Genomic DNA, 288358 nt, shown 5'->3' with positions numbered 1-288358 from the left:
ATGGACCGTAATGTAGCATGCTCTACCCTATTTCATACATTAAGAATTTTTACTATCTAAACCTATTTTTAACATGCTTATGGTTTGAACATGGTGTGTCTTTTTTTGCAGTTATATAAAAATATAGTGTACCTACTATTTACTTTTTAATGAGACTGTTTATTAGAAAACAAACATGTGCCCTAAGCAGGAACTGAACCCAGATCTCCCAGAGAGGAACCCACCCCCCAAACACACTACACCAACAGAGCACTTGCAACCATTGCTGAAACAGACAGGTCAAAATGTACCGAAAGGAATCAAGAGTGAACGAGTCAGAAAAAAAAATTTACAAAGAAAGTGGACTGCGGTTATACCATCAGTTATATAAATATATCATATTTTGATCTATTAATATCATTACTAATTTTTTTTCTACATGATTCCATATTATATTCCCTACTAAGCAGATTCTAAAAAGTACACTTTTTTACTGGCATAAAAAGGATTCATAGAAAATATATATAATTATATATTAAAATAGTATTTTAAACTACAAATATAGTCAGAAAGAGCACATCACAACTTTTCCAAAATAACTACAGTAAGTGACATAGTTAAAGACTGATGCATAAAATGTTTGTAAAGTGGAAAATTGTTGTGTACTGTTTATATAAGCTACCACTATCAGCCATGGAAATTAAATATAATGTTTATATTCCTATATTAATATCTTTTATGATAATATGATCTTGAAGGACATTATGCTCCTGTTATTTTTATGCTCAGCTACCAAAATTTCCCTTTAGCTGTAAAATTCCATATTAATATTTAAACATGCACTTTGAATGCTTATTTCTGTATAAATCTCTTGATCACCAAACACAGAGAAGCTCAAAAGCGAAAACAGGAAGAATCAACGAATAGCATCCCACTCATAAGATTCAATCAGTTCCACTTTATTTAACCCAAAAAATTATAAATTTAGAATCCATCTTCAAATGAATAGACCTATTATATTGAATTTGAATATCTTTTGATTTATAATAATAATTGCTTACACTTATATAGCACTTTTCTGGACACTCCACTCAAAGCACTTTACAGGTAATGGGGATCCCCTCCACCACCACCAATGTGCAGCACCCACCTGGATGATGCACCAGCCCACTCCCCACACACCAGTTCTCAGTGGAGAGGAGAGCAGAGTGATGGAGCCAGTTCATAGATGGGGATTATTAGGAGGCCATGATTGGTAAGGACCAATGGGAAATGTGGCTAGACACTGGGGTTACACCTCTACTCTTTACAAGAAACACCATGGGATTTTTAATGACCACAGAGAGTCAGGACCTTGGTTTTACATCTCATCTGAAGAACAGCACCTGTTTACAGTATAGTGTCCCCATCACTATACTGGGGCATTAGGACCCACATGGACCACAGGGTGAGCACCCCCTGCTGGCCCCACTAACACCTCTTTCAGCAGCAACCTTAGTTTTTCCCAGGAGGTCTCCCATCCAGGTACTGACCATGCTCACACCTGCTTAGCTTCAGTGGGTTCCCAGTTGCAAGTTGCAGGGTGATATGGCTGCTAGCTCTACTCTTGTTAATTTAATCTTGTTTTCAGCTATTCGCTTTAGCTGTCAGCTATGAAGGTTTTACCCCTCACTGGACTTGGTATATTCTGAGGGGGAGGAGCCAGCCCAGCTCAGAGGATAAAAGAGCAGACTCCCTGTGCCTCTGTTTTCATTCAAGAGTCCAGGAGCTGAGGAAAGTGGTGAGTACTGTTTCTTTACTGGTTTTGGGACAAATCTTTCATTTGCTGGTTAGTCCCATGTTTTTTCTTACAAACTTTATTTTAGAGAAGGAGTGCTTAGATTAAATTCACTTTGCTGCTCCTACAAAACTTTTGTTGAGAAAAGTACTTTTACTTTTAGCTTGATATTTAAGAACCCAATCTACTACCTTTTTTGTTATAGCCTACTCATACTTGTTAAAGTTTCTACTGACTTTATAATTTGTGGAAACTTCCAAACAGCTCCATATTAATTAAGAGGACCTATTTCATTATCTTGCCAGCAGCCATATCACCCTGCAGCTCCCAGATGGTAGCCCACTAAAGCTAAGCAGACGTGAGCCTGGTCAATACCTGAATTGGAGACCTCCTGGGAAAAACTAAGGTTGCTGCTGGAAGAGCTGTTATTTGGGCTTGCAGGGGGCACTCACCTTTCAGTCTAGGTGGGTCCTAATGCCCCAGTATAGTGAAGGGACACTACACTGTAAAAAGGCACTTTTCAGATGAAAAGTAAAACTGAGATCCTGAGATCTTACTGATCATGTACTCCTAATAACCCCATCTCTGAGCTGGCTTCATCACTCTGTTCTCTTCCACAGTGAGAGCTGGTGTGTGGTGAGAGTTCTGACACACTATGGCTGCGTTTGCATCATGCAGGTAAGGCTGCACATTGGTGGTGATGGAGGGTACTCCCCATTGCCTGTAAAGCACTTTGAGTGGAGTGTCCAGGAAATCACTATATAAGTGTAAGCAATTATTATTATAATGTAATTAACTTTAAAAGGTTATAAGAAAAACAAGATAAGATACTTGAAAAACTTGAATTTAACTAATGAAATGGACTACATTATAATTTTAAAGGTCCTTAAATTCTGTGCTGGACTGAACCAATACACACTTTAACCTCTGGGATTGGAGAAAAAGACCCTAAGCCCTAATAGTTTGAATAAACTGAGCACTTTAGCTACCGTACCAAAAACAGAAGCGTAATAAATCAACAAAACCTTGATAAGTACAATAACTACTAATCTCCTATGGCTCATATGAGTATGGCACAACTAGAGTGACATTTAAAATCTTTCAGAACATAGCATGTCACAGTTTCCTTCAATTTAATTACATCTAAAAGCAGTTGAACTTAAAGCTGGATCTGGATCTGACCTTTTCATATAATTTCCTCTCACCCCCTTCAAAATAAGATTCACGTACCTATTGTTTGTTAATCTGGAGGATTTTGGAGGCAAGAATGGGAAACATGTCACAACTGCCGTGATGGTCTGGAAAACACTACATGGCAAATCCTTGAGCTGAACACCCTGGATTCTTTTAAAAATGACGAATAAAAGGCTGCTGTGAATCAACTAGCAACCCAACAGTTTGACATGATAATTACTCATGTTAAACCAGACTATTTTTATGTACCCTATGAATGATACATACCATTGCTAAAGTCAATGTGCACATTCTTGCTCCTCTCCAGGACATCATTGTGGTTGTCAATGACTCGTATACCCTGTGTTCATAAAAATAAACACTCCTTACACATGGTCCTTGTGTCACCAGTTTATTTTTCTACACATTACATTTTATTTATGAAAACTAGTTCAGAAGCAGTCCAGGAGTATGGAGGTGGGTTAATTGCATTTTGGCATGATGAGACCTGAGGAATGGACTGGCATCCCACCCATCTTCATCAGTGCAGTGAGCTGTATGGTTAAACCATTGTAAATGGATTTATACCTCCTAGTTGGCAGTTATCAGTTATTTAAACCAGACCTCACTAACCAAACAATCTAATTAGTTTAAAACTGTATAACACATTTTCTAGACCATTAACCTCTTTTGAATTTAACCCTTTGTACTGCCAGCATGGCTAGCAGTTGTCTCTACCCCAAACTGCAACCTCTACACAACTCCATACAATTCTGACAACTCCTTTTTTCATAAATAAACTATTATATTCCTGCTGTTGGTCTACTCTGTAATCTTAAACTGCTGCAGCTATAACAATTTCACACTAACTAATTACATAAATATTTCACAAACAAGGTGTTACAAAAATAGCACTTTCCTTTGCAATGCAGTCTCAATCTATCCAGTATGAAATGGCTTGATCTGTAGCAGTACTTGTACTATCTCAGTCCCACACTTTTGTACCCCTTTAAAAGACATCAACTGTTACATTAAGAGAGATTTAGTAATGCCACCAGCCCAATTCACCGCAAATACAATAAACCTGATATACTACACAACATACTTAAGTAAACTGCTTTTCAGACATTTTCACTTGAAATGGAATGGAAAACTGAAATTATACAGCAATTTCTCTTAAATGAAAGTGTATTGTGGGAGGCACCACAGACCGCACCAGTAAAAAGTCAACACCCCAGCTGAGGAGACAGAAGCACCAGTGTGAGGTTAGCTGGGAACGAAAACAATAAAAAAAGTGAGAAAATAAAGTAAGCGACTGCCATGTTACCTACAAGCTGGGCTTAACCTATCTAATGGGGTCCAGCTTGGGGAAAAAACTGCTAGCACAGCAGTCACCAGACTGAACATTTGCTATTCAGTGGGGTCCAGTCTGTGCATAACAAGTTAGTGCATAAAAAGGTGCATGCGTTTGCCTGCCCCTATGAAAGGGCATAAAGGGACAGGCAAAACAGAAGATGAAAACCTAAGACAGGTACAATCCTCAGCAGGACTGATGGTGCAAAAACACCATCATCCAGGGGTGGCTCTGCTCCTCTCAGAGGTTGTCCAGTGTGCCTTTATAGGACCTGCCCAGCTGGGGCTCATGAGCTGGAAGCCAGGACAGCTGGGAGTACAAAGACAAGGGGTTACCCTTCTACCAGGGCTCCAGCTCCACACTGGGCCCACCCCTGCATAATGCCGCCCCAGCATATAAACAAATGGGAATAAATGTGCATATTAATTTCTACACTATTTCACTATGCACAAGTCACCCAGTGGCAAATTTAAAAACATTTAAAAACCACAAACTGCATTTCAATTCTGTGTTTTACACCGTCAATGTCTAAAATATATACCTTAAAGCTCACCTATTTTCTCCACAAATACCACAGGTTTTCATAATACAGGAATGTATACAAATGCTTAGATCACTAAAAATAAAATTAAAACTGCTTATAAACATCCTCTATGCTGAGGAATGTACCCAAAGAGTACCGAAATAAATGTTAAATAAATGTACCCAAAGATTGTGACCTAAATAAAACAAGGTAGGGAAAAGCAGGTCCAGTGCCAGTATAGCAATATAGCACCTTGTACAACCACAACCACAATCAGCATACAAGAAACAAAAGAAAACCGACTCGGTACATTTAGCCATTTTTAATCATCCCACACCAACAAAAATAGATTTTCAATACATGACATTTTCTGGCAAAGAATTTACAAAGCCACATAACTACATATCTCTTCTCACAAAACAGAACAAACAACCCCCATCTTTCTCCTACCTCATTCTGTAGGAAATCCCCTCCCATGACAAAGGGCTTTCTGTGCAGGTACCAAAAAAGAGCGGCACACAGCTAAACCAATCCCTCTTTTCCAAGAGATGGCATTACTTTTCCTTTTATTCATTTCTACCTTACATGCTCAATTCAGCTTTACTCTACAGCCAATGCAAGATTTATATACATGTGTGCACCCATGCAAATAAATCATTGCATGACCTTTGAGTCTCTCAAACTCTGCTTTTCAAATGGCCTAGAATGTGTAAAACAGCTACAAAGTTACCAACTGCCAACTCTTTCTCCAATCCAGCACTAGAAGTCACTTTGTCTCCTCCCTGCCAGGTGGCTCAGGTGCTGAAGTAACAAGCCATGGTCCTAACAGCCATTACAAGGCTGGTGTGCAGAGATTCACTTAGCGCTTCATGCAACTCTGGTTGTACCATGAATAGCACCTGAACCTCTTTCCTGCCCACAATTAACCCACCAAAGACCTCCCTCCCTTTCTCTGCCTTTGTTGTTAGGAACTTCTAAAGCAGCTTTGATGCTCCTCTGGTGAGTCCATTGGCTTCTGGAATTGGAACAGGCACATGATTCCCCAAGCAGATCTTGGCAGACAGAACCCACTACCCAGTCTGCTGCATCTGGGCTCCGGTCCTGGTGAATGTACTCCCTTGGCAGCAAAGGCCTGATCATCCCCCAGACAGCAGAGAACCTCAAGAAAAAATAAGAAACTGGACTGAGTCCTCTGCACTAGTCAGAAGTGGTCCAGCCAACATTCCCACTCCCAACACCAGTTTTGACCTAAACCACCATAATGTTCAGTGCTACACCTTTTCAGGACAAACTAACAGAAACCCACCCTGAAGAGTGCAAAAGCAAAACCCCACGGTGCAGGACTCCTACCACAAGGGAGAACTTCAGTTATATTATCTTGTTTAAAACATTATTTCAACATAAGTACACAAGTTACAAATTACAGGTTCATCCTTCTCTAAACAGCCAGCTAACCAACTTATCCCTTCCCTCAACCCCAACAAACCCAAACAAAATAACCCAGAATGTTCTTGCCTGCTTACCCAGGACATAGATCCACTTGCTTCTCTTCCAATGCCTTATAAAGAGTGGACACTGAGAGAAGAAATAGAACTGTTAAAATTACAAAATCAAAGATTCTCAAATATTCAATTCTCCGTGAAATGAACTAAAGATAATGCACGGCTTTCAGATTGTCCTACATTCCTCTGACAACAGGGTCTTTCAAGTCCATTTTAAGTGTAAAAAACGATAAAAGTCAAGAGTAATATATGGAGTTTTTAGGATGTACTGCACTGTATGCTGCAACTCCCGTGCACACGCCAAAAGCTGCCTGCCCAATATACTCAACGTACCCCATTTAACATGATATGCAGTCTACACTAATGTACCTGAATGTACCCAAGTAAACCAATATATACCCGTAGTACCCAAATGTACCCGATTAAAACCCCATGTACTCAGTGTGCTCATTATGCTCAAAATGCCCCATCTCTCTTCCTGGATGGAAAGGGACTCACCTGACCCACTCACCTGACTAAATCCTTTGATGTTACTGTTGACTTTGTCTTGGAACAAGCACCCCACTCCTCCAACAGATCTTCATGGAAAGGTCCCGGAGACCAGCACCATCTGTTCTCCACTCCTGGTGATAAAAGATCCTCCCTCTGAAGCAAAGGCCTGGTCAACCCTTCTGGCAGCAGAGAGCCTGAAAAGGAGAGAAATTTAGACCAAGTCCTCTGCACTTGTTCGAAACGGACAAGCCAGCATTTCTACTTCCATCATGGACACAGTGCAGCATCTGTCCAACACAGACCAACTGTAAAACACCCTGCAGAGAGCAAAAGAGAAAATCCCCAGTCCAGAGCTTGTGCCACAGGGGATGGGATCCATTTAAGTTCCTCCCCTGAGAGGAAATCAGTTCCTGTGCCAACACCAATCAAGAGAACCTGGCTGACATGCTGTCTCCTCAAAGACATAACCAGCAAGGAGTCTGCAGTGGAAGAGGCTGCTGGTGCGCCAAGTTACTGTTGTACTGCAGTGTATCCAAAGTGATTTATTTACATGTGTGCACCCATGAAATAAATCAGATACAAAACTAATTCAGTCTTTGAGCCAGAATGACAGCCAGTCAAGTGCACGTCAGTGTGGGAGTGCTTCACCCAAGCAGGGAACAAAACCCAGAAGATAGCCAAAATAAAAAAAACATTTAGCACATTAAAGCATGACTTTATCCATCTGAAGATGTCCAAGAGCTTAACACAGCCTTCTCCAAAAGCACCTTTTCATGATGGGAAAACAGTGAAACCCACCTCTGGTCCAGGGACCATGTCAAAAGACATTACCTTTGTACCTGCTCCAAGGCCCATGGGCATCCAGGAATTTCAAGAAGGACAGCTTGCAGCATCTCTTCACTTTCCACTCTTCAAAGTGGAAGACTTCAATTCTCACAAATGAACATCAACAGGTCACACAGCTGGTATCCTTTTGGCCAGCCAGTGAGCTTCCTCTGAACAGGATTCTCCACGCCTGTCACTCCACACTGTGCTTTCAGATGGCCAGGGACTGGGAAGCACCGATCATTGCACTAGTCTCATTTACAAACACAATCAACACCACTACTGACCAGCCTCATAAAAAGAGTTTGAGTTGTACCTCCCCTCTACTAACCTTCAAACTCACCTTTACCTTGGCCAAAAAGTTGCACTGATTGGGTTAAGAGCAATAAGCAGATCAGCATTAAAGATGCAGGCTATGGTCCAAGAACTTCAGGCAGTGAGATGATTGGATTATCGACCACCAGTATTCCCACCTCACGCAGAGGTTTGCCAGTTGTGGCTGATGAGAACTTTGAGCAGGTGGATCACCTCGCCTTTCTCAGGACAGAACTAGCCTCCTTTACTCAGAGCTGGGCCACTGGCAGAATGGCATCATGGGCTCCTGCAGTGGATAGACACTCCTCCAAACTGTACATCACAGAGCAGCCAAGGTCAGTGATTCAGGCAATAGCTGAAAAATAGGCACAGCCTTCCGCTTCCTTATAGTTCCATTGACACAGCAGATTTCCAGGGAACCTCCAGATCCTGTTGCAATATTCCATGATGACAGTTGTCACCAGCTTGCTGGAATTCACATGCAGTGCAAAACAAAAAGGATTAAAGTTCAGATTCAAATTCAGTGAATCCATCTCAAAACGTACAGATGGACTCAACTCCACCCCCAATCCTGACTGATCACTGATCCTAACCTTAAACACTGGCCTCTTACTGGCCCAAACAGACAAACAATAACCCAAGTCCTTGCCCTGCTCACCCAGGACATAGATGCTCTTGCTTCTCTTCTTGACAGCAGCTTCCTAAGGCAAGACATTAGAATTCTTCAACTTTGCTTCCCCCTCCCCACAAATACTCAGATCTTGAGGTCAATTTACAGAATTTAACTTTCTCCACATTCCTAAATCCAAGGAAATATGTTTCTTAATTCCATTTACAGTATTCCATGTGGACCTAGGGTACATACAAGCTCAATTAATGTACACCTAAAAACTACCAGTACTTCTACAAAAAAAAGTAGTAACAAGTTTACAGTACAGCAAATTGACCTTAGAATTTTGTAAAGTTGTATATCCCATCAAAAAGTGGTGGACATTCACTTTTTTTAAAAAAAAAGTCAACACACCTAAGGCTGCAGTAGGTTTACAGTTGGTTTTACATAAAGAACATTTCAAGTCCCCCCCCCCCCCCCCAAATTTGGGTTCCATAGCAGTACAAGACCAAAAACACCAACCATCTTTATTACTTAACAGCTGCAGCCTTGACTGGAACGCCATGAGGGGAAAGGTTTTAGAGCTTCAACATTTTAAACAATTGAAATACAAAAGCACAAATAGCACTAAAACCCTATTGCTGGCCACTGTATATAGATTTAAGCCTTCCAGCCACATCATGTTTTCTACCATCAGAGAGATTACAGCTTGTACATATACAAACGTTTGGTAAAACTAAGCTTCACATTCACTACTCCGCTCCTTCAAATGGGTTCTAAAAATTGAACCAAATAGAAATGGTTTACTACCATAGTATCCTATACGTCACAAGTCAATACACAGGAGCCAAGGGCAAACTATGCAGTACTAAACAAAGCACAATTAAACATCCAGAACAAGGGAGTCCTCCAGAAAAAGCACATTTTCATACTGCTCTCTCCCTTCTCACAAAGCACAGTACACAGCCAATTCCAGTCAGCATTGCTTTTAGTGCAGGAAATTAGAAAAATACTGTCTCACTGGGTTAAATCAGGAAGTCTGCCTTACACTAGACAGGAGCATAGTTTCCCCCGTTTTACAATTTACTTAATTCACTTCTGAATTTCAGTCAATGTAAGATTTAGTTACATGTGTGCACCCATGAAATAAATCTTACAACCTGCTGATTCTTTTCCAGTGGTACCATAATACAATTTAGCCAATTTTTTCCCAGTGCTTGCACAACACTTCCAATATTTGGCACTCATTTCCTGATTAACCTGTGCTTCTGCTAGGGGAATACTGCCATTAAGGCTAGAAAACCTACAAAGAACTCCAGCAGCTGCAGGCTAAACAAAGGCTTTAAAATCAGGGTCCCCTCCTACCTAACAGTCAGCTTTGGCTCAACCAGCCAGGTGGCTCAGGTGCTCCTGGAAACAGTCATCACAAAGCTGCTGTAAAGACCATCAGTCAGAACAGGAAGCTGTTCCTACCTTTAAAATATGCTTAAGTGATGTCAAGCCCAAAGCTGCCCCACACATGATCTCCCGTGGTCCCTTTTCCTGGTTGGTAGAGAACTCACTCAGCAACTGACTGGGTGCCCTGGCTGTTGTATTGGTTTAGAAACACTTAACTCCTCAAGCAGATCTTCACAGAAGAGAAAGCACCCAGTCTACAGTGTGCCACATCTGCATGTTATTCCTGGCAAATAAAGGTCATCCCTCTGGGAGCAAAGGCCTGGTCAACCCTTCCAACAGCAGAGAACCTGAAGTGGAGAAAGATTTAGATTTGAGCCTCTGCACTTAGAAACAGTAAAAAATTATTTACTTCCAGCTCCAGTTTTGTACTAAACTGCACAAATGTTCACAGTGCAGCACCTATCCAGGACAAACCAACGGGAAAAAATCCTGCAGAGAGCAAAGAGAAAACCCCCCACTCCATGCTTGTTGCCACAGGGGAGGAATCCAGTGCAGTTCCTCCTGTGAGAAGCAGTTTCTGTGCCAACACCCATCAAGAGAACCTGGCTGTCATGCTGTCTCCACAGAGCCTTAACCAGCAAGGAGTCTGCAGTGTGCCAGTTCACTGTTGTACTGCAGTGTATCCAAAGTGATTTACTTACATGTGTGCACCCATGAAATAAATCAGATACAAAGCAGTAATTCACTTTTTGAGAGCCAGAATGACAGCCAGTCAAGTGCATGTCAGTGTAGAAGTGTAGCACCCAGAAGAAAGTCAGGAGAAAAAAAAAACACAAAAAGGCCTACACCTCATATTTAACACTCAAACATGATAGAAAATCACCAAAAGCTTCCAAAATCTAACACTGGGCCTATTATAATGGGTACAAAAGCACTCAATACTCATGAACTGGTTATTAAAAGCCACGTATATGGAAAATTAACCTACTCCAAGTGAAAAACATGATACAGGAGTGAAATTCACCTCTTCTCCAGGTACAGTGTCCTTCTAGACACTACCTTTGCAACTGTTCCAAGAACCATGGGCATCCAGAAAATTCAAGGACTGCTTGCAGCACCTCTTCACTTTCAGCTGTTGAAACCACAAGACTTCAATACTTACAGGTGGGCATCAACAGGTCACACAGTGAGTATCCTTTTAGCCACCCAGTGAGCTTCCTCTGAACAATTCTCCAAGCCTGTCACTCCACACTGTGCTTTCAGATGGCCAGGGACTGGGAGCTCTGATCATTGCACTGTAGTTAACCTCACAACAATCAACACCACTGCTGACCAGCCTTATAAAAAGAAGCAGCTCTGTGCACAGAAGCCCAAGGTTTCCACAAACTGTTCTGACAAGATCTCAACTGGCAACTCCACCAGCATCCTCTCTCCAGTGACTGTGCTCATTGTCACGATCTTCTTCTCAGAACAGCACCTGAAGGAGACAAGGGAAGCAAAACAGTGATGACCACCCCACTCCCACCGAGAGGGGACCAGCACAAGTGATGTACAGACTGATCCCAGCCTTCAAAGCCTCACACTAACCCTGACCTGTATCTCCCCTCTACTTACCTTCAGCTCACCTTGTTCACTGAGGGAAGCCCAAGAACACAAACAGCAGCACAGCTTTCTACAGTCCAGCAGGGACAGAAGCACCAGCATGTTGGACAGAGTAGGAGAGGGAGTAGGTTCTTCCTTGTTATCCTAATGAAACTGCTAAGTCAGGATATAAATCCTCTTTCTTGTTGCTGGTTTGAGACCTAGAGAAAAAAAAATCAGTATTTAGTAACAAGAGTTTCATACACTAAAATCAGAACCCAGCTGTCACAGCTGTGATCATCTGTTTCACAACTCTTCAGAATCCTACAAGTAGAGGAAGACTCATTTCTATAGATGTTAGAAAATTTAAAATTGTCTCAACCAAAAGCAAATAGGAATTTCACAATAACCTTAACTTCACCCTATGCTTTCACAAACTTAAATTTCTTAAAGTTATTTAAAAAAGAACTATGAAAACCCTTCCAAACGTCTCTTGATTAAAAAAAATACATAGCAAAACCACTCACCTTGCACAGTAACACCAAAAACTAACAACCACCAGCCCAACACCACAAAGCCTCAAGAGATCTTTCTCTTGCTATAGACAGAAACAAACAGAGCCCAGCTTCCCAGGCTGCCTTGATATAAGCCTCACGATGACCTCAGGGGAATAGCTAATTCACCAAGAGCCAATCCTAACATCTCCTCAAAGTGCAAACACCAAATCCCCACCACTTCTAATACAACACACACCTGCTTCCTGTGACCAAACAAGTATTAGCAAGCTAACCTATTGATCTCTCCATCCCAAAGCCAAATTAATTTCCAAATTACTTACAAGAACACTCATTAAATAGCAATATGCTCCAATTATTCAATTAGTTGCAGTTTCTTAGTGATTTATCACTTCAAAGTAACCCATAAATGGTGAAAAGTGACTTTGGAGTCAAACTTCAAATTATTCAAGATCTTTAAAGTGTCCTTTACATAACTCCAAATGTTCAAAGTGTATGTATCCATACTGTATATCACATATACAGATGCAGCCATTCAAAACGAGCGAGGTACGCTGTGGTAAAACGCGGTGGGCGTGTTGCATCACAACACGTCATAACGTGTCATATAACATCATACCACAGCTATGATAATAGTATCCAGAATCACTGCCAGGTGGAGCTAATAAAGCTTAACCTCTCATGTACAGCGTTTGAGCTGTCACCAGAAAATACCTGGTTTCGAATCCCGATCACTGCTGAGGGACAATCTTTATCTAATTAAGAATTTAAGTTGTATACTCTTTAGAATTTTAATTTTAAACTGTGTATTACAGCATGTTAATCATTAAACATTAAAAAGTTGGTATATTTTATAAAAGCAAGATTGCTGTTGGACAAAAGTACACAACCTTCCACCTTCGTCATAAAGATTTTAATTATGCATAAATATTTTATGTATCAAAGTCTTTAACTTCTTAATTTACATGGGTTCTGGCTTTAATGTACTTGTTGTAACATTATTAATGAGCACTCTCAGGTTCACATGGGTATGCACCCTCACCACTTGGAACTCAAACCCAGGCCTCTAGCATCACTCCACAGGGAACCACCCAGCTGAGCTAATGGGAGATCTTCTCTCAACCCAGTGGCTGTGGACTCTACTATCCACAGGGAAGGGCGGTGACGTCACCGTGCTGGTAAGCCAGCTCGCACAACCTGTAATGTCAGCCGTATGCAGTACATTAAGCTTATATTCTGTACTTCATAAAAAAGTTATAACATTGGATCATTTTCCAAGAATACGTACAGTACAGCAGTAAGAACACCATTTGCTGTTAATGTAAAAAGATAAATGTTGTAGTGAGTTAAATTCACTTGATAGCTATATTAATATGGATTCGTGTAACTAAGCAGCTAAAGTACCACAAGTGAATGTTTTGGAAACATTTTGACGTGTTTCTTTAAAAAAAAAATCTTCTATTGTTCTTGTGTACGCATTACTGAAGCTAAAAGTTTAGCCTTTGTCACTAATTTAACCACTAAATAAAGACATAAATAAAGAAATCCCTATATTACAAACTGTATATGGCTAGTATTGGTATTTTAAAGAAAAAATACACAACAGTATTTCACTTTCTCCCTAAACATTTTAAGCATCAAAGTCTTACATGTGGTTATTTTAGAAACCTTTTTATGTGATCCTTCTGACCATATTAAGTTTATATACTTTGTGAAAAGTGATAATGTTTTAACCTTTTCTGTGAATTTGCTCGTTATCAGCATAAAATAAAGCATACTTTTAGAATTTGATTAACAAGGAATATAATATGGAATCGTGTACCTAAAGAAAAGTATCTAAAGAGCATGCTTGCCAGCGTGGTGACATCACCGCCTTTCCCTCTGAATAGCTAGCAGGGACCTCAGCCTCTAATAATAGGCAGTGAAAACATTTGTCTACCTGTCCATGGGGGTAAGGGGGATTGCCTTTCATTCGAAGGTTCGCCTATTGTACTCTGAGAATGTAGGAGGGAGGAAAAGTGCCCTCGGTCATTTCACTGACAAAGTTGTGTTAACAAAAAGTACAGTATGCTTAAGAGCTGTTAAACCGGTTCTATTTAATGTTCTATTTATTTTTTTGGCACAGCCACCCGGCCCGAACTACACAGACACCAGCTAGCCTTACAATCTAATCTTTCCACCTTTGATCCCATGAGGAAGTACAATACACTCCTGCTTTGTTTAACAATGGTATGAAAAATAAATCTAAATGGTGAGAAAGCTATGCTTAAAGTTAATTAAGGGACTTAGAAGACAAAGATAACGATTTACATTACATTGTCAGATTGTGAATCAATAAAGGCATTTAATTAAACACGTTTGCAATTTTAATCAAAATGGGTGTAGTGGGGTCAGACCATTAGATATGCAATACACTTTCTCGTGATCATCTAAGAATCTTTGTGTAAGCTGTAAGTTTTTTTTTAACTTTTATACATTTAAAACACTTTAATTTTGTAAACACAACACACATTCTGTACAGCTACAGAACAATCACACTATCCTGCCTTCCCGTGGTGTTAAACGAATTAGCAGGTGATTGAGATAATGCATCGCCCACTGAGGGGAATGTTCTTTTTTACAAGTGTAAATAGAGGTGATACGTGTCTCATCTATAACTCTTCAGTTCACAGAGAAATTCCGCCAGACCCTCAAAACATTGTCCAATAAAACTCTTCTTGTGCCTAATTTTTAGTTTAGCAGTTTAGTTTTTAGTTTTGCACGATAAGCACATTGTTTAATAGGGATGACATTATCCACTTCTATTATCACTGTAGCCATTACTTCATGGTGGGTGGCTGCGTCAGCCTGCGTAGTCTGTAAAGGAACAAGTAATAGGTTTATTCCATGCTGAAAAGAGAAGAGAGAAAATGCAACGTTTCGGTTTTGAAGCCTTCTTCAGGTGTGAGGGTCTTCAGTTCAAAATGAAATGCTTGGAGTTTGTCGGGCGCTCTGAACGAGTTAAACTTTGATGCTGGAAAAATGTATTTCCCAGAAGCTATACTGACTCTCTCTGATGCAGTGCATTCACTGGTCAGGTGACTGAGGGCTTGCCAGCGCAGTGGCATCACTGCCTTTCATATGGATAGGTGGGACCTGGTCTGTTAGCATTGAGGGCAGGTCTCACTGTAGCTCAACTGGCTGCTTCCCTATTAAGTGATGCCGGGGGCCTGAGTTCAATTCCTCAGTTGGTAGGGCATGAGCCCAAAAACACTACATTATTAATACTATCTTCTGTGTTGCATTAACTAACTCTTCAGTTTATTCTGCCAGACAGTATATGAATATAATTATATCGTTATTTATTTCTTTAGACAGTCCTTATATTATAAACACCTTTAGGTTCGGCAAATTATTTTTTTAGTTTTAAAAAAAGAAATAAAAAATTAGATATAATGCTATGTTCCTGCTTAACTTAGACATTATATGATTTTAAAAGCTATAAAAACAGGTTTCGATAGTTAATAACCACTTTTAATGTGTGAAAAATGGGTGATCTTTCTTCCTCGTGATCAGCTTAGAATCTTTGTGTACGCTTTAAGTTTTTTTCTTCTTAATTAAACGTTAAAAATGCATGTAGAACAGATCAGCAGCTCTTTTTATCTCAATTGATTTTTTTCCCTGTGTTTATCATATTGGCTATCATATTGTCCTCTTTGCTAGCTAATGGTACTTGTGACTGTGTTTCTGCATTGTGTAGCAACGGGGGACTATATTCTCAGGTGAAGGAACTTAAACATCTTAATTTTCGTGTTTAATAATTTTTTTTAATTAAACTTCATTCTATACAGCACTCGCATATTTGGGGACCGTTTTATAAAAGCAATAAGACACTCAAGGCCTGTGCTATATCGTGGATATAGTCACAGTAAAAGGTTGCCAGCCCTCCGCATTACATCAGGCCTGACAACACCTTTTAACTGTGACTATATCCACGATATAGCACGGCCACTAGTGCCTTATTGCTTAAAAAATTAAATTCTGAAAAGTATGATTTTCTGTTACTGTGATAACGAGCGCAAGTATTCATGGAAAATGGTAATCACTTAACTTTGAATGTTTTGTGATATTTAGAAAGACCAACAAATTCAATATAGTGTCGATAATATTTATTATCAGTAATAACGACAGTAGTAGCAGCTTCAAATTATTCGTTATTAATAAATGACTTAGCTTCGAACAGTGGTGATATTTAACAGTATAAAAAATGTCAATATACAGTAGTGTCCATAACATTTGCTATTTTAGTTTTTCAAAGAAATGTTTATTTAAGTGAAAGCTCATGACAATAGCTGGGTTAGAACACTGGACCTGAGGCTTATAAATCAGTCACTTAAGCCATCATGCCACAGACACAGTCACACAGAAAACACTGAAACTGAAGTACACATATCCATAGAAAGTCTTATACTACTGTTTGAGATACAGTATATGAATCTAATTATATCATTATTAATTTCTTTAGATACGCGATTCCATATTATATTCCCTATTAATCAAATTCTAAAAGTATGCTTTTGTTTACTCCGATAACGAGCGTATTAACAGTAAAGGTTAAAACATTATCACTTTTCACAAAGTATATAAACTTAATATGGTCAGAAGGAGCAGGTAAAAATGTTTCCAAAATAACCACATGTAAGACTTTGATGCTTAAAATGTTTAGGAAGAAAGTGGAATACTGGTGTGTATTTTTTCTTTAAACGACCAATACCAGCCATATACAGATTACATAATATGTTTATGTTCCTAAATTAATATTATTTATGATGATCAGACACGTTATGCTCCTCTTCTGTTTATGCTCAGCTACTAAAATTTCCCTTTAGTTGTAAAATTCTATATAAACATTCAATACTTGCACAGTAAAGAGATTAAATTATTAAATCTTTTCACTAATGACCAATGCACCACGAGTGCCCCTGTCAGTCATTTTGGCCAGCCAATCGTGCACCTCGGTACACCGCAGTGGCTTGTGGGTAGTTGCATGAGGTACGGGTTTGTACCGCGCATTTTAAATGGCTGCATCTGTATAAAGTCAACACCATAAAAAACACTTCACTGATTACATGTTGTACAACCAAACATAACAGCAACCTTGACAGTAGCTCTGTTTTATTTGGTCAAAATAATCACAGATCACAAGAAAAAAATAAAAGTTAATGTTATGTACTCCGAGGGGAAAAGGTAGGGAAAAGACTCTATGAGGAGTGTGAGAGAGAACACTGAATTCCTAGGTGAACGTAATCCAAGTCGTGATGCTAGAGCGAGGTCGGAGATAAGAAGCGGTAGGTCAGAAATCCAGGGGGTCACAAGAACAAACAATGTCAGATAAATTGCTAACTAGATACGTAGCTCAGGCCGAGGAAACCTTAGTAGTGGTAGAGTAAAACCTAGAGCGGATAATACTTCCATGGGATCTAGACTGATACAGTAAAACCTGGAGCGGATCAGACTTCCACTGACTCCGGACTAGTAGAGTAAATCCTGGAATGGATCAGACTTCCATGGGATCCGAACTTGTAGCTAGATTAAACCTGGAGCAGATCTGACCCGCATGGGATCTGGAATGGTAGAGTAAATCCCGGGCCAGATCAGACTTCCATGGGATCCGGACTGGAAGAATAAAACCCGGAGCGGATCAGACTTCTAAGGGATCCAGACTGCTAGGTTAAAACTTAAAGCAAAACCCGAGCGGATCCAACTCCAATGGGATTGGGAATTGTAAAGTTAATCCCAGGACAGACCAGACTTCGATGTGATCCAGACTGCTAGAGTAAAACCAGGAGCGGATCAGACTTCCATGCGTCCGGATTGGTAGAGTAAAACCAGGAGCGGACGAGACTTCTAAGGGATCCGGACTGCTACAGTAAAACTCAAAGCGGATCAGATTTCCATGGGATCTGGACTGGAGGAGTAAAACCTGTATTGAATCATACTTCCATGGGATCCGGAATGTAAGAGTAAAACCCAGTGTGGATCAGACTTCCAAGCAATCAGGTCTGGAAGAGTAAATCCTGGAACGGATCACACTTCAAAGGTATCTGAACTCGCAGCTACAGTAAAACCCAGAGCAGGTCAGATCCCCATCGGATCCGAAATGCAGGGGTGGATCAGACATCCATGGGATCCAGACTACTAGATTAAAACCCGGAGAAGATCAGTCTTCCATGGGATCTGGACTGCTAGTTTAAAACCCGGAGTGGATCAGACTTCCATGGGATCTGGAATGGTAGCGTAAAACCCAGAGCGGATCAGATTTCCAAGGAATCAGGACTGGTAGAGTAAAACACAGAGCAGATCAGACTTCCATGGGACCCAAACTGGAAGTGTAAAACTCGGAGCGGATCAGACTTCCAAATAATCCGGATTTGTCGAGTTAAACCTGGAGCGGCTCAGATTTCCATGGGATCCGGACTGGAAGAGTAAAACCTGGTATGGCTCAGACTTCCATGGGATCCAAACTTGTAACTAGAATAAACCTGGAACAGATCCGACTACCATGGGATCCAAACTGGAAAAGTAAAAACCGACATGGATCAGACTTCCATGGGATCCAAACTACTAGAGTAAAACCCAGAGCAGATCAGACTTCATTGGGGTCCAGACTGGTATATAAAACCTGGAGAGGATCAGACTTATCAGACCAGATCTGGATTACTGGAGTGAAACCTGGACCGGATCTGACATCCATGGGATCCAGACTGGAAGAGTGAAACCAGGAGCGGATCAGACTTCCATGGGATCCGGACTGGAAGTGTAAAACCTGGACCGGATCAGATCCATGGGATGCGGATTGGAAGAGTAAAACTCTGAGTGGATCAGACTTCCATAGGAACTGGACTAGTAGATTAAATCCTAGAGCGGATCAGACTTCCATGGGATGTGGACTGGCAGAATAAAAGCTGGAGAGGATCAGACTTCAAAGGAATTCGAACCAGTAGATTAAAACTCAGAGTGGATCAGACTTCCATAGTATCCGGACTAGTAGAGTAAATCCTAGAGCGGATCAGACTTCCATGGGATGTGGACTGGCAGAATAAAAGCTGGAGAGGATCAGACTTCAAAAGGAATTCGGACCAGTAGATTAAAACTGTGGAGCAGATCAGACTTCCACTGGATCCGGACTGGCAGAATAAAATCCGAAGTGGATCAGACTTCCATGGGATCCGGACTGCTAAAGCAAAACCCAGAGCGGATCAGAATTCCAAAAGATCTGGACTTGTAGAGTAAAATGTGGACTGGACCATATTCCCATGGGATCCAGACTGGTAGAGTAAAACTCGGCTCAGATCAGTCTTCCATGGGATCCGGTCTGCAAGAGTAAAACCCAAAGCAGATAAGACTTCCATTGGATCCAGACTGCTAGAGTAAAACCAGGAGTGGATCAGACTTCCATGGGTCCGGATTGGTAGAGAAAAACCCAGAGTGGATCAAACTTCCATGGGATCCAAGCTGGAAGAGTAAAACCTGGAGCAGATCCAACTTCCATGGGTTCAGGTCTGGTAGAGTAAAACCTGGAGAGGATCCGACTCCCATGGGATCCCGAAGGGTAGAGTAAATATCGGAGTGGTTCAATCTTCCATGGGATCTAGACTGATAGAATAAAACCCAGAGGGAATCAGACTTCCACTTACTTGGGACTAGTAGAGTAAATCCTGGAACGGATCAGACTTCCATGGGATCCGAACTCCTAGCTAGATTAAATCCGGAGCAGATCCAACCCGCATGGAATCTGGAATGGTAGAGTAAATCCCGGGCCAGATCAGTCTTCCATGGGATCCAAACTGGTAGAGTACAGCCCAGAAGGGAACCAACTTCCATGGGATCCTGACTGGAAGAGTAAAACCCTGACGGGATCAGACTTCCCTGGGATCCGGACTGGAAGAATAAAACCCGTAGCGAAACAGACTTCTAAGGGATCCACACTGCTAGGTTAAAACTTAAAGCAAAACCCGAGAAGATCCGACTCCCATGGAATCAAGAATTGCAAAGTAAATCCCAAGACAGACCAGACTTCCATGTGATCCAGACTGCTAGAGTAAAACAAGAAGCAGATCAGACTTCCATAGGTCCGGATTGGAAGAGTAAAACCCAGAGCAGACCAGCCTTCTAACAGATCTGGCATTTACACACTACTTAGAACATTTATATTTTCAGGGATGGATTTTTGGCCCAAGTCAAGTTGAAGAAAAGTGGTTTCGTGAACATAGCTGAACATTTTTTTTCAGAAACTCCGGGGTGCCTGGTTGTCGCGATACGCCGCGTGACAGTTGTATTCCAAAACTGAGACAGTCGGATCATACAAGTACCCAGCATGATTGAAACTCATTCAAATGCAAGTGCTTCTATCCGTGGTCTTGATTGTTTCCCACTCATTCCTTTTGGTTTGGGGAACATGTCAAAATCCTGTGCCCAGAAAACTTCAGATAGAATTCAGGGAAATGCTCAGTGGACCCCCCCAGGTACAGATGCAGCCATTCAAAGTGCGCGGTACAGACACCGCGGTACAGATACCGCAGGTATGATGACACGGGATACCGCGGTGTGTGATTGGTTGACCGACAGGGGCACTCGTGGTCCGTTGGTCTGTCGTAGAAAGACTTACTGTAAACGTCTTTACTGTGCCCGTTGTAGATATTGAATTTTACCACTGAAGGGAAATCTTAGTAGCTGAGCATAAAAAGAATAGGAGCATACTGTAGCGCGTGTGAACAAAATATTCCTGTTAGACAAGAGGAATTGAAAAAAAAACAATGTTGTCAATGAAAACCGGTGTGTGTGTCTCTCCCTGCTGGATGTCCCTCTCACAAACTGCTGAATGAATAAAATAATTTTATTGAAAACGAGTTTGCGATTGTCTGGTCTTTAAATTCTGGAGATACGCGATTCCATATTATATTCCCTTTTAATCAAATTCTAAAAGTATGCTTTTTGACTCCGGTATCGCGTTAGTTAAAGACTTCGATGCTTAAAATGTTTAGGGAGAAATAATTTAATTTTGAAAGCCACTGAGACATCAGGTACTACTGTTGTATTTATGAAAAAGAAACAAAACAAAAAACATACTAACAACTGTGCCATCCTACTCCTTAGTTAATACATTTTATTATTCATAAACAGTTAACATTGTTAGCAAAATATTTTGAATTATATTTAACCCTATTTTTTCTTTAGTTTTGTATTTAACTTATTATATGATAGTCAGACTTAATGTATATTTGAACAATGAAAATATATTTTTTAGAAGATTTTACATTAAGCACTTAAAATTAATATGGTTAATAATAGTAAACTGTAACATGCTGTAACAAGATCGGTTAAACTGCGAAGAAAATGCTTTCAGAGAAAATGTTTCAGGTGTGAAGAACATAGATCTCCAATGCAATTTCAACCAAACCTGTTCCCACACACCCTGCCCCCACTACCATTAGAATATACACAAACATTTTAGCGTTTCATTCTGAGCAGAAGACCCTCACACCTGAAGAGTGCTGGCTGTGACGAATTAAACCGTTTTTTCCGGTTTCAATCACAGACCATGTGACATGGGACTCAGTAAACTAACAGCGCCACTGGATTTGATAATACCTAACCAAAATCCGCAATATGGAAACAGAACCTGTGTGATTGTTGATAGATGATGTACTCGTAACATTTTTTCAAGACGAACTACAACATTTAAAAAATGACTTGTATGTACTTGATATCTCTAATCAATCCATGGCTCCCAGCACAAAACGAAAGTAAAACGCATACCGTTTCGCGCTTCTTATTAGTTGCTCAAAAGTAATTTGACCGTATGAAATGCATAATATAAACCTAGAAACATATACGTGAGCAGTACTTAAGCACTGTAGTATCGGTGTTAAGACATACCTCTCAAATACTGTAAATCAAGTTAAAAATATCTCAAGACCGATTCTGGTCGTAATGAAACCATGTTTCGTGTATGTTTTCTTTTTCATCTTGAAATAACTCATTTCTAAATACCTTTTTCACTGTTAACATCTTGCAGCAACTTTGCGACAAAATATACACTCTGACAGTTCATCCTGCTACCAACATTAAATAAAACAAATCTTAAGATTTCTATATTTATGTCTTTATTTAGTGGTTTCATTAGTGACAAAGGCTAAACTTTCTTGGAAAAATGTATTTTATGTGTTGCAGAAAAAACTGACTTGCTTTAACAAAATATGTTTACAAATCCTTTCACCTGGCATTTTCGTAGTTAGAAATTATGGAACGCTCTGTTAAAAGCAAGGCAGTTTTTATGTCCGTTGCAGTTCTTTTGCAACATGAATATAATTATATCGTTATTAATTTCTTGAGATACGCGATTCCATATTATATTCCCTTTTAATCAAATTCTAAAAGTATGCTTGTTGACTCCGGTATCACGTTAGTTAAAGACTTCGAAGCTTACAATGTTTAGGGAGAAATGGAATACTGGTGTGTATTTTTTTCTTTAAAGTACCGAGACCAGCCATATACTGTATGTTTATGTTAAGATTTCCCTTCAGTGGTAAAATTAGATATGAATATTCAATACTTAAACGGGCACAGTTAAGACATTAAATATACATATACATATTGTATACAGTACAGTTTGCATACGGTAATATGTTTATGTTACGTGATTAAAAAATAAATAAATAAAACTGGAAGGTCCAGCACCAGCTGGATTTGAACACACAACCTGTCAGTTGGTAGTCACGCACCTAGACCAGTAGGCTACAAGACAGCTCACATGAACAAGCAGGCGAAACAGCCCTACACAGCCCTGCCGCAGTACACGGATATAATCATACCGTTATTAATTTCTTGAGATACGCGATTCCATATTATATTCCCTTTTAATCAAATTCTAAAAGTATGCTTGTTGACTCCGGTATCACGTTAGTTAAAGACTTCGAAGCTTACAATGTTTAGGGAGAAATGGAATACCGGTGTGTATTTTTCCTTGTGATATTTTAAGCTCTAGTTGAATGATAGGTGTCGCATTTTAAATCATTTTCGTAGTTAGAAATTATGAAACGCCCTGTTAAAAGCAAGTAAGTTTTTATGCCCGTTGAAGTAAAACAAAATGCCTGACAAAGTATGGCTTGGACAGATTCCAAGTGCTTGTACAAATGTGCTAAAGAAATTATACTTTGAGTATACAGCTTGTCCAAAGTCATCCATTATTAATACTATTAGTAATATCTTCAGTAAAGGCTTTGATATTTCTGATAAAGGTAGGTTGTGTACTTTTGTCCAACTGAGCAATCTTGCTTTCATAAAATATACCAACATTTTAATGACTGATGATTAACATGCTGTAATACACAGTTCAAAATTAAAGGCTCAAATGCTGTACATGAGAGGTTAAGCTCCCCCTGGCGGTTTTACAAGGCGACGCCGGATAGTTAACCACGTGACACCACGTTAACTGCGTCATACCGCGTGATACTGTGACACGCCCACCGGGGTATGCCGCAAAATACCTCACGCATTTTGAATGGCTGCATCTGTAGGTAGGATCAGCATTTACGCACTACTTAGAGAATTTTTCTTTTCAGAGATGGATTTTTAGCCAAGTCAAGTTGAAGAAAAGCGGTTTTGTGATCCTAGCTGAACATTTCTTTTCAGAAACTCCGGGGTGCCTGGTTGTCGCGAAGTGCCGCGCGGCATTTGTATTCCAAAACTGAGTCAGTCGTATCACATGAGCACCCAAGCATGATTGAAACTCATTCAAATACAAGTGCTTCTATGCGTGGTCTTGATTGTTTCCCACTCATTCCTTTTGGTTTGGGGAACATGTCAAAATCCTATGCCCATAGACCTTCAGATAGAGTTCGCGGAAATACTCAGTGGACACCAACGGTAGGGTAAGGATCAGCATTTACACACTACTTAGAGAATTTTTATTTTCAGGGATGGATTTGTAGCCCAAGTCAAGGTGAAGAAAAGTGGTTTCGTGAACATAGCTGAAAATTTTTGTTCAAAAACTCTGGGGTGCCTGGTTGTCGCGATACGCTGCGCGGCAGTTGTATTCCAAAACTGAGTCACTCAGATCACACGAGTACCCAAGCATGCTTGAAACTCATTCAAATGCAAGTGCTTCTATCCGTGGTCTTGATTGTTTCTACTCATTCCTTTTGGTTTGGGGAACATGTCAAAATCCTATGCCCATAGAACTTCAGATAGAGTTCGCGGAAATACTCAGTGGACACCCCAGGTAGGGTAAGGATCAGCATTTACACACTACTCAGAGAATTTTTATTTTCAGGGATGGATTTTTAGCCAAGTCAAGTTGAAGAAAAGCGGTTTTGTGATCCTAGCTGAACATTTCTTTTCAGAAACTCTGGGGTGCCTGGTTGTCGCAAACTGCTGCGCGGCATTTGTATTCCAAAACTGAGACAGTCGTATCACATGAGCACCCAAGCATGATTGAAACTCATTCAAATGCAAGTACTTCTATCCATGGTCTTGATTGTTTCCCACTCATTCCTTTTGGTTTAGGGAACATATCAAAATCCTATGCCCATAGAACTTCAGATAGTTTTCGCGGAAATACTCAGTGGACACCCCAGTTGGGGTAAGGATCAGCATTTACACACTACTTAGAGAATTTTTATTTTCAGGGATGGATTTGTAGCCCAATTCAAGGTGAAGAAAAGTGGTTTCATGAACATAGCTGAAAATTTTTTTGCAGAATCTCCGGGGTGCCTGGTTGTAGCGATACGCCGTAAGGCAGTTGTATTCCAAAACTGAGTCAGTCCGATCACACGAGTACCCAGCATGATTGAAACTCATTCAAATGCAAGTGCTGCTATCTGTTGTCTTGAATGTTTCCCACTCATTCCTTTTGGTTTGGGTGACATGTCAAAATCCCATGCCCATAGAACATCAACTAGAGTTCGCAGAAATGCTCAGTGGACACCCCAGGTAGGGTAAAGATCAGCATTTCCACACTACTCAGAGAATTTTTATTTTCAGGGATGGATTTTTAGCCCAATTCAAGTTGAAGAAAAGTGGTTTCGTGAAAATCGCAGAAAATTTTTTTTCAGAAACTCCGGGGTGCCTGGATGTCGCGGTGCACCACGCGACAGTTGTGTTCCAAAACTGAGTCACTCAGATCACACGAGTACCCAAGCATGCTTGAAACTCATTCAAATGCAAGTGCTGCTATCTGTTGTCTTGAATGTTTCCCAATCATTCCTTTTGGTTTGGGTGACATGTCAAAATCCCATTCCCATAGAACTTCAACTAAAATTCGCGGAAATGCTCAGTGGACACCCCAGGTAGGGTAAGGATCAGCATTTCCACATTACTCAGAGAATTTTTATTTTCAGGGATGGATTTTTAGCCGAATTCAAGTTGAAGAAAAGTGGTTTCGTGAAAATCGCAGAAAATTTTTTTTCAGAAACTCCGGGGTGCCTGGATGTCGCGGTGCAAACACACCACAGTTGTATTCCAAAACTGAGTCACTCAGATCACGCGAGTACCCAAGCATGCTTGAAACTCATTGAAATGCAAGTGCTTCTATCTGTTGTCTTGATTGTTTCCCACTCATTCCTTTTGGTTTGGGGAACATGTCAAAATCCCATGCCCAGAGAACTTCAGGTAGAGTTCGCGGAAATGCTCAGTGGACAACCCAGGCAGGGTTAGAATCAGCATTTACACACTACTCAGAGAATTTTTCTTATCAGGGATGGAATTTTAGCCCAATTCAAGTTGAAGAAAACTAGTTTCTTGAAAATCGCAGAAAATTTTTTTCAGAAACTACGGGGTGCCTGGAGGTCGCGGTGCACCACGCGACAGATGTATTCCAAAACTGAGTCACTCAGATCACACTAGTACCCAAGCATGCTTGAAACTCATTCAAATGCAAGTGCTTCTATCTGTTGTCTTGATTGTTTCCCACTCATTCCTTTTGGTTTGGGGAACATGTCAAAATCCCATGCCCAGAGAACATCAGGTAGAGATCGCGGAAATGCTCAGTGGACACCCCAGATAGGGTAAGGATCAGCATTTCCACACTACTCAGAGAATTTTTATTTTCAGGGATGGATTTTTAGCCCAATTCAAGTTGAAGAAAAGTGGTTTCGTGAAAATCACAGAAAATTTTTTTTCAGAAACTCCGGGGTGCCTGGATGTCACGGTGCACCACGCAACAGTTGTACTCCAAAACTGAGTCACTCAGATCACACGAGTACCCAAGCATGCTTGAAACTCATTCAAATGCAAGTGCTTCTTTCTGTTGTCTTGATTGTTTCCCACTCATTCCTTTTCGTTTGGGTAACATGTCAAAATCCCTTGCCCACAGAACTTCAAGTAGAGCTCGCGGAAATGCTCAGTGGACAACCCAAGCAGGGTAAGGATCAGTATTTCCACATTACTCAGAGAATTTTTTTTTTCAGTGATGTATTTTTAGCCCAATTCAAGTTGAAGAAAAGTGGTTTCGTGAAAATCGCAGAAAATTTTTTTTCAGAAACTCCGGGGTGCCTGGAGGTCGCGGTGCACCACGCGACAGTTATATTCCAGAACTGAGTCACTCAGATCACACGAGTACCCAAGCATGCTTGAAACTCATTCAAATGCAAGTGCTTCTATCTGTTGTCTTGATTGTTTCCCACTCATTCCTTTTGGTTTGGGGAACATGTCAAAATCAAATGCCCAGAGAACTTCAGGTAGAGCTCGCGGAAATGCTCAGTGGACAACCCAGGCAGGGTAAGGATCAGTATTTCCACACTACTCAGAGAATTTTTATTTTCAGTGATGGATATTTAGCCCAATTCAAGTTGAAGAAAAGTGGTTTCGTGAAAATCGCAGAAAATTTTTTTTCAGAAACTCCGGGGTGCCTGGAGGTCGCGGTGCACCTCGCGACACTTGCATTCCAAAACTGAGTCACTCAGATCACACGAGTACCCAAGCATGCTTGAAACTCATTCAAATGCAAGTGCTTCTATCTGTTGTCTTGATTGTTTCCCACTCATTTCTTTTGGTTTGAGGAACATGTCAAAATCCCATGCCCAGAGAACTTCAGGTAGAGCTCGCGGAAATGCTCAGTGGACAACCCAGGCAGGGTAAGGATCAGTATTTCCACACTACTCAGAGAATTTTTATTTTCAGTGATGGATATTTAGCCCAATTCAAGTTGAAGAAAAGTGGTTTCGTGAAAATCGCAGAAAATTTTTTTTCAGATACTCCGGGGTGCCTGGAGGTCGCGGTGCACCTCGCGACACTTGCATTCCAAACCTGAGTCACTCAGATCACACGAGTACCCAAGCATGCTTGAAACTCATTCAAATGCAAGTGCTTCTATCTGTTGTCATGATTGTTTCCCACTCATTCCTTTTGGTTTGGGTAACATGTCAAAATCCCATGCCCAGAGAACTTCAAGTAGAGTTCGCGGAAATGCTCAGTGGACACCCCAGGTAGGGTAAGGATGAGCATTTCCACACTACTCAGAGAATATTTATTTTCAGGGATGGATTTTTAGCCCAATTCAAGTTGATGAAAAGTGGTTTCGTGAAAATTGCAGAAAATTTTTTTTCAGAAACTCCTGGGTGCCTTGAGGTCGCGATGCACCACGCGACAGTTGTATTCCAAAACTGAGTCACTCAGATCAAACGTGTACCCAAGCATGCTTGAAACTCATTCAAATTCAAGTGCCTCTATCTCTTTTCTTGATTGTTTCCCACTCATTCCTTTTGGTTTGGGGAAGATGTCAAAATCCCATGCCCAGAGAACTTCAGGTAGAGCTCGCGGAAATGCTCAGTGGACAACCCAGGCAGGGTAAGGATCAGTATTTCCACACAACTCAGAGAATTTTTATTTTCAGTGATGGATTTTTAGACCAATTCAAGTTGAAGAAAAGTGGTTTCGTGAAAATCGCAGAAAATTTTTTTTCAGAAACTCCGGGGTGCCTGGAGGTCGCTGTGCACCACGCGACAGTTGTATTCCAAAACTGAGTCACTCAGATCACACGAGTACCCAAGCATGCTTGAAACTCATTCAAATGCAAGTGCCTCTATCTCTTTTCTTGATTGTTTCCCACTCATTCCTTTTGGTTTAGGGAATATGTCAAAATCCCATGCCCAGAGAACTTCAGGTAGAGCTCGCGGAAATGCTCAGTGGACAACCCAGGCAGGGTAAGGATCAGTATTTCCACACTACTCAGAGAATTTTTATTTTCAGTGATGGATTTTTAGCCCAATTCAAGTTGAAGAAAAGTGGTTTCGTGAAAATCGCAGAAAATTTTTTTCAGAAACTCCGGGGTGCCTGGAGGTCGCGGTGCACCACGCGACAGTTGTATTCGAAAACTGAGTCACTCAGATCACACGAGTACCCAAGCATGCTTGAAACTCATTCAAATGCAAGTGCTTCTATCTGTTGTCTTGAATGTTTCCCACTCATTCCTTTTGGTTTGGGTAACTTGTCAAAATCCCATGCCCAGAGAACTTCAGGTAGAGTTCGGGGAAATGCTCAGTGGAGAACCCAGGCAGGGTAAGGATCAGTATTTCCACACTACTCAGAGAATATTTATTTTCAGGGATGGAATTTTAGCCCAATTCAAGTTGAAGAAAAGTGGTTTCGTGAAAAAAGCAGAAAATTTTTTTTCAGAAACTCCGGGGTGCCTGGAGGTTGCGGTGCACCACGCGACAGTTGTATTCGAAAACTGAGTCACTCAGATCACACGAGTACCCAAGCATGCTTGAAACTCATTCAAATGCAACTGCTTCTATCTGTTGTCTTGATTGTTTCCCACTCATTCCTTTTGGTTTGGGGAACATGTCAAAATCCCATGCCCAGAGAACTTCAAGTAGAGCTCGCGGAAATGCTCAGTGGACAACCCAGGTAGGGTAAGGATCAGCATTTCCACACTACTCAGAGAATATTTATTTTCAGGGATGGATTTTTAGCCCAATTCAAGTTGATGAAAAGTGGTTTCGTGAAAATTGCAGAAAATGTTTTTTCAGAAACTCAAGGGGTGCCTTGAGGTCGCGATGCACCACGCGACAGTTGTATTCCACAACTGAGTCACTCAGATCACACGAGTACCCAAGCATGCTTGAAACTCATTCAAATGCAAGTGCTTCTATCTGTTGTCTTGATTGTTTCCCACTCATTCCTTTTGGTTTGGGGAACATGTCAAAACCCCATGCCCAGAGAACTTTAGGTAGAGCTCGCGGAAATGCTCAGTGGACAACCCAGGCAGGGTAAGGATCAGTATTTCCACACTACTCAGAGAATTTTTATTTTCAGTGATGGATTTTTAGCCCAATTCAAGTTGAAGAAAAGTGGTTTCGTGAAAATCGCAGAAAATTTTTTTTCTGAAACTCCGGGGTGCCTGGAGATCGCGGTGCACCACGCGACAGTTGTATTCGATAACTGAGTCACTCAGATCACACGAGTACCCAAGCATGCTTGAAACTCATTCAAATGCAAGTGCTTCTATCTGTTGTCTTGATTGTTTCCCACTCATTCCTTTTGGTTTGGGTAACATGTCAAAATCCAATGCCCAGAGAACTTCAGGTAGAGCTCGCGGAAATGCTCAGTGGACACCCCAGGTAGGGTAAGGATCAGTATTTCCACACTACTCAGAGAATTTTTATTTTCAGTGATGGATTTTTAGCCCAATTCAAGTTGAAGAAAAGTGGTTTCGTGAAAATCGCAGAAAATTTTTTTTCAGAAACTCCGGGGTGCCTGGAGGTCGCGGTGCACCACGCCACAGTTGTATTCCAAAACTGAGTCACTCAGATCACACGAGTACCCAAGCATGCTTGAAACTCATTCAAATGCAAGTGCTTCTATCTGTTGTCTTGATTGTTTCCCACTCATTCCTTTTGGTTTAGGGAATATGTCAAAATCCAATGCCCAGAGAATTTCAGGTAGAGCTCGCGGAAATGCTCAGTGGACAACCCAGGCAGGGTAAGGATCAGTATTTCCACACTACTCTGAGAATCGTTATTTTCAGTGATGGATTTTTAGACCAATTCAAGTTGAAGAAAAGTGGTTTCGTGAAAATCGCAGAAAATTTTTTTTCAGAAACTCCGGGGTGCCTGGATGTCGTGGTGCACCACGCGACAGTTGTATTCCAAAACTGAGTCACTCAGATCACACGAGTACCCAAGCATGCTTGAAACTCATTCAAATGCAAGTGCTTCTATATGTTTTCTTGATTGTTTCCCACTCATTCCTTTTGGTTTAGGGAACATGTCAAAATCCAATAACCAGAGAACTTCAGGTAGAGCTCGCGGAAATGCTCAGTGGACATCCCAGGCAGGGTAAGGATCAGTATTTCCACACTACTCAGAGAATTTTTATTTTCAGTGATGGATTTTTAGCCCAATTCAAGTTGAAGAAAAGTGGTTTCGTGAAAATTGCAGAAAATTTTTTTTCAGAAACTCCAGGGTGCCTGGAGTTCGCGGTGCACCACGCGACAGTTGTATTCCAAAACTGAGTCACTCAGATCACACGAGTACCCAAGCATGCTTGAAACTCATTCAAATGCAAGTGCTTCTATCTGTTGTCTTGATTGTTTCACTCTCATTCCTTTTGGTTTGGGTAACATGTCAAAATCCCATGCCCAGAGAACTTCAAGGAGAGTTCGCGGAAATGCTCAGAGGACACCCCAGGTAGGGTAAGGATCAGCATTTCCACACTACTCAGAGAATATTTATTTTCAGGGATGGATTTTAAGCCCAATTCAAGTTGTTGAAAAGTGGTTTCGTGAAAATTGCAGAAAATTTTTTTTCAGAAACTCCGGGGTGCCTTGAGGTCGCGATGCACCACGCGACAGTTGTATTCCACAACTGAGTCACTCAGATCACACGAGTACCCAAGCATGCTTGAAACTCATTCAAATGCAAGTGCTTCTATCTGTTGTCTTGATTGTTTCCCACTCATTCCTTTTGGTTTGGGGAACATGTCAAAACCCCATGCCCAGAGAACTTCAAGTAGAGTTCGCGGAAATGCTCAGTGGACACCCCAGGTAGGGTAAGGATCAGCATTTCCACACTACTCAGAGAATATTTATTTTCAGGGATGGATTTTTAGCCCAATTCAAGTTGATGAAAAGTGGTTTCGTGAAAATTGCAGAAAATTTTTTTTCAGAAACTCAAGGGGTGCCTTGAGGTCGCGATGCACCACGCGACAGTTGTATTCCACAACTGAGTCACTCAGATCACACGAGTACCCAAGCATGCTTGAAACTCATTCAAATGCAAGTGCTTCTATCTGTTGTCTTGATTGTTTCCCACTCATTCCTTTTGGTTTGGGGAACATGTCAAAACCCCATGCCCAGAGAACTTTAGGTAGAGCTCGCGGAAATGCTCAGTGGACAACCCAGGCAGGGTAAGGATCAGTATTTCCACACTACTCAGAGAATTTTTATTTTCAGTGATGGATTTTTAGCCCAATTCAAGATGAAGAAAAGTGGTTTCGTGAAAATCGCAGAAATTTTTTTTTCAGACACTCCGGGGTGCCTGGAGGTCGCGGTGCACCACGCGACAGTTGTATTCCAAAACTGAGTCACTCAGATCACACGAGTACCCAAGCATGCTTGAAACTCATTCAAATGCAAGTGCTTCTATCTGTTGTCTTGATTGTTTCCCACTCATTCCTTTTGGTTTAGGGAATATGTTAAAATCCAATGCCCAGAGAACTTCAGGTAGAGCTCGCGGAAATGCTCAGTGGACAACCCAGGCAGGGTAAGGATCAGTATTTCCACACTACTCAGAGAATTTTTATTTTCAGTGATGGATTTTTAGCCCAATTCAAGTTGAAGAAAAGTGGTTTCGTGAAAATTGCAGAAAATTTTTTTTCAGAAACTCCGGGGTGCCTGGAGGTCGCGGTGCACCACGCGACAGTTGTATTCCAAAACTGAGTCACTCAGATCACACGAGTAAACAAGCATGCTTGAAACTCATTCAAATGCAAGTGCTTCTATCTGTTGTCTTGATTGTTTCCCACTCATTCCTTTTGGTTTGGGTAACATGTCAAAATCCCATGCCCAGAGAACTTCAAGTAGAGTTCGCGGAAATGCTCAGTGGACACCCCAGGTAGGGTAAGGATCAGCATTTCCACACTACTCAGAGAATATTTATTTTCAGGTATGGATTTTTAGCCCAATTCAAGTTGATGAAAAGTGGTTTCGTGAAAATTGCAGAAATTTTTTTTTCAGAAACTCAAGGGATGCCTTGAGGTCGCGATGCACCACGCGACAGTTGTATTCGAAAACTGAGTCACTCAGATCACACGAGTACCCAAGCATGCTTGAAACTCATTCAAATGCAAGTGCTTCTATCTGTTGTCTTGATTGTTTCCCACTCATTCCTTTTGGTTTGGGGAACATGTCAAAATCCCATGCCCAGAGAACTTCAGGTAGAGCTCGCGGAAATGCTCAGTGGACAACCCAGGCAGGGTAAGGATCAGTATTTCCACACTACTCAGAGAATTTTTATTTTCAGTGATGGATTTTTAGACCAATTCAAGTTGAAGAAAAGTGGTTTCGTGAAAATCGCAGAAAATTTTTTTTCAGAAACTCCGGAGTGCCTGGATGTCGTGGTGCACCACGCGACAGTTGTATTCCAAAACTGAGTCATTCAGATCACACGAGTACCCAAGCATGCTTGAAAATCATTCAAATGCAAGTGCTTCTATCTGTTTTCTTGATTGTTTCCCACTCATTCCTTTTGGTTTAGGGAACATGTCAAAATCCAATAACCAGAGAACTTCAGGTAGAGCTCGCGGAAATGCTCAGTGGACATCCCAGGCAGGGTAAGGATCAGTATTTCCACACTACTCAGAGAATTTTTATTTTCAGTGATGGATTTTTAGCCCAATTCAAGTTGAAGAAAAGTGGTTTCGTGAAAATTGCAGAAAATTTTTTTTCAGAAACTCCAGGGTGCCTGGAGTTCGCGGTGCACCACGCGACAGTTGTATTCCAAAACTGAGTCACTCAGATCACACGAGTACCCAAGCATGCTTGAAACTCATTCAAATGCAAGTGCTTCTATCTGTTGTCTTGATTGTTTCACTCTCATTCCTTTTGGTTTGGGTAACATGTCAAAATCCCATGCCCAGAGAACTTCAAGGAGAGTTCGCGGAAATGCTCAGAGGACACCCCAGGTAGGGTAAGGATCAGCATTTCCACACTACTCAGAGAATATTTATTTTCAGGGATGGATTTTTAGCCCAATTCAAGTTGTTGAAAAGTGGTTTCGTGAAAATTGCAGAAAATTTTTTTTCAGAAACTCCGGGGTGCCTTGAGGTCGCGATGCACCACGCAACAGTTGTATTCCACAACTGAGTCACTCAGATCACACGAGTACCCAAGCATGCTTGAAACTCATTCAAATGCAAGTGCTTCTATCTGTTGTCTTGATTGTTTCCCACTCATTCCTTTTGGTTTGGGGAACATGTCAAAACCCCATGCCCAGAGAACTTTAGGTAGAGCCCGCGGAAATGCTCAGTGGACAACCCAGGCAGGGTAAGGATCAGTATTTCCACACTACTCAGAGAATTTTTATTTTCAGTGATGGATTTTTAGCCCAATTCAAGTTGAAGAAAAGTGGTTTCGTGAAAATCGCAGAAATTTTTTTTTCAGAAACTCCGGGGTGCCTAGAGGTCGCGGTGCACCACGCGACAGTTGCATTCCAAAACTGAGTCACTCATATCACACGAGTACCCAAGCATGCTTGAAACTCATTCAAATGCAAGTGCTTCTATCTGTTTTCTTGATTGTTTCCCACTCATTCCTTTTGGTTTGGGTAACATGTCCAAATCCCATGCCCAGAGAACTTCAGGTAGAGCTCGCGGAAATGCTCAGTGGACACCCAGGCAGGGTAAGGATCAGTATTTCCACACTTCTCAGAGAATTTTTATTTTCAGTGATGGATTTTTTGCCCAATTCAAGTTGAAGAATAGTGGTTTCGTGAAAATCGCAGAAAATTTTTTTTCAGAAACTCCGGGGTGCCTGGAGTTCGCGGTGCACCATGCGACAGTTGTATTCCAAAACTGAGTCACTCAGATCACACGAGTACCCAAGCATGCTTGAAACTCATTCAAATGCAAGTGCTTCTATCTGTTGTCTTGATTGTTTCCCACTCATTCCTTTTGGTTTGGGGAACATTTCAAAATCCCATGCCCAGAGAACTTCAGGTAGAGTTCGGGGAAATGCTCAGTGGACAACCCAGGCAGGGTAAGGATCAGCATTTACACACTACTCAGAGAATATTTATTTTCAGGGATGGATTTTTAGCCCAATTCAAGTTGTTGAAAAGTGGTTTCGTGAAAATTGCAGAAAATTTTTTTTCAGAAACTCCGGGGTGCCTTGAGGTCGCGATGCACCACGCAACAGTTGTATTCCACAACTGAGTCACTCAGATCACACGAGTACCCAAGCATGCTTGAAACTCATTCAAATGCAAGTGCTTCTATCTGTTGTCTTGATTGTTTCCCACTCATTCCTTTTGGTTTGGGGAACATGTCAAAACCCCATGCCCAGAGAACTTTAGGTAGAGCCCGCGGAAATGCTCAGTGGACAACCCAGGCAGGGTAAGGATCAGTATTTCCACACTACTCAGAGAATTTTTATTTTCAGTGATGGATTTTTAGCCCAATTCAAGTTGAAGAAAAGTGGTTTCGTGAAAATCGCAGAAATTTTTTTTTCAGAAACTCCGGGGTGCCTAGAGGTCGCGGTGCACCACGCGACAGTTGCATTCCAAAACTGAGTCACTCATATCACACGAGTACCCAAGCATGCTTGAAACTCATTCAAATGCAAGTGCTTCTATCTGTTTTCTTGATTGTTTCCCACTCATTCCTTTTGGTTTGGGTAACATGTCCAAATCCCATGCCCAGAGAACTTCAGGTAGAGCTCGCGGAAATGCTCAGTGGACACCCAGGCAGGGTAAGGATCAGTATTTCCACACTTCTCAGAGAATTTTTATTTTCAGTGATGGATTTTTTGCCCAATTCAAGTTGAAGAATAGTGGTTTCGTGAAAATCGCAGAAAATTTTTTTTCAGAAACTCCGGGGTGCCTGGAGTTCGCGGTGCACCATGCGACAGTTGTATTCCAAAACTGAGTCACTCAGATCACACGAGTACCCAAGCATGCTTGAAACTCATTCAAATGCAAGTGCTTCTATCTGTTGTCTTGATTGTTTCCCACTCATTCCTTTTGGTTTGGGGAACATGTCAATATCCCATGCACAGAGAACTTCAGGTAGAGCTCACGGAAATGCTCAGTGGAAACCTAGGCAGGGTAAGGATCAGTATTTCCACACTACTCAGAGAATTTTTATTTTCAGGGATGGATTTTTAGCCCAATTCAAGTTGAAGAAAAGTGGTTTCGTGAAAATCGCAGAAAATTTTTTTTCAGAAACTCCGGGGTGCCTGGAGGTCGCGGTGCACCACGCGACAGTTGTATTCCAAAACTGAGTCACTCAGATCACACGAGTACCCAAGCATGCTTGAAACTCATTCAAATGCAAGTGCTTCTATCTGTTGTCTTGATTGTTTCCCACTCATTCCTTTTGGTTTGGGGAACATTTCAAAATCCCATGCCCAGAGAACTTCAGGTAGAGTTCGGGGAAATGCTCAGTGGACAACCCAGGCAGGGTAAGGATCAGCATTTACACACTACTCAGAGAATTTTTATTTTCAGGGATGGATTTTTAGCCCAATTCAAGTTGAAGAAAAGTGGTTTCGTGAAAATCGCAGAAAATTTTTTTTCAGAAACTCCGGGGTGCCTGGAGGTCGCCATGCACCACGCGACACTTGTATTCGAAAACTGAGTCACTCAGATCACACGAGTACCCAAGCATGCTTGAAACTCATTCAAATGCAAGTGCTTCTATCTGTTGTCTTGATTGTTTCCCACTCATTCCTTTTGGTTTGGGTAACATGTCAAAATCCCATGCCCAGAGAACTTCAAGTAGAGTTCGCGGAAATGCTCAGTGGACACCCCAGGTAGGGTAAGGATCAGCATTTCCACACTACTCAGAGAATATTTATTTTCAGGGATGGATTTTAAGCCCAATTCAAGTTGTTGAAAAGTGGTTTCGTGAAAATTGCAGAAAATTTTTTTTCAGAAACTCCGGGGTGCCTTGAGGTCGCTATGCACCACGCGACAGTTGTATTCCACAACTGAGTCACTCAGATCACACGAGTACCCAAGCATGCTTGAAACTCATTCAAATGCAAGTGCTTCTATCTGTTGTCTTGATTGTTTCCCACTCATTCCTTTTGGTTTAGGGAACATGTCAAAATCCAATAACCAGAGAACTTCAGGTAGAGCTCGCGGAAATGCTCAGTGGACAACCCAGGCAGGGTAAGGATCAGTATTTCCACACTACTCTGAGAATTGTTATTTTCAGTGATGGATTTTTAGACCAATTCAAGTTGAAGAAAAGTGGTTTCGTGAAAATCGCAGAAAATTTTTTTTCAGAAACTCCGGAGTGCCTGGATGTCGTGGTGCACCACGCGACAGTTGTATTCCAAAACTGAGTCATTCAGATCACACGAGTACCCAAGCATGCTTGAAAATCATTCAAATGCAAGTGCTTCTATCTGTTTTCTTGATTGTTTCCCACTCATTCCTTTTGGTTTAGGGAACATGTCAAAATCCAATAACCAGAGAACTTCAGGTAGAGCTCGCGGAAATGCTCAGTGGACATCCCAGGCAGGGTAAGGATCAGTATTTCCACACTACTCAGAGAATTTTTATTTTCAGTGATGGATTTTTAGCCCAATTCAAGTTGAAGAAAAGTGGTTTCGTGAAAATTGCAGAAAATTTTTTTTCAGAAACTCCAGGGTGCCTGGAGTTCGCGGTGCACCACGCGACAGTTGTATTCCAAAACTGAGTCACTCAGATCACACGAGTACCCAAGCATGCTTGAAACTCATTCAAATGCAAGTGCTTCTATCTGTTGTCTTGATTGTTTCACTCTCATTCCTTTTGGTTTGGGTAACATGTCAAAATCCCATGCCCAGAGAACTTCAAGGAGAGTTCGCGGAAATGCTCAGAGGACACCCCAGGTAAGGTAAGGATCAGTATTTCCACACTACTCAGAGAATATTTATTTTCAGGGATGGATTTTTAGCCCAATTCAAGTTGTTGAAAAGTGGTTTCGTGAAAATTGCAGAAAATTTTTTTTCAGAAACTCCGGGGTGCCTTGAGGTCGCGATGCACCACGCAACAGTTGTATTCCACAACTCAGTCACTCAGATCACACGAGTACCCAAGCATGCTTGAAACTCATTCAAATGCAAGTGCTTCTATCTGTTTTCTTGATTGTTTCCCACTCATTCCTTTTGGTTTGGGTAACATGTCCAAATCCCATGCCCAGAGAACTTCAGGTAGAGCTCGCGGAAATGCTCAGTGGACACCCAGGCAGGGTAAGGATCAGTATTTCCACACTTCTCAGAGAATTTTTATTTTCAGTGATGGATTTTTTGCCCAATTCAAGTTGAAGAATAGTGGTTTCGTGAAAATCGCAGAAAATTTTTTTTCAGAAACTCCGGGGTGCCTGGAGGTCGCGGTGCACCACGCGACAGTTGTATTCCAAAACTGAGTCACTCAGATCACACGAGTACCCAAGCCTGCTTGAAACTCATTCAAATGCAAGTGCTTCTATCTGTTGTCTTGATTGTTTCCCACTCATTCCTTTTGGTTTGGGGAACATGTCAATATCCCATGCACAGAGAACTTCAGGTAGAGCTCACGGAAATGCTCAGTGGAAACCTAGGCAGGGTAAGGATCAGTATTTCCACACTACTCAGAGAATTTTTATTTTCAGGGATGGATTTTTAGCCCAATTCAAGTTGAAGAAAAGTGGTTTCGTGAAAATCGCAGAAAATTTTTTTTCAGAAACTCCGGGGTGCCTGGAGGTCGCGGTGCACCACGCGACAGTTGTATTCCAAAACTGAGTCACTCAGATCACACGAGTACCCAAGCATGCTTGAAACTCATTCAAATGCAAGTGCTTCTATCTGTTGTCTTGATTGTTTCCCACTCATTCCTTTTGGTTTGGGGAACATTTCAAAATCCCATGCCCAGAGAACTTCAGGTAGAGTTCGGGGAAATGCTCAGTGGACAACCCAGGCAGGGTAAGGATCAGCATTTACACACTACTCAGAGAATTTTTATTTTCAGGGATGGATTTTTAGCCCAATTCAAGTTGAAGAAAAGTGGTTTCGTGAAAATTGCAGAAAATTTTTTTTCAGAAACTCCGGGGTGCCTTGAGGTCGCGGTGCACCACGCGACAGTTGTATTCCAAAACTTAGTCACTCAGATCACACGAGTACCCAAGCATGCTTGAAACTCATTCAAATGCAAGTGCTTCTATCTGTTGTCTTGATTGTTTCCCACTCATTCCTTTTGGTTTGGGTAACATGTCAAAATCCCATGCCCAGAGAACTTCAAGTAGAGTTCGCGGAAATGCTCAGTGGACACCCCAGGTAGGGTAAGGATCAGCATTTCCACACTATTCAGAGAATATTTATTTTCAGGGATGGATTTTTAGCCCAATTCAAGTTGATGAAAAGTGGTTTCGTGAAAATTGCAGAAAATTTTTTTTCAGAAACTCCGGGGTGCCTTGATGTCGCGATGCACCACGCGACAGTTGTATTCCACAACTGAGTCACTCAGATCACACGAGTACCCAAGCATGCTTGAAACTCATTCAAATGCAAGTGCTTCTATCTGTTGTCTTGATTGTTTCCCACTCATTCCTTTTGGTTTGGGGAACATGTCAAAACCCCATGCCCAGAGAACTTTAGGTAGAGCTCGCGGAAATGCTCAGTGGACAACCCAGGCAGGGTAAGGATCAGTATTTCCACACTACTCAGAGAATTTTTATTTTCAGTGATGGATTTTTAGCCCAATTCAAGTTGAAGAAAAGTGGTTTCGTGAAAATCGCAGAAATTTTTTTTTCAGAAACTCCGGGGTGCCTGGAGGTCGCGGTGCACCACGCGACAGTTGCATTCCAAAACTGAGTCACTCATATCACACGAGTACCCAAGCATGCTTGAAACTCATTCAAATGCAAGTGCTTCTATCTGTTGTCTTGATTGTTTCCCACTCATTCCTTTTGGTTTAGGGAATATGTCAAAATCCAATGCCCAGAGAACTTCAGGTAGAGCTCGCGGAAATGCTCAGTGGACAACCCAGGCAGGGTAAGGATCAGTATTTCCACACTACTCAGAGAATTTTTATTTTCAGTGGTGGATTTTTAGCCCAATTCAAGTTGAAGAAAAGTGGTTTCGTGAAAATCGCAGAAAATTTTTTTTCAGAAACTCCGGGGTGCCTGGAGGTCGCCATGCACCACGCGACACTTGTATTCGAAAACTGAGTCACTCAGATCACACGAGTACCCAAGCATGCTTGAAACTCATTCAAATGCAAGTGCTTCTATCTGTTGTCTTGATTGTTTCCCACTCATTCCTTTTGGTTTGGGTAACATGTCAAAATCCCATGCCCAGAGAACTTCAAGTAGAGTTCGCGGAAATGCTCAGTGGACACCCCAGGTAGGGTAAGGATCAGCATTTCCACACTACTCAGAGAATATTTATTTTCAGTGATGGATTTTAAGCCCAATTCAAGTTGATGAAAAGTGGTTTCGTGAAAATTGCAGAAAATTTTTTTTCAGAAACTCCGGGGTGCCTTGATGTCGCGATGCACCACGCGACAGTTGTATTCCACAACTGAGTCACTCAGATCACACGAGTACCCAAGCATGCTTGAAACTCATTCAAATGCAAGTGCTTCTATCTGTTGTCTTGATTGTTTCCCACTCATTCCTTTTGGTTTGGGGAACATGTCAAAACCCCATGCCCAGAGAACTTTAGGTAGAGCTCGAGGAAATGCTCAGTGGACAACCCAGGCAGGGTAAGGATCAGTATTTCCACACTACTCAGAGAATTTTTATTTTCAGTGATGGATTTTTAGCCCAATTCAAGTTGAAGAAAAGTGGTTTCGTGAAAATCGCAGAAATTTTTTTTTCAGAAACTCCGGGGTGCCTGGAGGTCGCGGTGCACCACGCGACAGTTGCATTCCAAAACTGAGTCACTCATATCACACGAGTACCCAAGCATGCTTGAAACTCATTCAAATGCAAGTGCTTCTATCTGTTGTCTTGATTGTTTCCCACTCATTCCTTTTGGTTTGGGGAACATGTCAATATCCCATGCACAGAGAACTTCAGGTAGAGCTCACGGAAATGCTCAGTGGAAACCTAGGCAGGGTAAGGATCAGTATTTCCACACTACTCAGAGAATTTTTATTTTCAGGGATGGATTTTTAGCCCAATTCAAGTTGAAGAAAAGTGGTTTCGTGAAAATCGCAGAAAATTTTTTTTCAGAAACTCCGGGGTGCCTGGAGGTCGCGGTGCACCACGCGACAGTTGTATTCCAAAACTGAGTCACTCAGATCACACGAGTACCCAAGCATGCTTGAAACTCATTCAAATGCAAGTGCTTCTATCTGTTGTCTTGATTGTTTCCCACTCATTCCTTTTGGTTTGGGTAACATGTCAAAATCCCATGCCCAGAGAACTTCAAGTAGAGTTCGCGGAAATGCTCAGTGGACACCCCAGGTAGGGTAAGGATCAGTATTTCCACACTACTCAGAGAATTGTTATTTTCAGTGATGGATTTTTAGCCCAATTCAAGTTGAAGAAAAGTGGTTTCGTGTAAATCGCAGAAATTTTTTTTTCAGAAACTCCGGGGTGCTTGGAGGTCGCGGTGCACCACGCGACAGTTGCATTCCAAAACTGAGTCACTCAGATCACACGAGTACCCAAGCATGCTTGAAACTCATTCAAATGCAAGTGCTTCTCTCTGTTGTCTTGATTGTTTCCCACTCATTCCTTTTGGTTTAGGGAATATGTCAAAATCCAATGCCCAGAGAACTTCAGGTAGAGCTCGCGGAAATGCTCAGTGGACAACCCAGGCAGGGTAAGGATCAGTATTTCCACACTACTCAGAGAATTTTTATTTTCAGTGGTGGATTTTTAGCCCAATTCAAGTTGAAGAAAAGTGGTTTCGTGAAAATTGCAGAAAATTTTTTTTCAGAAACTCCGGGGTGCCTGGAGGTCGCGGTGCACCACGCGACACTTGTATTCGAAAACTGAGTCACTCAGATCACACGAGTAAACAACCATGCTTGAAACTCATTCAAATGCAAGTGCTTCTATCTGTTGTCTTGATTGTTTCTCACTCATTCCTTTTGGTTTGGGTAACATGTCAAAATCCCATGCCCAGAGAACTTCAAGTAGAGTTCGCGGAAATGCTCAGTGGACACCCCAGGTAGGGTAAGGATCAGCATTTCCACACTACTCAGAGAATATTTATTTTCAGGTATGGATTTTTAGCCCAATTCAAGTTGATGAAAAGTGGTTTCGTGAAAATTGCAGAAATTTTTTTTTCAGAAACTCAAGGGGTGCCTTGAGGTCGCGATGCACCACGCGACAGTTGTATTCGAAAACTGAGTCACTCAGATCACACGAGTACCCAAGCATGCTTGAAACTCATTCAAATGCAAGTGCTTCTCTCTGTTGTCTTGATTGTTTCCCACTCATTCCTTTTGGTTTGGGGAACATGTCAATATCCCATGCACAGAGAACTTCAGGTAGAGCTCACGGAAATGCTCAGTGGAAACCTAGGCAGGGTAAGGATCAGTATTTCCACACTACTCAGAGAATTTTTATTTTCAGGGATGGATTTTTAGCCCAATTCAAGTTGAAGAAAAGTGGTTTCGTGAAAATCGCAGAAAATTTTTTTTCAGAAACTCCGGGGTGCCTGGAGGTCGCGGTGCACCACGCGACAGTTGTATTCCAAAACTGAGTCACTCAGATCACACGAGTACCCAAGCATGCTTGAAACTCATTCAAATGCAAGTGCTTCTATCTGTTGTCTTGATTGTTTCCCACTCATTCCTTTTGGTTTGGGGAACATTTCAAAATCCCATGCCCAGAGAACTTCAGGTAGAGTTCGGGGAAATGCTCAGTGGACAACCCAGGCAGGGTAAGGATCAGTATTTCCACACTACTCAGAGAATTTTTATTTTCAGGGATGGATTTTTAGCCCAATTCAAGTTGAAGAAAAGTGGTTTCGTGAAAATCGCAGAAAATTTTTTTTCAGAAACTCCGGGGTGCCTGGAGGTCGCGGTGCACCACGCGACAGTTGTATTCCAAAACTGAGTCACTCAGATCACACGAGTACCCAAGCATGCTTGAAACTCATTCAAATGCAAGTGCTTCTATCTGTTTTCTTGATTGTTTCCCACTCATTCCTTTTGGTTTGGGTAACATGTCAAAATCCCATGCCCAGAGAACTTCAAGTAGAGTTCGCGGAAATGCTCAGTGGACACCCCAGGTAGGGTAAGGATCAGTATTTCCACACTACTCAGAGAATTGTTATTTTCAGTGATGGATTTTTAGCCCAATTCAAGTTGAAGAAAAGTGGTTTCGTGTAAATCGCAGAAATTTTTTTTTCAGAAACTCCGGGGTGCTTGGAGGTCGCGGTGCACCACGCGACAGTTGCATTCCAAAACTGAGTCACTCAGATCACACGAGTACCCAAGCATGCTTGAAACTCATTCAAATGCAAGTGCTTCTCTCTGTTGTCTTGATTGTTTCCCACTCATTCCTTTTGGTTTAGGGAATATGTCAAAATCCAATGCCCAGAGAACTTCAGGTAGAGCTCGCGGAAATGCTCAGTGGACAACCCAGGCAGGGTAAGGATCAGTATTTCCACACTACTCAGAGAATTTTTATTTTCAGTGGTGGATTTTTAGCCCAATTCAAGTTGAAGAAAAGTGGTTTCGTGAAAATTGCAGAAAATTTTTTTTCAGAAACTCCGGGGTGCCTGGAGGTCGCGGTGCACCACGCGACACTTGTATTCGAAAACTGAGTCACTCAGATCACACGAGTAAACAACCATGCTTGAAACTCATTCAAATGCAAGTGCTTCTATCTGTTGTCTTGATTGTTTCTCACTCATTCCTTTTGGTTTGGGTAACATGTCAAAATCCCATGCCCAGAGAACTTCAAGTAGAGTTCGCGGAAATGCTCAGTGGACACCCCAGGTAGGGTAAGGATCAGCATTTCCACACTACTCAGAGAATATTTATTTTCAGGTATGGATTTTTAGCGCAATTCAAGTTGATGAAAAGTGGTTTCGTGAAAATTGCAGAAATTTTTTTTTCAGAAACTCAAGGGGTGCCTTGAGGTCGCGATGCACCACGCGACAGTTGTATTCGAAAACTGAGTCACTCAGATCACACGAGTACCCAAGCATGCTTGAAACTCATTCAAATGCAAGTGCTTCTCTCTGTTGTCTTGATTGTTTCCCACTCATTCCTTTTGGTTTGGGGAACATGTCAAAATCCCATGCCCAGAGAACTTCAGGTAGAGCTCGCGGAAATGCTCAGTGGACAACCCAGGCAGGGTAAGGATCAGTATTTCCACACTACTCAGAGAATTTTTATTTTCAGTGATGGATTTTTAGCCCAATTCAAGTTGAAGAAAAGTGGTTTCGTGAAAATTGCAGAAAATTTTTTTTCAGAAACTCCGGGGTGCCTGGAGATCGCGGTGCACCACGCGACAGTTGTATTCCAAAACTGAGTCACTCAGATCACACGAGTAAACAAGCATGCTTGAAACTCATTCAAATGCAAGTGCTTCTATCTGTTGTCTTGATTGTTTCCCACTCATTCCTTTTGGTTTGGGTAACATGTCAAAATCCCATGCCCAGAGAACTTCAAGTAGAGTTCGCGGAAATGCTCAGTGGACACCCCAGGTAGGGTAAGGATCAGCATTTCCACACTACTCAGAGAATATTTATTTTCAGGTATGGATTTTTAGCCCAATTCAAGTTGATGAAAAGTGGTTTCGTGAAAATTGCAGAAATTTTTTTTTCAGAAACTCAAGGGGTGCCTTGAGGTCGCGATGCACCACGCGACAGTTGTATTCGAAAACTGAGTCACTCAGATCACACGAGTACCCAAGCATGCTTGAAACTCATTCAAATGCAAGTGCTTCTATCTGTTGTCTTGATTGTTTCCCACTCATTCCTTTTGGTTTGGGGAACATGTCAAAATCCCATGCCCAGAGAACTTCAGGTAGAGCTCGCGGAAATGCTCAGTGGACAACCCAGGCAGGGTAAGGATCAGTATTTCCACACTACTCAGAGAATTTTTATTTTTAGTGATGGATTTTTAGCCAAATTCAAGTTGAAGAAAAGTGGTTTCGTGAAAATTGCAGAAAATTTTTTTTCAGAAACTCCAGGGTGCCTGGAGGTCGCGGTGCACCACGCGACAGTTGTATTCCAAAACTGAGTCACTCAGATCACACGAGTACCCAAGCATGCTTGAAACTCATTCAAATGCAAGTGCTTCTATCTGTTGTCTTGATTTTTTCCCACTCATTCCTTTTGGTTTGAATAACATGTCAAAATCCCATTCCCAGAGAACTTCAAGGAGAGTTCGCGGAAATGCTCAGTGGACACCCCAGGTAGGGTAAGGATCAGCATTTCCACACTACTCAGAGAATATTTATTTTCAGGGATGGATTTTTAGCCCAATTCAAGTTGATGAAAAGTGGTTTCGTGAAAATTGCAGAAAATTTTTTTTCAGAAACTCCGGGGTGCCTTGATGTCGCGATGCACCACGCGACAGTTGTATTCCACAACTGAGTCACTCAGATCACACGAGTACCCAAGCATGCTTGAAACTCATTCAAATGCAAGTGCTTCTATCTGTTGTCTTGATTGTTTCCCACTCATTCCTTTTGGTTTGGGGAACATGTCAAAACCCCATGCCCAGAGAACTTTAGGTAGAGCTCGAGGAAATGCTCAGTGGACAACCCAGGCAGGGTAAGGATCAGTATTTCCACACTACTCAGAGAATTTTTATTTTCAGTGATGGATTTTTAGCCCAATTCAAGTTGAAGAAAAGTGGTTTCGTGAAAATCGCAGAAATTTTTTTTTCAGAAACTCCGGGGTGCCTGGAGGTCGCGGTGCACCACGCGACAGTTGCATTCCAAAACTGAGTCACTCATATCACACGAGTACCCAAGCATGCTTGAAACTCATTCAAATGCAAGTGCTTCTATCTGTTGTCTTGATTGTTTCCCACTCATTCCTTTTGGTTTGGGGAACATGTCAATATCCCATGCACAGAGAACTTCAGGTAGAGCTCACGGAAATGCTCAGTGGAAACAAAGGCAGGGTAAGGATCAGTATTTCCACACTACTCAGAGAATTTTTATTTTCAGGGATGGATTTTTAGCCCAATTCAAGTTGAAGAAAAGTGGTTTCGTGAAAATCGCAGAAAATTTTTTTTCAGAAACTCCGGGGTGCCTGGAGGTCGCGGTGCACCACGCGACAGTTGTATTCCAAAACTGAGTCACTCAGATCACACGAGTACCCAAGCATGCTTGAAACTCATTCAAATGCAAGTGCTTCTATCTGTTGTCTTGATTGTTTCCCACTCATTCCTTTTGGTTTGGGGAACATTTCAAAATCCCATGCCCAGAGAACTTCAGGTAGAGTTCGGGGAAATGCTCAGTGGACAACCCAGGCAGGGTACGGATCAGTATTTCCACACTACTCAGAGAATTTTTATTTTCAGGGATGGATTTTTAGCCCAATTCAAGTTGAAGAAAAGTGGTTTCGTGAAAATCGCAGAAAATTTTTTTTCAGAAACTCCGGGGTGCCTGGAGGTCGCGGTGCACCACGCGACAGTTGTATTCCAAAACTGAGTCACTCAGATCACACGAGTACCCAAGCATGCTTGAAACTCATTCAAATGCAAGTGCTTCTATCTGTTGTCTTGATTGTTTCCCACTCATTCCTTTTGGTTTGGGTAACATGTCAAAATCCCATGCCCAGAGAACTTCAAGTAGAGTTCGCGGAAATGCTCAGTGGACACCCCAGGTAGGGTAAGGATCAGTATTTCCACACTACTCAGAGAATTGTTATTTTCAGTGATGGATTTTTAGCCCAATTCAAGTTGAAGAAAAGTGGTTTCGTGTAAATCGCAGAAATTTTTTTTTCAGAAACTCCGGGGTGCTTGGAGGTCGCGGTGCACCACGCGACAGTTGCATTCCAAAACTGAGTCACTCAGATCACACGAGTACCCAAGCATGCTTGAAACTCATTCAAATGCAAGTGCTTCTCTCTGTTGTCTTGATTGTTTCCCACTCATTCCTTTTGGTTTAGGGAATATGTCAAAATCCAATGCCCAGAGAACTTCAGGTAGAGCTCGCGGAAATGCTCAGTGGACAACCCAGGCAGGGTAAGGATCAGTATTTCCACACTACTCAGAGAATTTTTATTTTCAGTGGTGGATTTTTAGCCCAATTCAAGTTGAAGAAAAGTGGTTTCGTGAAAATTGCAGAAAATTTTTTTTCAGAAACTCCGGGGTGCCTGGAGGTCGCGGTGCACCACGCGACACTTGTATTCGAAAACTGAGTCACTCAGATCACACGAGTAAACAACCATGCTTGAAACTCATTCAAATGCAAGTGCTTCTATCTGTTGTCTTGATTGTTTCTCACTCATTCCTTTTGGTTTGGGTAACATGTCAAAATCCCATGCCCAGAGAACTTCAAGTAGAGTTCGCGGAAATGCTCAGTGGACACCCCAGGTAGGGTAAGGATCAGCATTTCCACACTACTCAGAGAATATTTATTTTCAGGTATGGATTTTTAGCCCAATTCAAGTTGATGAAAAGTGGTTTCGTGAAAATTGCAGAAATTTTTTTTTCAGAAACTCAAGGGGTGCCTTGAGGTCGCGATGCACCACGCGACAGTTGTATTCGAAAACTGAGTCACTCAGATCACACGAGTACCCAAGCATGCTTGAAACTCATTCAAATGCAAGTGCTTCTCTCTGTTGTCTTGATTGTTTCCCACTCATTCCTTTTGGTTTGGGGAACATGTCAATATCCCATGCACAGAGAACTTCAGGTAGAGCTCACGGAAATGCTCAGTGGAAACCTAGGCAGGGTAAGGATCAGTATTTCCACACTACTCAGAGAATTTTTATTTTCAGGGATGGATTTTTAGCCCAATTCAAGTTGAAGAAAAGTGGTTTCGTGAAAATCGCAGAAAATTTTTTTTCAGAAACTCCGGGGTGCCTGGAGGTCGCGGTGCACCACGCGACAGTTGTATTCCAAAACTGAGTCACTCAGATCACACGAGTACCCAAGCATGCTTGAAACTCATTCAAATGCAAGTGCTTCTATCTGTTGTCTTGATTGTTTCCCACTCATTCCTTTTGGTTTGGGGAACATTTCAAAATCCCATGCCCAGAGAACTTCAGGTAGAGTTCGGGGAAATGCTCAGTGGACAACCCAGGCAGGGTAAGGATCAGTATTTCCACACTACTCAGAGAATTTTTATTTTCAGGGATGGATTTTTAGCCCAATTCAAGTTGAAGAAAAGTGGTTTCGTGAAAATCGCAGAAAATTTTTTTTCAGAAACTCCGGGGTGCCTGGAGGTCGCGGTGCACCACGCGACAGTTGTATTCCAAAACTGAGTCACTCAGATCACACGAGTACCCAAGCATGCTTGAAACTCATTCAAATGCAAGTGCTTCTATCTGTTGTCTTGATTGTTTCCCACTCATTCCTTTTGGTTTGGGTAACATGTCAAAATCCCATGCCCAGAGAACTTCAAGTAGAGTTCGCGGAAATGCTCAGTGGACACCCCAGGTAGGGTAAGGATCAGTATTTCCACACTACTCAGAGAATTGTTATTTTCAGTGATGGATTTTTAGCCCAATTCAAGTTGAAGAAAAGTGGTTTCGTGTAAATCGCAGAAATTTTTTTTTCAGAAACTCCGGGGTGCCTGGAGGTCGCGGTGCACCACGCGACACTTGTATTCGAAAACTGAGTCACTCAGATCACACGAGTAAACAACCATGCTTGAAACTCATTCAAATGCAAGTGCTTCTATCTGTTGTCTTGATTGTTTCTCACTCATTCCTTTTGGTTTGGGTAACATGTCAAAATCCCATGCCAAGAGAACTTCAAGTAGAGTTCGCGGAAATGCTCAGTGGACACCGCAGGTAGGGTAAGGATCAGCATTTCCACACTACTCAGAGAATATTTATTTTCAGGTATGGATTTTTAGCCCAATTCAAGTTGATGAAAAGTGGTTTCGTGAAAATTGCAGAAATTTTTTTTTCAGAAACTCAAGGGGTGCCTTGAGGTCGCGATGCACCACGCGACAGTTGTATTCGAAAACTGAGTCACTCAGATCACACGAGTACCCAAGCATGCTTGAAACTCATTCAAATGCAAGTGCTTCTCTCTGTTGTCTTGATTGTTTCCCACTCATTCCTTTTGGTTTGGGGAACATGTCAAAATCCCATGCCCAGAGAACTTCAGGTAGAGCTCGCGGAAATGCTCAGTGGACAACCCAGGCAGGGTAAGGATCAGTATTTCCACACTACTCAGAGAATTTTTATTTTCAGTGATGGATTTTTAGCCCAATTCAAGTTGAAGAAAAGTGGTTTCGTGAAAATTGCAGAAAATTTTTTTTCAGAAACTCCGGGGTGCCTGGAGTTCGCGGTGCACCACGCGACAGTTGTATTCCAAAACTGAGTCACTCAGATCACACGAGTAAACAAGCATGCTTGAAACTCATTCAAATGCAAGTGCTTCTATCTGTTGTCTTGATTGTTTCCCACTCATTCCTTTTGGTTTGGGTAACATGTCAAAATCCCATGCCCAGAGAACTTCAAGTAGAGTTCGCGGAAATGCTCAGTGGACACCCCAGGTAGGGTAAGGATCAGCATTTCCACACTACTCAGAGAATATTTATTTTCAGGTATGGATTTTTAGCCCAATTCAAGTTGATGAAAAGTGGTTTCGTGAAAATTGCAGAAATTTTTTTTTCAGAAACTCAAGGGGTGCCTTGAGGTCGCGATGCACCACGCGACAGTTGTATTCGAAAACTGAGTCACTCAGATCACACGAGTACCCAAGCATGCTTGAAACTCATTCAAATGCAAGTGCTTCTATCTGTTGTCTTGATTGTTTCCCACTCATTCCTTTTGGTTTGGGGAACATGTCAAAATCCCATGCCCAGAGAACTTCAGGTAGAGCTCGCGGAAATGCTCAGTGGACAACCCAGGCAGGGTAAGGATCAGTATTTCCACACTACTCAGAGAATTTTTATTTTCAGTGATGGATTTTTAGCCAAATTCAAGTTGAAGAAAAGTGGTTTCGTGAAAATTGCAGAAAATTTTTTTTCAGAAACTCCGGGGTGCCTGGAGGTCGCGGTGCACCACGCGAAAGTTGTATTCCAAAACTGAGTCACTCAGATCACACGAGTAAACAAGCATGCTTGAAACTCATTCAAATGCAAGTGCTTCTATCTGTTGTCTTGATTGTTTCCCACTCATTCCTTTTGGTTTGGGTAACATGTCAAAATCCCATGCCCAGAGAACTTCAAGTAGAGTTCGCGGAAATGCTCAGTGGACACCCCAGGTAGGGTAAGGATCAGCATTTCCACACTACTCAGAGAATATTTATTTTCAGGTATGGATTTTTAGACCAATTCAAGTTGAAGAAAAGTGGTTTCGTGAAAATCGCAGAAAATTTTTTTTCAGAAACTCCGGGGTGCCTGGAGGTCGTGGTGCACCACGCGACAGTTGTATTCCAAAACTGAGTCACTCAGATCACACGAGTACCCAAGCATGCTTGAAACTCATTCAAATGCAAGTGCTTCTATCTGTTTTCTTGATTGTTTCCCACTCATTCCTTTTGGTTTAGGGAACATGTCAAAATCCAATAACCAGAGAACTTCAGGTAGAGCTCGCGGAAATGCTCAGTGGACATCCCAGGCAGGGTAAGGATCAGTATTTCCACACTACTCAGAGAATTTTTATTTTCAGTGATGGATTTTTAGCCCAATTCAAGTTGAAGAAAAGTGGTTTCGTGAAAATTGCAGAAAATTTTTTTTCAGAAACTCCAGGGTGCCTGGAGTTCGCGGTGCACCACGCGACAGTTGTATTCCAAAACTGAGTCACTCAGATCACACGAGTACCCAAGCATGCTTGAAACTCATTCAAATGCAAGTGCTTCTATCTGTTGTCTTGATTGTTTCACTCTCATTCCTTTTGGTTTGGGAAACATGTCAAAATCCCATGCCCAGAGAACTTCAAGGAGAGTTCGCGGAAATGCTCAGTGGACACCCCAGGTAGGGTAAGGATCAGCATTTCCACACTACTCAGAGAATATTTATTTTCAGGGATGGATTTTTAGCCCAATTCAAGTTGTTGAAAAGTGGTTTCGTGAAAATTGCAGAAAATTTTTTTTCAGAAACTCCGGGGTGCCTTGAGGTCGCGATGCACCACGCGACAGTTGTATTCCACAACTGAGTCACTCAGATCACACGAGTACCCAAGCATGCTTGAAACTCATTCAAATGCAAGTGCTTCTATCTGTTGTCTTGATTGTTTCCCACTCCTTCCTTTTGGTTTGGGGAACATGTCAAAACCCCATGCCCAGAGAACTTTAGGTAGAGCTCGCGGAAATGCTCAGTGGACAACCCAGGCAGGGTAAGGATCAGTATTTCCACACTACTCAGAGAATTTTTATTTTCAGTGATGGATTTTTAGCCCAATTCAAGTTGAAGAAAAGTGGTTTCGTGAAAATCGCAGAAATTTTTTTTTCAGAAACTCCAGGGTGCCTAGAGGTCGCGGTGCACAACGCGACAGTTGCATTCCAAAACTGAGTCACTCATATCACACGAGTACCCAAGCATGCTTGAAACTCATTCAAATGCAAGTGCTTCTATCTGTTGTCTTGATTGTTTCCCATTCATTCCTTTTGGTTTGGGTAACATGTCCAAATCCCATGCCCAGAGAACTTCAGGTAGAGCTCGCGGAAATGCTCAGTGGACACCCCAGGTAGGGTAAGGATCATCATTTCCACACTACTCAGAGAATATTTATTTTCAGTGATGGATTTTTAGCCCAATTCAAGTTGATGAAAAGTGGTTTCGTGAAAATTGCAGAAAATTTTGTTTCAGAAACTCCGGGGTGCCTTGAGGTCGCTATGCACCACGCGACAGTTGTATTCCACAACTGAGTCACTCAGATCACACGAGTACCCAAGCATGCTTGAAACTCATTCAAATGCAAGTGCTTCTATCTGTTGTCTTGATTGTTTCCCACTCATTCCTTTTGGTTTGGGGAACATGTCAAAATTCCATGCACAGAGAACTTTAGGTAGAGCTCGCGGAAATGCTCAGTGGACACCCAGGCAGGGTAAGGATCAGTATTTCCACACTACTCAGAGAATTGTTATTTTCAGTGATGGATTTTTAGCCCAATTCAAGTTGAAGAAAAGTGGTTTCGTGTAAATCGCAGAAAATTTTTTTTCAGAAACTCCGTGGTGCTTGGAGGTCGCGGTGCACCACGCGACAGTTGTATTCCAAAACTGAGTCACTCAGATCACACGAGTACCCAAGCATGCTTGAAACTCATTCAAATGCAAGTGCTTCTATCTGTTGTCTTGATTGTTTCCCACTCATTCCTTTTGGTTTGGGGAACATGTCAATATCCCATGCACAGAGAACTTCAGGTAGAGCTCACGGAAATGCTCAGTGGACACCCAGGCAGGGTAAGGATCAGTATTTCCACACTACTCAGAGAATTGTTATTTTCAGTGATGGATTTTTAGCCCAATTCAAGTTGAAGAAAAGTGGTTTCGTGTAAATCGCAGAAAATTTTTTTTCAGAAACTCCGTGGTGCTTGGAGGTCGCGGTGCACCACGCGACAGTTGTATTCCAAAACTGAGTCACTCAGATCACACGAGTACCCAAGCATGCTTGAAACTCATTCAAATGCAAGTGCTTCTATCTGTTGTCTTGATTGTTTCCCACTCATTCCTTTTGGTTTGGGGAACATGTCAATATCCCATGCACAGAGAACTTCAGGTAGAGCTCACGGAAATGCTCAGTGGAAACCTAGGCAGGGTAAGGATCAGTATTTCCACACTACTCAGAGAATTTTTATTTTCAGGGATGGATTTTTAGCCCAATTCAAGTTGAAGAAAATTGGTTTCGTGAAAATCGCAGAAAATTATTTTTTCAGAAACTCCGGGGTGCCTGGAGGTCGCGGTGCACCACGCGACAGTTGTATTCCAAAACTGAGTCACTCAGATCACACGAGTACCCAAGCATGCTTGAAACTCATTCAAATGCAAGTGCTTCTATCTGTTGTCTTGATTGTTTCCCACTCATTCCTTTTGGTTTGGGGAACATGTCAAAATCCCATGCCCAGAGAACTTCAGGTAGAGCTCGCGGAAATGCTCAGTGGACAACCCAGGCAGGGTAAGGATCAGTATTTCCACACTACTCAGAGAATTTTTATTTTCAGTGATGGATTTTTAGCCCAATTCAAGTTGAAGAAAAGTGGTTTCGTGAAAATCGCAGAAAATTTTTTTTCAGAAACTCCGGAGTGCCTGGAGGTCGCGGTGCACCACGCGACAGTTCTATTCCAAAACTGAGTCACTCAGATCACACGAGTACCCAAGCATGCTTGAAACTCATTCAAATGCAAGTGCTTCTATCTGTTGTCTTGATTGTTTCCCACTCATTCCTTTAGGTTTGGGGAACATGTCAAAATCCCATGCCCAGAGAACTTCAGGTAGAGCTCGTGGAAATGCTAAGTGGACAACCCAGGCAGGGTAATTATCAGTATTTCCACACTACTCAGAGAATTTTTATTTTCAGTGATGGATTTTTAGCCCAATTCAAGTTGAAGAAAAGTGGTTTTGTGAAAATCGCAGAAAATTTTTTATCAGAAACTCCGGGGTGCCTGGAGGTCGCGGTGCACCACGCGACAGTTCTATTCCAAAACTGAATCACTCAGATCACACGAGTACCCAACCATGCTTGAAACTCATTCAAATGCAAGTGCTTCTATCTGTTGTCTTGATTGTTTCCCACTCATTCCTTTTGGTTTGGGGAACATGTCAAAATCCCATGCACAGAGAACTTCAGGTAGAGCTCGCGGAAATGCTCAGTGAACACCCAGGCAGGGTAAGGATCAGTATTTCCACACTACTCAGAGAATTTTTATTTTCAGTGATGGATTTTTAGCCCATTTCAAGTTGAAGAAAAGTGGTTTCGTGAAAATCGCAGAAAATTTTTTTTCAGAAACTCCGGGGTGCCTGGAGGTCGCGGTGCACCACGCGACAGTTGTATTCCAAAACTGAGTCACTCAGATCACACGAGTACCCAAGCATGCTTGAAACTCATTCAAATGCAAGTGCTTCTATCTGTTGTCTTGATTGTTTCCCACTCATTCCTTTTGGTTTGGGGAACATGTCAAAATCCCATGCCCAGAGAACTTCAGGTAGAGCTCGTGGAAATGCTCAGTGGACAACCCAGGCAGGGTAAGGATCAGTATTTACACACTACTCAGAGAATTTTTATTTTCAGTGATGGATTTTTAGCCCAATTCAAGTTGAAGAAAAGTGGTTTCGTGAAAATCGCAGAAAATTTTTTTTCAGAAACTCCGGAGTGCCTGGAGGTCGCGGTGCACCACGCGACAGTTCTATTCCAAAACTGAGTCACTCAGATCACACGAGTACCCAAGCATGCTTGAAACTCATTCAAATGCAAGTGCTTCTATCTGTTGTCTTGATTGTTTCCCACTCATTCCTTTAGGTTTGGGGAACATGTCAAAATCCCATGCCCAGAGAACTTCAGGTAGAGCTCGTGGAAATGCTAAGTGGACAACCCAGGCAGGGTAATTATCAGTATTTCCACACTACTCAGAGAATTTTTATTTTCAGTAATGGATTTTTAGCCCAATTCAAGTTGAAGAAAAGTGGTTTTGTGAAAATCGCAGAAAATTTTTTATCAGAAACTCCGGGGTGCCTGGAGGTCGCGGTGCACCACGCGACAGTTCTATTCCAAAACTGAATCACTCAGATCACACGAGTACCCAACCATGCTTGAAACTCATTCAAATGCAAGTGCTTCTATCTGTTGTCTTGATTGTTTCCCACTCATTCCTTTTGGTTTGGGGAACATGTCAAAATCCCATGCCCAGAGAACTTCAGGTAGAGTTCGGGGAAATGCTCAGTGGACATCCCAGGCAGGGTAAGGATCAGCATTTACACACTACTCAGAGAATTTTTATTTTCAGGGATGGATTTTTAGCCCAATTCATGTTGAAGAAAAGTGGTTTCGTGAAAATCGCAGAAAATTTTTTTTCAGAAACTCCGGGGTGCCTGGAGGTCGCGGTGCACCACGCGACAGTTGTATTCCAAAACTGAGTCACTCAGATCACACGAGTACCCAAGCATGCTTGAAACTCATTCAAATGCAAGTGCTTCTATCTGTTGTCTTGATTGTTTCCCACTCATTCCTTTTGGTTTGGGGAACATGTCAAAATCCCATGCCCAGAGAACTTCAGGTAGAGCTCGCGGAAATGCTCAGTGGACAACCCAGGCAGGGTAAGGATCAGTATTTCCACACTACTCAGAAATTTTTTATTTTCAGTGATGGATTTTTAGTCCAATCCAAGTTGAAGAAAAGTGGTTTTGTGAAAATCGCAGAAAATTTTTTTTCAGAAACTCCGGGGTGCCTTGAGGTCGCGATGCACCACGCGACAGTTGTATTCCACAACTGAGTCACTCAGATCACACGAGTACCCAAGCATGCTTGAAACTCATTCAAATGCAAGTGCTTCTATCTGTTGTCTTGATTGTTTCCCACTCATTCCTTTTGGTTTGGGAAACATGTCAAAACCCCATGCCCAGAGAACTTTAGGTAGAGCTCGCGGAAATGCTCAGTGGACAACCCAGGCAGGGTAAGGATCAGTATTTCCATACTACTCAGAGAATTTTTATTTTCAGTGATGGATTTTTAGCCCAATTCAAGTTGAAGAAAAGTGGTTTCGTGAAAATCGCAGAATTTTTTTTTTCAGAAACTCCGGGGTGCCTGGAGGTCGCGGTGCACCACGCGACAGTTGCATTCCAAAACTGAGTCACTCATATCACACGAGTACCCAAGCATGCTTGAAACTCATTCAAATGCAAGTGCTTCTATCTGTTGTCTTGATTGTTTACCACTCATTCCTTTTGGTTTAGGGAATATGTCAAAATCCAATGCCCATAGAACTTCAGGTAGAGCTCGCGGAAATGCTCAGTGGACAACCCAGGCAGGGTAAGGATCAGTATTTCCACACTACTCAGAGAATTTTTATTTTCAGTGGTGGATTTTTAGCCCAATTCAAGTTGAAGAAAAGTGGTTTCGTGAAAATCGCAGAAAATTTTTTTTCAGAAACTCCGGGGTGCCTTGAGGTCGCTATGCACCACGCGACAGTTGTATTCCACAACTGAGTCACTCAGATCACACGAGTACCCAAGCATGCTTGAAACTCATTCAAATGCAAGTGCTTCTATCTGTTGTCTTGATTGTTTCCCACTCATTCCTTTTGGTTTGGGGAACATGTCAAAATTCCATGCACAGAGAACTTCAGGTAGAGCTCGCGGAAATGCTCAGTGAACACCCAGGCAGGGTAAGGATCAGTATTTTCACACTACTCAGAGAATTTTTATTTTCAGTGATGGATTTTTAGCCCATTTCAAGTTGAAGAAAAGTGGTTTCGTGAAAATCGCAGAAATTTTTTTTTCAGAAACTCCGGGGTGCCTGGAGGTCGCGGTGCACCACGCGACAGTTGTATTCCAAAACTGAGTCACTCAGATCACACGAGTACCCAAGCATGCTTGAAACTCATTCAAATGCAAGTGCTTCTATCTGTTGTCTTGATTGTTTCCCACTCATTCCTTTTGGTTTAGGGAATATGTCAAAATCCAATGCCCAGAGAACTTCAGGTAGAGCTCGCGGAAATGCTCAGTGGACAACCCAGGCAGGGTAAGGATCAGTATTTCCACACTACTCAGAGAATTGTTATTTTCAGTGATGGATTTTTAGCCCAATTCAAGTTGAAGAAAAGTGGTTTCGTGTAAATCGCAGAAATTTTTTTTCAGAAACTCCGGGGTGCCTGGAGGTCGCGGTGCACCATGCGACAGTTGTATTCCAAAACTGAGTCACTCAGATCACACGAGTACCCAAGCATGCTTGAAACTCATTCAAATGCAAGTGCTTCTATCTGTTGTCTTGATTGTTTCCCACTCATTCCTTTTGGTTTGGGGAACATGTGAAAATCCCATGCCCAGAGAACTTCAGGTAGAGCTCGCGGAAATGCTCAGTGGACAACCCAGGCAGGGTAAGGATCAGTATTTCCACACTACTCAGAGAATTTTTATTTTCAGGGATGGATTTTTAGCCCAATTCATGTTGAAGAAAAGTGGTTTCGTGAAAATCGCAGAAATTTTTTTTTCAGAAACTCCGGGGTGCCTGGAGGTCGCCATGCACCACGCGACAGTTGTATTCGAAAACTGAGTCACTCAGATCACACGAGTACCCAAGCATGCTTGAAACTCATTCAAATGCAAGTGCTTCTATCTGTTGTCTTGATTGTTTCCCACTCATTCCTTTTGGTTTGGGGAACATGTCAAAATTCCATGCACAGAGAACTTCAGGTAGAGCTCGCGGAAATGCTCAGTGGACACCCAGGCAGGGTAAGGATCAGTATTTCCACACTACTCAGAGAATTTTTATTTCAGTGATGGATTTTTAGCCCATTTCAAGTTGAAGAAAATTGGTTTCGTGAAAATCGCAGAAAATTTTTTTTCAGAAACTCCGGGGTGCCTGGAGGTCGCGGTGCACCACGCGACAGTTGTATTCCAAAACTGAGTCACTCAGATCACACGAGTACCCAAGCATGCTTGAAACTCATTCAAATGCAAGTGCTTCTATCTGTTGTCTTGATTGTTTCCCACTCATTCCTTTTGGTTTAGGGAATATGTCAAAATCCAATGCCCAGAGAACTTCAGGTAGAGCTCGCGGAAATGCTCAGTGGACAACCCAGGCAGGGTAAGGATCAGTATTTCCACACTACTCAGAGAATTGTTATTTTCAGTGATGGATTTTTAGCCCAATTCAAGTTGAAGAAAAGTGGTTTCGTGTAAATCGCAGAAAATTTTTTTCAGAAACTCCGGGGTGCTTGGAGGTCGCGGTGCACCACGCGACAGTTGTATTCCAAAACTGAGTCACTCAGATCACACGAGTACCCAAGCATGCTTGAAACTCATTCAAATGCAAGTGCTTCTATCTGTTGTCTTGATTGTTTCCCACTCATTCCTTTTGGTTTGGGGAACATGTGAAAATCCCATGCCCAGAGAACTTCAGGTAGAGCTCGCGGAAATGCTCAGTGGACAACCCAGGCAGGGTAAGGATCAGTATTTCCACACTACTCAGAGAATTTTTATTTTCAGTGATGGATTTTTAGCCCAATTCAAGTTGAAGAAAAGTGGTTTCGTGAAAATCGCAGAAAAGTTTTTTTCAGAAACTCCGGGGTGCCTGGAGGTCGCGGTGCACCACGCGATAGTTCTATTCCAAAACTGAGTCACTCAGATCACACGAGTACCCAAGCATGCTTGAAACTCATTCAAATGCAAGTGCTTCTATCTGTTGTCTTGATTGTTTCCCACTCATTCCTTTTGGTTTGGGGAACATGTCAAAATCCCATGCCCAGAGAACTTCAGGTAGAGCTCGTGGAAATGCTAAGTGGACAACCCAGGCAGGGTAATTATCAGTATTTCCACACTACTCAGAGAATTTTTATTTTCAGTGATGGATTTTTAGCCCAATTCAAGTTGAAGAAAAGTGGTTTTGTGAAAATCGGAGAAAATTTTTTATCAGAAACTCCGGGGTGCCTGGAGGTCGCGGTGCACCACGCGACAGTTCTATTCCAAAACTGAATCACTCAGATCACACGAGTACCCAAGCATGCTTGAAACTCATTCAAATGCAAGTGCTTCTATCTGTTGTCTTGATTGTTTCCCACTCATTCCTTTTGGTTTGGGGAACATGTCAAAATCCCATGCCCAGAGAACTTCAGGTAGAGTTCGGGGAAATGCTCAGTGGACAACCTAGGCAGGGTAAGGATCAGCATTTACACACTACTCAGAGAATTTTTATTTTCAGGGATGGATTTTTAGCCCAATTCATGTTGAAGAAAAGTGGTTTCGTGAAAATCGCAGAAAATTTTTTTTCAGAAACTCCGGGGTGCCTGGAGGTCGCGGTGCACCACGCGACAGTTGTATTCCAAAACTGAGTCACTCAGCTCACACGAGTACCCAAGCATGCTTGAAACTCATTCAAATCCAGGTGCTTCTATCTGTTGTCTTGATTGTTTCCCACTCATTCCTTTTGGTTTGGGGAACATGTGAAAATCCCATGCACAGAGAACTTCAGGTAGAGTTCGGGGAAATGCTCAGTGGACAACCCAGGCAGGGTAAGGATCAGCATTTACACACTACTCAGAGAATTTTTATTTTCAGGGATGGATTTTTAGCCCAATTCATGTTGAAGAAAAGTGGTTTCGTGAAAATCGCAGAAAATTTTTTTTCAGAAACTCCGGGGTGCCTGGAGGTCGCGGTGCACCACTCGACAGTTGTATTCCAAAACTGAGTCACTCAGATCACATGAGTACCCAAGCATGCTTGAAACTCATTCAAATGCAAGTGCCTCTATCTCTTTTCTTGATTGTTTCCCACTCATTCCTTTTGGTTTGGGGAACATGTCAAAATCCCATGCCCAGAGAACTTCAGGTAGAGTTCGGGGAAATGCTCAGTGGACAACCCAGGCAGGGTAAGGATCAGCATTTACACACTACTCAGAGAATTTTTATTTTCAGTGGTGGATTTTTAGCCAAATTCAAGTTGAAGAAAAGTGGTTTCGTGAAAATCGCAGAAAATTTTTTTTCAGAAACTCCGGGGTGCCTGGAGGTCGCGGTGCACCACGCGACAGTTGTATTCCAAAACTGAGTCACTCAGATCACACGAGTACCCAAGCATGCTTGAAACTCATTCAAATGCAAGTGCTTCTATCTGTTGTCTTGATTGTTTCCCACTCATTCCTTTTGGTTTAGGGAATATGTCAAAATCCAATGCCCAGAGAACTTCAGGTAGAGCTCGCGGAAATGCTCAGTGGACAACCCAGGCAGGGTAAGGATCAGTATTTCCACACTACTCAGAGAATTGTTATTTTCAGTGATGGATTTTTAGCCCAATTCAAGTTGAAGAAAAGTGGTTTCGTGTAAATCGCAGAAAATTTTTTTTCAGAAACTCCGGGGTGCTTGGAGGTCGCGGTGCACCACGCGACAGTTGTATTCCAAAACTGAGTCACTCAGATCACACGAGTACCCAAGCATGCTTGAAACTCATTCAAATGCAAGTGCTTCTATCTGTTGTCTTGATTGTTTCCCACTCATTCCTTTTGGTTTGGGGAACATGTCAAAATCCCATGCCCAGAGAACTTCAGGTAGAGCTCGTGGAAATGCTAAGTGGACAACCCAGGCAGGGTAATTATCAGTATTTCCACACTACTCAGAGAATTTTTATTTTCAGTGATGGATTTTTAGCCCAATTCAAGTTGAAGAAAAGTGGTTTTGTGAAAATCGGAGAAAATTTTTTATCAGAAACTCCGGGGTGCCTGGAGGTCGCGGTGCACCACGCGACAGTTCTATTCCAAAACTGAATCACTCAGATCACACGAGTACCCAAGCATGCTTGAAACTCATTCAAATGCAAGTGCTTCTATCTGTTGTCTTGATTGTTTCCCACTCATTCCTTTTGGTTTGGGGAACATGTCAAAATCCCATGCCCAGAGAACTTCAGGTAGAGTTCGGGGAAATGCTCAGTGGACAACCCAGGCAGGGTAAGGATCAGCATTTACACACTACTCAGAGAATTTTTATTTTCAGGGATGGATTTTTAGCCCAATTCATGTTGAAGAAAAGTGGTTTCGTGAAAATCGCAGAAAATTTTTTTTCAGAAACTCCGGGGTGCCTGGAGGTCGCGGTGCACCACGCGACAGTTGTATTCCAAAACTGAGTCACTCAGCTCACACGAGTACCCAAGCATGCTTGAAACTCATTCAAATCCAGGTGCTTCTATCTGTTGTCTTGATTGTTTCCCACTCATTCCTTTTGGTTTGGGGAACATGTGAAAATCCCATGCCCAGAGAACTTCAGGTAGAGTTCGGGGAAATGCTCAGTGGACAACCCAGGCAGGGTAAGGATCAGCATTTACACACTACTCAGAGAATTTTTATTTTCAGGGATGGATTTTTAGCCCAATTCATGTTGAAGAAAAGTGGTTTCGTGAAAATCGCAGAAAATTTTTTTTCAGAAACTCCGGGGTGCCTGGAGGTCGCGGTGCACCACTCGACAGTTGTATTCCAAAACTGAGTCACTCAGATCACATGAGTACCCAAGCATGCTTGAAACTCATTCAAATGCAAGTGCCTCTATCTCTTTTCTTGATTGTTTCCCACTCATTCCTTTTGGTTTGGGGAACATGTCAAAATCCCATGCCCAGAGAACTTCAGGTAGAGTTCGGGGAAATGCTCAGTGGACAACCCAGGCAGGGTAAGGATCAGCATTTACACACTACTCAGAGAATTTTTATTTTCAGTGGTGGATTTTTAGCCAAATTCAAGTTGAAGAAAAGTGGTTTCGTGAAAATCGCAGAAAATTTTTTTTCAGAAACTCCGGGGTGCCTGGAGGTCGCGGTGCACCACGCGACAGTTGTATTCCAAAACTGAGTCACTCAGATCACACGAGTACCCAAGCATGCTTGAAACTCATTCAAATGCAAGTGCTTCTATCTGTTGTCTTGATTGTTTCCCACTCATTCCTTTTGGTTTAGGGAATATGTCAAAATCCAATGCCCAGAGAACTTCAGGTAGAGCTCGCGGAAATGCTCAGTGGACAACCCAGGCAGGGTAAGGATCAGTATTTCCACACTACTCAGAGAATTGTTATTTTCAGTGATGGATTTTTAGCCCAATTCAAGTTGAAGAAAAGTGGTTTCGTGTAAATCGCAGAAAATTTTTTTTCAGAAACTCCGGGGTGCTTGGAGGTCGCGGTGCACCACGCGACAGTTGTATTCCAAAACTGAGTCACTCAGATCACACGAGTACCCAAGCATGCTTGAAACTCATTCAAATGCAAGTGCTTCTATCTGTTGTCTTGATTGTTTCCCACTCATTCCTTTTGGTTTGGGGAACATGTCAAAATCCCATGCCCAGAGAACTTCAGGTAGAGCTCGCGGAAATGCTCAGTGGACAACCCAGGCAGGGTAAGGATCAGTATTTCCACACTACTCAGAGAATTGTTATTTTCAGTGATGGATTTTTAGCCCAATTCAAGTTGAAGAAAAGTGGTTTCGTGAAAATCGCAGAAAATTTTTTTTCAGAAACTCCGGGGTGCTTGGAGGTCGCGGTGCACCACGCGACAGTTGTATTCCAAAACTGAGTCACTCAGATCACACGAGTACCCAAGCATGCTTGAAACTCATTCAAATGCAAGTGCTTCTATCTGTTGTCTTGATTGTTTCCCACTCATTCCTTTTGGTTTGGGGAACATGTCAATATGCCATGCACAGAGAACTTCATGTAGAGCTCGCCGAAATGCTCAGTGGAAACCCAGGCAGGGTAAGGATCAGTATTTCCACACTACTCAGAGAATTTTTATTTTCAGGGATGGATTTTTAGCCCAATTCAAATTGAAGAAAAGTGGTTTCGTGAAAATCGCAGAAAATTTTTTTTCAGAATCTCCGGGGTGCCTGGAGGTCGCGGTGCACCACGCGACAGTTGTATTCCAAAACTGAGTCACTCAGATCACACGAGTACCCAAGCATGCTTGAAACTCATTCAAATGCAAGTGCTTCTATCTGTTGTCATGATTGTTTCCCACTCATTCCTTTTGGTTTGGGTAACATGTCAAAATCCCATGCCCAGAGAACTTCAAGTAGAGTTCGCGGAAATGCTCAGTGGACACCCCAGGTAGGGTAAGGATGAGCATTTCCACACTACTCAGAGAATATTTATTTTCAGGGATGGATTTTTAGCCCAATTCAAGTTGATGAAAAGTGGTTTCGTGAAAATTGCAGAAAATTTTTTTTCAGAAACTCCTGGGTGCCTTGAGGTCGCGATGCACCACGCGACAGTTGTATTCCAAAACTGAGTCACTCAGATCAAACGTGTACCCAAGCATGCTTGAAACTCATTCAAATTCAAGTGCCTCTATCTCTTTTCTTGATTGTTTCCCACTCATTCCTTTTGGTTTGGGGAAGATGTCAAAATCCCATGCCCAGAGAACTTCAGGTAGAGCTCGCGGAAATGCTCAGTGGACAACCCAGGCAGGGTAAGGATCAGTATTTCCACACTACTCAGAGAATTTTTATTTTCAGTGATGGATTTTTAGCCCAATTCAAGTTGAAGAAAAGTGGTTTCGTGAAAATCGCATTAAATTTTTTTCAGAAACTCCGGGGTGCCTGGAGGTCGCGGTGCACCACGCGACAGTTGTATTCGAAAACTGAGTCACTCAGATCACACGAGTACCCAAGCATGCTTGAAACTCATTCAAATGCAAGTGCTTCTATCTGTTGTCTTGAATGTTTCCCACTCATTCCTTTTGGTTTGGGTAACTTGTCAAAATCCCATGCCCAGAGAACTTCAGGTAGAGTTCGGGGAAATGCTCAGTGGAGAACCCAGGCAGGGTAAGGATCAGTATTTCCACACTACTCAGAGAATTTTTATTTTCAGGGATGGATTTTTAGCCCAATTCAAGTTGAAGAAAAGTGGTTTCGTGAAAATCGCAGAAAATTTTTTTTCAAAAACTCCGGGGTGCCTGGAGGTCGCGGTGCACCACGCGACAGTTATATTCCAGAACTGAGTCACTCAGATCACACGAGTACCCAAGCATGCTTGAAACTCATTCAAATGCAAGTGCTTCTATCTGTTGTCTTGATTGTTTCCCACTCATTCCTTTTGGTTTGGGGAACATGTCAAAATCAAATGCCCAGAGAACTTCAGGTAGAGCTCGCGGAAATGCTCAGTGGACAACCCAGGCAGGGTAAGGATCAGTATTTCCACACTACTCAGAGAATTTTTATTTTCAGTGATGGATATTTAGCCCAATTCAAGTTGAAGAAAAGTGGTTTCGTGAAAATCGCAGAAAATTTTTTTTCAGAAACTCCGGGGTGCCTGGAGGTCGCGGTGCACCTCGCGTCACTTGCATTCCAAAACTGAGTCACTCAGATCACACGAGTACCCATGCATGCTTGAAACTCATTCAAATGCAAGTGCTTCTATCTGTTGTCTTGATTGTTTCCCACTCATTTCTTTTGGTTTGGGGAACATGTCAAAATCCCATGCCCAGAGAACTTCAGGTAGAGCTCGCGGAAATGCTCAGTGGACAACCCAGGCAGGGTAAGGATCAGTATTTCCACACTACTCAGAGAATTTTTATTTTCAGTGATGGATATTTAGCCCAATTCAAGTTGAAGAAAAGTGGTTTCGTGAAAATCGCAGAAAATTTTTTTTCAGAAACTCCGGGGTGCCTGGAGGTCGCGGTGCACCTCGCGACACTTGCATTCCAAACCTGAGTCACTCAGATCACACGAGTACCCAAGCATGCTTGAAACTCATTCAAATGCAAGTGCTTCTATCTGTTGTCATGATTGTTTCCCACTCATTCCTTTTGGTTTGGGTAACATGTCAAAATCCCATGCCCAGAGAACTTCAAGTAGAGTTCGCGGAAATGCTCAGTGGACACCCCAGGTAGGGTAAGGATGAGCATTTCCACACTACTCAGAGAATATTTATTTTCAGGGATGGATTTTTAGCCCAATTCAAGTTGATGAAAAGTGGTTTCGTGAAAATTGCAGAAAATTTTTTTTCAGAAACTCCGGGGTGCCTGGAGGTCGCGGTGCACCACGCGACAGTTGTATTCCAAAACTGAATCACTCAGATCACACGAGTACCCAAGCATGCTTGAAACTCATTCAAATGCAAGTGCTTCTATCTGTTGTCTTGATTGTTTCCCACTCATTCCTTTTGGTTTGGGGAACATGTCAAAATCCCATGCCCACAGAACTTCAGGTAGAGTTCGGGGAAATGCTCAGTGGACAACCCAGGCAGGGTAAGGATCAGCATTTACACACTACTCAGAGAATTTTTATTTTCAGGGATGGATTTTTAGCCCAATTCATGTTGAAGAAAAGTAGTTTCGTGAAAATCGCAGAAAATTTTTTTTCAGAAACTCCGGGGTGCCTGGAGGTCGCGGTGCACCACGCGACAGTTGTATTCCAAAACTGAGTCACTCAGATCACACGAGTACCCAAGCATGCTTGAAACTCATTCAAATGCAAGTGCTTCTATCTGTTGTCTTGATTGTTTCCCACTCATTCCTTTTGGTTTGGGTAACATGTCAAAATCCCATGCCCAGAGAACTTCAAGTAGAGTTCGCGGAAATGCTCAGTGGACACCCCAGGTAGGGTAAGGATCAGCATTTCCACACTACTCAGAGAATATTTATTTTCAGGGATGGATTTTTAGCCCAATTCAAGTTGAAGAAAAGTGGTTTCGTGAAATTCGCAGAAAATTTTTTTTCAGAAACTCCGGGGTGCCTGGAGGTCGCAGTGCACCACGCGACAGTTGTATTCCAAAACTGAGTCACTCAGATCACACGAGTACCCAAGCATGCTTGAAACTCATTCAAATGCAAGTGCTTCTATCTGTTGTCTTGATTGTTTTCCACTCATTCCTTTTGGTTTGGGGAACATGTCAAAATCCCATGCCCAGAGAACTTCAAGTAGAGTTCGCGGAAATGCTCAGTGGACACCCCAGGTAGGGTAAGGATCAGCATTTCCACACTACTCAGAGAATTTTTATTTTCAGTGATGGATATTTAGCCCAATTCAAGTTGAAGAAAAGTGGTTTCGTGAAAATCGCAGAAAATTTTTTTTCAGAAACTCCGGGGTGCCTGGAGGTCGCGGTGCACCTCGCGACACTTGCATTCCAAACCTGAGTCACTCAGATCACACGAGTACCCAAGCATGCTTGAAACTCATTCAAATGCAAGTGCTTCTATCTGTTGTCTTGATTGTTTCCCACTCATTCCTTTTGGTTTAGGGAATATGTCAAAATCCAATGCCCAGAGAACTTCAGGTAGAGCTCGCGGAAATGCTCAGTGGACAACCCAGGCAGGGTAAGGATCAGTATTTCCTCACTACTCAGAGAATTTTGATTTTCAGTGATGGATTTTTTGCCCAATTCAAGTTGAAGAAAAGTGGTTTCGTGAAAATCGCAGAAAATTTTTTTTCAGAAACTCCGGGGTGCCTGGAGGTTGCGGTGCACCACGCGACAGTTGTATTCGAAAACTTAGTCACTCAGATCACACGTGTACCCAAGCATGCTTGAAACTCATTCAAATGCAAGTGCTTCTATCTGTTGTCTTGATTGTTTCCCACTGATTCCTTTTGGTTTGGGTAACATGTCAAAATCCCATGCCCAGAGAACTTCAAGTAGAGTTCGCGGAAATGCTCAGTGGACACCCCAGGTAGGGTAAGGATGAGCATTTCCACACTACTCAGAGAATATTTATTTTCAGGGATGGATTTTTAGCCCAATTCAAGTTGATGAAAAGTGGTTTCGTGAAAATTGCAGAAATTTTTTTTTCAGAAACTCCTGGGTGCCTTGAGGTCGCGATGCACCACGCGACAGTTGTATTCCAAAACTGAGTCACTCAGATCAAACGTGTAACCAAGCATGCTTGAAACTCATTCAAATTCAAGTGCCTCTATCTCTTTTCTTGATTGTTTCCCACTCATTCCTTTTGGTTTGGGGAAGATGTCAAAATCCCATGTCCAGAGAACTTCAGGTAGAGCTCGCGGAAATGCTCAGTGGACAACCCAGGCAGGGTAAGGATCAGTATTTCCACACTACTCAGAGAATTTTTATTTTCAGTGATGGATTTTTTGCCCAATTCAAGTTGAAGAAAAGTGGTTTCGTGAAAATCGCAGAAAATTTTTTTTCAGAAACTCCGGGGTGCCTGGAGGTTGCGGTGCACCACGCGACAGTTGTATTCGAAAACTGAGTCACTCAGATCACACGAGTACCCAAGCATGCTTGAAACTCATTCAAATGCAAGTGCTTCTATCTGTTGTCTTGATTGTTTCCCACTCATTCCTTTTGGTTTGGGGAACATGTCAAAATACCATGCCCAGAGAACTTCAGGTAGAGCTCGTGGAAATGCTCAGTGGACAACCCAGGCAGGGTAAGGATCAGTATTTCCACACTACTCAGAGAATTTTTATTTTCAGTGATGGATATTTAGCCCAATTCAAGTTGAAGAAAAGTGGTTTCGTGAAAATCGCAGAAAATTTTTTTTCAGAAACTCCGGGGTGCCTGGAGGTCGCGGTGCACCACGCGACAGTTGTATTCGAAAACTGAGTCACTCAGATCACACGAGTACCCGAGCATGCTTGAAACTCATTCAAATGCAAGTGCTTCTATCTGTTGTCTTGATTGCTTCCCACTCATTCCTTCTGGTTTAGGGAATATGTCAAAATCCAATACCCAACGAACTTCAGGTAGAGCTCGCGGAAATGCTCAGTGGACAACCCAGGCAGGGTAAGGATCAGTATTTCCACACTACTCAGGGAATTTTTATTTTCAGTGATGTATTTTTAGCCCAATTCAAGTTGAAGAAAAGTGGTTTCGTGAAAATCGCTAAAAAATTTTTTTTCAGAAACTCCGGGGTGCCTGGAGGTCGCGGTGCACCACGCGACAGTTGTATTCGAAAACTGAGTAACTCAGATCACAAGAGTACCCAAGCATGCTTGAAACTCATTCAAATGCAAGTGCTTCTATCTGTTGTCTTGATTGTTTCCCACTCATTCCTTTTGGTTTGGGGAACATGTCAAAATCCCATGCCCAGAGAACTTCAAGTAGAGTTTGCGGAAATGCTCAGTGGACACCCCAGGTAGGGTAAGGATGAGCATTTCCACACTACTCAGAGAATATTTATTTTCAGGGATGGATTTTTAGCCCAATTCAAGTTGATGAAAAGTGGTTTCGTGAAAATTGCAGAAAATTTTTTTTCAGAAACTCCTGGGTGCCTTGAGGTCGCGATGCACCACGCGACAGTTGTATTCCAAAACTGAGTCACTCAGATCAAACGTGTACCCAAGCATGCTTGAAACTCATTCAAATTCAAGTGCCTCTATCTCTTTTCTTGATTGTTTCCCACTCATTCCTTTTGGTTTGGGGAAGATGTCAAAATCCCATGCCCAGAGAACTTCAGGTAGAGCTCGCGGAAATGCTCAGTGGACAACCCAGGCAGGGTAAGGATCAGTATTTCCACACTACTCAGAGAATTTTTATTTTCAGTGATGGATTTTTAGCCCAATTCAAGTTGAAGAAAAGTGGTTTCGTGAAAATCGCAGAAAATTTTTTTTCAGAAACTTCGGGGTGCCTGGAGGTCGCGGTGCACCACGCGACAGTTGTATTCCAAAACTGAGTCACTCAGATCACACTAGTACCCAAGCATGCTTGAAACTCATTCAAATGCAAGTTCTTCTATCTGTTGTCTTGATTGTTTCCCACTCATTCCTTTTGGTTTGGGTAACATGTCAAAATCGCATGCCCAGAGAACTTCAAGTAGAGTTCGCGGAAATGCTCAGTGGACAACCCAGGCAGGGTAAGGATCAGTATTTCCACACTACTCAGAGAATTTTAATTTTCAGTGATGGATTTTTAGCCCAATTCAAGTTGAAGAAAAGTGGTTTCGTGAAAATCGCAGAAAATTTTTTTCAGAAACTCCGGGGTGCCTGGAGGTCGCGGTGCACCACGCGACAGTTGTATTCGAAAACTGAGTCATTCAGATCACACGAGTACCCAAGCATGCTTGAAACTCATTCAAATGCAAGTGCTTCTATCTGTTGTCTTGATTGTTTCCCACTCATTCCTTTTGGTTTGGTGAACATATCAAAATCCCATGCCCAGAGAACTTCAGGTAGAGCTCGCGGAAATGCTCAGTGGACAACCCAGGCAGGGTAAGTATCAGTATTTCCACACTACTCAGAGAATTTTTATTTTCAGTGATGGATATTTAGCCCAATTCAAGTTGAAGAAAAGTGGTTTCGTGAAAATCGCAGAAAATTTTTTTTCAGAAACTCCGGGGTGCCTGGAGGTCGCGGTGCACCTCGCGACACTTGCATTCCAAAACTGAGTCACTCAGATCACACGAGTACCCAAGCATGCTTGAAACTCATTCAAATGCAAGTGCTTCTATCTGTTGTCTTGATTTTTTCCCACTCATTCCTTTTGGTTTAGGGAATATGTCAAAATCCAATGCCCAGAGAACTTCAGGTAGAGCTCGCGGAAATGCTCAGTGGACAACCCAGGCAGGGTAAGGATCAGTATTTCCTCACTACTCAGAGAATTTTGATTTTCAGTGATGGATTTTTTGCCCAATTCAAGTTGAAGAAAAGTGGTTTCGTGAAAATCGCAGAAAATTTTTTTTCAGAAACTCCGGGGTGCCTGGAGGTTGCGGTGCACCACGCGACAGTTGTATTCGAAAACTGAGTCACTCAGATCACACGAGTACCCAAGCATGCTTGAAACTCATTCAAATGCAAGTGCTTCTATCTGTTGTCTTGATTGTTTCCCACTGATTCCTTTTGGTTTGGGTAACATGTCAAAATCCCATGCCCAGAGAACTTCAAGTAGAGTTCGCGGAAATGCTCAGTGGACACCCCAGGTAGGGTAAGGATCAGCATTTCCACACTACTCAGAGAATATTTATTTTCAGGGATGGATTTTTAGCCCAATTCAAGTTGAAGAAATGTGGTTTCGTGAAAATCGCAGAAAATTTTTTTTCAGAAACTCCGGGGTGCCTGGAGGTCACTGTGCACCACGCGACAGTTGTATTCCAAAACTGAGTCACTCAGATCACACGAGTACCCAAGCATGCTTGAAACTCATTCAAATGCAAGTGCTTCTATCTGCTGTCTTGATTGTTTCCCACTCATTCCTTTTGGTTTGGGTAACATGTCAAAATCGCATGCCCAGAGAACTTCAAGTAGAGTTCGCGGAAATGCTCAGTGGACACCCCAGGTAGGGTAAGGATCAGTATTTCCACACTACTCAGAGAATATTTATTTTCAGGGATGGAATTTTAGCCCAATTCAAGTTGAAGAAAAGTGGTTTCGTGAAAAAAGCAGAAAATTTTTTTTCAGAAACTCCGGGGTGCCTGGAGGTAGCGGTGCACCACGCGACAGTTGTATTCGAAAACTGAGTCACTCAGATCACACGAGTACCCAAGCATGCTTGAAACTCATTCAAATGCAAGTGCTTCTATCTGTTGTCTTGATTGTTTCCCACTCATTCCTTTTGGTTTGGGGAACATGTCAAAATCCCATGCCCAGAGAACTTCAGGTAGAGCTCGCGGAAATGCTCAGTGGACAACCCAGGCAGGGTAAGGATCAGTATTTCCACACTACTCAGAGAATTTTTATTTTCAGTGATGGATTTTTAGCCCAATTCAAGTTGAAGAAAAGTGGTTTCGTGAAAATCGCAGAAAATTTTTTTCAGAAACTCCGGGGTGCCTGGAGGTCGCGGTGCACCACGCGACAGTTGTATTCGAAAACTGAGTCATTCAGATCACACGAGTACCCAAGCATGCTTGAAACTCATTCAAATGCAAGTGCTTCTATCTGTTGTCTTGATTGTTTCCCACTCATTCCTTTTGGTTTGGGTAACTTGTCAAAATCCCATGCCCAGAGAACTTCAGGTAGAGTTCGGGGAAATGCTCAGTGGAGAACCCAGGCAGGGTAAGGATCAGTATTTCCACACTACTCAGAGTATTTTTATTTTCAGGGATGGATTTTTAGCCCAATTCAAGTTGAAGAAAAGTGGTTTCGTGAAAATCGCAGAAAATTTTTTTTCAAAAACTCCGGGGTGCCTGGAGGTCGCGGTGCACCACGCGACAGTTGTATTCCAAAACTGAGTCACTCAGATCACACGAGTACCCAAGCATACTTGAAACTTATTCAAAAGCAAGTGCTTCTATCTGTTGTCTTGATTGTTTCCCACTCATTCCTTTTGGTTTGGTGAACATGTCAAAATCCCATGCCCAGAGAACTTCTGGTAGAGCTCGCGGAAATTCTCAGTGGACAACCCAGGCAGGGTAAGGATCAGTATTTCCACACTACTCAGAGAATTTTTATTTTCAGTGATGGATTTTTAGCCCAATTCAAGTTGAAGAAAAGTGGTTTCATGAAAATCGCAGAAAATTTTTTTTCAGAAACTCCGGGGTGCCTGGAGGTCGCGGTGCACCACGCGACAGTTGTATTCCAAAACTGAGTCACTCAGATCACACGAGTACCCAAGCATGCTTGAAACTCATTCAAATGCAAGTGCCTCTATCTCTTTTCTTGATTGTTTCCCACTCATTCCTTTTGGTTTGGGGAACATGTCAAAATCCCATGCCCAGAGAACTTCAGGTAGAGCTCGCGGAAATGCTCAGTGGACAACCCAGGCAGGGTAAGGATCAGTATTTCCACACTACTCAGAGAATTTTTATTTTCAGTGATGGATTTTTAGCCCAATTCAAGTTGAAGAAAAGTGGTTTCGTGAAAATCGCAGAAAATTTTTTTCAGAAACTCCGGGGTGCCTGGAGGTTGCGGTGCACCACGCGACAGTTATATTCCAAAACTGAGTCACTCAGATCACACGAGTACCCAAGCATGCTTGAAACTCATTCAAATGCAAGTGCTTCTATCTGTTGTCTTGATTATTTCCCACTCATTCCTTTTGGTTTGGGGAACATGTCAAAATCAAATGCCCAGAGAACTTCAGGTAGAGCTCGCGGAAATGCTCAGTGGACAACCCAGGCAGGGTAAGGATCAGTATTTCCACACTACTCAGAGAATTTTTATTTTCAGTGATGGATATTTAGCCCAATTCAAGTTGAAGAAAAGTGGTTTCGTGAAAATCGCAGAAAATTTTTTTTCAGAAACTCCGGGGTGCCTGGAGGTTGCGGTGCACCACGCGACAGTTGTATTCGAAAACTGAGTCACTCAGATCACACGAGTACCCAAGCATGCTTGAAACTCATTCAAATGCAAGTGCTTCTATCTGTTGTCTTGATTGTTTCCCACTCATTCCTTTTGGTTTGGGGAACATGTCAAAATCCCATGCCCAGAGAACTTCAGTTAGAGCTCGCGGAAATGCTCAGTGGACAACCCAGGCAAGGTAAGGATCAGTATTTCCACACTACTCAGAGAATTTTTATTTTCAGTGATGGATTTTTAGCCCAATTCAAGTTGAAGAAAAGTGGTTTCGTGAAAATCGCAGAAAATTTTTTTTCAGAAACTCCGGGGTGCCTGGAGGTCGCGGTGCACCACGCGACAGTTGTATTCCACAACTGAGTCACTCAGATCACACGAGTACCCAAACATGCTTGAAACTCATTCAAATGCAAGTGCTTCTATCTGTTGTCTTGATTGTTTCCCATTCATTCCTTTTGGTTTGGGGAACATGTCAAAACCCCATGCCCAGAGAACTTTAGGTAGAGCTCGCGGAAATGCTCAGTGGACAACCCAGGCAGGGTAAGGATCAGTATTTCCACACTACGCAGAGAATTTTTATTTTCAGTGATGGATTTTTAGCCCATTTCAAGTTGAAGAAAAGTGGTTTCGTGAAAATCGCAGAAAATTTTTTTTCAGAAACTCCGGGGTGCCTGGAGGTCGCGGTACACCACGCGACAGTTGTATTCCACAACTGAGTCACTCAGATCACACGAGTACCCAAACATGCTTGAAACTCATTCAAATGCAAGTGCTTCTATCTGTTGTCTTGATTGTTTCCCATTCATTCCTTTTGGTTTGGGGAACATGTCAAAACCCCATGCCCAGAGAACTTTAGGTAGAGCTCGCGGAAATGCTCAGTGGACAACCCAGGCAGGGTAAGGATCAGTATTTCCACACTACTTAGAGAATTTTTATTTTCAGTGATGGATTTTTAGCCCATTTCAAGTTGAAGAAAAGTGGTTTCGTGAAAATCGCAGAAAATTTTTTTTCAGAAACTCCGGGGTGCCTGGAGGTCGCGGTGCACCACGCGACAGTTGCATTCCAAAACTGAGTCACTCAGATCACACGAGTACCCAAGCATGCTTGAAACTCATTCAAATGCAAGTGCTTCTATCTGTTGTCTTGATTGTTTCCCACTCATTCCTTTTGGTTTAGGGAATATGTCAATATCCAATGCCCAGAGAACTTCAGGTAGAGCTCGCGGAAATGCTGAGTGGACAACCCAGGCAGGGTGAGGATCAGTATTTCCTCACTACTCAGAGAATTTTGATTTTCAGTGTTGGATTTTTGGACCAATTCAAGTTGAAGAAAAATGGTTTCGTGAAAATCGCAGAAAATTTTTTTTTAGAAACTCCGGGGTGCCTGGAGGTCGCGGTGCACCACGCTACAGTTGTATTAGAAAACTGAGTCACTCAGATCACACGAGTACCCATGCATGCTTGATACTCATTCAAATGCAAGTGCTTCTATCTGTTGTCTTGATTGTTTCCCACTCATTCCTTCTGGTTTGGGGAACATGTCAAAATCAAATGCCCAGAGAACTTCAGGTAGAGTTCGGGGAAATGCTCAGTGGACAACCCAGGCAGGGTAAGGATCAGTATTTCCACACTACTCAGAGAATTTTTATTTTCAGTGATGGATTTTTAGCCCAATTCAAGTTGAAGAAAAGTGGTTTCGTGAAAATCGCAGAAAATTATTTTTCAGAAACTCCGGGGTGCCTGGAGGTCGCGGTGCACCACGCGACAGTTGTATTCGAAAACTGAGTCACTCAGATCACACGAGTACCCAAGCATGCTTGAAACTCATTCAAATGCAAGTGCTTCTATCTGTTGTCTTGATTGTTTCCCACTCATTCCTTTTGGTTTGGGTAACATGTCAAAATCCCATGCCCAGAGAACTTCAAGTAGAGTTCGCGGAAATGCTCAGTGGACACCCCAGGCAGGGTAAGGATCAGCATTTACACACTACTCAGAGAATATTTATTTTCAGGAATGGATTTTTAGCCCAATTCAAGTTGAAGAAAAGTGGTTTCTTGAAAATCGCAGAAAATTTTTTTTCAGAAACTCCGGGGTGCCTGGAGGTCGCGGTGCACCACGCGACAGTTGTATTCCAAAACTGAGTCACTCAGATCACACGAGTACCCAAGCATGCTTGAAACTAATTCAAATGCAAGTGCCTCTATCTCTTTTCTTGAGTGTTTCCCACTCATTCCTTTTGGTTTTGTGAACATGTCAAAATCCCATGCCCAGAGAACTTCAGGTAGAGCTCGCGGAAATGCTCAGTGGACAACCCAGGCAAGGTAAGGATCAGCATTTACACACTACTCAGAGAATTTTTATTTTCAGTGATGGATTTTTAGCCCAATTCAAGTTGAAGAAAAGTGGTTTCATGAAAATCGCAGAAAATTTTTTTTCAGAAACTCCGGGGTGCCTGGAGGTCGCGGTGCACCACGCGACAGTTGTATTCCAAAACTGAGTCACTCAGATCACACGAGTACCCAAGCATGCTTGAAACTCATTCAAATGCAAGTGCTTCTATCTGTTGTCTTGATTGTTTCCCATTCATTCCTTTTGGTTTGGGGAACATGTCAAAACCCCATGCCCAGAGAACTTTAGGTAGAGCTCGCGGAAATGCTCAGTGGACAACCCAGGCAGGGTAAGGATCAGTATTTCCACACTACTCAGAGAATTTTTATTTTCAGTGATGGATTTTTAGCCCATTTCAAGTTGAAGAAAAGTGGTTTCGTGAAAATCGCAGAAAATTTTTTTTCAGAAACTCCGGGGTGCCTGGAGGTCGCGGTACACCACGCGACAGTTGTATTCCACAACTGAGTCACTCAGATCACACGAGTACCCAAACATGCTTGAAACTCATTCAAATGCAAGTGCTTCTATCTGTTGTCTTGATTGTTTCCCATTCATTCCTTTTGGTTTGGGGAACATGTCAAAACCCCATGCCCAGAGAACTTTAGGTAGAGCTCGCGGAAATGCTCAGTGGACAACCCAGGCAGGGTAAGGATCAGTATTTCCACACTACTCAGAGAATTTTTATTTTCAGTGATGGATTTTTAGCCCATTTCAAGTTGAAGAAAAGTGGTTTCGTGAAAATCGCAGGAAATTTTTTTTCAGAAACTCCGGGGTGCCTGGAGGTCGCGGTGCACCACGCGACAGTTGCATTCCAAAACTGAGTCACTCAGATCACACGAGTACCCAAGCATGCTTGAAACTCATTCAAATGCAAGTGCTTCTATCTGTTGTCTTGATTGTTTCCCACTCATTCCTTTTGGTTTAGGGAATATGTCAATATCCAATGCCCAGAGAACTTCAGGTAGAGCTCGCGGAAATGCTGAGTGGACAACCCAGGCAGGGTGAGGATCAGTATTTCCTCACTATTCAGAGAATTTTGATTTTCAGTGTTGGATTTTTGGACCAATTCAAGTTGAAGAAAAATGGTTTCGTGAAAATCGCAGAAAATTTTTTTTTAGAAACTCCGGGGTGCCTGGAGGTCGCGGTGCACCACGCTACAGTTGTATTAGAAAACTGAGTCACTCAGATCACACGAGTACCCATGCATGCTTGAAACTCATTCAAATGCAAGTGCTTCTATCTGTTGTCTTGATTGTTTCCCACTCATTCCTTCTGGTTTGGGGAACATGTCAAAATCAAATGCCCAGAGAACTTCAGGTAGAGTTCGGGGAAATGCTCAGTGGACAACCCAGGCAGGGTAAGGATCAGTATTTCCACACTACTCAGAGAATTTTTATTTTCAGTGATGGATTTTTAGCCCAATTCAAGATGAAGAAAAGTGGTTTCGTGAAAATCGCAGAAAATTTTTTTTCAGAAACTCCGGGGTGCCTGGAGGTCGCGGTGCACCACGCGACAGTTGCATTCCAAAACTGAGTCACTCAGATCACACGAGTACCCAAGCATGCTTGAAACTCATTCAAATGCAAGTGCTTCTATCTGTTGTCTTGATTGTTTCCCACTCATTCCTTTTGGTTTAGGGAATATGTCAAAATCCAATGCCCAGAGAACTTCAGGTAGAGCTCGTGGAAATGCTGAGTGGACAACCCAGGCAGGGTGAGGATCAGTATTTCCTCACTACTCAGAGAATTTTGATTTTCAGTGTTGGATTTTTAGACCAATTCAAGTTGAAGAAAAATGGTTTCGTGAAAATCGCAGAAAATTTTTTTTTAGAAACTCCGGGGTGCCTGGAGGTCGCGGTGCACCACGCTACAGTTGTATTAGAAAACTGAGTCACTCAGATCACACGAGTACCCATGCATGCTTGAAACTCATTCAAATGCAAGTGCTTCTATCTGTTGTCTTGTTTGTTTTCCACTCATTCCTTCTGGTTTGGGGAACATGTCAAAATCAAATGCCCAGAGAACTTCAGGTAGAGTTCGGGGAAATGCTCAGTGGACAACCCAGGCAGGGTAAGGATCAGTATGTCCAAACTACTCAGAGAATTTTTAATTTCAGTGATGGATTTTTAGCCCAATTCAAGTTGAAGAAAAGTGGTTTCTTGAAAATCGCAGAAAATTTTTTTTCAGAAACTCCGGGGTGCCTGGAGGTCGCGGTGCACCACGCGACAGTTGTATTCCAAAACTGAGTCACTCAGATCACACGAGTACCCAAGCATGCTTGAAACTAATTCAAATGCAAGTGCCTCTATCTCTTTTCTTGAGTGTTTCCCACTCATTCCTTTTGGTTTTGTGAACATGTCAAAATCCCATGCCCAGAGAACTTCAGGTAGAGCTCGCGGAAATGCTCAGTGGACAACCCAGGCAGGGTAAGGATCAGCATTTACACACTACTCAGAGAATTTTTATTTTCTTTTATGGATTTTTAGCCCAATTCAAGTTGAAGAAAAGTGGTTTCATGAAAATCGCAGAAAATTTTTTTTCAGAAACTCCGGGGTGCCTGGAGGTCGCGGTGCACCACGCGACAGTTGTATTCCAAAACTGAGTCACTCAGATCACACGAGTACCCAAGCATGCTTGAAACTCATTCAAATGCAAGTGCTTCTATCTGTTGTCTTGATTGTTTCCCACTGATTCCTTTTGGTTTGGGGAACATGTCAAAATCCCATGCCCAGAGAACTTCAGGTAGAGCTCGCGGAAATGCTCAGTGGACAACCCAGGCAGGGTAAGGATCAGTATTTCCACACTACTCAGAGAATTTTTATTTTCAGTGATGGATTTTTAGCCCAATTCAAGTTGAAGAAAAGTGGTTTCGTGAAAATCGCAGAAAATTTTTTTTCAGAAACTCCGGGGTGCCTGGAGATCGCGGTGCACCACGCGACAGTTGTATTCGAAAACTGAGTCACTCAGATCACACGAGTACCCAAGCATGCTTGAAACTCATTCAAATGCAAGTGCTTCTATCTGTTGTCTTGATTGTTTCCCACTCATTCCTTTTGGTTTGGGGAACATGTCAAAATCCCATGCCCAGAGAACTTCAAGTAGAGTTTGCGGAAATGCTCAGTGGACACCCCAGGTAGGGTATGGATCAGCATTTCCACACTACTCAGAGAATATTTATTTTCAGGTATGGATTTTTAGCCCAATTCAAGTTGATGAAAAGTGGTTTCGTGAAAATTGCAGAAATTTTTTTTTCAGAAACTCAAGGGGTGCCTTGAGGTCGCGATGCACCACGCGACAGTTGTATTCCACAACTGAGTCACTCAGATCACACGAGTACCCAAGCATGCTTGAAACTCATTCAAATGCAAGTGCTTCTATCTGTTGTCTTGATTGTTTCCCACTGATTCCTTTTGGTTTGGGGAACATGTGAAAATCCCATGCCCAGAGAACTTCAGGTAGAGCTCGCGGAAATGCTCAGTGGACAACCCAGGCAGGGTAAGGATCAGTATTTCCACACTACTCAGAGAATTTTTATTTTCAGTGATGGATTTTTAGCCCAATTCAAGTTGAAGAAAAGTGGTTTCGTGAAAATCGCAGAAAATTTTTTTTCAGAAACTCCGGGGTGCCTGGAGATCGCGGTGCACCACGCGACAGTTGTATTCGAAAACTGAGTCACTCAGATCACACGAGTACCCAAGCATGCTTGAAACTCATTCAAATGCAAGTGCTTCTATCTGTTGTCTTGATTGTTTCCCACTCATTCCTTTTGGTTTGGGGAACATGTCAAAATCCCATGCCCAGAGAACTTCAAGTAGAGTTCGCGGAAATGCTCAGTGGACACCCCAGGTAGGGTAAGGATCAGCATTTCCACACTACTCAGAGAATATTTATTTTCAGGGATGGATTTTTAGCCCAATTCAAGTTGATGAAAAGTGGTTTCGTGAAAATTGCAGAAAATTTTTTTTCAGAAACTCAAGGGGTGCCTTGAGGTCGAGATGCACCACGCGACAGTTGTATTCCACAACTGAGTCACTCAGATCACACGAGTACCCAAGCATGCTTGAAACTCATTCAAATGCAAGTGCTTCTATCTGTTGTCTTGATTGTTTCCCACTCATTCCTTTTGGTTTGGGGAACATGTCAAAACCCCATGCCCAGAGAACTTTAGATAGAGCTCGCGGAAATGCTCAGTGGACAACCCAGGCAGGGTAAGGATCAGTATTTCCACACTACTCAGAGAATTTTTATTTTCAGTGATGGATTTTTAGCCCATTTCAAGTTGAAGAAAAGTGGTTTCGTGAAAATCGCAGAAAATTTTTTTTCAGAAACTCCGGGGTGCCTGGAGGTCGCGGTACACCACGCGACAGTTGTATTCCACAACTGAGTCACTCAGATCACACGAGTACCCAAACATGCTTGAAACTCATTCAAATGCAAGTGCTTCTATCTGTTGTCTTGATTGTTTCCCATTCATTCCTTTTGGTTTGGGGAACATGTCAAAACCCCATGCCCAGAGAACTTTAGGTAGAGCTCGCGGAAATGCTCAGTGGACAACCCAGGCAGGGTAAGGATCAGTATTTCCACACTACTCAGAGAATTTTTATTTTCAGTGATGGATTTTTAGCCCATTTCAAGTTGAAGAAAAGTGGTTTCGTGAAAATCGCAGAAAATTTTTTTTCAGAAACTCCGGGGTGCCTGGAGGTCGCGGTGCACCACGCGACAGTTGCATTCCAAAACTGAGTCACTCAGATCACACGAGTACCCAAGCATGCTTGAAACTCATTCAAATGCAAGTGCTTCTATCTGTTGTCTTGATTGTTTCCCACTCATTCCTTTTGGTTTAGGGAATATGTCAATATCCAATGCCCAGAGAACTTCAGGTAGAGCTCGCGGAAATGCTGAGTGGACAACCCAGGCAGGGTGAGGATCAGTATTTCCTCACTACTCAGAGAATTTTGATTTTCAGTGTTGGATTTTTGGACCAATTCAAGTTGAAGAAAAATGGTTTCGTGAAAATCGCAGAAAATTTTTTTTTAGAAACTCCGGGGTGCCTGGAGGTCGCGGTGCACCACGCTACAGTTGTATTAGAAAACTGAGTCACTCAGATCACACGAGTACCCATGCATGCTTGATACTCATTCAAATGCAAGTGCTTCTATCTGTTGTCTTGATTGTTTCCCACTCATTCCTTCTGGTTTGGGGAACATGTCAAAATCAAATGCCCAGAGAACTTCAGGTAGAGTTCGGGGAAATGCTCAGTGGACAACCCAGGCAGGGTAAGGATCAGTATTTCCACACTACTCAGAGAATTTTTATTTTCAGTGATGGATTTTTAGCCCAATTCAAGTTGAAGAAAAGTGGTTTCGTGAAAATCGCAGAAAATTATTTTTCAGAAACTCCGGGGTGCCTGGAGGTCGCGGTGCACCACGCGACAGTTGTATTCGAAAACTGAGTCACTCAGATCACACGAGTACCCAAGCATGCTTGAAACTCATTCAAATGCAAGTGCTTCTATCTGTTGTCTTGATTGTTTCCCACTCATTCCTTTTGGTTTGGGTAACATGTCAAAATCCCATGCCCAGAGAACTTCAAGTAGAGTTCGCGGAAATGCTCAGTGGACACCCCAGGCAGGGTAAGGATCAGCATTTACACACTACTCAGAGAATATTTATTTTCAGGAATGGATTTTTAGCCCAATTCAAGTTGAAGAAAAGTGGTTTCTTGAAAATCGCAGAAAATTTTTTTTCAGAAACTCCGGGGTGCCTGGAGGTCGCGGTGCACCACGCGACAGTTGTATTCCAAAACTGAGTCACTCAGATCACACGAGTACCCAAGCATGCTTGAAACTAATTCAAATGCAAGTGCCTCTATCTCTTTTCTTGAGTGTTTCCCACTCATTCCTTTTGGTTTTGTGAACATGTCAAAATCCCATGCCCAGAGAACTTCAGGTAGAGCTCGCGGAAATGCTCAGTGGACAACCCAGGCAGGGTAAGGATCAGCATTTACACACTACTCAGAGAATTTTTATTTTCTTTTATGGATTTTTAGCCCAATTCAAGTTGAAGAAAAGTGGTTTCATGAAAATCGCAGAAAATTTTTTTTCAGAAACTCCGGGGTGCCTGGAGGTCGCGGTGCACCACGCGACAGTTGTATTCCAAAACTGAGTCACTCAGATCACACGAGTACCCAAGCATGCTTGAAACTCATTCAAATGCAAGTGCTTCTATCTGTTGTCTTGATTGTTTCCCACTGATTCCTTTTGGTTTGGGGAACATGTCAAAATCCCATGCCCAGAGAACTTTAGGTAGAGCTCGCGGAAATGCTCAGTGGACAACCCAGGCAAGGTAAGGATCAGTATTTCCACACTACTCAGAGAATTTTTATTTTCAGTGATGGATTTTTAGCCCAATTCAAGTTGAAGAAAAGTGGTTTCGTGAAAATCGCAGAAAATTTTTTTTCAGAAACTCCGGGGTGCCTGGAGGTCGCGGTGCACCACGCGACAGTTGTATTCCACAACTGAGTCACTCAGATCACACGAGTACCCAAACATGCTTGAAACTCATTCAAATGCAAGTGCTTCTATCTGTTGTCTTGATTGTTTCCCATTCATTCCTTTTGGTTTGGGGAACATGTCAAAACCCCATGCCCAGAGAACTTTAGGTAGAGCTCGCGGAAATGCTCAGTGGACAACCCAGGCAGGGTAAGGATCAGTATTTCCACACTACTCAGAGAATTTTTATTTTCAGTGATGGATTTTTAGCCCATTTCAAGTTGAAGAAAAGTGGTTTCGTGAAAATCGCAGAAAATTTTTTTTCAGAAACTCCGGGGTGCCTGGAGGTCGCGGTACACCACGCGACAGTTGTATTCCACAACTGAGTCACTCAGATCACACGAGTACCCAAACATGCTTGAAACTCATTCAAATGCAAGTGCTTCTATCTGTTGTCTTGATTGTTTCCCATTCATTCCTTTTGGTTTGGGGAACATGTCAAAACCCCATGCCCAGAGAACTTTAGGTAGAGCTCGCGGAAATGCTCAGTGGACAACCCAGGCAGGGTAAGGATCAGTATTTCCACACTACTCAGAGAATTTTTATTTTCAGTGATGGATTTTTAGCCCATTTCAAGTTGAAGAAAAGTGGTTTCGTGAAAATCGCAGGAAATTTTTTTTCAGAAACTCCGGGGTGCCTGGAGGTCGCGGTGCACCACGCGACAGTTGCATTCCAAAACTGAGTCACTCAGATCACACGAGTACCCAAGCATGCTTGAAACTCATTCAAATGCAAGTGCTTCTATCTGTTGTCTTGATTGTTTCCCACTCATTCCTTTTGGTTTAGGGAATATGTCAATATCCAATGCCCAGAGAACTTCAGGTAGAGCTCGCGGAAATGCTGAGTGGACAACCCAGGCAGGGTGAGGATCAGTATTTCCTCACTACTCAGAGAATTTTGATTTTCAGTGTTGGATTTTTGGACCAATTCAAGTTGAAGAAAAATGGTTTCGTGAAAATCGCAGAAAATTTTTTTTTAGAAACTCCGGGGTGCCTGGAGGTCGCGGTGCACCACGCTACAGTTGTATTAGAAAACTGAGTCACTCAGATCACACGAGTACCCATGCATGCTTGAAACTCATTCAAATGCAAGTGCTTCTATCTGTTGTCTTGATTGTTTCCCACTCATTCCTTCTGGTTTGGGGAACATGTCAAAATCAAATGCCCAGAGAACTTCAGGTAGAGTTCGGGGAAATGCTCAGTGGACAACCCAGGCAGGGTAAGGATCAGTATTTCCACACTACTCAGAGAATTTTTATTTTCAGTGATGGATTTTTAGCCCAATTCAAGATGAAGAAAAGTGGTTTCGTGAAAATCGCAGAAAATTTTTTTTCAGAAACTCCGGGGTGCCTGGAGGTCGCGGTGCACCACGCGACAGTTGCATTCCAAAACTGAGTCACTCAGATCACACGAGTACCCAAGCATGCTTGAAACTCATTCAAATGCAAGTGCTTCTATCTGTTGTCTTGATTGTTTCCCACTCATTCCTTTTGGTTTAGGGAATATGTCAAAATCCAATGCCCAGAGAACTTCAGGTAGAGCTCGTGGAAATGCTGAGTGGACAACCCAGGCAGGGTGAGGATCAGTATTTCCTCACTACTCAGAGAATTTTGATTTTCAGTGTTGGATTTTTAGACCAATTCAAGTTGAAGAAAAATGGTTTCGTGAAAATCGCAGAAAATTTTTTTTTAGAAACTCCGGGGTGCCTGGAGGTCGCGGTGCACCACGCTACAGTTGTATTAGAAAACTGAGTCACTCAGATCACACGAGTACCCATGCATGCTTGAAACTCATTCAAATGCAAGTGCTTCTATCTGTTGTCTTGTTTGTTTTCCACTCATTCCTTCTGGTTTGGGGAACATGTCAAAATCAAATGCCCAGAGAACTTCAGGTAGAGTTCGGGGAAATGCTCAGTGGACAACCCAGGCAGGGTAAGGATCAGTATGTCCAAACTACTCAGAGAATTTTTAATTTCAGTGATGGATTTTTAGCCCAATTCAAGTTGAAGAAAAGTGGTTTCTTGAAAATCGCAGAAAATTTTTTTTCAGAAACTCCGGGGTGCCTGGAGGTCGCGGTGCACCACGCGACAGTTGTATTCCAAAACTGAGTCACTCAGATCACACGAGTACCCAAGCATGCTTGAAACTAATTCAAATGCAAGTGCCTCTATCTCTTTTCTTGAGTGTTTCCCACTCATTCCTTTTGGTTTTGTGAACATGTCAAAATCCCATGCCCAGAGAACTTCAGGTAGAGCTCGCGGAAATGCTCAGTGGACAACCCAGGCAGGGTAAGGATCAGCATTTACACACTACTCAGAGAATTTTTATTTTCTTTTATGGATTTTTAGCCCAATTCAAGTTGAAGAAAAGTGGTTTCATGAAAATCGCAGAAAATTTTTTTTCAGAAACTCCGGGGTGCCTGGAGGTCGCGGTGCACCACGCGACAGTTGTATTCCAAAACTGAGTCACTCAGATCACACGAGTACCCAAGCATGCTTGAAACTCATTCAAATGCAAGTGCTTCTATCTGTTGTCTTGATTGTTTCCCACTGATTCCTTTTGGTTTGGGGAACATGTCAAAATCCCATGCCCAGAGAACTTCAGGTAGAGCTCGCGGAAATGCTCAGTGGACAACCCAGGCAGGGTAAGGATCAGTATTTCCACACTACTCAGAGAATTTTTATTTTCAGTGATGGATTTTTAGCCCAATTCAAGTTGAAGAAAAGTGGTTTCGTGAAAATCGCAGAAAATTTTTTTTCAGAAACTCCGGGGTGCCTGGAGATCGCGGTGCACCACGCGACAGTTGTATTCGAAAACTGAGTCACTCAGATCACACGAGTACCCAAGCATGCTTGAAACTCATTCAAATGCAAGTGCTTCTATCTGTTGTCTTGATTGTTTCCCACTCATTCCTTTTGGTTTGGGGAACATGTCAAAATCCCATGCCCAGAGAACTTCAAGTAGAGTTTGCGGAAATGCTCAGTGGACACCCCAGGTAGGGTATGGATCAGCATTTCCACACTACTCAGAGAATATTTATTTTCAGGTATGGATTTTTAGCCCAATTCAAGTTGATGAAAAGTGGTTTCGTGAAAATTGCAGAAATTTTTTTTTCAGAAACTCAAGGGGTGCCTTGAGGTCGCGATGCACCACGCGACAGTTGTATTCCACAACTGAGTCACTCAGATCACACGAGTACCCAAGCATGCTTGAAACTCATTCAAATGCAAGTGCTTCTATCTGTTGTCTTGATTGTTTCCCACTGATTCCTTTTGGTTTGGGGAACATGTGAAAATCCCATGCCCAGAGAACTTCAGGTAGAGCTCGCGGAAATGCTCAGTGGACAACCCAGGCAGGGTAAGGATCAGTATTTCCACACTACTCAGAGAATTTTTATTTTCAGTGATGGATTTTTAGCCCAATTCAAGTTGAAGAAAAGTGGTTTCGTGAAAATCGCAGAAAATTTTTTTTCAGAAACTCCGGGGTGCCTGGAGATCGCGGTGCACCACGCGACAGTTGTATTCGAAAACTGAGTCACTCAGATCACACGAGTACCCAAGCATGCTTGAAACTCATTCAAATGCAAGTGCTTCTATCTGTTGTCTTGATTGTTTCCCACTCATTCCTTTTGGTTTGGGGAACATGTCAAAATCCCATGCCCAGAGAACTTCAAGTAGAGTTCGCGGAAATGCTCAGTGGACACCCCAGGTAGGGTAAGGATCAGCATTTCCACACTACTCAGAGAATATTTATTTTCAGGGATGGATTTTTAGCCCAATTCAAGTTGATGAAAAGTGGTTTCGTGAAAATTGCAGAAAATTTTTTTTCAGAAACTCAAGGGGTGCCTTGAGGTCGAGATGCACCACGCGACAGTTGTATTCCACAACTGAGTCACTCAGATCACACGAGTACCCAAGCATGCTTGAAACTCATTCAAATGCAAGTGCTTCTATCTGTTGTCTTGATTGTTTCCCACTCATTCCTTTTGGTTTGGGGAACATGTCAAAACCCCATGCCCAGAGAACTTTAGATAGAGCTCGCGGAAATGCTCAGTGGACTACCCAGGCAGGGTAAGGATCAGTATTTCCACACTACTCAGAGAATTTTTATTTTCAGTGATGGATTTTTAGCCCATTTCAAGTTGAAGAAAAGTGGTTTCGTGAAAATCGCAGAAAATTTTTTTTCAAAAACTCCGGGGTGCCTGGAGGTCGCGGTGCACCACGCGACAGTTGTATTCCAAAACTGAGTCACTCAGATCACACGAGTACCCAAGCATGCTTGAAACTCATTCAAATGCAAGTGCTTCTATCTGTTGTCTTGATTGTTTCCCACTCATTCCTTTTGGTTTGGGGAACATGTCAAAATCAAATGCCCAGAGAACTTCAGGTAGAGCTCGCGGAAATGCTCAGTGGACAACCCAGGCAGGGTAAGGATCAGTATTTCCACACTACTCAGAGAATTTTTATTTTCAGTGATGGATATTTAGCCCAATTCAAGTTGAAGAAAAGTGGTTTCGTGAAAATCGCAGAAAATTTTTTTTCAGAAACTCCGGGGTGCCTGGAGGTTGCGGTGCACCACGCGACAGTTGTATTCGAAAACTGAGTCACTCAGATCACACGAGTACCCAAGCATGCTTGAAACTCATTCAAATGCAAGTGCTTCTATCTGTTGTCTTGATTGTTTCCCACTCATTCCTTTTGGTTTGGGGAACATGTCAAAATCCCATGCCCAGAGAACTTCAGGTAGAGCTCGCGGAAATGCTCAGTGGACAACCCAGGCAAGGTAAGGATCAGTATTTCCACACTACTCAGAGAATTTTTATTTTCAGTGATGGATTTTTAGCCCAATTCAAGTTGAAGAAAAGTGGTTTCGTGAAAATCGCAGAAAATTTTTTTTCAGAAACTCCGGGGTGCCTGGAGGTCGCGGTGCACCACGCGACAGTTGTATTCCACAACTGAGTCACTCAGATCACACGAGTACCCAAACATGCTTGAAACTCATTCAAATGCAAGTGCTTCTATCTGTTGTCTTGATTGTTTCCCATTCATTCCTTTTGGTTTGGGGAACATGTCAAAACCCCATGCCCAGAGAACTTTAGGTAGAGCTCGCGGAAATGCTCAGTGGACAACCCAGGCAGGGTAAGGATCAGTATTTCCACACTACTCAGAGAATTTTTATTTTCAGTGATGGATTTTTAGCCCATTTCAAGTTGAAGAAAAGTGGTTTCGTGAAAATCGCAGAAAATTTTTTTTCAGAAACTCCGGGGTGCCTGGAGGTCGCGGTGCACCACGCGACAGTTGTATTCCACAACTGAGTCACTCAGATCACACGAGTACCCAAACATGCTTGAAACTCATTCAAATGCAAGTGCTTCTATCTGTTGTCTTGATTGTTTCCCATTCATTCCTTTTGGTTTGGGGAACATGTCAAAACCCCATGCCCAGAGAACTTTAGGTAGAGCTCGCGGAAATGCTCAGTGGACAACCCAGGCAGGGTAAGGATCAGTATTTCCACACTACTCAGAGAATTTTTATTTTCAGTGATGGATTTTTAGCCCATTTCAAGTTGAAGAAAAGTGGTTTCGTGAAAATCGCAGAAAATTTTTTTTCAGAAACTCCGGGGTGCCTGGAGGTCGCGGTGCACCACGCGACAGTTGCATTCCAAAACTGAGTCACTCAGATCACACGAGTACCCAAGCATGCTTGAAACTCATTCAAATGCAAGTGCTTCTATCTGTTGTCTTGATTGTTTCCCACTCATTCCTTTTGGTTTAGGGAATATGTCAATATCCAATGCCCAGAGAACTTCAGGTAGAGCTCGCGGAAATGCTCAGTGGACAACCCAGGCAGGGTAAGGATCAGCATTTACACACTACTCAGAGAATATTTATTTTCAGGAATGGATTTTTAGCCCAATTCAAGTTGATGAAAAGTGGTTTCGTGAAAATTGCAGAAAATTTTTTTTCAGAAACTCCGGGGTGCCTTGAGGTCGCGATGCACCATGCGACAGTTGTATTCCAAATCTGAGTCTCTCAGATCACATGAATACCCAAGCATGCTTGAAACTAATTCAAATGCAAGTGCCTCTATCTCTTTTCTTGATTGTTTCCCACTCATTCCTTTTGGTTTGGGGAACATGTCAAAATCCCATGCCCAGAGAACTTCAGGTAGAGCTCGCGGAAATGCTCAGTGGACAACCCAGGCAGGGTAAGGATCAGTATTTCCACACTACTCAGAGAATTTTTATTTTCAGTGATGGATTTTTAGCCCAATTCAAGTTGAAGAAAAGTGGTTTCGTGAAAATCGCAGAAAATTTTTTTTCAGAAACTCCGGGGTGCCTGGAGGTCGCGGTTCACCACGCGACAGTTGTATTCCACAACTGAGTCACTCAGATCACACGAGTACCCAAACATGCTTGAAACTCATTCAAATGCAAGTGCTTCTATCTGTTGTCTTGATTGTTTCCCACTCATTCCTTTTGGTTTGGGGAACATGTCAAAACCCCATGCCCAGAGAACTTTAGGTAGAGCTCGCGGAAATGCTCAGTGTACAACCCAGGCAGGGTAAGGATCAGTATTTCCACACTACTCAGAGAATTTTTATTTTCAGTGATGGATTTTTAGCCCAATTCAAGTTGAAGAAAAGTGGTTTCGTGAAAATAGCAGAAAATTTTTTTTCAGAAACTCCGGGGTGCCTGGAGGTCGCGGTGCACCACGCGACAGTTGCATTCCAAAACTGAGTCACTCAGATCACACGAGTACCCAAGCATGCTTGAAACTCATTCAAATGCAAGTGCTTCTATTTGTTGTCTTGATTGTTTCCCACTCATTCCTTTTGGTTTAGGGAATATGTCAATATCCAATGCCCAGAGAACTTCAGGTAGAGCTCGCGGAAATGCTGAGTGGACAACCCAGGCAGGGTGAGGATCAGTATTTCCTCACTACTCAGAGAATTTTGATTTTCAGTGTTGGATTTTTGGACCAATTCAAGTTGAAGAAAAATGGTTTCGTGAAAATCGCAGAAAATTTTTTTTTAGAAACTCCGGGGTGCCTGGAGGTCGCGGTGCACCACGCTACAGTTGTATTAGAAAACTGAGTCACTCAGATCACACGAGTACCCATGCATGCTTGAAACTCATTCAAATGCAAGTGCTTCTATCTGTTGTCTTGATTGTTTCCCACTCATTCCTTCTGGTTTGGGGAACATGTCAAAATCAAATGCCCAGAGAACTTCAGGTAGTTCGGGGAAATGCTCAGTGGACAACCCAGGCAGGGTAAGGATCAGTATTTCCAAACTACTCAGAGAATTTTTATTTTCAGTGATGGATTTTTAGCCCAATTCAAGTTGAAGAAAAGTGGTTTCGTGAAAATCGCAGAAAATTATTTTTCAGAAACTCCGGGGTGCCTGGAGGTCGCGGTGCACCACGCGACAGTTGTATTCGAAAACTGAGTCACTCAGATCACACGAGTACCCAAGCATGCTTGAAACTCATTCAAATGCAAGTGCTTCTATCTGTTGTCTTGATTGTTTCCCACTCATTCCTTTTGGTTTAGGGAACATGTCAAAATCCAATGCCCAGAGAACTTCAGGTAGAGCTCGCGGAAATGCTCAGTGGACAACCCAGGCAGGGTAAGGATCAGTATTTCCACACTACTCAGAGAATTTTTATTTTCAGTGATGGATTTTTAGCCCAATTCAAGTTGAAGAAAAGTGGTTTCGTGAAAATCGCAGAAAATTTTTTTTCAGAAACTCCGGGGTGCCTGGAGGTCGCGGTGCACCACGCGACAGTTGCATTCCAAAACTGAGTCACTCAGATCACACAAGTACCCAAGCATGCTTGAAACTCATTCAAATGCAAGTGCTTCTATCTGTTGTCTTGATTGTTTCCCACTCATTCCTTTTGGTTTAGGGAATATGTCAAAATCCAATGCCCAGAGAACTTCAGGTAGAGCTCGCGGAAATGCTGAGTGGACAACCCAGGCAGGGTGAGGATCAGTATTTCCTCACTACTCAGAGAATTTTGATTTTCAGTGTTGGATTTTTAGACCAATTCAAGTTGAAGAAAAATGGTTTCGTGAAAATCGCAGAAAATTTTTTTTTAGAAACTCCGGGGTGCCTGAAGGTCGCGGTGCACCACGCTACAGTTGTATTAGAAAACTGAGTCACTCAGATCACACGAGTACCCATGCATGCTTGAAACTCATTCAAATGCAAGTGCTTCTATCTGTTGTCTTGTTTGTTTCCCACTCATTCCTTCTGGTTTGGGGAACATGTCAAAATCAAATGCCCAGAGAACTTCAGGTAGAGTTCGGGGAAATGCTCAGTGGACAACCCAGGCAGGGTAAGGATCAGTATGTCCAAACTACTCAGAGAATTTTTATTTTCAGTGATGGATTTTTAGCCCAATTCAAGTTGAAGAAAAGTGGTTTCGTGAAAATCGCAGAAAATTATTTTTCAGAAACTCCGGGGTGCCTGGAGGTCGCGGTGCACCACGCGACAGTTGTATTCGAAAACTGAGTCACTCAGATCACACGAGTACCCAAGCATGCTTGAAACTCATTCAAATGCAAGTGCTTCTATCTGTTGTCTTGATTGTTTCCCACTCATTCCTTTTGGTTTGGGTAACATGTCAAAATCCCATGCCCAGAGAACTTCAAGTAGAGTTCGCGGAAATGCTCAGTGGACACCCCAGGCAGGGTAAGGATCAGCATTTACACACTACTCAGAGAATATTTATTTTCAGGAATGGATTTTTAGCCCAATTCAAGTTGAAGAAAAGTGGTTTCTTGAAAATCGCAGAAAATTTTTTTTCAGAAACTCCGGGGTGCCTGGAGGTCGCGGTGCACCACGCGACAGTTGTATTCCAAAACTGAGTCACTCAGATCACACGAGTACCCAAGCATGCTTGAAACTAATTCAAATGCAAGTGCCTCTATCTCTTTTCTTGAGTGTTTCCCACTCATTCCTTTTGGTTTTGTGAACATGTCAAAATCCCATGCCCAGAGAACTTCAGGTAGAGCTCGCGGAAATGCTCAGTGGACAACCCAGGCAGGGTAAGGATCAGCATTTACACACTACTCAGAGAATTTTTATTTTCTTTTATGGATTTTTAGCCCAATTCAAGTTGAAGAAAAGTGGTTTCATGAAAATCGCAGAAAATTTTTTTTCAGAAACTCCGGGGTGCCTGGAGGTCGCGGTGCACCACGCGACAGTTGTATTCCAAAACTGAGTCACTCAGATCACACGAGTACCCAAGCATGCTTGAAACTCATTCAAATGCAAGTGCTTCTATCTGTTGTCTTGATAGTTTCCCACTGATTCCTTTTGGTTTGGGGAACATGTCAAAATCCCATGCCCAGAGAACTTCAGGTAGAGCTCGCGGAAATGCTCAGTGGACAACCCAGGCAGGGTAAGGATCAGCATTTCCACACTACTCAGAGAATATTTATTTTCAGTGATGGATTTTTAGCCCAATTCAAGTTGATGAAAAGTGGTTTCGTGAAAATTGCAGAAATTTTTTTTTCAGAAACTCAAGGGGTGCCTTGAGGTCGCGATGCACCACGCGACAGTTGTATTCCACAACTGAGTCACTCAGATCACACGAGTACCCAAGCATGCTTGAAACTCATTCAAATGCAAGTGCTTCTATCTGTTGTCTTGATTGTTTCCCACTGATTCCTTTTGGTTTGGGGAACATGTGAAAATCCCATGCCCAGAGAACTTCAGGTAGAGCTCGCGGAAATGCTCAGTGGACAACCCAGACAGGGTAAGGATCAGTATTTCCACACTACTCAGAGAATTTTTATTTTCAGTGATGGATTTTTAGCCCAATTCAAGTTGAAGAAAAGTGGTTTCGTGAAAATCGCAGAAAATTTTTTTTCAGAAACTCCGGGGTGCCTGGAGATCGCGGTGCACCACGCGACAGTTGTATTCGAAAACTGAGTCACTGAGATCACACGAGTACCCAAGCATGCTTGAAACTCATTCAAATGCAAGTGCTTCTATCTGTTGTCTTGATTGTTTCCCACTCATTCCTTTTGGTTTGGGGAACATGTCAAAATCCCATGCCCAGAGAACTTCAAGTAGAGTTCGCGGAAATGCTCAGTGGACACCCCAGGTAGGGTAAGGATCAGCATTTCCACACTACTCAGAGAATATTTATTTTCAGGGATGGATTTTTAGCCCAATTCAAGTTGATGAAAAGTGGTTTCGTGAAAATTGCAGAAAATTTTTTTTCAGAAACTCAAGGGGTGCCTTGAGGTCGCGATGCACCACGCGACAGTTGTATTCCACAACTGAGTCACTCAGATCACACGAGTACCCAAGCATGCTTGAAACTCATTCAAATGCAAGTGCTTCTATCTGTTGTCTTGATTGTTTCCCACTCATTCCTTTTGGTTTGGGGAACATGTCAAAACCCCATGCCCAGAGAACTTTAGATAGAGCTCGCGGAAATGCTCAGTGGACAACCCAGGCAGGGTAAGGATCAGTATTTCCACACTACTCAGAGAATTTTTATTTTCAGGAATGGATTTTTAGCCCAATTCAAGTTGAAGAAAAGTGGTTTCTTGAAAATCGTAGAAAATTTTTTTTCAGAAACTCCGGGGTGCCTGGAGGTCGCGGTGCACCACGCGACAGTTGTATTCCAAAACTGAGTCACTCAGATCACACGAGTACCCAAGCATGCTTGAAACTAATTCAAATGCAAGTGCCTCTATCTCTTTTCTTGAGTGTTTCCCACTCATTCCTTTTGGTTTTGTGAACATGTCAAAATCCCATGCCCAGAGAACTTCAGGTAGAGCTCGCGGAAATGCTCAGTGGACAACCCAGGCAGGGTAAGGATCAGCATTTACACACTACTCAGAGAATTTTTATTTTCTTTTATGGATTTTTAGCCCAATTCAAGTTGAAGAAAAGTGGTTTCATGAAAATCGCAGAAAATTTTTTTTCAGAAACTCCGGGGTGCCTGGAGGTCGCGGTGCACCACGCGACAGTTGTATTCCAAAACTGAGTCACTCAGATCACACGAGTACCCAAGCATGCTTGAAACTCATTCAAATGCAAGTGCTTCTATCTGTTGTCTTGATTGTTTCCCACTCATTCCTTTTGGTTTGGGGAACATGTCAAAACCCCATGCCCAGAGAACTTTAGATAGAGTTCGCGGAAATGCTCAGTGGACACCCCAGGTAGGGTAAGGATCAGCATTTCCACACTACTCAGAGAATATTTATTTTCAGGTATGGATTTTTAGCCCAATTCAAGTTGATGAAAAGTGGTTTCGTGAAAATTGCAAAAAATTTTTTTTCAGAAACTCAAGGGGTGCCTTGAGGTCGCGATGCACCACGCGACAGTTGTATTCCACAACTGAGTCACTCAGATCACACGAGTACCCAAGCATGCTTGAAACTCATTCAAATGCAAGTGCTTCTATCTGTTGTCTTGATTGTTTCCCACTCATTCCTTTTGGTTTGGGGAACATGTCAAAATCCCATGCCCAGAGAACTTCAAGTAGAGTTCGCGGAAATGCTCAGTGGACACCCCAGGTAGGGTAAGGATCAGCATTTCCACACTACTCAGAGAATATTTATTTTCAGGGATGGATTTTTAGCCCAATTCAAGTTGATGAAAAGTGGTTTCGTGAAAATTGCAGAAAATTTTTTTTCAGAAACTCAAGGGGTGCCTTGAGGTCGAGATGCACCACGCGACAGTTGTATTCCACAACTGAGTCACTCAGATCACACGAGTACCCAAGCATGCTTGAAACTCATTCAAATGCAAGTGCTTCTATCTGTTGTCTTGATTGTTTCCCACTCATTCCTTTTGGTTTGGGGAACATGTCAAAACCCCATGCCCAGAGAACTTTAGATAGAGCTCGCGGAAATGCTCAGTGGACAACCCAGGCAGGGTAAGGATCAGTATTTCCACACTACTCAGAGAATTTTTATTTTCAGTGATGGATTTTTAGCCCAATTCAAGTTGAAGAAAAGTGGTTTCGTGAAAATCGCAGAAAATTTTTTTTCAGAAACTCCGGGGTGCCTGGAGGTCGCGGTGCACCACGCGACAGTTGTATTCGAAAACTGAGTCACTCAGATCACACGAGTACCCAAGCATGCTTGAAACTCATTCAAATGCAAGTGCTTCTATCTGTTGTCTTGATTGTTTCCCACTCATTCCTTTTGGTTTAGGGAATATGTCAAAATCCAATGCCCAGAGAACTTCAGGTAGAGCTCGCGGAAATGCTCAGTGGACAACCCAGGCAGGGTAAGGATCAGTATTTCCACACTACTCAGAGAATTTTTATTTTCAGTGATGGATTTTTAGCCCAATTCAAGTTGAAGAAAAGTGGTTTCGTGAAAATTGCAGAAATTTTTTTTTCAGAAACTCCGGGGTGCCTGGAGGTCGCGGTGCACCACGCGACAGTTGTATTCGAAAACTGAGTCACTCAGATCACACGAGTACCCAAGCATGCTTGAAACTCATTCAAATGCAAGTGCTTCTATCTGTTGTCTTGATTGTTTCCCACTCATTCCTTTTGGTTTGGGGAACATGTCAAAATCCCATGCCCAGAGAACTTCAAGTAGAGTTCGCGGAAATGCTCAGTGGACACCCCAGGTAGGGTAAGGATCAGCATTTCCACACTACTCAGAGAATATTTATTTTCAGGGATGGATTTTTAGCCCAATTCAAGTTGATGAAAAGTGGTTTCGTGAAAATTGCAGAAAATGTTTTTTCAGAAACTCAAGGGGTGCCTTGAGGTCGCGATGCACCACGCGACAGTTGTATTCCACAACTGAGTCACTCAGATCACACGAGTACCCAAGCATGCTTGAAACTCATTCAAATGCAAGTGCTTCTATCTGTTGTCTTGATTGTTTCCCACTCATTCCTTTTGGTTTGGGGAACATGTCAAAACCCCATGCCCAGAGAACTTTAGGTAGAGCTCGCGGAAATGCTCAGTGGACAACCCAGGCAGAGAATATTTATTTTCAGGGATGGATTTTTAGCCCAATTCAAGTTGTTGAAAAGTGGTTTCGTGAAAATTGCAGAAAATTTTTTTTCAGAAACTCCGGGGTGCCTTGAGGTCGCGATGCACCACGCGACAGTTGTATTCCACAACTGAGTCACTCAGATCACACGAGTACCCAAGCATGCTTGAAACTCATTCAAATGCAAGTGCTTCTATCTGTTGTCTTGATTGTTTCCCACTCATTCCTTTTGGTTTGGGGAACATGTCAAAACCCCATGCCCAGAGAACTTTAGGTAGAGCTCGCGGAAATGCTCTGTGGACAACCCAGGCAGAGAATATTTATTTTCAGGGATGGATTTTTAGCCCAATTCAAGTTGTTGAAAAGTGGTTTCGTGAAAATTGCAGAAAATTTTTTTTCAGAAACTCCGGGGTGCCTTGAGGTCGCGATGCACCACGCGACAGTTGTATTCCACAACTGAGTCACTCAGATCACACGAGTACCCAAGCATGCTTGAAACTCATTCAAATGCAAGTGCTTCTATCTGTTGTCTTGATTGTTTCCCACTCATTCCTTTTGGTTTGGGGAACATGTCAAAACCCCATGCCCAGAGAACTTTAGGTAGAGCTCGCGGAAATGCTCAGTGGACAACCCAGGCAGGGTAAGGATCATTATTTCCACACTACTCAGAGAATTTTTATTTTCAGTGATGGATTTTTAGCCAAATTCAAGTTGAAGAAAAGTGGTTTCGTGAAAATCGCAGAAAATTTTTTTTCAGAAACTCCGGGGTGCCTGGAGATCGCGGTGCACCACGCGACAGTTGTATTCGAAAACTGAGTCACTCAGATCACACGAGTACCCAAGCATGCTTGAAACTCATTCAAATGCAAGTGCTTCTATCTGTTGTCTTGATTGTTTCCCACTCATTCCTTTTGGTTTGGGTAACATGTCAAAATCCCATGCCCAGAGAACTTCAGGTAGAGCTCGCGGAAATGCTCAGTGGACACCCCAGGTAGGGTAAGGATCAGTATTTCCACACTACTCAGAGAATTTTTATTTTCAGTGATGGATTTTTAGCCCAATTCAAGTTGAAGAAAAGTGGTTTCGTGAAAATTGCAGAAAATTTTTTTCTGCAATTTTCAAGTTGATGAAAAGTGGTTTCGTGAAAATTGCAGAAAATGTTTTTTCAGAAACTCAAGGGGTGCCTTGAGGTCGCGATGCACCACGCGACAGTTGTATTCCACAACTGAGTCACTCAGATCACACGAGTACCTAAGCATGCTTGAAACTCATTCAAATGCAAGTGCTTCTATCTGTTGTCTTGATTGTTTCCCACTCATTCCTTTTGGTTTGGGGAACATGTCAAAACCCCATGCCCAGAGAACTTTAGGTAGAGCTCGCGGAAATGCTCAGTGGACAACCCAGGCAGGGTAAGGATCAGTATTTCCACACTACTCAGAGAATTTTTATTTTCAGTGATGGATTTTTAGCCCAATTCAAGATGAAGAAAAGTGGTTTCGTGAAAATCGCAGAAATTTTTTTTTCAGACACTCCGGGGTGCCTGGAGGTCGCGGTGCACCACGCGACAGTTGTATTCCAAAACTGAGTCACTCAGATCACACGAGTACCCAAGCATGCTTGAAACTCATTCAAATGCAAGTGCTTCTATCTGTTGTCTTGATTGTTTCCCACTCATTCCTTTTGGTTTAGGGAATATGTTAAAATCCAATGCCCAGAGAACTTCAGGTAGAGCTCGCGGAAATGCTCAGTGGACAACCCAGGCAGGGTAAGGATCAGTATTTCCACACTACTCAGAGAATTTTTATTTTCAGTGATGGATTTTTAGCCCAATTCAAGTTGAAGAAAAGTGGTTTCGTGAAAATTGCAGAAAATTTTTTTTCAGAAACTCCGGGGTGCCTGGAGGTCGCGGTGCACCACGCGACAGTTGTATTCCAAAACTGAGTCACTCAGATCACACGAGTAAACAAGCATGCTTGAAACTCATTCAAATGCAAGTGCTTCTATCTGTTGTCTTGATTGTTTCCCACTCATTCCTTTTGGTTTGGGTAACATGTCAAAATCCCATGCCCAGAGAACTTCAAGTAGAGTTCGCGGAAATGCTCAGTGGACACCCCAGGTAGGGTAAGGATCAGCATTTCCACACTACTCAGAGAATATTTATTTTCAGGTATGGATTTTTAGCCCAATTCAAGTTGATGAAAAGTGGTTTCGTGAAAATTGCAGAAATTTTTTTTTCAGAAACTCAAGGGGTGCCTTGAGGTCGCGATGCACCACGCGACAGTTGTATTCGAAAACTGAGTCACTCAGATCACAAGAGTACCCAAGCATGCTTGAAACTCATTCAAATGCAAGTGCTTCTATCTGTTGTCTTGATTGTTTCCCACTCATTCCTTTTGGTTTGGGGAACATGTCAAAATCCCATGCCCAGAGAACTTCAGGTAGAGCTCGCGGAAATGCTCAGTGGACAACCCAGGCAGGGTAAGGATCAGTATTTCCACACTACTCAGAGAATTTTTATTTTCAGTGATGGATTTTTAGCCCAATTCAAGTTGAAGAAAAGTGGTTTCGTGAAAATCGCAGAAAATTTTTTTTCAGAAACTCCGGGGTGCCTGGAGGTCGCGGTGCACCACGCGACAGTTGTATTCCAAAACTGAGTCACTCAGATCACACGAGTACCCAAGCATGCTTGAAACTCATTCAAATGCAAGTGCTTCTATCTGTTGTCTTGATTGTTTCCCACTCATTCCTTTTGGTTTAGGGAACATGTCAAAATCCAATAACCAGAGAACTTCAGGTAGAGCTCGCGGAAATGCTCAGTGGACAACCCAGGCAGGGTAAGGATCAGTATTTCCACACTACTCAGAGAATTTTTATTTTCAGTGATGGATTTTTAGCCCAATTCAAGTTGAAGAAAAGTGGTTTCGTGAAAATTGCAGAAAATTTTTTTTCAGAAACTCCAGGGTGCCTGGAGGTCGCGGTGCACCACGCGACAGTTGTATTCTAAAACTGAGTCACTCAGATCACACGAGTACCCAAGCATGCTTGAAACTCATTCAAATGCAAGTGCTTCTATCTGTTGTCTTGATTTTTTCCCACTCATTCCTTTTGGTTTGAATAACATGTCAAAATCCCATGCCCAGAGAACTTCAAGGAGAGTTCGCGGAAATGCTCAGTGGACACCCCAGGTAGGGTAAGGATCAGCATTTCCACACTACTCAGAGAATATTTATTTTCAGGGATGAATTTTTAGCCCAATTCAAGTTGTTGAAAAGTGGTTTCGTGAAAATTGCAGAAAATTTTTTTTCAGAAACTCCGGGGTGCCTTGAGGTCGCGATGCACCACGCGACAGTTGTATTCCACAACTGAGTCACTCAGATCACACGAGTACCCAAGCATGCTTGAAACTCATTCAAATGCAAGTGCTTCTATCTGTTGTCTTGATTGTTTCCCACTCATTCCTTTTGGTTTGGGGAACATGTCAAAACCCCATGCCCAGAGAACTTTAGGTAGAGCCCGCGGAAATGCTCAGTGGACAACCCAGGCAGGGTAAGGATCAGTATTTCCACACTACTCAGAGAATTTTTATTTTCAGTGATGGATTTTTAGCCCAATTCAAGTTGAAGAAAAGTGGTTTCGTGAAAATCGCAGAAATTTTTTTTTCAGAAACTCCGGGGTGCCTAGAGGTCGCGGTGCACCACGCGACAGTTGCATTCCAAAACTGAGTCACTCATATCACACGAGTACCCAAGCATGCTTGAAACTCATTCAAATGCAAGTGCTTCTATCTGTTGTCTTGATTGTTTCCCACTCATTCCTTTTGGTTTGGGTAACATGTCCAAATCCAATGCCCAGAGAACTTCAGGTAGAGCTCGCGGAAATGCTCAGTGGACACCCAGGCAGGGTAAGGATCAGTATTTCCACACTACTCAGAGAATTTTTATTTTCAGTGATGGATTTTTTGCCCAATTCAAGTTGAAGAATAGTGGTTTCGTGAATATCGCAGAAAATTTTTTTTCAGAAACTCCGGGGTGCCTGGAGGTCGCGGTGCACCACGCGATAGTTGTATTCCAAAACTGAGTCACTCAGATCACACGAGTACCCAAGCATGCTTGAAACTCATTCAAATGCAAGTGCTTCTATCTGTTGTCTTGATTGTTTCCCACTCATTCCTTTTGGTTTGGGGAACATTTCAAAATCCCATGCCCAGAGAACTTCAGGTAGAGCTCGTGGAAATGCTAAGTGGACAATCCAGGCAGGGTAAGGATCAGTATTTCCACACTACTCAGAGAATTTTTATTTTCAGTGATGGATTTTTAGCCCAATTCAAGTTGAAGAAAAGTGGTTTCGTGAAAATCGCAGAAAATTTTTTTTCAGAAACTCCGGGGTGCCTTGAGGTCGCGGTGCACCACGCGACAGTTGTATTCCAAAACTGAGTCACTCAGATCACATGAGTACCCAAGCATGCTTGAAACTCATTCAAATGCAAGTGCCTCTATCTCTTTTCTTGATTGTTTCCCACTCATTCCTTTTGGTTTGGGGAACATGTCAAAATCCCATGCCCAGAGAACTTCAGGTAGAGTTCGGGGAAATGCTCAGTGGACAACCCAGGCAGGTTAAGGATCAGCATTTACACACTACTCAGAGAATTTTTATTTTCAGGGATGGATTTTTAGCCCAATTCAAGTTGAAGAAAAGTGGTTTCGTGAAAATTGCAGAAAATTTTTTTTCAGAAACTCCGGGGTGCCTGGAGGTCGCGGTGCACCACGCGACAGTTGTATTCCAAAACTGAGTCACTCAGATCACACGAGTACCCAAGCATGCTTGAAACTCATTCAAATGCAAGTGCTTCTATCTGTTGTCTTGATTGTTTCCCACTCATTCCTTTTGGTTTGGGTAACATGTCAAAATCCCATGCCCAGAGAACTTCAAGTAGAGTTCGCGGAAATGCTCAGTGGACACCCCAGGTAGGGTAAGGATCAGCATTTCCACACTATTCAGAGAATATTTATTTTCAGGGATGGATTTTTAGCCCAATTCAAGTTGATGAAAAGTGGTTTCGTGAAAATTGCAGAAAATTTTTTTTCAGAAACTCCGGGGTGCCTTGAGGTCGCGATGCACCACGCGACAGTTGTATTCCACAACTGAGTCACTCAGATCACACGAGTACCCAAGCATGCTTGAAACTCATTCAAATGCAAGTGCTTCTATCTGTTGTCTTGATTGTTTCCCACTCATTCCTTTTGGTTTGGGGAACATGTCAAAACCCCATGCCCAGAGAACTTTAGGTAGAGCTCGCGGAAATGCTCAGTGGACAACCCAGGCAGGGTAAGGATCAGTATTTCCACACTATTCAGAGAATATTTATTTTCAGGGATGGATTTTTAGCCCAATTCAAGTTGATGAAAAGTGGTTTCGTGAAAATTGCAGAAAATTTTTTTTCAGAAACTCCGGGGTGCCTTGAGGTCGCGATGCACCACGCGACAGTTGTATTCCACAACTGAGTCACTCAGATCACACGAGTACCCAAGCATGCTTGAAACTCATTCAAATGCAAGTGCTTCTATCTGTTGTCTTGATTGTTTCCCACTCATTCCTTTTGGTTTGGGGAACATGTCAAAACCCCATGCCCAGAGAACTTTAGGTAGAGCTCGCGGAAATGCTCAGTGGACAACCCAGGCAGGGTAAGGATCAGTATTTCCACACTACTCAGAGAATTTTTATTTTCAGTGATGGATTTTTAGCCCAATTCAAGTTGAAGAAAAGTGGTTTCGTGAAAATCGCAGAAATTTTTTTTTCAGAAACTCCGGGGTGCCTGGAGGTCGCGGTGCACCACGCGACAGTTGCATTCCAAAACTGAGTCACTCATATCACACGAGTACCCAAGCATGCTTGAAACTCATTCAAATGCAAGTGCTTCTATCTGTTGTCTTGATTGTTTCCCACTCATTCCTTTTGGTTTAGGGAATATGTCAAAATCCAATGCCCAGAGAACTTCAGGTAGAGCTCGCGGAAATGCTCAGTGGACAACCCAGTCAGGGTAAGGATCAGTATTTCCACACTACTCAGAGAATTTTTATTTTCAGTGGTGGATTTTTAGCCCAATTCAAGTTGAAGAAAAGTGGTTTCGTGAAAATCGCAGAAAATTTTTTTTCAGAAACTCCGGGGTGCCTGGAGGTCGCCATGCACCACGCGACAGTTGTATTCCAAAACTGAGTCACTCAGATCACACGAGTACCCAAGCATGCTTGAAACTCATTCAAATGCAAGTGCTTCTATCTGTTGTCTTGATTGTTTCCCACTCATTCCTTTTGGTTTGGGTAACATGTCAAAATCCGATGCCCAGAGAACTTCAAGTAGAGTTCGCGGAAATGCTCAGTGGACACCCCAGGTAGGGTAAGGATCAGCATTTCCACACTACTCAGAGAATATTTATTTTCAGGTATGGATTTTTAGCCCAATTCAAGTTGATGAAAAGTGGTTTCGTGAAAATTGCAGAAATTTTTTTTTCAGAAACTCAAGGGGTGCCTTGAGGTCGCGATGCACCACGCGACAGTTGTATTCGAAAACTGAGTCACTCAGATCACACGAGTACCCAAGCATGCTTGAAACTCATTCAAATGCAAGTGCTTCTCTCTGTTGTCTTGATTGTTTCCCACTCATTCCTTTTGGTTTGGGGAACATGTCAAAATCCCATGCCCAGAGAACTTCAGGTAGAGCTCGCGGAAATGCTCAGTGGACAACCCAGGCAGGGTAAGGATTAGTATTTCCACACTACTCAGAGAATTTTTATTTTCAGTGATGGATTTTTAGCCCAATTCAAGTTGAAGAAAAGTGGTTTCGTGAAAATTGCAGAAAATTTTTTTTCAGAAACTCCGGGGTGCCTGGAGGTCGCGGTGCACCACGCGACAGTTGTATTCCAAAACTGAGTCACTCAGATCACACGAGTAAACAAGCATGCTTGAAACTCATTCAAATGCAAGTGCTTCTATCTGTTGTCTTGATTGTTTCCCACTCATTCCTTTTGGTTTGGGTAACATGTCAAAATCCCATGCCCAGAGAACTTCAAGTAGAGTTCGCGGAAATGCTCAGTGGACACCCCAGGTAGGGTAAGGATCAGCATTTCCACTCTACTCAGAGAATATTTATTTTCAGGTATGGATTTTTAGCCCAATTCAAGTTGATGAAAAGTGGTTTCGTGAAAATTGCAGAAATTTTTTTTTCAGAAACTCAAGGGGTGCCTTGAGGTCGCGATGCACCACGCGACAGTTGTATTCGAAAACTGAGTCACTCAGATCACACGAGTACCCAAGCATGCTTGAAACTCATTCAAATGCAAGTGCTTCTCTCTGTTGTCTTGATTGTTTCCCACTCATTCCTTTTGGTTTGGGGAACATGTCAAAATCCCATGCCCAGAGAACTTCAGGTAGAGCTCGCGGAAATGCTCAGTGGACAACCCAGGCAGGGTAAGGATCAGTATTTCCACACTACTCAGAGAATTTTTATTTTCAGTGATGGATTTTTAGCCCAATTCAAGTTGAAGAAAAGTGGTTTCGTGAAAATTGCAGAAAATTTTTTTTCAGAAACTCCGGGGTGCCTGGAGGTCGCGGTGCACCACGCGACAGTTGTATTCCAAAACTGAGTCACTCAGATCACACGAGTACCCAAGCATGCTTGAAACTCATTCAAATGCAAGTGCTTCTATCTGTTGTCTTGATTTTTTCCCACTCATTCCTTTTGGTTTGAATAACATGTCAAAATCCCATGCCCAGAGAACTTCAAGGAGAGTTCGCGGAAATGCTCAGTGGACACCCCAGGTAGGGTAAGGATCAGCATTTCCACACTACTCAGAGAATATTTATTTTCAGGGATGGATTTTTAGCCCAATTCAAGTTGTTGAAAAGTGGTTTCGTGAAAATTGCAGAAAATTTTTTTTCAGAAACTCCGGGGTGCCTTGAGGTCGCGATGCACCACGCGACAGTTGTATTCCACAACTGAGTCACTCAGATCACACGAGTACCCAAGCATGCTTGAAACTCATTCAAATGCAAGTGCTTCTATCTGTTGTCTTGATTGTTTCTCACTCATTCCTTTTGGTTTGGGGAACATGTCAAAACACCATGCCCAGAGAACTTTAGGTAGAACTCGCGGAAATGCTCAGTGGACAACCCAGGCAGGGTAAGGATCAGTATTTCCACACTACTCAGAGAATTTTTATTTTCAGTGATGGATTTTTAGCCCAATTCAAGTTGAAGAAAAGTGGTTTCGTGAAAATCGCAGAAAATTTTTTTTCAGAAACTCCGGGGTGCCTAGAGGTCGCGGTGCACCACGCGACAGTTGCATTCCAAAACTGAGTCACTCATATCACACGAGTACCCAAGCATGCTTGAAACTCATTCAAATGCAAGTGCTTCTATCTGTTGTCTTGATTGTTTCCCACTCATTCCTTTTGGTTTGGGTAACATGTCAAAATCCCATGCCCAGAGAACTTCAGGTAGCGCTCGCGGAAATGCTCAGTGGACACCCCAGGTAGGGTAAGGATCAGTATTTCCACACTACTCAGAGAATTTTTATTTTCAGTGATGGATTTTTAGCCCAATTCAAGTTGAAGAAAAGTGGTTTCGTGAAAATCGCAGAAAATTTTTTTTCAGAAACTCCGGGGTGCCTGGAGGTCGCGGTGCACCACGCCACAGTTGTATTCCAAAACTGAGTCACTCAGATCACACGAGTACTCAAGCATACTTGAAACTCATTCAAATGCAAGTGCTTCTATCTGTTGTCTTGATTGTTTCCCACTCATTCCTTTTGGTTTAGGGAATATGTCAAAATCCAATGCCCAGAGAACTTCAGGTAGAGCTCGCGGAAATGCTCAGTGGACAACCCAGGCAGGGTAAGGATCAGTATTTCCACACTACTCTGAGAATTGTTATTTTCAGTGATGGATTTTTAGACCAATTCAAGTTGAAGAAAAGTGGTTTCGTGAAAATCGCAGAAAATTTTTTTTCAGAAACTCCGGGGTGCCTGGAGGTCGTGGTGCACCACGCGACAGTTGTATTCCAAAACTGAGTCACTCAGATCACACGAGTACCCAAGCATGCTTGAAACTCATTCAAATGCAAGTGCTTCTATCTGTTTTCTTGATTGTTTCCCACTCATTCCTTTTGGTTTAGGGAACATGTCAAAATCCAATAACCAGAGAACTTCAGGTAGAGCTCGCGGAAATGCTCAGTGGACATCCCAGGCAGGGTAAGGATCAGTATTTCCACACTACTCAGAGAATTTTTATTTTCAGTGATGGATTTTTAGCCCAATTCAAGTTGAAGAATAGTGGATTCGTGAAAATCGCAGAAAATTTTTTTTCAGAAACTCCGGGGTGCCTTGAGGTCGCTATGCACCACGCGACAGTTGTATTCCACAACTGAGTCACTCAGATCACACGAGTACCCAAGCATGCTTGAAACTCATTCAAATGCAAGTGCTTCTATCTGTTGTCTTGATTGTTTCCCACTCATTCCTTTTGGTTTGGGGAACATGTCAAAATTCCATGCACAGAGAACTTCAGGTAGAGCTCGCGGAAATGCTCAGTGGACACCCAGGCAGGGTAAGGATCAGTATTTTCACACTACTCAGAGAATTTTTATTTTCAGTGATGGATTTTTTTGCCCAATTCAAGTTGAAGAATAGTGGATTCGTGAAAATCGCAGAAAATTTTTTTTCAGAAACTCCGGGGTGCCTGGAGGTCGCGGTGCACCACGCGACAGTTGTATTCCAAAACTGAGTCACTCAGATCACACGAGTACCCAAGCATGCTTGAAACTCATTCAAATGCAAGTGCTTCTATCTGTTGTCTTGATTGTTTCCCACTCATTCCTTTTGGTTTAGGGAATATGTCAAAATCCAATGCACAGAGAACTTCAGGTAGAGCTCACGGAAATGCTCAGTGGAAACCTAGGCAGGGTAAGGATCAGTATTTCCACACTACTCAGAGAATTTTTATTTTCAGGGATGGATTTTTAGCCCAATTCAAGTTGAAGAAAATTGGTTTCGTGAAAATCGCAGAAAATTTTTTTTCAGAAACTCCGGGGTGCCTGGAGGTCGCGGTGCACCACGCGACAGTTGTATTCCAAAACTGAGTCACTCAGATCACACGAGTACCCAAGCATGCTTGAAACTCATTCAAATGCAAGTGCTTCTATCTGTTGTCTTGATTGTTTCCCACTCATTCCTTTTGGTTTGGGGAACATGTCAAAACCCCATGCCCAGAGAACTTTAGGTAGAGCTCGCGGAAATGCTCAGTGGACAACCCAGGCAGGGTAAGGATCAGTATTTCCACACTACTCAGAGAATTTTTATTTTCAGTGATGGATTTTTAGCCCAATTCAAGTTGAAGAAAAGTGGTTTCGTGAAAATCGCAGAAATTTTTTTTTCAGAAACTCCGGGGTGCCTGGAGGTCGCGGTGCACCACGCGACAGTTGCATTCCAAAACTGAGTCACTCATATCACACGAGTACCCAAGCATGCTTGAAACTCATTCAAATGCAAGTGCTTCTATCTGTTGTCTTGATTGTTTCCCACTCATTCCTTTTGGTTTAGGGAATATGTCAAAATCCAATGCCCAGAGAACTTCAGGTAGAGCTCGCGGAAATGCTCAGTGGACAACCCAGGCAGGGTAAGGATCAGTATTTCCACACTACTCAGAGAATTTTTATTTTCAGTGGTGGATTTTTAGCCCAATTCAAGTTGAAGAAAAGTGGTTTCGTGAAAATCGCAGAAAATTTTTTTTCAGAAACTCCGGGGTGCCTGGAGGTCGCCATGCACCACGCGACAGTTGTATTCGAAAACTGAGTCACTCAGATCACACGAGTACCCAAGCATGCTTGAAACTCATTCAAATGCAAGTGCTTCTATCTGTTGTCTTGATTGTTTCCCACTCATTCCTTTTGGTTTGGGTAACATGTCAAAATCCCATGCCCAGAGAACTTCAAGTAGAGTTCGCGGAAATGCTCAGTGGACACCCCAGGTAGGGTAAGGATCAGCATTTCCACACTACTCAGAGAATATTTATTTTCAGTGATGGATTTTTAGCCCAATTCAAGTTGATGAAAAGTGGTTTCGTGAAATTTGCAGAAAATTTTTTTTCAGAAACTCCGGGGTGCCTTGAGGTCGCTATGCACCACGCGACAGTTGTATTCCACAACTGAGTCACTCAGATCACACGAGTACCCAAGCATGCTTGAAACTCATTCAAATGCAAGTGCTTCTATCTGTTGTCTTGATTGTTTCCCACTCATTCCTTTTGGTTTGGGGAACATGTCAAAATTCCATGCACAGAGAACTTCAGGTAGAGCTCGCGGAAATGCTCAGTGGACAACCCAGGCAGGGTAAGGATCAGTATTTCCACACTACTCAGAGAATTGTTATTTTCAGTGATGGATTTTTAGCCCAATTCAAGTTGAAGAAAAGTGGTTTCGTGTAAATCGCAGAAATTTTTTTTTCAGAAACTCCGGGGTGCTTGGAGGTCGCAGTGCTCCACGCGACAGTTGTATTCCAAAACTGAGTCACTCAGATCACACGAGTACCCAAGCATGCTTGAAACTCATTCAAATGCAAGTGCTTCTATCTGTTGTCTTGATTGTTTCCCACTCATTCATTTTGGTTTGGGGAACATGTCAAAATTCCATGCACAGAGAACTTCAGGTAGAGCTCGCGGAAATGCTCAGTGGACAACCCAGGCAGGGTAAGGATCAGTATTTCCACACTACTCAGAGAATTGTTATTTTCAGTGATGGATTTTTAGCCCAATTCAAGTTGAAGAAAAGTGGTTTCGTGTAAATCGCAGAAATTTTTTTTTCAGAAACTCCGGGGTGCTTGGAGGTCGCAGTGCTCCACGCGACAGTTGTATTCCAAAACTGAGTCACTCAGATCACACGAGTACCCAAGCATGCTTGAAACTCATTCAAATGCAAGTGCTTCTATCTGTTGTCTTGATTGTTTCCCACTCATTCCTTTTGGTTTGGGGAACATGTCAAAATCCCATGCCCAGAGAACTTCAGGTAGAGCTCGCGGAAATGCTCAGTGGACAACCCAGGCAGGGTAAGGATCAGTATTTCCACACTACTCAGAGAATTTTTATTTTCAGTGATGGATTTTTAGCCCAATTCAAGTTGAAGAAAAGTGGTTTCGTGAAAATCGCAGAAAATTTTTTTTCAGAAACTCCGGAGTGCCTGGAGGTCGCGGTGCACCACGCGACAGTTCTATTCCAAAACTGAGTCACTCAGATCACACGAGTACCCAAGCATGCTTGAAACTCATTCAAATGCAAGTGCTTCTATCTGTTGTCTTGATTGTTTCCCACTCATTCCTTTAGGTTTGGGGAACATGTCAAAATCCCATGCCCAGAGAACTTCAGGTAGAGCTCGTGGAAATGCTAAGTGGACAACCCAGCCAGGGTAATTATCAGTATTTCCACACTTCTCAGAGAATTTTTATTTTCAGTGATGGATTTTTAGCCCAATTCAAGTTGAAGAAAAGTGGTTTTGTGAAAATCGCAGAAAATTTTTTATCAGAAACTCCGGGGTGCCTGGAGGTCACGGTGCACCACGCGACAGTTCTATTCCAAAACTGAATCACTCAGATCACACGAGTACCCAAGCATGCTTGAAACTCATTCAAATGCAAGTGCTTCTATCTGTTGTCTTGATTGTTTCCCACTCATTCCTTTTGGTTTGGGGAACATGTCAAAATCCCATGCCCAGAGAACTTCAGGTAGAGTTCGGGGAAATGCTCAGTGGACAACCCAGGCAGGGTAAGGATCAGCATTTACACACTACTCAGAGAATTTTTATTTTCAGGGATGGATTTTTAGCCCAATTCATGTTGAAGAAAAGTGGTTTCGTGAAAATCGCAGAAATTTTTTTTTCAGAAACTCCGGGGTGCCTGGAGGTCGCGGTGCACCACGCGACAGTTGTATTCCAAAACTGAGTCACTCAGATCACATGAGTACCCAAGCATGCTTGAAACTCATTCAAATGCAAGTGCCTCTATCTCTTTTCTTGATTGTTTCCCACTCATTCCTTTTGGTTTGGGGAACATGTCAAAATCCCATGCCCAGAGAACTTCAGGTAGAGCTCACGGAAATGCTCAGGGGACAACCCAGGCAGGGTAAGGATCAGTATTTCCACACTACTCAGAGAATTTTTATTTTCAGTGATGGATTTTTAGCCCAATTCAAGTTGAAGAAAAGTGGTTTCGTGAAAATCGCAGAAAATTTTTTTTCAGAAACTCCGGGGTGCCTGGAGGTCGCGGTGCACCACGCGACAGTTGCATTCCAAAACTGAGTCACTCATATCACACGAGTACCCAAGCATGCTTGAAACTCATTCAAATGCAAGTGCTTCTATCTGTTGTCTTTATTGTTTACCACTCATTCCTTTTGGTTTAGGGAATATGTCAAAATCCAATGCCCAGAGAACTTCAGGTAGAGCTCGCGGAAATGCTCAGTGGACAACCCAGGCAGGGTAAGGATCAGTATTTCCACACTACTCAGAGAATTTTTATTTTCAGTGGTGGATTTTTAGCCCAATTCAAGTTGAAGAAAAGTGGTTTCGTGAAAATCGCAGAAAATTTTTTTTCAGAAACTCCGGGGTGCCTGGAGGTCGCCATGCACCACGCGACAGTTGTTTTCGAAAACTGAGTCACTCAGATCACAGGAGTACCCAAGCATGCTTGAAACTCATTCAAATGCAAGTGCTTCTATATGTTGTCTTGATTGTTTCCCACTCATTCCTTTTGGTTTGGGTAACATGTCAAAATCCCATGCCCAGAGAACTTCAAGTAGAGTTCGCGGAAATGCTCAGTGGACACCCCAGGTAGGGTAAGGATCAGCATTTCCACACTACTCAGAGAATATTTATTTTCAGTGATGGATTTTTAGCCCAATTCAAGTTGATGAAAAGTGGTTTCGTGAAAATCGCAGAAAATTTTTTTTCAGAAACTCCGGGGTGCCTGGAGGTCGCGGTGCACCACGCGACAGTTCTATTCCAAAACTGAGTCACTCAGATCACACGAATACCCAAGCATGCTTGAAACTCATTCAAATGCAAGTGCTTCTATCTGTTGTCTTGATTGTTTCCCACTCATTCCTTTTGGTTTGGGGAACATGTGAAAATCCCATGCCCAGAGAACTTCAGGTAGAGCTCGCGGAAATGCTCAGTGGACAACCCAGGCAGGGTAAGGATCAGTATTTCCACACTACTCTGAGAATTGTTATTTTCAGTTATGGATTTTTAGACCAATTCAAGTTGAAGAAAAGTGGTTTCGTGAAAATCGCAGAAAATTTTTTTTCAGAAACTCCGGGGTGCCTGGATGTCGTGGTGCACCACGCGACAGTTGTATTCCAAAACTGAGTCACTCAGATCACACGAGTACCCAAGCATGCTTGAAACTCATTCAAATGCAAGTGCTTCTATCTGTTGTCTTGATTGTTTCCCACTCATTCCTTTTGGTTTAGGGAACATGTCAAAATCCAATAACCAGAGAACTTCAGGTAGAGCTCGCGGAAATGCTCAGTGGACATCCCAGGCAGGGTAAGGATCAGTATTTCCACACTACTCAGAGAATTTTTATTTTCAGTGATGGATTTTTAGCCCAATTCAAGTTGAAGAAAAGTGGTTTCGTGAAAATCGCAGAAAATTTTTTTTCAGAAACTCCGGGGTGCCTGGAGGTCGCGGTGCACCACGCGACAATTCTATTCCAAAACTGAATCACTCAGATCACACGAGTACCCAAGCATGCTTGAAACTCATTCAAATGCAAGTGCTTCTATCTGTTGTCTTGATTGTTTCCCACTCATTCCTTTTGGTTTGGGTAACATGTCAAAATCCCATGCCCAGAGAACTTCAGGTAGCGCTCGCGGAAATGCTCAGTGGACACCCCAGGTAGGGTAAGGATCAGTATTTCCACACTACTCAGAGAATTTTTATTTTCAGTGATGGATTTTTAGCCCAATTCAAGTTGAAGAAAAGTGGTTTCGTGAAAATCGCAGAAAATTTTTTTTCAGAAACTCCGGGGTGCCTGGAGGTCGCGGTGCACCACGCCACAGTTGTATTCCAAAACTGAGTCACTCAGATCACACGAGTACCCAAGCATGCTTGAAACTCATTCAAATGCAAGTGCTTCTATCTGTTGTCTTGATTGTTTCCCACTCATTCCTTTTGGTTTGGGGAACATGTCAAAACCCCATGCCCAGAGAACTTTAGGTAGAGCTCGCGGAAATGCTCAGTGGACAACCCAGGCAGGGTAAGGATCAGTATTTCCACACTACTCAGAGAATTTTTATTTTCAGTGATGGATTTTTAGCCCAATTCAAGTTGAAGAAAAGTGGTTTCGTGAAAATCGCAGAAATTTTTTTTTCAGAAACTCCGGGGTGCCTGGAGGTCGCGGTGCACCACGCGACAGTTGCATTCCAAAACTGAGTCACTCATATCACACAAGTACCCAAGCATGCTTGAAACTCATTCAAATGCAAGTGCTTCTATCTGTTGTCTTGATTGTTTCCCACTCATTCCTTTTGGTTTAGGGAATATGTCAAAATCCAATGCCCAGAGAACTTCAGGTAGAGCTCGCGGAAATGCTCAGTGGACAACCCAGGCAGGGTAAGGATCAGTATTTCCACACTACTCAGAGAATTTTTATTTTCAGTGGTGGATTTTTAGCCCAATTCAAGTTGAAGAAAAGTGGTTTCGTGAAAATCGCAGAAAATTTTTTTTCAGAAACTCCGGGGTGCCTGGAGGTCGCCATGCACCACGCGACAGTTGTATTCGAAAACTGAGTCACTCAGATCACACGAGTACCCAAGCATGCTTGAAACTCATTCAAATGCAAGTGCTTCTATCTGTTGTCTTGATTGTTTCCCACTCATTCCTTTTGGTTTGGGTAACATGTCAAAATCCGATGCCCAGAGAACTTCAAGTAGAGTTCGCGGAAATGCTCAGTGGACACCCCAGGTAGGGTAAGGATCAGCATTTCCACACTACTCAGAGAATATTTATTTTCAGGTATGGATTTTTAGACCAATTCAAGTTGATGAAAAGTGGTTTCGTGAAAATTGCAGAAATTTTTTTTTCAGAAACTCAAGGGGTGCCTTGAGGTCGCGATGCACCACGCGACAGTTGTATTCGAAAACTGAGTCACTCAGATCACACGAGTACCCAAGCATGCTTGAAACTCATTCAAATGCAAGTGCTTCTCTCTGTTGTCTTGATTGTTTCCCACTCATTCCTTTTGGTTTGGGGAACATTTCAAAATCCCATGCCCAGAGAACTTCAGGTAGAGCTCGTGGAAATGCTAAGTGGACAATCCAGGCAGGGTAAGGATCAGTATTTCCACACTACTCAGAGAATTTTTATTTTCAGTGATGGATTTTTAGCCCAATTCAAGTTGAAGAAAAGTGGTTTCGTGAAAATCGCAGAAAATTTTTTTTCAGAAACTCCGGGGTGCCTGGAGGTCGCGGTGCACCACGCGACAGTTGTATTCCAAAACTGAGTCACTCAGATCACATGAGTACCCAAGCATGCTTGAAACTCATTCAAATGCAAGTGCCTCTATCTCTTTTCTTGATTGTTTCCCACTCATTCCTTTTGGTTTGGGGAACATGTCAAAATCCCATGCCCAGAGAACTTCAGGTAGAGTTCGGGGAAATGCTCAGTGGACAACCCAGGCAGGGTAAGGATCAGCATTTACACACTACTCAGAGAATTTTTATTTTCAGGAATGGATTTTTAGCCCAATTCAAGTTGAAGAAAAGTGGTTTCGTGAAAATTGCAGAAAATTTTTTTTCAGAAACTCCGGGGTGCCTGGAGGTCGCGGTGCACCACGCGACAGTTGTATTCCAAAACTGAGTCACTCAGATCACACGAGTACCCAAGCATGCTTGAAACTCATTCAAATGCAAGTGCCTCTATCTCTTTTCTTGATTGTTTCCCACTCATTCCTTTTGGTTTGGGTAACATGTCAAAATCCCATGCCCAGAGAACTTCAAGTAGAGTTCGCGGAAATGCTCAGTGGACACCCCAGGTAGGGTAAGGATCAGCATTTCCACACTATTCAGAGAATATTTATTTTCAGGGATGGATTTTTAGCCCAATTCAAGTTGATGAAAAGTGGTTTCGTGAAAATTGCAGAAAATTTTTTTTCAGAAACTCCGGGGTGCCTTGAGGTCGCGATGCACCACGCGACAGTTGTATTCCACAACTGAGTCACTCAGATCACACGAGTACCCAAGCATGCTTGAAACTCATTCAAATGCAAGTGCTTCTATCTGTTGTCTTGATTGTTTCCCACTCATTCCTTTTGGTTTGGGGAACATGTCAAAACCCCATGCCCAGAGAACTTTAGGTAGAGCTCGCGGAAATGCTCAGTGGACAACCCAGGCAGGGTAAGGATCAGTATTTCCACACTACTCAGAGAATTTTTATTTTCAGTGATGGATTTTTAGCCCAATTCAAGTTGAAGAAAAGTGGTTTCGTGAAAATCGCAGAAATTTTTTTTTCAGAAACTCCGGGGTGCCTGGAGGTCGCGGTGCACCACGCGACAGTTGCATTCCAAAACTGAGTCACTCATATCACACGAGTACCCAAGCATGCTTGAAACTCATTCAAATGCAAGTGCTTCTATCTGTTGTCTTGATTGTTTCCCACTCATTCCTTTTGGTTTAGGGAATATGTCAAAATCCAATGCCCAGAGAACTTCAGGTAGAGCTCGCGGAAATGCTCAGTGGACAACCCAGGCAGGGTAAGGATCAGTATTTCCACACTACTCAGAGAATTTTTATTTTCAGTGGTGGATTTTTAGCCCAATTCAAGTTGAAGAAAAGTGGTTTCGTGAAAATCGCAGAAAATTTTTTTTCAGAAACTCCGGGGTGCCTGGAGGTCGCCATGCACCACGCGACAGTTGTATTCCAAAACTGAGTCACTCAGATCACACGAGTACCCAAGCATGCTTGAAACTCATTCAAATGCAAGTGCTTCTATCTGTTGTCTTGATTGTTTCCCACTCATTCCTTTTGGTTTGGGTAACATGTCAAAATCCGATGCCCAGAGAACTTCAAGTAGAGTTCGCGGAAATGCTCAGTGGACACCCCAGGTAGGGTAAGGATCAGCATTTCCACACTACTCAGAGAATATTTATTTTCAGGTATGGATTTTTAGCCCAATTCAAGTTGATGAAAAGTGGTTTCGTGAAAATTGCAGAAATTTTTTTTTCAGAAACTCAAGGGGTGCCTTGAGGTCGCGATGCACCACGCGACAGTTGTATTCGAAAACTGAGTCACTCAGATCACACGAGTACCCAAGCATGCTTGAAACTCATTCAAATGCAAGTGCTTCTCTCTGTTGTCTTGATTGTTTCCCACTCATTCCTTTTGGTTTGGGGAACATGTCAAAATCCCATGCCCAGAGAACTTCAGGTAGAGCTCGCGGAAATGCTCAGTGGACAACCCAGGCAGGGTAAGGATTAGTATTTCCACACTACTCAGAGAATTTTTATTTTCAGTGATGGATTTTTAGCCCAATTCAAGTTGAAGAAAAGTGGTTTCGTGAAAATTGCAGAAAATTTTTTTTCAGAAACTCCGGGGTGCCTGGAGGTCGCGGTGCACCACGCGACAGTTGTATTCCAAAACTGAGTCACTCAGATCACACGAGTAAACAAGCATGCTTGAAACTCATTCAAATGCAAGTGCTTCTATCTGTTGTCTTGATTGTTTCCCACTCATTCCTTTTGGTTTGGGTAACATGTCAAAATCCCATGCCCAGAGAACTTCAAGTAGAGTTCGCGGAAATGCTCAGTGGACACCCCAGGTAGGGTAAGGATCAGCATTTCCACTCTACTCAGAGAATATTTATTTTCAGGTATGGATTTTTAGCCCAATTCAAGTTGATGAAAAGTGGTTTCGTGAAAATTGCAGAAATTTTTTTTTCAGAAACTCAAGGGGTGCCTTGAGGTCGCGATGCACCACGCGACAGTTGTATTCGAAAACTGAGTCACTCAGATCACACGAGTACCCAAGCATGCTTGAAACTCATTCAAATGCAAGTGCTTCTCTCTGTTGTCTTGATTGTTTCCCACTCATTCCTTTTGGTTTGGGGAACATGTCAAAATCCCATGCCCAGAGAACTTCAGGTAGAGCTCGCGGAAATGCTCAGTGGACAACCCAGGCAGGGTAAGGATCAGTATTTCCACACTACTCAGAGAATTTTTATTTTCAGTGATGGATTTTTAGCCCAATTCAAGTTGAAGAAAAGTGGTTTCGTGAAAATTGCAGAAAATTTTTTTTCAGAAACTCCGGGGTGCCTGGAGGTCGCGGTGCACCACGCGACAGTTGTATTCCAAAACTGAGTCACTCAGATCACACGAGTACCCAAGCATGCTTGAAACTCATTCAAATGCAAGTGCTTCTATCTGTTGTCTTGATTTTTTCCCACTCATTCCTTTTGGTTTGAATAACATGTCAAAATCCCATGCCCAGAGAACTTCAAGGAGAGTTCGCGGAAATGCTCAGTGGACACCCCAGGTAGGGTAAGGATCAGCATTTCCACACTACTCAGAGAATATTTATTTTCAGGGATGGATTTTTAGCCCAATTCAAGTTGTTGAAAAGTGGTTTCGTGAAAATTGCAGAAAATTTTTTTTCAGAAACTCCGGGGTGCCTTGAGGTCGCGATGCACCACGCGACAGTTGTATTCCACAACTGAGTCACTCAGATCACACGAGTACCCAAGCATGCTTGAAACTCATTCAAATGCAAGTGCTTCTATCTGTTGTCTTGATTGTTTCTCACTCATTCCTTTTGGTTTGGGGAACATGTCAAAACACCATGCCCAGAGAACTTTAGGTAGAACTCGCGGAAATGCTCAGTGGACAACCCAGGCAGGGTAAGGATCAGTATTTCCACACTACTCAGAGAATTTTTTTCAGTGATGGATTTTTAGCCCAATTCAAGTTGAAGAAAAGTGGTTTCGTGAAAATCGCAGAAAATTTTTTTTCAGAAACTCCGGGGTGCCTAGAGGTCGCGGTGCACCACGCGACAGTTGCATTCCAAAACTGAGTCACTCATATCACACGAGTACCCAAGCATGCTTGAAACTCATTCAAATGCAAGTGCTTCTATCTGTTGTCTTGATTGTTTCCCACTCATTCCTTTTGGTTTGGGTAACATGTCAAAATCCCATGCCCAGAGAACTTCAGGTAGCGCTCGCGGAAATGCTCAGTGGACACCCCAGGTAGGGTAAGGATCAGTATTTCCACACTACTCAGAGAATTTTTATTTTCAGTGATGGATTTTTAGCCCAATTCAAGTTGAAGAAAAGTGGTTTCGTGAAAATCGCAGAAAATTTTTTTTCAGAAACTCCGGGGTGCCTGGAGGTCGCGGTGCACCACGCCACAGTTGTATTCCAAAACTGAGTCACTCAGATCACACGAGTACTCAAGCATGCTTGAAACTCATTCAAATGCAAGTGCTTCTATCTGTTGTCTTGATTGTTTCCCACTCATTCCTTTTGGTTTAGGGAATATGTCAAAATCCAATGCCCAGAGAACTTCAGGTAGAGCTCGCGGAAATGCTCAGTGGACAACCCAGGCAGGGTAAGGATCAGTATTTCCACACTACTCTGAGAATTGTTATTTTCAGTGATGGATTTTTAGACCAATTCAAGTTGAAGAAAAGTGGTTTCGTGAAAATCGCAGAAAATTTTTTTTCAGAAACTCCGGGGTGCCTGGAGGTCGTGGTGCACCACGCGACAGTTGTATTCCAAAACTGAGTCACTCAGATCACACGAGTACCCAAGCATGCTTGAAACTCATTCAAATGCAAGTGCTTCTATCTGTTTTCTTGATTGTTTCCCACTCATTCCTTTTGGTTTAGGGAACATGTCAAAATCCAATAACCAGAGAACTTCAGGTAGAGCTCGCGGAAATGCTCAGTGGACATCCCAGGCAGGGTAAGGATCAGTATTTCCACACTACTCAGAGAATTTTTATTTTCAGTGATGGATTTTTAGCCCAATTCAAGTTGAAGAATAGTGGATTCGTGAAAATCGCAGAAAATTTTTTTTCAGAAACTCCGGGGTGCCTTGAGGTCGCTATGCACCACGCGACAGTTGTATTCCACAACTGAGTCACTCAGATCACACGAGTACCCAAGCATGCTTGAAACTCATTCAAATGCAAGTGCTTCTATCTGTTGTCTTGATTGTTTCCCACTCATTCCTTTTGGTTTGGGGAACATGTCAAAATTCCATGCACAGAGAACTTCAGGTAGAGCTCGCGGAAATGCTCAGTGGACACCCAGGCAGGGTAAGGATCAGTATTTTCACACTACTCAGAGAATTTTTATTTTCAGTGATGGATTTTTTTGCCCAATTCAAGTTGAAGAATAGTGGATTCGTGAAAATCGCAGAAAATTTTTTTTCAGAAACTCCGGGGTGCCTGGAGGTCGCGGTGCACCACGCGACAGTTGTATTCCAAAACTGAGTCACTCAGATCACACGAGTACCCAAGCATGCTTGAAACTCATTCAAATGCAAGTGCTTCTATCTGTTGTCTTGATTGTTTCCCACTCATTCCTTTTGGTTTAGGGAATATGTCAAAATCCAATGCACAGAGAACTTCAGGTAGAGCTCACGGAAATGCTCAGTGGAAACCTAGGCAGGGTAAGGATCAGTATTTCCACACTAATCAGAGAATTTTTATTTTCAGGGATGGATTTTTAGCCCAATTCAAGTTGAAGAAAATTGGTTTCGTGAAAATCGCAGAAAATTTTTTTTCAGAAACTCCGGGGTGCCTGGAGGTCGCGGTGCACCACGCGACAGTTGTATTCCAAAACTGAGTCACTCAGATCACACGAGTACCCAAGCATGCTTGAAACTCATTCAAATGCAAGTGCTTCTATCTGTTGTCTTGATTGTTTCCCACTCATTCCTTTTGGTTTGGGGAACATGTCAAAACCCCATGCCCAGAGAACTTTAGGTAGAGCTCGCGGAAATGCTCAGTGGACAACCCAGGCAGGGTAAGGATCAGTATTTCCACACTACTCAGAGAATTTTTATTTTCAGTGATGGATTTTTAGCCCAATTCAAGTTGAAGAAAAGTGGTTTCGTGAAAATCGCAGAAATTTTTTTTTCAGAAACTCCGGGGTGCCTGGAGGTCGCGGTGCACCACGCGACAGTTGCATTCCAAAACTGAGTCACTCATATCACACGAGTACCCAAGCATGCTTGAAACTCATTCAAATGCAAGTGCTTCTATCTGTTGTCTTGATTGTTTCCCACTCATTCCTTTTGGTTTAGGGAATATGTCAAAATCCAATGCCCAGAGAACTTCAGGTAGAGCTCGCGGAAATGCTCAGTGGACAACCCAGGCAGGGTAAGGATCAGTATTTCCACACTACTCAGAGAATTTTTATTTTCAGTGGTGGATTTTTAGCCCAATTCAAGTTGAAGAAAAGTGGTTTCGTGAAAATCGCAGAAAATTTTTTTTCAGAAACTCCGGGGTGCCTGGAGGTCGCCATGCACCACGCGACAGTTGTATTCGAAAACTGAGTCACTCAGATCACACGAGTACCCAAGCATGCTTGAAACTCATTCAAATGCAAGTGCTTCTATCTGTTGTCTTGATTGTTTCCCACTCATTCCTTTTGGTTTGGGTAACATGTCAAAATCCCATGCCCAGAGAACTTCAAGTAGAGTTCGCGGAAATGCTCAGTGGACACCCCAGGTAGGGTAAGGATCAGCATTTCCACACTACTCAGAGAATATTTATTTTCAGTGATGGATTTTTAGCCCAATTCAAGTTGATGAAAAGTGGTTTCGTGAAATTTGCAGAAAATTTTTTTTCAGAAACTCCGGGGTGCCTTGAGGTCGCTATGCACCACGCGACAGTTGTATTCCACAACTGAGTCACTCAGATCACACGAGTACCCAAGCATGCTTGAAACTCATTCAAATGCAAGTGCTTCTATCTGTTGTCTTGATTGTTTCCCACTCATTCCTTTTGGTTTGGGGAACATGTCAAAATTCCATGCACAGAGAACTTCAGGTAGAGCTCGCGGAAATGCTCAGTGGACAACCCAGGCAGGGTAAGGATCAGTATTTCCACACTACTCAGAGAATTGTTATTTTCAGTGATGGATTTTTAGCCCAATTCAAGTTGAAGAAAAGTGGTTTCGTGTAAATCGCAGAAATTTTTTTTTCAGAAACTCCGGGGTGCTTGGAGGTCGCAGTGCTCCACGCGACAGTTGTATTCCAAAACTGAGTCACTCAGATCACACGAGTACCCAAGCATGCTTGAAACTCATTCAAATGCAAGTGCTTCTATCTGTTGTCTTGATTGTTTCCCACTCATTCATTTTGGTTTGGGGAACATGTCAAAATTCCATGCACAGAGAACTTCAGGTAGAGCTCGCGGAAATGCTCAGTGGACAACCCAGGCAGGGTAAGGATCAGTATTTCCACACTACTCAGAGAATTGTTATTTTCAGTGATGGATTTTTAGCCCAATTCAAGTTGAAGAAAAGTGGTTTCGTGTAAATCGCAGAAATTTTTTTTTCAGAAACTCCGGGGTGCTTGGAGGTCGCAGTGCTCCACGCGACAGTTGTATTCCAAAACTGAGTCACTCAGATCACACGAGTACCCAAGCATGCTTGAAACTCATTCAAATGCAAGTGCTTCTATCTGTTGTCTTGATTGTTTCCCACTCATTCCTTTTGGTTTGGGGAACATGTCAAAATCCCATGCCCAGAGAACTTCAGGTAGAGCTCGCGGAAATGCTCAGTGGACAACCCAGGCAGGGTAAGGATCAGTATTTCCACACTACTCAGAGAATTTTTATTTTCAGTGATGGATTTTTAGCCTAATTCAAGTTGAAGAAAAGTGGTTTCGTGAAAATCGCAGAAAATTTTTTTTCAGAAACTCCGGAGTGCCTGGAGGTCGCGGTGCACCACGCGACAGTTCTATTCCAAAACTGAGTCACTCAGATCACACGAGTACCCAAGCATGCTTGAAACTCATTCAAATGCAAGTGCTTCTATCTGTTGTCTTGATTGTTTCCCACTCATTCCTTTAGGTTTGGGGAACATGTCAAAATCCCATGCCCAGAGAACTTCAGGTAGAGCTCGTGGAAATGCTAAGTGGACAACCCAGCCAGGGTAATTATCAGTATTTCCACACTTCTCAGAGAATTTTTATTTTCAGTGATGGATTTTTAGCCCAATTCAAGTTGAAGAAAAGTGGTTTTGTGAAAATCGCAGAAAATTTTTTATCAGAAACTCCGGGGTGCCTGGAGGTCACGGTGCACCACGCGACAGTTCTATTCCAAAACTGAATCACTCAGATCACACGAGTACCCAAGCATGCTTGAAACTCATTCAAATGCAAGTGCTTCTATCTGTTGTCTTGATTGTTTCCCACTCATTCCTTTTGGTTTGGGGAACATGTCAAAATCCCATGCCCAGAGAACTTCAGGTAGAGTTCGGGGAAATGCTCAGTGGACAACCCAGGCAGGGTAAGGATCAGCATTTACACACTACTCAGAGAATTTTTATTTTCAGGGATGGATTTTTAGCCCAATTCATGTTGAAGAAAAGTGGTTTCGTGAAAATCGCAGAAAATTTTTTTTCAGAAACTCCGGGGTGCCTGGAGGTCGCGGTGCACCACGCGACAGTTGTATTCCAAAACTGAGTCACTCAGATCACATGAGTACCCAAGCATGCTTGAAACTCATTCAAATGCAAGTGCCTCTATCTCTTTTCTTGATTGTTTCCCACTCATTCCTTTTGGTTTGGGGAACATGTCAAAATCCCATGCCCAGAGAACTTCAGGTAGAGCTCACGGAAATGCTCAGGGGACAACCCAGGCAGGGTAAGGATCAGTATTTCCACACTACTCAGAGAATTTTTATTTTCAGTGATGGATTTTTAGCCCAATTCAAGTTGAAGAAAAGTGGTTTCGTGAAAATCGCAGAAAATTTTTTTTCAGAAACTCCGGGGTGCCTGGAGGTCGCGGTGCACCACGCGACAGTTGCATTCCAAAACTGAGTCACTCATATCACACGAGTACCCAAGCATGCTTGAAACTCATTCAAATGCAAGTGCTTCTATCTGTTGTCTTTATTGTTTACCACTCATTCCTTTTGGTTTAGGGAATATGTCAAAATCCAATGCCCAGAGAACTTCAGGTAGAGCTCGCGGAAATGCTCAGTGGACAACCCAGGCAGGGTAAGGATCAGTATTTCCACACTACTCAGAGAATTTTTATTTTCAGTGGTGGATTTTTAGCCCAATTCAAGTTGAAGAAAAGTGGTTTCGTGAAAATCGCAGAAAATTTTTTTTCAGAAACTCCGGGGTGCCTGGAGGTCGCCATGCACCACGCGACAGTTGTTTTCGAAAACTGAGTCACTCAGATCACAGGAGTACCCAAGCATGCTTGAAACTCATTCAAATGCAAGTGCTTCTATATGTTGTCTTGATTGTTTCCCACTCATTCCTTTTGGTTTGGGTAACATGTCAAAATCCCATGCCCAGAGAACTTCAAGTAGAGTTCGCGGAAATGCTCAGTGGACACCCCAGGTAGGGTAAGGATCAGCATTTCCACACTACTCAGAGAATATTTATTTTCAGTGATGGATTTTTAGCCCAATTCAAGTTGATGAAAAGTGGTTTCGTGAAAATCGCAGAAAATTTTTTTTCAGAAACTCCGGGGTGCCTGGAGGTCGCGGTGCACCACGCGACAGTTCTATTCCAAAACTGAGTCACTCAGATCACACGAATACCCAAGCATGCTTGAAACTCATTCAAATGCAAGTGCTTCTATCTGTTGTCTTGATTGTTTCCCACTCATTCCTTTTGGTTTGGGGAACATGTCAAAATCCCATGCCCAGAGAACTTCAGGTAGAGCTCGTGGAAATGCTAAGTGGACAACCCAGGCAGGGTAATAATCAGTATTTCCACACTACTCAGAGAATTTTTATTTTCAGTGATGGATTTTTAGCCCAATTCAAGTTGAAGAAAAGTGGTTTTGTGAAAATCGCAGAAAATTTTTTATCAGAAACTCCGGGGTGCCTGGAGGTCGCGGTGCACCACGCGACAGTTCTATTCCAAAACTGAATCACTCAGATCACACGAGTACCCAAGCATGCTTGAAACTCATTCAAATGCAAGTGCTTCTATCTGTTGTCTTGATTGTTTCCCACTCATTCCTTTTGGTTTGGGGAACATGTCAAAATCCCATGCCCAGAGAACTTCAGGTAGAGTTCGGGGAAATGCTCAGTGGACAACCCAGGCAGGGTAAGGATCAGCATTTACACACTACTCAGAGAATTTTTATTTTCAGGGATGGATTTTTAGCCCAATTCATGTTGAAGAAAAGTGGTTTCGTGAAAATCGCAGAAAATTTTTTTTCAGAAACTCCGGGGTGCCTGGAGGTCGCGGTGCACCACGCGACAGTTGTATTCCAAAACTGAGTCACTCAGATCACATGAGTAACCAAGCATGCTTGAAACTCATTCAAATGCAAGTGCCTCTATCTCTTTTCTTGATTGTTTCCCACTCATTCCTTTTGGTTTGGGGAACATGTGAAAATCCCATGCCCAGAGAACTTCAGGTAGAGCTCGCGGAAATGCTCAGTGGACAACCCAGGCAGGGTAAGGATCAGTATTTCCACACTACTCTGAGAATTGTTATTTTCAGTGATGGATTTTTAGACCAATTCAAGTTGAAGAAAAGTGGTTTCGTGAAAATCGCAGAAAATTTTTTTTCAGAAACTCCGGGGTGCCTGGATGTCGTGGTGCACCACGCGACAGTTGTATTCCAAAACTGAGTCACTCAGATCACACGAGTACCCAAGCATGCTTGAAACTCATTCAAATGCAAGTGCTTCTATCTGTTGTCTTGATTGTTTCCCACTCATTCCTTTTGGTTTAGGGAACATGTCAAAATCCAATAACCAGAGAACTTCAGGTAGAGCTCGCGGAAATGCTCAGTGGACATCCCAGGCAGGGTAAGGATCAGTATTTCCACACTACTCAGAGAATTTTTATTTTCAGTGATGGATTTTTAGCCCAATTCAAGTTGAAGAAAAGTGGTTTCGTGAAAATCGCAGAAAAATTTTTTTCAGAAACTCCGGGGTGCCTGGAGGTCGCGGTGCACCACGCGACAATTCTATTCCAAAACTGAATCACTCAGATCACACGAGTACCCAAGCATGCTTGAAACTCATTCAAATGCAAGTGCTTCTATCTGTTGTCTTGATTGTTTCCCACTCATTCCTTTTGGTTTGGGTAACATGTCAAAATCCCATGCCCAGAGAACTTCAGGTAGCGCTCGCGGAAATGCTCAGTGGACACCCCAGGTAGGGTAAGGATCAGTATTTCCACACTACTCAGAGAATTTTTATTTTCAGTGATGGATTTTTAGCCCAATTCAAGTTGAAGAAAAGTGGTTTCGTGAAAATCGCAGAAAATTTTTTTTCAGAAACTCCGGGGTGCCTGGAGGTCGCGGTGCACCACGCCACAGTTGTATTCCAAAACTGAGTCACTCAGATCACACGAGTACCCAAGCATGCTTGAAACTCATTCAAATGCAAGTGCTTCTATCTGTTGTCTTGATTGTTTCCCACTCATTCCTTTTGGTTTGGGTAACATGTCAAAATCCCATGCCCAGAGAACTTCAAGTAGAGTTCGCGGAAATGCTCAGTGGACACCCCAGGCAGGGTAAGGATCAGTATTTCCACACTACTCAGAGAATTTTTATTTTCAGTGGTGGATTTTTAGCCCAATTCAAGTTGAAGAAAAGTGGTTTCGTGAAAATCGCAGAAAATTTTTTTTCAGAAACTCCGGGGTGCCTGGAGGTCGCCATGCACCACGCGACAGTTGTATTCGAAAACTGAGTCACTCAGATCACACGAGTACCCAAGCATGCTTGAAACTCATTCAAATGCAAGTGCTTCTATCTGTTGTCTTGATTGTTTCCCACTCATTCCTTTTGGTTTGGGTAACATGTCAAAATCCCATGCCCAGAGAACTTCAAGTAGAGTTCGCGGAAATGCTCAGTGGACACCCCAGGTAGGGTAAGGATCAGCATTTCCACACTACTCAGAGAATATTTATTTTCAGTGATGGATTTTTAGCCCAATTCAAGTTGATGAAAAGTGGTTTCGTGAAATTTGCAGAAAATTTTTTTTCAGAAACTCCGGGGTGCCTTGAGGTCGCTATGCACCACGCGACAGTTGTATTCCACAACTGAGTCACTCAGATCACACGAGTACCCAAGCATGCTTGAAACTGATTCAAATGCAAGTGCTTCTATCTGTTGTCTTGATTGTTTCCCACTCATTCCTTTTGGTTTGGGGAACATGTCAAAATTCCATGCACAGAGAACTTCAGGTAGAGCTCGCGGAAATGCTCAGTGGACAACCCAGGCAGGGTAAGGATCAGTATTTCCACACTACTCAGAGAATTGTTATTTTCAGTGATGGATTTTTAGCCCAATTCAAGTTGAAGAAAAGTGGTTTCGTGTAAATCGCAGAAATTTTTTTTTCAGAAACTCCGGGGTGCTTGGAGGTCGCAGTGCTCCACGCGACAGTTGTATTCCAAAACTGAGTCACTCAGATCACACGAGTACCCAAGCATGCTTGAAACTCATTCAAATGCAAGTGCTTCTATCTGTTGTCTTGATTGTTTCCCACTCATTCATTTTGGTTTGGGGAACATGTCAAAATTCCATGCACAGAGAACTTCAGGTAGAGCTCGCGGAAATGCTCAGTGGACAACCCAGGCAGGGTAAGGATCAGTATTTCCACACTACTCAGAGAATTGTTATTTTCAGTGATGGATTTTTAGCCCAATTCAAGTTGAAGAAAAGTGGTTTCGTGTAAATCGCAGAAATTTTTTTTTCAGAAACTCCGGGGTGCTTGGAGGTCGCAGTGCTCCACGCGACAGTTGTATTCCAAAACTGAGTCACTCAGATCACACGAGTACCCAAGCATGCTTGAAACTCATTCAAATGCAAGTGCTTCTATCTGTTGTCTTGATTGTTTCCCACTCATTCCTTTTGGTTTGGGGAACATGTCAAAATCCCATGCCCAGAGAACTTCAGGTAGAGCTCGCGGAAATGCTCAGTGGACAACCCAGGCAGGGTAAGGATCAGTATTTCCACACTACTCAGAGAATTTTTATTTTCAGTGATGGATTTTTAGCCCAATTCAAGTTGAAGAAAAGTGGTTTCGTGAAAATCGCAGAAAATTTTTTTTCAGAAACTCCGGAGTGCCTGGAGGTCGCGGTGCACCACGCGACAGTTCTATTCCAAAACTGAGTCACTCAGATCACACGAGTACCCAAGCATGCTTGAAACTCATTCAAATGCAAGTGCTTCTATCTGTTGTCTTGATTGTTTCCCACTCATTCCTTTAGGTTTGGGGAACATGTCAAAATCCCATGCCCAGAGAACTTCAGGTAGAGCTCGTGGAAATGCTAAGTGGACAACCCAGGCAGGGTAATTATCAGTATTTCCACACTACTCAGAGAATTTTTATTTTCAGTGATGGATTTTTAGCCCAATTCAAGTTGAAGAAAAGTGGTTTTGTGAAAATCGCAGAAAATTTTTTATCAGAAACTCCGGGGTGCCTGGAGGTCACGGTGCACCACGCGACAGTTCTATTCCAAAACTGAATCACTCAGATCACACGAGTACCCAAGCATGCTTGAAACTCATTCAAATGCAAGTGCTTCTATCTGTTGTCTTGATTGTTTCCCACTCATTCCTTTTGGTTTGGGGAACATGTCAAAATCCCATGCCCAGAGAACTTCAGGTAGAGTTCGGGGAAATGCTCAGTGGACAACCCAGGCAGGGTAAGGATCAGCATTTACACACTACTCAGAGAATTTTTATTTTCAGGGATGGATTTTTAGCCCAATTCATGTTGAAGAAAAGTGGTTTCGTGAAAATCGCAGAAAATTTTTTTTCAGAAACTCCGGGGTGCCTGGAGGTCGCGGTGCACCACGCGACAGTTGTATTCCAAAACTGAGTCACTCAGATCACACGAGTACCCAAGCATGCTTGAAACTCATTCAAATGCAAGTGCTTCTATCTGTTGTCTTGATTGTTTCCCACTCATTCCTTTTGGTTTGGGGAACATGTCAATATCCCATGCACAGAGAACTTCAGGTAGAGCTCACGGAAATGCTCAGTGGAAACCTAGGCAGGGTAAGGATCAGTATTTCCACACTACTCAGAGAATTTTTATTTTCAGGGATGGATTTTTAGCCCAATTCAAGTTGAAGAAAAGTGGTTTCGTGAAAATCGCAGAAAATTTTTTTTCAGAAACTCCGGGGTGCCTGGAGGTCGCGGTGCACCACGCGACAGTTGTATTCCAAAACTGAGTCACTCAGATCACACGAGTACCCAAGCATGCTTGAAACTCATTCAAATGCAAGTGCTTCTCTCTGTTGTCTTGATTGTTTCCCACTCATTCCTTTTGGTTTGGGGAACATGTCAAAATCCCATGCCCAGAGAACTTCAGGTAGAGCTCGCGGAAATGCTCAGTGGACAACCCAGGCAGGGTAAGGATCAGTATTTCCACACTACTCAGAGAATTTTTATTTTCAGTGATGGATTTTTAGCCCAATTCAAGTTGAAGAAAAGTGGTTTCGTGAAAATTGCAGAAAATTTTTTTTCAGAAACTCCGGGGTGCCTGGAGGTCGCGGTGCACCACGCGACAGTTGTATTCCAAAACTGAGTCACTCAGATCACACGAGTAAACAAGCATGCTTGAAACTCATTCAAATGCAAGTGCTTCTATCTGTTGTCTTGATTGTTTCCCACTCATTCCTTTTGGTTTGGGTAACATGTCAAAATCCCATGCCCAGAGAACTTCAAGTAGAGTTCGCGAAAATGCTCAGTGGACACCCCAGGTAGGGTAAGGATCAGCATTTCCACACTACTCAGAGAATATTTATTTTCAGGTATGGATTTTTAGCCCAATTCAAGTTGATGAAAAGTGGTTTCGTGAAAATTGCAGAAATTTTTTTTTCAGAAACTCAAGGGGTGCCTTGAGGTCGCGATGCACCACGCGACAGTTGTATTCGAAAACTGAGTCACTCAGATCACACGAGTACCCAAGCATGCTTGAAACTCATTCAAATGCAAGTGCTTCTATCTGTTGTCTTGATTGTTTCCCACTCATTCCTTTTGGTTTGGGGAACATGTCAAAATCCCATGCCCAGAGAACTTCAGGTAGAGCTCGCGGAAATGCTCAGTGGACAACCCAGGCAGGGTAAGGATCAGTATTTCCACACTACTCAGAGAATTTTTATTTTCAGTGATGGATTTTTAGCCAAATTCAAGTTGAAGAAAAGTGGTTTCGTAAAAATCGCAGAAAATTTTTTTTCAGAAACTCCGGGGTGCCTAGAGGTCGCGATGCACCATGCGACAGTTGCATTCCAAAACTGAGTCACTCATATCACACGAGTACCCAAGCGTGCTTGAAACTCATTCAAATGCAAGTGCTTCTATCTGTTGTCTTGATTGTTTCCCACTCATTTCTTTTGGTTTGGGTAACATGTCAAAATCCCATGCCCAGAGAACTTCAGGTAGCGCTCGCGGAAATGCTCAGTGGACACCCCAGGTAGGGTAAGGATCAGTATTTCCACACTACTCAGAGAATTTTTATTTTCAGGGATGGATTTTTAGCCCAATTCAAGTTGAAGAAAAGTGGTTTCGTGAAAATCGCAGAAAATTTTTTTTCAGAAACTCCGGGGTGCCTGGAGGTCGCGGTGCACCACGCCACAGTTGTATTCCAAAACTGAGTCACTCAGATCACACGAGTACCCAAGCATGCTTGAAACTCATTCAAATGCAAGTGCTTCTATCTGTTGTCTTGATTGTTTCCCACTCATTCCTTTTGGTTTAGGGAATATGTCAAAATCCAATGCCCAGAGAACTTCAGGTAGAGCTCGCGGAAATGCTCAGTGGACAACCCAGGCAGGGTAAGGATCAGTATTTCCACACTACTCTGAGAATTGTTATTTTCAGTGATGGATTTTTAGACCAATTCAAGTTGAAGAAAAGTGGTTTCGTGAAAATCGCAGAAAATTTTTTTTCAGAAACTCCGGGGTGCCTGGAGGTCGTGGTGCACCACGCGACAGTTGTATTCCAAAACTGAGTCACTCAGATCACACGAGTACCCAAGCATGCTTGAAACTCATTCAAATGCAAGTGCTTCTATCTGTTTTCTTGATTGTTTCCCACTCATTCCTTTTGGTTTAGGGAACATGTCAAAATCCAATAACCAGAGAACTTCAGGTAGAGCTCGCGGAAATGCTCAGTGGACATCCCAGGCAGGGTAAGGATCAGTATTTCCACACTACTCAGAGAATTTTTATTTTCAGTGATGGATTTTTAGCCCAATTCAAGTTGAAGAAAAGTGGTTTCGTGAAAATTGCAGAAAATTTTTTTTCAGAAACTCCAGGGTGCCTGGAGTTCGCGGTGCACCACGCGACAGTTGTATTCCAAAACTGAGTCACTCAGATCACACGAGTACCCAAGCATGCTTGAAACTCATTCAAATGCAAGTGCTTCTATCTGTAGTCTTGATTGTTTCACTCTCATTCCTTTTGGTTTGGGAAACATGTCAAAATCCCATGCCCAGAGAACTTCAAGGAGAGTTCGCGGAAATGCTCAGTGGACACCCCAGGTAGGGTAAGGATCAGCATTTCCACACTACTCAGAGAATATTTATTTTCAGGGATGGATTTTTAGCCCAATTCAAGTTGTTGAAAAGTGGTTTCGTGAAAATTGCAGAAAATTTTTTTTCAGAAACTCCGGGGTGCCTTGAGGTCGCGATGCACCACGCGACAGTTGCATTCCAAAACTGAGTCACTCATATCACACGAGTACCCAAGCATGCTTGAAACTCATTCAAATGCAAGTGCTTCTATCTGTTGTCTTGATTGTTTCCCACTCATTCCTTTTGGTTTGGGTAACATGTAGAAATCCCATGCCCAGAGAACTTCAGGTAGAGCTCGCGGAAATGCTCAGTGGACACCCCAGGTAGGGTAAGGATCAGCATTTCCACACTACTCAGAGAATATTTATTTTCAGTGATGGATTTTTAGCCCAATTCAAGTTGATGAAAAGTGGTTTCGTGAAAATTGCAGAAAATTTTTTTTCAGAAACTCCGGGGTGCCTTGAGGTCGCTATGCACCACGCGACAGTTGTATTCCACAACTGAGTCACTCAGATCACACGAGTACCCAAGCATGCTTGAAACTCAGTCAAATGCAAGTGCTTCTATCTGTTGTCTTGATTGTTTCCCACTCATTCCTTTTGGTTTGGGGAACATGTCAAAATTCCATGCACAGAGAACTTCAGGTAGAGCTCGCGGAAATGCTCAGTGGACACCCAGACAGGGTAAGGATCAGTATTTTCACACTACTCAGAGAATTTTTATTTTCAGTGATGGATTTTTTGCCCAATTCAAGTTGAAGAACAGTGGTTTCGTGAAAATCGCAGAAAATTTTTTTTCAGAAACTCCGGGGTGCCTGGAGGTCGCGGTGCACCACGCGACAGTTGTATTCCAAAACTGAGTCACTCAGATCACACGAATACCCAAGCATGCTTGAAACTCATTCAAATGCAAGTGCTTCTATCTGTTGTCTTGATTGTTTCCCACTCATTCCTTTTGGTTTGGGGAACATGTCAAAATCCCATGCCCAGAGAACTTCAGGTAGAGTTCGGGGAAATGCTCAGTGGACAACCCAGGCAGGGTAAGGATCAGCATTTACACACTACTCAGAGAATTTTTATTTTCAGGGATGGATTTTTAGCCCAATTCATGTTGAAGAAAAGTGGTTTCGTGAAAATCGCAGAAAATTTTTTTTCAGAAACTCCAGGGTGCCTGGAGGTCGCGGTGCACCACGCGACAGTTGTATTCCAAAACTGAGTCACTCAGATCACATGAGTACCCAAGCATGCTTGAAACTCATTCAAATGCAAGTGCCTCTATCTCTTTTCTTGATTGTTTCCCACTCATTTCTTTTGGTTTGGGTAACATGTCAAAATCCCATGCCCAGAGAACTTCAGGTAGCGCTCGCGGAAATGCTCAGTGGACACCCCAGGTAGGGTAAGGATCAGTATTTCCACACTACTCAGAGAATTTTTATTTTCAGTGATGGATTTTTAGCCCAATTCAAGTTGAAGAAAAGTGGTTTCGTGAAAATCGCAGAAAATTTTTTTTCAGAAACTCCGGGGTACTTGGAGGTCGCAGTGCTCCACGCGACAGTTGTATTCCAAAACTGAGTCACTCAGATCACACGAGTACCCAAGCATGCTTGAAACTCATTCAAATGCAAGTGCTTCTATCTTTTGTCTTGATTGTTTCCCACTCATTCCTTTTGGTTTAGGGAATATGTCAAAATCCAATGCCCAGAGAACTTCAGGTAGAGCTCGCGGAAATGCTCAGTGGACAACCCAGGCAGGGTAAGGATCAGTATTTCCACACTACTCTGAGAATTGTTATTTTCAGTGATGGATTTTTAGACCAATTCAAGTTGAAGAAAAGTGGTTTCGTGAAAATCGCAGAAAATTTTTTTTCAGAAACTCCGGGGTGCCTGGAGGTCGTGGTGCACCACGCGACAGTTGTATTCCAAAACTGAGTCACTCAGATCACACGAGTACCCAAGCATGCTTGAAACTCATTCAAATGCAAGTGCTTCTATCTGTTGTCTTGATTGTTTCCCACTCATTCCTTTTGGTTTGGGGAACATGTCAAAATCCCATGCCCAGAGAACTTCAAGTAGAGTTCGCGGAAATGCTCAGTGGACACCCCAGGTAGGGTAAGGATCAGCATTTCCACACTACTCAGAGAATATTTATTTTCAGTGATGGATTTTTAGCCCAATTCAAGTTGATGAAAAGTGGTTTCGTGAAATTTGCAGAAAATTTTTTTTCAGAAACTCCGGGGTGCCTTGAGGTCGCTATGCACCACGCGACAGTTGTATTCCACAACTGAGTCACTCAGATCACACGAGTACCCAAGCATGCTTGAAACTGATTCAAATGCAAGTGCTTCTATCTGTTGTCTTGATTGTTTCCCACTCATTCCTTTTGGTTTGGGGAACATGTCAAAATTCCATGCACAGAGAACTTCAGGTAGAGCTCGCGGAAATGCTCAGTGGACAACCCAGGCAGGGTAAGGATCAGTATTTCCACACTACTCAGAGAATTGTTATTTTCAGTGATGGATTTTTAGCCCAATTCAAGTTGAAGAAAAGTGGTTTCGTGTAAATCGCAGAAATTTTTTTTTCAGAAACTCCGGGGTGCTTGGAGGTCGCAGTGCTCCACGCGACAGTTGTATTCCAAAACTGAGTCACTCAGATCACACGAGTACCCAAGCATGCTTGAAACTCATTCAAATGCAAGTGCTTCTATCTGTTGTCTTGATTGTTTCCCACTCATTCATTTTGGTTTGGGGAACATGTCAAAATTCCATGCACAGAGAACTTCAGGTAGAGCTCGCGGAAATGCTCAGTGGACAACCCAGGCAGGGTAAGGATCAGTATTTCCACACTACTCAGAGAATTGTTATTTTAAGTGATGGATTTTTAGCCCAATTCAAGTTGAAGAAAAGTGGTTTCGTGTAAATCGCAGAAATTTTTTTTTCAGAAACTCCGGGGTGCTTGGAGGTCGCAGTGCTCCACGCGACAGTTGTATTCCAAAACTGAGTCACTCAGATCACACGAGTACCCAAGCATGCTTGAAACTCATTCAAATGCAAGTGCTTCTATCTTTTGTCTTGATTGTTTCCCACTCATTCCTTTTGGTTTAGGGAATATGTCAAAATCCAATGCCCAGAGAACTTCAGGTAGAGCTCGCGGAAATGCTCAGTGGACAACCCAGGCAGGGTAAGGATCAGTATTTCCACACTACTCTGAGAATTGTTATTTTCAGTGATGGATTTTTAGACCAATTCAAGTTGAAGAAAAGTGGTTTCGTGAAAATCGCAGAAAATTTTTTTTCAGAAACTCCGGGGTGCCTGGAGGTCGTGGTGCACCACGCGACAGTTGTATTCCAAAACTGAGTCACTCAGATCACACGAGTACCCAAGCATGCTTGAAACTCATTCAAATGCAAGTGCTTCTATCTGTTGTCTTGATTGTTTCCCACTCATTCCTTTTGGTTTGGGGAACATGTCAAAATCCCATGCCCAGAGAACTTCAAGTAGAGTTCGCGGAAATGCTCAGTGGACACCCCAGGTAGGGTAAGGATCAGCATTTCCACACTACTCAGAGAATATTTATTTTCAGTGATGGATTTTTAGCCCAATTCAAGTTGATGAAAAGTGGTTTCGTGAAATTTGCAGAAAATTTTTTTTCAGAAACTCCGGGGTGCCTTGAGGTCGCTATGCACCACGCGACAGTTGTATTCCACAACTGAGTCACTCAGATCACACGAGTACCCAAGCATGCTTGAAACTGATTCAAATGCAAGTGCTTCTATCTGTTGTCTTGATTGTTTCCCACTCATTCCTTTTGGTTTGGGGAACATGTCAAAATTCCATGCACAGAGAACTTCAGGTAGAGCTCGCGGAAATGCTCAGTGGACAACCCAGGCAGGGTAAGGATCAGTATTTCCACACTACTCAGAGAATTGTTATTTTCAGTGATGGATTTTTAGCCCAATTCAAGTTGAAGAAAAGTGGTTTCGTGTAAATCGCAGAAATTTTTTTTTCAGAAACTCCGGGGTGCTTGGAGGTCGCAGTGCTCCACGCGACAGTTGTATTCCAAAACTGAGTCACTCAGATCACACGAGTACCCAAGCATGCTTGAAACTCATTCAAATGCAAGTGCTTCTATCTGTTGTCTTGATTGTTTCCCACTCATTCATTTTGGTTTGGGGAACATGTCAAAATTCCATGCACAGAGAACTTCAGGTAGAGCTCGCGGAAATGCTCAGTGGACAACCCAGGCAGGGTAAGGATCAGTATTTCCACACTACTCAGAGAATTGTTATTTTCAGTGATGGATTTTTAGCCCAATTCAAGTTGAAGAAAAGTGGTTTCGTGTAAATCGCAGAAATTTTTTTTTCAGAAACTCCGGGGTGCTTGGAGGTCGCAGTGCTCCACGCGACAGTTGTATTCCAAAACTGAGTCACTCAGATCACACGAGTACCCAAGCATGCTTGAAACTCATTCAAATGCAAGTGCTTCTATCTGTTGTCTTGATTGTTTCCCACTCATTCCTTTTGGTTTGGGGAACATGTCAAAATCCCATGCCCAGAGAACTTCAGGTAGAGCTCGCGGAAATGCTCAGTGGACAACCCAGGCAGGGTAAGGATCAGTATTTCCACACTACTCAGAGAATTTTTATTTTCAGTGATGGATTTTTAGCCCAATTCAAGTTGAAGAAAAGTGGTTTCGTGAAAATCGCAGAAAATTTTTTTTCAGAAACTCCGGAGTGCCTGGAGGTCGCGGTGCACCACGCGACAGTTCTATTCCAAAACTGAGTCACTCAGATCACACGAGTACCCAAGCATGCTTGAAACTCATTCAAATGCAAGTGCTTCTATCTGTTGTCTTGATTGTTTCCCACTCATTCCTTTAGGTTTGGGGAACATGTCAAAATCCCATGCCCAGAGAACTTCAGGTAGAGCTCGTGGAAATGCTAAGTGGACAACCCAGGCAGGGTAATTATCAGTATTTCCACACTACTCAGAGAATTTTTATTTTCAGTGATGGATTTTTAGCCCAATTCAAGTTGAAGAAAAGTGGTTTTGTGAAAATCGCAGAAAATTTTTTATCAGAAACTCCGGGGTGCCTGGAGGTCACGGTGCACCACGCGACAGTTCTATTCCAAAACTGAATCACTCAGATCACACGAGTACCCAAGCATGCTTGAAACTCATTCAAATGCAAGTGCTTCTATCTGTTGTCTTGATTGTTTCCCACTCATTCCTTTTGGTTTGGGGAACATGTCAAAATCCCATGCCCAGAGAACTTCAGGTAGAGTTCGGGGAAATGCTCAGTGGACAACCCAGGCAGGGTAAGGATCAGCATTTACACACTACTCAGAGAATTTTTATTTTCAGGGATGGATTTTTAGCCCAATTCATGTTGAAGAAAAGTGGTTTCGTGAAAATCGCAGAAAATTTTTTTTCAGAAACTCCGGGGTGCCTGGAGGTCGCGGTGCACCACGCGACAGTTGTATTCCAAAACTGAGTCACTCAGATCACATGAGTACCCAAGCATGCTTGAAACTCATTCAAATGCAAGTGCCTCTATCTCTTTTCTTGATTGTTTCCCACTCATTCCTTTTGGTTTGGGGAACATGTCAAAATCCCATGCCCAGAGAACTTCAGGTAGAGCTCACGGAAATGCTCAGGGGACAACCCAGGCAGGGTAAGGATCAGTATTTCCACACTACTCAGAGAATTTTTATTTTCAGTGATGGATTTTTAGCCCAATTCAAGTTGAAGAAAAGTGGTTTCGTGAAAATCGCAGAAAATTTTTTTTCAGAAACTCCGGGGTGCCTGGAGGTCGCGGTGCACCACGCGACAGTTGCATTCCAAAACTGAGTCACTCATATCACACGAGTACCCAAGCATGCTTGAAACTCATTCAAATGCAAGTGCTTCTATCTGTTGTCTTTATTGTTTACCACTCATTCCTTTTGGTTTAGGGAATATGTCAAAATCCAATGCCCAGAGAACTTCAGGTAGAGCTCGCGGAAATGCTCAGTGGACAACCCAGGCAGGGTAAGGATCAGTATTTCCACACTACTCAGAGAATTTTTATTTTCAGTGGTGGATTTTTAGCCCAATTCAAGTTGAAGAAAAGTGGTTTCGTGAAAATCGCAGAAAATTTTTTTTCAGAAACTCCGGGGTGCCTGGAGGTCGCCATGCACCACGCGACAGTTGTTTTCGAAAACTGAGTCACTCAGATCACAGGAGTACCCAAGCATGCTTGAAACTCATTCAAATGCAAGTGCTTCTATATGTTGTCTTGATTGTTTCCCACTCATTCCTTTTGGTTTGGGTAACATGTCAAAATCCCATGCCCAGAGAACTTCAAGTAGAGTTCGCGGAAATGCTCAGTGGACACCCCAGGTAGGGTAAGGATCAGCATTTCCACACTACTCAGAGAATATTTATTTTCAGTGATGGATTTTTAGCCCAATTCAAGTTGATGAAAAGTGGTTTCGTGAAAATCGCAGAAAATTTTTTTTCAGAAACTCCGGGGTGCCTGGAGGTCGCGGTGCACCACGCGACAGTTCTATTCCAAAACTGAGTCACTCAGATCACACGAGTACCCAAGCATGCTTGAAACTCATTCAAATGCAAGTGCTTCTATCTGTTGTCTTGATTGTTTCCCACTCATTCCTTTTGGTTTGGGGAACATGTCAAAATCCCATGCCCAGAGAACTTCAGGTAGAGCTCGTGGAAATGCTAAGTGGACAACCCAGGCAGGGTAATGATCAGTATTTCCACAATACTCAGAGAATTTTTATTTTCAGTGATGGATTTTTAGCCCAATTCAAGTTGAAGAAAAGTGGTTTTGTGAAAATCGCAGAAAATTTTTTATCAGAAACTCCGGGGTGCCTGGAGGTCGCGGTGCACCACGCGACAGTTCTATTCCAAAACTGAATCACTCAGATCACACGAGTACCCAAGCATGCTTGAAACTCATTCAAATGCAAGTGCTTCTATCTGTTGTCTTGATTGTTTCCCACTCATTCCTTTTGGTTTGGGGAACATGTCAAAATCCCATGCCCAGAGAACTTCAGGTAGAGTTCGGGGAAATGCTCAGTGGACAACCCAGGCAGGGTAAGGATCAGCATTTACACACTACTCAGAGAATTTTTATTTTCAGGGATGGATTTTTAGCCCAATTCATGTTGAAGAAAAGTGGTTTCGTGAAAATCGCAGAAAATTTTTTTTCAGAAACTCCGGGGTGCCTGGAGGTCGCGGTGCACCACGCGACAGTTGTATTCCAAAACTGAGTCACTCAGATCACATGAGTAACCAAGCATGCTTGAAACTCATTCAAATGCAAGTGCCTCTATCTCTTTTCTTGATTGTTTCCCACTCATTCCTTTTGGTTTGGGGAACATGTGAAAATCCCATGCCCAGAGAACTTCAGGTAGAGCTCGCGGAAATGCTCAGTGGACAACCCAGGCAGGGTAAGGATCAGTATTTCCACACTACTCTGAGAATTGTTATTTTCAGTGATGGATTTTTAGACCAATTCAAGTTGAAGAAAAGTGGTTTCGTGAAAATCGCAGAAAATTTTTTTTCAGAAACTCCGGGGTGCCTGGATGTCGTGGTGCACCACGCGACAGTTGTATTCCAAAACTGAGTCACTCAGATCACACGAGTACCCAAGCATGCTTGAAACTCATTCAAATGCAAGTGCTTCTATCTGTTGTCTTGATTGTTTCCCACTCATTCCTTTTGGTTTAGGGAACATGTCAAAATCCAATAACCAGAGAACTTCAGGTAGAGCTCGCGGAAATGCTCAGTGGACATCCCAGGCAGGGTAAGGATCAGTATTTCCACACTACTCAGAGAATTTTTATTTTCAGTGATGGATTTTTAGCCCAATTCAAGTTGAAGAAAAGTGGTTTCGTGAAAATTGCAGAAAATTTTTTTTCAGAAACTCCAGGGTGCCTGGAGTTCGCGGTGCACCACGCGACAGTTGTATTCCAAAACTGAGTCACTCAGATCACACGAGTACCCAAGCATGCTTGAAACTCATTCAAATGCAAGTGCTTCTATCTGTTGTCTTGATTGTTTCACTCTCATTCCTTTTGGTTTGGGTAACATGTCAAAATCCCATGCCCAGAGAATTTCAAGGAGAGTTCGCGGAAATGCTCAGAGGACACCCCAGGTAGGGTAAGGATCAGCATTTCCACACTACTCAGAGAATATTTATTTTCAGGGATGGATTTTTAGCCCAATTCAAGTTGTTGAAAAGTGGTTTCGTGAAAATTGCAGAAAATTTTTTTTCAGAAACTCCAGGGTGCCTTGAGGTCGCGATGCACCACGCGACAGTTGTATTCCACAACTGAGTCACTCAGATCACACGAGTACCCAAGCATGCTTGAAACTCATTCAAATGCAAGTGCTTCTATCTGTTGTCTTGATTGTTTCCCACTCATTCCTTTTGGTTTGGGTAACATGTCAAAATCCCATGCCCAGAGAACTTCAGGTAGAGCTCGCGGAAATGCTCAGTGGACACCCAGGCAGGGTAAGGATCAGTATTTCCACACTACTCAGAGAATTTTTATTTTCAGTGATGGATTTTTTGCCCAATTCAAGTTGAAGAATAGTGGTTTCGTGAAAATCGCAGAAAATTTTTTTTCAGAAACTCCGGGGTGCCTGGAGGTCGCGGTGCACCACGCGACAGTTGTATTCCAAAACTGAGTCACTCAGATCACACGAGTACCCAAGCATGCTTGAAACTCATTCAAATGCAAGTGCTTCTATCTGTTGTCTTGATTGTTTCCCACTCATTCCTTTTGGTTTGGGGAACATGTCAATATCCCATGCACAGAGAACTTCAGGTAGAGCTCACGGAAATGCTCAGTGGAAACCTAGGCAGGGTAAGGATCAGTATTTCCACACTACTCAGAGAATTTTTATTTTCAGGGATGGATTTTTAGCCCAATTCAAGTTGAAGAAAAGTGGTTTCGTGAAAATCGCAGAAAATTTTTTTTCAGAAACTCCGGGGTGCCTGGAGGTCGCGGTGCACCACGCGACAGATGTATTCCAAAACTGAGTCACTCAGATCACACGAGTACCCAAGCATGCTTGAAACTCATTCAAATGCAAGTGCTTCTCTCTGTTGTCTTGATTGTTTCCCACTCATTCCTTTTGGTTTGGGGAACATGTCAAAATCCCATGCCCAGAGAACTTCAGGTAGAGCTCGCGGAAATGCTCAGTGGACAACCCAGGCAGGGTAAGGATCAGTATTTCCACACTACTCAGAGAATTTTTATTTTCATTGATGGATTTTTAGCCCAATTCAAGTTGAAGAAAAGTGGTTTCGTGAAAATTGCAGAAAATTTTTTTTCAGAAACTCCGGGGTGCCTGGAGGTCGCGGTGCACCACGCGACAGTTGTATTCCAAAACTGAGTCACTCAGATCACACGAGTAAACAAGCATGCTTGAAACTCATTCAAATGCAAGTGCTTCTATCTGTTGTCTTGATTGTTTCCCACTCATTCCTTTTGGTTTGGGTAACATGTCAAAATCCCATGCCCAGAGAACTTCAAGTAGAGTTCGCGAAAATGCTCAGTGGACACCCCAGGTAGGGTAAGGATCAGCATTTACACACTACTCAGAGAATATTTATTTTCAGGTATGGATTTTTAGCCCAATTCAAGTTGATGAAAAGTGGTTTCGTGAAAATTGCAGAAATTTTTTTTTCAGAAACTCAAGGGGTGCCTTGAGGTCGCGATGCACCACGCGACAGTTGTATTCGAAAACTGAGTCACTCAGATCACACGAGTACCCAAGCATGCTTGAAACTCATTCAAATGCAAGTGCTTCTATCTGTTGTCTTGATTGTTTCCCACTCATTCCTTTTGGTTTGGGGAACATGTCAAAATCCCATGCCCAGAGAACTTCAGGTAGAGCTCGCGGAAATGCTCAGTGGACAACCCAGGCAGGGTAAGGATCAGTATTTCCACACTACTCAGAGAATTTTTATTTTCAGTGATGGATTTTTAGCCAAATTCAAGTTGAAGAAAAGTGGTTTCGTGAAAATTGCAGAAAATTTTTTTTCAGAAACTCCAGGGTGCCTGGAGGTCGCGGTGCACCACGCGACAGTTGTATTCCAAAACTGAGTCACTCAGATCACACGAGTACCCAAGCATGCTTGAAACTCATTCAAATGCAAGTGCTTCTATCTGTTGTCTTGATTTTTTCCCACTCATTCCTTTTGGTTTGAATAACATGTCAAAATCCCATGCCCAGAGAACTTCAAGGAGAGTTCGCGGAAATGCTCAGTGGACACCCCAGGTAGGGTAAGGATCAGCATTTCCACACTACTCAGAGAATATTTATTTTCAGGGATGGATTTTTAGCCCAATTCAAGTTGTTGAAAAGTGGTTTCGTGAAAATTGCAGAAAATTTTTTTTCAGAAACTCCGGGGTGCCTTGAGGTCGCGATGCACCACGCGACAGTTGTATTCCACAACTGAGTCACTCAGATCACACGAGTACCCAAGCATGCTTGAAACTCATTCAAATGCAAGTGCTTCTATCTGTTGTCTTGATTGTTTCCCACTCATTCCTTTTGGTTTGGGGAACATGTCAAAACACCATGCCCAGAGATCTTTAGGTAGAGCTCGCGGAAATGCTCAGTGGACAACCCAGGCAGGGTAAGGATCAGTATTTCCACACTACTCAGAGAATTTTTATTTTCAGTGATGGATTTTTAGCCCAATTCAAGTTGAAGAAAAGTGGTTTCGTGAAAATCGCAGAAAATTTTTTTTCAGAAACTCCGGGGTGCCTAGAGGTCGCGATGCACCACGCGACAGTTGCATTCCAAAACTGAGTCACTCATATCACACGAGTACCCAAGCGTGCTTGAAACTCATTCAAATGCAAGTGCTTCTATCTGTTGTCTTGATTGTTTCCCACTCATTTCTTTTGGTTTGGGTAACATGTCAAAATCCCATGCCCAGAGAACTTCAGGTAGCGCTCGCGGAAATGCTCAGTGGACACCCCAGGTAGGGTAAGGATCAGTATTTCCACACTACTCAGAGAATTTTTATTTTCAGTGATGGATTTTTAGCCCAATTCAAGTTGAAGAAAAGTGGTTTCGTGAAAATCGCAGAAAATTTTTTTTCAGAAACTCCGGGGTGCCTGGAGGTCGCGGTGCACCACGCCACAGTTGTATTCCAAAACTGAGTCACTCAGATCACACGAGTACCCAAGCATGCTTGAAACTCATTCAAATGCAAGTGCTTCTATCTGTTGTCTTGATTGTTTCCCACTCATTCCTTTTGGTTTAGGGAATATGTCAAAATCCAATGCCCAGAGAACTTCAGGTAGAGCTCGCGGAAATGCTCAGTGGACAACCCAGGCAGGGTAAGGATCAGTATTTCCACACTACTCTGAGAATTGTTATTTTCAGTGATGGATTTTTAGACCAATTCAAGTTGAAGAAAAGTGGTTTCGTGAAAATCGCAGAAAATTTTTTTTCAGAAACTCCGGGGTGCCTGGAGGTCGTGGTGCACCACGCGACAGTTGTATTCCAAAACTGAGTCACTCAGATCACACGAGTACCCAAGCATGCTTGAAACTCATTCAAATGCAAGTGCTTCTATCTGTTTTCTTGATTGTTTCCCACTCATTCCTTTTGGTTTAGGGAACATGTCAAAATCCAATAACCAGAGAACTTCAGGTAGAGCTCGCGGAAATGCTCAGTGGACATCCCAGGCAGGGTAAGGATCAGTATTTCCACACTACTCAGAGAATTTTTATTTTCAGTGATGGATTTTTAGCCCAATTCAAGTTGAAGAAAAGTGGTTTCGTGAAAATTGCAGAAAATTTTTTTTCAGAAACTCCAGGGTGCCTGGAGTTCGCGGTGCACCACGCGACAGTTGTATTCCAAAACTGAGTCACTCAGATCACACGAGTACCCAAGCATGCTTGAAACTCATTCAAATGCAAGTGCTTCTATCTGTTGTCTTGATTGTTTCACTCTCATTCCTTTTGGTTTGGGAAACATGTCAAAATCCCATGCCCAGAGAACTTCAAGGAGAGTTCGCGGAAATGCTCAGTGGACACCCCAGGTAGGGTAAGGATCAGCATTTCCACACTACTCAGAGAATATTTATTTTCAGTGATGGATTTTTAGCCCAATTCAAATTGTTGAAAAGTGGTTTCGTGAAAATTGCAGAAAATTTTTTTTCAGAAACTCCGGGGTGCCTTGAGGTCGCGATGCACCACGCGACAGTTGCATTCCAAAACTGAGTCACTCATATCACACGAGTACCCAAGCATGCTTGAAACTCATTCAAATGCAAGTGCTTCTATCTGTTGTCTTGATTGTTTCCCACTCATTCCTTTTGGTTTGGGTAACATGTAGAAATCCCATGCCCAGAGAACTTCAGGTAGAGCTCGCGGAAATGCTCAGTGGACACCCCAGGTAGGGTAAGGATCAGCATTTCCACACTACTCAGAGAATATTTATTTTCAGTGATGGATTTTTAGCCCAATTCAAGTTGATGAAAAGTGGTTTCGTGAAAATTGCAGAAAATTTTTTTTCAGAAACTCCGGGGTGCCTTGAGGTCGCTATGCACCACGCGACAGTTGTATTCCACAACTGAGTCACTCAGATCACACGAGTACCCAAGCATGCTTGAAACTCATTCAAATGCAAGTGCTTCTATCTGTTGTCTTGATTGTTTCCCACTCATTCCTTTTGGTTTGGGGAACATGTCAAAATTCCATGCACAGAGAACTTCAGGTAGAGCTCGCGGAAATGCTCAGTGGACACCCAGACAGGGTAAGGATCAGTATTTTCACACTACTCAGAGAATTTTTATTTTCAGTGATGGATTTTTTGCCCAATTCAAGTTGAAGAACAGTGGTTTCGTGAAAATCGCAGAAAATTTTTTTTCAGAAACTCCGGGGTGCCTGGAGGTCGCGGTGCACCACGCGACAGTTGTATTCCAAAACTGAGTCACTCAGATCACACGAATACCCAAGCATGCTTGAAACTCATTCAAATGCAAGTGCTTCTATCTGTTGTCTTGATTGTTTCCCACTCATTCCTTTTGGTTTGGGGAACATGTCAAAATCCCATGCCCAGAGAACTTCAGGTAGAGTTCGGGGAAATGCTCAGTGGACAACCCAGGCAGGGTAAGGATCAGCATTTACACACTACTCAGAGAATTTTTATTTTCAGGGATGGATTTTTAGCCCAATTCATGTTGAAGAAAAGTGGTTTCGTGAAAATCGCTGAAAATTTTTTTTCAGAAACTCCAGGGTGCCTGGAGGTCGCGGTGCACCACGCGACAGTTGTATTCCAAAACTGAGTCACTCAGATCACATGAGTACCCAAGCATGCTTGAAACTCATTCAAATGCAAGTGCCTCTATCTCTTTTCTTGATTGTTTCCCACTCATTTCTTTTGGTTTGGGTAACATGTCAAAATCCCATGCCCAGAGAACTTCAGGTAGCGCTCGCGGAAATGCTCAGTGGACACCCCAGGTAGGGTAAGGATCAGTATTTCCACACTACTCAGAGAATTTTTATTTTCAGTGATGGATTTTTAGCCCAATTCAAGTTGAAGAAAAGTGGTTTCGTGAAAATCGCAGAAAATTTTTTTTCAGAAACTCCGGGGTACTTGGAGGTCGCAGTGCTCCACGCGACAGTTGTATTCCAAAACTGAGTCACTCAGATCACACGAGTACCCAAGCATGCTTGAAACTCATTCAAATGCAAGTGCTTCTATCTTTTGTCTTGATTGTTTCCCACTCATTCCTTTTGGTTTAGGGAATATGTCAAAATCCAATGCCCAGAGAACTTCAGGTAGAGCTCGCGGAAATGCTCAGTGGACAACCCAGGCAGGGTAAGGATCAGTATTTCCACACTACTCTGAGAATTGTTATTTTCAGTGATGGATTTTTAGACCAATTCAAGTTGAAGAAAAGTGGTTTCGTGAAAATCGCAGAAAATTTTTTTTCAGAAACTCCGGGGTGCCTGGAGGTCGTGGTGCACCACGCGACAGTTGTATTCCAAAACTGAGTCACTCAGATCACACGAGTACCCAAGCATGCTTGAAACTCATTCAAATGCAAGTGCTTCTATCTGTTTTCTTGATTGTTTCCCACTCATTCCTTTTGGTTTAGGGAACATGTCAAAATCCAATAACCAGAGAACTTCAGGTAGAGCTCGCGGAAATGCTCAGTGGACATCCCAGGCAGGGTAAGGATCAGTATTTCCACACTACTCAGAGAATTTTTATTTTCAGTGATGGATTTTTAGCCCAATTCAAGTTGAAGAAAAGTGGTTTCGTGAAAATTGCAGAAAATTTTTTTTCAGAAACTCCAGGGTGCCTGGAGTTCGCGGTGCACCACGCGACAGTTGTATTCCAAAACTGAGTCACTCAGATCACACGAGTACCCAAGCATGCTTGAAACTCATTCAAATGCATGTGCTTCTATCTGTTGTCTTGATTGTTTCACTCTCATTCCTTTTGGTTTGGGAAACATGTCAAAATCCCATGCCCAGAGAACTTCAAGGAGAGTTCGCGGAAATGCTCAGTGGACACCCCAGGCAGGGTAAGGATCAGTATTTTCACACTACTCAGAGAATTTTTATTTTCAGTGATGGATTTTTTGCCCAATTCAAGTTGAAGAACAGTGGTTTCTTGAAAATCGCAGAAAATTTTTTTTCAGAAACTCCGGGGTGCCTGGAGGTCGCGGTGCACCACGCGACAGTTGTATTCCAAAACTGAGTCACTCAGATCACATGAGTACCCAAGCATGCTTGAAACTCATTCAAATGCAAGTGCCTCTATCTCTTTTCTTGATTGTTTCCCACTCATTCCTTTTGGTTTGGGGAACATGTCAAAATCCCATGCCCAGAGAACTTCAGGTAGAGTTCGGAGAAATGCTCAGTGGACAACCCAGGCAGGGTAAGGATCAGCATTTACACACTACTCAGAGAATTTTTATTTTCAGGGATGGATTTTTAGCCCAATTCAAGTTGAAGAAAAGTGGTTTCGTGAAAATTGCAGAAAATTTTTTTTCAGAAACTCCGGGGTGCCTTGAGGTCGCTATGCACCACGCGACAGTTGTATTCCAAAACTGAGTCACTCATATCACACGAGTACCCAAGCATGCTTGAAACTCATTCAAATGCAAGTGCTTCTATCTGTTGTCTTGATTGTTTCCCACTCATTCCTTTTGGTTTGGGTAACATGTCCAAATCCCATGCCCAGAGAACTTCAGGTAGAGCTCGCGGAAATGCTCAGTGGACACCCCAGGTAGGGTAAGGATCAGCATTTCCACACTACTCAGAGAATATTTATTTTCAGTGATGGATTTTTAGCCCAATTCAAGTTGATGAAAAGTGGTTTCGTGAAAATTGCAGAAAATTTTTTTTCAGAAACTCCGGGGTGCCTTGAGGTCGCTATGCACCACGCGACAGTTGTATTCCACAACTGAGTCACTCAGATCACACGAGTACCCAAGCATGCTTGAAACTCATTCAAATGCAAGTGCTTCTATCTGTTGTCTTGATTGTTTCCCACTCATTCCTTTTGGTTTGGGGAACATGTCAAAATTCCATGCACAGAGAACTTCAGGTAGAGCTCGCGGAAATGCTCAGTGGACACCCAGGCAGGGTAAGGATCAGTATTTCCACACTACTCAGAGAATTTTTATTTTCAGTGATGGATTTTTTTGCCCAATTCAAGTTGAAGAATAGTGGATTCGTGAAAATCGCAGAAAATTTTTTTTCAGAAACTCCGGGGTGCCTGGAGGTCGCGGTGCACCACGCGACAGTTGTATTCCAAAACTGAGTCACTCAGATCACACGAGTACCCAAGCATGCTTGAAACTCATTCAAATGCAAGTGCTTCTATCTGTTGTCTTCATTGTTTCCCACTCATTCCTTTTGGTTTGGGGAACATTTCAAAATCCCATGCCCAGAGAACTTCAGGTAGAGCTCGTGGAAATGCTAAGTGGACAACCCAGGCAGGGTAAGGATCAGTATTTCCACACTACTCAGAGAATTTTTATTTTCAGTGATGGATTTTTAGCCCAATTCAAGTTGAAGAAAAGTGGTTTCGTGAAAATCGCAGAAAATTTTTTTTCAGAAACTCCGGGGTGCCTGGAGGTCGCGGTGCACCACGCGACAGTTGTATTCCAAAACTGAGTCACTCAGATCACACGAGTACCCAAGCATGCTTGAAACTCATTCAAATGCAAGTGCTTCTATCTGTTGTCTTGATTGTTTCCCACTCATTCCTTTTGGTTTGGGTAACATGTCAAAATCCCATGCCCAGAGAACTTCAAGTAGAGTTCGCGGAAATGCTCAGTGGACAACCCAGGCAGGGTAAGGATCAGTATTTCCACACTACTCAGAGAATTTTTATTTTCAGTGATGGATTTTTAGCCCAATTCAAGTTGAAGAAAAGTGGTTTCGTGAAAATCGCAGAAATTTTTTTTTCAGAAACTCCGGGGTGCCTGGAGGTCGCGGTGCACCACGCGACAGTTGCATTCCAAAACTGAGTCACTCATATCACACGAGTACCCAAGCATGCTTGAAACTCATTCAAATGCAAGTGCTTCTATCTGTTGTCTTGATTGTTTCCCACTCATTCCTTTTGGTTTGGGGAACATGTCAAAATTCCATGCCCAGAGAACTTCAGGTAGAGCTCGCGGAAATGCTCAGTGGACAACGCAGGCAGGGTAAGGATCAGTATTTCCACACTACTCAGAGAATTGTTATTTTCAGTGATGGATTTTTAGCCCAATTCAAGTTGAAGAAAAGTGGTTTCGTGAAAATCGCAGAAAATTTTTTTTCAGAAACTCCGGGGTGCCTGGAGGTCGCCATGCACCACGCGACAGTTGTATTCGAAAACTGAGTCACTCAGATCACACGAGTACCCAAGCATGCTTGAAACTCATTCAAATGCAAGTGCTTCTATCTGTTGTCTTGATTGTTTCCCACTCATTCCTTTTGGTTTGGGGAACATGTCAAAATTCCATGCACAGAGAACTTCAGGTAGAGCTCGCGGAAATGCTCAGTGGACAACCCAGGCAGGGTAAGGATCAGTATTTCCACACTACTCAGAGAATTGTTATTTTCAGTGATGGATTTTTAGCCCAATTCAAGTTGAAGAAAAGTGGTTTCGTGTAAATCGCAGAAATTTTTTTTTCAGAAACTCCGGGGTGCTTGGAGGTCGCAGTGCTCCACGCGACAGTTGTATTCCAAAACTGAGTCACTCAGATCACACGAGTACCCAAGCATGCTTGAAACTCATTCAAATGCAAGTGCTTCTATCTGTTGTCTTGATTGTTTCCCACTCATTCCTTTTGGTTTGGGGAACATGTCAAAATCCCATGCCCAGAGAACTTCAGGTAGAGCTCGCGGAAATGCTCAGTGGACAACCCAGGCAGGGTAAGGATCAGTATTTCCACACTACTCAGAGAATTTTTATTTTCAGTGATGGATTTTTAGCCCAATTCAAGTTGAAGAAAAGTGGTTTCGTGAAAATCGCAGAAAATTTTTTTTCAGAAACTCCGGAGTGCCTGGAGGTCGCGGTGCACCACGCGACAGTTCTATTCCAAAACTGAGTCACTCAGATCACACGAGTACCCAAGCATGCTTGAAACTCATTCAAATGCAAGTGCTTCTATCTGTTGTCTTGATTGTTTCCCACTCATTCCTTTTGGTTTGGGGAACATGTCAAAATCCCATGCCCAGAGAACTTCAGGTAGAGTTCGGGGAAATGCTCAGTGGACAACCCAGGCAGGGTAAGGATCAGCATTTACACACTACTCAGAGAATTTTTATTTTCAGGGATGGATTTTTAGCCCAATTCATGTTGAAGAAAAGTGGTTTCGTGAAAATCGCAGAAATTTTTTTTTCAGAAACTCCGGGGTGCCTGGAGGTCGCGGTGCACCACGCGACAGTTGTATTCCAAAACTGAGTCACTCAGATCACATGAGTACCCAAGCATGCTTGAAACTCATTCAAATGCAAGTGCCTCTATCTCTTTTCTTGATTGTTTCCCACTCATTCCTTTTGGTTTGGGGAACATGTCAAAATCCCATGCCCAGAGAACTTCAGGTAGAGCTCACGGAAATGCTCAGGGGACAACCCAGGCAGGGTAAGGATCAGTATTTCCACACTACTCAGAGAATTTTTATTTTCAGTGATGGATTTTTAGCCCAATTCAAGTTGAAGAAAAGTGGTTTCGTGAAAATCGCAGAAAATTTTTTTTCAGAAACTCCGGGGTGCCTGGAGGTCGCGGTGCACCACGCTACAGTTCTATTCCAAAACTGAATCACTCAGATCAAACAAGTACCCAAGCATGCTTGAAACTCATTCAAATGCAAGTGCTTCTATCTGTTGTCTTGATTGTTTCCCACTCATTCCTTTTGGTTTGGGGAACATGTCAAAATCCCATGCCCAGAGAACTTCAGGTAGAGTTCGGGGAAATGCTCAGTGGACAACCCAGGCAGGGTAAGGATCAGCATTTACACACTACTCAGAGAATTTTTATTTTCAGGGATGGATTTTTAGCCCAATTCAAGTTGAAGAAAAGTGGTTTCGTGAAAATTGCAGAAAATTTTTTTTCAGAAACTCCGGGGTGCCTGGAGGTCGCGGTGCACCACGCGACAGTTGTATTCCAAAACTGAGTCACTCAGATCACACGAGTACCCAAGCATGCTTGAAACTCATTCAAATGCAAGTGCTTCAATCTGTTGTCTTGATTGTTTCCCACTCATTCCTTTTGGTTTGGGGAACATGTCAAAATCCCATGCCCAGAGAACTTCAGGTAGAGCTCGCGGAAATGCTCAGTGGACAACCCAGGCAGGGTAAGGATCAGTATTTCCACACTACTCAGAAAATTTTTATTTTCAGTGATGGATTTTTAGACCAATCCAAGTTGAAGAAAAGTGGTTTTGTGAAAATCGCAGAAAATTTTTTTTCAGAAACTCCGGGGTGCCTGGAGGTCGCGGTGCACCACGCGACAGTTGCATTCCAAAACTGAGTCACTCATATCACACGAGTACCCAAGCATGCTTGAAACTCATTCAAATGCAAGTGCTTCTATCTGTTGTCTTGATTGTTTACCACTCATTCCTTTTGGTTTAGGGAATATGTCAAAATCCAATGCCCAGAGAACTTCAGGTAGAGATCGCGGAAATGCTCAGTGGACAACCCAGGCAGGGTAAGGATCAGTATTTCCACACTACTCAGAGAATTTTTATTTTCAGTGGTGGATTTTTAGCCCAATTCAAGTTGAAGAAAAGTGGTTTCGTGAAAATAGCAGAAAATTTTTTTTCAGAAACTCCGGGGTGCCTGGAGGTCGCCATGCACCACGCGACAGTTGTTTTCGAAAACTGAGTCACTCAGATCACACGAGTACCCAAGCATGCTTGAAACTCATTCAAATGCAAGTGCTTCTATATGTTGTCTTGATTGTTTCCCACTCATTCCTTTTGGTTTGGGTAACATGTCAAAATCCCATGCCCAGAGAACTTCAAGTAGAGTTCGCGGAAATGCTCAGTGGACACCCCAGGTAGGGTAAGGATCAGCATTTCCACAGTACTCAGAGAATATTTATTTTCAGTGATGGATTTTTAGCCCAATTCAAGTTGATGAAAAGTGGTTTCGTGAAAATCGCAGAAAATTTTTTTTCAGAAACTCCGGGGTGCCTGGAGGTCGCGGTGCACCACGCGACAGTTCTATTCCAAAACTGAGTCACTCAGATCACACGAGTACCCAAGCATGCTTGAAACTCATTCAAATGCAAGTGCTTCTATCTGTTGTCTTGATTGTTTCCCACTCATTCCTTTTGGTTTGGGGAACATGTCAAAATCCCATGCCCAGAGAACTTCAGGTAGAGCTCGTGGAAATGCTAAGTGGACAACCCAGGCAGGGTAATAATCAGTATTTCCACACTACTCAGAGAATTTTTATTTTCAGTGATGGATTTTTAGCCCAATTCAAGTTGAAGAAAAGTGGTTTTGTGAAAATCGCAGAAAATTTTTTATCAGAAACTCCGGGGTGCCTGGAGGTCGCGGTGCACCACGCGACAGTTCTATTCCAAAACTGAATCACTCAGATCACACGAGTACCCAAGCATGCTTGAAACTCATTCAAATGCAAGTGCTTCTATCTGTTGTCTTGATTGTTTCCCACTCATTCCTTTTGGTTTGGGGAACATGTCAAAATCCCATGCCCAGAGAACTTCAGGTAGAGTTCGGGGAAATGCTCAGTGGACAACCCAGGCAGGGTAAGGATCAGCATTTACACACTACTCAGAGAATTTTTATTTTCAGGGATGGATTTTTAGCCCAATTCATGTTGAAGAAAAGTGGTTTCGTGAAAATCGCAGAAAATTTTTTTCAGAAACTCCGGGGTGCCTGGAGGTCGCGGTGCACCACGCGACAGTTGTATTCCAAAACTGAGTCACTCAGATCACATGAGTAACCAAGCATGCTTGAAACTCATTCAAATGCAAGTGCCTCTATCTCTTTTCTTGATTGTTTCCCACTCATTCCTTTTGGTTTGGGGAACATGTCAAAATCCCATGCCCAGAGAACTTCAGGTAGAGTTCGGGGAAATGCTCAGTGGACAACCCAGGCAGGGTAAGGATCAGCATTTACACAATACTCAGAGAATTTTTATTTTCAGGGATGGATTTTTAGCCCAATTCAAGTTGAAGAAAAGTGGTTTCTTGAAAATCGCAGAAAATTTTTTTTCAGAAACTCCGGGGTGCCTGGAGGTCGCGGTGCACCACGCGACAGTTGTATTCCAAAACTGAGTCACTCAGATCACACGAGTACCCAAGCATGCTTGAAACTCATTCAAATGCAAGTGCTTCTATCTGTTGTCTTGATTTTTTCCCACTTATTCCTTTTGGTTTGGGGAACATGTGAAAATCCCATGCCCAGAGAACTTCAGGTAGAGCTCGCGGAAATGCTCAGTGGACAACCCAGGCAGGGTAAGGATCAGTATTTCCACACTACTCTGAGAATTGTTATTTTAAGTGATGGATTTTTAGACCAATTCAAGTTGAAGAAAAGTGGTTTCGTGAAAATCGCAGAAAATTTTTTTTCAGAAACTCCGGGGTGCCTGGAGTTCGCGGTGCACCACGCGACAGTTGTATTCCAAAACTGAGTCACTCAGATCACACGAGTACCCAAGCATGCTTGAAACTCATTCAAATGCAAGTGCTTCTATCTGTTGTCTTGATTGTTTCACTCTCATTCCTTTTGGTTTGGGTAACATGTCAAAATCCCATGCCCAGAGAATTTCAAGGAGAGTTCGCGGAAATGCTCAGAGGACACCCCAGGTAGGGTAAGGATCAGCATTTCCACACTACTCAGAGAATATTTATTTTCAGGGATGGATTTTTAGCCCAATTCAAGTTGTTGAAAAGTGGTTTCGTGAAAATTGCAGAACATTTTTTTTCAGAAACTCCAGGGTGCCTTGAGGTCGCGATGCACCACGCGACAGTTGTATTCCACAACTGAGTCACTCAGATCACACGAGTACCCAAGCATGCTTGAAACTCATTCAAATGCAAGTGCTTCTATCTGTTGTCTTGATTGTTTCCCACTCATTCCTTTTGGTTTGGGTAACATGTCAAAATCCCATGCCCAGAGAACTTCAGGTAGAGCTCGCGGAAATGCTCAGTGGACACCCAGGCAGGGTAAGGATCAGTATTTCCACACTACTCAGAGAATTTTTATTTTCAGTGATGGATTTTTTGCCCAATTCAAGTTGAAGAATAGTGGTTTCGTGAAAATCGCAGAAAATTTTTTTTCAGAAACTCCGGGGTGCCTGGAGGTCGCGGTGCACCACGCGACAGTTGTATTCCAAAACTGAGTCACTCAGATCACACGAGTACCCAAGCATGCTTGAAACTCATTCAAATGCAAGTGCTTCTATCTGTTGTCTTGATTGTTTCCCACTCATTCCTTTTGGTTTGGGGAACATGTCAATATCCCATGCACAGAGAACTTCAGGTAGAGCTCACGGAAATGCTCAGTGGAAACCTAGGCAGGGTAAGGATCAGTATTTCCACACTACTCAGAGAATTTTTATTTTCAGGGATGGATTTTTAGCCCAATTCAAGTTGAAGAAAAGTGGTTTCGTGAAAATCGCAGAAAATTTTTTTTCAGAAACTCCGGGGTGCCTGGAGGTCGCGGTGCACCACGCGACAGTTGTATTCCAAAACTGAGTCACTCAGATCACACGAGTACCCAAGCATGCTTGAAACTCATTCAAATGCAAGTGCTTCTATCTGTTGTCTTGATTGTTTCCCACTCATTCCTTTTGGTTTGGGGAACATTTCAAAATCCCATGCCCAGAGAACTTCAGGTAGAACTCGTGGAAATGCTAAGTGGACAATCCAGGCAGGGTAAGGATTAGTATTTCCACACTACTTAGAGAATTTTTATTTTCAGTGATGGATTTTTAGCCCAATTCAAGTTGAAGAAAAGTGGTTTCGTGAAAATCGCAGAAATTTTTTTTTCAGAAACTCCGGGGTGCCTGGAGGTCGCGGTGCACCACGCGACAGTTGCATTCCAAAACTGAGTCACTCATATCACACGAGTACCCAAGCATGCTTGAAACTCATTCAAATGCAAGTGCTTCTATCTGTTGTCTTGATTGTTTCCCACTCATTCCTTTCGGTTTAGGGAATATGTCAAAATCCAATGCCCAGAGAACTTCAGGTAGAGCTCGCGGAAATGCTCAGTGGACAACCCAGGCAGGGTAAGGATCAGTATTTCCACAATACTCAGAGAATTTTTATTTTCAGTGGTGGATTTTTAGCCCAATTCAAGTTGAAGAAAAGTGGTTTCGTGAAAATCGCAGAAAATTTTTTTTCAGAAACTCCGGGGTGCCTGGAGGTCGCGGTGCACCACGCGACAGTTGTATTCCAAAACTGAGTCACTCAGATCACACGAGTACCCAAGCATGCTTGAAACTCATTCAAATGCAAGTGCTTCTATCTGTTGTCTTGATTGTTTCCCACTCATTCCTTTTGGTTTGGGTAACATGTCAAAATCCCATGCCCAGAGAACTTCAAGTAGAGTTCGCGGAAATGCTCAGTGGACACCCCAGGTAGGGTAAGGATCAGCATTTACACACTACTCAGAGAATATTTATTTTCAGGTATGGATTTTTAGCCCAATTCAAGTTGATGAAAAGTGGTTTCGTGAAAATTGCAGAAAATTTTTTTTCAGAAACTCCGGGGTGCCTGGAGGTCGCGGTGCACCACGCGACAGTTGTATTCGAAAACTGAGTCACTCAGATCACACGAGTACCCAAGCATGCTTGAAACTCATTCAAATGCAAGTGCTTCTCTCTGTTGTCTTGATTGTTTCCCACTCATTCCTTTTGGTTTGGGTAACATGTCAAAATCCCATGCCCAGAGAACTTCAAGTAGAGTTCGCGGAAATGCTCAGTGGACACCCCAGGTAGGGTAAGGATCAGTATTTTCACACTACTCAGAGAATTTTTATTTTCAGTGATGGATTTTTTTGCCCAATTCAAGTTGAAGAATAGTGGATTCGTGAAAATCGCAGAACATTTTTTTTCAGAAACTCCGGGGTGCCTGGAGGTCGCGGTGCACCACGCGACAGTTGTATTCCAAAACTGAGTCACTCAGATCACACGAGTACCCAAGCATGCTTGAAACTCATTCAAATGCAAGTGCTTCTATCTGTTGTCTTGATTGTTTCCCACTCATTCCTTTTGGTTTAGGGAATATGTCAAAATCCAATGCCCAGAGAACTTCAGGTAGAGCTCGCGGAAATGCTCAGTGGACAACCCAGGCAGGGTAAGGATCAGTATTTCCACACTACTCAGAGAATTGTTATTTTCAGTGATGGATTTTTAGCCCAATTGAAGTTGAAGAAAAGTGGTTTCGTGTAAATCGCAGAAAATTTTTTTTCAGAAACTCCGTGGTGCTTGGAGGTCGCGGTGCACCACGCGACAGTTGTATTCCAAAACTGAGTCACTCAGATCACACGAGTACCCAAGCATGCTTGAAACTCATTCAAATGCAAGTGCTTCTATCTGTTGTCTTGATTGTTTCCCACTCATTCCTTTTGGTTTGGGGAACATGTCAATATCCCATGCACAGAGAACTTCAGGTAGAGCTCACGGAAATGCTCAGTGGAAACCTAGGCAGGGTAAGGATCAGTATTTCCACACTACTCAGAGAATTTTTATTTTCAGGGATGGATTTTTAGCCCAATTCAAGTTGAAGAAAATTGGTTTCGTGACAATCGCAGAAAATTTTTTTTCAGAAACTCCGGGGTGCCTGGAGGTCGCGGTGCACCACGCGACAGTTGTATTCCAAAACTGAGTCACTCAGATCACACGAGTACCCAAGCATGCTTGAAACTCATTCAAATGCAAGTGCTTCTATCTGTTGTCTTCATTGTTTCCCACTCATTCCTTTTGGTTTGGGGAACATTTCAAAATCCCATGCCCAGAGAACTTCAGGTAGAGCTCGTGGAAATGCTAAGTGGACAACCCAGGCAGGGTAAGGATCAGTATTTCCACACTACTCAGAGAATTTTTATTTTCAGTGATGGATTTTTAGCCCAATTCAAGTTGAAGAAAAGTGGTTTCGTGAAAATCGCAGAAAATTTTTTTTCAGAAACTCCGGGGTGCCTGGAGGTCGCGGTGCACCACGCGACAATTCTATTCCAAAACTGAATCACTCAGATCACACGAGTACCCAAGCATGCTTGAAACTCATTCAAATGCAAGTGCTTCTATCTGTTGTCTTGATTGTTTCCCACTCATTCCTTTTGGTTTGGGTAACATGTCAAAATCCCATGCCCAGAGAACTTCAGGTAGTGCTCGCGGAAATGCTCAGTGGACACCCCAGGTAGGGTAAGGATCAGTATTTCCACACTACTCAGAGAATTTTTATTTTCAGTGATGGATTTTTAGCCCAATTCAAGTTGAAGAAAAGTGGTTTCGTGAAAATCGCAGAAAATTTTTTTTCAGAAACTCCGGGGTGCCTGGAGGTCGCGGTGCACCACGCCACAGTTGTATTCCAAAACTGAGTCACTCAGATCACACGAGTACCCAAGCATGCTTGAAACTCATTCAAATGCAAGTGCTTCTATCTGTTGTCTTGATTGTTTCCCACTCATTCCTTTTGGTTTGGGTAACATGTCAAAATCCCATGCCCAGAGAACTTCAAGTAGAGTTCGCGGAAATGCTCAGTGGACACCCCAGGCAGGGTAAGGATCAGTATTTCCACACTACTCAGAGAATTTTTATTTTCAGTGGTGGATTTTTAGCCCAATTCAAGTTGAAGAAAAGTGGTTTCGTGAAAATCGCAGAAAATTTTTTTTCAGAAACTCCGGGGTGCCTGGAGGTCGCCATGCACCACGCGACAGTTGTATTCGAAAACTGAGTCACTCAGATCACACGAGTACCCAAGCATGCTTGAAACTCATTCAAATGCAAGTGCTTCTATCTGTTGTCTTGATTGTTTCCCACTCATTCCTTTTGGTTTGGGTAACATGTCAAAATCCCATGCCCAGAGAACTTCAAGTAGAGTTCGCGGAAATGCTCAGTGGACACCCCAGGTAGGGTAAGGATCAGCATTTCCACACTACTCAGAGAATATTTATTTTCAGTGATGGATTTTTAGCCCAATTCAAGTTGATGAAAAGTGGTTTCGTGAAATTTGCAGAAAATTTTTTTTCAGAAACTCCGGGGTGCCTTGAGGTCGCTATGCACCACGCGACAGTTGTATTCCACAACTGAGTCACTCAGATCACACGAGTACCCAAGCATGCTTGAAACTCATTCAAATGCAAGTGCTTCTATCTGTTGTCTTGATTGTTTCCCACTCATTCCTTTTGGTTTGGGGAACATGTCAAAATTCCATGCACAGAGAACTTCAGGTAGAGCTCGCGGAAATGCTCAGTGGACAACCCAGGCAGGGTAAGGATCAGTATTTCCACACTACTCAGAGAATTGTTATTTTCAGTGATGGATTTTTAGCCCAATTCAAGTTGAAGAAAAGTGGTTTCGTGTAAATCGCAGAAATTTTTTTTTCAGAAACTCCGGGGTGCTTGGAGGTCGCAGTGCTCCACGCGACAGTTGTATTCCAAAACTGAGTCACTCAGATCACACGAGTACCCAAGCATGCTTGAAACTCATTCAAATGCAAGTGCTTCTATCTGTTGTCTTGATTGTTTCCCACTCATTCATTTTGGTTTGGGGAACATGTCAAAATTCCATGCACAGAGAACTTCAGGTAGAGCTCGCGGAAATGCTCAGTGGACAACCCAGGCAGGGTAAGGATCAGTATTTCCACACTACTCAGAGAATTGTTATTTTCAGTGATGGATTTTTAGCCCAATTCAAGTTGATGAAAAGTGGTTTCGTGAAAATTGCAGAAATTTTTTTTTCAGAAACTCAAGGGGTGCCTTGAGGTCGCGATGCACCACGCGACAGTTGTATTCGAAAACTGAGTCACTCAGATCACACGAGTACCCAAGCATGCTTGAAACTCATTCAAATGCAACTGCTTCTCTCTGTTGTCTTGATTGTTTCCCACTCATTCCTTTTGGTTTGGGTAACATGTCAAAATCCCATGCCCAGAGAACTTCAAGTAGAGTTCGCGGAAATGCTCAGTGGACACCCCAGGTAGGGTAAGGATCAGTATTTTCACACTACTCAGAGAATTTTTATTTTCAGTGATGGATTTTTTTGCCCAATTCAAGTTGAAGAATAGTGGATTCGTGAAAATCGCAGAAAATTTTTTTTCAGAAACTCCGGGGTGCCTGGAGGTCGCGATGCACCACGCGACAGTTGTATTCGAAAACTGAGTCACTCAGATCACACGAGTACCCAAGCATGCTTGAAACTCATTCAAATGCAAGTGCTTCTCTCTGTTGTCTTGATTGTTTCCCACTCATTCCTTTTGGTTTGGGTAACATGTCAAAATCCCATGCCCAGAGAACTTCAAGTAGAGTTCGCGGAAATGCTCAGTGGACACCCCAGGTAGGGTAAGGATCAGTATTTTCACACTACTCAGAGAATTTTTATTTTCAGTGATGGATTTTTTTGCCCAATTCAAGTTGAAGAATAGTGGATTCGTGAAAATCGCAGAAAATTTTTTTTCAGAAACTCCGGGGTGCCTGGAGGTCGCGGTGCACCACGCGACAGTTGTATTCCAAAACTGAGTCACTCAGATCACACGAGTACCCAAGCATGCTTGAAACTCATTAAAATGCAAGTGCTTCTATCTGTTGTCTTGATTGTTTCCCACTCATTCCTTTTGGTTTAGGGAATATGTCAAAATCCAATTCCCAGAGAACTTCAGGTAGAGCTCGCGGAAATGCTCAGTGGACAACCCAGGCAGGGTAAGGATCAGTATTTCCACACTACTCAGAGAATTTTTATTTTCAGGGATGGATTTTTAGCCCAATTTAAGTTGAAGAAAATTGGTTTCGTGAAAATCGCAGAAAATTTTTTTTCAGAAACTCCGGGGTGCCTGGAGGTCGCGGTGCACCACGCGACAGTTGTATTCCAAAACTGAGTCACTCAGATCACACGAGTACCCAAGCATGCTTGAAACTCATTCAAATGCAAGTGCTTCTATCTGTTGTCTTAATTGTTTCCCACTCATTCCTTTTGGTTTGGGGAACATTTCAAAATCCCATGCCCAGAGAACTTCAGGTAGAGCTCGTGGAAATGCTAAGTGGACAACCCAGGCAGGGTAAGGATCAGTATTTCCACACTACTCAGAGAATTTTTATTTTCAGTGATGGATTTTTAGCCCAATTCAAGTTGAAGAAAAGTGGTTTCGTGAAAATCGCAGAAAATTTTTTTTCAGAAACTCCGGGGTGCCTGGAGGTCGCGGTGCACCACGCGACAATTCTATTCCAAAACTGAATCACTCAGATCACACGAGTACCCAAGCATGCTTGAAACTCATTCAAATGCAAGTGCTTCTATCTGTTGTCTTGATTGTTTCCCACTCATTCCTTTTGGTTTGGGTAACATGTCAAAATCCCGTGCCCAGAGAACTTCAGGTAGCGCTCGCGGAAATGCTCAGTGGACACCCCAGGTAGGGTAAGGATCAGTATTTCCACACTACTCAGAGAATTTTTATTTTCAGTGATGGATTTTTAGCCCAATTCAAGTTGAAGAAAAGTGGTTTCGTGAAAATCGCAGAAAATTTTTTTTCAGAAACTCCGGGGTGCCTGGAGGTCGCGGTGCACCACGCCACAGTTGTATTCCAAAACTGAGTCACTCAGATCACACGAGTACCCAAGCATGCTTGAAACTCATTCAAATGCAAGTGCTTCTATCTGTTGTCTTGATTGTTTCCCACTCATTCCTTTTGGTTTGGGTAACATGTCAAAATCCCATGCCCAGAGAACTTCAAGTAGAGTTCGCGGAAATGCTCAGTGGACACCCCAGGCAGGGTAAGGATCAGTATTTCCACACTACTCAGAGAATTTTTATTTTCAGTGGTGGATTTTTAGCCCAATTCAAGTTGAAGAAAAGTGGTTTCGTGAAAATCGCAGAAAATTTTTTTTCAGAAACTCCGGGGTGCCTGGAGGTCGCCATGCACCACGCGACAGTTGTATTCGAAAACTGAGTCACTCAGATCACACGAGTACCCAAGCATGCTTGAAACTCATTCAAATGCAAGTGCTTCTATCTGTTGTCTTGATTGTTTTCCACTCATTCCTTTTGGTTTGGGTAACATGTCAAAATCCCATGCCCAGAGAACTTCAAGTAGAGTTCGCGGAAATGCTCAGTGGACACCCCAGGTAGGGTAAGGATCAGCATTTCCACACTACTCAGAGAATATTTATTTTCAGTGATGGATTTTTAGCCCAATTCAAGTTGATGAAAAGTGGTTTCGTGAAATTTGCAGAAAATTTTTTTTCAGAAACTCCGGGGTGCCTTGAGGTCGCTATGCACCACGCGACAGTTGTATTCCACAACTGAGTCACTCAGATCACACGAGTACCCAAGCATGCTTGAAACTCATTCAAATGCAAGTGCTTCTATCTGTTGTCTTGATTGTTTCCCACTCATTCCTTTTGGTTTGGGGAACATGTCAAAATTCCATGCACAGAGAACTTCAGGTAGAGCTCGCGGAAATGCTCAGTGGACAACCCAGGCAGGGTAAGGATCAGTATTTCCACACTACTCAGAGAATTGTTATTTTCAGTGATGGATTTTTAGCCCAATTCAAGTTGAAGAAAAGTGGTTTCGTGTAAATCGCAGAAATTTTTTTTTCAGAAACTCCGGGGTGCTTGGAGGTCGCAGTGCTCCACGCGACAGTTGTATTCCAAAACTGAGTCACTCAGATCACACGAGTACCCAAGCATGCTTGAAACTCATTCAAATGCAAGTGCTTCTATCTGTTGTCTTGATTGTTTCCCACTCATTCATTTTGGTTTGGGGAACATGTCAAAATTCCATGCACAGAGAACTTCAGGTAGAGCTCGCGGAAATGCTCAGTGGACAACCCAGGCAGGGTAAGGATCAGTATTTCCACACTACTCAGAGAATTGTTATTTTCAGTGATGGATTTTTAGCCCAATTCAAGTTGATGAAAAGTGGTTTCGTGAAAATTGCAGAAATTTTTTTTTCAGAAACTCAAGGGGTGCCTTGAGGTCGCGATGCACCACGCGACAGTTGTATTCGAAAACTGAGTCACTCAGATCACACGAGTACCCAAGCATGCTTGAAACTCATTCAAATGCAAGTGCTTCTCTCTGTTGTCTTGATTGTTTCCCACTCATTCCTTTTGGTTTGGGTAACATGTCAAAATCCCATGCCCAGAGAACTTCAAGTAGAGTTCGCGGAAATGCTCAGTGGACACCCCAGGTAGGGTAAGGATCAGTATTTTCACACTACTCAGAGAATTTTTATTTTCAGTGATGGATTTTTTTGCCCAATTCAAGTTGAAGAATAGTGGATTCGTGAAAATCGCAGAAAATTTTTTTTCAGAAACTCCGGGGTGCCTGGAGGTCGCGGTGCACCACGCGACAGTTGTATTCCAAAACTGAGTCACTCAGATCACACGAGTACCCAAGCATGCTTGAAACTCATTCAAATGCAAGTGCTTCTATCTGTTGTCTTGATTGTTTCCCACTCATTCCTTTTGGTTTGGGTAACATGTCAAAATCCCATGCCCAGAGAACTTCAAGTAGAGTTCGCGGAAATGCTCAGTGGACACCCCAGGTAGGGTAAGGATCAGCATTTCCACACTACTCAGAGAATATTTATTTTCAGGTATGGATTTTTAGCCCAATTCAAGTTGATGAAAAGTGGTTTCGTGAAAATTGCAGAAATTTTTTTTTCAGAAACTCAAGGGGTGCCTTGAGGTCGCGATGCACCACGCGACAGTTGTATTCGAAAACTGAGTCACTCAGATCACACGAGTACCCAAGCATGCTTGAAACTCATTAAAATGCAAGTGCTTCTATCTGTTGTCTTGATTGTTTCCCACTCATTCCTTTTGGTTTAGGGAATATGTCAAAATCCAATGCCCAGAGAACTTCAGGTAGAGCTCGCGGAAATGCTCAGTGGACAACCCAGGCAGGGTAAGGATCAGTATTTCCACACTACTCAGAGAATTTTTATTTTCAGGGATGGATTTTTAGCCCAATTTAAGTTGAAGAAAATTGGTTTCGTGAAAATCGCAGAAAATTTTTTTTCAGAAACTCCGGGGTGCCTGGAGGTCGCGGTGCACCACGCGACAGTTGTATTCCAAAACTGAGTCACTCAGATCACACGAGTACCCAAGCATGCTTGAAACTCATTCAAATGCAAGTGCTTCTATCTGTTGTCTTAATTGTTTCCCACTCATTCCTTTTGGTTTGGGGAACATTTCAAAATCCCATGCCCAGAGAACTTCAGGTAGAGCTCGTGGAAATGCTAAGTGGACAACCCAGGCAGGGTAAGGATCAGTATTTCCACACTACTCAGAGAATTTTTATTTTCAGTGATGGATTTTTAGCCCAATTCAAGTTGAAGAAAAGTGGTTTCGTGAAAATCGCAGAAAATTTTTTTTCAGAAACTCCGGGGTGCCTGGAGGTCGCGGTGCACCACGCGACAATTCTATTCCAAAACTGAATCACTCAGATCACACGAGTACCCAAGCATGCTTGAAACTAATTCAAATGCAAGTGCTTCTATCTGTTGTCTTGATTGTTTCCCACTCATTCCTTTTGGTTTGGGTAACATGTCAAAATCCCGTGCCCAGAGAACTTCAGGTAGCGCTCGCGGAAATGCTCAGTGGACACCCCAGGTAGGGTAAGGATCAGTATTTCCACACTACTCAGAGAATTTTTATTTTCAGTGATGGATTTTTAGCCCAATTCAAGTTGAAGAAAAGTGGTTTCGTGAAAATCGCAGAAAATTTTTTTTCAGAAACTCCGGGGTGCCTGGAGGTCGCGGTGCACCACGCCACAGTTGTATTCCAAAACTGAGTCACTCAGATCACACGAGTACCCAAGCATGCTTGAAACTCATTCAAATGCAAGTGCTTCTATCTGTTGTCTTGATTGTTTCCCACTCATTCCTTTTGGTTTGGGTAACATGTCAAAATCCCATGCCCAGAGAACTTCAAGTAGAGTTCGCGGAAATGCTCAGTGGACACCCCAGGCAGGGTAAGGATCAGTATTTCCACACTACTCAGAGAATTTTTATTTTCAGTGGTGGATTTTTAGCCCAATTCAAGTTGAAGAAAAGTGGTTTCGTGAAAATCGCAGAAAATTTTTTTTCAGAAACTCCGGGGTGCCTGGAGGTCGCCATGCACCACGCGACAGTTGTATTCGAAAACTGAGTCACTCAGATCACACGAGTACCCAAGCATGCTTGAAACTCATTCAAATGCAAGTGCTTCTATCTGTTGTCTTGATTGTTTCCCACTCATTCCTTTTGGTTTGGGTAACATGTCAAAATCCCATGCCCAGAGAACTTCAAGTAGAGTTCGCGGAAATGCTCAGTGGACACCCCAGGTAGGGTAAGGATCAGCATTTCCACACTACTCAGAGAATATTTATTTTCAGTGATGGATTTTTAGCCCAATTCAAGTTGATGAAAAGTGGTTTCGTGAAATTTGCAGAAAATTTTTTTTCAGAAACTCCGGGGTGCCTTGAGGTCGCTATGCACCACGCGACAGTTGTATTCCACAACTGAGTCACTCAGATCACACGAGTACCCAAGCATGCTTGAAACTCATTCAAATGCAAGTGCTTCTATCTGTTGTCTTAATTGTTTCCCACTCATTCCTTTTGGTTTGGGGAACATGTCAAAATTCCATGCACAGAGAACTTCAGGTAGAGCTCGCGGAAATGCTCAGTGGACAACCCAGGCAGGGTAAGGATCAGTATTTCCACACTACTCAGAGAATTGTTATTTTCAGTGATGGATTTTTAGCCCAATTCAAGTTGAAGAAAAGTGGTTTCGTGTAAATCGCAGAAATTTTTTTTTCAGAAACTCCGGGGTGCTTGGAGGTCGCAGTGCTCCACGCGACAGTTGTATTCCAAAACTGAGTCACTCAGATCACACGAGTACCCAAGCATGCTTGAAACTCATTCAAATGCAAGTGCTTCTATCTGTTGTCTTGATTGTTTCCCACTCATTCATTTTGGTTTGGGGAACATGTCAAAATTCCATGCACAGAGAACTTCAGGTAGAGCTCGCGGAAATGCTCAGTGGACAACCCAGGCAGGGTAAGGATCAGTATTTCCACACTACTCAGAGAATTGTTATTTTCAGTGATGGATTTTTAGCCCAATTCAAGTTGATGAAAAGTGGTTTCGTGAAAATTGCAGAAATTTTTTTTTCAGAAACTCAAGGGGTGCCTTGAGGTCGCGATGCACCACGCGACAGTTGTATTCGAAAACTGAGTCACTCAGATCACACGAGTACCCAAGCATGCTTGAAACTCATTCAAATGCAAGTGCTTCTCTCTGTTGTCTTGATTGTTTCCCACTCATTCCTTTTGGTTTGGGTAACATGTCAAAATCCCATGCCCAGAGAACTTCAAGTAGAGTTCGCGGAAATGCTCAGTGGACACCCCAGGTAGGGTAAGGATCAGTATTTTCACACTACTCAGAGAATTTTTATTTTCAGTGATGGATTTTTTTGCCCAATTCAAGTTGAAGAATAGTGGATTCGTGAAAATCGCAGAAAATTTTTTTTCAGAAACTCCGGGGTGCCTGGAGGTCACGGTGCACCACGCGACAGTTGTATTCCAAAACTGAGTCACTCAGATCACACGAGTACCCAAGCATGCTTGAAACTCATTCAAATGCAAGTGCTTCTATCTGTTGTCTTGATTGTTTCCCACTCATTCCTTTTGGTTTAGGGAATATGTCAAAATCCAATGCCCAGAGAACTTCAGGTAGAGCTCGCGGAAATGCTCAGTGGACAACCCAGGCAGGGTAAGGATCAGTATTTCCACACTACTCAGAGAATTGTTATTTTCAGTGATGGATTTTTAGCCCAATTGAAGTTGAAGAAAAGTGGTTTCGTGTAAATCGCAGAAAATTTTTTTTCAGAAACTCCGTGGTGCTTGGAGGTCGCGGTGCACCACGCGACAGTTGTATTCCAAAACTGAGTCACTCAGATCACACGAGTACCCAAGCATGCTTGAAACTCATTCAAATGCAAGTGCTTCTATCTGTTGTCTTGATTGTTTCCCACTCATTCCTTTTGGTTTGGGGAACATGTCAATATCCCATGCACAGAGAACTTCAGGTAGAGCTCACGGAAATGCTCAGTGGAAACCTAGGCAGGGTAAGGATCAGTATTTCCACACTACTCAGAGAATTTTTATTTTCAGGGATGGATTTTTAGCCCAATTCAAGTTGAAGAAAATTGGTTTCGTGAAAATCGCAGAAAATTTTTTTTCAGAAACTCCGGGGTGCCTGGAGGTCGCGGTGCACCACGCGACAGTTGTATTCCAAAACTGAGTCACTCAGATCACACGAGTACCCAAGCATGCTTGAAACTCATTCAAATGCAAGTGCTTCTATCTGTTGTCTTCATTGTTTCCCACTCATTCCTTTTGGTTTGGGGAACATTTCAAAATCCCATGCCCAGAGAACTTCAGGTAGAGCTCGTGGAAATGCTAAGTGGACAACCCAGGCAGGGTAAGGATCAGTATTTCCACACTACTCAGAGAATTTTTATTTTCAGTGATGGATTTTTAGCCCAATTCAAGTTGAAGAAAAGTGGTTTCGTGAAAATCGCAGAAAATTTTTTTTCAGAAACTCCGGGGTGCCTGGAGGTCGCGGTGCACCACGCGACAATTCTATTCCAAAACTGAATCACTCAGATCACACGAGTACCCAAGCATGCTTGAAACTCATTCAAATGCAAGTGCTTCTATCTGTTGTCTTGATTGTTTCCCACTCATTCCTTTTGGTTTGGGTAACATGTCAAAATCCCATGCCCAGAGAACTTCAAGTAGAGTTCGCGGAAATGCTCAGTGGACACCCCAGGCAGGGTAAGGATCAGTATTTCCACACTACTCAGAGAATTTTTATTTTCAGTGGTGGATTTTTAGCCCAATTCAAGTTGAAGAAAAGTGGTTTCGTGAAAATCGCAGAAAATTTTTTTTCAGAAACTCCGGGGTGCCTGGAGGTCGCCATGCACCACGCGACAGTTGTATTCGAAAACTGAGTCACTCAGATCACACGAGTACCCAAGCATGCTTGAAACTCATTCAAATGCAAGTGCTTCTATCTGTTGTCTTGATTGTTTCCCACTCATTCCTTTTGGTTTGGGTAACATGTCAAAATCCCATGCCCAGAGAACTTCAAGTAGAGTTCGCGGAAATGCTCAGTGGACACCCCAGGTAGGGTAAGGATCAGCATTTCCACACTACTCAGAGAATATTTATTTTCAGTGATGGATTTTTAGCCCAATTCAAGTTGATGAAAAGTGGTTTCGTGAAATTTGCAGAAAATTTTTTTTCAGAAACTCCGGGGTGCCTTGAGGTCGCTATGCACCACGCGACAGTTGTATTCCACAACTGAGTCACTCAGATCACACGAGTACCCAAGCATGCTTGAAACTCATTCAAATGCAAGTGCTTCTATCTGTTGTCTTGATTGTTTCCCACTCATTCCTTTTGGTTTGGGGAACATGTCAAAATTCCATGCACAGAGAACTTCAGGTAGAGCTCGCGGAAATGCTCAGTGGACAACCCAGGCAGGGTAAGGATCAATATTTCCACACTACTCAGAGAATTGTTATTTTCAGTGATGGATTTTTAGCCCAATTCAAGTTGAAGAAAAGTGGTTTCGTGTAAATCGCAGAAATTTTTTTTTCAGAAACTCCGGGGTGCTTGGAGGTCGCAGTGCTCCACGCGACAGTTGTATTCCAAAACTGAGTCACTCAGATCACACGAGTACCCAAGCATGCTTGAAACTCATTCAAATGCAAGTGCTTCTATCTGTTGTCTTGATTGTTTCCCACTCATTCATTTTGGTTTGGGGAACATGTCAAAATTCCATGCACAGAGAACTTCAGGTAGAGCTCGCGGAAATGCTCAGTGGACAACCCAGGCAGGGTAAGGATCAGTATTTCCACACTACTCAGAGAATTGTTATTTTCAGTGATGGATTTTTAGCCCAATTCAAGTTGATGAAAAGTGGTTTCGTGAAAATTGCAGAAATTTTTTTTTCAGAAACTCAAGGGGTGCCTTGAGGTCGCGATGCACCACGCGACAGTTGTATTCGAAAACTGAGTCACTCAGATCACACGAGTACCCAAGCATGCTTGAAACTCATTCAAATGCAAGTGCTTCTCTCTGTTGTCTTGATTGTTTCCCACTCATTCCTTTTGGTTTGGGTAACATGTCAAAATCCCATGCCCAGAGAACTTCAAGTAGAGTTCGCGGAAATGCTCAGTGGACACCCCAGGTAGGGTAAGGATCAGTATTTTCACACTACTCAGAGAATATTTATTTTCAGGTATGGATTTTTAGCCCAATTCAAGTTGATGAAAAGTGGTTTCGTGAAAATTGCAGAAATTTTTTTTTCAGAAACTCAAGGGGTGCCTTGAGGTCGCGATGCACCACGCGACAGTTGTATTCGAAAACTGAGTCACTCAGATCACACGAGTACCCAAGCATGCTTGAAACTCATTAAAATGCAAGTGCTTCTATCTGTTGTCTTGATTGTTTCCCACTCATTCCTTTTGGTTTAGGGAATATGTCAAAATCCAATGCCCAGAGAACTTCAGGTAGAGCTCGCGGAAATGCTCAGTGGACAACCCAGGCAGGGTAAGGATCAGTATTTCCACACTACTCAGAGAATTTTTATTTTCAGGGATGGATTTTTAGCCCAATTTAAGTTGAAGAAAATTGGTGTCGTGAAAATCGCAGAAAATTTTTTTTCAGAAACTCCGGGGTGCCTGGAGGTCGCGGTGCACCACGCGACAGTTGTATTCCAAAACTGAGTCACTCAGATCACACGAGTACCCAAGCATGCTTGAAACTCATTCAAATGCAAGTGCTTCTATCTGTTGTCTTAATTGTTTCCCACTCATTCCTTTTGGTTTGGGGAACATTTCAAAATCCCATGCCCAGAGAACTTCAGGTAGAGCTCGTGGAAATGCTAAGTGGACAACCCAGGCAGGGTAAGGATCAGTATTTCCACACTACTCAGAGAATTTTTATTTTCAGTGATGGATTTTTAGCCCAATTCAAGTTGAAGAAAAGTGGTTTCGTGAAAATCGCAGAAAATTTTTTTTCAGAAACTCCGGGGTGCCTGGAGGTCGCGGTGCACCACGCGACAATTCTATTCCAAAACTGAATCACTCAGATCACACGAGTACCCAAGCATGCTTGAAACTAATTCAAATGCAAGTGCTTCTATCTGTTGTCTTGATTGTTTCCCACTCATTCCTTTTGGTTTGGGTAACATGTCAAAATCCCGTGCCCAGAGAACTTCAGGTAGCGCTCGCGGAAATGCTCAGTGGACACCCCAGGTAGGGTAAGGATCAGTATTTCCACACTACTCAGAGAATTTTTATTTTCAGTGATGGATTTTTAGCCCAATTCAAGTTGAAGAAAAGTGGTTTCGTGAAAATCGCAGAAAATTTTTTTTCAGAAACTCCGGGGTGCCTGGAGGTCGCGGTGCACCACGCCACAGTTGTATTCCAAAACTGAGTCACTCAGATCACACGAGTACCCAAGCATGCTTGAAACTCATTCAAATGCAAGTGCTTCTATCTGTTGTCTTGATTGTTTCCCACTCATTCCTTTTGGTTTGGGTAACATGTCAAAATCCCATGCCCAGAGAACTTCAAGTAGAGTTCGCGGAAATGCTCAGTGGACACCCCAGGCAGGGTAAGGATCAGTATTTCCACACTACTCAGAGAATTTTTATTTTCAGTGGTGGATTTTTAGCCCAATTCAAGTTGAAGAAAAGTGGTTTCGTGAAAATCGCAGAAAATTTTTTTTCAGAAACTCCGGGGTGCCTGGAGGTCGCCATGCACCACGCGACAGTTGTATTCGAAAACTGAGTCACTCAGATCACACGAGTACCCAAGCATGCTTGAAACTCATTCAAATGCAAGTGCTTCTATCTGTTGTCTTGATTGTTTCCCACTCATTCCTTTTGGTTTGGGTAACATGTCAAAATCCCATGCCCAGAGAACTTCAAGTAGAGTTCGCGGAAATGCTCAGTGGACACCCCAGGTAGGGTAAGGATCAGCATTTCCACACTACTCAGAGAATATTTATTTTCAGTGATGGATTTTTAGCCCAATTCAAGTTGATGAAAAGTGGTTTCGTGAAATTTGCAGAAAATTTTTTTTCAGAAACTCCGGGGTGCCTTGAGGTCGCTATGCACCACGCGACAGTTGTATTCCACAACTGAGTCACTCAGATCACACGAGTACCCAAGCATGCTTGAAACTCATTCAAATGCAAGTGCTTCTATCTGTTGTCTTAATTGTTTCCCACTCATTCCTTTTGGTTTGGGGAACATGTCAAAATTCCATGCACAGAGAACTTCAGGTAGAGCTCGCGGAAATGCTCAGTGGACAACCCAGGCAGGGTAAGGATCAGTATTTCCACACTACTCAGAGAATTGTTATTTTCAGTGATGGATTTTTAGCCCAATTCAAGTTGAAGAAAAGTGGTTTCGTGTAAATCGCAGAAATTTTTTTTTCAGAAACTCCGGGGTGCTTGGAGGTCGCAGTGCTCCACGCGACAGTTGTATTCCAAAACTGAGTCACTCAGATCACACGAGTACCCAAGCATGCTTGAAACTCATTCAAATGCAAGTGCTTCTATCTGTTGTCTTGATTGTTTCCCACTCATTCATTTTGGTTTGGGGAACATGTCAAAATTCCATGCACAGAGAACTTCAGGTAGAGCTCGCGGAAATGCTCAGTGGACAACCCAGGCAGGGTAAGGATCAGTATTTCCACACTACTCAGAGAATTGTTATTTTCAGTGATGGATTTTTAGCCCAATTCAAGTTGATGAAAAGTGGTTTCGTGAAAATTGCAGAAATTTTTTTTTCAGAAACTCAAGGGGTGCCTTGAGGTCGCGATGCACCACGCGACAGTTGTATTCGAAAACTGAGTCACTCAGATCACACGAGTACCCAAGCATGCTTGAAACTCATTCAAATGCAAGTGCTTCTCTCTGTTGTCTTGATTGTTTCCCACTCATTCCTTTTGGTTTGGGTAACATGTCAAAATCCCATGCCCAGAGAACTTCAAGTAGAGTTCGCGGAAATGCTCAGTGGACACCCCAGGTAGGGTAAGGATCAGTATTTTCACACTACTCAGAGAATTTTTATTTTCAGTGATGGATTTTTTTGCCCAATTCAAGTTGAAGAATAGTGGATTCGTGAAAATCGCAGAAAATTTTTTTTCAGAAACTCCGGGGTGCCTGGAGGTCACGGTGCACCACGCGACAGTTGTATTCCAAAACTGAGTCACTCAGATCACACGAGTACCCAAGCATGCTTGAAACTCATTCAAATGCAAGTGCTTCTATCTGTTGTCTTGATTGTTTCCCACTCATTCCTTTTGGTTTAGGGAATATGTCAAAATCCAATGCCCAGAGAACTTCAGGTAGAGCTCGCGGAAATGCTCAGTGGACAACCCAGGCAGGGTAAGGATCAGTATTTCCACACTACTCAGAGAATTGTTATTTTCAGTGATGGATTTTTAGCCCAATTGAAGTTGAAGAAAAGTGGTTTCGTGTAAATCGCAGAAAATTTTTTTTCAGAAACTCCGTGGTGCTTGGAGGTCGCGGTGCACCACGCGACAGTTGTATTCCAAAACTGAGTCACTCAGATCACACGAGTACCCAAGCATGCTTGAAACTCATTCAAATGCAAGTGCTTCTATCTGTTGTCTTGATTGTTTCCCACTCATTCCTTTTGGTTTGGGGAACATGTCAATATCCCATGCACAGAGAACTTCAGGTAGAGCTCACGGAAATGCTCAGTGGAAACCTAGGCAGGGTAAGGATCAGTATTTCCACACTACTCAGAGAATTTTTATTTTCAGGGATGGATTTTTAGCCCAATTCAAGTTGAAGAAAATTGGTTTCGTGAAAATCGCAGAAAATTTTTTTTCAGAAACTCCGGGGTGCCTGGAGGTCGCGGTGCACCACGCGACAGTTGTATTCCAAAACTGAGTCACTCAGATCACACGAGTACCCAAGCATGCTTGAAACTCATTCAAATGCAAGTGCTTCTATCTGTTGTCTTCATTGTTTCCCACTCATTCCTTTTGGTTTGGGGAACATTTCAAAATCCCATGCCCAGAGAACTTCAGGTAGAGCTCGTGGAAATGCTAAGTGGACAACCCAGGCAGGGTAAGGATCAGTATTTCCACACTACTCAGAGAATTTTTATTTTCAGTGATGGATTTTTAGCCCAATTCAAGTTGAAGAAAAGTGGTTTCGTGAAAATCGCAGAAAATTTTTTTTCAGAAACTCCGGGGTGCCTGGAGGTCGCGGTGCACCACGCGACAATTCTATTCCAAAACTGAATCACTCAGATCACACGAGTACCCAAGCATGCTTGAAACTCATTCAAATGCAAGTGCTTCTATCTGTTGTCTTGATTGTTTCCCACTCATTCCTTTTGGTTTGGGTAACATGTCAAAATCCCATGCCCAGAGAACTTCAAGTAGAGTTCGCGGAAATGCTCAGTGGACACCCCAGGCAGGGTAAGGATCAGTATTTCCACACTACTCAGAGAATTTTTATTTTCAGTGGTGGATTTTTAGCCCAATTCAAGTTGAAGAAAAGTGGTTTCGTGAAAATCGCAGAAAATTTTTTTTCAGAAACTCCGGGGTGCCTGGAGGTCGCCATGCACCACGCGACAGTTGTATTCGAAAACTGAGTCACTCAGATCACACGAGTACCCAAGCATGCTTGAAACTCATTCAAATGCAAGTGCTTCTATCTGTTGTCTTGATTGTTTCCCACTCATTCCTTTTGGTTTGGGTAACATGTCAAAATCCCATGCCCAGAGAACTTCAAGTAGAGTTCGCGGAAATGCTCAGTGGACACCCCAGGTAGGGTAAGGATCAGCATTTCCACACTACTCAGAGAATATTTATTTTCAGTGATGGATTTTTAGCCCAATTCAAGTTGATGAAAAGTGGTTTCGTGAAATTTGCAGAAAATTTTTTTTCAGAAACTCCGGGGTGCCTTGAGGTCGCTATGCACCACGCGACAGTTGTATTCCACAACTGAGTCACTCAGATCACACGAGTACCCAAGCATGCTTGAAACTCATTCAAATGCAAGTGCTTCTATCTGTTGTCTTGATTGTTTCCCACTCATTCCTTTTGGTTTGGGGAACATGTCAAAATTCCATGCACAGAGAACTTCAGGTAGAGCTCGCGGAAATGCTCAGTGGACAACCCAGGCAGGGTAAGGATCAATATTTCCACACTACTCAGAGAATTGTTATTTTCAGTGATGGATTTTTAGCCCAATTCAAGTTGAAGAAAAGTGGTTTCGTGTAAATCGCAGAAATTTTTTTTTCAGAAACTCCGGGGTGCTTGGAGGTCGCAGTGCTCCACGCGACAGTTGTATTCCAAAACTGAGTCACTCAGATCACACGAGTACCCAAGCATGCTTGAAACTCATTCAAATGCAAGTGCTTCTATCTGTTGTCTTGATTGTTTCCCACTCATTCATTTTGGTTTGGGGAACATGTCAAAATTCCATGCACAGAGAACTTCAGGTAGAGCTCGCGGAAATGCTCAGTGGACAACCCAGGCAGGGTAAGGATCAGTATTTCCACACTACTCAGAGAATTGTTATTTTCAGTGATGGATTTTTAGCCCAATTCAAGTTGATGAAAAGTGGTTTCGTGAAAATTGCAGAAATTTTTTTTTCAGAAACTCAAGGGGTGCCTTGAGGTCGCGATGCACCACGCGACAGTTGTATTCGAAAACTGAGTCACTCAGATCACACGAGTACCCAAGCATGCTTGAAACTCATTCAAATGCAAGTGCTTCTCTCTGTTGTCTTGATTGTTTCCCACTCATTCCTTTTGGTTTGGGTAACATGTCAAAATCCCATGCCCAGAGAACTTCAAGTAGAGTTCGCGGAAATGCTCAGTGGACACCCCAGGTAGGGTAAGGATCAGTATTTTCACACTACTCAGAGAATTTTTATTTTCAGTGATGGATTTTTTTGCCCAATTCAAGTTGAAGAATAGTGGATTCGTGAAAATCGCAGAAAATTTTTTTTCAGAAACTCCGGGGTGCCTGGAGGTCACGGTGCACCACGCGACAGTTGTATTCCAAAACTGAGTCACTCAGATCACACGAGTACCCAAGCATGCTTGAAACTCATTCAAATGCAAGTGCTTCTATCTGTTGTCTTGATTGTTTCCCACTCATTCCTTTTGGTTTAGGGAATATGTCAAAATCCAATGCCCAGAGAACTTCAGGTAGAGCTCGCGGAAATGCTCAGTGGACAACCCAGGCAGGGTAAGGATCAGTATTTCCACACTACTCAGAGAATTGTTATTTTCAGTGATGGATTTTTAGCCCAATTGAAGTTGAAGAAAAGTGGTTTCGTGTAAATCGCAGAAAATTTTTTTTCAGAAACTCCGTGGTGCTTGGAGGTCGCGGTGCACCACGCGACAGTTGTATTCCAAAACTGAGTCACTCAGATCACACGAGTACCCAAGCATGCTTGAAACTCATTCAAATGCAAGTGCTTCTATCTGTTGTCTTGATTGTTTCCCACTCATTCCTTTTGGTTTGGGGAACATGTCAATATCCCATGCACAGAGAACTTCAGGTAGAGCTCACGGAAATGCTCAGTGGAAACCTAGGCAGGGTAAGGATCAGTATTTCCACACTACTCAGAGAATTTTTATTTTCAGGGATGGATTTTTAGCCCAATTCAAGTTGAAGAAAATTGGTTTCGTGAAAATCGCAGAAAATTTTTTTTCAGAAACTCCGGGGTGCCTGGAGGTCGCGGTGCACCACGCGACAGTTGTATTCCAAAACTGAGTCACTCAGATCACACGAGTACCCAAGCATGCTTGAAACTCATTCAAATGCAAGTGCTTCTATCTGTTGTCTTCATTGTTTCCCACTCATTCCTTTTGGTTTGGGGAACATTTCAAAATCCCATGCCCAGAGAACTTCAGGTAGAGCTCGTGGAAATGCTAAGTGGACAACCCAGGCAGGGTAAGGATCAGTATTTCCACACTACTCAGAGAATTTTTATTTTCAGTGATGGATTTTTAGCCCAATTCAAGTTGAAGAAAAGTGGTTTCGTGAAAATCGCAGAAAATTTTTTTTCAGAAACTCCGGGGTGCCTGGAGGTCGCGGTGCACCACGCGACAATTCTATTCCAAAACTGAATCACTCAGATCACACGAGTACCCAAGCATGCTTGAAACTCATTCAAATGCAAGTGCTTCTATCTGTTGTCTTGATTGTTTCCCACTCATTCCTTTTGGTTTGGGTAACATGTCAAAATCCCATGCCCAGAGAACTTCAGGTAGCGCTCGCGGAAATGCTCAGTGGACACCCCAGGTAGGGTAAGGATCAGTATTTCCACACTACTCAGAGAATTTTTATTTTCAGTGATGGATTTTTAGCCCAATTCAAGTTGAAGAAAAGTGGTTTCGTGAAAATCGCAGAAAATTTTTTTTCAGAAACTCCGGGGTGCCTGGAGGTCGCGGTGCACCACGCCACAGTTGTATTCCAAAACTGAGTCACTCAGATCACACGAGTACCCAAGCATGCTTGAAACTCATTCAAATGCAAGTGCTTCTATCTGTTGTCTTGATTGTTTCCCACTCATTCCTTTTGGTTTGGGTAACATGTCAAAATCCCATGCCCAGAGAACTTCAAGTAGAGTTCGCGGAAATGCTCAGTGGACACCCCAGGCAGGGTAAGGATCAGTATTTCCACACTACTCAGAGAATTTTTATTTTCAGTGGTGGATTTTTAGCCCAATTCAAGTTGAAGAAAAGTGGTTTCGTGAAAATCGCAGAAAATTTTTTTTCAGAAACTCCGGGGTGCCTGGAGGTCGCCATGCACCACGCGACAGTTGTATTCGAAAACTGAGTCACTCAGATCACACGAGTACCCAAGCATGCTTGAAACTCATTCAAATGCAAGTGCTTCTATCTGTTGTCTTGATTGTTTCCCACTCATTCCTTTTGGTTTGGGTAACATGTCAAAATCCCATGCCCAGAGAACTTCAAGTAGAGTTCGCGGAAATGCTCAGTGGACACCCCAGGTAGGGTAAGGATCAGCATTTCCACACTACTCAGAGAATATTTATTTTCAGTGATGGATTTTTAGCCCAATTCAAGTTGATGAAAAGTGGTTTCGTGAAATTTGCAGAAAATTTTTTTTCAGAAACTCCGGGGTGCCTTGAGGTCGCTATGCACCACGCGACAGTTGTATTCCACAACTGAGTCACTCAGATCACACGAGTACCCAAGCATGCTTGAAACTCATTCAAATGCAAGTGCTTCTATCTGTTGTCTTGATTGTTTCCCACTCATTCCTTTTGGTTTGGGGAACATGTCAAAATTCCATGCACAGAGAACTTCAGGTAGAGCTCGCGGAAATGCTCAGTGGACAACCCAGGCAGGGTAAGGATCAGTATTTCCACACTACTCAGAGAATTGTTATTTTCAGTGATGGATTTTTAGCCCAATTCAAGTTGAAGAAAAGTGGTTTCGTGTAAATCGCAGAAATTTTTTTTTCAGAAACTCCGGGGTGCTTGGAGGTCGCAGTGCTCCACGCGACAGTTGTATTCCAAAACTGAGTCACTCAGATCACACGAGTACCCAAGCATGCTTGAAACTCATTCAAATGCAAGTGCTTCTATCTGTTGTCTTGATTGTTTCCCACTCATTCATTTTGGTTTGGGGAACATGTCAAAATTCCATGCACAGAGAACTTCAGGTAGAGCTCGCGGAAATGCTCAGTGGACAACCCAGGCAGGGTAAGGATCAGTATTTCCACACTACTCAGAGAATTGTTATTTTCAGTGATGGATTTTTAGCCCAATTCAAGTTGAAGAAAAGTGGTTTCGTGTAAATCGCAGAAATTTTTTTTTCAGAAACTCCGGGGTGCTTGGAGGTCGCAGTGCTCCACGCGACAGTTGTATTCCAAAACTGAGTCACTCAGATCACACGAGTACCCAAGCATGCTTGAAACTCATTCAAATGCAAGTGCTTCTATCTGTTGTCTTGATTGTTTCCCACTCATTCCTTTTGGTTTGGGGAACATGTCAAAATCCCATGCCCAGAGAACTTCAGGTAGAGCTCGCGGAAATGCTCAGTGGACAACCCAGGCAGGGTAAGGATCAGTATTTCCACACTACTCAGAGAATTTTTATTTTCAGTGATGGATTTTTAGCCCAATTCAAGTTGAAGAAAAGTGGTTTCGTGAAAATCGCAGAAAATTTTTTTTCAGAAACTCCGGAGTGCCTGGAGGTCGCGGTGCACCACGCGACAGTTCTATTCCAAAACTGAGTCACTCAGATCACACGAGTACCCAAGCATGCTTGAAACTCATTCAAATGCAAGTGCTTCTATCTGTTGTCTTGATTGTTTCCCACTCATTCCTTTAGGTTTGGGGAACATGTCAAAATCCCATGCCCAGAGAACTTCAGGTAGAGCTCGTGGAAATGCTAAGTGGACAACCCAGGCAGGGTAATTATCAGTATTTCCACACTTCTCAGAGAATTTTTATTTTCAGTGATGGATTTTTAGCCCAATTCAAGTTGAAGAAAAGTGGTTTTGTGAAAATCGCAGAAAATTTTTTATCAGAAACTCCGGGGTGCCTGGAGGTCGCGGTGCACCACGCGACAGTTGCATTCCAAAACTGAGTCACTCATATCACACGAGTACCCAAGCATGCTTGAAACTCATTCAAATGCAAGTGCTTCTATCTGTTGTCTTTATTGTTTACCACTCATTCCTTTTGGTTTAGGGAATATGTCAAAATCCAATGCCCAGAGAACTTCAGGTAGAGCTCGCGGAAATGCTCAGTGGACAACCCAGGCAGGGTAAGGATCAGTATTTCCACACTACTCAGAGAATTTTTATTTTCAGTGGTGGATTTTTAGCCCAATTCAAGTTGAAGAAAAGTGGTTTCGTGAAAATCGCAGAAAATTTTTTTTCAGAAACTCCGGGGTACCTGGAGGTCGCCATGCACCACGCGACAGTTGTTTTCGAAAACTGAGTCACTCAGATCACAGGAGTACCCAAGCATGCTTGAAACTCATTCAAATGCAAGTGCTTCTATATGTTGTCTTGATTGTTTCCCACTCATTCCTTTTGGTTTGGGTAACATGTCAAAATCCCATGCCCAGAGAACTTCAAGTAGAGTTCGCGGAAATGCTCAGTGGACACCCCAGGTAGTGTAAGGATCAGCATTTCCACACTACTCAGAGAATATTTATTTTCAGTGATGGATTTTTAGCCCAATTCAAGTTGATGAAAAGTGGTTTCGTGAAAATCGCAGAAAATTTTTTTTCAGAAACTCCGGGGTGCCTGGAGGTCGCGGTGCACCACGCGACAGTTCTATTCCAAAACTGAGTCACTCAGATCACACGAATACCCAAGCATGCTTGAAACTCATTCAAATGCAAGTGCTTCTATCTGTTGTCTTGATTGTTTCCCACTCATTCCTTTTGGTTTGGGGAACATGTCAAAATCCCATGCCCAGAGAACTTCAGGTAGAGCTCGTGGAAATGCTAAGTGGACAACCCAGGCAGGGTAATAATCAGTATTTCCACACTACTCAGAGAATTTTTATTTTCAGTGATGGATTTTTAGCCCAATTCAAGTTGAAGAAAAGTGGTTTTGTGAAAATCGCAGAAAATTTTTTATCAGAAACTCCGGGGTGCCTGGAGGTCGCGGTGCACCACGCGACAGTTCTATTCCAAAACTGAATCACTCAGATCACACGAGTACCCAAGCATGCTTGAAACTCATTCAAATGCAAGTGCTTCTATCTGTTGTCTTGATTGTTTCCCACTCATTCCTTTTGGTTTGGGGAACATGTCAAAATCCCATGCCCAGAGAACTTCAGGTAGAGTTCGGGGAAATGCTCAGTGGACAACCCAGGCAGGGTAAGGATCAGCATTTACACACTACTCAGAGAATTTTTATTTTCAGGGATGGATTTTTAGCCCAATTCATGTTGAAGAAAAGTGGTTTCGTGAAAATCGCAGAAAATTTTTTTTCAGAAACTCCGGGGTGCCTGGAGGTCGCGGTGCACCACGCGACAGTTGTATTCCAAAACTGAGTCACTCAGATCACATGAGTAACCAAGCATGCTTGAAACTCATTCAAATGCAAGTGCCTCTATCTCTTTTCTTGATTGTTTCCCACTCATTCCTTTTGGTTTGGGGAACATGTGAAAATCCCATGCCCAGAGAACTTCAGGTAGAGCTCGCGGAAATGCTCAGTGGACAACCCAGGCAGGGTAAGGATCAGTATTTCCACACTACTCTGAGAATTGTTATTTTCAGTGATGGATTTTTAGACCAATTCAAGTTGAAGAAAAGTGGTTTCGTGAAAATCGCAGAAAATTTTTTTTCAGAAACTCCGGGGTGCCTGGATGTCGTGGTGCACCACGCGACAGTTGTATTCCAAAACTGAGTCACTCAGATCACACGAGTACCCAAGCATGCTTGAAACTCATTCAAATGCAAGTGCTTCTATCTGTTGTCTTGATTGTTTCCCACTCATTCCTTTTGGTTTAGGGAACATGTCAAAATCCAATAACCAGAGAACTTCAGGTAGAGCTCGCGGAAATGCTCAGTGGACATCCCAGGCAGGGTAAGGATCAGTATTTCCACACTACTCAGAGAATTTTTATTTTCAGTGATGGATTTTTAGCCCAATTCAAGTTGAAGAAAAGTGGTTTCGTGAAAATCGCAGAAAATTTTTTTTCAGAAACTCCGGGGTGCCTGGAGGTCGCGGTGCACCACGCGACAATTCTATTCCAAAACTGAATCACTCAGATCACACGAGTACCCAAGCATGCTTGAAACTCATTCAAATGCAAGTGCTTCTATCTGTTGTCTTGATTGTTTCCCACTCATTCCTTTTGGTTTGGGTAACATGTCAAAATCCCATGCCCAGAGAACTTCAGGTAGCGCTCGCGGAAATGCTCAGTGGACACCCCAGGTAGGGTAAGGATCAGTATTTCCACACTACTCAGAGAATTTTTATTTTCAGTGATGGATTTTTAGCCCAATTCAAGTTGAAGAAAAGTGGTTTCGTGAAAATCGCAGAAAATTTTTTTTCAGAAACTCCGGGGTGCCTGGAGGTCGCGGTGCACCACGCCACAGTTGTATTCCAAAACTGAGTCACTCAGATCACACGAGTACCCAAGCATGCTTGAAACTCATTCAAATGCAAGTGCTTCTATCTGTTGTCTTGATTGTTTCCCACTCATTCCTTTTGGTTTGGGTAACATGTCAACATCCCATGCCCAGAGAACTTCAAGTAGAGTTCGCGGAAATGCTCAGTGGACACCCCAGGCAGGGTAAGGATCAGTATTTCCACACTACTCAGAGAATTTTTATTTTCAGTGGTGGATTTTTAGCCCAATTCAAGTTGAAGAAAAGTGGTTTCGTGAAAATCGCAGAAAATTTTTTTTCAGAAACTCCGGGGTGCCTGGAGGTCGCCATGCACCACGCGACAGTTGTATTCGAGAACTGAGTCACTCAGATCACACGAGTACCCAAGCATGCTTGAAACTCATTCAAATGCAAGTGCTTCTATCTGTTGTCTTGATTGTTTCCCACTCATTCCTTTTGGTTTGGGTAACATGTCAAAATCCCATGCCCAGAGAACTTCAAGTAGAGTTCGCGGAAATGCTCAGTGGACACCCCAGGTAGGGTAAGGATCAGCATTTCCACACTACTCAGAGAATATTTATTTTCAGTGATGGATTTTTAGCCCAATTCAAGTTGATGAAAAGTGGTTTCGTGAAATTTGCAGAAAATTTTTTTTCAGAAACTCCGGGGTGCCTTGAGGTCGCTATGCACCACGCGACAGTTGTATTCCACAACTGAGTCACTCATATCACACGAGTACCCAAGCATGCTTGAAACTCATTCAAATGCAAGTGCTTCTATCTGTTGTCTTGATTGTTTCCCACTCATTCCTTTTGGTTTGGGGAACATGTCAAAATTCCATGCACAGAGAACTTCAGGTAGAGCTCGCGGAAATGCTCAGTGGACAACCCAGGCAGGGTAAGGATCAGTATTTCCACACTACTCAGAGAATTGTTATTTTCAGTGATGGATTTTTAGCCCAATTGAAGTTGAAGAAAAGTGGTTTCGTGTAAATCGCAGAAAATTTTTTTTCAGAAACTCCGTGGTGCTTGGAGGTCGCGGTGCACCACGCGACAGTTGTATTCCAAAACTGAGTCACTCAGATCACACGAGTACCCAAGCATGCTTGAAACTCATTCAAATGCAAGTGCTTCTATCTGTTGTCTTGATTGTTTCCCACTCATTCCTTTTGGTTTGGGGAACATGTCAATATCCCATGCACAGAGAACTTCAGGTAGAGCTCACGGAAATGCTCAGTGGAAACCTAGGCAGGGTAAGGATCAGTATTTCCACACTACTCAGAGAATTTTTATTTTCAGGGATGGATTTTTAGCCCAATTCAAGTTGAAGAAAATTGGTTTCGTGAAAATCGCAGAAAATTTTTTTTCAGAAACTCCGGGGTGCCTGGAGGTCGCGGTGCACCACGCGACAGTTGTATTCCAAAACTGAGTCACTCAGATCACACGAGTACCCAAGCATGCTTGAAACTCATTCAAATGCAAGTGCTTCTATCTGTTGTCTTCATTGTTTCCCACTCATTCCTTTTGGTTTGGGGAACATTTCAAAATCCCATGCCCAGAGAACTTCAGGTAGAGCTCGTGGAAATGCTAAGTGGACAACCCAGGCAGGGTAAGGATCAGTATTTCCACACTACTCAGAGAATTTTTATTTTCAGTGATGGATTTTTAGCCCAATTCAAGTTGAAGAAAAGTGGTTTCGTGAAAATCGCAGAAAATTTTTTTTCAGAAACTCCGGGGTGCCTGGAGGTCGCGGTGCACCACGCGACAGTTGCATTCCAAAACTGAGTCACTCATATCACACGAGTACCCAAGCATGCTTGAAACTCATTCAAATGCAAGTGCTTCTATCTGTTGTCTTTATTGTTTACCACTCATTCCTTTTGGTTTAGGGAATATGTCAAAATCCAATGCCCAGAGAACTTCAGGTAGAGCTCGCGGAAATGCTCAGTGGACAACCCAGGCAGGGTAAGGATCAGTATTTCCACACTACTCAGAGAATTTTTATTTTCAGTGGTGGATTTTTAGCCCAATTCAAGTTGAAGAAAAGTGGTTTCGTGAAAATCGCAGAAAATTTTTTTTCAGAAACTCCGGGGTGCCTGGAGGTCGCCATGCACCACGCGACAGTTGTTTTCGAAAACTGAGTCACTCAGATCACAGGAGTACCCAAGCATGCTTGAAACTCATTCAAATGCAAGTGCTTCTATATGTTGTCTTGATTGTTTCCCACTCATTCCTTTTGGTTTGGGTAACATGTCAAAATCCCATGCCCAGAGAACTTCAAGTAGAGTTCGCGGAAATGCTCAGTGGACACCCCAGGTAGGGTAAGGATCAGCATTTCCACACTACTCAGAGAATATTTATTTTCAGTGATGGATTTTTAGCCCAATTCAAGTTGATGAAAAGTGGTTTCGTGAAAATCGCAGAAAATTTTTTTTCAGAAACTCCGGGGTGCCTGGAGGTCGCGGTGCACCACGCGACAGTTCTATTCCAAAACTGAGTCACTCAGATCACACGAATACCCAAGCATGCTTGAAACTCATTCAAATGCAAGTGCTTCTATCTGTTGTCTTGATTGTTTCCCACTCATTCCTTTTGGTTTGGGGAACATGTCAAAATCCCATGCCCAGAGAACTTCAGGTAGAGTTCGGGGAAATGCTCAGTGGACAACCCAGGCAGGGTAAGGATCAGCATTTACACACTACTCAGAGAATTTTTATTTTCAGGGATGGATTTTTAGCCCAATTCATGTTGAAGAAAAGTGGTTTCGTGAAAATCGCAGAAAATTTTTTTTCAGAAACTCCGGGGTGCCTGGAGGTCGCGGTGCACCACGCGACAGTTGTATTCCAAAACTGAGTCACTCAGATCACACGAGTACCCAAGCATGCTTGAAACTCATTCAAATGCAAGTGCTTCTATCTGTTGTCTTGATTGTTTCCCACTCATTCCTTTTGGTTTGGGGAACATGTCAAAATTCCATGCACAGAGAACTTCAGGTAGAGCTCGCGGAAATGCTCAGTGGACAACCCAGGCAGGGTAAGGATCAGTATTTCCACACTACTCAGAGAATTGTTATTTTCAGTGATGGATTTTTAGCCCAATTCAAGTTGAAGAAAAGTGGTTTCGTGTAAATCGCAGAAATTTTTTTTTCAGAAACTCCGGGGTGCTTGGAGGTCGCAGTGCTCCACGCGACAGTTGTATTCCAAAACTGAGTCACTCAGATCACACGAGTACCCAAGCATGCTTGAAACTCATTCAAATGCAAGTGCTTCTATCTGTTGTCTTGATTGTTTCCCACTCATTCATTTTGGTTTGGGGAACATGTCAAAATTCCATGCACAGAGAACTTCAGGTAGAGCTCGCGGAAATGCTCAGTGGACAACCCAGGCAGGGTAAGGATCAGTATTTCCACACTACTCAGAGAATTGTTATTTTCAGTGATGGATTTTTAGCCCAATTCAAGTTGATGAAAAGTGGTTTCGTGAAAATTGCAGAAATTTTTTTTTCAGAAACTCAAGGGGTGCCTTGAGGTCGCGATGCACCACGCGACAGTTGTATTCGAAAACTGAGTCACTCAGATCACACGAGTACCCAAGCATGCTTGAAACTCATTCAAATGCAAGTGCTTCTCTCTGTTGTCTTGATTGTTTCCCACTCATTCCTTTTGGTTTGGGTAACATGTCAAAATCCCATGCCCAGAGAACTTCAAGTAGAGTTCGCGGAAATGCTCAGTGGACACCCCAGGTAGGGTAAGGATCAGTATTTTCACACTACTCAGAGAATTTTTATTTTCAGTGATGGATTTTTTTGCCCAATTCAAGTTGAAGAATAGTGGATTCGTGAAAATCGCAGAAAATTTTTTTTCAGAAACTCCGGGGTGCCTGGAGGTCGCGGTGCACCACGCGACAGTTGTATTCCAAAACTGAGTCACTCAGATCACACGAGTACCCAAGCATGCTTGAAACTCATTCAAATGCAAGTGCTTCTATCTGTTGTCTTGATTGTTTCCCACTCATTCCTTTTGGTTTAGGGAATATGTCAAAATCCAATGCCCAGAGAACTTCAGGTAGAGCTCGCGGAAATGCTCAGTGGACAACCCAGGCAGGGTAAGGATCAGTATTTCCACACTACTCAGAGAATTGTTATTTTCAGTGATGGATTTTTAGCCCAATTGAAGTTGAAGAAAAGTGGTTTCGTGTAAATCGCAGAAAATTTTTTTTCAGAAACTCCGTGGTGCTTGGAGGTCGCGGTGCACCACGCGACAGTTGTATTCCAAAACTGAGTCACTCAGATCACACGAGTACCCAAGCATGCTTGAAACTCATTCAAATGCAAGTGCTTCTATCTGTTGTCTTGATTGTTTCCCACTCATTCCTTTTGGTTTGGGGAACATGTCAATATCCCATGCACAGAGAACTTCAGGTAGAGCTCACGGAAATGCTCAGTGGAAACCTAGGCAGGGTAAGGATCAGTATTTCCACACTACTCAGAGAATTTTTATTTTCAGGGATGGATTTTTAGCCCAATTCAAGTTGAAGAAAATTGGTTTCGTGAAAATCGCAGAAAATTTTTTTTCAGAAACTCCGGGGTGCCTGGAGGTCGCGGTGCACCACGCGACAGTTGTATTCCAAAACTGAGTCACTCAGATCACACGAGTACCCAAGCATGCTTGAAACTCATTCAAATGCAAGTGCTTCTATCTGTTGTCTTGATTGTTTCCCACTCATTCCTTTTGGTTTGGGTAACATGTCAAAATCCCATGCCCAGAGAACTTCAGGTAGCGCTCGCGGAAATGCTCAGTGGACACCCCAGGTAGGGTAAGGATCAGTATTTCCACACTACTCAGAGAATTTTTATTTTCAGTGATGGATTTTTAGCCCAATTCAAGTTGAAGAAAAGTGGTTTCGTGAAAATCGCAGAAAATTTTTTTTCAGAAACTCCGGGGTGCCTGGAGGTCGCGGTGCACCACGCGACAATTCTATTCCAAAACTGAATCACTCAGATCACACGAGTACCCAAGCATGCTTGAAACTCATTCAAATGCAAGTGCTTCTATCTGTTGTCTTGATTGTTTCCCACTCATTCCTTTTGGTTTGGGTAACATGTCAAAATCCCATGCCCAGAGAACTTCAGGTAGCGCTCGCGGAAATGCTCAGTGGACACCCCAGGTAGGGTAAGGATCAGTATTTCCACACTACTCAGAGAATTTTTATTTTCAGTGATGGATTTTTAGCCCAATTCAAGTTGAAGAAAAGTGGTTTCGTGAAAATCGCAGAAAATTTTTTTTCAGAAACTCCGGGGTGCCTGGAGGTCGCGGTGCACCACGCCACAGTTGTATTCCAAAACTGAGTCACTCAGATCACACGAGTACCCAAGCATGCTTGAAACTCATTCAAATGCAAGTGCTTCTATCTGTTGTCTTGATTGTTTCCCACTCATTCCTTTTGGTTTGGGTAACATGTCAACATCCCATGCCCAGAGAACTTCAAGTAGAGTTCGCGGAAATGCTCAGTGGACACCCCAGGCAGGGTAAGGATCAGTATTTCCACACTACTCAGAGAATTTTTATTTTCAGTGGTGGATTTTTAGCCCAATTCAAGTTGAAGAAAAGTGGTTTCGTGAAAATCGCAGAAAATTTTTTTTCAGAAACTCCGGGGTGCCTGGAGGTCGCCATGCACCACGCGACAGTTGTATTCGAGAACTGAGTCACTCAGATCACACGAGTACCCAAGCATGCTTGAAACTCATTCAAATGCAAGTGCTTCTATCTGTTGTCTTGATTGTTTCCCACTCATTCCTTTTGGTTTGGGTAACATGTCAAAATCCCATGCCCAGAGAACTTCAAGTAGAGTTCGCGGAAATGCTCAGTGGACACCCCAGGTAGGGTAAGGATCAGCATTTCCACACTACTCAGAGAATATTTATTTTCAGTGATGGATTTTTAGCCCAATTCAAGTTGATGAAAAGTGGTTTCGTGAAATTTGCAGAAAATTTTTTTTCAGAAACTCCGGGGTGCCTTGAGGTCGCTATGCACCACGCGACAGTTGTATTCCACAACTGAGTCACTCATATCACACGAGTACCCAAGCATGCTTGAAACTCATTCAAATGCAAGTGCTTCTATCTGTTGTCTTGATTGTTTCCCACTCATTCCTTTTGGTTTGGGGAACATGTCAAAATTCCATGCACAGAGAACTTCAGGTAGAGCTCGCGGAAATGCTCAGTGGACAACCCAGGCAGGGTAAGGATCAGTATTTCCACACTACTCAGAGAATTGTTATTTTCAGTGATGGATTTTTAGCCCAATTGAAGTTGAAGAAAAGTGGTTTCGTGTAAATCGCAGAAAATTTTTTTTCAGAAACTCCGTGGTGCTTGGAGGTCGCGGTGCACCACGCGACAGTTGTATTCCAAAACTGAGTCACTCAGATCACACGAGTACCCAAGCATGCTTGAAACTCATTCAAATGCAAGTGCTTCTATCTGTTGTCTTGATTGTTTCCCACTCATTCCTTTTGGTTTGGGGAACATGTCAATATCCCATGCACAGAGAACTTCAGGTAGAGCTCACGGAAATGCTCAGTGGAAACCTAGGCAGGGTAAGGATCAGTATTTCCACACTACTCAGAGAATTTTTATTTTCAGGGATGGATTTTTAGCCCAATTCAAGTTGAAGAAAATTGGTTTCGTGAAAATCGCAGAAAATTTTTTTTCAGAAACTCCGGGGTGCCTGGAGGTCGCGGTGCACCACGCGACAGTTGTATTCCAAAACTGAGTCACTCAGATCACACGAGTACCCAAGCATGCTTGAAACTCATTCAAATGCAAGTGCTTCTATCTGTTGTCTTCATTGTTTCCCACTCATTCCTTTTGGTTTGGGGAACATTTCAAAATCCCATGCCCAGAGAACTTCAGGTAGAGCTCGTGGAAATGCTAAGTGGACAACCCAGGCAGGGTAAGGATCAGTATTTCCACACTACTCAGAGAATTTTTATTTTCAGTGATGGATTTTTAGCCCAATTCAAGTTGAAGAAAAGTGGTTTCGTGAAAATCGCTGAAATTTTTTTTCAGAAACTCCGGGGTGCCTGGAGGTCGCGGTGCACCACGCGACAGTTGCATTCCAAAACTGAGTCACTCATATCACACGAGTACCCAAGCATGCTTGAAACTCATTCAAATGCAAGTGCTTCTATCTGTTGTCTTTATTGTTTACCACTCATTCCTTTTGGTTTAGGGAATATGTCAAAATCCAATGCCCAGAGAACTTCAGGTAGAGCTCGCGGAAATGCTCAGTGGACAACCCAGGCAGGGTAAGGATCAGTATTTCCACACTACTCAGAGAATTTTTATTTTCAGTGGTGGATTTTTAGCCCAATTCAAGTTGAAGAAAAGTGGTTTCGTGAAAATCGCAGAAAATTTTTTTTCAGAAACTCCGGGGTGCCTGGAGGTCGCCATGCACCACGCGACAGTTGTTTTCGAAAACTGAGTCACTCAGATCACAGGAGTACCCAAGCATGCTTGAAACTCATTCAAATGCAAGTGCTTCTATATGTTGTCTTGATTGTTTCCCACTCATTCCTTTTGGTTTGGGTAACATGTCAAAATCCCATGCCCAGAGAACTTCAAGTAGAGTTCGCGGAAATGCTCAGTGGACACCCCAGGTAGGGTAAGGATCAGCATTTCCACACTACTCAGAGAATATTTATTTTCAGTGATGGATTTTTAGCCCAATTCAAGTTGATGAAAAGTGGTTTCGTGAAAATCGCAGAAAATTTTTTTTCAGAAACTCCGGGGTGCCTGGAGGTCGCGGTGCACCACGCGACAGTTCTATTCCAAAACTGAGTCACTCAGATCACACGAATACCCAAGCATGCTTGAAACTCATTCAAATGCAAGTGCTTCTATCTGTTGTCTTGATTGTTTCCCACTCATTCCTTTTGGTTTGGGGAACATGTCAAAATCCCATGCCCAGAGAACTTCAGGTAGAGTTCGGGGAAATGCTCAGTGGACAACCCAGGCAGGGTAAGGATCAGCATTTACACACTACTCAGAGAATTTTTATTTTCAGGGATGGATTTTTAGCCCAATTCATGTTGAAGAAAAGTGGTTTCGTGAAAATCGCAGAAAATTTTTTTTCAGAAACTCCGGGGTGCCTGGAGGTCGCGGTGCACCACGCGACAGTTGTATTCCAAAACTGAGTCACTCAGATCACACGAGTACCCAAGCATGCTTGAAACTCATTCAAATGCAAGTGCTTCTATCTGTTGTCTTGATTGTTTCCCACTCATTCCTTTTGGTTTGGGGAACATGTCAAAATTCCATGCACAGAGAACTTCAGGTAGAGCTCGCGGAAATGCTCAGTGGACAACCCAGGCAGGGTAAGGATCAGTATTTCCACACTACTCAGAGAATTGTTATTTTCAGTGATGGATTTTTAGCCCAATTCAAGTTGAAGAAAAGTGGTTTCGTGTAAATCGCAGAAATTTTTTTTTCAGAAACTCCGGGGTGCTTGGAGGTCGCAGTGCTCCACGCGACAGTTGTATTCCAAAACTGAGTCACTCAGATCACACGAGTACCCAAGCATGCTTGAAACTCATTCAAATGCAAGTGCTTCTATCTGTTGTCTTGATTGTTTCCCACTCATTCATTTTGGTTTGGGGAACATGTCAAAATTCCATGCACAGAGAACTTCAGGTAGAGCTCGCGGAAATGCTCAGTGGACAACCCAGGCAGGGTAAGGATCAGTATTTCCACACTACTCAGAGAATTGTTATTTTCAGTGATGGATTTTTAGCCCAATTCAAGTTGATGAAAAGTGGTTTCGTGAAAATTGCAGAAATTTTTTTTTCAGAAACTCAAGGGGTGCCTTGAGGTCGCGATGCACCACGCGACAGTTGTATTCGAAAACTGAGTCACTCAGATCACACGAGTACCCAAGCATGCTTGAAACTCATTCAAATGCAAGTGCTTCTCTCTGTTGTCTTGATTGTTTCCCACTCATTCCTTTTGGTTTGGGTAACATGTCAAAATCCCATGCCCAGAGAACTTCAAGTAGAGTTCGCGGAAATGCTCAGTGGACACCCCAGGTAGGGTAAGGATCAGTATTTTCACACTACTCAGAGAATTTTTATTTTCAGTGATGGATTTTTTTGCCCAATTCAAGTTGAAGAATAGTGGATTCGTGAAAATCGCAGAAAATTTTTTTTCAGAAACTCCGGGGTGCCTGGAGGTCGCGGTGCACCACGCGACAGTTGTATTCCAAAACTGAGTCACTCAGATCACACGAGTACCCAAGCATGCTTGAAACTCATTCAAATGCAAGTGCTTCTATCTGTTGTCTTGATTGTTTCCCACTCATTCCTTTTGGTTTAGGGAATATGTCAAAATCCAATGCCCAGAGAACTTCAGGTAGAGCTCGCGGAAATGCTCAGTGGACAACCCAGGCAGGGTAAGGATCAGTATTTCCACACTACTCAGAGAATTGTTATTTTCAGTGATGGATTTTTAGCCCAATTGAAGTTGAAGAAAAGTGGTTTCGTGTAAATCGCAGAAAATTTTTTTTCAGAAACTCCGTGGTGCTTGGAGGTCGCGGTGCACCACGCGACAGTTGTATTCCAAAACTGAGTCACTCAGATCACACGAGTACCCAAGCATGCTTGAAACTCATTCAAATGCAAGTGCTTCTATCTGTTGTCTTGATTGTTTCCCACTCATTCCTTTTGGTTTGGGGAACATGTCAATATCCCATGCACAGAGAACTTCAGGTAGAGCTCACGGAAATGCTCAGTGGAAACCTAGGCAGGGTAAGGATCAGTATTTCCACACTACTCAGAGAATTTTTATTTTCAGGGATGGATTTTTAGCCCAATTCAAGTTGAAGAAAATTGGTTTCGTGAAAATCGCAGAAAATTTTTTTTCAGAAACTCCGGGGTGCCTGGAGGTCGCGGTGCACCACGCGACAGTTGTATTCCAAAACTGAGTCACTCAGATCACACGAGTACCCAAGCATGCTTGAAACTCATTCAAATGCAAGTGCTTCTATCTGTTGTCTTGATTGTTTCCCACTCATTCCTTTTGGTTTGGGTAACATGTCAAAATCCCATGCCCAGAGAACTTCAGGTAGCGCTCGCGGAAATGCTCAGTGGACACCCCAGGTAGGGTAAGGATCAGTATTTCCACACTACTCAGAGAATTTTTATTTTCAGTGATGGATTTTTAGCCCAATTCAAGTTGAAGAAAAGTGGTTTCGTGAAAATCGCAGAAAATTTTTTTTCAGAAACTCCGGGGTGCCTGGAGGTCGCGGTGCACCACGCCACAGTTGTATTCCAAAACTGAGTCACTCAGATCACACGAGTACCCAAGCATGCTTGAAACTCATTCAAATGCAAGTGCTTCTATCTGTTGTCTTGATTGTTTCCCACTCATTCCTTTTGGTTTGGGTAACATGTCAAAATCCCATGCCCAGAGAACTTCAAGTAGAGTTCGCGGAAATGCTCAGTGGACACCCCAGGCAGGGTAAGGATCAGTATTTCCACACTACTCAGAGAATTTTTATTTTCAGTGGTGGATTTTTAGCCCAATTCAAGTTGAAGAAAAGTGGTTTCGTGAAAATCGCAGAAAATTTTTTTTCAGAAACTCCGGGGTGCCTGGAGGTCGCCATGCACCACGCGACAGTTGTATTCGAAAACTGAGTCACTCAGATCACACGAGTACCCAAGCATGCTTGAAACTCATTCAAATGCAAGTGCTTCTATCTGTTGTCTTGATTGTTTCCCACTCATTCCTTTTGGTTTGGGTAACATGTCAAAATCCCATGCCCAGAGAACTTCAAGTAGAGTTCGCGGAAATGCTCAGTGGACACCCCAGGTAGGGTAAGGATCAGCATTTCCACACTACTCAGAGAATATTTATTTTCAGTGATGGATTTTTAGCCCAATTCAAGTTGATGAAAAGTGGTTTCGTGAAATTTGCAGAAAATTTTTTTTCAGAAACTCCGGGGTGCCTTGAGGTCGCTATGCACCACGCGACAGTTGTATTCCACAACTGAGTCACTCAGATCACACGAGTACCCAAGCATGCTTGAAACTCATTCAAATGCAAGTGCTTCTATCTGTTGTCTTGATTGTTTCCCACTCATTCCTTTTGGTTTGGGGAACATGTCAAAATTCCATGCACAGAGAACTTCAGGTAGAGCTCGCGGAAATGCTCAGTGGACAACCCAGGCAGGGTAAGGATCAGTATTTCCACACTACTCAGAGAATTGTTATTTTCAGTGATGGATTTTTAGCCCAATTCAAGTTGAAGAAAAGTGGTTTCGTGTAAATCGCAGAAATTTTTTTTTCAGAAACTCCAGGGTGCTTGGAGGTCGCAGTGCTCCACGCGACAGTTGTATTCCAAAACTGAGTCACTCAGATCACACGAGTACCCAAGCATGCTTGAAACTCATTCAAATGCAAGTGCTTCTATCTGTTGTCTTGATTGTTTCCCACTCATTCCTTTTGGTTTGGGGAACATGTCAAAATTCCATGCACAGAGAACTTCAGGTAGAGCTCGCGGAAATGCTCAGTGGACAACCCAGGCAGGGTAAGGATTAGTATTTCCACACTACTCAGAGAATTGTTATTTTCAGTGATGGATTTTTAGCCCAATTCAAGTTGAAGAAAAGTGGTTTCGTGTAAATCGCAGAAATTTTTTTTTCAGAAACTCCGGGGTGCTTGGAGGTCGCAGTGCTCCACGCGACAGTTGTATTCCAAAACTGAGTCACTCAGATCACACGAGTACCCAAGCATGCTTGAAACTCATTCAAATGCAAGTGCTTCTATCTGTTGTCTTGATTGTTTCCCACTCATTCCTTTTGGTTTGGGGAACATGTCAAAATCCCATGCCCAGAGAACTTCAGGTAGAGCTCGCGGAAATGCTCAGTGGACAACCCAGGCAGGGTAAGGATCAGTATTTCCACACTACTCAGAGAATTTTTATTTTCAGGGATGGATTTTTAGCCCAATTCAAGTTGAAGAAAAGTGGTTTCGTGAAAATCGCAGAAAATTTTTTTTCAGAAACTCCGGAGTGCCTGGAGGTCGCGGTGCACCACGCGACAGTTCTATTCCAAAACTGAGTCACTCAGATCACACGAGTACCCAAGCATGCTTGAAACTCATTCAAATGCAAGTGCTTCTATCTGTTGTCTTGATTGTTTCCCACTCATTCCTTTAGGTTTGGGGAACATGTCAAAATCCCATGCCCAGAGAACTTCAGGTAGAGCTCGTGGAAATGCTAAGTGGACAACCCAGGCAGGGTAATTATCAGTATTTCCACACTTCTCAGAGAATTTTTATTTTCAGTGATGGATTTTTAGCCCAATTCAAGTTGAAGAAAAGTGGTTTTGTGAAAATCGCAGAAAATTTTTTATCAGAAACTCCGGGGTGCCTGGAGGTCACGGTGCACCACGCGACAGTTCTATACCAAAACTGAATCACTCAGATCACACGAGTACCCAAGCATGCTTGAAACTCATTCAAATGCAAGTGCTTCTATCTGTTGTCTTGATTGTTTCCCACTCATTCCTTTTGGTTTGGGGAACATGTCAAAATCCCATGCCCAGAGAACTTCAGGTAGAGTTCGGGGAAATGCTCAGTGGACAACCCAGGCAGGGTAAGGATCAGCATTTACACACTACTCAGAGAATTTTTATTTTCAGGGATGGATTTTTAGCCCAATTCATGTTGAAGAAAAGTGGTTTCGTGAAAATCGCAGAAAATTTTTTTTCAGAAACTCCGGGGTGCCTGGAGGTCGCGGTGCACCACGCGACAGTTGTATTCCAAAACTGAGTCACTCAGATCACATGAGTACCCAAGCATGCTTGAAACTCATTCAAATGCAAGTGCCTCTATCTCTTTTCTTGATTGTTTCCCACTCATTCCTTTTGGTTTGGGGAACATGTCAAAATCCCATGCCCAGAGAACTTCAGGTAGAGCTCACGGAAATGCTCAGGGGACAACCCAGGCAGGGTAAGGATCAGTATTTCCACACTACTCAGAGAATTTTTATTTTCAGTGATGGATTTTTAGCCCAATTCAAGTTGAAGAAAAGTGGTTTCGTGAAAATCGCAGAAAATTTTTTTTCAGAAACTCCGGGGTGCCTGGAGGTCGCGGTGCACCACGCGACAGTTGCATTCCAAAACTGAGTCACTCATATCACACGAGTACCCAAGCATGCTTGAAACTCATTCAAATGCAAGTGCTTCTATCTGTTGTCTTTATTGTTTACCACTCATTCCTTTTGGTTTAGGGAATATGTCAAAATCCAATGCCCAGAGAACTTCAGGTAGAGCTCGCGGAAATGCTCAGTGGACAACCCAGGCAGGGTAAGGATCAGTATTTCCACACTACTCAGAGAATTTTTATTTTCAGTGGTGGATTTTTAGCCCAATTCAAGTTGAAGAAAAGTGGTTTCGTGAAAATCGCAGAAAATTTTTTTTCAGAAACTCCGGGGTGCCTGGAGGTCGCCATGCACCACGCGACAGTTGTTTTCGAAAACTGAGTCACTCAGATCACAGGAGTACCCAAGCATGCTTGAAACTCATTCAAATGCAAGTGCTTCTATATGTTGTCTTGATTGTTTCCCACTCATTCCTTTTGGTTTGGGTAACATGTCAAAATCCCATGCCCAGAGAACTTCAAGTAGAGTTCGCGGAAATGCTCAGTGGACACCCCAGGTAGGGTAAGGATCAGCATTTCCACACTACTCAGAGAATATTTATTTTCAGTGATGGATTTTTAGCCCAATTCAAGTTGATGAAAAGTGGTTTCGTGAAAATCGCAGAAAATTTTTTTTCAGAAACTCCGGGGTGCCTGGAGGTCGCGGTGCACCACGCGACAGTTCTATTCCAAAACTGAGTCACTCAGATCACACGAATACCCAAGCATGCTTGAAACTCATTCAAATGCAAGTGCTTCTATCTGTTGTCTTGATTGTTTCCCACTCATTCCTTTTGGTTTGGGGAACATGTCAAAATCCCATGCCCAGAGAACTTCAGGTAGAGCTCGTGGAAATGCTAAGTGGACAACCCAGGCAGGGTAATAATCAGTATTTCCACACTACTCAGAGAATTTTTATTTTCAGTGATGGATTTTTAGCCCAATTCAAGTTGAAGAAAAGTGGTTTTGTGAAAATCGCAGAAAATTTTTTATCAGAAACTCCGGGGTGCCTGGAGGTCGCGGTGCACCACGCGACAGTTCTATTCCAAAACTGAATCACTCAGATCACACGAGTACCCAAGCATGCTTGAAACTCATTCAAATGCAAGTGCTTCTATCTGTTGTCTTGATTGTTTCCCACTCATTCCTTTTGGTTTGGGGAACATGTCAAAATCCCATGCCCAGAGAACTTCAGGTAGAGTTCGGGGAAATGCTCAGTGGACAACCCAGGCAGGGTAAGGATCAGCATTTACACACTACTCAGAGAATTTTTATTTTCAGGGATGGATTTTTAGCCCAATTCATGTTGAAGAAAAGTGGTTTCGTGAAAATCGCAGAAAATTTTTTTTCAGAAACTCCGGGGTGCCTGGAGGTCGCGGTGCACCACGCGACAGTTGTATTCCAAAACTGAGTCACTCAGATCACATGAGTAACCAAGCATGCTTGAAACTCATTCAAATGCAAGTGCCTCTATCTCTTTTCTTGATTGTTTCCCACTCATTCCTTTTGGTTTGGGGAACATGTGAAAATCCCATGCCCAGAGAACTTCAGGTAGAGCTCGCGGAAATGCTCAGTGGACAACCCAGGCAGGGTAAGGATCAGTATTTCCACACTACTCTGAGAATTGTTATTTTCAGTGATGGATTTTTAGACCAATTCAAGTTGAAGAAAAGTGGTTTCGTGAAAATCGCAGAAAATTTTTTTTCAGAAACTCCGGGGTGCCTGGATGTCGTGGTGCACCACGCGACAGTTGTATTCCAAAACTGAGTCACTCAGATCACACGAGTACCCAAGCATGCTTGAAACTCATTCAAATGCAAGTGCTTCTATCTGTTGTCTTGATTGTTTCCCACTCATTCCTTTTGGTTTAGGGAACATGTCAAAATCCAATAACCAGAGAACTTCAGGTAGAGCTCGCGGAAATGCTCAGTGGACATCCCAGGCAGGGTAAGGATCAGTATTTCCACACTACTCAGAGAATTTTTATTTTCAGTGATGGATTTTTAGCCCAATTCAAGTTGAAGAAAAGTGGTTTCGTGAAAATCGCAGAAAATTTTTTTTCAGAAACTCCGGGGTGCCTGGAGGTCGCGGTGCACCACGCGACAATTCTATTCCAAAACTGAATCACTCAGATCACACGAGTACCCAAGCATGCTTGAAACTCATTCAAATGCAAGTGCTTCTATCTGTTGTCTTGATTGTTTCCCACTCATTCCTTTTGGTTTGGGTAACATGTCAAAATCCCATGCCCAGAGAACTTCAGGTAGCGCTCGCGGAAATGCTCAGTGGACACCCCAGGTAGGGTAAGGATCAGTATTTCCACACTACTCAGAGAATTTTTATTTTCAGTGATGGATTTTTAGCCCAATTCAAGTTGAAGAAAAGTGGTTTCGTGAAAATCGCAGAAAATTTTTTTTCAGAAACTCCGGGGTGCCTGGAGGTCGCGGTGCACCACGCCACAGTTGTATTCCAAAACTGAGTCACTCAGATCACACGAGTACCCAAGCATGCTTGAAACTCATTCAAATGCAAGTGCTTCTATCTGTTGTCTTGATTGTTTCCCACTCATTCCTTTTGGTTTGGGTAACATGTCAAAATCCCATGCCCAGAGAACTTCAGGTAGCGCTCGCGGAAATGCTCAGTGGACACCCCAGGTAGGGTAAGGATCAGTATTTCCACACTACTCAGAGAATTTTTATTTTCAGTGATGGATTTTTAGCCCAATTCAAGTTGAAGAAAAGTGGTTTCGTGAAAATCGCAGAAAATTTTTTTTCAGAAACTCCGGGGTGCCTGGAGGTCGCCATGCACCACGCGACAGTTGTATTCGAAAACTGAGTCACTCAGATCACACGAGTACCCAAGCATGCTTGAAACTCATTCAAATGCAAGTGCTTCTATCTGTTGTCTTGATTGTTTCCCACTCATTCCTTTTGGTTTGGGTAACATGTCAAAATCCCATGCCCAGAGAACTTCAAGTAGAGTTCGCGGAAATGCTCAGTGGACACCCCAGGTAGGGTAAGGATCAGCATTTCCACACTACTCAGAGAATATTTATTTTCAGTGATGGATTTTTAGCCCAATTCAAGTTGATGAAAAGTGGTTTCGTGAAATTTGCAGAAAATTTTTTTTCAGAAACTCCGGGGTGCCTTGAGGTCGCTATGCACCACGCGACAGTTGTATTCCACAACTGAGTCACTCAGATCACACGAGTACCCAAGCATGCTTGAAACTGATTCAAATGCAAGTGCTTCTATCTGTTGTCTTGATTGTTTCCCACTCATTCCTTTTGGTTTGGGGAACATGTCAAAATTCCATGCACAGAGAACTTCAGGTAGAGCTCGCGGAAATGCTCAGTGGACAACCCAGGCAGGGTAAGGATCAGTATTTCCACACTACTCAGAGAATTGTTATTTTCAGTGATGGATTTTTAGCCCAATTCAAGTTGAAGAAAAGTGGTTTCGTGTAAATCGCAGAAATTTTTTTTTCAGAAACTCCGGGGTGCTTGGAGGTCGCAGTGCTCCACGCGACAGTTGTATTCCAAAACTGAGTCACTCAGATCACACGAGTACCCAAGCATGCTTGAAACTCATTCAAATGCAAGTGCTTCTATCTGTTGTCTTGATTGTTTCCCACTCATTCATTTTGGTTTGGGGAACATGTCAAAATTCCATGCACAGAGAACTTCAGGTAGAGCTCGCGGAAATGCTCAGTGGACAACCCAGGCAGGGTAAGGATCAGTATTTCCACACTACTCAGAGAATTGTTATTTTCAGTGATGGATTTTTAGCCCAATTCAAGTTGAAGAAAAGTGGTTTCGTGTAAATCGCAGAAATTTTTTTTTCAGAAACTCCGGGGTGCTTGGAGGTCGCAGTGCTCCACGCGACAGTTGTATTCCAAAACTGAGTCACTCAGATCACACGAGTACCCAAGCATGCTTGAAACTCATTCAAATGCAAGTGCTTCTATCTGTTGTCTTGATTGTTTCCCACTCATTCCTTTTGGTTTGGGGAACATGTCAAAATCCCATGCCCAGAGAACTTCAGGTAGAGCTCGCGGAAATGCTCAGTGGACAACCCAGGCAGGGTAAGGATCAGTATTTCCACACTACTCAGAGAATTTTTATTTTCAGTGATGGATTTTTAGCCCAATTCAAGTTGAAGAAAAGTGGTTTCGTGAAAATCGCAGAAAATTTTTTTTCAGAAACTCCGGAGTGCCTGGAGGTCGCGGTGCACCACGCGACAGTTCTATTCCAAAACTGAGTCACTCAGATCACACGAGTACCCAAGCATGCTTGAAACTCATTCAAATGCAAGTGCTTCTATCTGTTGTCTTGATTGTTTCCCACTCATTCCTTTAGGTTTGGGGAACATGTCAAAATCCCATGCCCAGAGAACTTCAGGTAGAGCTCGTGGAAATGCTAAGTGGACAACCCAGGCAGGGTAATTATCAGTATTTCCACACTACTCAGAGAATTTTTATTTTCAGTGATGGATTTTTAGCCCAATTCAAGTTGAAGAAAAGTGGTTTTGTGAAAATCGCAGAAAATTTTTTATCAGAAACTCCGGGGTGCCTGGAGGTCGCGGTGCACCACGCGACAGTTCTATTCCAAAACTGAATCACTCAGATCACACGAGTACCCAAGCATGCTTGAAACTCATTCAAATGCAAGTGCTTCTATCTGTTGTCTTGATTGTTTCCCACTCATTCCTTTTGGTTTGGGGAACATGTCAAAATCCCATGCCCAGAGAACTTCAGGTAGAGTTCGGGGAAATGCTCAGTGGACAACCCAGGCAGGGTAAGGATCAGCATTTACACACTACTCAGAGAATTTTTATTTTCAGGGATGGATTTTTAGCCCAATTCATGTTGAAGAAAAGTGGTTTCGTGAAAATCGCAGAAAATTTTTTTTCAGAAACTCCGGGGTGCCTGGAGGTCGCGGTGCACCACGCGACAGTTGTATTCCAAAACTGAGTCACTCAGATCACATGAGTACCCAAGCATGCTTGAAACTCATTCAAATGCAAGTGCCTCTATCTCTTTTCTTGATTGTTTCCCACTCATTCCTTTTGGTTTGGGGAACATGTCAAAATCCCATGCCCAGAGAACTTCAGGTAGAGTTCGGGGAAATGCTCAGTGGACAACCCAGGCAGGGTAAGGATCAGCATTTACACACTACTCAGAGAATTTTTATTTTCAGGGATTGATTTTTAGCCCAATTCAAGTTGAAGAAAAGTGGTTTTGTGAAAATCGCAGAAAATTTTTTTTCAGAAACTCCGGGGTGCCTGGAGGTCGCGGTGCCCAACGCGACAGTTGTATTCCAAAACTGAGTCACTCAGATCACACGAGTACCCAAGCATGCTTGAAACTCATTCAAATGCAAGTGCTTCTATCTGTTGTCTTGATTGTTTCCCACTCCTTAATTTTGGTTTGGGGAACATGTCAAAATCCCATGCCCAGAGAACTTCAGGTAGAGCTCACGGAAATGCTCAGGGGACAACCCAGGCAGGGTAAGGATCAGTATTTCCACACTACTCAGAGAATTTTTATTTTCAGTGATGGATTTTTAGCCCAATTCAAGTTGAAGAAAAGTGGTTTCGTGAAAATCGCAGAAAATTTTTTTTCAGAAACTCCGGGGTGCCTGGAGGTCGCGGTGCACCACGCGACAGTTCTATTCCAAAACTGAATCACTCAGATCACACAAGTACCCAAGCATGCTTGAAACTCATTCAAATGCAAGTGCTTCTATCTGTTGTCTTGATTGTTTCCCACTCATTCCTTTTGGTTTGGGGAACATGTCAAAATCCCATGCCCAGAGAACTTCAGGTAGAGCTCGCGGAAATGCTCAGTGGACAACCCAGGCAGGGTAAGGATCAGTATTTCCACACTACTCAGAAAATTTTTATTTTCAGTGATGGATTTTTAGTCCAATCCAAGTTGAAGAAAAGTGGTTTTGTGAAAATCGCAGAAAATTTTTTTTCAGAAACTCCGGGGTGCCTTGAGGTCGCGATGCACCACGCGACAGTTGTATTCCACAACTGAGTCACTCAGATCACACGAGTACCCAAGCATGCTTGAAACTCATTCAAATGCAAGTGCTTCTATCTGTTGTCTTGATTGTTTCCCACTCATTCCTTTTGGTTTGGGTAACATGTCAAAACCCCATGCCCAGAGAACTTTAGGTAGAGCTCGCGGAAATGCTCAGTGGACAACCCAGGCAGGGTAAGGATCAGTATTTCCATACTACTCAGAGAATTTTTATTTTCAGTGATGGATTTTTAGCCCAATTCAAGTTGAAGAAAAGTGGTTTCGTGAAAATCGCAGAAATTTTTTTTTCAGAAACTCCGGGGTGCCTGGAGGTCGCGGTGCACCACGCGACAGTTGTATTCCACAACTGAGTCACTCATATAACACGAGTACCCAAGCATGCTTGAAACTCATTCAAATGCAAGTGCTTCTATCTGTTGTCTTGATTGTTTACCACTCATTCCTTTTGGTTTAGGGAATATGTCAAAATCCAATGCCCAGAGAACTTCAGGTAGAGCTCGCGGAAATGCTCAGTGGACAACCCAGGCAGGGTAAGGATCAGTATTTCCACACTACTCAGAGAATTTTTATTTTCAGTGGTGGATTTTTAGCCCAATTCAAGTTGAAGAAAAGTGGTTTCGTGAAAATCGCAGAAAATATTTTTTCAGAAACTCCGGGGTGCCTGGAGGTCGCCATGCACCACGCGACAGTTGTATTCGAAAACTGAGTCACTCAGATCACACGAGTACCCAAGCATGCTTGAAACTCATTCAAATGCAAGTGCTTCTATCTGTTGTCTTGATTGTTTCCCACTCATTCCTTTTGGTTTGGGTAACATGTCAAAATCCCATGCCCAGAGAACTTCAAGTAGAGTTCGCGGAAATGCTCAGTGGACACCCCAGGTAGGGTAAGGATCAGCATTTCCACACTACTCAGAGAATATTTATTTTCAGTGATGGATTTTTAGCCCAATTCAAGTTGATGAAAAGTGGTTTCGTGAAAATTGCAGAAAATTTTTTTTCAGAAACTCCGGGGTGCCTTGAGGTCGCTATGCACCACGCGACAGTTGTATTCCACAACTGAGTCACTCAGATCACACGAGTACCCAAGCATGCTTGAAACTCATTCAAATGCAAGTGCTTCTATCTGTTGTCTTGATTGTTTCCCACTCATTCCTTTTGGTTTGGGGAACATGTCAAAATTCCATGCACAGAGAACTTCAGGTAGAGCTCGCGGAAATGCTCAGTGAACACCCAGGCAGGGTAAGGATCAGTATTTCCACACTACTCAGAGAATTTTTATTTTCAGTGATGGATTTTTAGCCCATTTCAAGTTGAAGAAAAGTGGTTTCGTGAAAATCGCAGAAAATTTTTTTTCAGAAACTCCGGGGTGCCTGGAGGTCGCGGTGCACCACGCGACAGTTGTATTCCAAAACTGAGTCACTCAGATCACACGAGTACCCAAGCATGCTTGAAACTCATTCAAATGCAAGTGCTTCTATCTGTTGTCTTGATTGTTTCCCACTCATTCCTTTTGGTTTAGGGAATATGTCAAAATCCAATGCCCAGAGAACTTCAGGTAGAGCTCGCGGAAATGCTCAGTGGACAACCCAGGCAGGGTAAGGATCAGTATTTCCACACTACTCAGAGAATTGTTATTTTCAGTGATGGATTTTTAGCCCAATTCAAGTTGAAGAAAAGTGGTTTCGTGTAAATCGCAGAAATTTTTTTTCAGAAACTCCGGGGTGCTTGGAGGTCGCGGTGCACCACGCGACAGTTGTATTCCAAAACTGAGTCACTCAGATCACACGAGTACCCAAGCATGCTTGAAACTCATTCAAATGCAAGTGCTTCTATCTGTTGTCTTGATTGTTTCCCACTCATTCCTTTTGGTTTGGGGAACATGTGAAAATCCCATGCCCAGAGAACTTCAGGTAGAGCTCGTGGAAATGCTCAGTGGACAACCCAGGCAGGGTAAGGATCAGTATTTCCACACTACTCAGAGAATTTTTATTTTCAGTGATGGATTTTTAGCCCAATTCAAGTTGAAGAAAAGTGGTTTCGTGAAAATCGCAGAAAATTTTTTTTCAGAAACTCCGGGGTGCCTGGAGGTCGCGGTGCACCACGCGACAGTTCTATTCCAAAACTGAGTCACTCAGATCACACGAGTACCCAAGCATGCTTGAAACTCATTCAAATGCAAGTGCTTCTATCTGTTGTCTTGATTGTTTCCCACTCATTCCTTTTGGTTTGGGTAACATGTCAAAATCCCATGCCCAGAGAACTTCAGGTAGTGCTCGTGGAAATGCTAAGTGGACAACCCAGGCAGGGTAAGGATCAGCATTTACACACTACTCAGAGAATTTTTATTTTCAGGGATGGATTTTTAGCCCAATTCATGTTGAAGAAAAGTGGTTTCGTGAAAATCGCAGAAAATTTTTTTTCAGAAACTCCGGGGTGCCTGGAGGTCGCAGTGCACCACGCGACAGTTGTATTCCAAAACTGAGTCACTCAGATCACATGAGTAACCAAGCATGCTTGAAACTCATTCAAATGCAAGTGCCTCTATCTCTTTTCTTGATTGTTTCCCACTCATTCCTTTTGGTTTGGGGAACATGTCAAAATCTCATCCCCAGAGAACTTCAGGTAGAGTTCGGGGAAATGCTCAGTGGACAACCCAGGCAGGGTAAGGATCAGCATTTACACACTACTCAGAGAATTTTTATTTTCAGGGATGGATTTTTAGCCCAATTCAAGTTGAAGAAAAGTGGTTTCTTGAAAATCGCAGAAAATTTTTTTTCTGAAACTCCGGGGTGCCTGGAGGTCGCGGTGCACCACGCGACAGTTGTATTCCAAAACTGAGTCACTCAGATCACATGAGTACCCAAGCATGCTTGAAACTCATTCAAATGCAAGTGCCTCTATCTCTTTTCTTGATTGTTTCCCACTCATTCCTTTTGGTTTGGGGAACATGTCAAAATCCCATGCCCAGAGAACTTCAGGTAGAGTTCGGGGAAATGCTCAGTGGACAACCCAGGCAGGGTAAGGATCAGCATTTACACACTACTCAGAGAATTTTTATTTTCAGTGGTGGATTTTTAGCCCAATTCAAGTTGAAGAAAAGTGGTTTCGTGAAAATCGCAGAAAATTTTTTTTCAGAAACTCCGGGGTGCCTGGAGGTCGCCATGCACCACGCGACAGTTGTATTCGAAAACTGAGTCACTCAGATCACACGAGTACCCAAGCATGCTTGAAACTCATTCAAATGCAAGTGCTTCTATCTGTTGTCTTGATTGTTTCCCACTCATTCCTTTTGGTTTGGGGAACATGTCAAAATTCCATGCACAGAGAACTTCAGGTAGAGCTCGCGGAAATGCTCAGTGGACACCCAGGCAGGGTAAGGATCAGTATTTCCACACTACTCAGAGAATTTTTATTTTCAGTGATGGATTTTTAGCCCATTTCAAGTTGAAGAAAATTGGTTTCGTGAAAATCGCAGAAAATTTTTTTTCAGAAACTCCGGGGTGCCTGGAGGTCGCGGTGCACCACGCGACAGTTGTATTCCAAAACTGAGTCAGTCAGATCACATGAGTACCCAAGCATGCTTGAAACTCATTCAAATGCAAGTGCTTCTATCTGTTGTCTTGATTGTTTCCCACTCATTCCTTTTGGTTTGGGGAACATGTCAAAATCCCATGCCCAGAGAACTTCAGTAGAGTTCGGGGAAATGCTCAGTGGACAACCCAGGCAGGGTAAGGATCAGCATTTACACACTACTCAGAGAATTTTTATTTTCAGGGATGGATTTTTAGCCCAATTCATGTTGAAGAAAAGTGGTTTCGTGAAAATCGCAGAAAATTTTTTTTCAGAAACTCCGGGGTGCCTGGAGGTCGCGGTGCACCACGCGACAGTTGTATTCCAAAACTGAGTCACTCAGATCACATGAGTACCCAAGCATTCTTGAAACTCATTCAAATGCAAGTGCCTCTATCTCTTTTCTTGATTGTTTCCCACTCATTCCTTTTGGTTTGGGGAACATGTCAAAATCCCATGCCCAGAGAACTTCAGGTAGAGTTCGGGGAAATGCTCAGTGGACAACCCAGGCACGGTAAGGATCAGCATTTACACACTACTCAGAGAATTTTTATTTTCAGTGGTGGATTTTTAGCCCAATTCAAGTTGAAGAAAAGTGGTTTCGTGAAAATCGCAGAAAATTTTTTTTCAGAAACTCCGGGGTGCCTGGAGGTCGCCATGCACCACGCGACAGTTGTATTCGAAAACTGAGTCACTCAGATCACACGAGTACCCAAGCATGCTTGAAACTCATTCAAATGCAAGTGCTTCTATCTGTTGTCTTGATTGTTTCCCACTCATTCCTTTTGGTTTGGGGAACATGTCAAAATTCCATGCACAGAGAACTTCAGGTAGAGCTCGCGGAAATGCTCAGTGGACACCCAGGCAAGGTAAGGATCAGTATTTCCACACTACTCAGAGAATTTTTATTTTCAGTGATGGATTTTTAGCCCATTTCAAGTTGAAGAAAAGTGGTTTCGTGAAAATCGCAGAAAATTTTTTTTCAGAAACTCCGGGGTGCCTGGAGGTCGCGGTGCACCACGCGACAGTTGTATTCCAAAACTGAGTCACTCAGATCACACGAGTACCCAAGCATGCTTGAAACTCATTCAAATGCAAGTGCTTCTATCTGTTGTCTTGATTGTTTCCCACTCATTCCTTTTGGTTTAGGGAATATGTCAAAATCCAATGCCCAGAGAACTTCAGGTAGAGCTCGCGGAAATGCTCAGTGGACAACCCAGGCAGGGTAAGGATCAGCATTTCCACACTACTCAGAGAATTTTTATTTTCAGTGATGGATTTTTACCCAATTCAAGTTGAAGAAAAGTGGTTTCGTGAAAATCGCAGAAAATTTTTTTTCAGAAACTACGGAGTGCCTGGAGTTCGCGGTGCACCACGCGACAGTTGTATTCGAAAACTGAGTCACTCAGATCACACGAGTACCCAAGCATGCTTGAAACTCATTCAAATGCAAGTGCTTCTATCTGTTGTCTTGATTGTTTCCCACTCATTCCTTTTGGTTTGGTTAATATGTCAAAATCCCATGCCCAGAGAACTTCAACTAGAGTTCGCGGAAATGCTCAGTGGACACCCCAGGTAGGGTAAGGATCAGCATTTCCACAATACTCAGAGAATATTTATTTTCAGGGATGGATTTTTAGCCCAATTCAAGTTGAAGAAAAGTGGTTTCGTGAAAATCACAGAAATTTTTTTTTCAGAAACTCCGGGGTGCCTGGAGGTCGCGGTGCACCACGCGACAGTTGTATTCCACAACTGAGTCACTCAGATCACACGAGTACCCAAGCATGCTTGAAACTCATTCAAATGCAAGTGCTTCTATCTGTTGTCTTGATTGTTTCCCACTCATTCCTTTTGGTTTGGGTAACATGTCAAAACCCCATGCCCAGAGAACTTTAGGTAGAGCTCGCGGAAATGCTCAGTGGACAACCCAGGCAGGGTAAGGATCAGTATTTCCATACTACTCAGAGAATTTTTATTTTCAGTGATGGATTTTTAGCCCAATTCAAGTTGAAGAAAAGTGGTTTCGTGAAAATCGCAGAAATTTTTTTTTCAGAAACTCCGGGGTGCCTGGAGGTCGCGGTGCACCACGCGACAGTTGTATTCCACAACTGAGTCACTCATATAACACGAGTACCCAAGCATGCTTGAAACTCATTCAAATGCAAGTGCTTCTATCTGTTGTCTTGATTGTTTACCACTCATTCCTTTTGGTTTAGGGAATATGTCAAAATCCAATGCCCAGAGAACTTCAGGTAGAGCTCGCGGAAATGCTCAGTGGACAACCCAGGCAGGGTAAGGATCAGTATTTCCACACTACTCAGAGAATTTTTATTTTCAGTGGTGGATTTTTAGCCCAATTCAAGTTGAAGAAAAGTGGTTTCGTGAAAATCGCAGAAAATATTTTTTCAGAAACTCCGGGGTGCCTGGAGGTCGCCATGCACCACGCGACAGTTGTATTCGAAAACTGAGTCACTCAGATCACACGAGTACCCAAGCATGCTTGAAACTCATTCAAATGCAAGTGCTTCTATCTGTTGTCTTGATTGTTTCCCACTCATTCCTTTTGGTTTGGGTAACATGTCAAAATCCCATGCCCAGAGAACTTCAAGTAGAGTTCGCGGAAATGCTCAGTGGACACCCCAGGTAGGGTAAGGATCAGCATTTCCACACTACTCAGAGAATATTTATTTTCAGTGATGGATTTTTAGCCCAATTCAAGTTGATGAAAAGTGGTTTCGTGAAAATTGCAGAAAATTTTTTTTCAGAAACTCCGGGGTGCCTTGAGGTCGCTATGCACCACGCGACAGTTGTATTCCACAACTGAGTCACTCAGATCACACGAGTACCCAAGCATGCTTGAAACTCATTCAAATGCAAGTGCTTCTATCTGTTGTCTTGATTGTTTCCCACTCATTCCTTTTGGTTTGGGGAACATGTCAAAATTCCATGCACAGAGAACTTCAGGTAGAGCTCGCGGAAATGCTCAGTGAACACCCAGGCAGGGTAAGGATCAGTATTTCCACACTACTCAGAGAATTTTTATTTTCAGTGATGGATTTTTAGCCCATTTCAAGTTGAAGAAAAGTGGTTTCGTGAAAATCGCAGAAAATTTTTTTTCAGAAACTCCGGGGTGCCTGGAGGTCGCGGTGCACCACGCGACAGTTGTATTCCAAAACTGAGTCACTCAGATCACACGAGTACCCAAGCATGCTTGAAACTCATTCAAATGCAAGTGCTTCTATCTGTTGTCTTGATTGTTTCCCACTCATTCCTTTTGGTTTAGGGAATATGTCAAAATCCAATGCCCAGAGAACTTCAGGTAGAGCTCGCGGAAATGCTCAGTGGACAACCCAGGCAGGGTAAGGATCAGTATTTCCACACTACTCAGAGAATTGTTATTTTCAGTGATGGATTTTTAGCCCAATTCAAGTTGAAGAAAAGTGGTTTCGTGTAAATCGCAGAAATTTTTTTTCAGAAACTCCGGGGTGCTTGGAGGTCGCGGTGCACCACGCGACAGTTGTATTCCAAAACTGAGTCACTCAGATCACACGAGTACCCAAGCATGCTTGAAACTCATTCAAATGCAAGTGCTTCTATCTGTTGTCTTGATTGTTTCCCACTCATTCCTTTTGGTTTGGGGAACATGTGAAAATCCCATGCCCAGAGAACTTCAGGTAGAGCTCGCGGAAATGCTCAGTGGACAACCCAGGCAGGGTAAGGATCAGTATTTCCACACTACTCAGAGAATTTTTATTTTCAGTGATGGATTTTTAGCCCAATTCAAGTTGAAGAAAAGTGGTTTCGTGAAAATCGCAGAAAATTTTTTTTCAGAAACTCCGGGGTGCCTGGAGGTCGCGGTGCACCACGCGACAGTTCTATTCCAAAACTGAGTCACTCAGATCACACGAGTACCCAAGCATGCTTGAAACTCATTCAAATGCAAGTGCTTCTATCTGTTGTCTTGATTGTTTCCCACTCATTCCTTTTGGTTTGGGTAACATGTCAAAATCCCATGCCCAGAGAACTTCAGGTAGTGCTCGTGGAAATGCTAAGTGGACAACCCAGGCAGGGTAAGGTTCAGCATTTACACACTACTCAGAGAATTTTTATTTTCAGGGATGGATTTTTAGCCCAATTCATGTTGAAGAAAAGTGGTTTCGTGAAAATCGCAGAAAATTTTTTTTCAGAAACTCCGGGGTGCCTGGAGGTCGCAGTGCACCACGCGACAGTTGTATTCCAAAACTGAGTCACTCAGATCACATGAGTAACCAAGCATGCTTGAAACTCATTCAAATGCAAGTGCCTCTATCTCTTTTCTTGATTGTTTCCCACTCATTCCTTTTGGTTTGGGGAACATGTCAAAATCTCATCCCCAGAGAACTTCAGGTAGAGTTCGGGGAAATGCTCAGTGGACAACCCAGGCAGGGTAAGGATCAGTATTTCCACACTACTCAGAGAATTTTTATTTTCAGTGATGGATTTTTAGCCCATTTCAAGTTGAAGAAAATTGGTTTCGTGAAAATCGCAGAAAATTTTTTTTCAGAAACTCCGGGGTGCCTGGAGGTCGCGGTGCACCACGCGACAGTTGTATTCCAAAACTGAGTCAGTCAGATCACATGAGTACCCAAGCATGCTTGAAACTCATTCAAATGCAAGTGCTTCTATCTGTTGTCTTGATTGTTTCCCACTCATTCCTTTTGGTTTAGGGAATATGTCAAAATCCAATGCCCAGAGAACTTCAGGTAGAGCTCGCGGAAATGCTCAGTGGACAACCCAGGCAGGGTAAGGATCAGTATTTCCACACTACTCAGAGAATTATTATTTTCAGTGATGGATTTTTAGCCCAATTCAAGTTGAAGAAAAGTGGTTTCGTGTAAATCGCAGAAAATTTTTTTCAGAAACTCCGGGGTGCTTGGAGGTCGCGGTGCACCACGCGACAGTTGTATTCCAAAACTGAGTCACTCAGATCACACGAGTACCCAAGCATGCTTGAAACTCATTCAAATGCAAGTGCTTCTATCTGTTGTCTTGATTGTTTCCCACTCATTCCTTTTGGTTTGGGGAACATGTCAAAATCCCATGCCCAGAGAACTTCAGGTAGAGCTCGTGGAAATGCTAAGTGGACAACCCAGGCAGGGTAAGGATCAGTATTTCCACACTACTCAGAGAATTTTTATTTTCAGTGATGGATTTTTAGCCCAATTCAAGTTGAAGAAAAGTGGTTTAGTGAAAATCGTAGAAAATTTTTTTTCAGAAACTCCGGGGTGCCTGGAGGTCGCGGTGCACCACGCGACAGTTGTATTCCAAAACTGAATCACTCAGATCACACGAGTACCCAAGCATGCTTGAAACTCATTCAAATGCAAGTGCTTCTATCTGTTGTCTTGATTGTTTCCCACTCATTCCTTTTGGTTTGGGGAACATGTCAAAATCCCATGCCCAGAGAACTTCAGTAGAGTTCGGGGAAATGCTCAGTGGACAACCCAGGCAGGGTAAGGATCAGCATTTACACACTACTCAGAGAATTTTTATTTTCAGGGATGGATTTTTAGCCCAATTCATGTTGAAGAAAAGTGGTTTCGTGAAAATCGCAGAAAATTTTTTTTCAGAAACTCCGGGGTGCCTGGAGGTCGCGGTGCACCACGCGACAGTTGTATTCCAAAACTGAGTCACTCAGATCACATGAGTACCCAAGCATTCTTGAAACTCATTCAAATGCAAGTGCCTCTATCTCTTTTCTTGATTGTTTCCCACTCATTCCTTTTGGTTTGGGGAACATGTCAAAATCCCATGCCCAGAGAACTTCAGGTAGAGTTCGGGGAAATGCTCAGTGGACAACCCAGGCACGGTAAGGATCAGCATTTACACACTACTCAGAGAATTTTTATTTTCAGTGGTGGATTTTTAGCCCAATTCAAGTTGAAGAAAAGTGGTTTCGTGAAAATCGCAGAAAATTTTTTTTCAGAAACTCCGGGGTGCCTGGAGGTCGCCATGCACCACGCGACAGTTGTATTCGAAAACTGAGTCACTCAGATCACACGAGTACCCAAGCATGCTTGAAACTCATTCAAATGCAAGTGCTTCTATCTGTTGTCTTGATTGTTTCCCACTCATTCCTTTTGGTTTGGGGAACATGTCAAAATTCCATGCACAGAGAACTTCAGGTAGAGCTCGCGGAAATGCTCAGTGGACACCCAGGCAAGGTAAGGATCAGTATTTCCACACTACTCAGAGAATTTTTATTTTCAGTGATGGATTTTTAGCCCATTTCAAGTTGAAGAAAAGTGGTTTCGTGAAAATCGCAGAAAATTTTTTTTCAGAAACTCCGGGGTGCCTGGAGGTCGCGGTGCACCACGCGACAGTTGTATTCCAAAACTGAGTCACTCAGATCACACGAGTACCCAAGCATGCTTGAAACTCATTCAAATGCAAGTGCTTCTATCTGTTGTCTTGATTGTTTCCCACTCATTCCTTTTGGTTTAGGGAATATGTCAAAATCCAATGCCCAGAGAACTTCAGGTAGAGCTCGCGGAAATGCTCAGTGGACAACCCAGGCAGGGTAAGGATCAGCATTTCCACACTACTCAGAGAATTTTTATTTTCAGTGATGGATTTTTACCCAATTCAAGTTGAAGAAAAGTGGTTTCGTGAAAATCGCAGAAAATTTTTTTTCAGAAACTACGGAGTGCCTGGAGTTCGCGGTGCACCACGCGACAGTTGTATTCGAAAACTGAGTCACTCAGATCACACGAGTACCCAAGCATGCTTGAAACTCATTCAAATGCAAGTGCTTCTATCTGTTGTCTTGATTGTTTCCCACTCATTCCTTTTGGTTTGGTTAATATGTCAAAATCCCATGCCCAGAGAACTTCAACTAGAGTTCGCGGAAATGCTCAGTGGACACCCCAGGTAGGGTAAGGATCAGCATTTCCACAATACTCAGAGAATATTTATTTTCAGGGATGGATTTTTAGCCCAATTCAAGTTGAAGAAAAGTGGTTTCATGAAAATCACAGAAATTTTTTTTTCAGAAACTCCGGGGTGCCTGGAGGTCGCGGTGCACCACGCGACAGTTGTATTCCAAAACTGAGTCACTCAGATCACACGAGTACCCAAGCATGCTTGAAACTCATTCAAATGCAAGTGCTTCTATCTGTTGTCTTGATTGTTTCCCACTCATTCCTTTTGGTTTGGGGAACATGTCAAAATCCCATGCCCAGAGAACTTCAGGTAGAGCTCGCGGAAATGCTCAGTGGACAACCCAGGCAGGGTAAGGATCAGTATTTCCACACTACTCAGAGAATTTTTATTTTCAGTGATGGATTTTTAGCCCAATTCAAGTTGAAGAAAAGTGGTTTCGTGAAAATCGCAGAAAATTTTTTTTCAGAAACTCCGGGGTGCCTGGAGGTAGCGGTGCACCACGCGACAGTTGTATTCCAAAACTGAGTCACTCAGATCACACGAGTACCCAAGCATGCTTGAAACTCATTCAAATGCAAGTGCCTCTATCTCTTTTCTTCATTGTTTCCCACTCATTCCTTTTGGTTTGGGGAACATGTCAAAATCCCATGCCCAGAGAAATTCAGGTAGAGCTCGCGGAAATTCTCAGTGGACAACTCAGGCAGGGTAAGGATCAGTATTTCCACACCACTCAGAGAATTTTTATTTTCAGTGATGGATTTTTAGCCCAATTCAAGTTGAAGAAAAGTGGTTTCGTAAAAATCGCAGAAAATTTTTTTTCAGAAACTCCGGGGTGCCTGGAGGTCGCGGTGCACCACGCGACAGTTGTATTCGAAAACTGAGTCACTCAGATCACACGAGTACCCAAGCATGCTTGAAACTCATTCAAATGCAAGTGCTTCTATCTGTTGTCTTGATTGTTTCCCACTCATTCCTTTTGGTTTGGGGAACATGTCAAAATCCCATGCCCAGAGAACTTCAGGTAGAGTTCGGGGAAATGCTCAGTGGACAACCCAGGCAGGGTAAGGATTAGCTTTTACACACTACTCAGAGAATTTTTATTTTCAGGGATGGATTTTTAGTCCAATTCAAGTTGAAGAATAGTGGTTTCGTGAAAATCGCAGAAAATTTTTTTTCAGAAACTCCGGGGTGCCTGGAGGTCGCGGTACACCACGCGACAGTTGTATTCCAAAACTGAGTCACTCAGATCACACGAGTACCCAAGCATGCTTGAAACTCATTCAAATGCAAGTGCTTCTATCTGTTGTCTTGATTGTTTCCCACTCATTCCTTTTGGTTTGGGTAACATGTCAAAATCCCTTGCCCAGAGAACTTCAAGTAGAGTTCGCGGAAATGCTCAGTGGACACCCCAGGTAGGGTAAGGATCAGCATTTCCACAGTACTCAGAGAATATTTATTTTCAGGGATGGATTTTTAGCCCAATTCAAGTTGAAGAAAAGTGGTTTCGTGAAATCGCAGAAAATTTTTTTTCAGAAACTCCGGGGTGCCTGGAGGTCGCGGTCCACCACGCGACAGTTGTATTCGAAAACTGAGTCACTCAGATCACACGAGTACCCAAGCATGTTTGAAACTCATTCAAATGCAAGTGCTTCTATCTGTTCTCTTGATTGTTTCCCACTCTTTCCTTTTGGTTTGGGGAACATGTCAAAATCCCATGCCCAGAGAACTTCAGGTAGAGTTCGGGGAAATGCTCAGTGGACAACCCAGGCAGGGTAAGGATCAGCATTTACACACTACTCAGAGAATTTCTATTTTCAGGGATGGATTTTTAGCCCAATTCAAGTTGAAGAAAAGTGGTTTCGTGAAAATCGCAGAAAATTTTTTTTCAGAAACTCCGGGGTGCCTGGAGTTCGCGGTGCACCACGCGACAGTTGTATTCGAAAACTGAGTCACTCAGATCACACGAGTACCCAAGCATGCTTGAAACTCATTCAAATGCAAGTGCTTCTATCTGTTGTCTTGATTGTTTCCCACTCATTCCTTTTGGTTTGGGGAACATGTCAAAATCCCATGCCCAGAGAACTTCAGGTAGAGTTCGGGGAAATGCTCAGTGGACAACCCAGGCAGGGTAAGGATCAGCATTTACACACTACTCAGAGAATTTTTATTTTCAGGGATGGATTTTTAGCCCAATTCAAGTTGAAGAAAAGTGGTTTCGTGAAAATCGCAGAAAATTTTTTTTCAAAAACTCCGGGGTGCCTGGAGGTCGCGGTGCACCACGCGACAGTTGTATTCCAAAACTGAGTCACTCAGATCACACGAGTACCCAAGCATGCTTGAAACTCATTCAAATGCAAGTGCTTCTATCTGTTGTCTTGATTGTTTCCCACTCATTAATTTTGGTTTGGGGAACATGTCAAAATCCCATGCCCAGAGAACTTCAAGTAGAGTTCGCGGAAATGCTCAGTGGACACCCCAGGTAGGGTAAGGATCAGCATTTCCACACTACTCAGAGAATATTTATTTTCAGGGATGGATTTTTAGCCCAATTCAAGTTGAAGAAATGTGGTTTCGTGAAAATCGCAGAAAATTTTTTTTCAGAAACTCCGGGGTGCCTGGAGGTCGCGGTCCACCACGCGACAGTTGTATTCGAAAACTGAGTCACTCAGATCACACGAGTACCCAAGCATGTTTGAAACTCATTCAAATGCAAGTGCTTCTATCTGTTCTCTTGATTGTTTCCCACTCATTCCTTTTGGTTTGGGGAACATGTCAAAATCCCATGCCCAGAGAACTTCAGGTAGAGTTCGGGGAAATGCTCAGTGGACAACCCAGGCAGGGTAAGGATCAGTATTTCCACACTACTCAGAGAATTTTTATTTTCAGTGGTGGATTTTTAGCCCAATTCAAGTTGAAGAAAAGTGGTTTCGTGAAAATCGCAGAAAATATTTTTTCAGAAACTCCGGGGTGCCTGGAGGTCGCCATGCACCACGCGACAGTTGTATTCGAAAACTGAGTCACTCAGATCACACGAGTACCCAAGCATGCTTGAAACTCATTCAAATGCAAGTGCTTCTATCTGTTGTCTTGATTGTTTCCCACTCATTCCTTTTGGTTTGGGTAACATGTCAAAATCCCATGCCCAGAGAACTTCAAGTAGAGTTCGCGGAAATGCTCAGTGGACACCCCAGGTAGGGTAAGGATCAGCATTTCCACACTACTCAGAGAATATTTATTTTCAGTGATGGATTTTTAGCCCAATTCAAGTTGATGAAAAGTGGTTTCGTGAAAATTGCAGAAAATTTTTTTTCAGAAACTCCGGGGTGCCTTGAGGTCGCTATGCACCACGCGACAGTTGTATTCCACAACTGAGTCACTCAGATCACACGAGTACCCAAGCATGCTTGAAACTCATTCAAATGCAAGTGCTTCTATCTGTTGTCTTGATTGTTTCCCACTCATTCCTTTTGGTTTGGGGAACATGTCAAAATTCCATGCACAGAGAACTTCAGGTAGAGCTCGCGGAAATGCTCAGTGAACACCCAGGCAGGGTAAGGATCAGTATTTCCACACTACTCAGAGAATTTTTATTTTCAGTGATGGATTTTTAGCCCATTTCAAGTTGAAGAAAAGTGGTTTCGTGAAAATCGCAGAAAATTTTTTTTCAGAAACTCCGGGGTGCCTGGAGGTCGCGGTGCACCACGCGACAGTTGTATTCCAAAACTGAGTCACTCAGATCACACGAGTACCCAAGCATGCTTGAAACTCATTCAAATGCAAGTGCTTCTATCTGTTGTCTTGATTGTTTCCCACTCATTCCTTTTGGTTTAGGGAATATGTCAAAATCCAATGCCCAGAGAACTTCAGGTAGAGCTCGCGGAAATGCTCAGTGGACAACCCAGGCAGGGTAAGGATCAGTATTTCCACACTACTCAGAGAATTGTTATTTTCAGTGATGGATTTTTAGCCCAATTCAAGTTGAAGAAAAGTGGTTTCGTGTAAATCGCAGAAATTTTTTTTCAGAAACTCCGGGGTGCTTGGAGGTCGCGGTGCACCACGCGACAGTTGTATTCCAAAACTGAGTCACTCAGATCACACGAGTACCCAAGCATGCTTGAAACTCATTCAAATGCAAGTGCTTCTATCTGTTGTCTTGATTGTTTCCCACTCATTCCTTTTGGTTTGGGGAACATGTGAAAATCCCATGCCCAGAGAACTTCAGGTAGAGCTCGCGGAAATGCTCAGTGGACAACCCAGGCAGGGTAAGGATCAGTATTTCCACACTACTCAGAGAATTTTTATTTTCAGTGATGGATTTTTAGCCCAATTCAAGTTGAAGAAAAGTGGTTTCGTGAAAATCGCAGAAAATTTTTTTTCAGAAACTCCGGGGTGCCTGGAGGTCGCGGTGCACCACGCGACAGTTCTATTCCAAAACTGAGTCACTCAGATCACACGAGTACCCAAGCATGCTTGAAACTCATTCAAATGCAAGTGCTTCTATCTGTTGTCTTGATTGTTTCCCACTCATTCCTTTTGGTTTGGGTAACATGTCAAAATCCCATGCCCAGAGAACTTCAGGTAGTGCTCGTGGAAATGCTAAGTGGACAACCCAGGCAGGGTAAGGTTCAGCATTTACACACTACTCAGAGAATTTTTATTTTCAGGGATGGATTTTTAGCCCAATTCATGTTGAAGAAAAGTGGTTTCGTGAAAATCGCAGAAAATTTTTTTTCAGAAACTCCGGGGTGCCTGGAGGTCGCAGTGCACCACGCGACAGTTGTATTCCAAAACTGAGTCACTCAGATCACATGAGTAACCAAGCATGCTTGAAACTCATTCAAATGCAAGTGCCTCTATCTCTTTTCTTGATTGTTTCCCACTCATTCCTTTTGGTTTGGGGAACATGTCAAAATCTCATCCCCAGAGAACTTCAGGTAGAGTTCGGGGAAATGCTCAGTGGACAACCCAGGCAGGGTAAGGATCAGTATTTCCACACTACTCAGAGAATTTTTATTTTCAGTGATGGATTTTTAGCCCATTTCAAGTTGAAGAAAATTGGTTTCGTGAAAATCGCAGAAAATTTTTTTTCAGAAACTCCGGGGTGCCTGGAGGTCGCGGTGCACCACGCGACAGTTGTATTCCAAAACTGAGTCAGTCAGATCACATGAGTACCCAAGCATGCTTGAAACTCATTCAAATGCAAGTGCTTCTATCTGTTGTCTTGATTGTTTCCCACTCATTCCTTTTGGTTTAGGGAATATGTCAAAATCCAATGCCCAGAGAACTTCAGGTAGAGCTCGCGGAAATGCTCAGTGGACAACCCAGGCAGGGTAAGGATCAGCATTTACACACTACTCAGAGAATTTTTATTTTCAGGGATGGATTTTTAGCCCAATTCAAGTTGAAGAAAAGTGGTTTCGTGAAAATCGCAGAAAATTTTTTTTCAGAAACTCCGGGGTGCCTGGAGGTCGCGGTGCACCACGCGACAGTTGTATTCCAAAACTGAGTCACTCAGATCACATGAGTACCCAAGCATGCTTGAAACTCATTCAAATGCAAGTGCCTCTATCTCTTTTCTTGATTGTTTCCCACTCATTCCTTTTGGTTTGGGGAACATGTCAAAATCCCATGCCCAGAGAACTTCAGGTAGAGTTCGGGGAAATGCTCAGTGGACATCCCAGGCAGGGTAAGGATCAGCATTTAAACACTACTCAGAGAATTTTTATTTTCAGGGATGGATATTTAGCCCAATTCAAGTTGAAGAAAAGTGGTTTCGTGAAAATCGCAGAAAATTTATTTCAGAAACTGCGCGGTGCCTGGAGGTCGCGGTGCACCAAGCGACAGTTGTATTCGAAAACTGAGTCACTCAGATCACACGAGTACCCAAGCATGCTTGAAACTAATTCAAATGCAAGTGCTTCTATCTGTTGTCTTGATTGTTTCCCACTCATTCCTTTTGGTTTGGGGAACATGTCAAAATCCCATGCCCAGAGAACTTCAAGTAGAGTTCGCGGAAATGCTCAGTGGACACCCCAGGTAGGGTAAGGATCAGCATTTCCACACTACTCAGAGAATATTTATTTTCAGGGATGGATTTTTAGCCCAATTCAAGTTGATGAAAAGTGGTTTCGTGAAAATTGCAGAAAATTTTTTTTCAGAAACTCCGGGGTGCCTTGAGGTCGCGATGCACCACGCGACAGTTGTATTCCAAAACTGAGTCACTCAGATCACACGAGTACCCAAGCATGCTTGAAACTCATTCAAATGCAAGTGCTTCTATCTGTTGTCTTGATTGTTTCCCACTCATTCCTTTTGGTTTGGGGAACATGTCAAAATCAAATGCCCAGAAAAATTCAAGTAGAGTTCGCGGAAATGCTCAGTGGACACCCCAGGCAGGGTAAGGATCAGTATTTCCACACTACTCAGAGAATTTTTATTTTCAGTGATGGATTTTTAGCCCAATTCAAGCTGAAGAAAAGTGGTTACGTGAAAATCGCAGAAATTTTTTTTTCAGAAACTCCGGGGTGCCTGGAGGTCGCAGTGCACCACGCGACAGTTGTATTCGAAAACTGAGTCACTCAGATCACACGAGTACCCAAGCATGCTTGAAACTCATTCAAATGCAAGTGCTTCTATCTGTTGTCTTGATTGTTTCCCACTCATTCCTTTTGGTTTGGGGAACATGTCAAAATCCCATGCCCAGAGAACTTCAGGTAGAGCTCGCGGAAATGCTCAGTGGACAACCCAGGCAGGGTAAGGATCAGTATTTCCACACTACTCAGAGAATTTTTATTTTCAGTGATGGATTTTTATCCCAATTCAAGTTGAAGAAAAGGGGTTTCGTGAAAATCGCAGAAACTTTTTTTTCAGAAACTCCGGGGTGCCTGGAGGTCGCGGTACACCACGCGACAGTTGTATTCCAAAACTGAGTCACTCAGATCACACGAGTACCCAAGCATGCTTGAAACTCATTCAAATGCAAGTGCTTCTATCTGTTGTCTTGATTGTTTCCCACTCATTCCTTTTGGTTTGGGGAACATGTCAAAATCCCATGCCCAGAGAACTTCAGGTAGAGCTCGCGGAAATGCTCAGTGGACAACCCAGGCAGGGTAAGGATCAGTATTTCCACACTACTCAGAGAATTTTTATTTTCAGTGATGGATTTTTAGCCCAATTCAAGTTGAAGAAAAGTGGTTTCGTGAAAATCGCAGAAAAATTTTTTTCAGAAACTCCGGGGTGCCTGGAGGTCGTGGAGCACAACGCGACAGTTGTATTCCAAAACTGAGTCACTCAGATCACACGAGTACCCAAGCATGCTTGAAACTCATTCAAAAGCAAGTACTTCTATCTGTTGTCTTGATGGTTTCCCACTCATTCCTTTTGGTTTGGGGAACATGTCAAAATCCCATGCCCAGAGAAATTCAGGTAGAGCTCGCGGAAATTCTCAGTGGACAACTCAGGCAGGGTAAGGATCAGTATTTCCACACCACTCAGAGAATTTTTATTTTCAGTGATGGATTTTTAGCCCAATTCAAGTTGAAGAAAAGTGGTTTCGTAAAAATCGCAGAAAATTTTTTTTCAGAAACTCCGGGGTGCCTGGAGGTCGCGGTGCACCACGCGACAGTTGTATTCGAAAACTGAGTCACTCAGATCACACGAGTACCCAAGCATGCTTGAAACTCATTCAAATGCAAGTGCTTCTATCTGTTGTCTTGATTGTTTCCCACTCATTCCTTTTGGTTTGGGGAACATGTCAAAATCCCATGCCCAGAGAACTTCAGGTAGAGTTCGGGGAAATGCTCAGTGGACAACCCAGGCAGGGTAAGGATTAGCTTTTACACACTACTCAGAGAATTTTTATTTTCAGGGATGGATTTTTAGTCCAATTCAAGTTGAAGAATAGTGGTTTCGTGAAAATCGCAGAAAATTTTTTTTCAGAAACTCCGGGGTGCCTGGAGGTCGCGGTACACCACGCGACAGTTGTATTCCAAAACTGAGTCACTCAGATCACATGAGTACCCAAGCATGCTTGAAACTCATTCAAATGCAAGTGCTTCTATCTGTTGTCTTGATTGTTTCCCACTCATTCCTTTTGGTTTGGGTAACATGCCAAAATCCCATGCCCACAGAACTTCAAGTAGAGTTCGCGGAAATGCTCAGTGGACACCCCAGGTAGGGTAAGGATCAGGATTACAACACTACTCAGAGAATTTTCATTTTCAGTGATGGATTTTTAGCCCAATTCAAGTTTAAGAAAAGTGGTTTCGTGAAAATCGCAGAAAATTTTTTTTCAGAAACTCCGGGGTGCCTGGAGGTCGCAGTGCACCACGCGACAGTTGTATTCGAAAACTGAGTCACTCAGATCACACGAGTACCCAAGCATGCTTAAAACTCATTCAAATGCAAGTGCTTCTATCTGTTGTCTTGATTGTTTCCCACTCATTCCTTTTGGTTTGGGGAACATGTCAAAATCCCATGCCCAGAGAACTTCAGGTAGAGCTCGCGGAAATGCTCAGTGGACAACCCAGGCAGGGTAAGGATCAGTATTTCCACACTACTCAGAGAATTTTTATTTTCAGTGATGGATTTTTAGCCCAATACAAGTTGAAGAAAAGTGGTTTCGTGAAAATCGCAGAAATTTTTTTTTCAGAAACTCTGGGGTGCCTGGAGGTCGCGGTGCACCACGCGACAGTTGTATTCGAAAACTGAGTCACTCAGAACACACGAGTACCCAAGCATTCTTGAAACTCATTCAAATGCAAGTGCTTCTATCTGTTGTCTTGATTGTTTCCCACTCTTTCCTTTTGGTTTGGGGAATATGTCAAAATCCCATGCCCAGAGAACTTCAGGTAGAGTTCGGGGAAATGCTCAGTGGACAACCCAGGCAGGGTAAGGATCAGCATTTACACACTACTCGGAGAATTTTTATTTTCAGGGATGGATTTTTAGCCCAATTCAAGTTGAAGAAAAGTGGTTTCGTGAAAATCGCAGAAAATTTTTTTTCAGAAACTCCGGGGTGCCTGGAGGTCGCGGTGCACCACGCGACAGTTGTATTCCAAAACTGAGTCACTCAGATCACATGAGTACCCAAGCATGCTTGAAACTCATTCAAATGCAAGTGCCTCTATCTCTTTTCTTGATTGTTTCCCACTCATTCCTTTTGGTTTGGGGAACATGTCAAAATCCCATGCCCAGAGAACTTCAGGTAGAGTTCGGGGAAATGCTCAGTGGACATCCCAGGCAGGGTAAGGATCAGCATTTAAACACTACTCAGAGAATTTTTATTTTCAGGGATGGATATTTAGCCCAATTCAAGTTGAAGAAAAGTGGTTTCGTGAAAATCGCAGAAAATTTATTTCAGAAACTGCGCGGTGCCTGGAGGTCGCGGTGCACCACGCGACAGTTGTATTCGAAAACTGAGTCACTCAGATCACACGAGTACCCAAGCATGCTTGAAACTAATTCAAATGCAAGTGCTTCTATCTGTTGTCTTGATTGTTTCCCACTCATTCCTTTTGGTTTGGGGAACATGTCAAAATCCCATGCCCAGAGAACTTCAAGTAGAGTTCGCGGAAATGCTCAGTGGACACCCCAGGTAGGGTAAGGATCAGCATTTCCACACTACTCAGAGAATATTTATTTTCAGGGATGGATTTTTAGCCCAATTCAAGTTGATGAAAAGTGGTTTCGTGAAAATTGCAGAAAATTTTTTTTCAGAAACTCCGGGGTGCCTTGAGGTCGCGATGCACCACGCGACAGTTGTATTCCAAAACTGAGTCACTCAGATCACACGAGTACCCAAGCATGCTTGAAACTCATTCAAATGCAAGTGCTTCTATCTGTTGTCTTGATTGTTTCCCACTCATTCCTTTTGGTTTGGGGAACATGTCAAAATCAAATGCCCAGAGAAATTCAAGTAGAGTTCGCGGAAATGCTCAGTGGACACCCCAGGCAGGGTAAGGATCAGTATTTCCACACTACTCAGAGAATTTTTATTTTCAGTGATGGATTTTTAGCCCAATTCAAGTTGAAGAAAAGTGGTTACGTGAAAATCGCAGAAAATTTTTTTTCAGAAACTCCGGGGTGCCTGGAGGTCGCAGTGCACCACGCGACAGTTGTATTCGAAAACTGAGTCACTCAGATCACACGAGTACCCAAGCATGCTTGAAACTCATTCAAATGCAAGTGCTTCTATCTGTTGTCTTGATTGTTTCCCACTCATTCCTTTTGGTTTGGGGAACATGTCAAAATCCCATGCCCAGAGAACTTCAGGTAGAGCTCGCGGAAATGCTCAGTGGACAACCCAGGCAGGGTAAGGATCAGTATTTCCACACTACTCAGAGAATTTTTATTTTCAGTGATGGATTTTTAGCCCAATTCAAGTTGAAGAAAAGTGGTTTCGTGAAAATCGCAGAAAAATTTTTTTCAGAAACTCCGGGGTGCCTGGAGGTCGTGGAGCACAACGCGACAGTTGTATTCCAAAACTGAGTCACTCAGATCACACGAGTACCCAAGCATGCTTGAAACTCATTCAAAAGCAAGTACTTCTATCTGTTGTCTTGATGGTTTCCCACTCATTCCTTTTGGTTTGGGGAACATGTCAAAATCCCATGCCCAGAGAAATTCAGGTAGAGCTCGCGGAAATTCTCAGTGGACAACTCAGGCAGGGTAAGGATCAGTATTTCCACACCACTCAGAGAATTTTTATTTTCAGTGATGGATTTTTAGCCCAATTCAAGTTGAAGAAAAGTGGTTTCGTAAAAATCGCAGAAAATTTTTTTTCAGAAACTCCGGGGTGCCTGGAGGTCGCGGTGCACCACGCGACAGTTGTATTCGAAAACTGAGTCACTCAGATCACACGAGTACCCAAGCATGCTTGAAACTCATTCAAATGCAAGTGCTTCTATCTGTTGTCTTGATTGTTTCCCACTCATTCCTTTTGGTTTGGGGAACATGTCAAAATCCCATGCCCAGAGAACTTCAGGTAGAGTTCGGGAAAATGCTCAGTGGACAACCCAGGCAGGGTAAGGATTAGCTTTTACACACTACTCAGAGAATTTTTATTTTCAGGGAGGGATTTTTAGTCCAATTCAAGTTGAAGAATAGTGGTTTCGTGAAAATCGCAGAAAATTTTTTTTCAGAAACTCCGGGGTGCCTGGAGGTCGCGGTACACCACGCGACAGTTGTATTCCAAAACTGAGTCACTCAGATCACACGAGTACCCAAGCATGCTTGAAACTCATTCAAATGCAAGTGCTTCTATCTGTTGTCTTGATTGTTTCCCACTCATTCCTTTTGGTTTGGGTAACATGTCAAAATCCCTTGCCCAGAGAACTTCAAGTAGAGTTCGCGGAAATGCTCAGTGGACACCCCAGGTAGGGTAAGGATCAGCATTTCCACAGTACTCAGAGAATATTTATTTTCAGGGATGGATTTTTAGCCCAATTCAAGTTGAAGAAAAGTGGTTTCGTGAAAATCGCAGAAAATTTTTTTTCAGAAACTCCGGGGAGCCTGGAGGTCGCGGTCCACCACGCGACAGTTGTATTCGAAAACTGAGTCACTCAGATCACACGAGTACCCAAGCATGTTTGAAACTCATTCAAATGCAAGTGCTTCTATCTGTTCTCTTGATTGTTTCCCACTCATTCCTTTTGGTTTGGGGAACATGTCAAAATCCCATGCCCAGAGAACTTCAGGTAGAGTTCGGGGAAATGCTCAGTGGACAACCCAGGCAGGGTAAGGATCAGCATTTACACACTACTCAGAGAATTTCTATTTTCAGGGATGGATTTTTAGCCCAATTCAAGTTGAAGAAAAGTGGTTTCGTGAAAATCGCAGAAAATTTTTTTTCAGAAACTCCGGGGTGCCTGGAGTTCGCGGTGCACCACGCGACAGTTGTATTCGAAAACTGAGTCACTCAGATCACACGAGTACCCAAGCATGCTTGAAACTCATTCAAATGCAAGTGCTTCTATCTGTTGTCTTGATTGTTTCCCACTCATTCCTTTTGGTTTGGGGAACATGTCAAAATCCCATGCCCAGAGAACTTCAGGTAGAGTTCGGGGAAATGCTCAGTGGACAACCCAGGCAGGGTAAGGATCAGCATTTACACACTACTCAGAGAATTTTTATTTTCAGGGATGGATTTTTAGCCCAATTCAAGTTGAAGAAAAGTGGTTTCGTGAAAATCGCAGAAAATTTTTTTTCAAAAACTCCGGGGTGCCTGGAGGTCGCGGTGCACCACGCGACAGTTGTATTCCAAAACTGAGTCACTCAGATCACACGAGTACCCAAGCATGCTTGAAACTCATTCAAATGCAAGTGCTTCTATCTGTTGTCTTGATTGTTTCCCACTCATTAATTTTGGTTTGGGGAACATGTCAAAATCCCATGCCCAGAGAACTTCAAGTAGAGTTCGCGGAAATGCTCAGTGGACACCCCAGGTAGGGTAAGGATCAGCATTTCCACACTACTCAGAGAATATTTATTTTCAGGGATGGATTTTTAGCCCAATTCAAGTTGAAGAAATGTGGTTTCGTGAAAATCGCAGAAAATGTTTTTTCAGAAACTCCGGGGTGCCTGGAGGTCGCGGTCCACCACGCGACAGTTGTATTCGAAAACTGAGTCACTCAGATCACACGAGTACCCAAGCATGTTTGAAACTCATTCAAATGCAAGTGCTTCTATCTGTTCTCTTGATTGTTTCCCACTCATTCCTTTTGGTTTGGGGAACATGTCAAAATCCCATGCCCAGAGAACTTCAGGTAGAGTTCGGGGAAATGCTCAGTGGACAACCCAGGCAGGGTAAGGATCAGCATTTACACACTACTCAGAGAATTTCTATTTTCAGGGATGGATTTTTAGCCCAATTCAAGTTGAAGAAAAGTGGTTTCGTGAAAATCGCAGAAAATTTTTTTTCAGAAACTCCGGGGTGCCTGGAGTTCGCGGTGCACCACGCGACAGTTGTATTCGAAAACTGAGTCACTCAGATCACACGAGTACCCAAGCATGCTTGAAACTCATTCAAATGCAAGTGCTTCTATCTGTTGTCTTGATTGTTTCCCACTCATTCCTTTTGGTTTGGGTAATATGTCAAAATCCCATGCCCAGAGAACTTCAAGTAGAGTTCGCGGAAATGCTCAGTGGACACCCCAGGTAGGTTAAGGATCAGCATTTCCACACTACTCAGAGAATATTTATTTTCAGGGATGGATTTTTAGCCCAATTCAAGTTGAAGAAAAGTGGTTTCGTGAAAATCGCAGAAAATTTTTTTTCAGAAACTCCGAGGTGCCTGGAGGTCGCGGTGCACCACGCGACACTTGTATTCCAAAACTGAGTCACTCAGATCACATGAGTACCCAAGCATGCTTGAAACTCATTCAAATGCAAGTGCCTCTATCTCTTTTCTTGATTGTTTCCCACTCATTCGTTTTGGTTTGGGGAACATGTCAAAATCCCATGCCCAGAGAACTTCAGGTAGAGTTCGGGGAAATGCTCAGTGGACAGCCCAGGCAGGGTAAGGATCAGCATTTACACACTACTCAGAGAATTTTTATTTTCAGGGATGGATTTTTAGCCCAATTCAAGTTGAAGAAAAGTGGTTTCGTGAAAATCGCAGAAAATTTGTTTTTCAAAAACTCCGGGGTGCCTGGAGGTCGCGGTGCACCACGCGACAGTTGTATTCCAAAACTGAGTCACTCAGATCACACGAGTACCCAAGCATGCTTGAAACTCATTCAAATGCAAGTGCTTCTATCTGTTGTCTTGATTGTTTCCCACTCATTAATTTTGGTTTGGGGAACATGTCAAAATCCCATGCCCAGAGAACTTCAAGTAGAGTTCGCGGAAATGCTCAGTGGACACCCCAGGTAGGGTAAGGATCAGCATTTCCACACTACTCAGAGAATATTTATTTTCAGGGATGGATTTTTAGCCCAATTCAAGTTGATGAAAAGTGGTTTCGTGAAAATCGCAGAAAATTTTTTTTCAGAAACTCCGGGGTGCCTGGAGGTCGCGGTGCACCACGCGACAGTTGTATTCCAAAACTGAGTCACTCAGATCACACGAGTACCCAAGCATGCTTGAAACTCATTCAAATGCAAGTGCTTCTATCTGTTGTCTTGATTGTTTCCCACTCATTCCTTTTGGTTTGGGTAATATGTCAAAATCCCATGCCCAGAGAACTTCAAGTAGAGTTCGCGGAAATGCTCAGTGGACACCCCAGGTAGGGTAAGGATCAGCATTTCCACACTACTCAGAGAATATTTATTTTCAGGGATGGATTTTTAGCCCAATTCAAGTTGAAGAAAAGTGGTTTCGTGAAAATCGCAGAAAATTTTTTTTCAGAAACTCCCGGGTGCCTGGAGGTCGCGGTGCACCACGCGACAGTTGTATTCCAAAACTGAGTCACTCAGATCACATGAGTACCCAAGCATGCTTGAAACTCATTCAAATGCAAGTGCCTCTATCTCTTTTCTTGATTGTTTCACACTCATTCCTTTTGGTTTGGGGAATATGTCAAAATCCCATGCCCAGAGAACTTCTGGTAGAGCTCGTGGAAATGCTCAGTGGACAACCCAGGCAGGGTAAGGATCTGTATTTCCACACTACTCAGAGAATTTTTATTTTCAGTGATGGATTTTTAGCCCAATTCAAGTTGAAGAAAAGTGGTTTGTGAAAATCGCAGAAAATTTTTTTTCAGAAACTCCGGGCTGCCTGGAGGTCGCGGTGCACCACGCGACAGTTGTATTCCAAAACTGAGTCACTCAGATCACACGAGTACCCAAGCATGCTTGAAACTCATTCAAATGCAAGTGCTTCTATCTTTTGTCTTGATTGTTTCCCACTCATTCCTTTTGGTTTGGGGAACATGTCAAAATCCCATGCCCAGAGAACTTCAGGTAGAGTTCGGGGAAATGCTCAGTGGACAACCCAGGCAGGGTAAGGATTAGCATTTACACACTACTCAGAGAATTTTTATTTTCAGGGATGGATTTTTAGCCCAATTCAAGTTGAAGAAAAGTGGTTTCGTGAAAATCGCAGAAAATTTTTTTTCAGAAACTCCGGGGTGCCTGGAGGTCGCGGTGCACCACGCGACAGTTGTATTCCAAAACTGAATCACTCAGATCACATGAGTACCCAAGCATGCTTGAAACTCATTCAAATGCAAGTGCTTCTATCTCTTTTCTTGATTGTTTCCCACTCAATCCTTTTGGTTTGGGGAACATGTCAAAATCCCGTGCCGAGAGAACTTCAGGTAGAGTTCGGGGAAATGCTCAGTGGACAACCCAGGCAGGGTAAGGATCAGCATTTACACACTACTCAGAGAATTTCTATTTTCAGGGATGGATTTTTAGCCCAATTCAAGTTGAAGAAAAGTGGTTTCGTGAAAATCGCAGAAAATTTTTTTTCAGAAACTCCGGGGTGCCTGGAGTTCACGGTGCACCACGCGACAGTTGTATTCGAAAACTGAGTCACTCAGATCACACGAGTACCCAAGCATGCTTGAAACTCATTCAAATGCAAGTGCTTCTATCTGTTGTCTTGATTGTTTCCCACTCATTCCTTTTGGTTTGGGGAACATGTCAAAATCCCATGCCCAGAGAACTTCAGGTAGAGTTCGGGGAAATGCTCAGTGGACAACCCAGGCAGGGTAAGGATCAGCATTTACACACTACTCAGAGAATTTTTATTTTCAGGGATGGATTTTTAGCCCAATTCAAGTTGAAGAAATGTGGTTTCGTGAAAATCGCAGAAAATTTTTTTTCAGAAACTCCGGGGTGCCTGGAGGTCGCGGTCCACCACGCGACAGTTGTATTCGAAAACTGAGTCACTCAGATCACACGAGTACCCAAGCATGTTTGAAACTCATTCAAATGCAAGTGCTTCTATCTGTTCTCTTGATTGTTTCCCACTCATTCCTTTTGGTTTGGGGAACATGTCAAAATCCCATGCCCAGAGAACTTCAGGTAGAGTTCGGGGAAATGCTCAGTGGACAACCCAGGCAGGGTAATTATCAGCATTTACACACTACTCAGAGAATTTCTATTTTCAGGGATGGATTTTTAGCCCAATTCAAGTTGAAGAAAAGTGGTTTCGTGAAAATCGCAGAAAATTTTTTTTCAGAAACTCCGGGGTGCCTGGAGTTCGCGGTGCACCACGCGACAGTTGTATTCGAAAACTGAGTCACTCAGATCACACGAGTACCCAAGCATGCTTGAAACTCATTCAAATGCAAGTGCTTCTATCTGTTGTCTTGATTGTTTCCCACTCATTCCTTTTGGTTTGGGTAATATGTCAAAATCCCATGCCCAGAGAACTTCAAGTAGAGTTCGCGGAAATGCTCAGTGGACACCCCAGGTAGGTTAAGGATCAGCATTTCCACACTACTCAGAGAATATTTATTTTCAGGGATGGATTTTTAGCCCAATTCAAGTTGAAGAAAAGTGGTTTCGTGAAAATCGCAGAAAATTTTTTTTCAGAAATTCCGAGGTGCCTGGAGGTCGCGGTGCACTACGCGACACTTGTATTCCAAAACTGAGTCACTCAGATCACACGAGTACCCAAGCATGCTTGAAACTCATTCAAATGCAAGTGCCTCTATCTCTTTTCTTGATTGTTTCCCACTCATTCGTTTTGGTTTGGGGAACATGTCAAAATCCCATGCCCAGAGAACTTCAGGTAGAGTTCTGGGAAATGCTCAGTGGACAGCCCAGGCAGGGTAAGGATCAGCATTTACACACTACTCAGAGAATTTTTATTTTCAGGGATGGATTTTTAGCCCAATTCAAGTTGAAGAAAAGTGGTTTCGTGAAAATCGCAGAAAATTTTTTTTCAAAAACTCCGGGGTGCCTGGAGGTCGCGGTGCACCACGCGACAGTTGTATTCCAAAACTGAGTCACTCAGATCACACGAGTACCCAAGCATGCTTGAAACTCATTCAAATGCAAGTGCTTCTATCTGTTGTCTTGATTGTTTCCCACTCATTAATTTTGGTTTGGGGAACATGTCAAAATCCCATGCCCAGAGAACTTCAAGTAGAGTTCGCGGAAATGCTCAGTGGACACCCCAGGTAGGGTAAGGATCAGCATTTCCACACTACTCAGAGAATATTTATTTTCAGGGATGGATTTTTAGCCCAATTCAAGTTGATGAAAAGTGGTTTCGTGAAAATCGCAGAAAATTTTTTTTCAGAAACTCCGGGGTGCCTGGAGGTCGCGGTGCACCACGCGACAGTTGTATTCCAAAACTGAGTCACTCAGATCACACGAGTACCCAAGCATGCTTGAAACTCATTCAAATGCAAGTGCTTCAATCTGTTGTCTTGATTGTTTCCCACTCATTCCTTTTGGTTTGGGTAATATGTCAAAATCCCATGCCCAGAGAACTTCAAGTAGAGTTCGCGGAAATGCTCAGTGGACACCCCAGGTAGGGTAAGGATCAGCATTTCCACACTACTCAGAGAATATTTATTTTCAGGGATGGATTTTTAGCCCAATTCAAGTTGAAGAAAAGTGGTTTCGTGAAAATCGCAGAAAATTTTTTTTCAGAAACTCCCGGGTGCCTGGAGGTCGCGGTGCACCACGCGACAGTTGTATTCCAAAACTGAGTCACTCAGATCACATGAGTACCCAAGCATGCTTGAAACTCATTCAAATGCAAGTGCCTCTATCTCTTTTCTTGATTGTTTCACACTCATTCCTTTTGGTTTGGGGAATATGTCAAAATCCCATGCCCAGAGAACTTCTGGTAGAGCTCGTGGAAATGCTCAGTGGACAACCCAGGCAGGGTAAGGATCAGTATTTCCACACTACTCAGAGAATTTTTATTTTCAGTGATGGATTTTTAGCCCAATTCAAGTTGAAGAAAAGTGGTTTCGTGAAAATCGCAGAAAATTTTTTTTCAGAAACTCCGGGCTGCCTGGAGGTCGCGGTGCACCACGCGACAGTTGTATTCCAAAACTGAGTCACTCAGATCACACGAGTACCCAAGCATGCTTGAAACTCATTCAAATGCAAGTGCTTCTATCTTTTGTCTTGATTGTTTCCCACTCATTCCTTTTGGTTTGGGGAACATGTCAAAATCCCATGCCCAGAGAACTTCAGGTAGAGTTCGGGGAAATGCTCAGTGGACAACCCAGGCAGGGTAAGGATTAGCATTTACACACTACTCAGAGAATTTTTATTTTCAGGGATGGATTTTTAGCCCAATTCAAGTTGAAGAAAAGTGGTTTCGTGAAAATCGCAGAAAATTTTTTTTTCAGAAACTCCGGGGTGCCTGGAGGTCGCGGTGCACCACGCGACAGTTGTATTCCAAAACTGAATCACTCAGATCACATGAGTACCCAAGCATGCTTGAAACTCATTCAAATGCAAGTGCTTCTATCTCTTTTCTTGATTGTTTCCCACTCAATCCTTTTGGTTTAGGGAACATGTCAAAATCCCATGCCGAGAGAACTTCAGGTAGAGTTCGGGGAAATGCTCAGTGGACAACCCAGGCAGGGTAAGGATCAGCATTTACACACTACTCAGAGAATTTCTATTTTCAGGGATGGATTTTTAGCCCAATTCAAGTTGAAGAAAAGTGGTTTCGTGAAAATCGCAGAAAATTTTTTTTCAGAAACTCCGGGGTGCCTGGAGTTCGCGGTGCACCACGCGACAGTTGTATTCGAAAACTGAGTCACTCAGATCACACGAGTACCCAAGCATGCTTGAAACTCATTCAAATGCAAGTGCTTCTATCTGTTGTCTTGATTGTTTCCCACTCATTCCTTTTGGTTTGGGGAACATGTCAAAAACCCATGCCCAGAGAACTTCAGGTAGAGTTCGGGGAAATGCTCAGTGGACAACCCAGGCAGGGTAAGGATCAGCATTTACACACTACTCAGAGAATTTTTATTTTCAGGGATGGATTTTTATCCCAATTCAAGTTGAAGAAAAGTGGTTTCGTGAAAATCGCAGAAAATTTTATTTCAAAAACTCCGGGGTGCCTGGAGGTCGCGGAGCACCACGCGACAGTTGTATTCCAGAACTGAGTCACTCAGATCACACGAGTACCCAAGCATGCTTGAAACTCATTCAAATGCAAGTGCTTCTATCTGTTGTCTTGATTGTTTCCCACTCATTAATTTTGGTTTGGGGAACATGTCAAAATCCCATGCCCAGAGAACTTCAAGTAGAGTTCGCGGAAATGCTCAGTGGACACCCCAGGTAGGGTAAGGATCAGCATTTCCACACTACTCAGAGAATATTTATTTTCAGGGATGGATTTTTAGACCAATTCAAGTTGAAGAAATGTGGTTTCGTGAAAATCGCAGAAAATTTTTTTTCAGAAACTCCGGGGTGCCTGGAGGTCGCGGTCCACCACGCGACAGTTGTATTCGAAAACTGAGTCACTCAGATCACACGAGTACCCAAGCATGTTTGAAACTCATTCAAATGCAAGTGCTTCTATCTGTTCTCTTGATTGTTTCCCACTCATTCCTTTTGGTTTGGGGAACATGTCAAAATCCCATGCCCAGAGAACTTCAGGTAGAGTTCGGGGAAATGCTCAGTGGACAACCCAGGCAGGGTAATTATCAGCATTTACACACTACTCAGAGAATTTCTATTTTCAGGGATGGATTTTTAGCCCAATTCAAGTTGAAGAAAAGTGGTTTCGTGAAAATCGCAGAAAATTTTTTTTCAGAAACTCCGGGGTGCCTGGAGTTCGCGGTGCACCACGCGACAGTTGTATTCGAAAACTGAGTCACTCAGATCACACGAGTACCCAAGCATGCTTGAAACTCATTCAAATGCAAGTGCTTCTATCTGTTGTCTTGATTGTTTCCCACTCATTCCTTTTGGTTTGGGTAATATGTCAAAATCCCATGCCCAGAGAACTTCAAGTAGAGTTCGCGGAAATGCTCAGTGGACACCCCAGGTAGGTTAAGGATCAGCATTTCCACACTACTCAGAGAATTTTTATTTTCAGGGATGGATTTTTAGCCCAATTCAAGTTGAAGAAAAGTGGTTTCGTGAAAATCGCAGAAAATTTTTTTTCAGAAACTCCGGGGTGCCTGGAGGTCGCGGTGCACCACGCGACAGTTGTATTCCAAAACTGAGTCACTCAGATCACACGAGTACCCAAGCATGCTTGAAACTCATTCAAATGCAAGTGCTTCTATCTTTTGTCTTGATTGTTTCCCACTCATTCCTTTTGGTTTGGGGAACATGTCAAAATCCCATGCCCAGAGAACTTCAGGTAGAGTTTGGGGAAATGCTCAGTGGACAACCCAGGCAGGGTAAGGATTAGCATTTACACACTACTCAGAGAATTTTTATTTTCAGGGATGGATTTTTAGCCCAATTCAAGTTGAAGAAAAGTGGTTTCGTGAAAATCGCAGAAAATTTTTTTTCAGAAACTCCGGGGTGCCTGGAGGTCGCTGTGCACCACGCGACAGTTGTATTCCAAAACTGAATCACTCAGATCACATGAGTACCCAAGCATGCTTGAAACTCATTCAAATGCAAGTGCTTCTATCTCTTTTCTTGATTGTTTCCCACTCAATCCTTTTGGTTTGGGGAACATGTCAAAATCCCATGCCGAGAGAACTTCAGGTAGAGTTCGGGGAAATGCTCAGTGGACATCCCAGGCAGGGTAAGGATCAGCATTTACACACTACTCAGAGAATTTTTATTTTCAGGGATGGATTTTTAGCCCAATTCAAGTTGAAGAAAAGTGGTTTCGTGAAAATCGCAGAAAATTTTTTTTCAGAAACTCCGGGGTGCCTGGAGGTCGCGGTGCACCACGCGACAGTTGTATTCCAAAACTGAGTCACTCAGATCACACGAGTACCCAAGCATGCTTGAAACTCATTCAAATGCAAGTGCTTCTATCTGTTGTCTTGATTGTTTCCCACTCATTCCTTTTGGTTTGGGGAACATGTCAAAATCCCATGCCCAGAGAACTTCAGGTAGAGTTCGGGGAAATGCTCAGTGGACACCCCAGGTAGGGTAAGGATCAGCATTTCCACACTACTCAGAGAATATTTATTGTCAGGGATTGATTTTTAGCCCAATTCATGTTGAAGAAAAGTGGTTTCGTGAAAATCGCAGAAATTTTTTTTTCAGAAACTCCGGGGTGCCTGGAGGTCGCGGTGCACCACGCGACAGTTGTATTCCAAAACTGAGTCACTCAGATCACATGAGTACCCAAGCATGCTTGAAACTCATTCAAATGCAAGTGCCTCTATCTCTTTTCTTGATTGTTTCCCACTCATTCCTTTTGGTTTGGGGAACATGTCAAAATCCTATGCCCAGAGAACTTCAGGTAGAGTTCGGGGAAATGCTCAGTGGACAACCCAGGCAGGGTAAGGATCAGCATTTAAACACTACTCAGAGAATTTTTATTTTCAGGGATGGATTTTTAGCCCAATTCAAGTTGAAGAAAAGTGGTGTCGTGAAAATCGCAGAAAATTTTTTTTCAGAAACTCCGCGGTGCCTGGAGGTCGCGGTGCACATCGCGACAGTTGTATTCGAAAACTGAGTCACTCAGATCACACGAGTACCCAAGCATGCTTGAAACTAATTCAAATGCAAGTGCTTCTATCTGTTGTCTTGATTGTTTCCCACTCATTCCTTTTGGTTTGGGGAACATGTCAAAATCCCATGCCCAGAGAACTTCAGGTAGAGCTCGCGGAAATGCTCAGTGGACAACCCAGGCAGGGTAAGGATCAGGATTTCAACACTACTCAGAGAATTTTCATTTTCAGTGATGGATTTTTAGCCCAATTCAAGTTTAAGAAAAGTGGTTTCGTGAAAATCGCAGAAAATTTTTTTTCAGAAACTCCGGGGTGCCTGGAGGTCGCAGTGCACCACGCGACAGTTGTATTCGAAAACTGAGTCACTCAGATCACACGAGTACCCAAGCATGCTTAAAACTCATTCAAATGCAAGTGCTTCTATCTGTTGTCTTGATTGTTTCCCACTCATTCCTTTTGGTTTGGGGAACATGTCAAAATCCCATGCCCAGAGAACTTCAGGTAGAGCTCGCGGAAATGCTCAGTGGACAACCCAGGCAGGGTAAGGATCAGTATTTCCACACTACTCAGAGAATTTTTATTTTCAGTGATGGATTTTTAGCCCAATACAAGTTGAAGAAAAGTGGTTTCGTGAAAATCGCAGAAATTTTTTTTTCAGAAACTCTGGGGTGCCTGGAGGTCGCGGTGCACCACGCGACAGTTGTATTCGAAAACTGAGTCACTCAGATCACACGAGTACCCAAGCATTCTTGAAACTCATTCAAATGCAAGTGCTTCTATCTGTTGTCTTGATTGTTTCCCACTCTTTCCTTTTGGTTTGGGGAATATGTCAAAATCCCATGCCCAGAGAACTTCAGGTAGAGTTCGGGGAAATGCTCAGTGGACAACCCAGGCAGGGTAAGGATCAGCATTTACACACTACTCAGAGAATTTTTATTTTCAGGGATGGATTTTTAGCCCAATTCAAGTTGAAGAAAAGTGGTTTCGTGAAAATCGCAGAAATTTTTTTTTCAGAAACTCCGGGGTGCCTGGAGGTCGCGGTGCACCACGCGACAGTTGTATTCCAAAACTGAGTCACTCAGATCACATGAGTACCCAAGCATGCTTGAAACTCATTCAAATGCAAGTGCCTCTATCTCTTTTCTTGATTGTTTCCCACTCATTCCTTTTGGTTTGGGGAACATGTCAAAATCCCATGCCCAGAGAACTTCAGGTAGAGTTCGGGGAAATGCTCAGTGGACATCCCAGGCAGGGTAAGGATCAGCATTTAAACACTACTCAGAGAATTTTTATTTTCAGGGATGGATATTTAGCCCAATTCAAGTTGAAGAAAAGTGGTTTCGTGAAAATCGCAGAAAATTTATTTCAGAAACTGCGCGGTGCCTGGAGGTCGCGGTGCACCACGCGACAGTTGTATTCGAAAACTGAGTCACTCAGATCACACGAGTACCCAAGCATGCTTGAAACTAATTCAAATGCAAGTGCTTCTATCTGTTGTCTTGATTGTTTCCCACTCATTCCTTTTGGTTTGGGGAACATGTCAAAATCCCATGCCCAGAGAACTTCAAGTAGAGTTCGCGGAAATGCTCAGTGGACACCCCAGGTAGGGTAAGGATCAGCATTTCCACACTACTCAGAGAATATTTATTTTCAGGGATGGATTTTTAGCCCAATTCAAGTTGAAGAAAAGTGGTTACGTGAAAATTGCAGAAAATTTTTTTTCAGAAACTCCGGGGTGCCTTGAGGTCGCGATGCACCACGCGACAGTTGTATTCCAAAACTGAGTCACTCAGATCACACGAGTACCCAAGCATGCTTGAAACTCATTCAAATGCAAGTGCTTCTATCTGTTGTCTTGATTGTTTCCCACTCATTCCTTTTGGTTTGGGGAACATGTCAAAATCCCATGCCCAGAGAACTTCAGGTAGAGCTCGCGGAAATGCTCAGTGGACAACCCAGGCAGGGTAAGGATCAGTATTTCCACACTACTCAGAGAATTTTTATTTTCAGTGATGGATTTTTATCCCAATTCAAGTTGAAGAAAAGGGGTTTCGTGAAAATCGCAGAAACTTTTTTTTCAGAAACTCCGGGGTGCCTGGAGGTCGCGGTACACCACGCGACAGTTGTATTCCAAAACTGAGTCACTCAGATCACACGAGTACCCAAGCATGCTTGAAACTCATTCAAATGCAAGTGCTTCTATCTGTTGTCTTGATTGTTTCCCACTCATTCCTTTTGGTTTGGGTAACATGCCAAAATCCCATGCCCACAGAACTTCAAGTAGAGTTCGCGGAAATGCTCAGTGGACACCCCAGGTAGGGTAAGGATCAGCATTTCCACACTACTCAGAGAATATTTATTTTTAGGGATGGATTTTTAGCATAATTCAAGTTGAAGAAAAGTGGTTTCGTGAAAATCGCAGAAAAATTTTTTTCAGAAACTCCGGGGTGCCTGGAGGTCGCGGTGCACCACGCGACAGTTGTATTCCAAAACTGAGTCACTCAGATCACACGAGTACCCAAGCATGCTTGAAACTCATTCAAATGCAAGTGCTTCTATCTGTTGTCTTGATTGTTTCCCACTCATTCCTTTTGGTTTGGAGAACATGTCAAAATCCCATGCCCAGAGAACTTCAGGTAGAGCTCGCGGAAATGCTCAGTGGACAACCCAGGCAGGGTAAGGATCAGGATTTCAACACTACTCAGAGAATTTTCATTTTCAGTGATGGATTTTTAGCCCAATTCAAGTTTAAGAAAAGTGGTTTCGTGAAAATCGCAGAAAATTTTTTTTCAGAAACTCCGGGGTGCCTGGAGGTCGCAGTGCACCACGCGACAGTTGTATTCGAAAACTGAGTCACTCAGATCACACGAGTACCCAAGCATGCTTAAAACTCATTCAAATGCAAGTGCTTCTATCTGTTGTCTTGATTGTTTCCCACTCATTCCTTTTGGTTTGGGGAACATGTCAAAATCCCATGCCCAGAGAACTTCAGGTAGAGCTCGCGGAAATGCTCAGTGGACAACCCAGGCAGGGTAAGGATCAGTATTTCCACACTACTCAGAGGATTTTTATTTTCAGTGATGGATTTTTAGCCCAATACAAGTTGAAGAAAAGTGGTTTCGTGAAAATCGCAGAAATTTTTTTTTCAGAAACTCTGGGGTGCCTGGAGGTCGCGGTGCACCACGCGACAGTTGTATTCGAAAACTGAGTCACTCAGATCACACGAGTACCCAAGCATTCTTGAAACTCATTCAAATGCAAGTGCTTCTATCTGTTGTCTTGATTGTTTCCCACTCTTTCCTTTTGGTTTGGGGAATATGTCAAAATCCCATGCCCAGAGAACTTCAGGTAGAGTTCGGGGAAATGCTCAGTGGACAACCCAGGCAGGGTAAGGATCAGCATTTACACACTACTCAGAGAATTTTTATTTTCAGGGATGGATTTTTAGCCCAATTCAAGTTGAAGAAAAGTGGTTTCGTGAAAATCGCAGAAATTTTTTTTTCAGAAACTCCGGGGTGCCTGGAGGTCGCGGTGCACCACGCGACAGTTGTATTCCAAAACTGAGTCACTCAGATCACATGAGTACCCAAGCATGCTTGAAACTCATTCAAATGCAAGTGCCTCTATCTCTTTTCTTGATTGTTTCCCAGTCATTCCTTTTGGTTTGGGGAACATGTCAAAATCCCATGCCCAGAGAACTTCAGGTAGAGTTCGGGGAAATGCTCAGTGGACATCCCAGGCAGGGTAAGGATCAGCATTTAAACACTACTCAGAGAATTTTTATTTTCAGGGATGGATATTTAGCCCAATTCAAGTTGAAGAAAAGTGGTTTCGTGAAAATCGCAGAAAATTTATTTCAGAAACTGCGCGGTGCCTGGAGGTCGCGGTGCACCACGCGACAGTTGTATTCGAAAACTGAGTCACTCAGATCACACGAGTACCCAAGCATGCTTGAAACTAATTCAAATGCAAGTGCTTCTATCTGTTGTCTTGATTGTTTCCCACTCATTCCTTTTGGTTTGGGGAACATGTCAAAATCCCATGCCCAGAGAACTTCAAGTAGAGTTCGCGGAAATGCTCAGTGGACACCCCAGGTAGGGTAAGGATCAGCATTTCCACACTACTCAGAGAATATTTATTTTCAGGGATGGATTTTTAGCCCAATTCAAGTTGATGAAAAGTGGTTTCGTGAAAATTGCAGAAAATTTTTTTTCAGAAACTCCGGGGTGCCTTGAGGTCGCGATGCACCACGCGACAGTTGTATTCCAAAACTGAGTCACTCAGATCACACGAGTACCCAAGCATGCTTGAAACTCATTCAAATGCAAGTGCTTCTATCTGTTGTCTTGATTGTTTCCCACTCATTCCTTTTGGTTTGGGGAACATGTCAAAATCAAATGCCCAGAGAAATTCAAGTAGAGTTCGCGGAAATGCTCAGTGGACACCCCAGGTAGGGTAAGGATCAGTATTTCCACACTACTCAGAGAATTTTTATTTTCTGTGATGGATTTTTAGCCCAATTCAAGTTGAAGAAAAGTGGTTTCGTGAAAATCGCAGAAAATTTTTTTTCAGAAACTCCGGGGTGCCTGGAGGTCACGGTGCACCACGCGACAGTTGTATTCCAAAACTGAGTCACTCAGATCACATGAGTACCCAAGCATGCTTGAAACTCATTCAAATGCAAGTGCCTCTATCTCTTTTCTTGATTGTTTCCCACTCATTCCTTTTGGTTTGGGGAACATGTCAAAATCCCATGCCCAGAGAACTTCAGGTACAGTTCGGGGAAATGCTCAGTGGACAACCCAGGCAGGGTAAGGATCAGCATTTACACACTACTCAGAGAATTTTTATTTTCAGGTATGGATTTTTAGCCCAATTCAAGTTGAAGAAAAGTGGTTTCGTGAAAATCGCAGAAAATTTTTTTTCAGAAACTCCGGGGTGCCGGGAGGTCGCGGTACACCACGCGACAGTTGTATTCCAAAACTGAGTCACTCAGATCACACGAGTACCCAAGCATGCTTGAAACTCATTCAAATGCAAGTGCTTCTATCTGTTGTCTTGATTGTTTCCCACTCATTCCTTTTGGTTTGGGGAACATGTCAAAATCCCATGCCCAGAGAACTACAGGTAGAGTTCGGGGAAATGCTCAGTGGACAACCCAGGCAGGGTAAGGATCAGCATTTACACACTACTCAGAGAATTTTTATTTTCAGGGATGGATTTTTAGCCCAATTCAAGTTGAAGAAAAGTGGTTTCGTGAAAATCTCAGAAATTTTTTTTTCAGAAACTCCGGGGTGCCGGGAGGTCGCGGTGCACCACGCGACAGTTGTATTCCAAAACTGAGTCACTCAGATCACACGAGTACCCAAGCATGCTTGAAACTCATTCAAATGCAAGTGCCTCTATCTCTTTTCCATATTGTTTCCCACTCATTCCTTTTGGTTTGGGGAACATGTCAAAATCCCATGCCCAGAGAACTTCAGGTAGAGTTCGGGGAAATGCTCAGTGGACAACCCAGGCAGGGTAAGGATCAGCATTTAAACACTACTCAGAGAATTTTTATTTTCAGGGATGGATTTTTAGCCCAATTCAAGTTGAAGAAAAGTGGTTTCGTGAAAATCTCAGAAAATTTTTTTTCAGAAACTCTGGAGTGCCGGGAGGTCGCGGTGCACCACGCGACAGTTGTATTCCAAAACTGAGTCACTCAGATCACACGAGTACCCAAGTATGCTTGAAACTCATTCAAATGCAAGTGCTTCTATCTGTTGTCTTGATTGTTTCCCACTCATTCCTTTTGGTTTGGGGAACATGTCAAAATCCCATGCCCAGAGAACTTCAGGTAGAGCTCGCGGAAATGCTCAGTGGACAACCCAGGCAGGGTAAGGATCAGTATTTCCACACTACTCAGAGATTTTTTATTTTCAGTGATGGATTTTTAGCCCAAATCAAGTTGAAGAAAAGTGGTTTCGTGAAAATCGCAGAAATTTTTTTTTCAGAAACTCCGGGGTGCCTGGAGGTCGCGGTGCACCACGCGACAGTTGTATTCCAAAACTGAGTCACTCAGATCACACGAGTACCCAAGCATGCTTGAAACTCATTCAAATGCAAGTGCCTCTATCTCTTTTCCATATTGTTTCCCACTCATTCCTTTTGGTTTGGGGAACATGTCAAAATCCCATGCCCAGAGAACTTCAGGTAGAGTTCGGGGAAATGCTCAGTGGACAACCCAAGCAGGGTAAGGATCAGCATTTACACACTACTCAGAGAATTTTTATTTTCAGGGATGGATTTTTAGCCCAATTCAAGTTGAAGAAAAGTGGTTTCGTGAAAATCTCAGAAAATTTTTTTTCAGAAACTCCGGGGTGCCGGGAGGTCGCGGTGCACCACGCGACAGTTGTATTCGAAAACTGAGTCGCTCAGATCACACGAGTACCCAAGCATGCTTGAAACTCATTCAAATGCAAGTGCTTCTATCTGTTGTCTTGATTGTTTCCCACTCATTACTTTTCGTTTGGGGAACATGTCAAAAACCCATGCCCAGAGAACTTCAGGTAGAGTTCGGGGAAATGCTCAGTGGACAACCCAGGCAGGGTAAGGATCAGCACTTACACACTACTCAGAGAACTTTTATTTTCAGGGAAGGATTTTTAGCCCAATTCAAGTTGAAGAAAAGTGGTTTCGTGAAAATCGCAGAAATTTTTTTTTCAGAAACTCCGGGGTGCCTTGAGGTCGCGATGCACCACGCGACAGTTGTATTCCAAAACTGAGTCACTCAGATCACACGAGTACCCAAGCATGCTTGAAACTCATTCAAATGCAAGTGCTTCTATCTGTTGTCTTGATTGTTTCCCACTCATTCCTTTTGGTTTGGGGAACATGTCAAAATCCCATGCCCAGAGAAATTCAAGTAGAGTTCGCGGAAATGCTCAGTGGACACCCCAGGTAGGGTAAGGATCAGTATTTCCACACTACTCAGAGAATTTTTATTTTCTGTGATGGATTTTTAGCCCAATTCAAGTTGAAGAAAAGTGGTTTCGTGAAAATCGCAGAAAATTTATTTCAGAAACTGCGCGGTGCCTGGAGGTCGCGGTGCACCACGCGACAGTTGTATTCGAAAACTGAGTCACTCAGATCACACGAGTACCCAAGCATGCTTGAAACTAATTCAAATGCAAGTGCTTCTATCTGTTGTCTTGATTGTTTCCCACTCATTCCTTTTGGTTTGGGGAACATGTCAAAATCCCATGCCCAGAGAACTTCAAGTAGAGTTCGCGGAAATGCTCAGTGGACACCCCAGGTAGGGTAAGGATCAGCATTTCCACACTACTCAGAGAATATTTATTTTCAGGGATGGATTTTTAGCCCAATTCAAGTTGATGAAAAGTGGTTTCGTGAAAATTGCAGAAAATTTTTTTTCAGAAACTCCGGGGTGCCTTGAGGTCGCGATGCACCACGCGACAGTTGTATTCCAAAACTGAGTCACTCAGATCACACGAGTACCCAAGCATGCTTGAAACTCATTGAAATGCAAGTGCTTCTATCTGTTGTCTTGATTGTTTCCCACTCATTCCTTTTGGTTTGGGGAACATGTCAAAATCAAATGCCCAGAGAAATTCAAGTAGAGTTCGCGGAAATGCTCAGTGGACACCCCAGGTAGGGTAAGGATCAGTATTTCCACACTACTCAGAGAATTTTTATTTTCTGTGATGGATTTTTAGCCCAATTCAAGTTGAAGAAAAGTGGTTTCGTGAAAATCGCAGAAAATTTTTTTTCAGAAACTCCGGGGTGCCTGGAGGTCACGGTGCACCACGCGACAGTTGTATTCCAAAACTGAGTCACTCAGATCACATGAGTACCCAAGCATGCTTGAAACTCATTCAAATGCAAGTGCCTCTATCTCTTTTCTTGATTGTTTCCCACTCATTCCTTTTGGTTTGGGGAACATGTCAAAATCCCATGTCCAGAGAACTTCAGGTACAGTTCGGGGAAATGCTCAGTGGACAACCCAGGCAGGGTAAGGATCAGCATTTACACACTACTCAGAGAATTTTTATTTTCAGGTATGGATTTTTAGCCCAATTCAAGTTGAAGAAAAGTGGTTTCGTGAAAATCGCAGAAAATTTTTTTTCAGAAACTCCGGGGTGCCGGGAGGTCGCGGTACACCACGCGACAGTTGTATTCCAAAACTGAGTCACTCAGATCACACGAGTACCCAAGCATGCTTGAAACTCATTCAAATGCAAGTGCTTCTATCTGTTGTCTTGATTGTTTCCCACTCATTCCTTTTGGTTTGGGGAACATGTCAAAATCCCATGCCCAGAGAACTACAGGTAGAGTTCGGGGAAATGCTCAGTGGACAACCCAGGCAGGGTAAGGATCAGCATTTACACACTACTCAGAGAATTTTTATTTTCAGGGATGGATTTTTAGCCCAATTCAAGTTGATGAAAAGTGGTTTCGTGAAAATCTCAGAAAATTTTTTTTCAGAAACTCCGGGGTGCCGGGAGGTCGCGGTGCACCACGCGACAGTTGTATTCCAAAACTGAGTCACTCAGATCACACGAGTACCCAAGCATGCTTGAAACTCATTCAAATGCAAGTGCTTCTATCTGTTGTCTTGATTGTTTCCCACTCATTCCTTTTGGTTTGGGGAACATGTCAAAATCCCATGCCCAGAGAACTTCAGGTAGAGCTCGCGGAAATGCTCAGTGGACAACCCAGGCAGGGTAAGGATCAGTATTTCCACACTACTCAGAGAATTTTTATTTTCAGTGATGGATTTTTAGCCCAAATCAAGTTGAAGAAAAGTGGTTTTGTGAAAATCGCAGAAAATTTTTTTTCAGAAACTCCGGGGTGCCTGGAGGTCGCGGTGCACCACGCGACAGTTGTATTCCAAAACTGAGTCACTCAGATCACACGAGTACCCAAGCATGCTTGAAACTCATTCAAATGCAAGTGCCTCTATCTCTTTTCCATATTGTTTCCCACTCATTCCTTTTGGTTTGGGGAACATGTCAAAATCCCATGCCCAGAGAACTTCAGGTAGAGTTCGGGGAAATGCTCAGTGGAAAACCCAGGCAGGGTAAGGATCAGTATTTCCACACTACTCAGAGAATTTTTATTTTCAGTGATGGATTTTTATCCCAATTCAAGTTGAAGAAAACGGGTTTCGTGAAAATCGCAGAAACTTTTTTTTCAGAAACTCCGGGGTGCCTGGAGGTCGCGGTACACCACGCGACAGTTGTATTCGAAAACTGAGTCACTCAGATCACACGAGTACCCAAGCATGCTTGAAACTCATTCAAATGCAAGTGCTTCTATCTGTTGTCTTGATTGTTTCCCACTCATTCCTTTTGGTTTGGGGAACATGTCAAAATCCCATGCCCAGAGAACTTCAGGTAGAGCTCGCGGAAATGCTCAGTGGACAACCCAGGCAGGGTAAGGATCAGTATTTCCACACTACTCAGAGAATTTTTATTTTCAGTGATGGATTTTTATCCCAATTCAAGTTGAAGAAAAGGGGTTTCGTGAAAATCGCAGAAACTTTTTTTTCAGAAACTCCGGGGTGCCTGGAGGTCGCGATGCACCACGCGACAGTTGTATTCCAAAACTGAGTCACTCAGATCACACGAGTACCCAAGCATGCTTGAAACTCATTCAAATGCAAGTGCTTCTATCTGTTGTCTTGATTGTTTCCCACTCATTCCTTTTGGTTTGGGTAACATGCCAAAATCCCATGCCCACAGAACTTCAAGTAGAGTTCGGGGAAATGCTCAGTGGACAACCCAGGCAGGGTAAGGATCAGCATTTACACACTACTCAGAGAATTTTTGTTTTCAGGGATGGATTTTTAGCCCAATTCAAGTTGAAGAAAAGTGGTTTCGTGAAAATCGCAGAAAATTTTTTTTCAGAAACTCCGGGGTGCCTGGAGTTCGCGGTGCACCACGCGACAGTTGTATTCGAAAACTGAGTCACTCAGATCACACGAGTACCCAAGCATGCTTGAAACTCATTCAAATGCAAGTGCTTCTATCTGTTGTCTTGATTGTTTCCCACTCATTCCTTTTGGTTTGGGTAATATGTCAAAATCCCATGCCCAGAGAACTTCAAGTAGAGTTCGCGGAAATGCTCAGTGGACACCCCAGGTAGGTTAAGGATCAGCATTTCCACACTACTCAGAGAATTTTTATTTTCAGGGATGGATTTTTAGCCCAATTCAAGTTGAAGAAAAGTGGTTTCGTGAAAATCGCAGAAAATTTTTTTTCAGAAACTCCGGGGTGCCTGGAGGTCGCGGTGCACCACGCGACAGTTGTATTCCAAAACTGAGTCACTCAGATCACACGAGTACCCAAGCATGCTTGAAACTCATTCAAATGCAAGTGCTTCTATCTTTTGTCTTGATTGTTTCCCACTCATTCCTTTTGGTTTGGGGAACATGTCAAAATCCCATGCCCAGAGAACTTCAGGTAGAGTTTGGGGAAATGCTCAGTGGACAACCCAGGCAGGGTAAGGATTAGCATTTACACACTACTCAGAGAATTTTTATTTTCAGGGATGGATTTTTAGCCCAATTCAAGTTGAAGAAAAGTGGTTTCGTGAAAATCGCAGAAAATTTTTTTTCAGAAACTCCGGGGTGCCTGGAGGTCGCTGTGCACCACGCGACAGTTGTATTCCAAAACTGAATCACTCAGATCACATGAGTACACAAGCATGCTTGAAACTCATTCAAATGCAAGTGCTTCTATCTCTTTTCTTGATTGTTTCCCACTCAATCCTTTTGGTTTGGGGAACATGTCAAAATCCCATGCCGAGAGAACTTCAGGTAGAGTTCGGGGAAATGCTCAGTGGACATCCCAGGCAGGGTAAGGATCAGCATTTACACACTACTCAGAGAATTTTTATTTTCAGGGATGGATTTTTAGCCCAATTCAAGTTGAAGAAAAGTGGTTTCGTGAAAGTCGCAGAAAATTTTTTTTCAGAAACTCCGGGGTGCCTGGAGGTCGCGGTGCACCACGCGACAGTTGTATTCCAAAACTGAGTCACTCAGATCACACGAGTACCCAAGCATGCTTGAAACTCATTCAAATGCAAGTGCTTCTATCTGTTGTCTTGATTGTTTCCCACTCATTCCTTTTGGTTTGGGGAACATGTCAAAATCCCATGCCCAGAGAACTTCAGGTAGAGTTCGGGGAAATGCTCAGTGGACACCCCAGGTAGGGTAAGGATCAGCATTTCCACACTACTCAGAGAATATTTATTGTCAGGGATTGATTTTTAGCCCAATTCATGTTGAAGAAAAGTGGTTTCGTGAAAATCGCAGAAATTTTTTTTTCAGAAACTCCGGGGTGCCTGGAGGTCGCTGTGCACCACGCGACAGTTGTATTCCAAAACTGAATCACTCAGATCACATGAGTACCCAAGCATGCTTGAAACTCATTCAAATGCAAGTGCTTCTATCTCTTTTCTTGATTGTTTCCCACTCAATCCTTTTGGTTTGGGGAACATGTCAAAATCCCATGCCGAGAGAACTTCAGGTAGAGTTCGGGGAAATGCTCAGTGGACATCCCAGGCAGGGTAAGGATCAGCATTTACACACTACTCAGAGAATTTTTATTTTCAGGGATGGATTTTTAGCCCAATTCAAGTTGAAGAAAAGTGGTTTCGTGAAAATCGCAGAAAATTTTTTTTCAGAAACTCCGGGGTGCCTGGAGGTCGCGGTGCACCACGCGACAGTTGTATTCCAAAACTGAGTCACTCAGATCACACGAGTACCCAAGCATGCTTGAAACTCATTCAAATGCAAGTGCTTCTATCTGTTGTCTTGATTGTTTCCCACTCATTCCTTTTGGTTTGGGGAACATGTCAAAATCCCATGCCCAGAGAACTTCAGGTAGAGTTCGGGGAAATGCTCAGTGGACACCCCAGGTAGGGTAAGGATCAGCATTTCCACACTACTCAGAGAATATTTATTGTCAGGGATTGATTTTTAGCCCAATTCATGTTGAAGAAAAGTGGTTTCGTGAAAATCGCAGAAATTTTTTTTTCAGAAACTCCGGGGTGCCTGGAGGTCGCGGTGCACCACGCGACAGTTGTATTCCAAAACTGAGTCACTCAGATCACATGAGTACCCAAGCATGCTTGAAACTCATTCAAATGCAAGTGCCTCTATCTCTTTTCTTGATTGTTTCCCACTCATTCCTTTTGGTTTGGGGAACATGTCAAAATCCTATGCCCAGAGAACTTCAGGTAGAGTTCGGGGAAATGCTCAGTGGAAACCCAGGCAGGGTAAGGATCAGCATTTAAACACTACTCAGAGAATTTTTATTTTCAGGGATGGATTTTTAGCCCAATTCAAGTTGAAGAAAAGTGGTGTCGTGAAAATCGCAGAAATTTTTTTTTCAGAAACTCCGCGGTGCCTGGAGGTCGCGGTGCACATCGCGACAGTTGTATTCGAAAACTGAGTCACTCAGATCACACGAGTACCCAAGCATGCTTGAAACTAATTCAAATGCAAGTGCTTCTATCTGTTGTCTTGATTGTTTCCCACTCATTCCTTTTGGTTTGGGGAACATGTCAAAATCCCATGCCCAGAGAACTTCAAGTAGAGGTCGCGGAAATGCTCAGTGGACACCCCAGGTAGGGTAAGGATCAGTATTTCCACACTACTCAGAGAACTTTTATTTTCAGGGATGGATTTTTAGCCCAATTCAAGTTGAAGAAAAGTGGTTTCGTGAAAATCGCAGAAAATTTTTTTTCAGAAACTCCGGGGTGCCTGGAGGTCGCGGTGCACCACGCGACAGTTGTATTCCAAAACTGAGTCACTCAGATCACACGAGTACCCAAGCATGGTTGAAACTCATTCAAATGCTAGTGCTTCTATCTGTTGTCTTGATTGTTTCCCACTCATTCCTTTTGGTTTGGGGAATATGTCAAAATCCCATGCCCAGAGAACTTCAGGTAGAGCTCGCGGAAATGCTCAGTGGACAACCCAGGCAGGGTAAGGATCAGTATTTCCACACTACTCAGAGAATTTTTATTTTCAGTGATGGATTTTTAGCCCAATTCAAGTTGAAGAAAAGTGGTTACGTGAAAATCGCAGAAATTTTTTTTTCAGAAAATCCGGGGTGCCTGGAGGTCGCAGTGCACCACGCGACAGTTGTATTCGAAAACTGAGTCACTCAGATCACACGAGTACCCAAGCATGCTTGAAACTCATTCAAATGCAAGTGCTTCTATCTGTTGTCTTGATTGTTTCCCACTCATTCCTTTTGGTTTGGGGAACATGTCAAAATCCCATGCCCAGAGAACTTCAGGTAGAGCTCGCGGAAATGCTCAGTGGACAACCCAGGCAGGGTAAGGATCTGTATTTCCACACTACTCAGAGAATTTTTATTTTCAGTGATGGATTTTTATCCCAATTCAAGTTGAAGAAAAGGGGTTTCGTGAAAATCGCAGAAACTTTTTTTTCAGAAACTCCGGGGTGCCTGGAGGTCGCGGTACACCACGCGACAGTTGTATTCCAAAACTGAGTCACTCAGATCACACGAGTACCCAAGCATGCTTGAAACTCATTCAAATGCAAGTGCTTCTATCTGTTGTCTTGATTGTTTCCCACTCATTCCTTTTGGTTTGGGTAACATGCCAAAATCCCATGCCCACAGAACTTCAAGTAGAGTTCGCGGAAAAGCTCAGTGGACACCCCAGGTAGGGTAAGGATCAGCATTTCCACACTACTCAGAGAATATTTATTTTTAGGGATGGATTTTTAGCACAATTCAAGTTGAAGAAAAGTGGTTTCGTGAAAATCGCAGAAAATTTTTTTTCAGAAACTCCGGGGTGCCTGGAGGTCGCGGTGCACCACGCGACAGTTGTATTCCAAAACTGAGTCACTCAGATCACACGAGTACCCAAGCATGCTTGAAACTCATTCAAATGCAAGTGCTTCTATCTGTTGTCTTGATTGTTTCCCACTCATTCCTTTTGGTTTGGAGAACATGTCAAAATCCCATGCCCAGAGAACTTCAGGTAGAGCTCGCGGAAATGCTCAGTGGACAACCCAGGCAGGGTAAGGATCAGGATTTCAACACTACTCAGAGAATTTTCATTTTCAGTGATGGATTTTTAGCCCAATTCAAGTTTAAGAAAAGTGGTTTCGTGAAAATCGCAGAAAATTTTTTTTCAGAAACTCCGGGGTGCCTGGAGGTCGCAGTGCACCACGCGACAGTTGTATTCGAAAACTGAGTCACTCAGATCACACGAGTACCCAAGCATGCTTAAAACTCATTCAAATGCAAGTGCTTCTATCTGTTGTCTTGATTGTTTCCCACTCATTCCTGTTGGTTTGGGGAACATGTCAAAATCCCATGCCCAGAGAACTTCAGGTAGAGCTCGCGGAAATGCTCAGTGGACAACCCAGGCAGGGTAAGGATCAGTATTTCCACACTACTCAGAGAATTTTTATTTTCAGTGATGGATTTTTAGCCCAATACAAGTTGAAGAAAAGTGGTTTCGTGAAAATCGCAGAAATTTTTTTTTCAGAAACTCTGGGGTGCCTGGAGGTCGCGGTGCACCACGCGACAGTTGTATTCGAAAACTGAGTCACTCAGATCACACGAGTACCCAAGCATTCTTGAAACTCATTCAAATGCAAGTGCTTCTATCTGTTGTCTTGATTGTTTCCCACTCTTTCCTTTTGGTTTGGGGAATATGTCAAAATCCCATGCCCAGAGAACTTCAGGTAGAGTTCGGGGAAATGCTCAGTGGACAACCCAGGCAGGGTAAGGATCAGCATTTACACACTACTCAGAGAATTTTTATTTTCAGGGATGGATTTTTAGCCCAATTCAAGTTGAAGAAAAGTGGTTTCGTGAAAATCGCAGAAATTTTTTTTTCAGAAACTCCGGGGTGCCTGGAGGTCGCGGTGCACCACGCGACAGTTGTATTCCAAAACTGAGTCACTCAGATCACATGAGTACCCAAGCATGCTTGAAACTCATTCAAATGCAAGTGCCTCTATCTCTTTTCTTGATTGTTTCCCACTCATTCCTTTTGGTTTGGGGAACATGTCAAAATCCCATGCCCAGAGAACTTCAGGTAGAGTTCGGGGAAATGCTCAGTGGACATCCCAGGCAGGGTAAGGATCAGCATTTAAACACTACTCAGAGAATTTTTATTTTCAGGGATGGATATTTAGCCCAATTCAAGTTGAAGAAAAGTGGTTTCGTGAAAATCGCAGAAAATTTATTTCAGAAACTGCGCGGTGCCTGGAGGTCGCGGTGCACCACGCGACAGTTGTATTCGAAAACTGAGTCACTCAGATCACACGAGTACCCAAGCATGCTTGAAACTAATTCAAATGCAAGTGCTTCTATCTGTTGTCTTGATTGTTTCCCACTCATTCCTTTTGGTTTGGGGAACATGTCAAAATCAAATGCCCAGAGAAATTCAAGTAGAGTTCGCGGAAATGCTCAGTGGACACCCCAGGCAAGGTAAGGATCAGTATTTCCACACTACTCAGAGAATTTTTATTTTCAGTGATGGATTTTTAGCCCAATTCAAGTTGAAGAAAAGTGGTTACGTGAAAATCGCAGAAAATTTTTTTTCAGAAACTCCGGGGTGCCTGGAGGTCGCAGTGCACCACGCGACAGTTGTATTCGAAAACTGAGTCACTCAGATCACACGAGTACCCAAGCATGCTTGAAACTCATTCAAATGCAAGTGCTTCTATCTGTTGTCTTGATTGTTTCCCACTCATTCCTTTTGGTTTGGGGAACATGTCAAAATCCCATGCCCAGAGAACTTCAGGTAGAGCTCGCGGAAATGCTCAGTGGACAACCCAGGCAGGGTAAGGATCAGTATTTCCACACTACTCAGAGAATTTTTATTTTCAGTGATGGATTTTTATCCCAATTCAAGTTGAAGAAAAGGGGTTTCGTGAAAATCGCAGAAACTTTTTTTTCAGAAACTCCGGGGTGCCTGGAGGTCGCGGTACACCACGCGACAGTTGTATTCCAAAACTGAGTCACTCAGATCACACGAGTACCCAAGCATGCTTGAAACTCATTCAAATGCAAGTGCTTCTATCTGTTGTCTTGATTGTTTCCCACTCATTCCTTTTGGTTTGGGTAACATGCCAAAATCCCATGCCCACAGAACTTCAAGTAGAGTTCGCGGAAATGCTCAGTGGACACCCCAGGTAGGGTAAGGATCAGCATTTCCACACTACTCAGAGAATATTTATTTTTAGGGATGGATTTTTAGCACAATTCAAGTTGAAGAAAAGTGGTTTCGTGAAAATCGCAGAAAATTTTTTTTCAGAAACTCCGGGGTGCCTGGAGGTCGCGGTGCACCACGCGACAGTTGTATTCCAAAACTGAGTCACTCAGATCACACTAGTACCCAAGCATGCTTGAAACTCATTCAAATGCAAGTGCTTCTATCTGTTGTCTTGATTGTTTCCCACTCATTCCTTTTGGTTTGGAGAACATGTCAAAATCCCATGCCCAGAGAACTTCAGGTAGAGCTCGCGGAAATGCTCAGTGGACAACCCAGGCAGGGTAAGGATCAGGATTTCAACACTACTCAGAGAATTTTCATTTTCAGTGATGGATTTTTAGCCCAATTCAAGTTTAAGAAAAGTGGTTTCGTGAAAATCGCATAAAATTTTTTTTCAGAAACTCCGGGGTGCCTGGAGGTCGCAGTGCACCACGCGACAGTTGTATTCGAAAACTGAGTCACTCAGATCACACGAGTACCCAAGCATGCTTAAAACTCATTCAAATGCAAGTGCTTCTATCTGTTGTCTTGATTGTTTCCCACTCATTCCTTTTGGTTTGGGGAACATGTCAAAATCCCATGCCCAGAGAACTTCAGGTAGAGTTCGGGGAAATGCTCAGTGGACATCCCAGGCAGGGTAAGGATCAGCATTTAAACACTACTCAGAGAATTTTTATTTTCAGGGATGGATATTTAGCCCAATTCAAGTTGAAGAAAAGTGGTTTCGTGAAAATCGCAGAAAATTTATTTCAGAAACTGCGCGGTGCCTGGAGGTCGCGGTGCACCACGCGACAGTTGTATTCGAAAACTGAGTCACTCAGATCACACGAGTACCCAAGCATGCTTGAAACTAATTCAAATGCAAGTGCTTCTATCTGTTGTCTTGATTGTTTCCCACTCATTCCTTTTGGTTTGGGGAACATGTCAAAATCCCATGCCCAGAGAACTTCAAGTAGAGTTCGCGGAAATGCTCAGTGGACACCCCAGGTAGGGTAAGGATCAGCATTTCCACACTACTCAGAGAATATTTATTTTCAGGGATGGATTTTTAGCCCAATTCAAGTTGATGAAAAGTGGTTTCGTGAAAATTGCAGAAAATTTTTTTTCAGAAACTCCGGGGTGCCTTGAGGTCGCGATGCACCACGCGACAGTTGTATTCCAAAACTGAGTCACTCAGATCACACGAGTACCCAAGCATGCTTGAAACTCATTCAAATGCAAGTGCTTCTATCTGTTGTCTTGATTGTTTCCCACTCATTCCTTTTGGTTTGGGGAACATGTCAAAATCAAATGCCCAGAGAAATTCAAGTAGAGTTCGCGGAAATGCTCAGTGGACACCCCAGGTAGGGTAAGGATCAGTATTTCCACACTACTCAGAGAATTTTTATTTTCTGTGATGGATTTTTAGCCCAATTCAAGTTGAAGAAAAGTGGTTTCGTGAAAATCGCAGAAAATTTTTTTTCAGAAACTCCGGGGTGCCTGGAGGTCACGGTGCACCACGCGACAGTTGTATTCCAAAACTGAGTCACTCAGATCACACGAGTACCCAAGCATGCTTGAAACTCATTCAAATGCAAGTGCCTCTATCTCTTTTCTTGATTGTTTCCCACTCATTCCTTTTGGTTTGGGGAACATGTCAAAATCCCATGCCCAGAGAACTTCAGGTAGAGTTCGGGGAAATGCTCAGTGGACAACCCAGGCAGGGTAAGGATCAGCATTTAAACACTACTCAGAGAATTTTTATTTTCAGGGATGGATTTTTAGCCCAATTCAAGTTGAAGAAAAGTGGTTTCGTGAAAATCTCAGAAAATTTTTTTTCAGAAACTCTGGAGTGCCGGGAGGTCGCGGTGCACCACGCGACAGTTGTATTCCAAAACTGAGTCACTCAGATCACACGAGTACCCAAGCATGCTTGAAACTCATTCAAATGCAAGTGCTTCTATCTGTTGTCTTGATTGTTTCCCACTCATTCCTTTTGGTTTGGGGAACATGTCAAAATCCCATGCCCAGAGAACTTCAGGTAGAGCTCGCGGAAATGCTCAGTGGACAACCCAGGCAGGGTAAGGATCAGTATTTCCACACTACTCAGAGATTTTTTATTTTCAGTGATGGATTTTTAGCCCAAATCAAGTTGAAGAAAAGTGGTTTCGTGAAAATCGCAGAAATTTTTTTTTCAGAAACTCCGGGGTGCCTGGAGGTCGCGGTGCACCACGCGACAGTTGTATTCCAAAACTGAGTCACTCAGATCACACGAGTACCCAAGCATGCTTGAAACTCATTCAAATGCAAGTGCCTCTATCTCTTTTCCATATTGTTTCCCACTCATTCCTTTTGGTTTGGGGAACATGTCAAAATCCCATGCCCAGAGAACTTCAGGTAGAGTTCGGGGAAATGCTCAGTGGACAACCCAAGCAGGGTAAGGATCAGCATTTACACACTACTCAGAGAATTTTTATTTTCAGGGATGGATTTTTAGCCCAATTCAAGTTGAAGAAAAGTGGTTTCGTGAAAATCTCAGAAAATTTTTTTTCAGAAACTCTGGAGTGCCGGGAGGTCGCGGTGCACCACGCGACAGTTGTATTCCAAAACTGAGTCACTCAGATCACACGAGTACCCAAGCATGCTTGAAACTCATTCAAATGCAAGTGCTTCTATCTGTTGTCTTGATTGTTTCCCACTCATTCCTTTTGGTTTGGGGAACATGTCAAAATCCCATGCCCAGAGAACTTCAGGTAGAGCTCGCGGAAATGCTCAGTGGACAACCCAGGCAGGGTAAGGATCAGTATTTCCACACTACTCAGAGATTTTTTATTTTCAGTGATGGATTTTTAGCCCAAATCAAGTTGAAGAAAAGTGGTTTCGTGAAAATCGCAGAAATTTTTTTTTCAGAAACTCCGGGGTGCCTGGAGGTCGCGGTGCACCACGCGACAGTTGTATTCCAAAACTGAGTCACTCAGATCACACGAGTACCCAAGCATGCTTGAAACTCATTCAAATGCAAGTGCCTCTATCTCTTTTCCATATTGTTTCCCACTCATTCCTTTTGGTTTGGGGAACATGTCAAAATCCCATGCCCAGAGAACTTCAGGTAGAGTTCGGGGAAATGCTCAGTGGACAACCCAAGCAGGGTAAGGATCAGCATTTACACACTACTCAGAGAATTTTTATTTTCAGGGATGGATTTTTAGCCCAATTCAAGTTGAAGAAAAGTGGTTTCGTGAAAATCTCAGAAAATTTTTTTTCAGAAACTCCGGGGTGCCGGGAGGTCGCGGTGCACCACGCGACAGTTGTATTCGAAAACTGAGTCGCTCAGATCACACGAGTACCCAAGCATGCTTGAAACTCATTCAAATGCAAGTGCTTCTATCTGTTGTCTTGATTGTTTCCCACTCATTACTTTTCGTTTGGGGAACATGTCAAAAACCCATGCCCAGAGAACTTCAGGTAGAGTTCGGGGAAATGCTCAGTGGACAACCCAGGCAGGGTAAGGATCAGCACTTACACACTACTCAGAGAACTTTTATTTTCAGGGAAGGATTTTTAGCCCAATTCAAGTTGAAGAAAAGTGGTTTCGTGAAAATCGCAGAAAATTTTTTTTCAGAAACTCCGGGGTGCCGGGAGGTCGCGGTGCACCACGCGACAGTTGTATTCGAAAACTGAGTCGCTCAGATCACACGAGTACCCAAGCATGCTTGAAACTCATTCAAATGCAAGTGCTTCTATCTGTTGTCTTGATTGTTTCCCACTCATTCCTTTTGGTTTGGGGAACATGTCAAAATCCCATGCCCAGAGAAATTCAAGTAGAGTTCGCGGAAATGCTCAGTGGACACCCCAGGTAGGGTAAGGATCAGTATTTCCACACTACTCAGAGAATTTTTATATTCTGTGATGGATTTTTAGCCCAATTCAAGTTGAAGAAAAGTGGTTTCGTGAAAATCGCAGAAAATTTATTTCAGAAACTGCGCAGTGCCTGGAGGTCGCGGTGCACCACGCGACAGTTGTATTCGAAAACTGAGTCACTCAGATCACACGAGTACCCAAGCATGCTTGAAACTAATTCAAATGCAAGTGCTTCTATCTGTTGTCTTGATTGTTTCCCACTCATTCCTTTTGGTTTGGGGAACATGTCAAAATCCCATGCCCAGAGAACTTCAAGTAGAGTTCGCGGAAATGCTCAGTGGACACCCCAGGTAGGGTAAGGATCAGCATTTCCACACTACTCAGAGAATATTTATTTTCAGGGATGGATTTTTAGCCCAATTCAAGTTGATGAAAAGTGGTTTCGTGAAAATTGCAGAAAATTTTTTTTCAGAAACTCCGGGGTGCCTTGAGGTCGCGATGCACCACGCGACAGTTGTATTCCAAAACTGAGTCACTCAGATCACACGAGTACCCAAGCATGCTTGAAACTCATTGAAATGCAAGTGCTTCTATCTGTTGTCTTGATTGTTTCCCACTCATTCCTTTTGGTTTGGGGAACATGTCAAAATCAAATGCCCAGAGAAATTCAAGTAGAGTTCGCGGAAATGCTCAGTGGACACCCCAGGTAGGGTAAGGATCAGTATTTCCACACTACTCAGAGAATTTTTATTTTCTGTGATGGATTTTTAGCCCAATTCAAGTTGAAGAAAAGTGGTTTCGTGAAAATCGCAGAAAATTTTTTTTCAGAAACTCCGGGGTGCCTGGAGGTCACGGTGCACCACGCGACAGTTGTATTCCAAAACTGAGTCACTCAGATCACATGAGTACCCAAGCATGCTTGAAACTCATTCAAATGCAAGTGCCTCTATCTCTTTTCTTGATTGTTTCCCACTCATTCCTTTTGGTTTGGGGAAGATGTCAAAATCCCATGTCCAGAGAACTTCAGGTACAGTTCGGGGAAATGCTCAGTGGACAACCCAGGCAGGGTAAGGATCAGCATTTACACACTACTCAGAGAATTTTTATTTTCAGGTATGGATTTTTAGCCCAATTCAAGTTGAAGAAAAGTGGTTTCGTGAAAATCTCAGAAAATTTTTTTCAGAAACTCCGGGGTGCCGGGAGGTCGCGGTGCACCACGCGACAGTTGTATTCCAAAACTGAGTCACTCAGATCACACGAGTACCCAAGCATGCTTGAAACTCATTCAAATGCAAGTGCTTCTATCTGTTGTCTTGATTGTTTCCCACTCATTCCTTTTGGTTTGGGGAACATGTCAAAATCCCATGCCCAGAGAACTTCAGGTAGAGCTCGCGGAAATGCTCAGTGGACAACCCAGGCAGGGTAAGGATCAGTATTTCCACACTACTCAGAGAATTTTTATTTTCAGTGATGGATTTTTAGCCCAAATCAAGTTGAAGAAAAGTGGTTTTGTGAAAATCGCAGAAAAATTTTTTTCAGAAACTCCGGGGTGCCTGGAGGTCGCGGTGCACCACGCGACAGTTGTATTCCAAAACTGAGTCACTCAGATCACACGAGTACCCAAGCATGCTTGAAACTCATTCAAATGCAAGTGCCTCTATCTCTTTTCCATATTGTTTCCCACTCATTCCTTTTGGTTTGGGGAACATGTCAAAATCCCATGCCCAGAGAACTTCAGGTAGAGTTCGGGGAAATGCTCAGTGGAAAACCCAGGCAGGGTAAGGATCAGTATTTCCACACTACTCAGAGAATTTTTATTTTCAGTGATGGATTTTTATCCCAATTCAAGTTGAAGAAAAGGGGTTTCGTGAAAATCGCAGAAACTTTTTTTTCAGAAACTCCGGGGTGCCTGGAGGTCGCGGTACACCACGCGACAGTTGTATTCGAAAACTGAGTCACTCAGATCACACGAGTACCCAAGCATGCTTGAAACTCATTCAAATGCAAGTGCTTCTATCTGTTGTCTTGATTGTTTCCCACTCATTCCTTTTGGTTTGGGGAACATGTCAAAATCCCATGCCCAGAGAACTTCAGGTAGAGCTCGCGGAAATGCTCAGTGGACAACCCAGGCAGGGTAAGGATCAGTATTTCCACACTACTCAGAGAATTTTTATTTTCAGTGATGGATTTTTATTCCAATTCAAGTTGAAGAAAAGGGGTTTCGTGAAAATCGCAGAAACTTTTTTTTCAGAAACTCCGGGGTGCCTGGAGGTCGCGGTACACCACGCGACAGTTGTATTCCAAAACTGAGTCACTCAGATCACACGAGTACCCAAGCATGCTTGAAACTCATTCAAATGCAAGTGCTTCTATCTGTTGTCTTGATTGTTTCCCACTCATTCCTTTTGGTTTGGGTAACATGCCAAAATCCCATGCCCACAGAACTTCAAGTAGAGTTCGCGGAAATGCTCAGTGGACACCCCAGGTAGGGTAAGGATCAGCATTTCCACACTACTCAGAGAATATTTATTTTCAGGGATGGATTTTTAGCACAATTCAAGTTGAAGAAAAGTGGTTTCGTGAAAATCGCAGAAAATTTTTTTTCAGAAACTCCGGGGTGCCTGGAGGTCGCGGTGCACCACGCGACAGTTGTATTCCAAAACTGAGTCACTCAGATCACACGAGTACCCAAGCATGCTTGAAACTCATTCAAATGCAAGTGCTTCTATCTGTTGTCTTGATTGTTTCCCACTCATTCCTTTTGGTTTGGAGAACATGTCAAAATCCCATGCCCAGAGAACTTCAGGTAGAGCTCGCGGAAATGCTCAGTGGACAACCCAGGCAGGGTAAGGATCAGGATTTCAACACTACTCAGAGAATTTTCATTTTCAGTGATGGATTTTTAGCCCAATTCAAGTTGAAGAAAAGTGGTTTCGTGAAAATCGCAGAAAATTTTTTTTCAGAAACTCCGGGGTGCCGGGAGGTCGCGGTACACCACGCGACAGTTGTATTCCAAAACTGAGTCACTCAGATCACACGAGTACCCAAGCATGCTTGAAACTCATTCAAATGCAAGTGCTTCTATCTGTTGTCTTGATTGTTTCCCACTCATTCCTTTTGGTTTGGGGAACATGTCAAAATCCCATACCCAGAGAACTTCAGGTAGAGTTCGGGGAAATGCTCAGTGGAAAACCCAGGCAGGGTAAGGATCAGTATTTCCACACTACTCAGAGAACTTTTATTTTCAGGGATGGATTTTAAGCCCAATTCAAGTTGAAGAAAAGTGGTTTCGTGAAAATCGCAGAAAATTTTTTTTCAGAAACTCCGGGGTGCCTGGAGGTCGCGGTGCACCACGCGACAGTTGTATTCCAAAACTGAGTCACTCAGATCACACGAGTACCCAAGCATGCTTGAAACTCATTCAAATGCTAGTGCTTTTATCTGTTGTCTTGATTGTTTCCCACTCATTCCTTTTGGTTTGGGGAATATGTCAAAATCCCATGCCCAGAGAACTTCAGGTAGAGCTCGCGGAAATGCTCAGTGGACAACCCAGGCAGGGTAAGGATCAGTATTTCCACACTACTCAGAGAATTTTTATTTTCAGTGATGGATTTTTAGCCTAATTCAAGTTGAAGAAAAGTGGTTACGTGAAAATCGCAGAAAATTTTTTTTCAGAAACTCCGGGGTGCCTGGAGGTCGCAGTGCACCACGCGACAGTTGTATTCGAAAACTGAGTCACTCAGATCACACGAGTACCCAAGCATGCTTGAAACTCATTCAAATGCAAGTGCTTCTATCTGTTGTCTTGATTGTTTCCCACTCATTCCTTTTGGTTTGGGGAACATGTCAAAATCCCATGCCCAGAGAACTTCAGGTAGAGCTCGCGGAAATGCTCAGTGGACAACCCAGGCAGGGTAAGGATCAGTATTTCCACACTACTCAGAGAATTTTTATTTTCAGTGATGGATTTTTATCCCAATTCAAGTTGAAGAAAAGGGGTTTCGTGAAAATCGCAGAAACTTTTTTTTCAGAAACTCCGGGGTGCCTGGAGGTCGCGGTACACCACGCGACAGTTGTATTCCAAAACTGAGTCACTCAGATCACACGAGTACCCAAGCATGCTTGAAACTCATTCAAATGCAAGTGCTTCTATCTGTTGTCTTGATTGTTTCCCACTCATTCCTTTTGGTTTGGGTAACATGCCAAAATCCCATGCCCACAGAACTTCAAGTAGAGTTCGCGGAAATGCTCAGTGGACACCCCAGGTAGGGTAAGGATCAGCATTTCCACACTACTCAGAGAATTTTCATTTTCAGTGATGGATTTTTAGCCCAATTCAAGTTTAAGAAAAGTGGTTTCGTGAAAATCGCAGAAAATTTTTTTTCAGAAACTCCGGGGTGCCTGGAGGTCGCAGTGCACCACGCGACAGTTGTATTCGAAAACTGAGTCACTCAGATCACACGAGTACCCAAGCATGTTTGAAACTCATTCAAATGCAAGTGCTTCTATCTGTTCTCTTGATTGTTTCCCACTCATTCCTTTTGGTTTGGGGAACATGTCAAAATCCCATGCCCAGAGAACTTCAGGTAGAGTTCGGGGAAATGCTCAGTGGACAACCCAGGCAGGGTAAGGATCAGCATTTACACACTACTCAGAGAATTTCTATTTTCAGGGATGGATTTTTAGCCCAATTCAAGTTGAAGAAAAGTGGTTTCGTGAAAATCGCAGAAAATTTTTTTTCAGAAACTCCGGGGTGCCTGGAGTTCGCGGTGCACCACGCGACAGTTGTATTCGAAAACTGAGTCACTCAGACCACACGAGTACCCAAGCATGCTTGAAACTCATTCAAATGCAAGTGCTTCTATCTGTTGTCTTGATTGTTTCCCTCTCATTCCTTTTGGTTTGGGTAATATGTCAAAATCCCATGCCCAGAGAACTTCAAGTAGAGTTCGCGGAAATGCTCAGTGGACACCCCAGGTAGGTTAAGGATCAGCATTTCCACACTACTCAGAGAATATTTATTTTCAGGGATGGATTTTTAGCCCAATTCAAGTTGAAGAAAAGTGGTTTCGTGAAAATCGCAGAAAATTTTTTTTCAGAAACTCCGGGGTGCCTGGAGGTCGCGGTGCACCACGCGACAGTTGTATTCCAAAACTGAGTCACTCAGATCACATGAGTACCCAAGCATGCTTGAAACTCATTCAAATGCAAGTGCCTCTATCTCTTTTCTTGATTGTTTCCCACTCATTCCTTTTGGTTTGGGGAACATGTCAAAATCCCATGCCCAGAGAACTTCAGGTAGAGTTCGGGGAAATGCTCAGTGGACAACCCAGGCAGGGTAAGGATCAGCATTTACACACTACTCAGAGAATTTTTATTTTCAGGGATGGATTTTTAGCCCAATTCAAGTTGAAGAAAAGTGGTTTCGTGAAAATCGCAGAAAATTTTTTTTCAAAAACTCCGGGGTGCCTGGAGGTCGCGTTGCACCACGCGACAGTTGTATTCCAAAACTGAGTCACTCAGATCACACGAGTACCCAAGCATGCTTGAAACTCATTCAAATGCAAGTGCTTCTATCTTTTGTCTTGATTGTTTCCCACTCATTCCTTTTGGTTTGGGGAACATGTCAAAATCCCATGCCCAGAGAACTTCAGGTAGAGTTCGGGGAAATGCTCAGTGGAAAACCCAGGCAGGGTAAGGATCAGTATTTCCACACTACTCAGAGAATTTTTATTTTCAGTGATGGATTTTTATCCCAATTCAAGTTGAAGAAAAGGGGTTTCGTGAAAATCGCAGAAACTTTTTTTTAAGAAACTCCGGGGTGCCTGGAGGTCGCGGTACACCACGCGACAGTTGTATTCGAAAACTGAGTCACTCAGATCACACGAGTACCCAAGCATGCTTGAAACTCATTCAAATGCAAGTGCTTCTATCTGTTGTCTTGATTGTTTCCCACTCATTCCTTTTGGTTTGGGGAACATGTCAAAATCCCATGCCCAGAGAACTTCAGGTAGAGCTCGCGGAAATGCTCAGTGGACAACCCAGGCAGGGTAAGGATCAGTATTTCCACACTACTCAGAGAATTTTTATTTTCAGTGATGGATTTTTATTCCAATTCAAGTTGAAGAAAAGGGGTTTCGTGAAAATCGCAGAAACTTTTTTTTCAGAAACTCCGGGGTGCCTGGAGGTCGCGGTACACCACGCGACAGTTGTATTCCAAAACTGAGTCACTCAGATCACACGAGTACCCAAGCATGCTTGAAACTCATTCAAATGCAAGTGCTTCTATCTGTTGTCTTGATTGTTTCCCACTCATTCCTTTTGGTTTGGGTAACATGCCAAAATCCCATGCCCACAGAACTTCAAGTAGAGTTCGCGGAAATGCTCAGTGGACACCCCAGGTAGGGTAAGGATCAGCATTTCCACACTACTCAGAGAATATTTATTTTCAGGGATGGATTTTTAGCACAATTCAAGTTGAAGAAAAGTGGTTTCGTGAAAATCGCAGAAAATTTTTTTTCAGAAACTCCGGGGTGCCTGGAGGTCGCGGTGCACCACGCGACAGTTGTATTCCAAAACTGAGTCACTCAGATCACACGAGTACCCAAGCATGCTTGAAACTCATTCAAATGCAAGTGCTTCTATCTGTTGTCTTGATTGTTTCCCACTCATTCCTTTTGGTTTGGAGAACATGTCAAAATCCCATGCCCAGAGAACTTCAGGTAGAGCTCGCGGAAATGCTCAGTGGACAACCCAGGCAGGGTAAGGATCAGGATTTCAACACTACTCAGAGAATTTTCATTTTCAGTGATGGATTTTTAGCCCAATTCAAGTTGAAGAAAAGTGGTTTCGTGAAAATCGCAGAAAATTTTTTTTCAGAAACTCCGGGGTGCCGGGAGGTCGCGGTACACCACGCGACAGTTGTATTCCAAAACTGAGTCACTCAGATCACACGAGTACCCAAGCATGCTTGAAACTCATTCAAATGCAAGTGCTTCTATCTGTTGTCTTGATTGTTTCCCACTCATTCCTTTTGGTTTGGGGAACATGTCAAAATCCCATGCCCAGAGAACTACAGGTAGAGTTCGGGGAAATGCTCAGTGGACAACCCAGGCAGGGTAAGGATCAGCATTTACACACTACTCAGAGAATTTTTGTTTTCAGGGATGGATTTTTAGCCCAATTCAAGTTGAAGAAAAGTGGTTTCGTGAAAATCTCAGAAAATTTTTTTTCAGAAACTCCGGGGTGCCGGGAGGTCGCGGTGCACCACGCGACAGTTGTATTCCAAAACTGAGTCACTCAGATCACACGAGTACCCAAGCATGCTTGAAACTCATTCAAATGCAAGTGCCTCTATCTCTTTTCCATATTGTTTCCCACTCATTCCTTTTGGTTTGGGGAACATGTCAAAATCCCATGCCCAGAGAACTTCAGGTAGAGTTCGGGGAAATGCTCAGTGGAAAACCCAGGCAGGGTAAGGATCAGTATTTCCACACTACTCAGAGAACTTTTATTTTCAGGGATGGATTTTAAGCCCAATTCAAGTTGAAGAAAAGTGGTTTCGTGAAAATCGCAGAAAATTTTTTTTCAGAAACTCCGGGGTGCCTGGAGGTCGCGGTGCACCACGCGACAGTTGTATTCCAAAACTGAGTCACTCAGATCACACGAGTACCCAAGCATGGTTGAAACTCATTCAAATGCTAGTGCTTTTATCTGTTGTCTTGATTGTTTCCCACTCATTCCTTTTGGTTTGGGGAATATGTCAAAATCCCATGCCCAGAGAACTTCAGGTAGAGCTCGCGGAAATGCTCAGTGGACAACCCAGGCAGGGTAAGGATCAGTATTTCCACACTACTCAGAGAATTTTTATTTTCAGTGATGGATTTTTAGCCTAATTCAAGTTGAAGAAAAGTGGTTACGTGAAAATCGCAGAAAATTTTTTTTCAGAAACTCCGGGGTGCCTGGAGCTCGCAGTGCACCACGCGACAGTTGTATTCGAAAACTGAGTCACTCAGATCACACGAGTACCCAAGCATGCTTGAAACTCATTCAAATGCAAGTGCTTCTATCTGTTGTCTTGATTGTTTCCCACTCATTCCTTTTGGTTTGGGGAACATGTCAAAATCCCATGCCCAGAGAACTTCAGGTAGAGCTCGCGGAAATGCTCAGTGGACAACCCAGGCAGGGTAAGGATCAGTATTTCCACACTACTCAGAGAATTTTTATTTTCAGTGATGGATTTTTATCCCAATTCAAGTTGAAGAAAAGGGGTTTCGTGAAAATCGCAGAAACTTTTTTTTCAGAAACTCCGGGGTGCCTGGAGGTCGCGGTACACCACGCGACAGTTGTATTCCAAAACTGAGTCACTCAGATCACACGAGTACCCAAGCATGCTTGAAACTCATTCAAATGCAAGTGCTTCTATCTGTTGTCTTGATTGTTTCCCACTCATTCCTTTTGGTTTGGGTAACATGCCAAAATCCCATGCCCACAGAACTTCAAGTAGAGTTCGCGGAAATGCTCAGTGGACACCCCAGGTAGGGTAAGGATCAGCATTTCCACACTACTCAGAGAATTTTCATTTTCAGTGATGGATTTTTAGCCCAATTCAAGTTTAAGAAAAGTGGTTTCGTGAAAATCGCAGAAAATTTTTTTTCAGAAACTCCGGGGTGCCTGGAGGTCGCAGTGCACCACGCGACAGTTGTATTTGAAAACTGAGTCACTCAGATCACACGAGTACCCAAGCATGTTTGAAACTCATTCAAATGCAAGTGCTTCTATCTGTTCTCTTGATTGTTTCCCACTCATTCCTTTTGGTTTGGGGAACATGTCAAAATCCCATGCCCAGAGAACTTCAGGTAGAGTTCGGGGAAATGCTCAGTGGACAACCCAGGCAGGGTAAGGATCAGCATTTACACACTACTCAGAGAATTTCTATTTTCAGGGATGGATTTTTAGCCCAATTCAAGTTGAAGAAAAGTGGTTTCGTGAAAATCGCAGAAAATTTTTTTTCAGAAACTCCGGGGTGCCTGGAGTTCGCGGTGCACCACGCGACAGTTGTATTCGAAAACTGAGTCACTCAGACCACACGAGTACCCAAGCATGCTTGAAACTCATTCAAATGCAAGTGCTTCTATCTGTTGTCTTGATTGTTTCCCTCTCATTCCTTTTGGTTTGGGTAATATGTCAAAATCCCATGCCCAGAGAACTTCAAGTAGAGTTCGCGGAAATGCTCAGTGGACACCCCAGGTAGGTTAAGGATCAGCATTTCCACACTACTCAGAGAATATTTATTTTCAGGGATGGATTTTTAGCCCAATTCAAGTTGAAGAAAAGTGGTTTCGTGAAAATCGCAGAAAATTTTTTTTCAGAAACTCCGGGGTGCCTGGAGGTCGCGGTGCACCACGCGACAGTTGTATTCCAAAACTGAGTCACTCAGATCACATGAGTACCCAAGCATGCTTGAAACTCATTCAAATGCAAGTGCCTCTATCTCTTTTCTTGATTGTTTCCCACTCATTCCTTTTGGTTTGGGGAACATGTCAAAATCCCATGCCCAGAGAACTTCAGGTAGAGTTCGGGGAAATGCTCAGTGGACAACCCAGGCAGGGTAAGGATCAGCATTTACACACTACTCAGAGAATTTTTATTTTCAGGGATGGATTTTTAGCCCAATTCAAGTTGAAGAAAAGTGGTTTCGTGAAAATCGCAGAAAATTTTTTTTCAAAAACTCCGGGGTGCCTGGAGGTCGCGTTGCACCACGCGACAGTTGTATTCCAAAACTGAGTCACTCAGATCACACGAGTACCCAAGCATGCTTGAAACTCATTCAAATGCAAGTGCTTCTATCTTTTGTCTTGATTGTTTCCCACTCATTCCTTTTGGTTTGGGGAACATGTCAAAATCCCATGCCCAGAGAACTTCAGGTAGAGTTCGGGGAAATGCTCAGTGGACAACCCAGGCAGGGTAAGGATTAGCATTTACACACTACTCAGAGAATTTTTATTTTCAGGGATGGATTTTTAGCCCAATTCAAGTTGAAGAAAAGTGGTTTCGTGAAAATCGCAGAAAATTTTTTTTCAGAAACTCCGGGGTGCCTGGAGGTCGCTGTGCACCACGCGACAGTTGTATTCCAAAACTGAATCACTCAGATCACATAAGTACCCAAGCATGCTTGAAACTCATTCAAATGCAAGTGCTTCTATCTCTTTTCTTGATTGTTTCCCACTCAATCCTTTTGGTTTGGGGAACATGTCAAAATCCCATGCCGAGAGAACTTCAGGTAGAGTTCGGGGAAATGCTCAGTGGACAACCCAGGCAGGGTAAGGATCAGCATTTACACACTACTCAGAGAATTTTTATTTTCAGGGATGGATTTTTAGCCCAATTCAAGTTGAAGAAAAGTGGTTTCGTGAAAATCGCAGAAAATTTTTTTTCAGAAACTACGGGGTGCCTGGAGGTCGCGGTGCACCACGCGACAGTTGTATTCCAAAACTGAGTCACTCAGATCACACGAGTACCCAAGCATGCATGAAACTCATTCAAATGCAAGTGCTTCTATCTGTTGTCTTGATTGTTTCCCACTCATTCCTTTTGGTTTGGGGAACATGTCAAAATCCCATGCCCAGAGAACTTCAGGTAGAGATCGGGGAAATGCTCAGTGGACACCCCAGGTAGGGTAAGGATCAGCATTTCCACACTACTCAGAGAATATTTATTGTCAGGGATTGATTTTTAGCCCAATTCATGTTGAAGAAAAGTGGTTTCGTGAAAATCGCAGAAATTTTTTTTTCAGAAACTCCGGGGTGCCTGGAGGTCGCGGTGCACCACGCGACAGTTGTATTCCAAAACTGAGTCACTCAGATCACATGAGTACCCAAGCATGCTTGAAACTCATTCAAATGCAAGTGCCTCTATCTCTTTTCTTGATTGTTTCCCACTCATTCCTTTTGGTTTGGGGAACATGTCAAAATCCTATGCCCAGAGAACTTCAGGTAGAGTTCGGGGAAATGCTCAGTGGACAACCCAGGCAGGGTAAGGATCAGCATTTAAACACTACTCAGAGAATTTTTATTTTCAGGGATGGATTTTTAGCCCAATTCAAGTTGAAGAAAAGTGGTGTCGTGAAAATCGCAGAAAATTTTTTTTCAGAAACTCCGCGGTGCCTGGAGGTCGCGGTGCACATCGCGACAGTTGTATTCGAAAACTGAGTCACTCAGATCACACGAGTACCCAAGCATGCTTGAAACTAATTCAAATGCAAGTGCTTCTATCTGTTGTCTTGATTGTTTCCCACTCATTCCTTTTGGTTTGGGGAACATGTCAAAATCCCATGCCCAGAGAACTTCAAGTAGAGTTCGCGGAAATGCTCAGTGGACACCCCAGGTAGGGTAAGGATCAGTATTTCCACACTACTCAGAGAACTTTTATTTTCAGGGATGGATTTTTAGCCCAATTCAAGTTGAAGAAAAGTGGTTTCGTGAAAATCGCAGAAAATTTTTTTTCAGAAACTCCGGGGTGCCTGGAGGTCGCGGTGCACCACGCGACAGTTGTATTCCAAAACTGAGTCACTCAGATCACACGAGTACCCAAGCATGGTTGAAACTCATTCAAATGCTAGTGCTTCTATCTGTTGTCTTGATTGTTTCCCACTCATTCCTTTTGGTTTGGGGAATATGTCAAAATCCCATGCCCAGAGAACTTCAGGTAGAGCTCGCGGAAATGCTCAGTGGACAACCCAGGCAGGGTAAGGATCAGTATTTCCACACTACTCAGAGAATTTTTATTTTCAGTGATGTATTTTTAGCCCAATTCAAGTTGAAGAAAAGTGGTTACGTGAAAATCGCAGAAAATTTTTTTTCAGAAACTCCGGGGTGCCTGGAGGTCGCAGTGCACCACGCGACAGTTGTATTCGAAAACTGAGTCACTCAGATCACACGAGTACCCAAGCATGCTTGAAACTCATTCAAATGCAAGTGCTTCTATCTGTTGTCTTGATTGTTTCCCACTCATTCCTATTGGTTTGGGGAACATGTCAATATCCCATGCCCAGAGAACTTCAGGTAGAGCTCGCGGAAATGCTCAGTGGACAACCCAGGCAGGGTAAGGATCAGTATTTCCACACTACTCAGAGAATTTTTATTTTCAGTGATGGATTTTTATCCCAATTCAAGTTGAAGAAAAGGGGTTTCGTGAAAATCGCAGAAACTTTTTTTTCAGAAACTCCGGGGTGCCTGGAGGTCGCGGTACACCACGCGACAGTTGTATTCCAAAACTGAGTCACTCAGATCACACGAGTACCCAAGCATGCTTGAAACTCATTCAAATGCAAGTGCTTCTATCTGTTGTCTTGATTGTTTCCCACTCATTCCTTTTGGTTTGGGTAACATGCCAAAATCCCATGCCCACAGAACTTCAAGTAGAGTTCGCGGAAATGCTCAGTGGACACCCCAGGTAGGGTAAGGATCAGCATTTCCACACTACTCAGAGAATATTTATTTTTAGGGATGGGTTTTTAGCACAATTCAAGTTGAAGAAAAGTGGTTTCGTGAAAATCGCAGAAATTTTTTTTTCAGAAACTCCGGGGTGCCTGGAGGTCGCGGTGCACCACGCGACAGTTGTATTCCAAAACTGAGTCACTCAGATCACACGAGTACCCAAGCATGCTTGAAACTCATTCAAATGCAAGTGCCTCTATCTCTTTTCCATATTGTTTCCCACTCATTCCTTTTGGTTTGGGGAACATGTCAAAATCCCATGCCCAGAGAACTTCAGGTAGAGTTCGGGGAAATGCTCAGTGGACAACCCAGGCAGGGTAAGGATCAGCATTTAAACACTACTCAGAGAATTTTTATTTTCAGGGATGGATTTTTAGCCCAATTCAAGTTGAAGAAAAGTGGTTTCGTGAAAATCTCAGAAATTTTTTTTTCAGAAACTCCGGAGTGCCGGGAGGTCGCGGTGCACCACGCGACAGTTGTATTCCAAAACTGAGTCACTCAGATCACACGAGTACCCAAGCATGCTTGAAACTCATTCAAATGCAAGTGCTTCTATCTGTTGTCTTGATTGTTTCCCACTCATTCCTTTTGGTTTGGGGAACATGTCAAAATCCCATGCCCAGAGAACTTCAGGTAGAGCTCGCGGAAATGCTCAGTGGACAACCCAGGCAGGGTAAGGATCAGTATTTCCACACTACTCAGAGATTTTTTATTTTCAGTGATGGATTTTTAGCCCAAATCAAGTTGAAGAAAAGTGGTTTCGTGAAAATCGCAGAAATTTTTTTTTCAGAAACTCCGGGGTGCCTGGAGGTCGCGGTGCACCACGCGACAGTTGTATTCCAAAACTGAGTCACTCAGATCACACGAGTACCCAAGCATGCTTGAAACTCATTCAAATGCAAGTGGCTCTATCTCTTTTCCATATTGTTTCCCACTCATTCCTTTTGGTTTGGGGAACATGTCAAAATCCCATGCCCAGAGAACTTCAGGTAGAGTTCGGGGAAATGCTCAGTGCACAACCCAAGCAGGGTAAGGATCAGCATTTACACACTACTCAGAGAATTTTTATTTTCAGGGATGGATTTTTAGACCAATTCAAGTTGAAGAAAAGTGGTTTCGTGAAAATCTCAGAAAATTTTTTTTCAGAAACTCCGGGGTGCCGGGAGGTCGCGGTGCACCACGCGACAGTTGTATTCGAAAACTGAGTCGCTCAGATCACACGAGTACCCAAGCATGCTTGAAACTCATTCAAATGCAAGTGCTTCTATCTGTTGTCTTGATTGTTTCCCACTCATTACTTTTCGTTTGGGGAACATGTCAAAAACCCATGCCCAGAGAACTTCAGGTAGAGTTCGGGGAAATGCTCAGTGGACAACCCAGGCAGGGTAAGGATCAGCACTTACACACTACTCAGAGAACTTTTATTTTCAGGGAAGGATTTTTAGCCCAATTCAAGTTGAAGAAAAGTGGTTTCGTGAAAATCGCAGAAATTTTTTTTTCAGAAACTCCGGGGTGCCTTGAGGTCGCGATGCACCACGCGACAGTTGTATTCCAAAACTGAGTCACTCAGATCACACGAGTACCCAAGCATGCTTGAAACTCATTCAAATGCAAGTGCTTCTATCTGTTGTCTTGATTGTTTCCCACTCATTCCTTTTGGTTTGGGGAACATGTCAAAATCCCATGCCCAGAGAAATTCAAGTAGAGTTCGCGGAAATGCTCAGTGGACACCCCAGGTAGGGTAAGGATCAGTATTTCCACACTACTTAGAGAATTTTTATTTTCTGTGATGGATTTTTAGCCCAATTCAAGTTGAAGAAAAGTGGTTTCGTGAAAATCGCAGAAAATTTATTTCAGAAACTGCGCGGTGCCTGGAGGTCGCGGTGCACCACGCGACAGTTGTATTCGAAAACTGAGTCACTCAGATCACACGAGTACCCAAGCATGCTTGAAACTAATTCAAATGCAAGTGCTTCTATCTGTTTTCTTGATTGTTTCCCAATCATTCCTTTTGGTTTGGGGAACATGTCAAAATCCCATGCCCAGAGAACTTCAAGTAGAGTTCGCGGAAATGCTCAGTGGACACCCCAGGTAGGGTAAGGATCAGCATTTCCACACTACTCAGAGAATATTTATTTTCAGGGATGGATTTTTAGCCCAATTCAAGTTGATGAAAAGTGGTTTCGTGAAAATTGCAGAAAATTTTTTTTCAGAAACTCCGGGGTGCCTTGAGGTCGCGATGCACCACGCGACAGTTGTATTCCAAAACTGAGTCACTCAGATCACACGAGTACCCAAGCATGCTTGAAACTCATTGAAATGCAAGTGCTTCTATCTGTTGTCTTGATTGTTTCCCACTCATTCCTTTTGGTTTGGGGAACATGTCAAAATCAAATGCCCAGAGAAATTCAAGTAGAGTTCGCGGAAATGCTCAGTGGACACCCCAGGTAGGGTAAGGATCAGTATTTCCACACTACTCAGAGAATTTTTATTTTCTGTGATGGATTTTTAGCCCAATTCAAGTTGAAGAAAAGTGGTTTCGTGAAAATCGCAGAAAATTTTTTTTCAGAAACTCCGGGGTGCCTGGAGGTCACGGTGCACCACGCGACAGTTGTATTCCAAAACTGAGTCACTCAGATCACATGAGTACCCAAGCATGCTTGAAACTCATTCAAATGCAAGTGCCTCTATCTCTTTTCTTGATTGTTTCCCACTCATTCCTTTTGGTTTGGGGAACATGTCAAAATCCCATGCCCAGAGAACTTCAGGTACAGTTCGGGGAAATGCTCAGTGGACAACCCAGGCAGGGTAAGGATCAGCATTTACACACTACTCAGAGAATTTTCATTTTCAGGTATGGATTTTTAGCCCAATTCAAGTTGAAGAAAAGTGGTTTCGTGAAAATCGCAGAAAATTTTTTTTCAGAAACTCCGGGGTGCCGGGAGGTCGCGGTACACCACGCGACAGTTGTATTCCAAAACTGAGTCACTCAGATCACACGAGTACCCAAGCATGCTTGAAACTCATTCAAATGCAAGTGCTTCTATCTGTTGTCTTGATTGTTTCCCACTCATTCCTTTTGGTTTGGGGAACATGTCAAAATCCCATGCCCAGAGAACTACAGGTAGAGTTCGGGGAAATGCTCAGTGGACAACCCAGGCAGGGTAAGGATCAGCATTTACACACTACTCAGAGAATTTTTATTTTCAGGGATGGATTTTTAGCCCAATTCAAGTTGAAGAAAAGTGGTTTCGTGAAAATCTCAGAAAATTTTTTTTCAGAAACTCCGGGGTTCCGGGAGGTCGCGGTGCACCACGCGACAGTTGTATTCCAAAACTGAGTCACTCAGATCACACGAGTACCCAAGCATGCTTGAAACTCATTCAAATGCAAGTGCTTCTATCTGTTGTCTTGATTGTTTCCCACTCATTCCTTTTGGTTTGGGGAACATGTCAAAATCCCATGCCCACAGAACTTCAGGTAGAGCTCGCGGAAATGCTCAGTGGACAACCCAGGCAGGGTAAGGATCAGTATTTCCACACTACTCAGAGAATTTTTATTTTCAGTGATGGATTTTTAGCCCAAATCAAGTTGAAGAAAAGTGGTTTTGTGAAAATCGCAGAAAATTTTTTTTCAGAAACTCCGGGGTGCCTGGAGGTCGCAGTGCACCACGCGACAGTTGTATTCCAAAACTGAGTCACTCAGATCACACGAGTACCCAAGCATGCTTGAAACTCATTCAAATGCAAGTGCCTCTATCTCTTTTCCATATTGTTTCCCACTCATTCCTTTTGGTTTGGGGAACATGTCAAAATCCCATGCCCAGAGAACTTCAGGTAGAGTTCGGGGAAATGCTCAGTGGAAAACCCAGGCAGGGTAAGGATCAGTATTTCCACACTACTCAGAGAACTTTTATTTTCAGGGATGGATTTTAATCCCAATTCAAGTTGAAGAAAAGTGGTTTCGTGAAAATCGCAGAAAATTTTTTTTCAGAAACTCCGGGGTGCCTGGAGGTCGCGGTGCACCACGCGACAGTTGTATTCCAAAACTGAGTCACTCAGATCACACGAGTACCCAAGCATGGTTGAAACTCATTCAAATGCAAGTGCTTCTATCTGTTGTCTTGATTGTTTCCCACTCATTCCTTTTGGTTTGGGGAATATGTCAAAATCCCATGCCCAGAGAACTTCAGGTAGAGCTCGCGGAAATGCTCAGTGGACAACCCAGGCAGGGTAAGGATCAGTATTTCCACACTACTCAGAGAATTTTTATTTTCAGTGATGGATTTTTAGCCCAATTCAAGTTGAAGAAAAGTGGTTACGTGAAAATCGCAGAAAATTTTTTTTCAGAAACTCCGGGGTGCCTGGAGGTCGCAGTGCACCACGCGACAGTTGTATTCGAAAACTGAGTCACTCAGATCACACGAGTACCCAAGCATGCTTGAAACTCATTCAAATGCAAGTGCTTCTATCTGTTGTCTTGATTGTTTCCCACTCATTCCTTTTGGTTTGGGGAACATGTCAAAATCCCATGCCCAGAGAACTTCAGGTAGAGCTCGCGGAAATGCTCAGTGGACAACCCAGGCAGGGTAAGGATCAGTATTTCCACACTACTCAGAGAATTTTTATTTTCAGTGATGGATTTTTATCCCAATTCAAGTTGAAGAAAAGGGGTTTCGTGAAAATCGCAGAAACTTTTTTTTCAGAAACTCCGGGGTGCCTGGAGGTCGCGGTACACCACGCGACAGTTGTATTCCAAAACTGAGTCACTCAGATCACACGAGTACCCAAGCATGCTTGAAACTCATTCAAATGCAAGTGCTTCTATCTGTTGTCTTGATTGTTTCCCACTCATTCCTTTTGGTTTGGGTAACATGCCAAAATCCCATGCCCACAGAACTTCAAGTAGAGTTCGCGGAAATGCTCAGTGGACACCCCAGGTAGGGTAAGGATCAGCATTTCCACACTACTCAGAGAATATTTATTTTCAGGGATGGATTTTTAGCACAATTCAAGTTGAAGAAAAGTGGTTTCGTGAAAATCGCAGAAAATTTTTTTTCAGAAACTCCGGGGTGCCTGGAGGTCGCGGTGCACCACGCGACAGTTGTATTCCAAAACTGAGTCACTCAGATCACACGAGTACCCAAGCATGCTTGAAACTCATTCAAATGCAAGTGCTTCTATATGTTGTCTTGATTGTTTCCCACTCATTCCTTTTGGTTTGGAGAACATGTCAAAATCCCATGCCCAGAGAAATTCAGGTAGAGCTCGCGGAAATGCTCAGTGGACAACCCAGGCAGGGTAAGGATCAGGATTTCAACACTACTCAGAGAATTTTCATTTTCAGTGATGGATTTTTAGCCCAATTCAAGTTGAAGAAAAGTGGTTTCGTGAAAATCGCAGAAAATTTTTTTTCAGAAACTCCGGGGTGCCGGGAGGTCGCGGTACACCACGCGACAGTTGTATTCCAAAACTGAGTCACTCAGATCACACGAGTACCCAAGCATGCTTGAAACTCATTCAAATGCAAGTGCTTCTATCTGTTGTCTTGATTGTTTCCCACTCATTCCTTTTGGTTTGGGGAACATGTCAAAATCCCATGCCCAGAGAACTACAGGTAGAGTTCGGGGAAATGCTCAGTGGACAACCCAGGCAGGGTAAGGATCAGCATTTACACACTACTCAGAGAATTTTTATTTTCAGGGATGGATTTTTAGCCCAATTCAAGTTGAAGAAAAGTGGTTTCGTGAAAATCTCAGAAAATTTTTTTTCAGAAACTCCGGGGTGCCGGGAGGTCGCGGTGCACCACGCGACAGTTGTATTCCAAAACTGAGTCACTCAGATCACACGAGTACCCAAGCATGCTTGAAACTCATTCAAATGCAAGTGCTTCTATCTGTTGTCTTGATTGTTTCCCACTCATTCCTTTTGGTTTGGGGAACATGTCAAAATCCCATGCCCAGAGAACTTCAGGTAGAGCTCGCGGAAATGCTCAGTGGACAACCCAGGCAGGGTAAGGATCAGTATTTCCACACTACTCAGAGAATTTTTATTTTCAGTGATGGATTTTTAGCCCAAATCAAGTTGAAGAAAAGTGGTTTTGTGAAAATCGCAGAAAATTTTTTTTCAGAAACTCCGGGGTGCCTGGAGGTCGCGGTGCACCACGCGACAGTTGTATTCCAAAACTGAGTCACTCAGATCACACGAGTACCCAAGCATGCTTGAAACTCATTCAAATGCAAGTGCCTCTATCTCTTTTCCATATTGTTTCCCACTCATTCCTTTTGGTTTGGGGAACATGTCAAAATCCCATGCCCAGAGAACTTCAGGTAGAGTTCGGGGAAATGCTCAGTGGAAAACCCAGGCAGGGTAAGGATCAGTATTTCCACACTACTCAGAGAACTTTTATTTTCAGGGATGGATTTTAAGCCCAATTCAAGTTGAAGAAAAGTGGTTTCGTGAAAATCGCAGAAAATTTTTTTTCAGAAACTCCGGGGTGCCTGGAGGTCGCGGTGCACCACGCGACAGTTGTATTCCAAAACTGAGTCACTCAGATCACACGAGTACCCAAGCATGGTTGAAACTCATTCAAATGCTAGTGCTTCTATCTGTTGTCTTGATTGTTTCCCACTCATTCCTTTTGGTTTGGGGAATATGTCAAAATCCCATGCCCAGAGAACTTCAGGTAGAGCTCGCGGAAATGCTCAGTGGACAACCCAGGCAGGGTAAGGATCAGTATTTCCACACTACTCAGAGAATTTTTATTTTCAGTGATGGATTTTTAGCCCAATTCAAGTTGAAGAAAAGTGGTTACGTGAAAATCGCAGAAAATTTTTTTTCAGAAACTCCGGGGTGCCTGGAGGTCGCAGTGCACCACGCGACAGTTGTATTCGAAAACTGAGTCACTCAGATCACACGAGTACCCAAGCATGCTTGAAACTCATTCAAATGCAAGTGCTTCTATCTGTTGTCTTGATTGTTTCCCACTCATTCCTTTTGGATTGGGGAACATGTCAAAATCCCATGCCCAGAGAACTTCAGGTAGAGCTCGCGGAAATGCTCAGTGGACAACCCAGGCAGGGTAAGGATCAGTATTTCCACACTACTCAGAGAATTTTTATTTTCAGTGATGGATTTTTATCCCAATTCAAGTTGAAGAAAAGTGGTTTCGTGAAAATCGCAGAAAATTTTTTTTCAGAAACTCCGGGGTGCCTGGAGGTCGCGGTGCACCACGCGACAGTTGTATTCCAAAACTGAGTCACTCAGATCACACGAGTACCCAAGCATGCTTGAAACTCATTCAAATGCAAGTGCTTCTATCTGTTGTCTTGATTGTTTCCCACTCATTCCTTTTGGTTTGGAGAACATGTCAAAATCCCATGCCCAGAGAACTTCAGGTAGAGCTCGCGGAAATGCTCAGTGGACAACCCAGGCAGGGTAAGGATCAGGATTTCAACACTACTCAGAGAATTTTCATTTTCAGTGATGGATTTTTAGCCCAATTCAAGTTGAAGAAAAGTGGTTTCGTGAAAATCGCAGAAAATTTTTTGTCAGAAACTCCGGGGTGCCGGGAGGTCGCGGTACACCACGCGACAGTTGTATTCCAAAACTGAGTCACTCAGATCACACGAGTACCCAAGCATGCTTGAAACTCATTCAAATGCAAGTGCTTCTATCTGTTGTCTTGATTGTTTCCCACTCATTCCTTTTGGTTTGGGGAACATGTCAAAATCCCATGCCCAGAGAACTACAGGTAGAGTTCGGGGAAATGCTCAGTGGACAACCCAGGCAGGGTAAGGATCAGCATTTACACACTACTCAGAGAATTTTTATTTTCAGGGATGGATTTTTAGCCCAATTCAAGTTGAAGAAAAGTGGTTTCGTGAAAATCTCAGAAAATTTTTTTTCAGAAACTCCGGGGTGCCGGGAGGTCGCGGTGCACCACGCGACAGTTGTATTCCAAAACTGAGTCACTCAGATCACACGAGTACCCAAGCATGCTTGAAACTCATTCAAATGCAAGTGCTTCTATCTGTTGTCTTGATTGTTTCCCACTCATTCCTTTTGGTTTGGGGAACATGTCAAAATCCCATGCCCAGAGAACTTCAGGTAGAGCTCGCGGAAATGCTCAGTGGACAACCCAGGCAGGGTAAGGATCAGTATTTCCACACTACTCAGAGAATTTTTATTTTCAGTGATGGATTTTTAGCCCAAATCAAGTTGAAGAAAAGTGGTTTTGTGAAAATCGCAGAAAATTTTTTTTCAGAAACTCCGGGGTGCCTGGAGGTCGCGGTGCACCACGCGACAGTTGTATTCCAAAACTGAGTCACTCAGATCACACGAGTACCCAAGCATGCTTGAAACTCATTCAAATGCAAGTGCCTCTATCTCTTTTCCATATTGTTTCCCACTCATTCCTTTTGGTTTGGGGAACATGTCAAAATCCCATGCCCAGAGAACTTCAGGTAGAGTTCGGGGAAATGTTCAGTGGAAAACCCAGGCAGGGTAAGGATCAGTATTTCCACACTACTCAGAGAACTTTTATTTTCAGGGATGGATTTTAAGCCCAATTCAAGTTGAAGAAAAGTGGTTTCGTGAAAATCGCAGAAAATTTTTTTTCAGAAACTCCGGGGTGCCTGGAGGTCGCGGTGCACCACGCGACAGTTGTATTCGAAAACTGAGTCACTCAGATCACACGAGTACCCAAGCATGGTTGAAACTCATTCAAATGCTAGTGCTTCTATCTGTTGTCTTGATTGTTTCCCACTCATTCCTTTTGGTTTGGGGAATATGTCAAAATCCCATGCCCAGAGAACTTCAGGTAGAGCTCGCGGAAATGCTCAGTGGACAACCCAGGCAGGGTAAGGATCAGTATTTCCACACTACTCAGAGAATTTTTATTTTCAGTGATGGATTTTTAGCCTAATTCAAGTTGAAGAAAAGTGGTTACGTGAAAATCGCAGAAAATTTTTTTTCAGAAACTCCGGGGTGCCTGGAGGTCGCAGTGCACCACGCGACAGTTGTATTCGAAAACTGAGTCACTCAGATCACACGAGTACCCAAGCATGCTTGAAACTCATTCAAATGCAAGTGCTTCTATCTGTTGTCTTGATTGTTTCCCACTCATTCCTTTTGGTTTGGGGAACATGTCAAAATCCCATGCCCAGAGAACTTCAGGTAGAGCTCGCGGAAATGCTCAGTGGACAACCCAGGCAGGGTAAGGATCAGTATTTCCACACTACTCAGAGAATTTTTATTTTCAGTGATGGATTTTTATCCCAATTCAAGTTGAAGAAAAGGGGTTTCGTGAAAATCGCAGAAACTTTTTTTTCAGAAACTCCGGGGTGCCTGGAGGTCGCGGTACACCACGCGACAGTTGTATTCCAAAACTGAGTCACTCAGATCACACGAGTACCCAAGCATGCTTGAAACTCATTCAAATGCAAGTGCTTCTATCTGTTGTCTTGATTGTTTCCCACTCATTCCTTTTGGTTTGGGTAACATGCCAAAATCCCATGCCCACAGAACTTCAAGTAGAGTTCGCGGAAATGCTCAGTGGACACCCCAGGTAGGGTAAGGATCAGCATTTCCACACTACTCAGAGAATATTTATTTTCAGGGATGGATTTTTAGCCCAATTCAAGTTGAAGAAAAGTGGTTACGTGAAAATCGCAGAAAATTTTTTTTCAGAAACTCCGGGGTGCCTGGAGGTCGCAGTGCACCACGCGACAGTTGTATTCGAAAACTGAGTCACTCAGATCACACGAGTACCCAAGCATGCTTGAAACTCATTCAAATGCAAGTGCTTCTATCTGTTGTCTTGATTGTTTCCCACTCATTCCTTTTGGTTTGGGGAACATGTCAAAATCCCATGCCCAGAGAACTTCAGGTAGAGCTCGCGGAAATGCTCAGTGGACAACCCAGGCAGGGTAAGGATCAGTATTTCCACACTACTCAGAGAATTTTTATTTTCAGTGATGGATTTTTATCCCAATTCAAGTTGAAGAAAAGGGGTTTCGTGAAAATCGCAGAAACTTTTTTTTCAGAAACTCCGGGGTGCCTGGAGGTCGCGGTACACCACGCGACAGTTGTATTCCAAAACTGAGTCACTCAGATCACACGAGTACCCAAGCATGCTTGAAACTCATTCAAATGCAAGTGCTTCTATCTGTTGTCTTGATTGTTTCCCACTCATTCCTTTTGGTTTGGGTAACATCCCAAAATCCCATGCCCACAGAACTTCAAGTAGAGTTCGCGGAAATGCTCAGTGGACACCCCAGGTAGGGTAAGGATCAGCATTTCCACACTACTCAGAGAATATTTATTTTCAGGGATGGATTTTTAGCACAATTCAAGTTGAAGAAAAGTGGTTTCGTGAAAATCGCAGAAAATTTTTTTTCAGAAACTCCGGGGTGCCTGGAGGTCGCGGTGCACCACGCGACAGTTGTATTCCAAAACTGAGTCACTCAGATCACACGAGTACCCAAGCATGCTTGAAACTCATTCAAATGCAAGTGCTTCTATATGTTGTCTTGATTGTTTCCCACTCATTCCTTTTGGTTTGGAGAACATGTCAAAATCCCATGCCCAGAGAACTTCAGGTAGAGCTCGCGGAAATGCTCAGTGGACAACCCAGGCAGGGTAAGGATCAGGATTTCAACACTACTCAGAGAATTTTCATTTTCAGTGATGGATTTTTAGCCCAATTCAAGTTGAAGAAAAGTGGTTTCGTGAAAATCGCAGAAAATTTTTTTTCAGAAACTCCGGGGTGCCGGGAGGTCGCGGTGCACCACGCGACAGTTGTATTCCAAAACTGAGTCACTCAGATCACACGAGTACCCAAGCATGCTTGAAACTCATTCAAATGCAAGTGCTTCTATCTGTTGTCTTGATTGTTTCCCACTCATTCCTTTTGGTTTGGGGAACATGTCAAAATCCCATGCCCAGAGAACTTCAGGTAGAGCTCGCGGAAATGCTCAGTGGACAACCCAGGCAGGGTAAGGATCAGTATTTCCACACTACTCAGAGAATTTTTATTTTCAGTGATGGATTATTAGCCCAAATCAAGTTGAAGAAAAGTGGTTTTGTGAAAATCGCAGAAAATTTTTTTTCAGAAACTCCGGGGTGCCTGGAGGTCGCGGTGCACCACGCGACAGTTGTATTCCAAAACTGAGTCACTCAGATCACACGAGTACCCAAGCATGCTTGAAACTCATTCAAATGCAAGTGCCTCTATCTCTTTTCCATATTGTTTCCCACTCATTCCTTTTGGTTTGGGGAACATGTCAAAATCCCATGCCCAGAGAACTTCAGGTAGAGTTCGGGGAAATGCTCAGTGGAAAACCCAGGCAGGGTAAGGATCAGTATTTCCACACTACTCAGAGAACTTTTATTTTCAGGGATGGATTTTAAGCCCAATTCAAGTTGAAGAAAAGTGGTTTCGTGAAAATCGCAGAAAATTTTTTTTCAGAAACTCCGGGGTGCCTGGAGGTCGCGGTGCACCACGCGACAGTTGTATTCCAAAACTGAGTCACTCAGATCACACGAGTACCCAAGCATGCTTGAAACTCATTCAAATGCAAGTGCTTCTATCTGTTGTCTTGATTGTTTCCCACTCATTCCTTTTGGTTTGGGGAACATGTCAAAATCCCATGCCCAGAGAACTACAGGTAGAGTTCGGGGAAATGCTCAGTGGACAACCCAGGCAGGGTAAGGATCAGCATTTACACACTACTCAGAGAATTTTTATTTTCAGGGATGGATTTTTAGCCCAATTCAAGTTGAAGAAAAGTGGTTTCGTGAAAATCTCAGAAAATTTTTTTTCAGAAACTCCGGGGTGCCGGGAGGTCGCGGTGCACCACGCGACAGTTGTATTCCAAAACTGAGTCACTCAGATCACACGAGTACCCAAGCATGCTTGAAACTCATTCAAATGCAAGTGCTTCTATCTGTTGTCTTGATTGTTTCCCACTCATTCCTTTTGGTTTGGGGAACATGTCAAAATCCCATGCCCAGAGAACTTCAGGTAGAGCTCGCGGAAATGCTCAGTGGACAACCCAGGCAGGGTAAGGATCAGTATTTCCACACTACTCAGAGAATTTTTATTTTCAGTGATGGATTATTAGCCCAAATCAAGTTGAAGAAAAGTGGTTTTGTGAAAATCGCAGAAAATTTTTTTTCAGAAACTCCGGGGTGCCTGGAGGTCGCGGTGCACCACGCGACAGTTGTATTCCAAAACTGAGTCACTCAGATCACACGAGTACCCAAGCATGCTTGAAACTCATTCAAATGCAAGTGCCTCTATCTCTTTTCCATATTGTTTCCCACTCATTCCTTTTGGTTTGGGGAACATGTCAAAATCCCATGCCCAGAGAACTTCAGGTAGAATTCGGGGAAATGCTCAGTGGAAAACCCAGGCAGGGTAAGGATCAGTATTTCCACACTACTCAGAGAACTTTTATTTTCAGGGATGGATTTTAAGCCCAATTCAAGTTGAAGAAAAGTGGTTTCGTGAAAATCGCAGAAAATTTTTTTTCAGAAACTCCGGGGTGCCTGGAGGTCGCGGTGCACCACGCGACAGTTGTATTCCAAAACTGAGTCACTCAGATCACACGAGTACCCAAGCATGGTTGAAACTCATTCAAATGCTAGTGCTTCTATCTGTTGTCTTGATTGTTTCCCACTCATTCCTTTTGGTTTGGGGAATATGTCAAAATCCCATGCCCAGAGAACTTCAGGTAGAGCTCGCGGAAATGCTCAGTGGACAACCCAGGCAGGGTAAGGATCAGTATTTCCACACTACTCAGAGAATTTTTATTTTCAGTGATGGATTTTTAGCCCAATTCAAGTTGAAGAAAAGTGGTTTCGTGAAAATCGCAGAAAATTTTTTTTCAGAAACTCCGGGGTGCCTGGAGGTCGCGGTGCACCACGCGACAGTTGTATTCCAAAACTGAGTCACTCAGATCACACGAGTACCCAAGCATGCTTGAAACTCATTCAAATGCAAGTGCTTCTATCTGTTGTCTTGATTGTTTCCCACTCATTCCTTTTGGTTTGGGGAACATGTCAAAATCCCATGCCCAGAGAACTTCAGGTAGAGCTCGCGGAAATGCTCAGTGGACAACCCAGGCAGGGTAAGGATCAGTATTTCCACACTACTCAGAGAATTTTTATTTTCAGTGATGGATTTTTATCCCAATTCAAGTTGAAGAAAAGGGGTTTCGTGAAAATCGCAGAAACTTTTTTTTCAGAAACTCCGGGGTGCCTGGAGGTCGCGGTACACCACGCGACAGTTGTATTCCAAAACTGAGTCACTCAGATCACACGAGTACCCAAGCATGCTTGAAACTCATTCAAATGCAAGTGCTTCTATCTGTTGTCTTGATTGTTTCCCACTCATTCCTTTTGGTTTGGGTAACATGCCAAAATCCCATGCCCACAGAACTTCAAGTAGAGTTCGCGGAAATGCTCAGTGGACACCCCAGGTAGGGTAAGGATCAGCATTTCCACACTACTCAGAGAATATTTATTTTCAGGGATGGATTTTTAGCACAATTCAAGTTGAAGAAAAGTGGTTTCGTGAAAATCGCAGAAAATTTTTTTTCAGAAACTCCGGGGTGCCTGGAGGTCGCGGTGCACCACGCGACAGTTGTATTCCAAAACTGAGTCACTCAGATCACACGAGTACCCAAGCATGCTTGAAACTCATTCAAATGCAAGTGCTTCTATATGTTGTCTTGATTGTTTCCCACTCATTCCTTTTGGTTTGGAGAACATGTCAAAATCCCATGCCCAGAGAACTTCAGGTAGAGCTCGCGGAAATGCTCAGTGGACAACCCAGGCAGGGTAAGGATCAGGATTTCAACACTACTCAGAGAATTTTCATTTTCAGTGATGGATTTTTAGCCCAATTCAAGTTGAAGAAAAGTGGTTTCGTGAAAATCGCAGAAAATTTTTTTTCAGAAACTCCGGGGTGCCGGGAGGTCGCGGTACACCACGCGACAGTTGTATTCCAAAACTGAGTCACTCAGATCACACGAGTACCCAAGCATGCTTGAAACTCATTCAAATGCAAGTGCTTCTATCTGTTGTCTTGATTGTTTCCCACTCATTCCTTTTGGTTTGGGGAACATGTCAAAATCCCATGCCCAGAGAACTACAGGTAGAGTTCGGGGAAATGCTCAGTGGACAACCCAGGCAGGGTAAGGATCAGCATTTACACACTACTCAGAGAATTTTTATTTTCAGGGATGGATTTTTAGCCCAATTCAAGTTGAAGAAAAGTGGTTTCGTGAAAATCTCAGAAAATTTTTTTTCAGAAACTCCGGGGTGCCGGGAGGTCGCGGTGCACCACGCGACAGTTGTATTCCAAAACTGAGTCACTCAGATCACACGAGTACCCAAGCATGCTTGAAACTCATTCAAATGCAAGTGCTTCTATCTGTTGTCTTGATTGTTTCCCACTCATTCCTTTTGGTTTGGGGAACATGTCAAAATCCCATGCCCAGAGAACTTCAGGTAGAGCTCGCGGAAATGCTCAGTGGACAACCCAGGCAGGGTAAGGATCAGTATTTCCACACTACTCAGAGAATTTTTATTTTCAGTGATGGATTTTTAGCCCAAATCAAGTTGAAGAAAAGTGGTTTTGTGAAAATCGCAGAAAATTTTTTTTCAGAAACTCCGGGGTGCCTGGAGGTCGCGGTGCACCACGCGACAGTTGTATTCCAAAACTGAGTCACTCAGATCACACGAGTACCCAAGCATGCTTGAAACTCATTCAAATGCAAGTGCCTCTATCTCTTTTCCATATTGTTTCCCACTCATTCCTTTTGGTTTGGGGAACATGTCAAAATCCCATGCCCAGAGAACTTCAGGTAGAGTTCGGGGAAATGCTCAGTGGAAAACCCAGGCAGGGTAAGGATCAGTATTTCCACACTACTCAGAGAACTTTTATTTTCAGGGATGGATTTTAAGCCCAATTCAAGTTGAAGAAAAGTGGTTTCGTGAAAATCGCAGAAAATTTTTTTTCAGAAACTCCGGGGTGCCTGGAGGTCGCGGTGCACCACGCGACAGTTGTATTCCAAAACTGAGTCACTCAGATCACACGAGTACCCAAGCATGGTTGAAACTCATTCAAATGCTATTGCTTCTATCTGTTGTCTTGATTGTTTCCCACTCATTCCTTTTGGTTTGGGGAACATGTCAAAATCCCATGCCCAGAGAACTTCAGGTAGAGCTCGCGGAAATGCTCAGTGGACAACCCAGGCAGGGTAAGTATCAGTATTTCCACACTACTCAGAGAATTTTTATTTTCAGTGATGGATTTTTATCCCAATTCAAGTTGAAGAAAAGTGGTTTCGTGAAAATCGCAGAAAATTTTTTTTCAGAAACTCCGGGGTGCCTGGAGGTCGCGGTGCACCACGCGACAGTTGTATTCCAAAACTGAGTCACTCAGATCACACGAGTACCCAAGCATGCTTGAAACTCATTCAAATGCAAGTGCTTCTATCTGTTGTCTTGATTGTTTCCCACTCATTCCTTTTGGTTTGGAGAACATGTCAAAATCCCATGCCCAGAGAACTTCAGGTAGAGCTCGCGGAAATGCTCAGTGGACAACCCAGGCAGGGTAAGGATCAGGATTTCAACACTACTCAGAGAATTTTCATTTTCAGTGATGGATTTTTAGCCCAATTCAAGTTGAAGAAAAGTGGTTTCGTGAAAATCGCAGAAAATTTTTTGTCAGAAACTCCGGGGTGCCGGGAGGTCGCGGTACACCACGCGACAGTTGTATTCCAAAACTGAGTCACTCAGATCACACGAGTACCCAAGCATGCTTGAAACTCATTCAAATGCAAGTGCTTCTATCTGTTGTCTTGATTGTTTCCCACTCATTCCTTTTGGTTTGGGGAACATGTCAAAATCCCATGCCCAGAGAACTACAGGTAGAGTTCGGGGAAATGCTCAGTGGACAACCCAGGCAGGGTAAGGATCAGCATTTACACACTACTCAGAGAATTTTTATTTTCAGGGATGGATTTTTAGCCCAATTCAAGTTGAAGAAAAGTGGTTTCGTGAAAATCTCAGAAAATTTTTTTTCAGAAACTCCGGGGTGCCGGGAGGTCGCGGTGCACCACGCGACAGTTGTATTCCAAAACTGAGTCACTCAGATCACACGAGTACCCAAGCATGCTTGAAACTCATTCAAATGCAAGTGCTTCTATCTGTTGTCTTGATTGTTTCCCACTCATTCCTTTTGGTTTAGGGAATATGTTAAAATCCAATGCCCAGAGAACTTCAGGTAGAGCTCGCGGAAATGCTCAGTGGACAACCCAGGCAGGGTAAGGATCAGTATTTCCACACTACTCAGAGAATTTTTATTTTCAGTGATGGATTTTTAGCCCAATTCAAGTTGAAGAAAAGTGGTTTCGTGAAAATTGCAGAAAATTTTTTTTCAGAAACTCCGGGGTGCCTGGAGGTCGCGGTGCACCACGCGACAGTTGTATTCCAAAACTGAGTCACTCAGATCACACGAGTAAACAAGCATGCTTGAAACTCATTCAAATGCAAGTGCTTCTATCTGTTGTCTTGATTGTTTCCCACTCATTCCTTTTGGTTTGGGTAACATGTCAAAATCCCATGCCCAGAGAACTTCAAGTAGAGTTCGCGGAAATGCTCAGTGGACACCCCAGGTAGGGTAAGGATCAGCATTTCCACACTACTCAGAGAATATTTATTTTCAGGTATGGATTTTTAGCCCAATTCAAGTTGATGAAAAGTGGTTTCGTGAAAATTGCAGAAATTTTTTTTTCAGAAACTCAAGGGGTGCCTTGAGGTCGCGATGCACCACGCGACAGTTGTATTCGAAAACTGAGTCACTCAGATCACAAGAGTACCCAAGCATGCTTGAAACTCATTCAAATGCAAGTGCTTCTATCTGTTGTCTTGATTGTTTCCCACTCATTCCTTTTGGTTTGGGGAACATGTCAAAATCCCATGCCCAGAGAACTTCAGGTAGAGCTCGCGGAAATGCTCAGTGGACAACCCAGGCAGGGTAAGGATCAGTATTTCCACACTACTCAGAGAATTTTTATTTTCAGTGATGGATTTTTAGCCCAATTCAAGTTGAAGAAAAGTGGTTTCGTGAAAATCGCAGAAAATTTTTTTTCAGAAACTCCGGGGTGCCTGGAGGTCGCGGTGCACCACGCGACAGTTGTATTCCAAAACTGAGTCACTCAGATCACACGAGTACCCAAGCATGCTTGAAACTCATTCAAATGCAAGTGCTTCTATCTGTTGTCTTGATTGTTTCCCACTCATTCCTTTTGGTTTAGGGAACATGTCAAAATCCAATAACCAGAGAACTTCAGGTAGAGCTCGCGGAAATGCTCAGTGGACAACCCAGGCAGGGTAAGGATCAGTATTTCCACACTACTCAGAGAATTTTTATTTTCAGTGATGGATTTTTAGCCCAATTCAAGTTGAAGAAAAGTGGTTTCGTGAAAATTGCAGAAAATTTTTTTTCAGAAACTCCAGGGTGCCTGGAGGTCGCGGTGCACCACGCGACAGTTGTATTCCAAAACTGAGTCACTCAGATCACACGAGTACCCAAGCATGCTTGAAACTCATTCAAATGCAAGTGCTTCTATCTGTTGTCTTGATTTTTTCCCACTCATTCCTTTTGGTTTGAATAACATGTCAAAATCCCATGCCCAGAGAACTTCAAGGAGAGTTCGCGGAAATGCTCAGTGGACACCCCAGGTAGGGTAAGGATCAGCATTTCCACACTACTCAGAGAATATTTATTTTCAGGGATGGATTTTTAGCCCAATTCAAGTTGTTGAAAAGTGGTTTCGTGAAAATTGCAGAAAATTTTTTTTCAGAAACTCCGGGGTGCCTTGAGGTCGCGATGCACCACGCGACAGTTGTATTCCACAACTGAGTCACTCAGATCACACGAGTACCCAAGCATGCTTGAAACTCATTCAAATGCAAGTGTTTCTATCTGTTGTCTTGATTGTTTCCCACTCATTCCTTTTGGTTTGGGAACATGTCAAAACCCCATGCCCAGAGAACTTTAGGTAGAGCTCGCGGAAATGCTCAGTGGACAACCCAGGCAGGGTAAGGATCAGTATTTCCACACTACTCAGAGAATTTTTATTTTCAGTGATGGATTTTTAGCCCAATTCAAGTTGAAGAAAAGTGGTTTCGTGAAAATCGCAGAAAATTTTTTTTCAGAAACTCCGGGGTGCCTGGAGATCGCGGTGCACCACGCGACAGTTGTATTCGAAAACTGAGTCACTCAGATCACACGAGTACCCAAGCATTCTTGAAACTCATTCAAATGCAAGTGCTTCTATCTGTTGTCTTGATTGTTTCCCACTCATTCCTTTTGGTTTGGGTAACATGTCAAAATCCAATGCCCAGAGAACTTCAGGTAGAGCTCGCGGAAATGCTCAGTGGACAACCCAGGCAGGGTAAGGATCAGTATTTCCACACTACTCTGAGAATTGTTATTTTCAGTGATGGATTTTTAGACCAATTCAAGTTGAAGAAAAGTGGTTTCGTGAAAATCGCAGAAAATTTTTTTTCAGAAACTCTTAGGGTGCCTGGATGTCGTGGTGCACCACGCGACAGTTGTATTCCAAAACTGAGTCACTCAGATCACACGAGTACCCAAGCATGCTTGAAACTCATTCAAATGCAAGTGCTTCTATCTGTTTTCTTGATTGTTTCCCACTCATTCCTTTTGGTTTGGGTAACATGTCAAAATCCCATGCCCTGAGAACTTCAAGGAGAGTTCGCGGAAATGCTCAGAGGACACCCCAGGTAGGGTAAGGATCAGCATTTCCACACTACTCAGAGAATATTTATTTTCAGGGATGAATTTTTAGCCCAATTCAAGTTGTTGAAAAGTGGTTTCGTGAAAATTGCAGAAAATTTTTTTTCAGAAACTCCGGGGTGCCTTGAGGTCGCGATGCACCACGCGACAGTTGTATTCCACAACTGAGTCACTCAGATCACACGAGTACCCAAGCATGCTTGAAACTCATTCAAATGCAAGTGCTTCTATCTGTTGTCTTGATTGTTTCCCACTCATTCCTTTTGGTTTGGGGAACATGTCAAAACCCCATGCCCAGAGAACTTTAGGTAGAGCCCGCGGAAATGCTCAGTGGACAACCCAGGCAGGGTAAGGATCAGTATTTCCACACTACTCAGAGAATTTTTATTTTCAGTGATGGATTTTTAGCCCAATTCAAGTTGAAGAAAAGTGGTTTCGTGAAAATCGCAGAAATTTTTTTTTCAGAAACTCCGGGGTGCCTAGAGGTCGCGGTGCACCACGCGACAGTTGCATTCCAAAACTGAGTCACTCATATCACACGAGTACCCAAGCATGCTTGAAACTCATTCAAATGCAAGTGCTTCTATCTGTTGTCTTGATTGTTTCCCACTCATTCCTTTTGGTTTGGGTAACATGTCCAAATCCCATGCCCAGAGAACTTCAGGTAGAGCTCGCGGAAATGCTCAGTGGACACCCAGGCAGGGTAAGGATCAGTATTTCCACACTACTCAGAGAATTTTTATTTTCAGTGATGGATTTTTTGCCCAATTCAAGTTGAAGAATAGTGGTTTCGTGAATATCGCAGAAAATTTTTTTTCAGAAACTCCGGGGTGCCTGGAGGTCGCGGTGCACCACGCGATAGTTGTATTCCAAAACTGAGTCACTCAGATCACACGAGTACCCAAGCATGCTTGAAACTCATTCAAATGCAAGTGCTTCTATCTGTTGTCTTGATTGTTTCCCACTCATTCCTTTTGGTTTGGGGAACATTTCAAAATCCCATGCCCAGAGAACTTCAGGTAGAGCTCGTGGAAATGCTAAGTGGACAATCCAGGCAGGGTAAGGATCAGTATTTCCACACTACTCAGAGAATTTTTATTTTCAGTGATGGATTTTTAGCCCAATTCAAGTTGAAGAAAAGTGGTTTCGTGAAAATCGCAGAAAATTTTTTTTCAGAAACTCCGGGGTGCCTGGAGGTCGCGGTGCACCACGCGACAGTTGTATTCCAAAACTGAGTCACTCAGATCACATGAGTACCCAAGCATGCTTGAAACTCATTCAAATGCAAGTGCCTCTATCTCTTTTCTTGATTGTTTCCCACTCATTCCTTTTGGTTTGGGGAACATGTCAAAATCCCATGCCCAGAGAACTTCAGGTAGAGTTCGGGGAAATGCTCAGTGGACAACCCAGGCAGGGTAAGGATCAGCATTTACACACTACTCAGAGAATTTTTATTTTCAGGGATGGATTTTTAGCCCAATTCAAGTTGAAGAAAAGTGGTTTCGTGAAAATTGCAGAAAATTTTTTTTCAGAAACTCCGGGGTGCCTGGAGGTCGCGGTGCACCACGCGACAGTTGTATTCCAAAACTGAGTCACTCAGATCACACGAGTACCCAAGCATGCTTGAAACTCATTCAAATGCAAGTGCTTCTATCTGTTGTCTTGATTGTTTCCCACTCATTCCTTTTGGTTTGGGTAACATGTCAAAATCCCATGCCCAGAGAACTTCAAGTAGAGTTCGCGGAAATGCTCAGTGGACACCCCAGGTAGGGTAAGGATCAGCATTTCCACACTATTCAGAGAATATTTATTTTCAGGGATGGATTTTTAGCCCAATTCAAGTTGATGAAAAGTGGTTTCGTGAAAATTGCAGAAAATTTTTTTTCAGAAACTCCGGGGTGCCTTGAGGTCGCGATGCACCACGCGACAGTTGTATTCCACAACTGAGTCACTCAGATCACACGAGTACCCAAGCATGCTTGAAACTCATTCAAATGCAAGTGCTTCTATCTGTTGTCTTGATTGTTTCCCACTCATTCCTTTTGGTTTGGGGAACATGTCAAAACCCCATGCCCAGAGAACTTTAGGTAGAGCTCGCGGAAATGCTCAGTGGACAACCCAGGCAGGGTAAGGATCAGTATTTCCACACTACTCAGAGAATTTTTATTTTCAGGTATGGATTTTTAGCCCAATTCAAGTTGATGAAAAGTGGTTTCGTGAAAATTGCAGAAATTTTTTTTTCAGAAACTCAAGGGGTGCCTTGAGGTCGCGATGCACCACGCGAAAGTTGTATTCGAAAACTGAGTCACTCAGATCACACGAGTACCCAAGCATGCTTGAAACTCATTCAAATGCAAGTGCTTCTCTCTGTTGTCTTGATTGTTTCCCACTCATTCCTTTTGGTTTGGGGAACATTTCAAAATCCCATGCCCAGAGAACTTCAGGTAGAGCTCGTGGAAATGCTAAGTGGACAATCCAGGCAGGGTAAGGATCAGTATTTCCACACTACTCAGAGAATTTTTATTTTCAGTGATGGATTTTTAGCCCAATTCAAGTTGAAGAAAAGTGGTTTCGTGAAAATCGCAGAAAAATTTTTTTCAGAAACTCCGGGGTGCCTGGAGGTCGCGGTGCACCACGCGACAGTTGTATTCCAAAACTGAGTCACTCAGATCACATGAGTACCCAAGCATGCTTGAAACTCATTCAAATGCAAGTGCCTCTATCTCTTTTCTTGATTGTTTCCCACTCATTCCTTTTGGTTTGGGGAACATGTCAAAATCCCATGCCCAGAGAACTTCAGGTAGAGTTCGGGGAAATGCTCAGTGGACAACCCAGGCAGGGTAAGGATCAGCATTTACACACTACTCAGAGAATTTTTATTTTCAGGGATGGATTTTTAGCCCAATTCAAGTTGAAGAAAAGTGGTTTCGTGAAAATTGCAGAAAATTTTTTTTCAGAAACTCCGGGGTGCCTGGAGGTCGCGGTGCACCACGCGACAGTTGTATTCCAAAACTGAGTCACTCAGATCACACGAGTACCCAAGCATGCTTGAAACTCATTCAAATGCAAGTGCTTCTATCTGTTGTCTTGATTGTTTCCCACTCATTCCTTTTGGTTTGGGTAACATGTCAAAATCCCATGCCCAGAGAACTTCAAGTAGAGTTCGCGGAAATGCTCAGTGGACACCCCAGGTAGGGTAAGGATCAGCATTTCCACACTATTCAGAGAATATTTATTTTCAGGGATGGATTTTTAGCCCAATTCAAGTTGATGAAAAGTGGTTTCGTGAAAATTGCAGAAAATTTTTTTTCAGAAACTCCGGGGTGCCTTGAGGTCGCGATGCACCACGCGACAGTTGTATTCCACAACTGAGTCACTCAGATCACACGAGTACCCAAGCATGCTTGAAACTCATTCAAATGCAAGTGCTTCTATCTGTTGTCTTGATTGTTTCCCACTCATTCCTTTTGGTTTGGGGAACATGTCAAAACCCCATGCCCAGAGAACTTTAGGTAGAGCTCGCGGAAATGCTCAGTGGACAACCCAGGCAGGGTAAGGATCAGTATTTCCACACTACTCAGAGAATTTTTATTTTCAGTGATGGATTTTTAGCCCAATTCAAGTTGAAGAAAAGTGGTTTCGTGAAAATCGCAGAAATTTTTTTTTCAGAAACTCCGGGGTGCCTGGAGGTCGCGGTGCACCACGCGACAGTTGCATTCCAAAACTGAGTCACTCATATCACACGAGTACCCAAGCATGCTTGAAACTCATTCAAATGCAAGTGCTTCTATCTGTTGTCTTGATTGTTTCCCACTCATTCCTTTTGGTTTAGGGAATATGTCAAAATCCAATGCCCAGAGAACTTCAGGTAGAGCTCGCGGAAATGCTCAGTGGACAACCCAGGCAGGGTAAGGATCAGTATTTCCACACTACTCAGAGAATTTTTATTTTCAGTGGTGGATTTTTAGCCCAATTCAAGTTGAAGAAAAGTGGTTTCGTGAAAATCGCAGAAAATTTTTTTTCAGAAACTCCGGGGTGCCTGGAGGTCGCCATGCACCACGCGACAGTTGTATTCCAAAACTGAGTCACTCAGATCACACGAGTACCCAAGCATGCTTGAAACTCATTCAAATGCAAGTGCTTCTATCTGTTGTCTTGATTGTTTCCCACTCATTCCTTTTGGTTTGGGTAACATGTCAAAATCCAATGCCCAGAGAACTTCAAGTAGAGTTCGCGGAAATGCTCAGTGGACACCCCAGGTAGGGTAAGGATCAGCATTTCCACACTACTCAGAGAATATTTATTTTCAGGTATGGATTTTTAGCCCAATTCAAGTTGATGAAAAGTGGTTTCGTGAAAATTGCAGAAATTTTTTTTTCAGAAACTCAAGGGGTGCCTTGAGGTCGCGATGCACCACGCGACAGTTGTATTCGAAAACTGAGTCACTCAGATCACACGAGTACCCAAGCATGCTTGAAACTCATTCAAATGCAAGTGCTTCTCTCTGTTGTCTTGATTGTTTCCCACTCATTCCTTTTGGTTTGGGGAACATGTCAAAATCCCATGCCCAGAGAACTTCAGGTAGAGCTCGCGGAAATGCTCAGTGGACAACCCAGGTAGGGTAAGGATCAGCATTTCCACACTACTCAGAGAATATTTATTTTCAGTGATGGATTTTTAGCCCAATTCAAGTTGAAGAAAAGTGGTTTCGTGAAAATTGCAGAAAATTTTTTTTCAGAAACTCCGGGGTGCCTGGAGGTCGCGGTGCACCACGCGACAGTTGTATTCCAAAACTGAGTCACTCAGATCACACGAGTAAACAAGCATGCTTGAAACTCATTCAAATGCAAGTGATTCTATCTGTTGTCTTGATTGTTTCCCACTCATTCCTTTTGGTTTGGGTAACATGTCAAAATCCCATGCCCAGAGAACTTCAAGTAGAGTTCGCGGAAATGCTCAGTGGACACCCCAGGTAGGGTAAGGATCAGCATTTCCACTCTACTCAGAGAATATTTATTTTCAGGTATGGATTTTTAGCCCAATTCAAGTTGATGAAAAGTGGTTTCGTGAAAATTGCAGAAATTTTTTTTTCAGAAACTCAAGGGGTGCCTTGAGGTCGCGATGCACCACGCGACAGTTGTATTCGAAAACTGAGTCACTCAGATCACACGAGTACCCAAGCATGCTTGAAACTCATTCAAATGCAAGTGCTTCTCTCTGTTGTCTTGATTGTTTCCCACTCATTCCTTTTGGTTTGGGGAACATGTCAAAATCCCATGCCCAGAGAACTTCAGGTAGAGCTCGCGGAAATGCTCAGTGGACAACCCAGGCAGGGTAAGGATCAGTATTTCCACACTACTCAGAGAATTTTTATTTTCAGTGATGGATTTTTAGCCCAATTCAAGTTGAAGAAAAGTGGTTTCGTGAAAATTGCAGAAAATTTTTTTTCAGAAACTCCGGGGTGTCTGGAGGTCGCGGTGCACCACGCGACAGTTGTATTCCAAAACTGAGTCACTCAGATCACACGAGTACCCAAGCATGCTTGAAACTCATTCAAATGCAAGTGCTTCTATCTGTTGTCTTGATTTTTTCCCACTCATTCCTTTTGGTTTGAATAACATGTCAAAATCCCATGCCCAGAGAACTTCAAGGAGAGTTCGCGGAAATGCTCAGTGGACACCCCAGGTAGGGTAAGGATCAGCATTTCCACACTACTCAGAGAATATTTATTTTCAGGGATGGATTTTTAGCCCAATTCAAGTTGTTGAAAAGTGGTTTCGTGAAAATTGCAGAAAATTTTTTTTCAGAAACTCCGGGGTGCCTTGAGGTCGCGATGCACCACGCGACAGTTGTATTCCACAACTGAGTCACTCAGATCACACGAGTACCCAAGCATGCTTGAAACTCATTCAAATGCAAGTGCTTCTATCTGTTGTCTTGATTGTTTCTCACTCATTCCTTTTGGTTTGGGGAACATGTCAAAACCCCATGCCCAGAGAACTTTAGGTAGAACTCGCGGAAATGCTCAGTGGACAACCCAGGCAGGGTAAGGATCAGTATTTCCACACTACTCAGAGAATTTTTATTTTCAGTGATGGATTTTTAGCCCAATTCAAGTTGAAGAAAAGTGGTTTCGTGAAAATCGCAGAAAATTTTTTTTCAGAAACTCCGGGGTGCCTAGAGGTCGCGGTGCACCACGCGACAGTTGCATTCCAAAACTGAGTCACTCATATCACACGAGTACCCAAGCATGCTTGAAACTCATTCAAATGCAAGTGCTTCTATCTGTTGTCTTGATTGTTTCCCACTCATTCCTTTTGGTTTGGGGAACATGTCAAAATTCCATGCACAGAGAACTTCAGGTAGAGCTCGCGGAAATGCTCAGTGGACACCCAGGCAGGGTAAGGATCAGTATTTTCACACTACTCAGAGAATTTTTATTTTCAGTGATGGATTTTTTTGCCCAATTCAAGTTGAAGAATAGTGGATTCGTGAAAATCGCAGAAAATTTTTTTTCAGAAACTCCGGGGTGCCTGGAGGTCGCGGTGCACCACGCGACAGTTGTATTCCAAAACTGAGTCACTCAGATCACACGAGTACCCAAGCATGCTTGAAACTCATTCAAATGCAAGTGCTTCTATCTGTTGTCTTGATTGTTTCCCACTCATTCCTTTTGGTTTAGGGAATATGTCAAAATCCAATGCACAGAGAACTTCAGGTAGAGCTCACGGAAATGCTCAGTGGAAACCTAGGCAGGGTAAGGATCAGTATTTCCACACTACTCAGAGAATTTTTATTTTCAGGGATGGATTTTTAGCCCAATTCAAGTTGAAGAAAATTGGTTTCGTGAAAATCGCAGAAAATTTTTTTTCAGAAACTCCGGGGTGCCTGGAGGTCGCGGTGCACCACGCGACAGTTGTATTCCAAAACTGAGTCACTCAGATCACACGAGTACCCAAGCATGCTTGAAACTCATTCAAATGCAAGTGCTTCTATCTGTTGTCTTGATTGTTTCCCACTCATTCCTTTTGGTTTGGGGAACATGTCAAAACACCATGCCCAGAGAACTTTAGGTAGAGCTCGCGGAAATGCTCAGTGGACAACCCAGGCAGGGTAAGGATCAGTATTTCCACACTACTCAGAGAATTTTTATTTTCAGTGATGGATTTTTAGCCCAATTCAAGTTGAAGAAAAGTGGTTTCGTGAAAATCGCAGAAATTTTTTTTTCAGAAACTCCGGGGTGCCTGGAGGTCGCGGTGCACCACGCGACAGTTGCATTCCAAAACTGAGTCACTCATATCACACGAGTACCCAAGCATGCTTGAAACTCATTCAAATGCAAGTGCTTCTATCTGTTGTCTTGATTGTTTCCCACTCATTCCTTTTGGTTTAGGGAATATGTCAAAATCCAATGCCCAGAGAACTTCAGGTAGAGCTCGCGGAAATGCTCAGTGGACAACCCAGGCAGGGTAAGGATCAGTATTTCCACACTACTCAGAGAATTTTTATTTTCAGTGGTGGATTTTTAGCCCAATTCAAGTTGAAGAAAAGTGGTTTCGTGAAAATCGCAGAAAATTTTTTTTCAGAAACTCCGGGGTGCCTGGAGGTCGCCATGCACCACGCGACAGTTGTATTCGAAAACTGAGTCACTCAGATCACACGAGTACCCAAGCATGCTTGAAACTCATTCAAATGCAAGTGCTTCTATCTGTTGTCTTGATTGTTTCCCACTCATTCCTTTTGGTTTGGGTAACATGTCAAAATCCCATGCCCAGAGAACTTCAAGTAGAGTTCGCGGAAATGCTCAGTGGACACCCCAGGTAGGGTAAGGATCAGCATTTCCACACTACTCAGAGAATATTTATTTTCAGTGATGGATTTTTAGCCCAATTCAAGTTGATGAAAAGTGGTTTCGTGAAATTTGCAGAAAATTTTTTTTCAGAAACTCCGGGGTGCCTTGAGGTCGCTATGCACCACGCGACAGTTGTATTCCACAACTGAGTCACTCAGATCACACGAGTACCCAAGCATGCTTGAAACTCATTCAAATGCAAGTGCTTCTATCTGTTGTCTTGATTGTTTCCCACTCATTCCTTTTGGTTTGGGGAACATGTCAAAATTCCATGCACAGAGAACTTCAGGTAGAGCTCGCGGAAATGCTCAGTGGACAACCCAGGCAGGGTAAGGATCAGTATTTCCACACTACTCAGAGAATTGTTATTTTCAGTGATGGATTTTTAGCCCAATTCAAGTTGAAGAAAAGTGGTTTCGTGTAAATCGCAGAAATTTTTTTTTCAGAAACTCCGGGGTGCTTGGAGGTCGCAGTGCTCCACGCGACAGTTGTATTCCAAAACTGAGTCACTCAGATCACACGAGTACCCAAGCATGCTTGAAACTCATTCAAATGCAAGTGCTTCTATCTGTTGTCTTGATTGTTTCCCACTCATTCATTTTGGTTTGGGGAACATGTCAAAATTCCATGCACAGAGAACTTCAGGTAGAGCTCGCGGAAATGCTCAGTGGACAACCCAGGCAGGGTAAGGATCAGTATTTCCACACTACTCAGAGAATTGTTATTTTCAGTGATGGATTTTTAGCCCAATTCAAGTTGAAGAAAAGTGGTTTCGTGTAAATCGCAGAAATTTTTTTTTCAGAAACTCCGGGGTGCTTGGAGGTCGCAGTGCTCCACGCGACAGTTGTATTCCAAAACTGAGTCACTCAGATCACACGAGTACCCAAGCATGCTTGAAACTCATTCAAATGCAAGTGCTTCTATCTGTTGTCTTGATTGTTTCCCACTCATTCCTTTTGGTTTGGGGAACATGTCAAAATCCCATGCCCAGAGAACTTCAGGAAGAGCTCGCGGAAATGCTCAGTGGACAACCCAGGCAGGGTAAGGATCAGTATTTCCACACTACTCAGAGAATTTTTATTTTCAGTGATGGATTTTTAGCCCAATTCAAGTTGAAGAAAAGTGGTTTCGTGAAAATCGCAGAAAATTTTTTTTCAGAAACTCCGGAGTGCCTGGAGGTCGCGGTGCACCACGCGACAGTTCTATTCCAAAACTGAGTCACTCAGATCACACGAGTACCCAAGCATGCTTGAAACTCATTCAAATGCAAGTGCTTCTATCTGTTGTCTTGATTGTTTCCCACTCATTCCTTTAGGTTTGGGGAACATGTCAAAATCCCATGCCCAGAGAACTTCAGGTAGAGCTCGTGGAAATGCTAAGTGGACAACCCAGGCAGGGTAATTATCAGTATTTCCACACTTCTCAGAGAATTTTTATTTTCAGTGATGGATTTTTAGCCCAATTCAAGTTGAAGAAAAGTGGTTTTGTGAAAATCGCAGAAAATTTTTTATCAGAAACTCCGGGGTGCCTGGAGGTCACGGTGCACCACGCGACAGTTCTATTCCAAAACTGAATCACTCAGATCACACGAGTACCCAAGCATGCTTGAAACTCATTCAAATGCAAGTGCTTCTATCTGTTGTCTTGATTGTTTCCCACTCATTCCTTTTGGTTTGGGGAACATGTCAAAATCCCATGCCCAGAGAACTTCAGGTAGAGTTCGGGGAAATGCTCAGTGGACAACCCAGGCAGGGTAAGGATCAGCATTTACACACTACTCAGAGAATTTTTATTTTCAGGGATGGATTTTTAGCCCAATTCATGTTGAAGAAAAGTGGTTTCGTGAAAATCGCAGAAAATTTTTTTTCAGAAACTCCGGGGTGCCTGGAGGTCGCGGTGCACCACGCGACAGTTGTATTCCAAAACTGAGTCACTCAGATCACATGAGTACCCAAGCATGCTTGAAACTCATTCAAATGCAAGTGCCTCTATCTCTTTTCTTGATTGTTTCCCACTCATTCCTTTTGGTTTGGGGAACATGTCAAAATCCCATGCCCAGAGAACTTCAGGTAGAGCTCACGGAAATGCTCAGGGGACAACCCAGGCAGGGTAAGGATCAGTATTTCCACACTACTCAGAGAATTTTTATTTTCAGTGATGGATTTTTAGCCCAATTCAAGTTGAAGAAAAGTGGTTTCGTGAAAATCGCAGAAAATTTTTTTTCAGAAACTCCGGGGTGCCTGGAGGTCGCGGTGCACCACGCGACAGTTGCATTCCAAAACTGAGTCACTCATATCACACGAGTACCCAAGCATGCTTGAAACTCATTCAAATGCAAGTGCTTCTATCTGTTGTCTTTATTGTTTACCACTCATTCCTTTTGGTTTAGGGAATATGTCAAAATCCAATGCCCAGAGAACTTCAGGTAGAGCTCGCGGAAATGCTCAGTGGACAACCCAGGCAGGGTAAGGATCAGTATTTCCACACTACTCAGAGAATTTTTATTTTCAGTGGTGGATTTTTAGCCCAATTCAAGTTGAAGAAAAGTGGTTTCGTGAAAATCGCAGAAAATTTTTTTTCAGAAACTCCGGGGTGCCTGGAGGTCGCCATGCACCACGCGACAGTTGTTTTCGAAAACTGAGTCACTCAGATCACAGGAGTACCCAAGCATGCTTGAAACTCATTCAAATGCAAGTGCTTCTATATGTTGTCTTGATTGTTTCCCACTCATTCCTTTTGGTTTGGGTAACATGTCAAAATCCCATGCCCAGAGAACTTCAAGTAGAGTTCGCGGAAATGCTCAGTGGACACCCCAGGTAGTGTAAGGATCAGCATTTCCACACTACTCAGAGAATATTTATTTTCAGTGATGGATTTTTAGCCCAATTCAAGTTGATGAAAAGTGGTTTCGTGAAAATCGCAGAAAATTTTTTTTCAGAAACTCCGGGGTGCCTGGAGGTCGCGGTGCACCACGCGACAGTTCTATTCCAAAACTGAGTCACTCAGATCACACGAATACCCAAGCATGCTTGAAACTCATTCAAATGCAAGTGCTTCTATCTGTTGTCTTGATTGTTTCCCACTCATTCCTTTTGGTTTGGGGAACATGTCAAAATCCCATGCCCAGAGAACTTCAGGTAGAGCTCGTGGAAATGCTAAGTGGACAACCCAGGCAGGGTAATAATCAGTATTTCCACACTACTCAGAGAATTTTTATTTTCAGTGATGGATTTTTAGCCCAATTCAAGTTGAAGAAAAGTGGTTTTGTGAAAATCGCAGAAAATTTTTTATCAGAAACTCCGGGGTGCCTGGAGGTCGCGATGCACCACGCGACAGTTCTATTCCAAAACTGAATCACTCAGATCACACGAGTACCCAAGCATGCTTGAAACTCATTCAAATGCAAGTGCTTCTATCTGTTGTCTTGATTGTTTCCCACTCATTCCTTTTGGTTTGGGGAACATGTCAAAATCCCATGCCCAGAGAACTTCAGGTAGAGTTCGGGGAAATGCTCAGTGGACAACCCAGGCAGGGTAAGGATCAGCATTTACACACTACTCAGAGAATTTTTATTTTCAGGGATGGATTTTTAGCCCAATTCATGTTGAAGAAAAGTGGTTTCGTGAAAATCGCAGAAAATTTTTTTTCAGAAACTCCGGGGTGCCTGGAGGTCGCGGTGCACCACGCGACAGTTGTATTCCAAAACTGAGTCACTCAGATCACATGAGTAACCAAGCATGCTTGAAACTCATTCAAATGCAAGTGCCTCTATCTCTTTTCTTGATTGTTTCCCACTCATTCCTTTTGGTTTGGGGAACATGTGAAAATCCCATGCCCAGAGAACTTCAGGTAGAGCTCGCGGAAATGCTCAGTGGACAACCCAGGCAGGGTAAGGATCAGTATTTCCACACTACTCTGAGAATTGTTATTTTCAGTGATGGATTTTTAGACCAATTCAAGTTGAAGAAAAGTGGTTTCGTGAAAATCGCAGAAAATTTTTTTTCAGAAACTCCGGGGTGCCTGGATGTCGTGGTGCACCACGCGACAGTTGTATTCCAAAACTGAGTCACTCAGATCACACGAGTACCCAAGCATGCTTGAAACTCATTCAAATGCAAGTGCTTCTATCTGTTGTCTTGATTGTTTCCCACTCATTCCTTTTGGTTTAGG

The sequence above is a fragment of the Atractosteus spatula genome, chromosome 8, assembly GCF_055471065.1.
Source record: "Atractosteus spatula isolate fAtrSpa1 chromosome 8, fAtrSpa1.hap1, whole genome shotgun sequence".
NCBI classification, from domain to species: domain Eukaryota; kingdom Metazoa; phylum Chordata; class Actinopteri; order Semionotiformes; family Lepisosteidae; genus Atractosteus; species Atractosteus spatula.
This window is presented reverse-complemented; position numbering follows the sequence as displayed.